The sequence below is a fragment of the Prunus avium genome, chromosome 6, assembly GCF_965620075.1.
Source record: "Prunus avium chromosome 6, drPruAviu1.hap1.1, whole genome shotgun sequence".
In the NCBI taxonomy this organism is placed as follows: Eukaryota; Viridiplantae; Streptophyta; class Magnoliopsida; order Rosales; family Rosaceae; genus Prunus; species Prunus avium.
In genome coordinates this window covers 30,455,531-30,740,618 of record NC_142289.1, presented here as the reverse complement: position 1 = coordinate 30,740,618, position 285,088 = coordinate 30,455,531, and the positions used below count along the sequence as shown (strand labels likewise).

Below are 285,088 nucleotides of genomic sequence, written 5' to 3'. Positions count from 1 at the left end.
TCTCAGTGAGTTTGAACGAATCACTTAGATAAAATTCTCTCATATTTGACATTTTTGAAAAATCTGGCATTGTTTCTAATGCTGTGCACCCAAAGCCTAGGCTTAAACATCTTCCCAAGTTTAAAACTTAAACAGATGCCAAATACAGGTGATCAGAACATAGTAAAATTTAGATTTTCCTAGAAGCAATACGAGTGCCTGTGTAGAGCATTCATGCTGATACAGTGATGCCAAACACTTCACTTGTAAATCCCATAACATAATAAATGGATCCACGTATAGCCGCGCGGCTATACCCGGTTTTTAATTTTTTTAAGAAATAGTATAGCCGGACGGCTATACACTTTTCTAATTTTTTGAAAAGAAATAGTATATCCGCACGGCTGTACTCGGTTTTCCTAATTTTTTTTAAGAAATAGTTTCGCCGGGAGGCTAGACTCGGTTTTAGATTTTTTTTATTTTTATAAATAGTATAGCCGTCCGGCTTTACTCGGCTCTTTTTTTATAAAAAAACTCGGTTTTTGCCCTTGTTTCAAAAAATAGTATAGCCGCGCGGCTATACCCGGGTTTTTATAAATTTTTTTAAAAGTCGGTTTTTCCATTTTTTGAAAAGAAATAGTATAGCTGCGCGGTATTACTCGGCTTTTCTATTTTATTTTATTTAATAAATAGTATAGCCGCGCGGCTATACCCTTTTTAAAAAATAAATAAATAAATAAATAAATTCGACTTCATCCAGTCCCCCTCATACCTAATGGAATCAAGAATTCAAATAACCTCAGCAACAAGAGAATGTACATAACTATCATATATATGAGATCAAGGTAATCACGGTCTGTAACACACCATAATAGATAAGACAGAAGTCCCAATAAAATGCTGAAATCAAATAGAAACATAGTAACATGATTAAAGGGCAATACACAAGAAATATACCTACGAAACTCATGCTCTTTATGCTAACAGACTTCGATCTACAACTATATCTTAATGCTGCTGTAGCCAGTCAACAAGTTCAATTTGAAATAGTCCGGTGGTTTCGTTTGGTCTTCATACTCAAACAGTCCACATTCTTGAGCTATATGCTCATCTTTACTGCATGCTAACGCATTTGCAGCAACATAACTTCAAGCTTAACAAGAATATACACGAGAAAGAAGAGTACGAAGCAAACTTCCAATGGAAGAGTGGCAATCAGTGGAGCACAAGCTTCATTTGTCAAAGATTTCTCGGTCGGAAGAAATATAGTCTTAACCTATAAAACATCAAAACAAACATATATACAGCAATTAGCACCCAACACCAAGCAGAAAACACCATCCTAATTCCAACACTCAAAGAGACCAAAATGAAAGACACAAATTTGCAATACCTTGTCCTAGTTCTCTTCAATTTCAATTCCTCCACACTCCGAAAAGCTCAAAGTGGATCCAAGCCTTTCAGAAACAATCGAAAGGTAAAATTCTTGATCATGAGGCATAAATGGCTCCACTATAGTACGTATAAACGTCGTTATAGGCGCCTTACAGCCTCCCATCTCAACCTTTTTCCAAATTCACCCAAAACCCATCAAACAAAACATCCAAAAATTCAATCTTGAACAATTGGGTTCGCAACAAACGATCAAAATCAGAAAAATAAAAAATCGGATGGCAATTACTGTTAGCAATAGTCAATTAATGAGGAGTAGTTTGGCACCTACAATAGTTGGTAGCCTACAATGTTTGGAGGCTTGACTAGGTTGGTAGCCTACAATGTTTGGTAGCCTACAATGTTTGGAGGCTTGACTAGGTTGGTAGCCTACAATGTTTGGTAGCCTACAATGTTTGGTTGCCTAACTAGGTTGGTTGCCTAACTTGGTTGGTTGCCTAACTTGGGGGGCTTGACTAATGTCTTAGGAACTTGTATATATATGTGTTGATTGTAAGTAATGAAACATAAGTGAAAATCAGAAAATATTCTACAACTCTCATTCTCTCTACACTTTCCACTCTCTCCTATCAATATTCTCTATGTTTTGACATGGTATCAGAGCAGCGATCTTGGAATTGCTGACTCTTGTTTTGAATCTTCGCTACCTCCATGGGGGAAGATGTTTTTTTCCCTGCTGAAAATAGCACCACCAACTCTTCTCAACCTACCTACCTAGAAGCATTGACGAAACCAATCCCGACCCAAACACCGACCCGACCGATTGGCCTCACCTGGACTAGGTGTTGTCGCCAACCCAACCAACCGACCCCAATGATCCAGACCTCGACACCGACTGAAACTACACGATATGAAAAAGATCAAAAGAGATATGAAGCTGCAAGTGGTGACTCTGGCCATGTATTCCATACTTCGGATGATAGAAATTCAACGGGCTGGATAATTGATTCTGGCGCAACCGATCATATGACATTTGATCCTGATGATTTTCTGAGTACTAGTCAACCCAGACGAACTAGTATTGCTAATGCCAATGGAGTTACTTCTCCTGTGACAGGGGCTGGCACTGTGGCTCTCTCATCCTCTCTTTCATTATCTAATACTTTACTTGTTCCATCTCTATCAAATAAGTTAATGTCAGTTAGTCAGATTACTGAACAATTGAATTGTTGTGTATTAATCTACCCAAGTTTTTGTTTACTTCAGGATATTCACACTAAGGAGATTATTGGTCGTGGTACTATGAGAGAGGGGCTATATTATATGGAGGATCTCAGTACAGGCATGGCTCACAATGTGACACATGATATCAAACAAAGGCAAGTCTGGTTGTGGCACCGTCGATTGGGGCATCCATCCTTTGGATATATGAAGCATATTCTACCAAACTTATTATCAGATATCAAGGACTCCGACTTCAAATGTGACATTTGCATTTTGGCTAAAAGTCACCGTGTGCCCTACTCGTTGAGTTCAAGTAAGAGTACTACTCCGTTTAAGTTAATTCACTCTGATGTTTGGGGGCCCTCACCTATAACTTCTCATTCTGGCTTTCGGTGGTTTGTGACATTTGTGGATGATTGTACTCGTATGACATGGTTGTACTTGATAAAGAACAAAAATGAAGTGTTTACTATATTTCAGTCTTTCCACAGACAGATTGAAACTCAGTTCTCTACCAAGATCCGAGTTCTTCGCTCCGACAATGGGGGCGAATATGTCAATCACGACTTTCAAACATACTTCCAGATGCACGGCATGATTCATGAGACGACTTGTCCTCAAACACCACAACAGAATGGTGTTGCGGAACGGAAAAACCGACACCTCCTTGAAACAGCACGAGCCCTTCTGATTGGAGCTCATGTTCCTCGTCACCATTGGGATGATGCTATAGTCACCGCAGTCTACCTCATCAACCGAATGCCTTCCAAAGTTTTAGACTTCCGGACTCCCATACAAGCACTTGCCCAACATGGGCCCTTGCCCTCCGTTCAAATGCTTCCGCCCCGAGTCTTTGGTTGTGTGGCATTCGTCCACCTTCATAAGAATCAACGTGGCAAACTTGATCCATGTGCTCTCAGATGTGTTTTCGTAGGCTATGCTGCTCATCAGAAAGGATACCGGTGTTATCACCCCTCCAGCCGTCGTACGTATGTCACTTTGGATGTCACCTTTATGGAGTCGGAGATGTTCTTCCATGATCCGATGTCCAACTCTCCGCCTCAAAGAGGCATACAAATAGTAACAATGAACAAAGAGGCTCTGGGAATTCAAGGACCTGACGATTGGAGCAAAACAAACCCAAGCAATGAAGTTGAATTTCGGAACAGGAGCCAGGAGACTGGTCGCCAGGAGCCCAACGACCGGTCGTCAGAGAATCCTGAAGAAGAATTTCGAACCTGCCCAAAAACGACCGGTCACGAGGAGCCCAGCGACCGGTCGCCAGAAAATCCTGAAGAAGATTTTCGAACCTGCCCAAAAGCGACCGGTCGCCAGGAGCCCAGCGACCGGTCGCCAGAAAATTCTGAAGCTAGAGTTCGAACCTGCCCACAAGCGACCGGTCGCCAGGAGCCCAGCGACAGGTCGCTCCCCTGTCAAGAACACGATATCTCTTCATATTTCACCACCGAGACTGATGAAGACCCCCCTCACATCTCAGTACCCGCTGATCAATCTCCTGAGAATAATCCTGAGGTACGTGATTTTACTACATCTACTGCTTTAGTTGATAAACCTGTTAGATATCAATTGCCTGATAGACAGAACCGTGGAAAACCGCCAATTCGGTATTCACCGGATAATGGCAAAGCATCAAAGTATCCAATAGCAAACTATGTTTCTGCTGAAAAATTATCTGCACCCCTCCAAGGCTTTGTACACCAGTTATCCGCAATTCATATTCCAACCAAAGTGAGTGAGGCATTGAAGGATCCAAAATGGGTTCAGGCAATGAAAGAGGAGATGCATGCTCTTGACAAAAATCACACATGGACACTGGAGAACTTGCCTCATGGAAAAAGGACTGTCGGATGCAGATGGGTTTACACTTTGAAATACAATGCTGATGGGTCAATTGAACGTTACAAAGCACGGCTTGTGGCAAAGGGATACACACAAACATACGGTATTGACTATGAAGAAACCTTTGCTCCTGTTGCAAAACTTAACACTGTTCGAGTGCTCTTGTCCATTGCAGCAAATCTTGATTGGCCTCTCCACCAATTTGATGTGAAGAATGCCTTTCTTCATGGAGAACTCACAGAAGAAGTCTACATGGATATCCCACCAGGATATGTTACATCTACTCATGCTAATGTAGTGTGCAGGTTACAAAAGGCATTATATGGATTGAAGCAGTCTCCCCGGGCATGGTTTGGGCGTTTCACCTTGGCAATGAAGAAATATGGTTTTAAGCAGAGTAATTCTGACCATACTCTGTTCTTAAAACACAAGGGAGGAAAGGTAACGGCTCTAATCATTTATGTCGATGATATGATTATTACTGGGAATGATATGCAGGAAATTTCTCAACTACAAAAATGTTTGGCAAATGAGTTTGAAATGAAGAATCTTGGTGGACTCAAGTACTTCTTGGGCATTGAAGTTGCTCGATCAAAGCGAGGCATATTCCTCTCACAAAGAAAGTATGTTCTAGATTTATTGGCAGAAACTGGAATGTTAGATTGCAAACCTGTGGACACTCCAATCGTTCAGAATCACCGCCTTGGGGAATATCCCAATCAAGTACCCACTAACAAAGAAAGATATCAAAGATTGGTGGGACGACTGATCTACCTATCCCATACCCGACCCGACATTGCGTATGCTGTAAGTGTTGCTAGTCAGTTTATGCATTGTCCAAGTGAAGATCATATGGATGCGGTTCTTCGGATTCTTAAATATTTGAAGTCCGCACCAGGAAAAGGACTTATGTTCTCTAAAAATGGTCATCTGAATATCAGTGGCTATACAGATGCAGATTGGGCAGGGAATGTCACTGATAGACGATCAACATCAGGGTACTTCACATTTGTGGGAGGTAACTTGGTTACTTGGAGGAGCAAGAAACAGAATGTTGTTGCTTTGTCTAGTGCAGAAGCAGAATTCAGAGGAATGACCAAAGGAATTTGCGAACTTCTTTGGTTGAGAAAATTGCTTACAGAGATTGGATATGCACCTACATTAGGAATGCATCTACAGTGTGATAACAAGGCTGCAATATCCATTGCACACAATCCAGTTCAACATGATCGCACCAAACATGTTGAAGTGGATCGACACTTCATTAAAGAGAAAGTTGAAAATAAAGAAATTCAACTTCCGTTTGTCAAGTCCGAAGACCAGCTGGCAGATATTTTGACAAAAGCAGTTTCTAGCAGAGTATTCCACAACTCACTGATCAAGTTGGGCATTGGTGATATCTATGCACCAACTTGAGGGGGAGTGTTAGCAATAGTCAATTAATGAGGAGTAGTTTGGCACCTACAATAGTTGGTAGCCTACAATGTTTGGAGGCTTGACTAGGTTGGTAGCCTACAATGTTTGGTAGCCTACAATGTTTGGAGGCTTGACTAGGTTGGTAGCCTACAATGTTTGGTAGCCTACAATGTTTGGTTGCCTAACTAGGTTGGTTGCCTAACTTGGTTGGTTGCCTAACTTGGGGGGCTTGACTAATGTCTTAGGAACTTGTATATATATGTGTTGATTGTAAGTAATGAAACATAAGTGAAAATCAGAAAATATTCTACAACTCTCATTCTCTCTACACTTTCCACTCTCTCCTATCAATATTCTCTATGTTTTGACAATTACCTCCTTGCCAAGACGCTGCTTCACAAACTCGGCGACCTGAGCCATATCCAAATTGAGAGCAACAAGGCCACTCTTCCCGCGCTTCCCAAACAACATATCGGGCTTCACCACGAGCCTCGTCGACGACAGCCATGTCTCCGCTTGCAGAACTGTCAAATTTGTTGGTAAATCTGGCATTGCAGTAAGGTTTATGCAGTCATCTAAACACAATTTTTGAAGCTTTGAAAGACCACCGAGGCTTGGTAGCCTACGAAAACCATTGTTTCCAAGATTTAAATCTGCTAAGGAAATTAGCCTCCTGAGATCCTTAGGGATTGCATCTTCAGTTAAGCTGCAGCCTGCAAGAGCTAATTCCCTTAAAGAGCCATTTAAGGAAGGGGGCAAAAGATGCGTTGACGGTGACCCTGTCACACCACATACAGATGAAACTCTCAAGTTGTTCAATTTTACTATGAAAGATGGTATTTGTCCTATGGCTGTGTTATCTGCTCTGAGCCATGTCATTGATACCATGTCCCCTAAGCCATCATCCAAGTTTTCAAATCTTGAACAACCATTAAGTACAAGAGTTTCAATAGACTTGGAACTATAGAAATTCAGTGGGAGATCCTTGAGCATTTCGCAGTCTTGAAGATTTACCAAAGCAAGTCTTCCTAGATCCCCAATGGATGAGTGAACCTCAAGCAAACTCTTACAACCTTTCAATATCAACTTCTCGAGATTCGGGAATTTCGAAAAGTCTTGTGATTTTGTTATGTCATTATCATTTTCAAGATAAATATGGTTATCAGAGATGCCATGGGCGACGTTGATTTTGTTAAGTTCTGCTAAAGCATTATTCACTTGACTAACCCACAAAGATGGCCGAAGTTTATACGTACCCACCAAGATGATAATCATTCATATTTTCGTTCATAAATTTGTCCTAGACTAGACTAACCCCTATTCTCTTCACCTTCACAAAATCATCCATAGGTACAATGCCAATCACGTCATCGTCACCGTCTTGCAATTTGAGCACGTCATTTGATAGCTGTCCCTGCCAAAGATAGTCATCTTCAAGTTCACAGGTGTTTCTTACCGAGGCATATGTAATATAGGCGGACAAGTCAGTACCCTTGGTCAAATTTTCGACGGTGATGTAAATAGGAGCTGTAGGTTTGGAGTCTGAGGAGTAAACGGAGGACAGAGTTAACCCTTTCAAATTACGACCAACACTTTGAGGCACAACGATTAACAAAATTATCATGGAGACTGTCACCACCGACACAGTGGAACCAATCAGGAATATCATAAATTCCATTAAGAAAAATACCACCAAATCCGCAAGAAGTCCATCCCTATACCATGTACAACAGCCAAATTTGTATAATAAATATATTCTTATGCATGCATGTGTACATGTACATCTGTGTATATATAAAGGCAGAGGCTGATGCATAAGAGTTTAGCCATCAATAATGTCTTTGATAAGTACATTTATTGTCTTTAATAAGTACATGCGTTAGTGGATGATTATGAAAAGTTGCAATTATGAGTTAAGATTAATGTGAGGAGTTGATGTATCCATGTGATGTAATGTATCAAAGGTAGTAAGCGTGAGTTGTACGTAGTAGAATTGTTTCAAGTATCAAATTTTATTGAAGTTCTCTCAAGTAAGTTTGTGTAGGAGCTCTGTGTAGCATTTGGTCTTCACATCTCCATAAATTATAGTATTTCTTTAATTATGCTATATGATTTGAGTTGAATTATAAATTTTTCATTGCTTCTTATATTTTTTAAATATATTTCAAACATACTCCTAGAAAATACTGTACAGGATTCATCTAGTTGCGGATTCACAGGAGGGTGTATCTTAGGGTTTAGGGTACAATATGGGGAATTTGGTCGAGGGCATCCAACAACTTATGTTACAACTCCAGGTACAACTGCAGATAATAGAGATTGGGGTCCAACCTCAGTGGGGTAACAGAGTGACTCATTCCTTGGGGCAGTTTGGTATACGGGTGGAGAATATGTTTATTTGGGAGGATGTGGCTCCACCTCGGTTGATTATACTAGCTAAGAGCAGTTCCAGCAGGCTGCGGGGGCCTAAGCCCTAAATTCTTCTTCCAGCGGGCTGAAGCCGCCAGGGCAATTGCTGGGGCCCACAAAACCAGACCAGCTGTCAGGCAAAACGAGCCCGTGCTCTAGCCTGGGTTTGCTGACGTCATCAACAACAACACAAATTTTAATCGAAAAAAAATCTACAAAAAAATTCAGAATTTTTTTAAAATAAATACTTAGTCATATTCTTCATTTCCCACACCAAAACTCTATACAAATTCCTCTCCTCATATCTCATGTGAATAGTTGTTGTCATGGCAATGGATGGAAACACCACAACCTTTTGCAAGGGTTGCCACTATTCACGTGAATAGTAATAGCTCTTTCCTTGCCCTTGCCGCTTGCCATGGCAAATGGGTGGAAGTGCCCTAAAGAGGGTAGCATTTTGGGATGGTGGATGTTGTGGTATTTTTTTTCTTGACCGGAGATTTTCTCCCACTAGGGTTTTTAAGATAAGGTTTTAATGAGGTGACTTAGTTTGCATCCAAGATTACTGCTAATTGTAATATGTTTTTACATGAATGAAGTTCGTTTCTTTGATAAAATAAAAAATACTTTACATATTTAATAAAAAAGAAAATTAGCGGGTGCTCTTGCCAAGTGTCATTGAAAGAGAGAGGGAGGGAGGGAGAGAGAGAGGGTTCATACGGATTTTTTGTGATTTTCAGGGTTTTAAGTAAAAATAGTGAAATTAAACTAAACGTGCGTTTAAACGTAAAGACAAGAATTAAAGTATGATAAAATAAATCAAAGCGATAAATAAAGCAAGAACGAAATAAAAGCGATAAGAACAATAAGAACGATAAACTAAATTAAACTTAATTAAAATGCGATAACAATGAAAAGTAAAGCAATTGAAATAAACTTGAATTAAAATGACAAGAAAATATAAATTGAACAAGAATTTAAACTTACACTAGGAAAATAAAGAACTCGCTACACTAGGTGCTTGAAAAGTAAAATCTTAAGTCTAGGAAAAGAAAAGTGCAAGATGAAAAAATAGGTTTGTTTGTCTGATGGTGTGTGTCTTCTGCCTTCGTTGAGCAAGGTTTATATAAGACGTCCGTAAGCCCATGGGCTAGCCATTGAATGGCCAAAGATCAATTCCCTTAAAATTCTTTCCTTTTGAAGCCCCTAAATCTGTGGATCACGTCGGCAGAGATATTATGGTTGCTTAATTTTCTCTCGTTTTGGAAAATTCTGAATCGTCATCAACCTCCTTGATTTCTTTCCTTGTGAGGCCTCCGTCACATGCACACTGACCTCCAAAAATCTTGGGCACGAATCCGTGACTTGGGCTTGGACCTCCGAGATTTCATCTTGACATCTGGTGAAACCTCATGCCCTTTTAGTTTTTAGAATTCTAGAGTTGGCTGACCATTCGCCAAGGTGGGTAGTATGGAAGCTCCAAATATTTGGATGTTGGGCTTGGCCCTACGTTGAACTATCTTTGAGTTCTCAAAATATTCGAATATTGGGAACTCGGCTGACATACCTCCAGCCGAACTTCAACTCCCTCGGCTGCATTTTTGAGAAGGCACCATCGCCTTTGAAGAAAACGCATCGGCCACCTTTTTTAGAAAGCACCTCGGCCGCTAGGAATTCTCAGCAGCTAGGAATTCCGCTGCTAGGAATTCTCGGCCACTAGGAATTGCGCCACTAGGAATTCCTCCTTGGCGGATTGGATGAATTTTGACCACCCCCAAACAGATCCTAACCATACTCAATGGAGAGAGAGAGAGAGAGAGAGAGAGAGAGAGGGGCAATTAAAGGGATCAAAATTGAAAGGGGCAATTAAAGGGATTGAAATTCAAGGAAATTCAGGTTCTATTCCAAAATAAATTAGCAGAATAGCCTTACTTCTTATGAGCTTAATGGTGTTAGATGGATCTCGAGCCTCTGCATATAAGCACTATACATTTATCCGTATTTCAGTAAATATAAGTCATTCAAACAATCTAATTACTTAACATACTGTTTGCCAAACTTGGTTTGCCATATGGTGTTAACAATAATAATAAAGTGTGCTCGCGAGAGAGGAAAAAAGCACGTGTGGTGAAGGATCTTGAAGTTCTCCGAGAATTACTCCCTTAACCCGGAAATTCAAGCGAAAGAGAGAAAAGGATTGTAAATCCTTGAGCACAAAGGTGTAGTGTGTGCCAAAGAGCCTCTAATGCTTAGGTTATTTCTCAAATAAAAAATTAAGGTTATTCTGATTATGGAGAATGATCAAAAAGTCCCTGTGCATAGATATCAATGTCCATGCAATCCTCCATGTTTTAAATTGGTTTTTCCAATCATGTGTGATAGATTATTGTGATAGGCCGGTCCACATTTTAATGCTCTTCTTATTCTTTTAAATATTCTATTCCAATTTTATCTTTAATAGCTTAAAAGCTTATTTACTGTAATGCCTTTGAAATTATGATCAAGTCTCATTTAACCTCATGCAAGTTAAAGTGAGTCATTTTACCACTTTGACCAAAGTTTGATGTCCCATATTGCCCCTCACTCCACTCAAAAGTCTGTTAATTTGATGACATGAAAGGGGTCGTTTTGCAGAGATAGAGACAGTGTGAAGGACCTGTTAGTTAGTTAGTTATATGCATGAGGGGATGAAATGATATTTAATTTATATTTAATTTATTATTTTTATGCAAATTGTTGTTTTGAATTTGCTCTCTTTCATTTGGATTGTAATTGAAGATTTTATTATGTATTTGTTTTGTTGTTAGGTTGCAACTTAAAAATTAGAGGATTAAATGTTAGACAGTTATTGTTCAACAATAAGTAAAAAAATGGAAAAAGAGATTTTTTTTTTTTAAAAAAAAAAAAAATATATATATATATATATATATATATATATATATATAAAGGAAAAAAGAAGGGAAAAACAAAGTAGGCTGCCCGGTGGGAAATTTCAAACCCAGCTATGATGTGGGCCTCGGTTTCCCAATCTGTTATTTTCTCTCTCCTAATTAAAGCCCGGCCTGATCCAGCTCAAGCCCATAAAATTTGGGACCTCTATATGATGACATTCACCAAAAGCTAAAAGAACGACATGATTTGAATCTGATGCCTAAAGATTCTTGCAATATATAATATGACCCTAAAGCTATCATCAGTACATCAATAATACACGAAACATGAACACGGCACCCCTAAATAAAAAAATCTCTAGCCAAAAATAATAAAAAGGAAAATTTCAGAAAGCTAGCTTATTATAAGTAGGGAGGCCAACAAAACCCCATTTCAAGTTCACAACCCACTTTCTATCAAAAAGCACACAATCAAACATGCCGAAGAAGCCTGATTCACAGCCTGCTGCTTTTGTTGGCTACCTACAGTTGATTCCTTTGAGCAAGGGATCATCTTCTTCACAGCTCTATGAGTCTCAACAAGTTCAAATCAAAGATCGATATTCATACAAACATGCTTATGGTGGAGGATCAAGCAGCTTTACTGGGAGCTGCAAGGCTGGAAAGTTTGTGGACAAGAGCACTGGTGGCTTGGGTTACAAACAAGAGGCAAGGTACACCTCCACTGCCAAACATGTGAACAAGGAGCTAGGGTTTACCACTGAGTGCCAGACCCAGGTGAAGGTCAAGAAATCCGTTTACCCTAACAAGCCCCAAGTGAAAAAGTCTGCTTCTCCTACTCCTACAAAGACCCAAGTGAAGTGCAATAAGTGTGCTTGTCCTAACAAGACTCAAGTGAAGGTCCAGAAGTCTGCTTCTCCTTACAAGAGTGTAACCAAGTCCTACAGCAAACGTATTGACTATTATTAGATTTTCATGCTCACTGGGGGAATTCTTGGTATCAGTTCTTTTGATAAGTGTCTTGAAAGTTTATGTGTCTAAGCTTGTTTATATTTACTTGGAGTAATCTCCTGCTATATCTGTCAGCGTGAAGTATTTCTCTCTCTTTCTTATGTGATGAACTTATAAGTGGTTATTATGTCTACCTTTTAAAGTATATATTGATGTGTGTTTTTTTCATGATCAATCACTCCCTCTGTAGGATATCTGTCATTTTTCAGCAGACAAACCATTCTTTTGTTCAATTTTCTTTTGAAAGTATGTTGGTTAGTTGGTTCTTGAGTTTCAAACATTTTGCAATTTTAGCAATTTCATTCTACATTGACCCAAGTTTCTAAAGTACGGCTACCTCGGGAATTTCGATTCCAATGAGCTACTTAGCCTTGAAGATCAGGCCAAAAGGTCAGAAATCCCTGGTGAAAACTTCTACCAAGTATGAAGTAACAAAAGATTAATATTGGTACCAAAATCATGTCGAGAATGAGATTTAATTTGTTTCAGCAATTCTCCAGGTTTATTAAGAGTTCTTGTAACCAATATGATGTTGGAACATTGGCCCAAATTATTTTTTCTACTTTTCCCTTTAGGCGACCACTTTGGAGAAAGGAAAAGGCAAGGGCAAGTGGGGAAATGCAACAAATCATGGTGCCTAACGTATGGTTTCGGGCATTCTTTTCATTGAGCACTTCAATAATGTGTGGGACTTTTGCTTTTCTGATGTATAAGTTGCCGTGAGTGAGACAAGGGAGAGTGGGATTTTTTTGTCGTCTTCACTTTCGCACATGGGAGGGAGCTGGAGCCCTTCACATGCTCCACTGCTGCACTTGTCTATATAAGGGAGAGAGCATCAGTCAGTATTGTGCAAGCCGTGCACCATTTGGTGAGAGATTGAGGAGCTGATGCTCAGTTTGTTGTGGCACTTCTTGAGAGAAGAGATGGAGAACTCGGCAGGCATGGACTTATGAAACATAAATGACTAGGCCTAATTTTTAGGCCAATTTTTTTAATTAAAAATTCGACAAAATCTACTCTCTTTTTTTCATGGCATTTCGACTACCAGGGCTTGCTATGAGACTGCTTGCAAGTTACAACATTTTGATAGTATGGAACCCTACTGAGATCATGCGAGTATAGTTGTTATACCACCAATTCTTGTACCTTTTTGCATTCAACTTAATGTTTTATATGTCACATGTGTTTGTAATTTTGTAGGTATGGTAAACATCAAGCCAAACTGTCTTATGTCTCTATATCGTTAAGCAGGGCAATGTGTGAAACACAATTATTTCTGATTTTTTAAGGGAAACTGCTACTTAGGATTCTGGTTTTTTGTTTCCCCTTTTCTAAAGAATCTTTCAATTTGAGTTGTTACATCAAGTAAATTGCCCAAAAATTCTACACTTACTTTCAACTTTTACTTTATAGCTAAAGTAATATCATATTATTGATAAAATCTCTTTAGATGTGAGATTCACAGATGACCTCTTATATTATACAAATGGATTCTCTGTAAAAATAAGTATGATCAATAAATGTGATACATGCAATATAATTAGGTCACTGTTCCGTTTTTGAAAGCATCTTCCCATCTATGAGTTTTAATTACCTACTATGATCTGTAATTGTGAGTTGAAAGACTTTGAGTACAATATTAAGAAGCTTTCCCTTTTTATTTTGGGGGAAAAAACGATTATTGACTTTGCCAACAACAACAACAACAAAAAGCAAAAGGATGCATGCTTCGAGGGGAAGAAAAACAAAACCAAGGCTACTAAGCCATTGCATGATTCGGTCAATTTGATTGGAGGATTGGATCAAAATAAAAGGCAGCAAACTTGGTGAGCCATATAGATATAGGTAATATTTTTTTCTTCAAAGCTTTCCTAGGCTACATGACAGGACCTGACCCAAATTCTGCTTTGGAACCTGAGCCGAACCCTGTGCGTGTCCGACACCTAGAAGGTGCCAGGCACACTTGACCAAATTGCCCTTCTAACTAAGCCTCAAAATTCTTTTTCAAGTTAGACTTCTGCAGGAATTTCGACAGAGTCTCCCCTATAAAATGCTCGTTTCCCAATCACTTTCCACCTATAAGTATACAATTAACATTGAAAAACAAATCCCAAACGTTCAGCATGCATAAGACAAAAAAAAAAGGGAATGGCCTTAGGCCTCCATAGATCAAATAAAACATTCCACCCTTTCAATAAGAACTCAACTCTTAGAATAATATGAATCCTTTATCAACTTCCATTAAAATCCAACTAAACAAACTTTCAGCACTTAATCTTGTGGTTACACCGAGTAACTCTAGGTTGCTTACGTACCCTTTCAAAGGGATCAAGCCATACGTAGTTCTTTCTCTTTGTTTTTATGACAAGTTACATATTCAACTTTTATGTTTACCTTCCGTTATGCAAAATCAAATGTGAAAAGAAATTGAAAAGGAAAAGAAAATAATAAAAGGAGAATAACCTTTTAATTGGAAAAAAGCACATAAAGGAAAAGAACGAGTATATAAAGTTAAGTAACAACATGATAAAATACAACTTCACTTAAGAAAATAATCGTGTATTATACACAATCCTTAAAGCTTAGAAAACTCTTAATCCCTGTCTCTTAAGCAGGAAATCATATACTAAAAACCTTCGCCCACAAATACCCAGATAAAATTCTCAATTTTAGTTTAAAACATCTCAAAACTTAATTACTCTCCACCTAGGCGTACACCAATTCATGATCCGTCAATTCCCCAAATTTTATGTCAATTCCAATAATGTACCGTCAATTCCTTGTGTCACATAATGTGACACATCCTCGCTGGCCTCGGAAACACAAAGTTAACTCGAGCTGCATTCCTCGCAGGCCTCGGAGACACAAAGTCAACCCGAGTCGCAATCCTCGCAGGCCTCGGAGACACAAAGTCAACTTGAGCCACAATCCTCACAGAACTAGGGGGACATGTAGTCAGCCCAAGAACACACATCCTCGTACCACACGGTTCAGGCGTCTTCGAAACTCGTGGGGCATTATTGTAAATGATAAAACTGTTTCAAAGGCAACTGGGGGGAGTACTCTAATGGTGGCTTCGAAAACTATATTCTGAAACTTATCGTAAATTTTCCCTTATTCCACAAATCCATTTTTCGACTCTTATATCAACTTTCCAAAAAAATCAGTTTTCAACTACACTTAAAATATCGATGCACTCTACGCAACTGTGCCACCCAAAACCCCAAGTACTTTTTCGAATAGAAAGCCAACTTTAAACCCATTAAAATATTCCCGAGGTAAAATTGTTTTTTACTTGAATAGATTAATAATTAAATATTAATTTAGGATCAGGTTATTACACTACAGCCTACCACAGCCGTGATTGTAGTTTCGCCCTTGCCTATGATAATATAATGAACCCTTAAGATGTGATTAGAAGTCTATAATTAGCAAATATTTTATTGAACATTGTTGATGTGGACCTTAACAAAAAACAAATGAAGCTATTAAAACGAAGGTCTAAAATATTGGGGGTTTTGGAAATATCGGTAGTTCAAAAATGCGGAAATATCGATGGTAATATCAGGAAAATGTCAACATTGTTAAAAATTGAATAAAAACCACATAAATTGTAAGAAAAACTTGGAAATTTTGATTCAAACCTTAGAAGATGTGTATTTAGTCAATTATCTATTATTTTATCACCCAAAAAAAGAGGGAAGGAATTGCATTGCATGGTCAATTTAACTGATTTAAGTTGATTATATAGTAAGCTGACAAACACTGTGAATGTAGAAAATATGTAGTAATTAATGAAAAAATATTAAACACATCATGATCAATTATTTATAATGATTTACTGCAATATTTAACACTTTATATATTGCATGGTGTTCAGGCCCAAAAGATCCAAGGCTGGGTCCAAATATATTTCTAGTCAAATACAACACTTAACCAGGAAAGAAGCCTGACTTGGGTATGCAAGAATTTGTCGTATGCGCTTGCGCAAGTTATGGTCCACATGCCACGCCAAGCAAACACCCAACAAGCTTTGCAAAGAGGTCTTAACAAGGTTGTAAAATGTATTGGTTCTATGAACCCGCGCTTACTGTCCCGTCAAGCACTGTTTAGCCCGGTTATAACCCACTACAATACGGGAAAGCTCAAGCACAAACACGCCAAGCAACGTGCAACGCCAAGCGAAAAAAGCTTTATTTTGGCACCAAGCCACGCTATAAGCTTAAGTGGGCCCAAGTCATGCAAATGCTTGGGGCTTGCTGAGCGGGTTGCGGTATGGATGGTCACAAGTGTTCATGAGGCTCATTGATAGACTAATGAGTAGAAGTTTTGGGCTGCTTGGGAGCACCAAACTCATGCCCATTTCTTGAGCCCAAACATATGGGTAAGCATAAGAGAGAAAAATGAACTAACACCTTAGAAAATATCCAATAACCCATCTGAAATTACCTGAAGGATAATTAAAAATGCCTAGAGGAGGGTGAATAGGCCAATTTAAGATTATAATCAATAAAACAAAAAATAAACTTCGGTAGCATGATTGATATGGCTTATCAATCCTGAAACGTGCTAGGCATAAAACAAAAGAACACGTAGAGAATTATTTTACGTGGTAAAACCCCACCTCTGGGGAAAATCCACGGGACTCCTCAATCCAAAACAAATCCACTATAGAACGATGATTATAAGAAGTACTCACACACTTATCCTAGACACATTCTAGATAATGTTTACCGACTTCTTCGTAACTCAACTTCTGTCACAGGATGATCTTTCGACACTCCTTATGTTGAACGCATTACTGGTCACAATTGCTTCAAGCTCGCCGGATTTCTTCCAACTCTCCTTAAGTTGAATCCGATACTGGTCACGATCAATTCAAGCTCACCGGAGAAAAACCGCCACCACGATCTTGGTGCCCTCAACCGTATGAGTCACCGACATGCATATGAATGCAATATGAATGATGAAAGGATTTGATAACTCACCAAGTAACAAATGAGCACTTGACGAATTACCAAAGAAAATAAGCACGACAGCTTTTTCTAAAGGATTCAATATGTTCAAAAATATAATTGCATTGAAAAAGCTACTCAATGAAAAGAACCAACCGTCCTTTTATTCAAAGCAGGTTTCTCTCCTTGGAGAGAAACCCATGTTGCCACACTTGCTATGCAACTATAACTCTAAAACCTATTCAAACTAAAACTCCTAAACTTGATGCAAAAAGGTCTCTTCATGAGACGCCCAACAGATGATAAAACAATTATCCAATTATGGATATAAAATCTGATTCAATAAGGACTCATAGTGACGACACCAAACAACCACTATTGTTGAGAAATAATTTTCTCCTGAAACAAGTTGACTAGGTGATAAGCATGGTGCAGTCACGATAGTAAACGCTAATATTTCAACTTAAATCACAAATAGCTTTAATTATAAATCCTATTTTGAATGCATGATTATGTCATGATTTACCTGTTGTCAAGTTTCTCATATGGTCAAATCATGCCTCGGAAGTATGGGGTTGAATGAGTTGTGCCAGAACGTCTAGTAACAATTCCTCACAACCTAATTTGCAACCTATGCTAGAGTCTAAGAAATGCTAATACAATTTTCATGCTAACACCATCACCTTAAGAAAAGACCCAAACACTTTAGAAAATATCCAATAGCCATAGCCCACAACACTTGGAAATATCCCACATCAGTCAAAATATCCAGCACCTTGTCAAAACCAAGGCAAACCCATGTGCACAAAGGCTGCTCCCATCAACTTGTCAAAACGAAGGCAAACCCATATGCACAGGTTGCCAGAAACCCTATTCCAGATCTAAAACACTTATCTTCTGAAGCCAACTTGAAATCAGGGGCATCACCTTTTTGGTGAGAAATCCAAATGTGCGACCAAGCATTCGTCAAGCTGTCGGAGGCCTAATCAAACAAGTAGCAGCTGCTGGAACACCTGTTCCATTATGCTTCAAGCAAACCCTTCCAGCGTCTGCTCCACCTACATTATCAAGCAATAGCTTCACAGTAGCTGATGTATCCTTCTCATCAAAACTTTCAATGTACTGAAGAGCCATTGAAGAAGACCAAAGCACTCCCTAAGGTCTCAACTCTTTAGGGGTGTTTTGGGGCCTAGTGCTGCAAACTCAGACAGGGGCGCAAGAGAGCTCGATCTACTTCGCAGTAATCCAACAAGCCCATTGCAGCTCTCAACAAAAAGACCCCAACACATGGTAAGATATATGAGTAACTTAGTAGTACATAGAGTTCCTATAAGGTTCAAATTTTGCACTGTCTTCATCATCTCTATGTGTACTGTGAAGAGTAGTCATCAAATGATAAATCCCCAACATATTTTTGCATGTATTTGTTAACATGCCACCCTTATGGATCTGATATTGGTTTACGTTGCCCATAAGCAAAATCGTTTGAAGATTGGGTCTCGGATTCTTTCCATGAGTCACTCGATTCCATCCCAAAAGGCATGGGAATATGAATGGTGAGGAAATGGTTGGTTTTGTGTATAACCATAACTACTACTTCTCATTCCATCCCAAAAGGTTGTGTGTTTTTTTTTTCTTTTTCCATTCCATGTACATATCTTAATATTATAGATAATATCCCGATATTTTGTCCAAATGCTACTAAAGAAGAGTGAAATTCTCATATCCGAAATTTTCCCCATATTATCGATACTTATATGATAATTATATGGATAGGTTCCAAAAAATCCTCCTCTTTTCACCAAAAAAAATATTCTCTTCCCAAAAAATTGATAATATGTGCTATATTTCATCGATAATATCGATATTTTAGACCTTGATTAAAACTAGATGCCTATGATACACATAAAATTGTAAAATGGACTTTGTTTTGGATAAATGCATATCAAATTAGTGACAATAATTTAATCAGATGCATAACTAAATTGAATGACAATGATAAGGTGACATAACAATTTTTCATAATTAGGCAAGCATGCCAAAGCCAAAGTTATAAAATGGTACTGTATCACCACGTCAATTGGTGATACATCCATTCAAAATATGTCATGTGTTATTTTTTAAAAATAATTAAAGTTTTTTTTATAGCTGACTTTGAATTTATTTTTAACTTTAAAATAGAATTGAGAAAATAGGAAAAAGGAAGAGCCACCGCCCATCCGTTGCCTCCCCTTGCTGTCGCGCCCTCCCTCTCTTTTTCGTCCTCCCTCCATCTCTTTACTCCATAAACAACAACTACTGCCCATTAAGAATCCAATGTATTTCCATACAGAGCATTTTGAACCATTGGATCGGTGGCAAGGAAAGACAGTGCGAGGTAGGGAACTGGGCTGTGGTGTGGTGGGTTATGGCATCTTTAGTTTTTTAAAATTTATTAAAAAGGAAATATTGAATTTTAAATCCAGTTATTAAAAAGTTGATAATTTATTATAATAGATTGACACGTGTTATATTTTAAATGAAAATATCACCAGTTGACGTGGTAATACCGTACTATTTTATATTTGAAGTGGTCTTGACCCTTCCCTCTTTTTACAACCTTTTTAATTCCTGACAAAAATATATGATATGTTGTACAAAATATTTTACGATTAATTAAGATAAGAAAATAATTTACAATTATGATATATTGACCCTTTTAGTGTTGGCCCTCATTTAAGATAATAAAATAATTTACAGTTAAGTTTTAGGAAAAACAATTATGACCACTGACTGACACCAACATATCATATCATCCCCTACTGAGTCCATTATTCAAGCACTGACTCACCTCAGCTTTAGCTCACAACTCAATTCATTTCTCTGACAATTTTCCCATCAACTATTTTCTTTTGTAGAAATAATTTGACCCTGACAATTTTATGTCATTTCAACAGATTCAGTCATTTTCGTTTTTCAGCTTTTCTTATACAAAGATATTGAGATGTGACCCTAAGTGTATTAAATAAAAAAAATATCTAGCCAAAATTAATAGAAAAGAAAAATTCCCATATAGCTTCTTGCAAAAAGGAAGGCCAACAGAACCAATTTCTCACAACCTACTTTCTATGAATACACACAAAATCCAAACAATGTCGAAGAAGCCTGATTCAAAGCCTGTGTATGGTTATTGTGGCTACCTAGAGGTGATGCCCTTGAGCAAGGTATCATCTTCTTCACAGCTCAACGAGTCTGCAGAACTCCAGATGAAAGATCGATATTCGTATAAGGATGCATATGGTGGAGGAGGTTCAAGCAGCTTTACTAGGAGCTACAAGGCTGGGGAGTTTGTGGACAAGAGCACTGGTGGCTTGGGCTACGAGCAAGAGGCAAACTACACCTCCTCTGACAAGTATGTGGACAAGGAGCTAGGGTTTACCACTGAGTACCAGACCCAGGTGAAGTTCAAGAAGTCTGTTTACCCTAACAAGACCCAAGTGAAGTTCAAGAAGTCTGGTTCTCCTTATAAGTGTGGAACCAAGTCCTACAACAATCGCGTTGACTATTATTAATTAGGTTTAGATGTTCACTGGGATTTCTTGGTATTTTGAAATGCGGGCTTGTAATGAACCTAGTTATGTGTCTAAGCTTGTTTATGCTTACTTGGATTAATCTCCTGCTATCCGCTGTCAATGTGAATGAAGTAGTTCTCTCTTTCTTATGTAATGAACTTGTAAGTTGTTATTATGTCTAGCTTGTTTATTTATATATAAATGTGTGTTTCTGTGTAAATGTGTAAATTGTCTAATTATATATAAATGCCATTTTGCTACCTCGACAACATGGCATCAACAAAGGCCCAACGAAGGTGGAACTAGTAAGCGCTCTTGTGCTGAAATGTGCAGAAAGCTGCTAAACTTCGATTGAAATCGGAGAGATCGATACTCCTGCAAGCCGTGGACTTGCGCAGGAGAATGGTCCCTCCCGTCCCGGACAATGCTGTTTGATTACTCCTATGTGCTTCAGTAACCACATTATTTTGTTTGATACAAAATGGGGTGAAGATATTGAAGCTTTGGGGACCTCGGATGCAGAAGAGATGGCTATATTTGAACGTGATAAGAAGCTTCTTGCATTTGCTTCCTTGAACCCAATGAGTCACCCCAGCATTTGATGTGAGAAGCAATCGATATTTGTTGCATATTCTTTGTTTCATTAGAACAAAGATATAAAAAGTGAGAACAAAATTTTAGCAAAAAATATATAAAATGATTTCAAATCATAACAGGTTGACAAACTAGCTAGCTTTTGTTGTATGGTATTTTTCTTCCAGAGATACTAAATTTGAATTGTCCTATCCACTTAATAAAAAAATTTTAAAACAAAATTGTAGTTTTGGGAAATGAATTTGTACTTCTTCTTAAAGACCTTTTGCACCTTGAAACTAAGAAAAGAAGACGATCGTCAGTCTTTGAACACATTGGTGTGGTGTGAGTCAAAGCATCTCTGATATCTATAGTCAATATGATTGTATAAAGAGAAAAGTAGGGTTTCTTAGCTCAAGGAACAGTAACCGTTTTCGAGGTGACTGCAATTATTTATTGGGCCAGCCCTCGTTGTAGGCCCAAAAGTCACATAACGTGGAGTACAAGAAAGCCAAAAACCTAGTACACTTCCATTTTTAAGACAACTCCGAATTGGATTATGGCTCCTTGTAGAACCAGAAAACCCAAGAGACAAAAAACTGGAGAATCATTACACTAACAAATATGAAGTACAAGAAATCAATGGGACTTTAAGCACATCACCATTTGTCTTCAAGCAGCAGGAATCCTCCAAAGTTGTTGAACCGGTACCAAGCTCAAAATCGAAAAAATGCAGTTTACGCGCAAACCGATTGAACTAAATCGTCTTAAATTGATTTATTTTAGTTCAATTTCCTCCGTAATTTTTATCAAAATCGAACCGAACCAAATGATTTGTCCATTTGTTATCTTTCCATGGATTGAGATTGATTTGGAAATGACATAAGAGCCCATGGAACAACTATATGGTTTTACTTTACTTGGATACCGTATCCGTGACCACTGACAACACCCACACCGTTACTTAAATTGTTTGTATAAAATAAATAAGGGATTTTAAAGCCTCTGACACACCTCTGCTGGCTCGATTAAACCTGTCTGTCCCTTCCTCTGACATTTCATATTCCCGCCTTTTTTCCCCCTCCTCCTTTTCTATTCCTGCAATTATTTACTTGTTTATTCATCTTTTCTTCTCCCAGCTTTCCTGATTTCTCAACTTTCTAGGCCAGCACAAGCACGAATTATTATTTCCCAACCCTTAAAAAAACGCACAAATTTAACAAATATAATATTAAATTCCATTTTAAATGTATTATTCCTTGGCTTTGCAACCCAATACATATATGTTTATAAAATAACAAAAAGTGAAAATATTGGTATAAAAATTATTGGCTCATATTTTTAGAATATTCAAAAAAAAAAATACCCAGATCTCACGAGATTTGGAATATAAAAAGAAGAGTAAAAATTCGAAAATAATGGGATTTCCTTACTTTTTTTCTCTATAAATTTTTTTGACTTTACAGTATCCGTTTCAGGTTACATGTACAAGAGTATTGATTACATTTGCTGCCAACTGCCCAAACAGCCACTGAGAACTCGCCATTTCGGAAATGCGGGTCCCACCAAGCACATACCACAAAAAGATCTAGCTGTCGTCAACTATACAATGCAGCAAATGCTATGCGCACCCATTGGCTGGCAAAAACCATTTCTCCTTCCTCCAAATTCCAACTTGTCCACGCGGTCGGCGTCCTATTGGCTCGAAACTCTCGACCTTCTGTACGACCTGGCCCGCTTGTTCGCCAGAGCGGAAAGAACCCGCCACGTGGCGTCGCCTTCGTGGACCCGATCGTTGAACATCAGGGCCCGCGGAACGCGCGGGTCCCACAGGTTCTTTTGAATTGCGCTCAAGTTCGTCGCCGCCACGTGTTCGAGTATCTCTGCCAGCTTACCCACGTCTTCCTCCGCTACGTTTACCGATATCTCCGCCCACGGAACGACGTCGTCGAAGGGCAACCGGATCCCGTCCGCTATGATCACCGGCACGCAGCCCAGGGCGACCGATTCAACCAGTCTAGGGCTCCACGGGGCCCACCCCAAGGGGCAGAGACAAAACACCGACCGCACGATCTCCGACTGGTAACCGGCGAACCGATGCCTCTGCAGGAAGAACCTCCGGTCACCGTTGTACTTCCGCCACAGCATTGTCCTCACCCGCCTTGAAAAAGACGAGGGTAAATCAGTCAATTCACAAAACATAATGATTATGAGTTTGATTAGTTTCATTTACTTGCTTAATTATTAAACAATTATTACTTGCTGTAGAAACGGCCGCTGATGTTTTTTGGGTGGACCTCCATCTTGCCCCGGAAGAAAGCGAAGATGTCTCGCCGGCCGATGACCGGAGATTTCTCCAGCGTCCTGAATACACTTTCCGGCGAAACGTACGGCGGAATGACCACATTCTCAACCTCTTGACATGGGTGTTTCTGTTTCACACCGAACGTCTGTAACACGATGGAGTTCTTTAAGAACCCAGGTATACCATCCGATATCGCCACATCCTCCTGAGAAAACGAAAACCCAGTATACTATTTTAGATATTCAGGAAAACAAAAACAAAAAAGAAACGTTTTTTATTTGTCACCGCCAAATTGAATTACCATGGTGTGGAAGCAAGAACCGAAGTCATGGGAAGCGACGAAGACGTGGTCGGAGCCGTGGGACCGATCCCAAAATGGGTATTGGGTGGATATTAAGTTAATGGCGGAGGCTATGAGAGAACGAGCGTGGCCTATTGCCGGGAAGCCATTGACGGTGCTGAAGTTGCAGGAAACGTAGACAGGGACGAAGAAGAAGTCCGCTTCGTATGGGTCAACGGTCAAATATTCGCTTGTCAAAAGCGCCCTGTGAATGGCGACCTCGGAAGCAAACAAGTGGGTGCTGCATCTCTCGTTTTTTAGCCAATCCGTGTTGTATTTCGCTGGCAAATCGTATACGAAAATCTTCAAGCCGTTGAAGTGCAAGCCTGAAAAACACAGAAAAAAACGTGCTTTAGAATTAATTCATCAAATTTCTCTAAAAAAGATTGACGAAAATGGGTTATTGACCTTGTTTCTGTGTGATGTTATTGGTGGTGGATTCGAAGAGGGCACGAGAGGCTAAGCTTGAGAAATGGGTTTTGGAGAGGGAGGTGGGTTTGTTTTCGTTGTTCTGATTGGGGTGATTGCTGATGAGATAGGAGCTGAAGAAGTACAAGGAGAGGGAGAGCCAGAGAACCCATTTGCAATTTCTATAAAAGAAGCTTTTTTTCTCTAATTGAGGTACTGATGATCTTCCATGTTTGCTGGGCAAGAGCTTCATTCTGACATAGAACCCTCTGTTTTTCGGGGCTCTGAACTTCTGTTCCAACATCTCATTTAAAAACCCAGAAAAGATTCAAGCTTTTGGTGAAATATTCTGAGAAAACGAAAGGGTTTTCAGTGGTTGCGGGAGGGCTTTCGGTTCTTGGTCTGGTGATGAAGTGGAAACGAAGGAACAGTGACGGATGAAATGCGGGTTTGTTGGCGTTTCGTTTTTGGACCAAAAAATAAAATTAAGAAATGGAGAAAAAGTTCAAATCTTTGATGTGGTTGAGCTCTGTTTACATGTGAAAATGGAATAAAAAATTGAAATTAAGAAATAATCAAATATTAAAGAATGAAAATGGTGCGCACAGTTGCAGACAGAGATCAGAGAGGAAGAGCTGGGTTTCAGGGGTGTCACATGGTGGTGAAGGAGAGCAGAAGAAAGAATGGACCTCGGCGATGGTCTCGGGTTGCTGTAATGTAATGCTTCTTTGGGTGGCAGGTCCTTTCAGAATTGGACAGCTCAAATGACGAAATTACCCTCGGTCTTTTTTGTACCTTCAAAATGTTACAGTTTTCACCTGTGCTGGGTGGTTTTTAGGCTTTTTTTATTAAAGCATTATGCTAAAGTGGGTGATTTTATCTTTGGATTATCCGATAAGCCAGTCTTTAAGCATCTGCTTAATCAAATCTAACACCATCAATAACAACTGTCTCTCAGTTCTATTTTGATTAATAATTGACACGTATGGTAATAGAATCGGTCGAGAATTTCATTTCATTTATAAAAAAGAAAGTAATTTAGAAAACGGAGAGAATGTTCGGTATAGGGGCAAATATGGTATAAGACATTAAGGTCCAAAAAAGGGTTCACAGCGTGGCCACATTCAAAAAGGAACATTTTTTGGGCAAAATGGGGCACTTCATAAAGTACCTTTGGAAGCTCATACTGCTGAGGAGGACATGCAATTAAAATGGAGATCAAAGAGCAGGGAAAGCTTTAGTTATGAAACCTAGGATGAGAGAATGCCACGAAATTCCCGTGTAAATTTAAAGTTAGCGGTTTCAACCGTAATTTTAAAACTTTAAATGGGGATTTGATAATAAACAACATGAACCAATTCATGCCAAAGGACATAAATAATTTAATTGATGACTATGTGGATGAACTCCATCCCAAAAATATATCATTGGATGAATTAACGCATGGACATTCCAAAAAAGGTACGAAAAAAAATTCACTTCTTAAAATTGAGGACGAATTCTTAAAAGATTTCAAAGAAAACAAAAACATAGAAAATAAATTGCTCTTCGAAAGTGTTTGAAGCCTTTTTAAGGATGTCAATAACAACTCCGTCATTTGGCAAAAAATAAAATAATAAAAATTGCGCGAGAATGAGCCTTTTTTTTTCTTTTTTTTCTTTTTTGGCTTAGAATTATCTTTGATTTTAGACCATGCATTACCATAATTGACAACTCTAATCTTCTCTTTCAAAGTGAGAATGACCTGGGTATCTATTGCCCTCTTCTTTTCCGGGACCAATCAATTTGGTCACACGTAAGTTGCGACAAAAAGTAAGAGAAACGAAGTCGTTGTTTCAATAAATTTTGGTTGCCTTAAATATTCTGAGACTAAGTCTTTTGGTCCTAAAAACAAGTGAGGCACACATTTATGAAGGGCGATGAAAGTTACCCAAATCAGCTACCATAGTTTTTAGTCGCTTAGGGCCTGTTCGGTAACGTTTTAAGAGGTTGTTTTCAGTTTCAGAGAACAAAAATGAGGCAAAAACACGTTCGGTGGCCTAAAAACAGAAAACACTGAGAATGTTTTCATAAAATGAAAACAAGTTCATGTGTACTTGTAAAAAACAGAAAAAAGTTGTTTTCATTCTCATGGAAAACATTTTCATAAAAATAACTCACATATTATTATTTCAAATTGTACTACCAGACACGTTTTCATTATTTTTGTTTTCTGAAAATATTTTCTAATTAATCTACCAAACGCATTTTCATTTCCTGAAAATGCAAATTCGTTTTCTTGTTTTCATTCTCTGAAAATATTCTCATAAAACATTCTCCGAAAACGTTACCAGACGGGCCCTTATTAATTTTTAGTTTCTTGCCACGTATCTCACATTCCAAAATTCTTTTCACACATTTTTCCCATCTTCATCGCCCAATATTTTCAACAAGTTTATCATATGCAAAAATCCAACTATATTTTTGGTCGTCTTTGCAACACCCGTGACAAAAACTTATAATCTTATTGCAAATGAATTATTATTTTTAGTATAAACCTTAATCACTTGCTTTAGTAAGATCGCACTGTTAACGATTTATTAATTTGATCACAATTAAGGAGTGAAACCGATCCAAATCATACTACACCTCCTTAATTCATAAACCTATCACGCATGTTGGATCATTCATGACTATGTTATGTTTCCTATTTTGATCGGTGCACTAGATACTAAGTTATTTCAGGTTTCGATAAAAGTTTAAATTAAGTTATACCTTGAGGCCCAAAACCTTGTGGAATAAGGAAAGGTTTTGAAGCCTATTAAAGGGTCCTATTTATTTCCTTTTTGGAGTGAACTATTTTGGTGGGCTTTGAATATTAGTCAAGTCGGCCCTCGGTGATAAGTAGAGACGACTTGACCTAGCCCTATATAAGCTTAAGGCTCTGCTCTCATCAGACACGTTCTCTAATCCTAATCTCATCATAAAGAGAGAGCTAAAACAGATTCTTAGAGAGAGCATAAGTCTTGAGCCATTCCTGTTCTTGCTGGGATATTGCTACTGCGGTTGAATGAGTTCAGAGGTTGTATACTCAAGAAAAATAGCACTAGGTATGTCTTTACATATTTCAAATTATGTGAAGAATCTTGAACACGCATATTAAAGAAATCTAACAAAATATTCTTCTTATTCACCCGTACAATATTTCACATGAACCCACCAGCCTTAATAAAATTTCATCACTTGATTGATTCCCTTGTCACAAAACGATGGTGAGACAAATCAGAAAAGCATTCTGTTTTTGTGATCGAATTTAACATCTCGTGCACGGCAAGACGTGGATTGAACTTGGTTACGCCCACCACAAAAAAGAAGGCTAATAATAATGGAACGAAAAAAGACAAAAGTAAATGAAAACGAACTGAAAATGCAACAAATATAATCATAGCCTGCTTAATATTCAATGCTAAGATTATGTCACATTTGAATAGGGAGAGAGAGAGAGAGAGAGGACTTGGTCCAACTCCAACCAAGGGAAAGGAAAAATAATAGAGGATTAGGTGTTATAATTACGGATTAGTACTAATTAATTATTAGATTACTTGTTTGAGTTGCCAAGGCACTTTTCATAAGTTGTTATCATCCAAATGCTAGTGGACATACCACATACTTGTGGATGAAGCATAGGAATATTTGGTAGAATTTATTGACGTACCTACCATAAAAAATAAAATAAATAAATAATTTTGAAAAAATAAAAATAATTCGTGAGCTCTTTTGGCATACTGTCTAGCTGTCTAGCTTAGCTAATTGCGTTGGGTTGAAGAAAGCGAATGCTGTGTTTGGCCTTGTTAACTATGGAAAGGTGTGCTGAAAATGAAGGCAAAATATAAAAGATTATCTCAAATTTTGTGCATAATTTGGCGGAGGCTTTCTAAACATGGTTAAAGATCTCGTGTTAGTGAAAAATTGGTCTAAAAATGCAAGAACCATTCGTGTAATAAATTTAATGAGGGTTCAATGAGCTTTCTAAACATAGTTAAGGATCTTCTGCTTGCTTGTCCCAAAATAAGGGTTCAATGAGCTTTTTTTAAATTTTAAATTTTAAATTATACTAAAAGAAAAAAGGGTAATGAGAAAAACCTCTATAATTTCACTACTAAAAAAAGGGGCCAAGGCCGCGATTTGCTTAGCCGTGATCAATGGCGGAGTCAGAAATTCTATCAAGAAGGGTCAACTTTAAATAGCTTTATAATTACATTAAACTTAGTTTTTATAAGAAAATATATTTAAGAATTCATTATAATGATTAAATTTCAATATCACAAATTTAATATCTTAGTAAGTATAACCCAAATTCTAGCAACCTAAAAATAATGAAAGAGTATCAAAAGTTGATTTTAGATAGAATGAGAAAATTGAATAAAATCCATGGCACACACATATAAATGACATATGAAGACATGAAAACAAATATATATCATATTCATGTTTATTGTAGACAATTTACATTTGAGAGAATGGTCAACAGTAAATATATCTATAAAACAACTTGGATAACATAGATAAATATAAGGTTTTCAAAATGTTGAGAAGGGTCAAGTGACCCTTGTGGGCCTTGATTGGCTCCGCCAATGGCCGTGATGGGATCCACTTTTTATAGGCCGGGATATCATTCACAATGGTAGATAATTAATGGCGACACCAGCAACTACCACAATCACGTGATATGTGTCCAATATGTGGCCAACACCCTTTGGCCACAGATTGTCTGTGGCGAACATGAATATAGGCCACGAGTTGTCTGTAGCTTATAATGAAGTTTTCTAGATAAGGTGGTTGAGAAAATAGGACATGGGTTGAAAATAGTAGCATTATTTTTCTTTTAAGTTCTTAGTTATTATTGCATACTTGACCAATTAGATAGCTGCCAATGTAGTTGGAGAATAAGATTCATATCATCATAATGGGCGAAATGATTAAGCTTTGTTTGGAGTTTAAATATGGTCATTAAAGTGGTGGTAATCTTAGGTCTAATTATGTAGTCATGACCATTTTCAACTTGTGAATAGATAAAAGTGCAAAGTGTTTTTCATCTTCTTTTCTCGTGGCCGGAAAAAAAAAATTTCAAAAGAATTATGGGAGTAATTTAGGATGACAAATTTGTTGGTGTCCGTGAGTTTATACATCTAAATCAAGTTAAGAGAATTATTGATTTTCCTAATCATTCCAGCATGGAATGAAAATAGGAATTCCACAAGGCTAGTGATTTCAACCGTCATTTTTTGAGCCTTTTATACTCATTATGTGAGTACATAAGTATTATAAAATATTCAATTTGGAGTGTAGATAAGTAAAAAATAAGCGCCTAAATCGTTATTTTTCCACAAAGTCATTTGTGGAAACAAACATGTGGATCCATATGAGTCAGTGAAGTCCTCTCGAGTCTCAGCTCAACATTCATGGCACTCATTAAAATACTCTAGCAACACATTCATGACAAACTGCTTGATAAAATGTCTCAAAGATGGGAAATCTAAGAACAAACAAAAAATGGTTTATTTGAAAGGTTCATCTTGCCTCTAGGAAGAAAAATATTAAGACTACCATCAGCACGATGGATTGAACGTACTAACAATAATTGAACTCAAGAGCCAAAAGGAAAAAAAAAATCCCAGATATTCCTTGGTTGTCCCAAGCATCTTAAAAATTGTCACCTTCATTGTCTGCCCTGATATAAACGGCAACAGTCCATTATTGGAGTGAGAGTGCTAATAGTACATTGGTTTTAGGAGAGCTACACCAGAATATGCCATTATATTGTGAATCAAAGTCAGAATAAAGACACAGGGATTGTGGTTTTTATTAGGCTATCCCAATTTGTGTGATGTTAATTGTCTCTCGTGAGTAGTAAATAATACATGCTAAGTAGGTTGTGGTTAGAAAGTCTCTTGGGAACCTTTGAAAACTCGAACATTTCCCCAATCTAGAATTGGCCAACAAAGAAAAAAAGAGAGTATAAATTGTCCCTTTTTTTAGATACATCGAGTACCTAATTTAAGGGGAACGGCGAAAGGCTCACACATACTGGAATTCGAACTAGTGTTATGGGGTTTGCAACCGAAGACTGCAACCATTGAAGTAAACACCCACTGGCAAGTATAAGTTGTCCTTGGTTAATCAATAATTGGAGTGAAATACTTTGATTAGACTCCTTTTCTATCGTAAGAAATTAATTAATGTCACCGTTATATAGGTTAACAGTCCGCTCATACTAGATCCTAAAATATAAACTTGTCTTTGATTTATATGATAATTTGTGATGTTACGGTCGCACTCAAATATCTTATCTTTGGTCTAACATTAGTGAATTGTTCCCGGAAATAAGACCCACAAAGCATGGTGACCCATTCAATTATTTTTCCCTAGAAAAAAAGCATAAGGCTAATTAAGGAACATGGACCACCAAAGGCAAAGCCACATGGTAAGGTACTTATTGCGGCGGCAGGACCTATGTGCCCCATATTACAAAGTGGGAAGGAAGGAGCTCTTATTTTGTGCTTGAATCCAATCATATGTTTTAGGGCCAGTACTTCAATATATAGGTCATATGAGGAACAGCGACAGAGACCATTCATGTATGGTTTAATTGGGGAGCAGGAAAAACAAAGGCCCATTTGCCTTGTTTATATTCCTTTGTCACATGAGTATTTAACAATTAAATCCTAAAAATATAGGTCCCATTTATAAATAGACACTGCTTCATTCCTTCCCAGACGAAGTTATTCGTACTTTCTGCGAATCATAGTTTGAAAAATATGTAAAAATAATTTATCAAGACACAAAAAATATAAATATCTACACATATCAAATAATGATTGACAGGAAAATAGGAGTTGCTCTACTTTCAGAAGGAGGTAAGTATTTTTCTCTATAAATTAGGGTTATGTGGGGCTGAGCCAGACACTGGAAGCCATGCAGAGTAGGGAAATGGAGGGCCCCCAATCAGGACTTTGAATTGGAAGAGCCCTGAAACTGCTTTGGGCTCACTGGCCCTATCACTTTTATAATGTGTGAGCTGTAGAAGCACATGCTTTGCCTCTGTATAAGTTTTGTGGGTTTTGTTCGTGTGCATGAGAGAGAGAGAGAGAGAGAGAGAGAGAGCATGTGCGGAATTATTTATTTAATTTTTGTGTGAGAGAGAGGGAGCAAACTAGTAAAAGTACTGTTATGTCCTTAAAATAGTGGAATTTTGTTAATCACTTTTAAGGTGTAACATGTGCTGATATGGGTGCTAGGGCATGGTGCCTCTCATGGGAAATAGTGTGTAGTGTTCTTGAGTTAGAGAGTGGTGTCCAAGAAGGTGTTTCCATGGTTTAGGGTAGCAATTTGGGAGCTGAGGAGGACCACATGCCTAGAGCATACAAGAGACTCCAGTACAACTAGTACATGTTCTTATGCAATGTGGTCTATCTTGTGGTTTTAGGGTTTGTATCCGATGACGGACTGAGAATTTTATTTTTGTGGGGTCGCATTTAAGCAACAATAATTGACGAGACCACATTTATCCTTTTTATTATTATTGAAGGATATAATCTATATATATATATATATAAACTCACAAATAAAATGTATAAAACAAGAAAAATTGTTAATATACTCAAAAACATCTAAAACAATTGAAGCTAAAATTATTATAATACTAAAAAGATTATGTTTTAAAAAAAACATTCATGTGCTTCTAAGTGTGTTTTTTTGGCTTATTCTTTGTTTTTATTAACTAGGAAAAAAAAATCACTTTTTATACCTATAGTTTGCCACTTTTATTATTTTTGTCTCTGTAATTTTAATTTGGTTAATTTTGTCCACGTAATTTCTAAGTCCAAGTAATTTAAGGACACTTGTCAATTTCGGTCAAATCTCTCTTAAATTTGTTGGTTTGGTTTGATTTTTTTCTTTCTTCCCAATTGAACTTGTAATCACTTTTGACAGCATGCTGATCGAAAGGAACTTGTAAAAATCAACTAAGTCGGACCTGAATTCAACTGGGCCTAACTAAAATAAAAAATTGGAATACGTGGCTGAAAAAATAAAATAAATTAGAAGTCCAAGAAAACATAAGAAAGAAAGCTATTCGTTCAGGCTTTGGTTGATTGAGGGATATCCTGGCCTGGTTGTTTGGTTTTTTGGGCCTCTAGCCCACAGAGCACCAAAAACAAAAATAGTTATTCTACAACACCCAACAATTATATTCAGACACCCAATCCAATAGAGAACATGATACAACTGAAGTGGTGGTACCCAATATAGGTTGAATCATGCTGTGCTCAGGTTCGCTTGTCACGTTTTGCACTAGAGATGAGGATTTGGAAGTGGAGGAATAATGGCACTGGTAATGGTGGGCCTCCGAGTCTCTACATTTATCCAACAAACGGATACGATGAGAGACCTAAATAAGATGATTGAGATAATATGCTCATTCCCTTACACCCGAGTTCAATTTCCCTCACCATGTCGCATTCCCATCCCACTAATAAAAGTAGGCTAATGAATCTGTGAAAGAAATAACACGATTACTGCAGAATTTTGAATCTATTACATTCAAAATCGCCATCGTATTTATATGAGTTAAATATACGACTTATATTTAAAATTTTATTTATAAATATAAAAACATTTAAATGTGAGTTATAAATATGGAGATATGAGAAGTACACAACACTACACCTTTTGCTGGTGAAGGATAAAAACCCGTGACAAATTATTCGTAAGATATGTTACAAAAATACACACTCCTCCTGATATGATTCAATTTTTACTGGTTTTCTCTTCTTTTGTCTGTCACGAGAATTGGCTATGATTTGATGGTCTTGTGACCTATGCAAGAAAACACGGCGAAAAGAAACAACATCAAATCCTAGAAACGGTAGAGTTGAGAAATTTCTCAAAGGTTTATTGATAACTAAATGATAATGATTATGACATTCAAAAGTTGTTTATATACAGTGCGTGTTTAGTGTTGTGAGGTCATTTACAATATTAAAACTGTATTTTGAGGTAGAAATTCTCTGAAAAAATGAAACACTGTTTAAATATTGTAATTCAAAACACTAAACACACACTATATAGAGTCTTATTTATCTCATCGTTCCCTTCGAAATAACGTATTACAGACCTAAACCGACACCTCCCAACTTCAAAAAATTCAAAATCTATTTTTCTTAGATGGACCATGGTATGGTTGCATGAACTAATGCGCAAGGTGTTCTATCTATGGACCATGGTTGTGAATGGCATATGAACCCTCATCAATATCATAAAAACTTTTTCAGCATGTGTCCAGGCCTTGTGTTGTAAACTTGTAATGCCAATTATCCTCAAAATCCCCCAAGTGGAGATATTTTTTCCAAGTCAACTAGACAATGGCATGAATTGGTGGATTAATTGAAGTGTCCTCATCAACCTCAGCGCGAGAGAAATAAAATTGATGCAGCACTTGTATTGAAAACAAACTATTTTAGAGTTTATAGTTTAAGGTTTTCAATGGAAAATAATAATAATTATAAGGAGACGTAAAACCGCGTATAGGTTTCATCAATAAGCACAATATCAACATAGAAAATATAAGTAAAAGATTCAAATCTAAAGAGACAGAGTGGTAAAATGGTACATACTAAACTTAACACTTTCAAGTTCCTCAAGCTTGGGTTGGAAACTTGATCACTTTTTTTTTTTTTTCACTCATTATTTGCAGAAGATTCCTATACCCAGAATGAAAGACTTTTATGGTGGTGGGAAAAGGCATAATGCAGGAAATGTGGCCCTTAGGGTCGCGTTAACCTACCACTGATCGGTGGGTATTTTGCCTTTTTCAACATGGATTTGATGATAAAGCTACAAGCCAAGCCTGTATATATCAATTTTGTCATGATTGGATTGCTTACTATAATATCCTTTGGCCCCCAAATATAATGTGAAAACACAATCAGCCAGCCAACCGCCCTCCATGACGCCATCCTTAACCTTTGCTTATGTTAACTGTCGGTGAAAATTGGCTGGTAGTCTATTTGTTTTATTTTTACTTTTGGTAGCAAAGTTGCCTGTGTTCTTCAATAGGATAAGATTAGGGCATCATGCATGCTATAAGATTTTTTTGTTTGCTTCTGCCTATGTGGGATCAGTTGGTCAGAGACAGAAGTATAAGAAAGAAAAGAACTTGATTTAAGGTGTGAGAATTTTGTTCCAAAACTTATGTTGATAGAATTGGATATGATATGGAGGCCTCGATTTGCATACTAGTAGTCGCAGGTTTGAATATCCATGTCATTATAGTAGTTTGTGTGTGTGAGAAATCCTCCTCCTTCTCCTGTCCTTTCAACTACCACTTAGGCTAAAAGAAACGAGAGAAGAGAATACGATACGAGGAGGCACTTTACCGAGAAACAAGAAAATAAAGGGTGGCATGTATACATGATTTAAAAGTGACAATTTTGTAAGAATGCTTCTATTGACGATTCGAATATGAAAAGTGCGATAATATGAGCCTCTAAATGAAGATTTTATGATCCGTGATAGCGGAAAGGGTTGCAAAAGTGGGTCCTACTCACTTCCTAGAGAACAAATCAAGTAGACTAGAAGTCAATGCAGTAGTCAACCCAAATACTTAAGGCCAACTGGTTCACACTAATCAAGGCACTTAAAGTGGTTTAAAAGAAGATACTTTCATTGAACTCACCCACTTGATCCCTCACTATGCCATCCCTTTGGCCTTTAGCAGCACTTGTATTTTTCTCCTACTTATTAAATCCAACATGAATCTCTTCCAAAATCTGAATCAAAACTAATCCAAACCCATCCTCAATTTTTCTTCTCTCAGATCTCTAGCCACTCTCACTTAATTCCCTTTGAACTCAAGCCTGACCAAAGAAAGAGCACCCCAACCAGCCATGGCCAAAATGAGCAGTTCCAAAGCCAGTAATGGCAGCAGAAAAAACAGCGAACTGCTTCCATTTGCAGTCCATGTGGTTCGAGGCAGATGGTTCTCTGTGTTTGCCTCCTTTCTCATCATGGCTGGAGCTGGTGCTACTTACCTCTTTGGTGTCTACTCCAAGCAGATCAAGTCCTCCCTTGGCTATGACCAAACAACCCTCAACTTGTTAGGGTTCTTCAAAGACCTTGGTGCAAATGTTGGTGTCCTCTCAGGCCTTATTGGTGAAGTCACCCCAACCTGGTTTGTGCTCCTAATTGGCTCAGCCATGAATTTTGCAGGCTATTTCATGATTTGGCTGGCTGTGACTGCCAAAATTCCCAAGCCAAAAGTTTGGCACATGTGCCTTTACATTTGCATTGGGGCCAACTCTCAAAACTTTGCAAACACAGGAGCTCTTGTCACTTGTGTCAAGAATTTCCCAGCTAGCAGAGGTGTTATGCTTGGTCTGTTGAAGGGTTTTACTGGGCTTAGTGGAGCCATATTTACTCAAATTTACTTGGCTGTCTATGGAAACAATTCAAAATCCATGATTCTTCTCATTGCTTGGCTTCCTGCTGCTCTGTCAGTAGTTTTTGTGTACACCATTAGACCCATGAAGCTTGTTAGGCAACCCAATGAGCTCAGAGTCTTTTACCATTTCCTCTATGTCTCAATTGCCCTTGCACTTTTCCTCATGGCTATGATTATACTTCAAAAGCAAGTTACTTTCTCCCAAGCTGCCTATGCTGGAAGTGTCACTGCGGTTTGTGTGTTCCTCTTTGTCCCTCTTGGCATTGCCATTAGAGAGGAGCTGCTCCTCTGGAACCTCAAGAAACAGCCTGTTGATCCACCAAATGAGTTGACCATTGAGAAAGTACCACAAACAATTGAAGCGAAAGAACATGCATTGCCATCAAATTCCTCAAAAGAGCAAAAACAGGACACAAAGATATCTTGTTTTGCTGACATATTCAACAAGCCAGAAAGAGGAGAAGACTACACCATTTTACAAGCATTACTAAGTATTGACATGCTCATTTTGTTCATCGCGACGCTATGCGGACTCGGGTCAAGTTTGACAGCAGTAGACAATTTGGGGCAAATTGGTGAGTCTCTGGGATATCCAACCAAAACAATAAGCTCTTTTGTGTCATTAGTTAGTATATGGAACTACTTTGGGAGAGTCTTTTCTGGGTTTGTCTCTGAAAGCCTATTGGTAAAGTGGAAAGTCCCCAGACCCCTCATGATGACCCTTGTTCTTCTTCTATCATGTGCTGGCCATCTCCTCATTGCCTTTCCAGCCCCTGGTTCAGTTTATGTGGCATCCGTGATCATTGGGTTTTCTTTCGGTGCCCAACTTCCGTTGCTTTTCGCCATCATTTCCGAACTCTTTGGCCTCAAGTACTACTCTACATTGTTCAATTGTGGACAACTAGCAAGTCCCCTTGGCTCCTATATACTGAATGTGAAGGTCACTGGAATGCTCTATGACAGAGAGGCATTGAAAGAGCTAGCAAAGAAAGGGATGGCTAGGTCTTCGGTGAAGGAGCTGATTTGCCTTGGGAGCCAATGCTATAGGTTGGCTTTCACAATTTTAGCTTCAATCACATTCTTTGGTGCTCTTGTTTCACTGGTTTTGGTGATCAGGACCCGAGAGTTCTACAAAGGTGATATATACAAGAAGTTCACGGAGGAAGCAGAAGATGCATAGAGTTAATTTAATTTAATTTTATGGAAAGACTATATATAAAATGTAAAGATCTGGAGTTTGATCTATTATGAACTCAGAATTGTGGGATCAGAGATTCTTCTATCAGTTAGTTCACAAATGACCTGCACTAAAAACTTCTGGAACCTTTCCAGGTGAACAGAAAAACCTGTGACAAATTATTGTAATGATATACATATAAGTCAATGGCCCAATGTTTTTGGATTCATGTGGCTTTTTCCCTTTTTGCTTCTTCCTTTACAGATGCTCAATTTTGTCTGTCATGAGGTTTGGCTATGATTTATGGTTCATCCGTAGTTGCTGTTGTTGTTAAAAAAAATTTAATTCACGGACTATACAACACCATGTATTACTACAAACCTTGTCATCTGACTAACTATTAAACAGGAAGGGAAGGCCAAGGAAGTTGGTGATCTGAGAACTGGGGACTGTTCCTATATATATTGTTCACCAGAATTTTTGGTCAGACCGACTGCGAGTGAAAGAACAGTTCCAAGTGGCAGTCCAAATGGAATCTTATGCAAAAATAGCCAAAACCCCTCTCAACAATGGAAATGGATTAGGCATTGAAGTGTGACTATTGATAATGAACATGCAACCGAGATCAATAGGATCCTCTCCTTATATTTTCTGTACAGAGAACCATAATACAAGGATCTTAACTCAAAGAGACGAGCGGCAAAAGGTGGATGCTAAGCTAGTACCACATAGATTATAGGGAAATAGCCCAAAATGCCACTAATTTTTTAGTTTTAAGTGGAAATACCAAGCCTCCCCAAAATTTTTGCAAATACCACCTATAAATATATATTTATTGTCCACTTACAGCCCACATAACACTTTTTCTGAAATTTAGTTCTCTCCCACTCTATTCGTTCTCTCTCTCTCTCTCTCTCTCTCTCTCTCTCTCGTGCAGTTGTACCTGTTCTGAATTGTCCCCATCTCTCTGTTGTGAATCTGGAAACCCTACATCGACTCCATCTTCTAGGTAAGTCTTTTGAATAACATAAGGTCGCAGCTGCTTGCAACCTTGAAGCTCTACTCCATTGCTGACCTCCAATAGGCATTCTTGATGGTCATTTTCTTAATCTTTGTGGAATTCTGTGAAATTGGTTTACTTTTGATTGCTTGGGTTGCCATGAAATTGGTTTTATTTTAATTGCTTTGGGTAATGTTTTTTTGAATCTTCATGCTCATCGATCTGGGTTTTTACCAAATGCATTTAGATTGCTCTGGATATATGAATGTTGAAACTTCGGATTTTCCATTTGATGTAGTAGATTTGTATAGTCTAATTGTGATGAATCCTTGTTCAGTGTTGTGTTAGTGTTGTTTTAGTGCGGTTGTGTTGCTGTTATATTGCTATTGTATTGATGTTGTATTGTCATCGTGTTGCCTGGTTATTGTTGTTGTATTGCAGTGATTTGGTCGTGGCTTCAAATGTGTTAATGAAATGTTGTTTTGTGATGGTCAGAAATGGAGACAATTGTTATTCTGGTTTGCTACAATGGAAAATGGGTGACCTCAAAGAAGATGTGCAAATACGAAGGGGGTGACTCAAAAGGCTTAATAGTACCACGAAGCATCACATTTTATGAACTGTTGGATTGTGTGCATCAGATTGGTAATACAAACAACAAGGAAGACAAGATTTGCTTAAAGTTCTCAGTTTTGGTGGCCTCGAATGAGTGGAAGCATATAAAGATTGAGGATGATGATGATGTAAAATTTTTTATGAAGTACAATTGTGAGGTAACACCTTCAAAACTAGCTCCCTTACTCGTGAGTATAGAAGATAAAGGACTGAGAAATAATGTAGTTGATAGTATGCATATGACGACAAATAGTAGTCGGATGGGTCATTCTTCAGTTGCCATTGTTGAAAGCAATGTGGGAGGTGATGTTGAGACAGATTTTATGGACATGATTATTTTAGCGAGGTGGAGGAGATGCATGGTGGTGATAATGGTACTGAAACAAATGAAGTGTCAGTGTACTCTGCCCCTCCTATTTTGGGCCGCTTGAACACATCAGCCCAGTTGCCAATAATGCGTTTAGGGGGAGAATCTGAACCCACTCATGAACATAATTTGAGTGAAATGAGTGAACAAAACCAGTACAATGTGGCTGGTGTAAATGATGGAGAAGCATATTTGGACACAGAGTATTTGCGAAGTGATTGGAATCGGAAAATTAAAGTTGGGCAAATTTTCTCTAGTAAGGGAGCCTTGTTGACCAACTTACGGTTCATGGCATTGAGAGGCCACTTTCAATTTAAGGTGCAATTCTCTTGCACTAAGAGGTTGCTTGTGGTTTGTTGTCAACGTCCATGCCCATGGCGGGTCCGAGCATCGAGAATTGGAGAATACAACTTCATGATTGTGAGGTGTACAACTGTCCATGAATGTGATTTGAGGTTCGTAAATGACAACCATCGTCAAGCAACCGCATCACTTGTAGCCACTTCATTGAAAAGGAAGTTGAAGGATTGTCGGACAATATACACACCAAGTGACATAATGAGAGATGTGAAACACAACTTTGGTTTGACCATTCATTATTCGAAAGCTTGGAAAGCAAGGGAGTTAGCTCTAATGTCCATTAGAGGATCAGCCGAGGAGGCATATTATATCCTTCCAGCATTTTGCTATGAATTGGAGCGTATGAATCCCAGCACAAAGACACACATCCATACTGATGAGAACAATCACTTTGTGTATTTTTTTATGGCAGTTGACGCATGTATTAGAGGGTTTCGTTCTTCCATGCGCCCAGTGATAGCAGTGGATGCCACTCATTTAAAATCCAAGTACAAGGGTGTTATGTTTGTAGCAAATGCATTCGATGGTAATCGAAATATATATCCTCTTGCTTTTGGGATTGGGGATTTGGAGACGGATGCATCATGGCATTGGTTTTTCACTAAACTTCATGAAGCCATTGGTGAGTGTCCCAATCTTGTTATCATTTCTGATCGCAATGTTAGTGATCGGTTCATAATTGTATATTATTTCTTACCCTTCTAGCTTATGATTTGGTTATGTTTTTGAGTTAAACTTGTGCTTTTAATCCTTTTTGTGTTTATCTTTCAGTTAATTGAGCTTTAGGTAACAATGATGGCTTTGGAGAACATAATTCATGCAATTCAAGCATGTTAAGGCCTAATTTGGATGAATTGATGAAGAGCTTAAAGACAAATTCATTATGGCTACAGCCCCCTGCCAGTCCAGTTCCGTAGGTCATATTGCAAGCTTTGTTTCAGCAACCTACATAGCTCGGATGAGGCCACATTCTTCATGAAAGTTGCTCCAATTGGTGTGTACTATAACATATCCAAAATTCAGCCCCATTGGATAAATCTGGAGTCCGTTACCTAGCAAACACAGAACCATGCTCAGGATGGATCTTATCAGCGCGGAAAATGAGTTAGCAATTTGTTTCGGCCTTAACTTCTTCCTCCGACCTTGGATTGGCCCAAATAACATATGGCTGGAAAGAAGACATTCTGAACTTCAATTTAGAGTGCTTAAAGTCCCAATTTGATTAAGAGAAGCCCAAGTTGTAAGCCCTTGAAGTTGCTGGTCATGCTGACCTCAGCATGTGCTGGTTGGATGCTTGGTCATGGTGAGCTAGGTATGAGCTATCATTTCTGGTTGGAAGCTTGGTCATGGTGACATGAAGATGAGCTAGGGCTGCTGGTGGGATTTAGTGGTGAAGTGCATCAACCAATTCAAGATTTTCTAATACAAGTGCATCACCCATTTCAGATTTTCTAATACAAGTGCATCAACCATTTCAGATTTTATAAAACAAGTGTTGTATGCATTAGCCATATTGAATTCAGATTTTCACTTCCCCTAGGCCTATAAATAGGGAAGTTCTCTAAGCTTGTAAACAGACCCCAAGGGGGGGAGCTCTCAAGCACTTCTCTAGAGCTCCCTTCCCTTATCTCCCTCAAATTCTCTTAATTTCCCTTTGTAGTTCTCAATTGTTGTAATATGATCCTTTTACTAAATCTTCAAACACTTCCCAAACACTTCTCTATTCTCTTCCAAGCATTCTCCAATTCCTCAAACACATGTCTCTTCCCTTCCAAAGTTCTCAAAGTTCTCCAATTTTCCAAACACTCTCTCTTCCAAAATCCACAAAGTTCCCAAACACAATTCCCATTCTCTTCCAAATTCCCCATGTTCTCAAACACTTCTCCCATTCCTTCATCAAATTCTCTAAACTTCTCAAACACCCTTCTCTCCCTTCCCTAAGTTCTCAAATTCTCCAAGTTCATAAACATTCTCCAAACTTCTCAAACACTTTCTCCTCCCGTCTCTACGTTCTCAAATTTTCCAAGTTTCCAAAATCCACAAAGTTCCCAAACACCACTTTCCTTTCTTCTCCAAAAAGCCTACATATTCTCAAACACTCTCCAAACACTTCTCCCATTCCTTCATCAAATTCTCAATGTTCCCAAACACTCCTCCCTTCTCTTTCTCAAACACATCTCTCCTCTCTTCCAAAAGTCTCCAAATCTCTCAAACACATGTCTCAACCTTTCCAAAATCCTCAAAGCTCTCAAACACATGTTCTTCCAAAATCCTCCAAGTTCTCAATACTTTCTTCTCCCTCTCAAAGTTCTCAACACTTTCTTCTCTTCCTCAAAGTTCTCTTAATTTCCTTAATGTTTTCGTAGTTGTAATTTATTTTTCTTGTAATGTACATTCTTTCTTCTTGTTTTGTTTCTTTTGTTTTTATTTATGTTTTGTGTAGGAAAACTGAATTGGATCATTCAATCACCAATCCCTGTGGAATCGACCTCGCACTTACATACGCTAAACTATCAACGGTTCGTGCACTTGCGAGTATCACAAGTTGAGGATGCAGTTGAACCCATTTGGTGCAGCTGAATCTACGCAACAGTTAGCATAGAGAATGTGTGGAACAAAGTTTTTCCAAGAGCGCAACATGGCATATGCTTTTATCATATGAAGGGAAACATGAAACGCACTTGCAAGTTGAAAAAGCATGATCAAATGCTGATGCACTTTGAGCAGGCTGCGAAATCTTATTCAATGGCTGAATTTGATTGTCATTTTCGTAAGATCAAGAGAAAGGAACAGGTTGCTGAATATCTTGAACAAGCAGGGTTACACAAGTGGTCTAGAGCTCACATGGATGGACGCCGCTACAATGTAATGACAACAAATATTGCAGAGTCAATAAACTCAGTCCTTAGGTTTGCAAGGATGCTGCCAGTGGTTCATTTGATAGGGGAAATTATTAATCTGCTTGTGAAATGGTTCACCGAACGTCGTGAGTTGGCTTTGAAATGCACAACAACATTGTGCCCTAATTTTGGCGAGAAGAAGTTGAGGAATAGGTTGGATGATGCTTCAAACGGTAATATGCGATCTTCGCTGGGTCAATTTTATCCAACGAAATGCCCGCACTCAAATGCTCGATGAATTTCACAGTCATGATTCCGCACGAGGTGCTGTCGGGGCAATAAATATAATTTGTTTATTGCTTTTTGGTTGGCTTTCTTAATTAATATAATTTGTTGCAGGGAAAGCAACTATGAGTTTGATTTATAAAAAGGATGTGACTTCCTTAATGGAATCACATTCTTACAATAATAAATCATCAATAAAAAAGCAATAATAGAATCACATTCTTACACCTTAATGGAATCGCATTCTTACACCAATAGCTGAACACGAATCAATCATATTGAAGAGATACATACACGGTGCTTGTTGTACCTTATTTATATGATAATGAATAATGATTTGACATTTTCCTTTACAAAATAAACTAATACAATCAAGCGTTTTCTTTTACAAAATATCCTTATAAGTTCCTTAACAAGACAGACTTGAAAAAACATGTGATAAGAAACAAATTTAAGTGCAATAACCAGGCAATACCACAACACTACAATGGCAATACAATGACAATACAAATCAATAGGGGAGCAATACAATGGCAATACAAAAACTCCACATTCCCAGTATAATTTCATTTCACATTCCCAATATATATTCATAATCTACAACATATTACAAAAAGGACACGACATCCTTAATGGAATCACATTTTACACTCCTACATCGTCAAAATACCCTCGAGCAAGGAATGGGCGGAGAGGCTTCTGTAAAAGTTGAGGATGTAAAAGATGTTCTTGACTTGAAGGTGGATTAGTTACTAGCCAAAGGCTTCTTAGGAAATTATTTTCCTTTCGCAACTCTCCCAGAGCTAATCCAGCCTGAGGGAAAAAATAGAGTCAGAGATACATAGGCATAACCAATGACACTTGAGTACATTATGAACGACAAAGAACTCAAATAAATCACCAACATAATTATCCTTCATAGATTAGGCCTAACTCTATCTCAGCACCTTAACATGTTGGTGGGAGGTGGTTTGAGCTTCAACCACTTCGTGAAATTAACCAAAATAAAAACCATTCTCCAAAATTGATACTTCCTCTTCCGAAATTAGAAAACTTACAATTTTGCTAAAAACGATTAACATTAGAAAAACGAAAAAGCTGCAAACAAGGAATAACAACAAAATTTAGCAGGTTTTATAGCACAAGGAAGAGAAAAATCCCACGCCAATTAACATTAGTATTTCAAAATCACATAATTAACCATTAAGACTAGAATGGTGCAAAATATCCTACTAGATGCTGAAACAGCAATGATAACAACAAATTTACTTCTGCATTATTAGTCAACAACTAATTTAGGGCCTAGTGAGGTAAAGCTGTGTTATAATGGAATAGCCATTGCCACCACAATAAATTCCCACACTAAATATGCATCATAAAATGGAACTGAAAACGCGCATCACAAACGAACCAATCCTAGATGACAAATAGCAAATTGAGGCACTTCGTCATCCATAGAGCAAAATCAATCAGACCAATAGAAGTTTCATCCAAGCATGAAGTAATTCACAGTTAAAATACAGAAATTTCCAATCTCTCTAATTACTAAACTTCACAAAATCAGTCACAGGTTAGTGAAATTATCATTCTCAAATGAAAATCATACAAAAAGACAAACTAGTCAATAACAAATACAAAGCCCACCTTAGAATCACTCGTTTTGCGCACAAAGCCCACCTTTTGTCTGTACATATCTCAAATAAACCGAGTTCTCTACTTGAAAATACCTCTATGTTCTATTCTTGTTATTCTTATATATTTCAAAAGGTTTTATCTACAATGGTCGGTGATGCAACAACATCCAAAAAATATAATGTAAGGTTGGCTTATATCTATTTAATATATCTGTCACTTGTCAATGCATATGTGATTGTATGTGAAATTTGATTCTTCTAGGTAGAAATTCACAAAGAAGTTGAGACACTTGAAAATCACGTTATTATTCTCATAATTAGCGTCAATCCTTGCGTTGAGAAGAGGGCAAAAGCTGTTCAAGAATTTTAGGAAGGGGGAAGTTTGTCACTGCCAAAGTAATCTTGTGCAGTATGTAATTCTTGAACAGCTTTTGTCCTCTTCTCAACGCAAGGATTGACGCTAATGATGAGTTAAGGTTCAGGTTCAGCCCCAAGAACCCTTTCCCACCTCACTCCATATCGATGGATTAAACTAAATGATTCATATCTTAAATTGAAGTCCAATTTCAAGATAGCAAGGGTGACTACTTCAATTATAGCCACTCTTCAATGGCCAAAAATTACATCCAAATATGCAGCAAAATGCAAATACCATCTTAAAACATAGTAAAACATACCTCTTAAACACAAAATTGAGAAAAACTAAGCAGCAGTCCTTACAACCATCACAGGAGAAACCCATAAACCCTAAACCAATTTCAGACTAACCCCTAAACCAATTTCAGAGAAACCCCTAAATTGTAAACCAATTTCGAATAAACATCTAAACCAATTTCATAGAAACCCATAAACCCTAAACCAACTTCAGACTAAGAAAATGACGATGAACAATACTTTTTTAAGGTGAATGATGGAGTTGAGCTTCGATGAACACACACCGCTGAGGGAGAAAGAGCACTGCATCAGAGAGAGAGAGAGAGAGAGCTGCATAAGAGAGATTGAGAGCAGTGTGCGATAGAGAAATAGCGAAGAGAGAGAGAGACCTGAGCGACAGAGAGAGCTGAGAGATAAGTCAATTTCAGAAAAAGTGATATTTGGGCAATAAGTAGATAATAAATATATATTTATAGGTGGTATTTGCAAAAAAATTGAGGAGGGCTGGTATTTCCACTTAAAACTAAAAAACTGGTGGCATTTTAGGCTATTTCCCTAGATTCTACAATTGCATTTGTAAATGATTAGTGGGGGAATGCAAGACCTAGGGTAGGGTATAAAAATGAACCTTTTAAGTCCTATAAGTATTACTCTTGGAAACTTTGATCCTTTCCTGCACTTGACTGCAGAAGAATCTGCCCCAGAAATGAAAGATTTGGGGCTATATTACATTTTTATTCATGTAATTTGGCAGGAATCTCTTTAGTTTAAAAGGTTGCTCCCCTCTTATTTGGTAGAACTGGAGTTCACATTATATCTTGGGAAAACAGAATGCTCTGATATATGCTGGGAGGGAGGTTGCCTCTCATCAAGCATGTGCTTTGCAACATCCAGGTGTTTTGGGCATTCATCCCACCTCATGCTTCCTAGGAAGGTTGAGATCTTTCCTTAAGGTGACTTGGGTTTTTATGTAATTGCCCCCAAGATCCGAGGGAGGCCATGGCATTAAGAGCCCTCCATTGCCGGAACAAAGCTTTATTGCTTCCTTTGAAAGTTCATAGAAATCCTATAAAGTTCAACAATAGATCAACCTGAAATTGAATGAATTGTCCTTGCACAAAGCCTGACACTAGACTAGACTTCCCAGGTCCAGCATCCCCAAGAAGATCCTCAAGCACAGTTACAAATATCACTGAGATTTTTTCGAAAGGGAATTACGAAAGAAAATTAATAAGCAAAATCAAAAGAGAAATTTTCATCGCATAATACTTAGTTACTTTTCTTCATGTGAAAAGCTACGATTCTTGCCTCAATCTTAACCAGACCAAGATAAACAAGAAGATAGAAAAACCAAAACTTTGGCCTACTAAACAGCTAGGCCAAAGTTTAAAACCCAAATTAAAGAAAACGATGTTAAGACACATCATTATAAGTTCATGAGAGTAACCAAAATCCATAAAGAAACACGTAAACCCAGGTATGAACTAGCATAGCAATCACAAGCACTCATTATATATGCATAATTATGCAGACCAAGCAATAAGAAAGGTGACGATCTAAAATCTAAAGTTGAGACTCAAATCAGGCCCATATAGATGATTTCATAAATGTGACAGCAATTGATCATCCAAGCAAAATCCGTGAACAAAATAAACCAAACCCATGTCAAATTCTCATTGAATCAGACACAGACTGCTCAATATTCCAATATTTCCTAGAAAGTTGGAAACCCAAACAAAACCTACAGAGAACAAAAGACAGGAAGTAACACATCAAGAACGCAGACAGACCAACCAGAAATCATAAAGGTTCATAAAATTAAACGGAAATCATGCTCAAGAAAAGGGCTTCTTTCAGAGCTAGGTAGGGGTGGGCATCTCATCCGAATTATCCGCGTACCGACCGTACCGTACCGACGGTATGGTTAACGGAAACAAAATTCCTAACCGGACGGTTTAATTATTCCGATCCGATCCGTACCGAAATATTTGGTTTGGTTAACGGAAACAAAATTCATAACCCGACGGAAACCCGTACCGATCCGATATTTATACTTATTTTATTATTTAAATACAAAACAAGAAACCAAAGGTAAATACAATCAGCATTTTGTATCACTCTTTTATCACCACTGTATCACTTCTTTATCACCATTGTGTCACTACTTTATCACCATTGTATCACTGCTTTATCACCATTGTATCACTTATCCGAGTACTGTAGCACTTTTTGGTCAGAGAGGAATTTATGAACTTCCTATGTTTTCCAGTTTCGACCTTTGTCCTGTTTTTTACCTGTAACTTTCCAACTGTTGATCCAAATTTTATGTTCTTTATATGGTTGGATTCAGCATGAAAAAATAAAGAACCCAACGCGGAACAAATGTCAAAATCATTTACATAAATGTAGAGAATTCAATAAAAAGAACACTCAAAAGTTCAAACAACAAACACAAGTGGCTCCCAATACATCTTGAGTACATATTGAATTAGGTTATTAGATTTTTATATTTTAAAAGGATAATTTGGTGTATTTGTTCAAGAACTTATGTTATGTGAAAGTATTATAAATTATATTTTTATTAGGATGTTTTTATTACGGTAGTACCGGCGTACCGACCCGTTCCGAACCGAATGTTAGGTTAACCGATCCGAAGTCTACCGAAGTCTTTGGTTTGGTTAACGGAAGAGAAAATGGTCTACCGAAGTCTTTGGTTTGGTTAACGGAAGAGCCCTCTACCGATCCAAACCGATCCGCGCCCAGGCCTAGAGCTAGGTATTGCTGTATGAGGTGCCGGGACCCTGCATTTGGGTTTTTGGAGAGCAAAGCAAAAGTGTCGTGTGGGCTTTTTAAGAAGCAACGGCCAAAAGCCCAATAGGCTTTTACACCTTATTCTACGGTATTTTGAAAACCATCGCATCCGATGTGTATTCTGTGCCGTGTTTTAACGTTTCTGGAGTAAAATCCTGAATGCTTTTTATACATGATGGAAATTGCCGTATCCTTCTTTCTTCTCCGGGAGAAGGCAAATGTGCAATTTTCATGGTTTGAGAATTGACACCAATCATTGAGGCCAACGAATTCATATGGAATAATGTTTTTCTCTTATAATTTTATAATTTTGGGTTGTCTTGCCTCAATTGTGTAAGCAGTTCTTAGAATTGGCTTTGATCGGGTTATTAGGACTTGCTTGAGCTTCAAATTTAATGGTAAATGCTCTTGGCTTGGGGAAAGTCGTTTAGCCAGCGAAGTTCAGTGATCTAAGTTTGGGCTTCACAGGCCTATATTGAGGCAAAGTGGGGTAATGAGTTAGGATTAGGATAGGTTAAGGGTTCGATTATCTCAAATGTACATAATAAAAATAAAAAGGAAAATTGACCTATAAACACAATTACCATAATTTCTTTTGTGGGGATTTCTCATGTTCCCTTTTGAATTTAAAAAAAGAATATGTTATTGTTTAAAAGGCTGTTTAATTTAATTTTTACCAACCAAAAAGGGAGAAAATTCATATAGCATCAACTGGTGTGTATTGCCTTTTCAACGTGGATTTGGAGAATTGCAAAGGTAAGAGCATCATGAACTTTGTCATAATTGGATTGCGAGCATTATATATATATATATCGAGATTTTGGGGGATTCTTATCTTAAACTGATGTGGTGGAAAATGATTACCGTTGTCTTATCGATCTTGCATCTCTCTCTTCTTTGCTGGTCCTCCAAGTTTTCCTTGTTGTAGCAAAATAATTGTCCCATATTTTCATGCCCAGTGAATTTCTTCAATTCCAGATAAAGCTTCAAGTATTAGCAACTTTGACTCTGGCCCTACTAGAGATGCCAATTTTAGATGTTATGAACTAACTTGAACAAATGTCATACAAAATACCAGGAATTTTGGCCCACATAAAACCCAAAAAGAATAAGAACAAAATATCATATATAACCTTGCAATACAGTTGGTATATGAGGAGTTAGGATTACTGCGGTTGATGAGGTTCAATTGTTAATATGAGTATAAAAGGAGAAATTTTGTGTGTGATTATAACACCGTGATTTATGGTTGAACACATTTAGTATAACATGGATGAATTAGTAATAACACGTAATAGTTGTTAAACTCAAAGAGATGGGCCAATGACCCACTACTAACAACACTGATATTGTCCCCAACTTAACCACCTATAAAGCCTAGTAGTTGTGGGGTTTTATCACAGAAGGCGTTGGTCATATTAGTATTAGAACCATTCATTATATATTGCATTTTATTTAGTAAAGTTTCCAATGTAGGACTTATATTCTTCAACAATAGTTTACAGTTAGATCGAAAAACTAGAACGTGAGGATTGTGTTACTATATAAGTTTCACATTATTTGTGATATGGTAAGATTTGTAGTGGTTGTGCCAAATGCATCTACCACCCAGAAGGTAAAGTATAAGAAACAAAAAATTATGATACAACTGTGGTAACCATAACACAAGTATAATCAACCAAAAAAGAGGAAACCGAATATAACCATGTAGCAAAATTGAGGTAAGTTTTCACCCAACAAGCTAAAGAAGAACAATTTGAAAACAAGTGTATGACGTAACAAAAAGCCCATTTGACTTGTATTAACAAAAGAAAAAATGGAACAAAAGAGAACAAAATCGGGTCTGTTTGGTAATAATTGTTAATTATGTAGTCAATTAATGTGTTAATTATGTAGTCAATTAATGTTTGGCACCTACAATATTTGGGGGGCTTGACTAGTTTGGTTGCCTAATTAGTTTGGTTGCCTAACTTGGTTGGTTGCCTAACTTTGGGGGCTTGACTAATGTCTTAGGAACTTGTATATATATGTTGATTGTAAGTAATGAAAATATAAGTGAAAAATCAGAAAATATTCTACAACTCTCATTCTCTCTACACTTTCCACTTATACTCTCAATATTCTCTATATTTTGGCATGGTATCAGAGCCTAATGGCTAATCCTTAAGATCCTCTATCAAATTGAGAGTCGTTGGCGTTTTTTCATGTTGCTGTAAATTCTCTTGTTTCCATTAAATTTCCTCTCTTTTATCTGTATGGGCAATAAGTCCCTTGGCCACGATGGCCTAATTTGTTTCCTATGGGCAGTACGTTCCTTGATCACCATGATCTCTTTCCTCCGTGAGCCTCGTCATCGCTCACCAAGCCATTTCCTTTCCTCCGCGAGCCTCGTCACCGCTCGCTGAGCCTTTTCCTACTCGGCCTTGTCTCTGTCATGCCGAGCTACACTACTGCTGCTGTTCCCTTTGCATAGCCACTCTGGTGTTTGCATCATCTCTCAAGCTCTAACGAGCTCTCTTATATATATATATGAAAATCTTTTCTTTGCTACCTCCTCTCTTTCCCGCCAATAACTTGGCTTCCTTTTCCCTTTATTTTATTGGACTTGTTTCGTTTCAACACCTCTTGCACTTGTCCACATCACCTACCCTATCTATACAATATTCATCCCTTTCTCTCTATGTGTGCATACACGTCATCCACCTTCATTCATTTTTAATCCTCCTTTCTGTTTGGGTTGCAGACTCTTTTCCATCTTTTATTCCTTTTCTCCAGTTGTCGGATGCCCATCTCCATTCCACCTTTCCTTGCATTTGTTTCTACCACGAGACTGGCATGTTTGAGTCTCTTTACTATTATTTCATTTTCTCTTCTTCCAAATCTCGACCCTCTACCAGTGTCAGATTTGAGGGGTAGATAGATGCAACTTTATTTGGGTGCTGCAACTTTATTGTCATTACCGGTGTTGCTTTCTCCAAATCTCGACTCTCATACGTCGTCGGATTTGAGGGGGAGTGACACTGCTGCTCATCTATTCCGCTGCCTACAATTCAGTTACCTATCTGCCATGACTGATTCTTCTACATCTGAGCTTCAGTCAGCTTCTGTTTCACAAGTGCCACTGCTTATGGTTCTGACAACCTTTTCTCTTCAGGGGGAGAGAAGGAGTGAAGAGAAGTTGTGTCTGCAATAGTGGAAGTATTTGTGACGCTGCTAGTATTATTGTTGCTGCCTACTATATCCTTTGCTGGTGCCAGTATCTTAGATTTCTCTCACTGGTGCCAGTGCCACTGATCATATGGCTCCATCGACCCCTTCTCTTCAGGGGGAGAGGGGGAGTGAAGAGAAGTTGTCTCTGATGTTGTTGCTGCCACAGTTGTTTGCCCTACCTTGACTTTCTGGTGCCAGTGCCTTGTATTGCTGTTGATGATGCCTATTATGTCCAAGCCTTGTTGCCCTTGCTGGTGCCAGTGCCTTGTATTACTCTTGTTGGTGCCAGTGCCTTGTATTGCTCCTGCATGTTATGGTGCCAATATTGTTGCTCATGCCTTTGCTGGTGTGTTTCCGTTGTGGTCACGCCCATTGACTTTGCCTTTGCTCGTGACTTTCTTTGCCTTGCCTTACCCTATTTTTTAGGGTTTGGCTTTACCTTGCCACACTTTACCATGCTTTGCCTTACCTTGCCTTATCCTATTTTTTAGGGTTTGGTTGCCTTTGCCTTTGCCTTTGTCGTGCCTTACCCTATCTTTAGGGTTTATTTTCACCTTACCTTTGCCGTGTTCACAGGGTTTCTGTGTCCTTGCCGTGTTCACAGGGTTTCTGTGTCCTTTACCTTACCTTTGCCGTGTTCACAGGGTTTCTGTGTCCTTTGCCGTGTTCACAGGGTTTCTGTGTCCTTTGCCGTGTTCACAGGGTTTCTGTGTTCTTTGTTTTGCCTTTGCCTTGTTCGCATGGTTTATGTGATCTACCGACCAACTGGCTGCACTTGGATTTGGTGTTGCCGCCGACAGACCGAAATGATTAACTTCGATGTGGCCTTTGCTCCACGTGTGGCCCACCATGTAGTGGTCCCACGTGAGGGGGCATGTTGAAGTGGATCGACATTTTATTAAGAAGAAGCTCGATGCAAACATATTAATGAAGGAAGTCTCTTGTTATAGCTTTTCACAACTCTCTTGGCAAGTTGGGCATTGGTGATATCTATGCACCGACTTGAGGGGGAGTGTTAATTATGTAGTCAATTAATGTGTTAATTATGTAGTCAATTAATGTTTGGCACCTACAATATTTGGGGGGCTTGACTAGTTTGGTTGCCTAATTAGTTTGGTTGCCTAACTTGGTTGGTTGCCTAACTTTGGGGGCTTGACTAATGTCTTAGGAACTTGTATATATATGTTGATTGTAAGTAATGAAAATATAAGTGAAAAATCAGAAAATATTCTACAACTCTCATTCTCTCTACACTTTCCACTTCTACTCTCAATATTCTCTATATTTTGGCAATAATGGATATGATTTTAAAAACAGAACCACGGTAATCAAATGAGTTTGAGTTGCATTGTAAGACAGTTTCATTGGATTAATATGATAAGTATGAACCTTAAACATCTGCTCACACAAAATTAACACGCTCACTTTTCTCTACCTAATCGGCTTATTATATCTAAATTCTGTGACTTATTCCAAAATCTTTACCAATAACTGATCTCCCAGTCAATCCAATACCATCTGTAACTTTTCTTTTCTTAGGTCTCTGCCAAACCTATAAAAGTTTAAATCTTTCTAGCAAAGGTTAAATCTTTCTAGCCAAAATGAGCAGTTCTATCAATAGCAGCAGCAGCAGCAGAAGCAGTTGTGGATTGTGTCCATTTGCAGTGCAGGTGATTAAGGGAAGATGGTTCACAGTTTTTGCCTCTTTTCTCATCATGGCTGGAGCTGGTGCAACTTATCTCTTTGGTGTGTATTCAAAAGACATCAAGTCCACTCTTGGATATGACCAAACCACCCTCAACTTGTTAGGCTTCTTCAAAGATCTTGGTGCAAATGTTGGTGTGCTCTCAGGCCTAATTGGTGAGGTAACTCCAGCTTGGTTTGTGCTCCTTGTAGGTTCTGCTATGAATTTTGCAGGGTACTTCATGATTTGGCTTTCTGTGACTGAGAAAATTGCCAAGCCTAAAGTTTGGCAGATGTGTCTTTACATATGCCTTGGAGCCAATTCTCAGAATTTTGCAAATACAGGAGCTCTTGTCACTTGTGTCAAGAATTTCCCAGAGAGTAGAGGTGTTATGCTTGGTCTGTTAAAGGGTTTTACTGGGCTCAGTGGAGCTATTTTCACCCAACTTTACTTGGCAATTTACCCAAATGACTCAAAATCTTTGATTCTTCTAATTGGGTGGCTGCCTGTTGCACTATCAGTTGTTTTTGTTTACACCATTAGACCAATGAAAGCTGTTAAGCAACAAAATGAGCTGAGAGTCTTTTATCACTTCCTCTATATCTCAGTCTCCCTTGCATTGTTCATCCTGGCTATGAGTCTCATTCAAAAACAGGTTGCTTTCTCCCAAGCTGCCTATGCCGGAACTTCCGCTGTCGTTTGTCTGTTCCTCTTTCTCCCTCTTGCCATTGCAATTCGAGAAGAGCTAGTCCTCTGGAACCTCAAGAAAATACCAGTTGATCCTCCAACTGAGGTGTCCATTGAGAAACCACAAGAAATTCAAGAAATAAAGGATGATTCAGATTTGCAAGTACAGAACACAAAGAGCACAACTTGTTTTGGTGACATTTGCAATAAACCAGAAAGAGGAGAAGACTATACAATTCTACAAGCACTCCTGAACATGGACATGATGATATTGTTCATTGCAACATTTTGTGGACTTGGGTCTAGTTTGACAGCAGTAGACAACTTGGGTCAAATTGGTGAGTCTCTGGGATATCCAACCAAAACAATAAGCACATTTGTGTCCTTGGTGAGCATTTGGAACTACTTTGGGAGGGTCTTTTCTGGGTTTGTCTCTGAAACCCTAATGGTAAAGTGGAACGTTCCAAGAACACTCATGATGACCTTTATGCTTGTTCTTTCATCTCTTGCCTACCTCTCCATTGCCTTCCCATTCCCTGGTTCAGTCTATGTGGCATCCGTGATCATTGGAGTTTCTTTTGGTGCTCAATTGACATTGCTTTTCACAATCATTTCTGAACTGTTTGGCCTAAAGTACTATGCCACATTGTTTAATTGTGGACAACTAGCAAGCCCACTTGGGTCTTATATTCTGAATGTAAAGGTCACTGGGATGCTCTATGACAGAGAGGCATTGAAACAGCTAGCAGAGAAAGGGTTGACTAGGTCATCAGTGAAGGAGCTGACTTGCCTTGGGGGTCAATGCTATAGGCTGTCTTTCTCCATTTTAGCTGCTGTGACATTCTTTGGTGCTCTTGTTTCTCTGATTTTGGTGATGAGGACAAGAAAGTTCTACAAAGGTGATATATATAAGAAGTATAGAGAAGCTGCATAGGTTTCTGTTGATTCCAAAAACTTAAACTCCAACAGCATCTCAAGGGCACTCCCTATATTGTTTCGTTAGATCCTCCTTATTTTAAGTAGTATTTAGTTCTTAATTTTTTCAATTGTTGTTCAAGAATTACTTGTAATAAGTTCAATCTATATAAATAAAGTAAAAGGCGGAAATTACATTTAACAAATTTAAAAAAAGAAAGTTCTCTCTAGGTCACTCTCTCGCTACGCGAGGAGAGCCATGCATCAAATATTAGGGTTTAGGTTTTTCACGTTTAGTCGTCATCTCCTCCTTGGCCTAACCACGTTCATTTTCATCCACGTTCAGCCGCCATCGTCGCCCTCCTCAACTTGACAGTTTCGAGTCACTTTTCTTCCACGTCAAGTCAATGCCGTTTTTCTTCCACGTTGAGTCGTTGCCGTCACTCCTCTCTTCGACTTTGGGGTGCTGGCCTCGCTGTTGTCTGTTGCGTAGATTTAGCTCCACCAAAATGGATTAAGCTGCATCCTCAACTTGTGATACTCGCAAGTGCACGAACCGTTGGTAGTATAGCATATGTAAGTGCGAGGTCGATTCCACAGGGATTGGTGATTGAATGATCCAATTTAGTTTCCCTACACAAAATAGAAACAAAAACAAAGAACATAAAACAAGGAAGAAAGAAATAAGTAACTCAAGCAAATAAGTTCCCAAGTTCAATTTAGATTAATGGATTGATTCTAGCTAAAGTATGATTAAGCCATGGTGTGTGGTCATAACCTTGTGTTCCTAATTCCCTAATTTGATCATTTGTTGTCTAACCTAAAATTAAGCATTAGGAACCCATTAAGCATAGAAGAACATTTTAAACAACCAAGTATGTATCTAATCCCTGTTGTCGAATGTCCATACATACTCTTCCTATTCATAGTTCAATTCGAATTAAAGCATGGTGTATACTCTTAATTCAAACCAAGATAGCTAACATGCAAGCCTAAATGGTGATCAATCATTCAAACTAGCATATTAACTTATAAGCATAATGAATAAGAACAAAAACCATAATTGAAACTTGGAAACTAATTCAACTTGAAAACTTAAGAAAAGAATTTACATAACAAGGAAAAATAAATTACAACTAAGAAAACATTAAGGAAACTAAGAGAACTTTGAGGAAGAAAGGAAGTGTTTGAGAACTTTGAGGAGGGAGAAGAAAGTGTTTGGGAACTTTAGAGAATTTTGGAAGAACATGTGTTTGAGAGCTTTGAGGATTTTGGAAGGGAATGTGTTTAAGACATGGGGAATTTGGAAGAGAGTGTTTGAGAACTTGGAGGATTTGGAGAAGAAAGTAGAGAGGTGTTTTGAGAGCTTTGTGGATTTTGGAAGAGAGTGTTTAGGAACTTTGAGAATTTGGAAGAGAGTGGTTGAGAACTTGGAGGATGTTTGTGAACTTGGAGAATTTGAGAACTTAGGGAAGGAAGAGAAATGTGTTTGTGAAGTGTTTGAGACATGGAGACTTTTGGAAGAGAAGGGAAGTAGAGAGATGTTTGAGAACTTTGAGGATTTTGGAAGAACATGTGTTTGAAAGCTTTAGAGAATTAGAAGAAGAGAAAGGAAAAGTGTTTGATATTTAGTACAAAGAAAATTTAATAGAATGATCTTATTACAACAATTGAGAACTACAAAGGGAAACTAAGAGAATTTGAGGGAGAGAAGGGAAGGGAGCTCTAGAGAAGTGTTTGAGAGCTCCCCCCCCTTGGGGTGTTATTACAAGCTTAGAGAACTTCCCTATTTATAGGCCTAGGGGAAGTGAAAATCAGAATTCAATAAGACTAATGCATACAACACTTGAATTATAAAATCTGAAATGGTTGATGCACTTGTATTAGAAAATCTGAAATGGGTGATGCACTTGTATTAGAAAATCTTGAATTGGTTGATGCACTTCACCACTAAATCCCACCAGCAGCCCTAGCTCATCTTCATGTCACCATGACCAAGCTTCCAACCAGAAATGATAGCTCATACCTAGCTCACCATGACCAAGCATCCAACCAGCACATGCTGAGGTCAGCATGACCAGCAACTTCAAGGGCTTACCACTTGGGCTTCTATTAATCAAATTAGAACTTTAAGCACTCTAAATTGAAGTTCAGAATGTCTTCTTTCCAGCCATATGTTATTTGGGCCAATCCAAGGTCGGAGGAAGAAGTTAAGGCCGAAACAAATTGCTAACTCATTTTCCGCGCTGATAAGATCCATCCTGAGCATGGTTCTGTGTTTGCTAGGTAACGGACTCCAGATTTATCCAATGGGGCTGAATTTTGGATATGTTATAGTACACACCAATTGGAACAACTTTCATGAAGAATGTGGCCTCATCCGAGCTATGTAGGTTGCTGAAACAAAGCTTGCAATATGACCTACGGAACTGGACTGGCAGGGGGCTGTAGCCATAATGAATTTGTCTTTAAGCTCTTCATCAATTCATCCAAATTAGGCCTTAACATGCTTGAATTGCATGAATTATGTTCTCCAAAGCCATCATTGTTACCTAAAGCTCAATTAACTGAAAGATAAACACAAAAAGGATTAAAAGCACAAGTTTAACTCAAAAACATAACCAAATCATAAGCTAGAAGGGTAAGAAATAATATACAATTATGAACCGATCAAATACCCCCAAACCTAGATTTTGCTAGTCCTCGAGCAAAACAACACAAAACAAAGTTAAAAACAAAACTAGAAGTTAACTAAACCACTTTCGTAGGTAACTCGATTGCATTTAGCATATGCAACAAGCCTTTAAACCTCTAGGCATCCCTAGTAGGAGGAGTTGTGTCTCCTGAGGGTTTAACAGATACGATACCCACAAACGTTTTACTGACTCTGTAAAACAAAGTAATTAGAAAACTTAAAGATTGTTAGTCCTTAAGCAAAACCAAAAACAAAAACAAACACAAAAACACAAAGAACTTAAAACAATTTTTCCGAACATTTTCTGAAGAGAAATGACTCATGCACATGACTTAAACGTTTTAACAATAAAAGCTCAATTTTTAGACATTATTTACAAAGCGGCAAAGTTCTAAACACAATATGCTCAAAGTGTAGTAGTGTGATAGCCAAATGCAACAAATTCCCCAATCTTAGTTTTCACACAATTTCAAAAATCATACAAAGCATAAGTTCAACTTCAAATCTCACCAAAGTTGTCCTCTCACAAATGAATTACTCAGAAGAGGGCTATAATGCACACTCAGTTATAAACATGAGAATAGAGTTAAACCATAAGGGACTTAACTCGCAATAGAAATATGAAGAACTTGCATTAATATGATCTCAAGAAGGATGTCAAACACTTAAAAGTAGAAAAATGAATGCAATTCAACCACATGACATTTAAGATCAATTTAGGTCTTTAACATGGGTTGTAATGGGGCCAAGGGTGTAAGGTGAGTAAGAAATGAAGGATATGGATAATACAAAGTCCAAGGAACTCGCAATGCAAGAGCATAAAATAATTGTTTACAAGACTTCGAATCATCACGATTAGATTTTTTTCTTTTACCTGATCAAAACTCCTTATACCCTTCATTTACATTGATTCACTCCTTTCCTGAACAACCACCAATTTATTTTGAAGGCCCAAAAATGAAATTTCATTCAACCACCACTTAAATTTTCTCTTTTCTTTCACCAATTGTGTGATTTTTTTTTTCTTCGAAATGTAACACTCATTCCCAAACTTAGTATGAAAAACACATCCCAATTAAAGCTCATGAGTTCCTTAGAAAGGTAAATATTTGTTTTTCGGGCTAAGGCGAGGAAATAAAATTGGTAAATGAAAGAAAAGGTTTACATGTAGGCTCAAACTGGTTAACAATGGAAAATCATGCTTAAGCATGCATAAGGTTAGCTTGAAAGGCACAAACGATCCAAAGAGGGCCTTAATATCACTTCTTAAATGTCATGAAATCAAATTGCATAAGAATGAATGACTTTTAAGTGTTCAACCAAATCAATGAATAATGAGATCAAACAACAACTTTGATGACAAGAAAATAAGAGTATGTATATAACACTCATGAATTGAAGTACAAGGCTCAAAAGCTCACTTTATATGGTTATATAAGTCTAATTTGTGCTTGATACAATTCTTTGGGTCATGCAAATCCTTTAATTGGAAAATTATGAAACAAATGGCAAGTGTAAAGAAGGTTTCAAACATATCATGCTAGAACAATGCCAAATTTTTTTTTATTTTTTAATAAAAAAAAAAAAACTAAAATAAAATGAAATCCAATTTTTATTTAAGTCATGCAAACATTTATCACTATCTCATCATAAGTGTTCGGAAAGTGACTCAAAACAAAAACAAAACAAAACAATACTTAAAATAAAAACAAGCAAAAAAAAAAAAAAAAAAAAAAAAAATTTTTTTTTTTCAATTATTATTATTTTAAATTTTAAGAAAAACCAAATTTACTTGCTAAACTCCAATACCCCCAAACCTAGAAATGAACATTGTCCTCAATGTTTAAAAATCAGCCACAACCAATGTCATAACAACAAATGAAGGGTATTAAAGCAAATAAAAATCACAAAACATACAAAAATAAAATAAAACAATTACAAAATAAAAATTACAAAACAAACAATCAAATAAAATAAAATAAAATAAATAAATAAAAAAACACGAAACAGTAAAACACTCAAAACAGTAAGCCCTAACAGATAGTCTTACACAAACTGAAACCCAAACAATTGAAAGCCCAACCCAAAATGAAATTAACCCAACAACGGTAAAACCCGACCTAACATGAAATCTGAAGCCCACACGTTTAAATTTAATTTTTTTCTTAAAAAGATAAAATGTGAATTATGAGCGCAAAGCGGGATTTCTAAAAAGAGGGAATGTGGTCCCTGATGTCGTTTCATGGATAGTCACGGGCAGAAAGCAGGAGCCACGTGTCGACGCATAGAGGCGCCGCAGATCCACAAGCGAAAATTACGGGGCCATGGAAAGGCGCGACGACTTTGCTGAACGCGTCCGTTCAGACAAAGCAAGTCGTGACAAATGTGTTGGAAACGGTTGGAAAGTGAGAAGGTTGTGGGACTCGATGAATGCTGGAGATTCAGAAATGCTTAGACGCTGCAATGGCTAGGGTTTGTCAAAGACTATATCTATAAGAAGGAAAAAGAAGGGGATAAAAACAAAACCACAAACTCAGAAACACAAAAGAGAAAAGAAGAAAAAAGTGAGAAATCAAATGGCCTCTTCCTACCCATTTTCGTTGGATCTCAACCTAGCTCCACCGACTCAAACACGGGGCCAAGCAGCAGCACCAGTATGGATGCCCTACTTTGGCTCCTCACGGGGGCCTGTGTCTGTCAATGACTCAATACTCCTAGACAACGATGTTGCTATTGGAGTTGGCAGAAATTTAGTGACTCCCAAAGATATACATGTGTTCGGGACAAGGGATGACAACCGAGTCACGAGTGATGCCCTGGCACTGAGCGTGCAGAGTACAGCATGTGTTGCAAGTTTGGGTCATCGCCTACTTGCGAAGTCCCATGAGGTAGAGGTGCTTAAAGCTCAGTTGGCGGCGGAGCGAAGTTTGGTTGAAGACTGTCAGAGTGCTATAAAAAGCTTGAAAAGGGAGAGGTCAAGGATTGTGGAGGTGAATCGGCACCAGCTAGAAGTATTGCGAGACGAGAATAAAAATCTATCAAAGATGGTAGAGTTGTACTCTCGCGACATGAGAAAGCAACTGGAGGACCTAGACCGACCGGGTAAACGTAAGCAAGCGGATCGCGAGAGTAGTTACGCTCAAGCTAAGATTGCGATCTTTGGGAGCTCAAGTGATGAGCCTCAAGAGGCTGTGCGTGAAGCCCCGGAAGAGGACAGCCAGAGGGCCAAACTCAAAGCTCCTATGGTCGAGACACCGAGCGCCAAGAAGAAATGATTTCAGTTTTTATTTATTATTTAATTTTAAAGTGTATGTGTGTTTTTTTTTTTTCTTTAATTGGGAAATAAAAACGTTAGCTATCTCAAAGAAACGATTGACCCTAAATGTAAAGAACGACAATCAAACAAAAACACGAAGACCCAAACAAGATTTTTTTTATTTTTTATTTTTTATTTTTAGTTAAGTAAATACACAAATAACTGCTTCTTCTTTTAAGAGAAAAACTTAAGGATGACCAGTTAAGGGCCTCAGAAAACACAGCCAGGGGTTCCGGGAAGGTTGGAGGGGTCACAATGGTCCCGCTTAAAACCCTAACTTCTTAGACACCGAAGGTGTCGCCTTAAAGAACTCCTAGACACTGTATAGACTGCGGTTGCTCACTGGAGTTACCAAAAATTTAGCTCCTTCAAAGAATATCCTATGAGTTTTAAATTATACTACCTAATTAAATAAAAAACAAAATAAATAAATAAATAAATAAACTGAAATAAACACGCAATTCAAACAATAATTTAAAAGAAGAGTTGGGATTCTTGCACCAGGTGTCCAAGACGCATCTTTAATTTTGTCTCTTCTTCCAACTACATTATTAAGAAACCAGTCAAACAAGAAGAAAATAATTGAAAATAAAATAAAATAAAATAAAATAAAATAAAAACTGAAAAAGCAAAAACACAAACATCAGAAAACAGGGAGGCAAAAGTAAGTGAAAGTGTAGACATGCTCCCTTTTAAAAAAAAACGTGCTCGCAATTTGCGCCAGAAATGAAGGGATCCGAGATAAAAGAGCACAGGATAGCACCCTCAAGATCCGAAGTGCTTTCGGCTCCCTCATCTGCATAAGTCTATTTAAACTCATCTCGGTGAAGTAGAAGAGCACCCCGCATTTCTTCCTGCAAATTTAGAGAAAACATCAAAAAATCCAAAAACAAAACAATGGCATCCTCATGCACTCACCTTGATGATCTTAGCCTTGAACTGTCCCTTGCACCACCGAATGCGCAGATAAGGGCTCCTCAAAACCATGTCTTCCCAAACTCCACATATCATCACGGTACGGCCTCAAACTTTGCTGAGGTAATACCGAACTTTTCTGAGGCAATGCCGAACAGAGCAGCGCTGCTTGGAGGCATGATTGGCAGCAAGCTCACACCGACAGATCATCTGCATGTGGCACAGAGGTCTGACAAAGCAGCGGTGGAGGAGTCCAATAATTTAACTGTTCTCCATGCGGTCTCGGCTACCAATTTGGGTATGCGATTGCTGGCGAGAACACGGGAGTGTGCCGCGATGAGCGAGGAAATAACTTCCTTGAAGGCTATGGTGGCGGACTTGCAGAAGCGGCTCTACTGTGCCAATCAGCACGTGGAAGCACTGCAGAGAAAAAATGAGGACCATGTGGAGCTGCTGCAGATTTTGCAAGTAAGAGACAATAGAGGCATGCCATGAAGATGAAGATGAAGATGAAGAAGTTTTTATTTTTAATTTACTTGAATGTTTTTTTTGTTTTTTGTTTTTTTTTGTTTTTTTTTTTGTTTTACTTTTTTTTTCTTTGTTTGTAAAGTTTGAAATGAAATAAAAATGTGTTTTTAACACTCAGAAATAAACTAACTAACCACACCACGTAAATAAATAAACTAACCTAACAAAACAAAAAAAAAGAACATAAAAGAAAACAAAGAACTTCCAAATTGATTTTTTTTTTTAATTTATTATTATTTACAACTAACTGACCACACAAAGAAAAAAAAAACAACAAAGAAGTTCCAAATTGCAATTTACAAGGAAAATTAAATAAAAACTCAAATTTCAATTTTTTTCAAACTTTTTAATTTTTAAATTTTTAAATTTTTTTTTTGTTTTGTTTTTTTTTTTGAAAAAAAACACACAAATATACAAGCAACTCATGGATGACCAGTTAAGGGCCTCAGAAAACACAGCCAGGGGATCCGGGAAGGTTGGAGGGGTCACAAAGGTCCCACTTAAAACCCAAACTTCTTAGACACCGAAGGTGTCGCCTAAAGAACTCCTAGACACTGTATTGACGGAGACGCTCACTGGAGTTACCACGAGTCAGCTAATATAAAAAATCTTTTTTAATTTTTTTTTAATAAAAGAAATAGAAAATTAAAATTACTGAAGTAATAACAAAACAACTAAAGAGAAAGGATTGGAATACTCCCCCTTGAAGCGATTAGGTCGAGCATGATGCATTTGGAGGTCGCGACTTCTCCCACTGCTCCACACTTCCCATTCTTATGATTGAGGTTGCCATCTCTCTCCATTTATTATTGAGCTATAATAAATTGCTAAAATAAACATAGAAAACTTGAAATAGAATTAAAAGAATGAGGAAATAAAAACTAAAATGAGAAGGAAAATCAACACACATCCAATTCCATGTTTCAAAGCAACAAGCACCAATGGGTTGTGTAAGCTGGGACTTAAACCCAGTTCTCTTGCTTGTTGGGCAATTGTCCTTTTCTGTTGGACTACAAACACAACTTGTCCATTAATGTCATTAACTTTAAAACTTGAAATTGTCCAGTTAAGAAAAAAAAAATAAAGTAGGAAAGCCAAATAGAATCAAACAATGTTACCGATCCCCGGCAACGGCGCCAAAAACTTGTTGCGTAGATTTAGCTCCACCAAAATGGATTAAGCTGCATCCTCAACTTGTGATACTCGCAAGTGCACGAACCGTTGGTAGTATAGCATATGTAAGTGCGAGGTCGATTCCACAGGGATTGGTGATTGAATGATCCAATTTAGTTTCCCTACACAAAATAGAAACAAAAACAAAGAACATAAAACAAGGAAGAAAGAAATAAGTAACTCAAGCAAATAAGTTCCCAAGTTCAATTTAGATTAATGGATTGATTCTAGCTAAAGTATGATTAAGCCATGGTGTGTGGTCATAACCTTGTGTTCCTAATTCCCTAATTTGATCATTTGTTGTCTAACCTAAAATTAAGCATTAGGAACCCATTAAGCATAGAAGAACATTTTAAACAACCAAGTATGTATCTAATCCCTGTTGTCGAATGTCCATACATACTCTTCCTATTCATAGTTCAATTCGAATTAAAGCATGGTGTATACTCTTAATTCAAACCAAGATAGCTAACATGCAAGCCTAAATGGTGATCAATCATTCAAACTAGCATATTAACTTATAAGCATAATGAATAAGAACAAAAACCATAATTGAAACTTGGAAACTAATTCAACTTGAAAACTTAAGAAAAGAATTTACATAACAAGGAAAAATAAATTACAACTAAGAAAACATTAAGGAAACTAAGAGAACTTTGAGGAAGAAAGGAAGTGTTTGAGAACTTTGAGGAGGGAGAAGAAAGTGTTTGGGAACTTTAGAGAATTTTGGAAGAACATGTGTTTGAGAGCTTTGAGGATTTTGGAAGGGAATGTGTTTAAGACATGGGGAATTTGGAAGAGAGTGTTTGAGAACTTGGAGGATTTGGAGAAGAAAGTAGAGAGGTGTTTTGAGAGCTTTGTGGATTTTGGAAGAGAGTGTTTAGGAACTTTGAGAATTTGGAAGAGAGTGGTTGAGAACTTGGAGGATGTTTGTGAACTTGGAGAATTTGAGAACTTAGGGAAGGAAGAGAAATGTGTTTGTGAAGTGTTTGAGACATGGAGACTTTTGGAAGAGAAGGGAAGTAGAGAGATGTTTGAGAACTTTGAGGATTTTGGAAGAACATGTGTTTGAAAGCTTTAGAGAATTAGAAGAAGAGAAAGGAAAAGTGTTTGATATTTAGTACAAAGAAAATTTAATAGAATGATCTTATTACAACAATTGAGAACTACAAAGGGAAACTAAGAGAATTTGAGGGAGAGAAGGGAAGGGAGCTCTAGAGAAGTGTTTGAGAGCTCCCCCCCCTTGGGGTGTTATTACAAGCTTAGAGAACTTCCCTATTTATAGGCCTAGGGGAAGTGAAAATCAGAATTCAATAAGACTAATGCATACAACACTTGAATTATAAAATCTGAAATGGTTGATGCACTTGTATTAGAAAATCTGAAATGGGTGATGCACTTGTATTAGAAAATCTTGAATTGGTTGATGCTGGTTCCCCCCCCTTGGGGTGTTATTACAAGCTTAGAGAACTTCCCTATTTATAGGCCTAGGGGAAGTGAAAATCAGAATTCAATAAGACTAATGCATACAACACTTGAATTATAAAATCTGAAATGGTTGATGCACTTGTATTAGAAAATCTGAAATGGGTGATGCACTTGTATTAGAAAATCTTGAATTGGTTGATGCACTTCACCACTAAATCCCACCAGCAGCCCTAGCTCATCTTCATGTCACCATGACCAAGCTTCCAACCAGAAATGATAGCTCATACCTAGCTCACCATGACCAAGCATCCAACCAGCACATGCTGAGGTCAGCATGACCAGCAACTTCAAGGGCTTACAACTTGGGCTTCTCTTAATCAAATTAGGACTTTAAGCACTCTAAATTGAAGTTCAGAATGTCTTCTTTCCAGCCATATGTTATTTGGGCCAATCCAAGGTCGGAGGAAGAAGTTAAGGCCGAAACAAATTGCTAACTCATTTTCCGCGCTGATAAGATCCATCCTGAGCATGGTTCTGTGTTTGCTAGGTAACGGACTCCAGATTTATCCAATGGGGCTGAATTTTGGATATGTTATAGTACACACCAATTGGAGCAACTTTCATGAAGAATGTGGCCTCATCCGAGCTATGTAGGTTGCTGAAACAAAGCTTGCAATATGACCTACGGAACTGGACTGGCAGGGGGCTGTAGCCATAATGAATTTGTCTTTAAGCTCTTCATCAATTCATCCAAATTAGGCCTTAACATGCTTGAATTGCATGAATTATGTTCTCCAAAGCCATCATTGTTACCTAAAGCTCAATTAACTGAAAGATAAACACAAAAAGGATTAAAAGCACAAGTTTAACTCAAAAACATAACCAAATCATAAGCTAGAAGGGTAAGAAATAATATACAATTATGAACCGATCATTGTCTCTCTCAGATCTTGGGCGTTGGTTTCTTCGTTCTCTTTCTCCTCGGTGCGTCGGCGTCTCTGGTGATTGCCTTGGTATGGTTGTTTCAGCGGGTATGCCCTTGCTATTGTGCCGACAATCTCGAAGTCAACAACGATCATGGTGCAAGCTACTTTGTTGGTCGGCGGTCACGGTGGAGGTAGCTTTCTCACACCCCCTATGTCGTCCGATCTGTGATCTCAAGCCTTACCTTCAAGAGAAGACAACTGCTGTCTAGAGATTTGGCGTGGGTGGCTCTTCACCTAGGGTTTATAGTTTTGATCCTTATTTTCAAGGTGTTGGCCCAGGTTTTTGGCAACTCGGGTTGTTGGGTACCATCCTTTTACCCATCTTTATAGGTTTGGCGGGTTACTCTGCGATGGAAACTATGAATCCTGGTGACATTAGTGTCATTCTTGACAAACCTATGGAGACTGGCCTAGTGGAGTCTCCTGGACGCCTTCCTCAATGTGTTCTTGGAGCATTTGTGGGCTTGGCATCTGGCAAATGCTCTTATGCCTGATCCCCGTGTTCAGCTTAAGTGCCTAGGCCAGTTTTGTTATTGTTGCGTGGTATTTTCTTCGTTCTCCTCTTAACTGATCTTTGATTCTCCGCTTGTCTCAAGGACTATGTTTTCATAAGAGGTTTCTTTGTCAGTGTTGAGATGATACGGCGTGCCTGAGGGCTTTTTTAATTTATTTTATTTCTTGGCATGTTTGTGGTTAGTCTCTTCTTTGTGTTGCTCATTAAGATTTCTCTTCTTTCATTGCCAATTGTTATTGGAGGTGGATGGAGATGGTGTGCTTAGTGGCTATTTTCTTTCTTCTTGGTGTATTGTGTTCTCTGTCGGATGTTCTCATTGTCTTGTGGCTATGCAAAGGACTATTGATTTCATAGCAGAACTTTTTTGACAGTTGGATTGTGTTGTAGTGTTCTCATCGGAGGTCTTTGCGTCGAAGGTCTATGTGTGAGTTTGCTATTTTATTTTATCTTGCTCTAGCATTGGTCCTACGTGACTGTTTCAGACTCTTTTGTTAGTCTATGACATGCGTGGTACTTTTTCTTACGCTGAGGTTTGTCTCTCAGAAAGGTTTTAATAAGGCCACTGTTTCGTGTCATTCTATGTACGCTACTTTGATTCTCTGAATGAATTCCATTTCTCAAAAAAGCAAAAGGCTGAGAATGAAAAAAAATTAAAAATACCAAAAATTGTCCTTGGTTAATAAATTTATTTATCATTGAAACTTTTTTTTTTAATTAAATAAGGATAATATAATAAGTTAACATTTTTTTTCATATAATTTTAAAAAAAAATAAAAACCAAAATAAGAAACATGATCCTATTTCTTTCTTTTCAATTTTTTTGTTGGATTCTCTCTCTTAATTCTTAAGTTAAAAAACAATTGACACACTCACGTGTATGCCAAGGGGCTAGTGTTAAGAAAAGACTTTCAGATTTAGCAACAAAAAAAAAAAAAAAAAAAAAAAATTTGTCATAGGTTTGATTCCTCCCTGCGTTTGTATAAAAAAAGTAAATAGATTTGCCAAAAAAAAACCCAAATGTTCCTGAAAATTTAAAAAATAAAGATCTTTTTTTTTTTGGGGGTGTGTTTTCTATCTGGTACATAACAACCACAATTGAACAATTGAGTTTTGCGTTTGCTACCACCCGTTTCGGTTGGGGGGTCCTATTGACCCGAGAGTAGGGGGCGTGCTTTGTGGCACCACATCTCACTTGACAAGGCTTGGCTCAAACAATCAAATCACTTTAATGTCCTACTTAGTTACAAGCCTACCACACTGCTAGGCTTGGCCATCTAATTAGAATATAGAGCTTTTGAACTTCATTTCCATTGCAAAAGTAACTATATAAATTCAGCTTTACAAATTTTAAACAAAGTTATGTGGTTATGTTGAGTGAATTTGTGGGTACAAATACACATCTCAAACGAAAACTGCTTATCAAAAAAGTTTTTCTATTTAAATCCCGCACTTTTTTTTGTTCACCATATATTCTAAGTTCACCTCAATTTGTAATTCAAAATTTCACAATTTCTAAGAAAACCCCATTATCTTCCCAAACTACCCCTAAATACATACCTAGCAGACAAAAAAAAAAAAAAAAAACACATCAACCTCACACCCACACCCCACACCCCTCATCACTCTAAGTTCACTTCAACCTCACACTACTTAAAGAGATAAAAACACTGTTGTCAACTATTCAATATATATATATTTTGGTCTTTATAAAAACATATTATGATCAAACAATATAATATTAGTCAATGATGTCATATGCAAAGCAATGTGTTCTTCAATTTTTTTTTTATAAGAGAAACGATGTATTGATAACAAACATAAATAAAACTTAAGAGCTTAATTGACGACCCAAGAAATAATCTCACATTACATACCTTAATTGACAATCCACAAGCCACTATTTGCATACCGTATTTAGGGTTTGTGAAGAGAATATGAGAGTGTAGAAGGTTTTTTGGATTGAAAGAGAAGAATATGTTGTGCTTTCTCTTTTTTCAAGTTGAATGAAATTAGAGTTCTTGACCAAAAAAAAAAAGAAAGTAATATGACAATAGAGTGTAGAAGAGTTTGTGTTTTTCTAAAACTTAATATGAAAAGTTGTGTTGTGTGTGGGGTGTGTGTATAGATATACCAGGGTTAAGTATTAAGTTAGATGATTTTTTTGTCTTTTTATACAATAATAAAACTTAAAAGCTTAATGATTTATTGGGTCAACAAGAAAAAGTTTGGGGAAAAACACTATCAAAATATACCAGAGCTGCAATTGCTCTGCTTCTAATTTTGTTTCTAGACAACAGCACAAAAGAGGACTGCAGAGAGCAGAGAAGAAGCAAAATGGAGAAAACGAGGTACAAGAGGCTATCTGGAAGTCAAAACCTAAGACAACAGCTGGTATTGTCTACATTCACCTTCACGCCCATTCAAATTCACGACATACGAACCAACGAGACATGGCCTGGTCTCCGCAAGTACGAGGTCTCCCTCCTCAAGTTGCTCGCTTTGGTCTGCCATGGCTGTTCTTTCGAAATCAACGACACTGGTACCCAGCAGCCCTCCCCAAACACTAATTTTTTTCATGCATTATATTATATAGATATATATGTATGTATAGTTCTGAGTGCTACTTTTGTTCTGTGTGTTTGGGTAGGCACTGGATTTAAGTTCAAGCCAGGGATAGTGATGGGTGGGTCGAAACTGGAACACGACTGTGGTTTTGAGCGGTCTATTGGGTATTTCTTGGAGCCCTTGATTTTGATTGGCCTCTTTGCCAAGAAACCCATTACCATTACGCTTAAAGGTAGCCACTTTTTTCACTGCTAATTCTGAACCTTGTTGCTTCATCATTGCTATGACTTTGAAAACTGCATATTTGTAACTAGTTCTAAACTTTGGCATTTGGTAATGACATAGTTTTGGTAATATTAAGAATTCAGTTTGTTTGTTTTTTTAGCAATCAGTTTGTTTGAACAATTACAATTTTACAATGTAGATGGGATTTTAACAATCTGTTCTAGCCAACTAATTTATTGAACGCTTACAATTTTACAAACCCAACTATCTAGTTCTAGCATAGATGTAATCTAACTATCAAAGTACCAATTATAAATAAAGTAGAATAAAAAGGCCTAACCCTATTGATTTTGGGACCAGACCATATTGCATTTGTGCATGTCGATTTGAGCTTTACAAAGATGCTGCCACTGTAAGTCACTTGAATTTTGTTCTTTCAGGACTTACAAATGATTCCAAGGACCCATCTATTGATACCTTCCGGTCTACTACCTTTCCCATTTTAAAACGCTTTGGAGTTCCCTCAGAAGGATTGGAGCTGGAAATAAAGAGTCGTGGATGCGCTCCTAAAGGCGGTGGTGAAGTCGTTGTGGCAATCCCAGTTGTTCAAAGTCTGACTGTGAGTTTTTGAGACTTATGGGTAGTCTTTTTTTCTTCATTTTTGTTGGGTTTTGTTTTATATGTTTTGCTCTACAGGGAGTAACATGGACTGATGAGGGGTTGGTTAAGAGGATTAGGGGTGTTACATTCTCAACGAGAGTGTCCGTGCAGTCTGAAAATACAATGGTACATGCAGCTCGAGGAGTCTTTCATCCCTTCCTTCCAGATGTTCACATATTTACTGACCATAGAGCTGGCCCACAAGCTGGAGAGTATGTTTTCAATCCAGATATTGTTAATTTTTCTAATGTCAGGATATATTTGATGGAATTGTGAATGTGTATTTTTTTTTGTTGAGGTTTATGCTATTTAAGTACACTTCCACTCATATAGACAACAATGACTTTATGGCAGGTCACATGGTTATGGAATGTCAATAGTTGCGGAAACAACCTCTGGCTGCTATATCTCCGCTGATACAACTATTTCTCATTCACGAGGGGAACACATATCTGAAGTTGACTATGAGAAGAAAGAGCTGGTGCCTCCAAAGGATGTTGGTTTGAAAATTGCTTCTGTTCTGCTTGGGGAGATTGGGCAGGGCGGAGTGGTAGATTCAAATCACCAGGTTAGTTATTTCATGTTTTGTGCTCCTTCCCTACCGACTTAATTCTCGTACTTTCTCATTTTTATTGATTTTAGAACTTCACACCATAAGACAGAAATTAAGGAAGTGTGCACTAAAACAGGAAAATGATTTCTGGAAATGGATGAAATGAAGGGAAAAGTTGTCCTAGATGGAAGATTTGGCAAATTTTAGTCTAAGGAAGACCCCTGAAATTCCTTTATGATTTTATTAAGGCATGTGCTAGTTATACTTTTGCTATTTCAGTAATCACTCCCATTTGTCAGATGAAGAGAACAACAATAAGGAGTTATTGCTAACCCAAAATCATTTATGATCATTGTTCATGGTCTATGCCTTTCCTCTTGCTATCTATGAAAAAAAGTATTGGTTTGAAAATATTAAAATTGACACTTGTTACTCCAGCCAAACGGATGCAAGAACATAACAAGAACCTTGAGAAAGCATTATCCAAATGAAAATGATTTTGAAATCCTAGCCAAAGTCTTCTGAATCTGTCAAATGAGGACATAGAAGAGATGCTGCTGTGAGGATACCAGCCAAATTTTTTCCATAGTAACAATCAAACATAACCACTAAAATATGAATTGTCTTTTATTGTTTATTCCATGCAGGGCGACTTGGCACACCACACTTTCTATAAGAAATGAATTATGATTGCTATAAAAATGAAATGTTAGAGTAGAAATATATTATTTGAATATGGGTGCCTCTCGCCTCCTCCCTTTTTATGATTTATGTTTGTCTTCTGATAGTGAGTTTGCTGCCATTTGGGTTTGTAGGGTTTGTTGTTTCTTCTTTGTGCATTATGTCCCCAAGATGTTTCAAAAGTTCGGGTCGGAAAGCTCTCTCCTTATGGGATAGATACACTCAGAAACATCAATGATTTTCTCGGAGTTAAATTTGTCATTATGCCATGTGCATCCACAAGTACTGTTCTTCTCAAGTGTGTGGGCTGTGGTTTGAGGAACCTATCTAGAAAGATTTTGTGATAGTCAAAATACAAGGTATATGATTTTCTATATATCAAGAAGTATGTTTCATTATGCTAAAGTATTGTCAAAAGCCCTCCCATGCATCAATTGTGGAAGATTGCAACTTCATGTCTTTGTACATCTTTTGCTATGTAGTCTGATCACATAAACTCCAGTTAAGAAGTAGGAGTTTTTGCAATTTTTAACACATTAGTTCAGATTTTTTCGAATATATATGAAGGTTAATGTACACATTAGTAACATATAATCAACGTACACATGGTTTCTTGGGTGCCTATTTAGAGGTTAATGTTGAGATGTGTATTGATTTTTCATGTTTAGCAAATGTTTGGATTTAGAAGCTTAAAATGGTTGCCGAGGTGTCCATTTAATATCTAATTTTGTTTTCAAAGTTAAATGTGGTTTAATAATATTGACATGTGTACGGCGGTGCTTCAAGTGTTGAAGGAGAAAACATCGACTAGGAAGTCGAAGAGGATAACTATACATAGAGGGGTGCTTTATTCGCACTCCTGTAAACTGTTTAGACATTTCCACTGGAGTGCGAACAGAGCTCCCCTTATCTATGACAATAAGGAGCTATCAACATATTGGTGGACTAGGAAGCATAAATTAGGCATAAGCACCCATTGCGAATTTCCTGAAAAAAATGTTTGCTAGTGCTTTGCAAAGCTCCAATACACTTGGGTTGCGAAGACATTGCCCATAAATTCGATATGACCTATACATCCTTCTCTAGATCTGAGTCCTTATTTATAAAATCTTCAAATTCCTAATTTCTCTGTTTACAATGTCTGTTTAGGTTCCTCATCCGTTGACACTGTCTATTTTTGCAGTCATAAACCAACAAAAAATGAAAAATAATATATGGATCCTGTTTATACTCTGTATTTCTTATATATGTCACCTTTGTAGAACTTTCTTGCCCTGAACACCAAAATCAGTGACACAAGAGCACCAAAGAATGTAGCAGCAGCTAAAATTGTGAAAGACAACCGATAACAATGATTTCCAAGGCATGTCAAGTCCTTCACTTGTGATCTGGTCAAACCTCTCTTTGTTAGCTCTTTCATTGCCTCCTTATCGTAGAGCGCCCCGGTGAGCTTCACATTGAAAAGATAGGACCCTAGTGGACTTGCTATTTGTCCACAATTGAATAATGTAGCAAAGTGCTTAAGACCAAAGAGCTCGGAAATGATTGCGAAAAGTAACGGCAATTGAGCCCCAAAAGAAAACCCTATGATAACCGATGCCACGTAAACTGAACCAGGGACCGGAAATGCAATGAGTAGGAGACCAACACATGATAGAACAAGAGCAAAAGTCATTACTAATGGTCTGGGAATTTTCCACCTGATCAGTAGGCTTTCGGAGATGAACCCAGAAAAGACTCTGCCAAAGTAGTTCCATATGCTAGTTAATGACACAAAAGTTTTTATTGTTTTAGTTGGATACCCCAAAGACTCACCAATTTGCCCCAAGTTGTCTACTGCTGTCAAGCTTGACCCAAGCCCACATAATGTTGAAATGAACAAAATGAGCATGTCTATACTTAAGAGTGCTTGTAAAATGGTATAGTCTTCTCCTCTCGGTGGTTTGTTCCATATGTCAGAAAAACAACCTGGCTCTGGTGTCTCCAATTCTTTCTCTTTCGGCTCATCCTTTTTCTCTTCGATCTCTTGTGGTTTCTCAACTTTGACCTCAGTTGGAGGATCAACAGGCTGTTTCTGTAGGTTCCAGAGGACTAGCTCTTCTCTAATGGAAATGCCAAGAGGGAGAAAGAGCAACAAAACAGCCCCAGTGGCGCTTCCAGCATAGGCAGCATGGGAGAAATTAATATATTTCTGAAGCAGATTCATCACCATGAGAAATACTGCAAGGATAATTGAGATGTAGAGGAAATGGTAAAAGACTTTGAGCTCATTGGGTTGCCTAATAACTTTCATGGGTCGAATGGTGTATACAAAAACTATTGACACTGCAGCAGGGAGCCAGGCAATAAGAAGAATCAAGGATTTTGAATCATTTCCATACACTGCCAAGTAAATTTGTGTCAGGATAGCTCCACTAAGCCCAGTAAAACCCTTTAACAGACCAAGCATAACACCTCGGCTCTCTGGGAAATTCTTGACACAAGTGACAAGAGCTCCTGTATTTGCAAAGTTTTGAGAGTTGGCTCCAATGCATATATAAATGCACATCTGCCATACTTTAGGCTTGGGAATTCTGCCAGTGACAGCCAGCCAAATCATGAAGTAGCCTACAAAATTCATGACCGCGCCAATTATGAGCACGAACCAAACTGGGGTTACTTCACCAATTAGGCCGGAGAGGACACCAACGTTTGCACCAAAATCTTTGGAGAAGCCTAGCATGTTGATTTCTGTTTGGTCATAGCCAAGAGTGGACTTGATCTCTTTGGAATAGGTACCATAGAGGTAAGTGGCACCAGCTCCAGCCATAATGAGGAAGGAGGCAAACACACTGAACCATCTTCCTTTCAGCATATACCACGAAAACCTACCTATTTCACTGCATCCCATAGCATTACTACTAGCTTTAGAACTGCTCATTTTTGCCTTGGTCAGGCTAGGACTGTTGCAAGGGAAATTAAGCAATCAAGTGTAATTTTGGGTAGAAATTTAGAACTTTTTCTGTATTGTTTTGTTACAGATGCATTAATATGGAAGAAAAGAGAGAGAGATGGGTTATGATAGAATTTGGGGTTCATATAGTGGAACAGATTCACACAGGGATTTTACAATTGGCAGAAATGTAAGAGACTACCGCCAGCCTCAATGAACAGATAGAGAAGTGGAGCCACACATTGGCTACAAGTAAGGCTAGAGAGGAGGTGGGTGAGTTTGTGTAAGCCGTTGTTTTTGCTTTTCTTTTGAGGCTATTTTTATCAGATTAATATAGTAAGTTTTTTTTAGAGCTATTTTTACCAGGTTGATTGACATTTGACCAATGTCTAATAAGAGACATTGGTCAAATGCCTCACACAGCAAGAGACAACTCCCCTCACAAAGGGAACTTGACACGTGTCCCTCTCAAAGTTAGAGCGTACTCTGAAACTTCTGATATGATCTTATGTGTTTGTATTAGTATGATGATTGGAGAATGAAACTAAACTTATTTTTTAGAACAATTTTGAAAAGGTAATAAATCTTGTTCATACACTACAAAGATATCAGGAAACAAAACAAACACTAGGAACAGATAGTCAGATGTGTGAAACCAAACAACTTGAAAATGAAAATATAAAAGACAAAGAAGGAAAACTGGCATCCTCACAATGTATCTAATACAAGTATAAGTGGACTAAGCCATCATCAAACACAAGAACCGTATCATCTATATGCTCCCGGATGGAGACTCTTGAGCTGACGTTTAAGAATTAATTGGATACATGCATTATGCATAGTAGTAAGTCTGATCCATCGGGCGCGTCAAGCGGTTCAGTTTGATGGAGGTGGGGAGAAGAATGGAATTGATGGAATAGTTGGGATTGAAGGGATTGTTGTCGGGAATGTAGGCAGTATTGGGTTGGCCGGCAATGGAGGTAGTGTCATCTTTGGGGTTGTGGACAACGTAGGCAATGCTGGTTTTGGCAAAGAAGGGACTTGGGAGCTTGGGAGTGGTTGTAGAGTTGAGTTAGTTGGCAGTGTAGGCAATGTGGCCTTGGGCAGTGTTGGTACTGAGGGCAATGGCGGCAATGTGGCCTTGGGTGGTTTTGGCAATGAGGGCAATGGTGGCAATGCGGCCTTGGGCAGTGTTGGTAATGAGGGTAATGGCGACAATGTGGGCAATGTGGGCAATGTGGCTTGGGCAGAGATGGAATTGTAGGCACAGTCAATGACAGTGGTGGAGCTGCCGGGGTGTCCAAAAGGTGGTGAGCTGCTAGGCTCACATAGGTGTAGCTTGAGAGTCACAACACCAAGGCCAAAGACAAAATGAAGAAAAGCTTGGGAAAGGCCATGATTGAGTAGACTCAGTGGAGGGCAAACGTCTTTGAAATGTTTTTGGTTATGAAGAGCAAGAGAGTCTCCATCGGGTTTTTATAGAGAAAATGTGTGGAAAAACTGCGAGGACTTGGAATTATTGGCATATGAGTTTGATGAGTAGTGGTTGGAAAAGTCCATTAATTCATGCCTTGAGCTAGGCTAAACTTGGAAACAAAATGAAATGAAAAGTTAAAAGAAAAAAATAACCAATGAAAAAGGGAAAATCTATGGTAGATTTTCGGATGGATCGGATTGGAATTAGGGAATTCCAATTCCATTTTAAAAAATTTCGGAACGAAAATTATTTTCCAATTCCATTCCAATTTTTTTTGGAATTTCAACATCAATTGCAATTTGGAATTTTCGGAAATTTTCGGAATTGACATATTTCAATTTTTTTTTGGAAATTCTCGAAAAATCATTGAAAATTTTAAACATGTCAAACGATTTGAAAAATTGACTTGAAAAACTATTACATGCTATTAGGGCTGGCAATGGGTCGTGTTCGTGTCGGGTTCGTGTCGACCCATTTATTTCCCGTGTCAATTTCGGGTCAACCCGCTATGACCCATTTAATAATCGTGCGGATTTCGGGTCGACCCATATATTTCTCGTGCGGGTTTCGGGTTAACCTATTAACCCGCTAACGGGGCTAAGTAATAGCAAATTTAAAAAAATAAAAAATTCTAAATGTTGATAATTTAATCAAGTAATTATATTTTTTTATATATATAAATTAGTTATTTCATTTTGCCTCTCTCTCTTTAAAACATTAAAACCTAAACCCTAGATACATAATTAACTCAAATTATAAGGAACAATTACTAACAAATATAAGTAACGGGTTCATAAATAATAACATGCATGTTACAAAATTCACAATTGAAAAAATTTAAATTAAAAAAAACATAGAGAGTAGAGAAAATATAAGGAAAAGAAAGAAAAAAAAGATAGAGAGAGGAGAGAAGAGATAAGGAAAAGAAAGAAAAAAAATAAAGAGAGAGAGAGAGGAGAGAAGATTGAAGGAAAGAAAGAAAGAAAAAAGAGAGATGAGAGAAAACTAAAGAGAAGGAAAAGAAAGAAAAAAAAAAGGGAGAGAAGAGGAAAGGAAAAGAGAGAAAAAAAAAAGAGAGGAGAAAGAAGAAAGAAGGAGAAGAAAGAAAAAAAAAATAGGAGAAGAGAGACGGGAAAAGAAAGGAAAACACAAAATAAAAAGAAACATTATAAATATCCAAAGGCATACCATAAAATCACAAAGTTGTATGTAGCATGGTGGATAAGACGTTTGAGAGAAATGAGGGTGGTAGGGGTTCGAAACCCCTTGTGTGTGTGTTGAAGTCTCCATTTCTCTTCATTTTTTAGCGGGTTGTACACGGGTTGACACGACCCGTGACACGACCCATTTAATAAACGGGTTAGATAGGTATTATAGCGGGTTAGCGGGTTGACCCGAAACCCACCCGTTTATTAAACGGGTCAGAACGGGTTGACCCGAAATTGACCTGTTTTTTTATCGTGCGGGTTGAACCCGCTAATTTCTCGTGCGGGTTTCGAGTCGTGTATCGGGTCGTGTCCGAAATTGCCACCCCTGCATGCTATCACTTATGAAATAGCTCGTCTATGTCTATTTGGTCATTAAGTCATATCAAATTCAACATAAAACTAGTCATTATGTGTAGTCTAAGCTTGAACCTTCAATATATTTTGAAATTCGGAATTTTCAGAATCTTGATATACTTTTTTATTCCAATTCCAATTGAATTTTTTTTGGAATTTTCAGATGTCGGAATTGATTTGGAGTCGTTTTGGATCAGAATCGGTCAAAATCGGGATTTCCAATCCAATTTGCACCCCTAGGCAAAACAAATTACAGAATGTAGTGCTTGGGCTCAAAGGCAGCCCTAATTTGACGATGAAGCCCTCTCTTTGTGGCTTTGGTATAATTCTTATATTTTCCATCCTTAGACTTCTTATACACGTCATTTTGTAAAACTTTGCTGTTCATGGAGCGAATATGAACGAAGCCAGACCTCCGAAACATATGACGACAGCGTCATAATTGAAAAATGTTGAGATGTGTATTGATTTTTCATGTGCAACATGTGTATATATCCTTATGTAAATTCAGTCTCATCGGAACTGCATTCAATACTATACGCCAGAGAAATAGCAAAATGTGAACTAAAGGTGAACAAGCTGTCAACTCTTAGAAATAGCATAAAATGGAGGGAGGTTTCTCTTAATTTGTGTTAGTTTGGGTAAGTTACTTGCCATGCCATCATTTTTAGAGTTTCTGAGCAATTGGTTTAAACTATGCTGCATTTTAGGAAATTTTTAGATGCCTTGGTCAGAGCTGAAAACTAATTAACAAATTAAAAAATACTTATCAATAATTAATCCCTGCAGATAGGAGAGGCCGAAGAGCAGATGGTTCACGCTTCACCTGACATGACATAATTTTCAGTTTGGTTTTCCCCTGCAATAATTACAAAATAGATAAAATGAACTTGATTTCGAAACATTACCAGATTATTTTCGGAGAACAACTATCTATTGCCTTAGGTATCAAAGAGCCTTTGTCTGATACCAAACTGACATCCTTCAAAAAGATGTTTTGTTTATCTGTTTATTATGGTTTTATGGTGTTGTCATCTTGGACTCTCTAATTTTTTTTTATAGGGTTCTTATCACAAAACTTCTATCAGGTTTGCGAAACTATTTAGTTTTTCATTTATATTTTTTTAACAAGACATGTTGTCCTTGACGTTTTGCACATAAATGTAGCAATTGTCGTCCAATTCCGTTAGAAGTCTATTAGCATGCTGACATGACACACTTGTGAGGCCCACAAATTCAATGATTAAATCAATATAAAATATTAAAATATAAAAAGAAAAAGAAAAGTATGATTAAATGCAAGCAAAAAAATCTTTAAAACGAAATGAAAAGGGAAAACATGCAGCCACCAGCAACTCATCCTCCCACCGCATAAATAAAAAAATTAAAATAAAAAAAAAACCCATCCTCCCACTTCATTACACCCCCCACTGGTCCCTGTTGGGTTCTCGACTCTAATGTGGGAAGATTTCGGAGGAAAATTGGGGGTAGGTACAAGAATTCCCGAATTTTAAAAATTCCCGGTCTAGAACAAGCCACCATATAAGCTAATCCCTTTTTTCCTTTTTAAAGTTTTTATAGGTTTTAAAACGGGGAACATTTGTAGTGCTTTGTTTATGGTCTTCGGCAAATTTCGAATGCTTTGTTTTTCTTTTTTGCGTTTTTGCTCCCTTTTTTTTTAGTTGGAAGTGTTTTTTGTCCTTATTTATCAGCTGTCTAAATTTTTCTTCATTTTCAAAACTGAATTTTAAAAGTATTTTTTTAAACATCTTAAACAATTTTCTTTTGTGTCTGGACCATATTACCACTGCAATAATGATTACAAAAAATTAATGAATTATAATTTTGGACCTAATAACACTTAATAGTTAAAACTTGACTGAAAAATTTGAAATCATGGTAAAATTGCATGACCATATTGTTCCCCCCTCCCAAGACCTGCCCTGGAATAATGGAGGTGGTCTACCATTCCTCGGTATCCACCAGTGTCTCACTGCTGTCACTGATCCGATGATGAAGCCCTCTCTGTCTCTGTGGCTTTTGCCTGCACTTTAAAGCTCTTATATTTTCCATCCTTAAACTTCTTATACACGTCACCCTTGTAAAACTTTGCTGTTCGCCTGGCCAAAACATAGGATGCTAGAGCTCCTAAAACCAAGACAGCCGCCACAATCATAAAAGAACCTCTGAAACATGTCGTTCCTTTGCAAACAAGGTTCCCATTGACGACCCATGTTCAATCTCTTTGCCTCTAAATGGTACATGGGTTGGGTCAGCTTGTTATCGAGAAGGAACCAGCCAAGCGGGGTTGCGAATTGAGTGCAATTCACCAATGTGGCGTAGTACTTGAGGCCAAAGATTTCGGAAGTGATCGTGCAGAGCAGCGTCACCTGTGCGCCATAGGAAAACCCGATGATCACCGTGGCCATAAGGACTCCGAGGCAGGACAGAAGCAGAGCAAAAACATTCATAAGAGGCCTAGGAGTTCCTTTTTGTTTAAGTAGGAGTTCCGAGACAAACCCTGCATACACCTCCCAAAATAGTTCCATATGTTTATTAGTAACTTGATGTTTCCCATTGTATTAAATGGAAGGTCGTTTGAAACGGCGATTTCTGACAGGTTGCCTATGGCTGTTGTGCTTGACGCAAATCCAGTTAGTGATATCATGAATATGAGCAACATGTCAACGCTGAAGATGGCTTACAAGATGGTGTGGTCCTCTCCGATGCGTGGTTTGTTCACGATGCTTGAGGTTGAGAGACATGACGCACCCTTTGCCAGTCCAATATTTTGCATCAAGATATCCTGTTGCGATTGACCTGCATCCGGTAGTACTACTGCTCCCTCTGTAGTACTACCCGCGTTTATCGCAACAGTACGGTTATCAGGCTGTTGCTTGAGGCTCAAGATAAACCTCTCTTCTCGGATGGCAATCAAGAGAGGCAGAGCCAACAGAAACAAAATTACAACGCCGCTTCTGACATAGCCTATTCTTGGGAAGGTGAAGAATCTTTCACACAGTGTTACAATCATGAGAAACACTGCAAGAGACAATTACACATAGAATATATGGAAAAAGACTCAGAGCTCATTGGGCTGCCTTTGAAACTCCACTGGCCTGATTGTGAAGGAGAATGCCAATGCCATTGCAGCTGGGAACCACTCAATTAAAAGAAGGATATGCCTTACGGATTGATCTCCATAGAAGGCCAATGCAAGCTGTGTGATTATCACTCCGCTGAGACCGATCAAACCTTTCAACAAACCGATAACAATGCCTCTCTTTTCTGGGAAGTTTTGGACACAAGTGACTAGAGCTGCTGTGTGTGTAAAGTTCTGTGCATTGTTGCCAACAAATACACAAGCGCATATCTGCCAAAGCTGAAACCTAATTGATCTCCTAGTAACTTCATGCAAAAGGTAGTAGCTGCTAAAGTTCATCACTGCCCCAACCATGAGCAAAAACCAAGATGGGGTTACCTCCGCAATTAGGCCTGCAAAAACTCCAAGGTTGGCACCAAGACGTTTTTAAGTTTTTAAAACGTCGATTACGCTTTGATCAACTTTAAGAGAAACTTTGAGCTCTCTGGTGTACATGTCAAACAAATAAGTTGCACCAGTACGCCTGCCATGATCCATAAACAGGCAAAAACTGTGAACCATCTGCCTCTGACCACATGTGTGATGAATTTGAATTTTTCATCACCACCTCCACCAAATTGAGACATGTCGATCCACCCTTTCTCTTTTTTCGAACTTTCTTGTTAGAGGTAATTGAGAAAAGGGAGAGAGAGATGCAAGGGTGAGTAGTTTGAATATGTATTTATATTGCATGGGGATAAAAGAAAACCAGCAAGAGTTCTAGAACAATTGGTTAAAAGCATGCTCCAAATTAGGAACTGGTTTTCTGTTTGACACAAGTAAGCAGAAACATTGACTTTGTCTTTTTTTCAGTAGACAAGTATTTGACTAGATAAGTTACAAGGTTTGTTTATGGGTTTTAAATGAGTTGCTGGATACTGACGTACGGTTGACATCAGTCTTGTGTGCTATCTAACAAGAAAAACAATCTTAAAAACTAGAGTTCTTCCGATATAAACCCTTACAACTACTATATTCTAGTCATTTACCCACCTATTCATGTCCTTAACTACCTTAATTATAATTAATACTCTCTAGAGTTCTTCCGCACTTGCGAGAGACTTTTTTAAAAAAAATTTAAATTTATTTTAGAATTAAAAAAGATAATGGGTAGTTGTGTTCCATAAAAATAGGATCCATTATTTGATTTTCTTTTCATTTTAATTTTTTTAAATATGAAAAAGTGTGAATTTACCATATTATCCTCATTTAATTAATAATTTCAATTCTCAATGTTTGCATTAACCAAGGGCATTTTCTAGTATTTTGAATGTTTCACAATTCTTTGCCTTTTGCTTTATATATATAGATTAATACTCTCTATTAATAGCATATCAATCACTCCATTTATTTTGGTTGGCATTCCCTCTACACATGGCCAATCCCTAAAATTTCAAATAAACAAAAATCCCTAAATTACATATCCAATAAATAATGTACCTGTAAAAAAATATAAATATGTATATAATATAGGTACTTTATTTACAAATTAAAAAAAAAATCCATTACTTTGTAATTGAAATTTCTGTAATTTTTTTTTATAAATTAAAAATAGGTACATTATTTATAAATTAAAAATAAGGGTTTTTTTTGTTGTTGCCAGAAAATAGGTACGTTGTGTAATTGAAATTTCTGCACACTTTTCATAAATTAAAAATAGGTACATTCTTTATTTTAAAAAATAGGTATGTTATTTATAGGTACACAAAGTGGGTATATTTACAAAAGATATGTTAAAAATGGGTATATTATTCATTAAAAATAAGGGTGGAAAAAATAGGTACAAATAATAGGTACATTATTAAATGTTTCTTCATAAATTCAATAGGCCCTAAACGTGACTTTTTTAGATACTGAATATTATTATTATTATTTTTAAAAGAGAAAAAAACTTACCCTAAAAATTCCTAAATTTAAGGCAATTTAAAACACCATTTTAATATTACTGACTTGAATTGCAACAAATATGTTCAAAGTATATTCAATTTTGCTCAATATTCAGCACAATCAATGGAGAAAACAACAATTGCAAATATGTAGGGGTATTTGGGGAATTTGAAAATTACAATAAATCAGATCTTGAGCTTGATAAGGTAACTTGATGAGGTGGATCTGTTGGCTGCGCAAATCTCACGGCCTGGAGCTCCGGACCGAGGGGATGTGCGTTAACACATGGCTTCCTTCTTTTCGATGTGGTGTGATTGTACGCGGGCGTGCCAACACGGTCTACCGTGCGTGAGATGTGGTTTGGATAAAATGGTTAAGTGGTGCGCCTGTTTGAATTCGACTTCTAATCAAACGATTGTGGCCGAGAGAAGAACTGATCTCGGTCGTCAGGTTCACGGCCTGAGCTACAAGGCCGTTTAGTGGTGGTGTTGATGGTGGATTTTGGGCATTGCTCCGGCGCGTTGCTCAGGGAGCGACGGTCGTATGATATATGAGATGAATGAAAGAGTAACAGAGATGGTGCTCCGGCGCCTTGAAAATCAAGGGTCGTATGATATATTGATGAACGGATTTTCCTTACAAACTAACACTACTCCTAGGAAAGCAAGTAAAGGTATTGAAAGTGCATTACAGAAAAATATAATTTGCTCCGTGGGAGGCTTTTGTTTGGTGTTTGAACCATTTGAATGTAGCTTGAACTTGGTATTTATAGGAGGAGCGCTTGGAGGAGTAATCGAGGCTGAAAATCTGCATGATGGAGCCTGATCAAAGCAAGTGGGTAGTCCAATCGACATTTGGGATCGTGAAGCATGGTGGTGTGACCCCATGAATCCTGGTAAATCTCGGCCGCTGCCCTGATCGTGGGTTCTGCGCCTCTGGCCGTGGGACGCATTTAATGCCCTTGTTTGGTGGTTGGTGATCTAACCTCAATTTGTAAGAATGTTTGTAAGTATGTTGGCGCCTAACCACTCTGATTTCTGTCACCAAATCCTGACTTGAGTCACTTCCCTTCTTCCCTCGTGCATTAAATGCCCTTTTGTGGCTAGTGGGTTTGCTAGTCAGAGGCGTTACTTCATTAAATGAGGCTTGGGATCCTGCTGCCATGTGACAATTTGACTCTTAATATCTTCGGCCGTGTCCCCTTCAAGGGCTCGTCAATGGGCCGGGCCGGGCTTTAAAGAGGAGAGAGAAAATAGCGGGCCGGGCCGGGTTTTTTTAGAAAATTCAAAGTCCAAGCCCGACCCATGGGCCGGGCTCGAGAAAGCCCATCGGGCCGGGCCAAAACGGGCCTACTTCAATCGAAAAAAATCGTAAACTTAATCATAAGGGCATTTTTGTCCAAATTTGAGATTAAACTCACTTAATTCCAATATTTTCACATCAAACCAAATTCATAAAACACCTAATAAAGTCACACAACTTAATAAGATTTTCTACAAAAATAATAAAACCAAGTATTATTTTTGAGGTTATTACATAATTAGACCGTAATACGCTTTAAGAACTAATTTTAAAAAATAATAAGTATAAAAAAAATATTTTTTTTAAAGGATGGTATGAATAAATATGCAAATGTTTGGTGATGTGTTCAAGAAAAGCATGATTATATTTGGTGGTACGATTATGTTTCGTGATATGATTATATTTGGTGATATGATATGTTGTTCATCTTATTTATATATATATATATATATATAATTGTTGTATTAATAATTGACACAAATTAAATTAATGTGCTAATCATCCAATTATAAACTAGGAATGAGTAAAGAAAAGTAAATGAAATGAAACAAATTATATATGTGATTTAAGTGATATAATCATAATCCTAAACTCTTATTTATACATAATTATATATGTATGCGGGCCTAACGGGCTGGGCTTTTGTGGGCGGGCCGGGCTTCAAACACTCAAGCCCAAGCCTAGTCCGGCCCAAGACGGGCCGGGCCATCTCAAAGCCCATAACGGGCCGGCCCGTGCTTTTTTTCGATGGGCCGGGCGGACCCCCATCGGCCCATGAGCCCGCGGGCCAAATGATGAGGCCTATCCCCTTCGTCCCTCGGCCTCGGCCTGTCAATACCGTGTTTGCAAGGCCAAGATGACTATGCCTTCGCAACTTTTCCTTTGTTTTGAGGAAGGCAAAAACGCTGCGTTTTGGATTGCGAACAGGTGCTGAGGCCAAGGGGAAAGACCCCTTTGGTCAGTGTACGACCGTGATTTATCAGGCAGAAACAGGATCATAGTCATGGGTTTTTTTCTTATAAAAATTGGGTTTTAGTAATAGGAACAAAAAGCAATGGATTGCAATTAAGGAAAATTCAATTTGGAGGAGGTAAGCCAAATTTACTAAAAAAACTATTATGGGAGGTCAAAGAAAAGCTTTGAAAAACAAGAATATCAACAATGGAGGATGGGAGTGTGATCTAGCTTAGGGTTCTTAGCTGTTATAAAGGGAAGGAGAAAGGGCAGAGGCTGAAAGAAATAACTGAAAAGGTTTAAAGCTTCTTCGAAATTTCACCCAAATTTTAGAAGAGTGACAAAGATAAACATATGTCCTTTGTGAATTCACACGACACGACACTACACGATCCATTAGCTTAACGAACACTCATTTTCAACATGACTCGACCCAAATACTGAATTTTTTTTGGTGTGAATTCATGTCGTGTTAACAGCCGTAAACAATATTGTCAAGTATAGTTTTATCTCAAAAACAAACAAGTTAGTTGGACTTTATTTTTCGTTTCTTTAGCAATATTTTGTGGGCCGGGTAGCATGACCCGACCTGCCTTGCCCAAAGAGAAAACAGAGCACCCAGACCTCGGGGTGCTATTAGCCGCGCGCTTTTCAAAGCAGAGCCACGAAACTTTGGCGCTTTTCATTTTCTCAAATTTGAGAACCAGAAAAGAAGTGACGAGAGAGACTGAGACAGAGATGATGGACATGGATAATTTCCTGGACTTTGAGTCAGAAGACCCACTCGTAAATCGTCCTGCTGTTACTAAGAAGAGGTTGGTTTTCTTCTTTTCTTTTGGTTTTTTACCTTATTTCTAATCTGGGTATTTAGGGTTTACCTTTGTCTCAGTTTTACTTTGATTGGATACTTTCGTTTTCATGGTTTTCCACTTTATTTTTTTTTCTTTTTTCAACATGATTTCTGTTCACATCTATCACAAATTGTAGGATTTAAGTGGCAGCAATGAAAACCCAATAATTTATTGAAAATGATGTGTTTGCATTTTATATCGAAGCAGAGCTTACTTTACTTATAGTAGGTGTATGATTATCACCAGTAATTGATGAGAATGGAAGTTTCTTTTTGTGTAATATCTCCCTTTGGTGCTAATTTAGGAAGAAGACTATTGGGTTGGATGACCTTTTGACTGATTTCTACAAGGAAGAAGACAAGCTTGTTGAAAAGAAATCTAAGCGTGCAAAACCACGAAGGAACAATGATTCAGATGAGGAAGATAATCATAAAGAGGCTGCGCTCTATGACATTGTCGATAAGTGTGAAAGCGAGGCATATTAACGCATCTATTTCTAGTCTTTTCTGGTGTTATATGTATACCAAGTTTCTTCCTTCTAAATTGAAAACATAAACTATTTGATGCAGATGAGAGAAATAAGCGGTAAGGAGGACAGCTTTGTGTGGGGCATATGCGCTTTTGGAAACCAGGTTTTTCTTTTTGAGATAAGAAACAAACTTTCATTTAAGGAAAAAAAATAGTGAAAAGAAGAGAGGACATAAGACTTGACTATAGGCCATAGGGCGCCTTGTCCTCTATTTGTGATCTTTCTTTTGTTCCAAAGACCGGGTTTTCAATGATTACATAAAACCTCTACATTGTCTCAACTGATGCTTGGTTATTGTTGTGTAGATTTTAATAGGAGTTGATCTTTAAATATCTAGTAGGTTCTTAATTTTCGTTTGACTTTGTGATTACAGAAAACCCCACCTCCTCTATCTTTTCCAGAGATTAAAAGTTGCACACTCTTGCAGTCTTTCATTAATGATGAGCTCAACTCTGTGATTGATATCTCTACAGAAAATGGTTAGTTATAATGCTTGGCTTTCTAGTTATCACTAGTCATAAATTATTGGCATGCATTTTTTTGCATCAAGATGAGTTTCCTCTTGTGCATATCATGGCCTGTACAGTGGTGTGGCCTTGCAAAGTACATATTTAGTTGTTGATGTTTTGCAGGAGACACCTTCCTTGAAGGATTACTAGTAAATGGCTGGCTTTCAAAATTGGTTTTTGCCAGTCGTCATCTAGAAGAATCAGTGGCCACATGGACCTTTAATTTGAGTGAGTTTATTTGTCACCCCTAGCCTGTCCTTTTAATCCTCATTAAATTTCTTGTGATGTGTTTACCCCTTTGTTTTTCAGTGCTATATTCACCCAAAGAAGATTTGAGGGCATCTGCATGTGACTTCTGGTGTGCTATTCTCTCATTTGAAAATGAGGTGAGCTTGGTCTTTGCTTTTTGGCTTGGAGACAAGTTTGATTGGATAATATGTTAAGGGAGTAATTCTGGTATTAATTTTTAACCAGGTTGACTTACAGCCTATCAAAATTGATTGGTTTCCTAGCTATTCTGAGTTAAAAATAGCTCTTGAAAGCTATGGTTTTCTATTCAAATTTTCATCTAACACGGATTCTGCTCGTTCTAGTAAGTTTCTTACCTTCATACCAGTTTTCATGCATAATTCAGGGCAGATGTAATTTTTTCATGAGCAGGAGAAATATACATCCTTTATTCTGCAGTAAACTATGTGTTGATACTTGGTAGAATATCCTTAATCATGTATAAGTGCAGTAATTTCAGGAGAATTTTATCCTCTGCTTTCATGTTGATGCATTTTGGAAGGATTTTCTAGGTTGCCTTGATCTTGATGCTATTGCCACATATCACTTGGTATATACCAACCTAGAAATGGACCCAACCTCCATATTCATTTGGCCTACCCTACCAGTCAAGAAACAAAGTTTTAGTGTTTAAAGGGTTTATTTGTTCTTCAAATCTGACAAATGCTATACTCCAATGATATTTTAGGATGGTTTTTTCGGGTGTTAATAGATCACTAGTGATTTTCAGATTTTCTATTTTCCAATTTCTTTCCTAGTTTTTCTCATGCAATATACCAAATGTCATGTAGAACTTTCACAGTTTTGCATGTTTCAGTTATTAATCTTCTCATAATACTTTTATTTTGCCTTCTAGATTCTGCTTCTCGAGGTCCAGCTCAAAATATTAGAGCTTGGCTTAAACTTGCAACTGCTTCTTGTCAAATGAGGTAAATAACAATTGGAAATGCTAGTTTGACGACACATTAGACTGCCATTTACTTTTCTCCTATGAATCCAACAGTTGATTTATAGGTTGGTGTCTGTAATTGTTTCTAGCTTATTGCTTATTGTTACTGTCATTGTCTCATTAGTATGGGCTGCTTATTGGGCATATAGCCTATATAAATCCATTTATTCCTTTCATTTTTATGGCTGATATAAGTTGATAATTAGGCATTCAGATTAATGGCTGATTAGTTTTCAATTTGCCTAGTTTGGGGTATAGGCGGTTCAACTCAGTTATGGTATAATTTATCAGCAATTTATGTCTTGAATCGTACATAAATCAGTGTGCACTTTTAATTGGATATGCAATACAGTGTTCTTCTTCGTTTCTAAATTTTTCTTTCAACAGGACCATCTTACAGCATGACAGATATATTAATGATGCAAATGGTTATGAATAATTTGGAAATATGTTTGATTTTTATTGATTTCAGTGGGTTGCTGTGGTGCTTTTATTTGCAGAAACAAAAGGGCTATGTACTTGACTTCAGAAGCCGAAGAGTTGATTGAAGTCATTATTTGTCTATTTTCTGACCGCCAACTTCAAGGTCTTCTTGTGCTTTTGAATGAATGCATGCTGTCAGCTATCAGTTACTTCACTAACGAAGAATGGGAATCTAGCTGTGAGAAGATAGCAAACTCTCTTGCTAGCAGGTTGTTCACTCTACTTGTTGTTTGGTTTCAATCCACATGTATGCAGTTGGATTGGAGTTTTTGCTAATTGGACTGGGGATCACTCTTTCGTCTATTTCGAGCAGAGTTTTTGATCAATTAGTGAATTTGAACTTTTCTGCACCATTTTTCAGGGATCAGTTAATATTTATTGCATCTACCCTAATTATCATATATTGTAAACTTTGCTGATGATATGCCTTTTATTTGCTGTTGGGACTATATTTTCGGTGAAATCACTGTAATAGGAATTTTCTAGAAATGGCAAGTATCATAACGGGGGGTTTTGTTCAGACAGATAGAGAATATGCATAAGATAAGTTATCATGCTCATATTCCATTGGTTGGTTACTGTGGATATCTGGATTATCATAGAAGGCAAATTGGAAAAATTGAAAACAAGAAATTTAAATCGGTAGTCAACTGTTATATTAGTACTTTCTGAGATCTTTATGGCCACTTAATTCTGCATATCATTCTTGGTGATGGTTAAAAAAAGAAAACTAAGATGAAAAAATCTGATTTTATTGCGTAAATATTGTTGTTGTCTTTTTCTGTTTGCCTTTACAATTCCTCTCCCCAATTATTGTTGATTTTGTGATATGCAGAGTACCTAAGGACTTGAACTGCCTAAGAATTGTGGAATGCATTTCGGTAGAAAATTCTCGCTGTAAGCTGTTTAGAAGTACAGTTGCCCATCAAATCCTTCTTAGTTATTTTGATCATAAGGTACTGAACCTGATTACAAGTTTGTTGAATATAGTACTAATTATGCTTTTATTCTAAGTTTTATCAAACAACTGTCCCCGCGAACTAAGTTAAGCTGTTAGGGAAAGAAAGAGGCAGTCTCTATGCAATCCAACAAGACTTGAATTTTAATCTCATATGCTGGTAATAAACAGATTTTGTAATCATTAATTAATCTCTCTTCTTTTTGTATTGTTTATTCTTTTTAAGCACTTGTTTTTGTTGATATAATATCGGCCAGATTTGGAAGTGTTATGGTCATGTCCTACCCTTTTATTTTTTAATCTCATACTGATAGTAAGGTTTTTTGTTCTATATTTGTTTTCTTTACAAGACATTCATGGTGACATGAACTATACATAATAACTTATGATTATTACTTATTGTTTATTGAGTGAATGTTTGTTGCTTATTCTCTAAATGTTTTTCTCTTTAACTACAAAAGACATTGTTGTTAGTTTGAAATGTCTGTCTAGATGATCCTTTGCACAACAAATTCCTTAAACTGATTTGACACTGCTGCTTGACGTCACACTTCACCTCAGGCCCCTTCTGAAGAAGAGATCCTAAAACTGCTTATCCCAATCAATGTCAAAGACAAAAGCTGTGATTTTTTCAAGATGTACATACACTTGGTGTTGACAGAGAATTGGCTCTTGTCTAATCAACTTTTAGAAGACAAGCCAGTCTTGAAGGCAATGTGGCGCCACTACTTAAGAAACTGTTCTTGCATGATAGCCAGCACAGACTTGCGGTGTTTTGCATCTAAGGTGTGGAATCAAACTTAATCATCTCCTCCTTACACCTTGGTGAGTATATTAAAAGTATTTTCTGCTTTGCAGGTCCGCAACAAGGCTTCATATCTTCTGCAAGGCACTGTCAGCTAATTAGTTGAAATCATGTATATTATGTAACATATGAGTAGGAAAGAATCAGGAAGAAAGTGCCCTGATACATTATGAATTGCTAACTGGAGTTGTATTGAGTCAGCATCCTGAAGCAGGACGTTTTGAAGCATATTGGGGGGGCTTGCCTCTAGTGGTTTTTGCAAAGGGAATGTTCGTTTGGTTTTATTTGCTTCTTTCCTCCCTCACTAAGTTTCTCTGTAATGGATATATTGGTAATGTATAATGTAATTGGAGACAAATGCAGAGCAACAACGGCTTCTTCCCTACCTAGTTTAAAATTGCTTTTGAATTTTCTTTCAAACCCCTAAATTAGAGAGGAAAAATGTCATTCAATTTTAATTGGGTTAGTTTTAAAAGATATGAGACTAAATACAAATGCCTTTCGGCCTTGATCAAGATTTCATTAAGTTTTAGTAGGGATGTCTCTCAAGAGATGTGAAAAAAGAGAGTCCGAGTGATAGTATAGCTTTTTTAATTTTTATTTTCTTAAAAATACGGCAACCATCACCTCATCTATTAAAATTAAAATGAGACACTGGACAGGATGACAGTGTGGTTCAAAATGACAATTAGAAAGAACAAGCACTGCAAAAGGAAGAGTGGTCCCAATATGATAATTAGAAATGGAAAGGCTTAAATATGCTAAAGCATTAGCAACAAAGTTAGTCTCTCTAAAAATATGTCGAATTGTACATCATCAAAACAATGACAAATGAATTTAATGTCTCAAATGATCATTCGAACTAGCCAAGAGATCAAACAAGACCGTAATAAACAAGTAATTAAGAGTTCTAAAATGGAAGTGTTTACTCACATGTCAAACTAGATCTCATAAGTTGTAATGATGCAAACTAATCCTTAGACTTGAGACATCATAGTTGTCTTGTGGCTGTGTTGTTTGTCTTTGAAGGCACTATACAGTAGTGTTTTAGAAGACATAACCGAAATGTATTTTATTAGGACTCTCGATAAAGTCACGAAGGCAAATGAATGTACAACAAGGAATTTCTACTCTCAGTAAAGAGAGAGAATACTCCTAAGATATGATTGATCAAATCTTTGCATAAAGTAGTGGATAAGATTTGAAAGAAGAAGCCTTCAAATCTTACCAAGATAATCATATAAGGAATAATTCACATTAAGGTATTTGACATAAGATTTCATAACCTAATAATGTAAATAAGGAGTGTAGTTCAAGAGAAGAATTCAATTGCACGATCATTCCAATTTGAATAGGTTATTCACTATATCCTATTTAGCTAGGATAACCATGACATGTTGTTAGGCATCAACTATGGTTTGTGAAAGTCCTAGAAGGTTCAATCACAATTGACCTTCGGTGATAGGAAGAATTAAATAGTGAGATTTAATTCACAAGTCAACTCAGAGAAATTGAGTCAACTCACTATCTTACTAAAGAAACTTACGGATCACTTACCAAGAAATGTGATTAGATAAACAAATGAAGAGGAAAGAAACTTGATAACAAAAGTCAATGGTCAATGGTCAACGGTTAAAAGTCAAAGTCAACATATTTGACCAAAAACAATTGATCGATTCAAACTAGTTAGACTATGAGTATAACTTAATGATTAAGTTATAATTGACATTAGAATAGCATTGGGCTTTAATTCAATTACACGTAAAAAGGCAAAATGCCCAAATACCCATTGGGCCCAAGAATAAGTGTTGTATGACAACACAAATTCAAGAGACCCAAGGAAAGCCCACTCACACTATGGTTGGGAAGGGAGATTTTCTCTCCTCACTTGTGTCTTTTCTATTTAAGTCACACTATGACATTTTCAAGTTAGGGTTTTGGCCTCCTAAGCTTTAGGTGAGATTTATCTCCCTCCATCTCTTGCCAAAAATCGATCCACCAAGAACAGGGGTGGGCACACAAAGGGACAAATAGGGTCAGGCGACCCCAAGGCAGCTGGGAAATGCAGTGGAAAAGGACTGGTGCAACCCCATGGTTGGTTTATGAGCGACCCCATGGAGCACACCAAGTGCTCGACGAAATGCCCAGCAGAGGAAGAAGAAGAAGCTTGTGCAGGCAGCGCCTGCCTTGTGCAGAGTGCGCGCGACGCGAGTTATTATTATAATTTTTTAAACGGCATGGCCAAAACGACGCCGTTTTGGTCCAAGCGTGTTAATATATATATTTTTTAAAACATGGCTCAAAATGATGTCATTTTGAAGCCAGGTTTTAACAAAATTAAAATAATAATAAAATAAAAAAACCCATCAACAGCTCTATCTACCCGATTCTAATTCCCAGCAGCAGCAATTCATCCCAAACCTAATATTTTTTTTTTTTCAAAATTCCCTCTCCTCTAAAAACCTAACTAATCCCCAACCTCCACCACCCCTACCACCAACCACTACATGCCGCAGCCATCAACAACCACCTCTTGCCGCTGCTGCCATCGCTTCTCATCAAATCAAGTGAGTTATAATTTTACATATATTATTTTGGGTTTTGGATAATTTTAAGGAAATTGATATATATTTCATGAATTATAATTTATTGGTTTGGTATGTTATGAAATTGATTGATTTTTCTTATTTGGATTAGAATTTATATTAATTGATTGATTTTCTTTACGAATTAGAATTTGTTTGATATTTTGATATTGATTGATTTTATTATTTGGATATTTTAGTAGAGTTTATATTGATTGATATTATTATTTGGATTAGATTAGTCTTTATAATTTATGGATTTAATTAATTTATGTGTAGAAAAAATTATCATGGAACGATATTTTAAGAGAAAAGTGCCTATGGATAGTGAGTCTAATCCGGGTAGTGTAAGTGCAAGAGCAAGATTGAATTAGATGAGATATTGGCCAATCTTCAAGCAGACCCTGGACTAAGAACGCCGATGACGGATTATAGTCCTAATCATCGAGATGAGATTCGAAGAGCATATCTTCAAAAAGGACCTTGTCAACCTAAAGGTCATAGATTCTCACAAAGTAATCAATCAGGAATTAATAGACGTTTCATTGCCCAATGGTTTGATGAGTTTGATTGGTTGGAGTATAGCATAACTAAAGATGCTGCATTTTGCCTCCATTGCTATCTCTTTAAAACTAATTTTGATCAAGTGGGTGGTGACGCCTTCTCTGGGGTAGGCTTCAATAATTGGAAGAAGGGGAGAGAAAGGTTTAGCATTCATGTTGGACCTATTAGTAGTGTTCACAACCAAGCTAGAAAAACTGCTTACAATCTGATGCATCAAAAAGCTCACATTGAAACAATTGTGATCAAGCAAATAGATTATGCTCGTATGGCTTATCGCACTTGCTTGAATGCATCACTCAAGTGCACAAGGTATTTGTTGCGACAAGGCCTTTCTTTTTGCGGTCATGGTGAAAGTGCCACTTCAAGTAATAAAGGGAATTATTTGGAGCTTTTACAATTTCTTGCGGAACATGATGAAAAAGTTAAGGCCGTTGTGTTGGAAAATGCTTCGGGAAATCTTAAGCTAATAGCTCCTTCAATTCAAAAAGATCTTGTCAATGCATGTGCCAAAGAATGCATTAGTCTTATCATGAGTGATCTTAAAGATAGGTATTTTTCAATAATGGTGGATGAAGCATGTGATGTTTCAATAAAGGAGCAAATGGCGATAATGGTTCGTTATGTGAACAACAAAGGACAAATAATAGAAAGGTTTGTGGGGGTCCAACATGTTACCAACACCACTTCAAGTGCATTAAAGAAAGCCATTGATGAATTCTTTTCTTTCGAGGGATGGAGCTTTTCTAAGCTACGAGGATAAGGTTATGATGGAGCTAGTAATATGAGAGGTGAATTCAATGGCCTTAAAACAAAGATTTTGAGAGAACAACCTTGTGCATTTTATGTTCATTGCTTTGCTCATCAACTTCAACTAGCTCTTGATGTCGAGGCAAAGAAAAATATTGATGTTGCTTCTTTTTTCACAACGGCTAATAGTTTGGTTAATATTGTTGGAGCATCTTGTAAACGTCGTGATGCACTTAGAGTACAATACCAAGATGAGCTTGTAAAAGCTTTTGATGAAGGTTGTCTTATAACGGGGCGAGGCTTGAATCAAGATACTACTCTCAAATGTGCAGGTGATAAAGGATGGAACTCATATTATGCTACCTTGATTAGTATCATTTGTATGTTTCCATCTGTTGTGAGTGTGCTTCAAATGATTGTTGATGATAACTCCAATGATAGTTCGGGTGAAGCCTTTAAGTTATGGAGAGAAATAAAAAATTTTGAGTTTGTGTTCCACTTGTTTTTTATGAAAACTATATTAGGAATAACAAATACTTTGTCTCAGGCATTGCAAAAGAAAGATCAAGACATTGTGAATGCAATGGGTTTAGTTCAAACATGCAAGGAAAACCTACAATTGATGAGGAATAATGAGTTTGATGAATTGGTTGATCAAGCATCTCCGTTTTGTAACAAACATCATATTATGGTTCCTAACATGGATAAGGAATATGTAATTCCTTGGAGGTCATGGCTTAATGTTCAAATCAAGATAAACAATCATCATTATCGTGTGAAGCTCTTTCTTCATATCATTGATGGACAACTTGCGGAATTAAATGATTGTTTCAATGAGGTAAATATTGAGTTGCTTACTTGTTTGACTTGCTTGAGTCCAAACAATTCATTTGTAGCTTTTGACAAACGAAACCTAGTTCGTCCTGCTCAATTTTATCATTAAGATTTTTCGGATGGAGCTTTATTGATGCTTGAAGATCAACTTGGGGTTTATGTTCGAGTAGTGATTTTTCTGAATTGCAAGGGATTTGCATGCTTTCGGAAAAAATGGTGGAGAGAGGGATGCATGAAATATTTCCTTATATGTATTTGCTTATTACATTAACTTTGGTTTTACCAGTTGCAACTGCTTCAGTGGAGAGAGCATTTTCAGCCATGAATATTATCAAAAATCCACTTCGCAATAGAATGGGAGATCAATGGTTGAACGATAGCTTGGTTGTTTACATTGAAAGAGATGTTTTTGCTTGTATTGATAACGAAGCTATAATGCAACGTTTTCAAAACATGAAAACTTGTCGTGGACAATTGTAGCTTGTATTGTTTGTTTTGCCAAAAATTAGGAATGAAAATACTATCTTTATCTTTTTTAGTGTTATTTTCTTCTTAACAAAATTTTGAGACTTTACACTATGACCCCATGGCGACACAATCAAGCGTCCGCCACTGACCAAGAGTGAGTCTAGCACCTCTATCCTCTTGGTTGATCTCATCTCCATCTCTCTTTGCATTTTGGTGTGGTGAAATAGATGGAATCTACTTTGGTGCCTCTTGGTTGAAGAGCTTCTACAATATCAAGGAAGATTCAAGGCCTTTCATAAGGTGTTCATACTTGGCCTAGCCAAGATAAGCTTCAAGGGTATATTCTCATCCCTCTTGCTTTTTCCTTTTATGTATAAAGAGATTATACCTCAAAGATACGTAGGTAAAAATGAAATAGATTTAGCCTAACAAGATTTAAAGTTAATTGCTTCCGCTTTTGAATAGATGATTCATGTGTTTATGGCTAAAATTCATTTAAAAAGGTTTTGATGTATGTTTCCTTCAAGTGGTATCAAGAGCCAAGGTATAATCTCCTTATGCCTTTTGATTAAATTGAATGTTTCAATGAATTTAAGCCCATATTATCTAATAACAAGTTTTTAAAGTTGCATTCCAATTTAATTATCTAATTAGATTAAATGATAAGGATGATTATGAACTTAAGAACACTAAATACAAATAAGCTATAATATTGGCCGTTATTCATAAGATGAACGGATTAGATTGATTTAATGGCTGTAAATAAAATAGAGACTTGCATGCCTCTTCTATCTCAATTTCAATTGTATTTTCTATCTTCCTAAAAATGTAACTCCCTTAAAGTCCACTGGGCTTTAAGTCTTTTATTCTCAAATAGATTTGTAAATAGGAAGAAGGAGCCTATTGAAGAAGAAGACAACTGAAGGAATAATCAACTTAAGATTATTTATGGGTCCAACGCCCATCAACCACGAATGTTTTAAGTAGTTAAAACGCATAATAAAATCAATCACCTTCCTAAAGACCTAATATCCGACATCTTGGCTAGATGTTAGATCAAAATCAAGTCCATAATCATCCATGAGCCTATAGACAACTATTTAACTAAACTTAAAGAATGCAAGGCTTTTTCGTTAGTAGTACTACATATTCCCAATTTCAAAATAAAAAAAGTTTTGTGAAATTGATTTAGTTTTCAAAACAAATAGTAGGAGTATCGTACAACTACTAATATGAATTGGATTAATAGTTGTCCTAGGCCAAGTAGTTTAATAGGATTAAAGCATGAATATGATGAGACTATTAAAACCCTCAAAACAAATTAAGTAGATAAATGATAGACTTTTTGAAAGGCTAGTCGTGGCTTTCCACCATGTTGGATTCTCATTAAACATGACCCTTGCAATAAAGGCTTGCACTAAGATACGAGGGGCCCAAAGCAAAGTACTTATATTTAAAAGGAAAGTCTGTTTTCTTGAAAGAAATTTGGAAACTCAGAGTCGGTTTTGGTCAGGTGAACTTTTAACTTTAAAAGCAATAGCCCATATAATGTGGAGGTTAAGATCCAACGACCACACCTATGTTGCGAGTCTGAATAATTAGTAGTATTGTGATGCTTCCTTCTTTATTTTATATGTTTTTTTTACATCACTTGTAGAATTAATGTCTTATATACCAGTCAAGAGCTCATCCATCAACCATTAGGACTAGATATCTCACTGGTATTTATAAGAAGTGAGTGGAGTAGGGTTTCTAAGTTTCCTTGGTGAGTAGGGAATAGAAATCTATATGATATAAGGAAACTATATAATCTTTTTTTTTTACTTTTTAAAATTTGTAAGAAATTTGGAAAGTCTAGTTTTTTTGAAAGAAATTTGGAAATTGAGAGTCGATTTTGGTCAAGTGAATGTTTAACTTTAAAAGCAATGGCCCAGATAATGTGGAGATTGAGATCCAACAGCCACACCTATGCTACAAGTCTGAATAGTTAGTAGTAGTGTGATGCTTCCTTCTTTATTTAATATGTTTTTTTTACATCACTTATACAATTGTTGTCTTATATACCAGCTAGGAGCTCATTCATTAACAATTGGGACCAGTTACAATTGATGTTGTTGGCTAATGATTGGTTGCCCACATCCTCATTGTTACTTGGGTTACAAGCTTCCACTACTTGGGTTTTACCAATGTTGAATGTAGTCGGATTGATATCGTTATAGAAAGCAAAGATCATCACTAGTTAGACAGTCAACAAATGATTAGTTGCCCACATTCTCAAAGTTACTTAGGTTGCAAGCTTCCACTACTTGGGTTTCACCAATGTCGAATGCAGTTGGATCAACATCCTTAAAGAGCACAATAAGATCAGCACTAGGTAGACTGTCAGTTAATGTTTGGTTGCCCAAATTCTCCAAGTTACTAGGGTTGCAAGCTTCCTCTACTTGGGTTTCACCAATGTCGAAGGTAGACGGATCAACAACATCATAAAAGACCATATAATTCTCAAAGTTACTTTCGCTGCTAGCTTCCTCTGTTGGCGTGACTTGTGGACCATTGACTTTCTTTCCTTACACACCAAGGATTCCCATTATAATTATATTTGATTTACTTTAATTCTTGATTTCCTACTGTAAATAGAAATATGATTTTATTATTTACTTGCCCATTATAGTTTCATTGTATTATAAATATGACCTTCTAGAAGAATACACAGAAAATTCCCACAAACAAATATTCTCTCATAGTTCTCATATTTTAGCATGGTATCAGAGTGGCAATCTTGGAATTGCTGACTCTAGTTTCCAACCCCCGCCACCACTATGGGGGTTGATGATTTTTTCAACCCTCATGGAGGTAGCACCACTGACTCCTTCTCTTCTTCTCAACCAACCATAGCCGAGTTGAGTGCCCAACCTTACTACGACAACGACCTCGACCCCGACCCCGACTACGACGACAACAACAACCCCGACTTCGATGATGACCACGACCCCAAATCTGCTTATGATTCATACCCAGATCTTGACTTCAACTCCGACCTTGACTCAGGCTCAGATCCCGATCCGAATTCCAACTAAACTTGTATCCTATGCATCTTCCGCTGCACAAATTATAACTTCCCAACTAATGACCCTGACACATGGATGAGATTGCACATACTGTGGTGATCCGAGACACATTCGTGAGACTTGTTTTAAATTGCATGGCTACCCCGAATGGTGGACCACTCTCAAAGATCGAACACCACCTGAATGATACTGATTATGGATTCCATACTCGGTGCAACTAATCATATGACGTTTGATCCTGATGATTTTCTGAATACTACCCAACCTCGATGAACTTGTATTGCTAACGCGAATGGCGTTACTTATCCTGTGACAGGGGCTAGCATTGTTGCACTCTCATCCTCTCTCTCACTGTCTAATACTTTACTTATTCCATCTTTATCCAATAAATTGTTGTTAGTTAGTCAGCTTACTGAACAATTGAATTGTTGTGTATTCATTTACCCGAGTTTTTGTTTGCTTCAGGATATTCACACTAAGGAGATTCTTGGTCATGGTACTAAGAGATGGGAGCTATATTATGTAGATGACTTCAGTCCCGGCATGGCTAATAGTGTGATGCATCCCTTTGATAGCAAATAAAAGCAAATTTGGTTGTGGCACCATCGATTGAGACATCTGTCTTTTAGTTATATGAAGTATCTTATACCAAATTTATTCTCAAGTTTCAAGGACTTCGACTTCACATGTGATACTTGTATTTTGGCCAAGAGTCACCATGTGCCCTATCTGTTGAGTATGAACAAGTGTACTACTCCATTTACGTTAATTCACTCTGATGTCTAGGGACCTTCATCTGTCACTGCTCCTTCTGGTGTTCGGTGGTTTGTCACATTCATAGATGATTGTACACATATGACATGACTTTATTTGCTGAAGAATAAAAACGAAGTGTTTTCCCGTTTTCAGTCCTTCCACAAACAGATGAAAACTCAGTTCAATGCTCAAATCCTGATTCTTTGCTCAGACAATGGTGGAAAATTTGTAAATTATGACTTTCAGGCTTACTTCCAACAACATGGAATTATCCATGAGACGACTTGTCCTTAGACAGCGCAACGAAATGGTGTTGCTGAACGAAAGAATCGACATCTTCTTAAAACCGCCCGAGCACTTCTAATTGGCACTCATGTTCCTCGCCATCACTAGGATGATGCTATTGTCATCGCAGTTCACTTGATCAACCGCATGTCTTCTGGTGTATTGGCCTTTAAAACTCTCTTGGAAGTGCTTGCGCAACACAGACCCCTGCCCTCGTTTTGGTACTCACACCCCGAATCTTTGGATGTGTGTCTTTTGTTCATCTCCACAAAATCAACGTAGCAAACTTGATCCATGTGCACTTCGTTGTGTTTTTGTGGGTTATGCCACTCATCAAAAAGGTTACCGTTGTTATCACCCTCATACCCGACGTTCCTATGTCACTTTGGATATGACCTTTTTGGAATCTGAGCTGTTCTTCCATGACCCATCATCCAATTCTACATTTTAGGGGGAGATACGAAGTGAAGAGCATAATTGGAGCAACTTGGAAAACAAAAAAATTCTCCTATGTACAGAAATGATCGATCATCCCGAGTCTGGAGGACGAGATTACTCTATGCTGAAAAGTGATCAATCGCCCATTCATAGCGATAATTGCCTAACCTACCTGATCCCTGCGAAGATGAATCGGATCCGAGTCCCAAACCTACAGACAATACAGAACAACAGGATGAAGACCCCCTTCTAACTTAACAGTACCAACAGACCAATCTTCTAAGAATATCCTTGATGTAACTACTCCTACTACACTTGTGAATTTAGAGAATAAATCTATTGGATACCAATTACCTTTCAGGCAGAATCGTGGAAAGCCACCAAATCGTTATTCACCTGATATTGGCAAGACTTCAAAGTTTCCAATTGCGAATCATGTATCCACTAAGAAGATGTATGAACCACTTAAGGCCTTTGTGCATCAGTTGTCTGCTATTCATATCCCAACCAAGGTTGCTGAAGCATTTAAAGATCCTAAGTGGGTTCAAGCTATAAAAGAAGAGATGAAAGCTCTTGAGAAGAATTAGACTTGGACACTGAAAACTTTACCACAAGGAAAAAATGATGTCGGATGTAGATGGGTGTTTACCATAAAACACAACGCTGATGGATCTATTGAGTGATACAAGGCAAGACTTGTGGCGAAAGGGTACACACAGACTTATGATGTAGATTATGAAAAAATCTTTGCACCAGTAACAAAATTGAACACAGTTAGAGTCTTACTGTCCCTCACAGCTAATTTGGACTGGCCACTACACCAATTTGATGTAAAGAATGCCTTCCAACATGGAGAACTCACGGAGGAGGTGTATATGGATATTCATCCTGGACATAATACTACTTAGACTTGAACAATATGCAAATTACGAAAGGTGTTGTATGGACTGAAACAATCACCACGTGCATGGTTTAGACGGTTCACCATGGCAATGAAGAACAATGGTTTCAAACAGAGTAACTCAGATCATACTTTGTTCTTGAAACATCTGAAATGGAAGGTAATAGCTTTAATAATCTATGTTGACGACATGATTATTACTGGGAATGATAAACATGAAATATCTCAGCTACAAGACTATTTGGCTACTGAATTTGAGATGAAGAATCTAGATGGACTCAAATATTTCTTGGGGATTGAGGTGGCCTGATCACAACAAGGCATATTTCTCTCTCAAAGGAAATATGTCTTGGACTTATTAACAGACACAAGAATGCTAGATTGCAAACCTGTAAACACTTCTATTGTTCATAATCATCATATTGGAGAATACCTGGATCAAGTTCCAACTAACAAAGAAAGATACTAAAGGTTAGTGGGAAGATTGATCTACTTGTCTCATACTCGGCCAGACATTGCTTATGCGGTGAGCGTCGTCAGTCAATTTATGCATTCTCCAAGTGAAGACCACATGAATGCAGTTATTCTGATACTTAGATATTTGAAGTCTAGACCTGGAAAAGGACTTATGTTCTCAAAACATGGTCATTTGAATATTGATGGTTACACAGATACAGATTGGGTAGGAAGTATAACAGATAGGAAATCCACATCCGATTACTTCACATTCGTGGGAGGTAATTTGGTTACATGGAGAAGCAAGAAACAGAAGGTGGTCGCCTTATCCAGTGCAGAAGCCGAGTTCAGAGGTATAACCAACGGAATTTGCAAACTCATTTGGTTAAAGAAGTTGCTTACTGAACTTGGATATAGACCTACATCTGTAATAAATCTCTTTTGTGACAACAAGGCTGCAATAGCTATTGCACAAAATCCAGTTCAACATGATCGCACCAAACATGTTGAGGTAGATCGACATTATATCAAATAGAAGCTCGAAGCTAAAGTGATACAGTTTTCTTTTGTAAAGTCCGAGGATCAATTGGCGGATATTTTGACAAAGGCAATTTCCAGTAAAGCGTTCCACAATTCACCGGACCAGTTGGGTATTGGCGACATCTATGCACCATTACTTGTGGACCATTGACTTTCTTACCTTACACACCAAGGATTCCCCATTATAATTATATTTGATTTACTTTAATTTCTGATTTCCTACTGTAAATAGAAATATGAATTTATTATTTACTTGTCCATTAAAGTTTCGTTGTATTATAAATATAATCTCATGCAAGGAGAAGAATACAAAGAAAATCCCCACAAACAAATATTCTCTCATAGTTCTCATATTTTAGCATGGTATTAGAGCGGCGATCTTGGATTTCACCAAGTAGTTGTTCAATGTCGAAGATAGTATTCTCCTCAAAGAAAGTCGAATCAATCAGATCATCATCATAAGAGCACACAAGATCACCCTTAGTTAAACTAGAATAGCAGTCTTGTTGTACATGTGATGATTATGTTGATCCCCCATTTGATGATGTTTTTTCATTTTTTTGTTTATGCTCCTCTTCTTTTGTTCTTAATCTTGTGATGAACGCTTTAAATTTATTTACTTAACCTCAGCTCTATCGTTCTTCCTCATCCGACAAATCACGAAATTGAAATGGTAACTACGATTAGTGTAGGTAGCTATCACTACAAAACAAATGATCACAGAGGAAAGATCGAAGAGCAACCATGGCAAAAGATTTTGATCTTGTCAAATTGGTGAATAATAGTAATGATGAAGATTAAGGAGTTGGAGTGCTTATATATAGAAAATTTGAGGAAATGCTCTCTAACACCACTGTTACCCTCTGTTTGGATGAATGAATTGAAAATTGCATAGAATTCTAAATTGACGGAATGTAAATCTCCATCATTTAAATTTCTGATAATTAATAATTTCCGTGTTTAGACTTATGTATGTCGAATTTTGTAAATGACAAAACTTACAGGGAAATGAATTCCCGCTCAATAGAAATTGTGAAATGACACCTCTTTTGGCGGAATTACTCGGAAATTGCAATCCCAAATTTTCACGATTTTTTCCGCTCGTAACTTAATAAGTTTCGTACTTAAGTTGCCAAACAAGAGGAATATCAATTTCTCTTATTTGATTCCCAACGTTTAGCTAAATCCAAATTATTTTCCTCCATCCAAACGGAGGGTTGTATTCTCAAATAGCATTGTTAACGTGGCTCTATAGTAACTTTGAGAACATTTTTCATCCTCTGTTTCGGTATTGCTTCTCAATCTATTAAATACTTTTTAATATTATTTATTTAGGAAATTCTCAATTTTCATGATACCTTCTCTTGGTTTTTTTTTTTTTTTGAACGACCACAATTTATTACAACAAAAAGAAAAAACCTTAAATATTGTTTATTATTTTTCTCCGCCGCTTGATAAATCGGCTTGGGCAAATGAGCAAAAGGCCATAGCACAATTTGATTTCCTTTTCTGCAAAATCCCACATCAGAAGAAGAAAAAAAATCAGAAAGATATGCATTTTATTTTGAATGACCACACTTAAACCGTCGTCTTTGGTGGAGGACTCAGATGACCATGGACGACACCGCCACCACCACCATCAAAACCAAAACTAACGACAACAAAAGCCGCAAGCGCCGCTGGAGCGAAGGCGATGACGAACAAAGCAAATGCGAAGACTACGATGACTTGGAGGAAGAAAAGCAGTGCGACGTGGAGCTCTGGGAGACGCTGAACAGGAGCTTCCGGCAGGTCCAGTCCGTACTGGATCAGAACCGCGCTCTGATCCAGCAGGCTAACGACAACCACCGGTCCAGAGTCCCCGATAATCTTTCCGAAAACGTTGTCCTGATCCGCGATATCAATTCCAATATCAACAAAGTCCTCTCCATCTACTCCGATTTATCGGCCAATTTCTCGAGCATCGTTCACCTGCCCCGCGCCAAAAGCAACAAGAACGACGGCGACAAAGACAACAACAGAGGCAATCGGAAATTGGATCGGGTAAAATCGGGCGTGGAGTCGCAGTAATTTCGAACACCTTGTTGTGAGTCTTCTGTTCGTGGTTGTGAGTCGTCTGTAAACTGTTTGTTGAAATGCTTGCGTTGTTGCTGAAAGTTTAGTGTTTGGTAGTGTTGTAAAATGACGAAAGCTTTGCCTAATATTGAGCTTTTGTTATGTGTTGTATAAGGACCAAGGCTGCGGGATTGCTTGTCTGCATTATTATCCACCCTGCAGATACCACGAGGTATATTTTCTGTTAGTTTTTGGTTTAATTTTTGAATGTTTTTACTAGTATTTGTTTTACAGCATGTTTAATCAGCCCTTTTTTTAATGACAGAATAGTAGGAAACAAAACAATCACTTTACCTATGGAAGCATTTTGCGAAAGGCATTGAAATGAATGGGATCTCAATCTCAAATAGTACTGCTTCAAGTGGAGCAAGTTCAGAGAGTGAACTTTTGCTGGTTTCAAAGACACATCATAAAAGGGAAAGAAAAAAAAAGGCAATGAGGTATTAGTATAACAAAAGAATGAAACCAAAAAAGTACAAATGTAACACTTGCACCACCTGTTTCTCTGTAATTGATCTTTCACTTTTTCATTGCTCAATTCGTACATAACATGAGATGATACCAAACATAAATATACTTTTGAATAGTTGTGATCATTTATTTTACTACTTTGGGCATAATATTCAGGGAGAATCAGTGAACAAATAGTGTCTAACAAAAACAGGAAAAAGAAAAGAAAGAAAAAAACCATTTTCAACCTTGTCTAGCTTGCAAACAACAACCTTCTACTCACAGCCTCCTTTGGACTCTCTTGTACAATATTAACATCTTGCATATAAGAATAAGTTAAGAAACAAGTCATCCCTGCATATAAGAATAAGAAAAGAAACAGTGCAACACAAATATGGAAAAATATTTAACGCCACAAGCTCAAACTCAATTTAGTTTACCAAGATAGACTTCTTCTTGAAGAATAGAACCAAGCACTTGATTCAAAACACCTTTTAAGAAGAATTTAAATATGCTACTACATTATTTACACACCATGGATAAACAGATCATTAAGTTAAAAAAAAAAAATTAACAGTAATTGGAAGAGCAAAAAGCATAGAGTAAAACAAATTTCAGAACAAATATTCCACTGAATAGCAAATTTTTTCATGTCTTTAGGACAAGAATTGGTATTCAAAATGTGTCATACTTGGAATTATAATTCAATCACCACAGCTTTGTTGGTTTTGACATATGCAGGAATGGTGATATAAGAGTTCAATACGAAAAGGAAAATATGAAGACAATATGAAATGAAAGAAACCCAAAAAAAAGGATGAAATACCAAACTTTCGTTCAAATCAAGAAACACAAATAAAACATTTTGGACGAAAATTTAACTACTTTGAACATAATATTCAAGGAGAATAAGTGAACAAAAAGTTTCGAACGAAAACAGGAAAAAGAAGAGAAAAAAACCATTTTCAACCTTGTCTAGCCTGCAAAGAACCTCCTTCTACTCACAGCCCCTTCTTGACTCTCTCGTACACTGTTAACATCTTGCAAAAACTGAAAATCCACAAAAAGAAAATAAATGAAAATCACCACAATCTCAGCTAAAAACACCAAATGAACTAATGCTTTCTAATTGAACACATTGTAGTCCATCGTTAAACCCAAGAAAAAGGTCAAATTATGATCAAATAAATCCTGCATATTTTCCTTATGACAGAATAGTAGGAACAATTAGGCGAGAACAGCAAAAAACAACCAAAACTCACTTGAAAACAACAAAATACAACCAAAAATCACTTGAAACACATGGTTCATGTATAGTATCATACATAATCAATCACCAGCTAATCCAATTCCTAACCATAGTTACTCAAAACTTAAATATAATAAGAGATATATCAAGACAATTAAATAAATAAATCTGACGGTCCTGCATAGTTGCGTGTGGAATACATAGATTGGACGGGCACGGGTAATCGGGGAGACCACTACGCATATGACAAAAGCAGCTCCACTACACATTTTCTTCACTAAAACACTCCCTCCCTCCCTTACAAGCGAACATTAACAAAATCCTCAAACTTAGTGAACTGATAAATGGATAACAACACGATATGAATTGTATTTGTTCTCCTTCTCTTAAAAGGGAGTATTAACAAAATCCTCAAACTTAGTAAACTGCTTAGTGAACGGCCACACAAATTTCCCACACAGATTCTACAGAATATATGTACATACATATACATTCATATATACTACATATACATTCCTATATATACTTATATATACTTATACATTAAAAGTAGCAACTTCTAAGCTAATTACTTCTCAAAGTCTCAAACTTTCATACATTTATGTGTGTGTACATACATACATATACATATATATACATACATATACATAGAGAGAGAGAGAGAGAGAGAGAGAGAGAGAGATTACTCGTCCAAAAACGAAGCACCTCGCCAAGATCAGAAGCAGAAATTGTATCTGTGAATTCCAACCAAGATCAGAAAAACGCAGGCAAAGATACACATATGGTGTATCCTTGATTATATGACTGGTCAATTATATTTGAGTATCCTATTGTCCCATTATAAAAATTGATTGCACACAGAAGCAGGCGGATATTTTTCAATGGTTTTAGGCAAAACTAAAGATTACCCATTATAAATGATTGCTTATAAGTATCCCTTTAAAATCATGAATTAATTTTATTAAACTTTTTTTGTTGGTTATTTTGTCTTCACCTTCCAGCTTGCATCGCAAAGCTTCATAGTTGGTGCTATTGCTTTAAGTCTAAAAAATTGATGAAAACATAAGTAAATCCGAAATTGAATGCGGTGAAAGTGACAAAACCAAAACCAACTCAGCAACTGCAAGTCAGAAGTGAAAAAGTGGGAATGGTGTGCCATGTTTTAGTGTTCTGACACATTTTGTTAACCCTTTTCAAAGCATGAAGGTAATAGATTTTCAATTATGAATTTCCTCTAAGCAAGCTGATGATTGTGCACCTTTGGAACAAAGACAATCCTATATTTCCTCTATTTGGTTTTTTATATGTTTTTGTTCACCCTTTTCATGAACCAGTGTAGGAGTGAAGCTTTCCTTACAACTGCTCAGACCGTAGGCAAAAGAACACCATTAGAAGTATGTTCCTGTAGGGAACATGCATGTGATGTGAATGTGATGTTTATATGTGTAACCATGTCTGAATGCATGATACTCGTCTCCTTTGACTAAATGAAAAAGGAAACACGAAAAAACAAGAATAAATACAAATGCACTGTAACACTGCTACAGTTGGGTAAATATACTGCATCAGAACTAGCAAGAACCTTTGCATAATTCCTAAAACGAAGAAAGCAACTTACACAGAGAGGAATCAAGGAAACTGCGACGGACATTTAGCCTCAATTAAAGGGACCTAAACAAGCTTTATGCCATGATATATTTGCCTAATCTGCATAATAGCATATAAATGGTATATGAAATACTTAATACCTTAAGTGGCACAAACTGAATGAATCCAGATAGAAAAATATGTATATACGTATGGTTTTTGTTTGAGACAAATATCAATGGTATCTCCTGAACTGAAACTCCAATGACTTCAGCTACTTCTCCTCATAAAAAAACTAACATCATATATATGCTATCCAAATGCATAGGCTCTTCAAGCGAGTTTTAACATAAGATTATAATGTACATCCTTGATGCAAGATGACTAATTGGCTTAAAAATCCTACACTGCCAGCCACTGATGCAGCACCTAATAGATGCCATCGTGCCATGCCAAAAGAGAAAAGGTTATCACTATAACTATACTGTATACTCAAAATGAAATGATCAAGGATTTCATTGGGTTAAGAAAAGAAAGAAAAGAAAAATGGAAAACACAAGTGTCGAATTAGAATAATTTAATGGCAAGTATATCCGGAATACCATATATTATCCTGGAGCTCGTTCAGATGAATGAGAAGTGCAATCAGATGCCCTATCTGTCAGCTGTCATAAAACTCCATAATCAATGTAGACAAAGCACAAAACCAACTATTATGAAATTTTAGAGGTCAACATATATATATAAAGATATTTCACAAAAAAAGTTAAATAAACTAAACTATCAGTCGTTATCCTTCATAAGCCCACACAGCAAAGCCACTCACTAGGCTCTTACAGAAGACAGCATAAACATCTCAATTTCAGTAAGACAACACTCTGGAAAACGTATCAACTACATCCTACTACTAAATTAAGAAAGAAAAAGAGGATGTTTGCTGCAAATTCACAATCAGATGATGTACAGACACATCTAAATAACACTAAGTTAGTCATGTATATATTTGACATGAGTTCAACCAACCCAAACCCTCCACAAACTCAGTCCCCTACTTGTCAAGATGTGAACAGAGCAGTGGGGTAAACACAAAAGTAACTTCTGGTGAAGGACTGATAAGAACAAATATCTTAGCAAAAAGAAGGACAAGAAAGCATCTAGATGGTCCTGAATATATAGTAAGAAACTAAAGGCAGTCATATCAACAAAACACAAACCACCAGAAGCACAAACCTACAAACTCACACCATAACAAATATGAGTGCCACCAGAAACATGTGCAGGTAAACTCACACCACAACAAAAAATAATGTTCAGAATAATAAAGTGACACAATACTATTGAACGAAAAAGAACCAAAAGCACAACCCGACAAGTTACTATTATGTTTAACAACAATGCCTTGACACAAAATAAAGAGCACAAAATACACTACTTACAGTATCAGACTGATCGATGCGATATCTACTATCTTCTTTAAAAATCGAACTCTTGCTAGAACTACTACTGGACTGTCCAATGAGGAAGAAGATACATCAAGTAATGCATCCAAGGCCTGGAGAAGCATATCATTAGATTATAACAGAAAACCTAGTAGGTTCAAATAGGAATTTTCTTTTAGATCGAACAAAATTTCCATAATGCTCATGCCACCTGGCGAATGTTCCATAAAAATATTAATCACTCAGTGAAACAATATAGAAACTCTATACAAGCTAGCCACAACAAACTCATCTTCAAACCAACATATGCAAGCACTTAGAAGAATATGAAATCAAAGAAACATATCATATATAACAAGAAAGGAATTTACAAATTACTATAAGAAAGGAAATTCACAATTGGTCAAAAATTTCTTACAGATAGATATTCAAAATATATTTTCTAATTGTTGAACCAATATGTGATGTCGTCTAATTGTTGATTGCATATATTCTCCAAACCACTTGAGTTCATAGCCTCTACCTGTAGGGTTTCGCCCATATGAGGCAGCTCCGGTGACAATGGTGGTGTTCCCAACAATGCATCCATGCCGATGGCAAATTCTTCATCAGTAACACAACCATAGTCGAACGGATCATCGATGTTATCTTGATCATCACCACAAAGATAATTTGAAATCGCATTATAATTAATGTCGAATATCAACTCTTGATCATGATTATTTACGACGCTACTTAGGCTAGAAGATGCCTGTGGTTCCTCAGCATCAATCTTGACCGTTGCCGATGCCAATTCTTTTCTTGCCTTCTTGTTTGAGGGTTTCTCCTTAAATTCTTGAGTTGAATTATTCCTCTTGTTCGAAACCCTGCTGTTCTTTTTAAGTCGGCAGAGCACAATCTTCTGCGCCTCTTTATTAAGAAGACTGTATTCTTCTAGTAGCCACTTGCCGTGGTACTCGCACCCTTGGTTCTCGTAGCGCAAATTCCTTTTTTGGCCGATAGGGTTTCCGGTCGTCTTGTCGTAAACCTTTTTCGAGAAGGCTTCGCTCCAAGTACCTCCGGCCTCAATCTTGCGTTTGATTCGCTTACCATTTTGGCTTAAATTCTTGAGTTGGGTGAAGAAATATAGGTCTTCGTCGACCAGGCCAGGCCCTCCGAACTGATCCCAGACCACCCAGGGCTCTGTTTCGCCCAAGAAATTGAACTCATGCACAAAGTTGCTGTAATACGACGCCATTAATGGATCCTTGGTTATCGCTTTCTTGTAGAGGAAGTAACTGAGGAGTTCTTGATCTGTAGGGCGAAACCTAAAACCCAACAGCCGATTATACTTAGCCATTGTTAACCCAACAGCCGTTTGCTTTCTTTTTCTCTCTCTCTCGCTCTCTCTGCTTTCTCTCTCTGTTTTGCTTTAATCTTTGATGGGAAACGAGAAAGAAAGAAAGAAAGACTGAGTTTGCTTGTGACTTGAACTGATTTATAGCCTCGGTGGTCTCAAGTGTTTGACCTCACTACCCAGCTGTTGGATGTAATCTCATCCAACGGACAGCTGTCTTCCAATATCCAACCGTTGTTTCTTAACTAATTTTGTCACTTAGCTACATACGGGTCGCTTTCAAAAGTTTTCAAAAAATATTTAAAAAAAAGTTTTGGAGCACATTTTTTAGTTTTTATTTTTATCACTTTATTATATTACAGGTTTACTGTCAAAGTGTTCACGGATTCTGCTGGTTCCAGTAAGGCTTAGTTTGGTATTGCTGTGCTTTTAAAAAAAACTGCTTCTGCTGTGCTGCGAAAATAAACAGCTGTAAAATGAAGCAGCTAAGTGTTTGGTAATATGTATTTGTAAAAGTGTTTTGAGTATGAAAAATAGTATCAAAGTGTTTGGTAAACTTTTATATGGAAGTGCTGTGAGAGTGTATAATGACGAAAAAGGGTAGGATGATAAAAGTTTTAAAAAATAAATAAAAAAATGTATAATTTAAGTTAACAAATAAAAAAAAATTCAAAAGCAGCCGACACCTTTCTTTTTTTCTTTTTTCTCATTTTTATTTGTTTCTTCCTCTTCACTTCCTTTCTTTCTTCTTCCTCCCGTCCCAGTTTTTTTCTTTTCTTCCTCTTTTCCTCTTCCTTCCCAGGCCCCCCATCTCTCAACCTTTTTACCTTTCCTCTTCTCCTCCTTTCTCTTTTCTTCTTCCTTCCAAGACTTCTTCCCTTCCCATGTTTTTTTTTTAATTTCTTCCTCTTTACTTCTACCTTCCCAGCAATCCCCGCCCTTTTTTTTAAAAAATTTTATAAATTTCTTCGTCTTTTCTTCTACATGCCCACCTCTTGGGGGTTTGATTTTCTTTTGCTGAAGGAGATAATTGGTTGGTAATCTGGGTGTTGAATTTTTTGTTGCCGTAGGGATGATAAACTGTGGAGCTAAGGTTGAGGTTTTTTTTAGTTGGAGGGGAAGAAGATATTCTAGGTCTGTAAAATAGGGAGGTGGGTTGGTGGGGTTTTGGGTTGAGATGGTAGCTTTGAAGGATTGAGGAAGAGGAGCAAGTTGGGCGAAGAGGATGAGGCGAGCAATCCAGAAAATCCAAGAGGAACGACACTTGGGAGGTTCGAACTCGGGATGATGAGGATATAGCATGTCATTGTGTGAAACAAATAAGGGCAATATGGGCAATTTGAAAATTTCATTTAAACCTCCGCATGCTTCTCCTCGCAGCAGTTTTCAGAAGCAGCTCCCCACCTGCTTCTGTTTTTCAGCTTTGAATGACAGCAACTTATTAAATAAGCAGCTTGGATTTGTTTTACCAAACACCCAAATTCCCAAAACTTCTTTTCAAAGCTGCTTTTTTTTTAAGTTAAGCAATACCAAACTAAGCCTAAGTTTCTTAACTAATTTTGTCACTTAGCTACATACTAAAACAAGATACTGTGATTTTTGTAAATAGTACTTTTGACACATGGGCACTAATTGCTAGTAGGGCGCTGGGCGCTGGGCGCTAGGCGCTTGGCGGGCCTTTTTTTTTCTAGGTAAATAGTACAAACGGTCTGCTACACTATGGATTTTTTTTTTAAAATAAACAAGAAACTCTGATTTTTGTAATTTTTTTACAAATAGCATAGCGGTGCGGCTGTACTCTATTGTCACCTTTGGAGTTTTTTACTTTTCCAGAGTTATTACCCGAACAAAGAATGTAGCATTTTCACGTTTACTACTCTCATTTTATACGTACGTACTTATTTTTCATGTTTAATACACTTGGTTTTCAAAAAATACACACAAAATTCAAGTATTATGCACATAATTTTAGCATATGAGGGAATAAAAATAATTTATGTTAAAAAATTTAAATCCAGAAAGTTTATATATGAAAACCGGGAAATTAATATCATAAAGTACAAACAAACAAAACTAGAAGGGTCCTTTTCTTATAAGGTTTTTTAAATAAATAGTATAGCCGCCCGGCTATACTAGTTTTGACACATGGGCACAAATCGCTAGGCGGTCGCTAGGCGGCCCTTTTTCTTTTTGGTAAATAGTACGGCCGGGCAGCTATACTCTGCGACCATTGTAATTTTTTTAATAAATAGTATAGCCGTGCGGCTGTATGCTTTACATAGATACTGTGATTTTTTTTAAAAATTGTTTTCCCCCTATTTTGGTTTATCGGTAGTTTAGAGCATTCTCCATTACTATTAGAAGATTAACCAAGTCTCTATGGTCCCCTTTGGAGTTTTTTACTTTTCCAGAGTTATAACCCGGACAAAGAATATAGCATTATCACGTTTAATACTCACATTTTATACGTACGTACCTATTTTTCATATTTAATACACTTGATTTTTACAAAATACACACAAAATGCATGTGTTATACACATAATTTTAGCATATGATTGAATAAAAATAATTTATATTAAAAAATTTAAATCTAGAAAGTATGAATATGAAAACAGGGAAATTAATATCATAGAGTATAAACAAACGAAACTAGAAGGGTCCTTTTCTTGAAAGGTTTTTTAAATAATTAGTATAGCCGCGCGGCTATACTAATTTTTACACAAGGGCACTAATCATTAGAACGGCGCTAGGCGGTTTTTTTTTTGGGTGAGTAGTACAGCCGGTCGGCTATACTCTGTGACTTTTGTAATTTTTTTTAAATAGTATAGCCGTGCGGCTATACTAATTTTTACACATGGGCACTAATCTTTAGGCGGGCGCCAGGCGGTTTTTTTTTTTTTTTTTTTTTTTGGTGAGTAGTACAGCCGGTCGGCTATACTCTGTGACTTTTGTAATTATTTTTTAAATAGTATAGCCGTGCGGCTGTACGCGATTGTCACCTTTGGAGTTTTTAACTTTTCCAGAGTTATTACCCGAACAAAGAATGTAACATTTTCACGTTTACTACTCACATTTTATACGTACGTACTTATTTTTCATGTTTAATACACTTGGTTTTTACAAAATACACACAAAATTCAAGTATTATGCACATAATTTTAGCATATGAGGGAATAAAAATAATTTATGTTAAAAAATTTAAATCCAGAAAGTTTATATATGAAAACCGGGAAATTAATATCACAAAGTACAAACAAACGAAACTAGAAGGGTCCATTTCTTATAAGGTTTTTTAAATAAATAGTATAGCCGAGTTTTGACACATTGGCACAAATCGCTAGCCGGGCGCTAGGCGGCCCTTTTTCTTTGTGGTAAATCGTACGGCCGAGCGGCTATACTCTGTGACTTTTGTAATTTTTTTTATAAATAGTATAGCCGGGCGGCTGTACACTTTACATAGATATTGTGATTTTTTTTTAAAATTGTTTTCCCCCTATTTTTGTTTATCGATAGTTTAGAGCATTATCCATTACTATTAGAAGATTAACCAAGTCTCTATTGTCCCCTTTGGAGTTTTTTACTTTTCCAGAGTTATTACCCGGACAAAGAATATAGCATTATCACGTTTAATACTCGCATTTTATACGTACGTACCTATTTTTCATGTTTAATACACTTGATTTTTACAAAGTACACACAAAATTCATGTATTATGCACATAATTTTAGCACATGAGGGAATAAAAATAATTTATGTTAAAAAATTTAAATCCGGAAAGTTTATATTTGAAAACTGGGAAATTAATATCATAAAGTATAAACAAACGAAACTAGAAGGGTCCTTCTCTTATAAGGTTTTTTTGAATAAACCTTATAGCCGGGCGGCTATACTTGTTTTTACACATGGGCACAAATCGCTAGGCGGGATTGTTTTTTTTTTGGTAAATAGTACGGCCGGGCGGCTATACTATGTGACTTTTGTAATTTTTTTTTTAGAAATAGTATAGCCGTTCGGCTGTACTCTTTACATAGATACAGTGATTTTTAAAAAAAATTGTTTTTCCCCTAGTTTTGTTTATCGATAGTTTAGAGCATTATCCATTGCTATTAGAAGATTAACCAAGCCTGTATTGTCTCCTTTGGAGTTTTTTACTTTTCCAGAGTTATTACCCGGACAAAGAATGTAGCTTTATCACGTTTAATACTTGCATTTTATACGTACGTACTTATTTCTCATGTTTAATACACTTGGTTTTCACAAAATACACACAAAATGCATGTGTTATACACATAATTTTAGCATATGATTGAATAAAAATAATTTATATTAAAAAATTTAAATCTAGAAAGTATGAATATGAAAACAGGGAAATTAATATCATAGAGTATAAACAAACGAAACTAGAAGGGTCCTTTTCTTGTAAGGGTTTTTAAATTCGGCTATACTAATTTTTACACATGGGCACTAATCTTTAGAAGGGCGCTAGGTGGTATTTTTTTTTTTGGTGAGTAGTACAGCCGGTCGGCTATACTCTGTGACTTTTGTAATTTTTTTTTAAATAGTATAGCCGTGCGGCTGTACGCGATTGTCACCTTTGGAGTTTTTTACTTTTCCAGAGTTACTACCCGAACAAAGAATGTAACATTTTCACGTTCACTACTCGCATTTTATACGTACGTACTTATTTTTCATTTTTAATACACTTGGTTTTTACAAAATACACACAAAATTCAAGTATTATGCACATAATTTTAGCCTATGAGGGAATAAAAATAATTTATGTTAAAAAATTTAAATCCAGAAAGTTTATATATGAAAACCGGGAAATTAATATCACAAAGTACAAACAAACGAAACTAGAAGGGTCCATTTCTTATAAGGTTTTTTAAATAAATAGTATCGCCGCGCGGCTATACTAGTTTTGACACATTGGCACAAATCGCTAGCCGGGCGCTAGGCGGCCCTTTTTCTTTGTGGTAAATCGTACGGCCGAGCGGCTATACTCTGTGACTTTTGTAATTTTTTTTTTTATAAATAGTATAGCCGGGCGGCTGTACACTTTACATAGATACTGTGATTTTTTTTTAAAATTGTTTTCCCCCTATTTTTGTTTATCGATAGTTTAGAGCATTATCCATTACTATTAGAAGATTAACCAAGTCTCTATTGTCCCCTTTGGAGTTTTTTACTTTTCCAAAGTTATTACCCGGACAAAGAATATAGCATTATCACGTTTAATACTCGCATTTTATACGTACGTACCTATTTTTCATGTTTAATACACTTGATTTTTACAAAGTACACACAAAATTCATGTATTATGCACATAATTTTAGCACATGAGGGAATAAAAATAATTTATGTTAAAAAATTTAAATCCAGAAAGTTTATATTTGAAAACTGGGAAATTAATATCATAAAGTATAAACAAACGAAACTAGAATGGTCCTTCTCTTATAAGGTTTTTTTGAATAAACCTTATAGCCGGGCGGCTATACTTGTTTTTACACATGGGCACAAATCGCTAGGCGGGAATTTTTTTTTTTTGGGTAAATAGTACGGCCGGGCGGCTATACTATGTGACTTTTGTAATTTTTTTTTAGAAATAGTATAGCCGTTCGGCTGTACTCTTTACATAGATACAGTGATTTTTTTTTAAAATTGTTTTTCCCCTAGTTTTGTTTATCGATAGTTTAGAGCATTATCCAATGCTATTAGAAGATTAACCAAGCCTCTATTGTCTCCTTTGGAGTTTTTTACTTTTCCAGAGTTATTACCCGGACAAAGAATGTAGCTTTATCACGTTTAATACTTGCATTTTATACGTACGTACTTATTTCTCATGTTTAATACACTTGGTTTCCACAAAATACACACAAAATGCATGTGTTATACACATAATTTTAGCATATGATTGAATAAAAATAATTTATATTAAAAAATTTAAATCTAGAAAGTATGAATATGAAAACAGGGAAATTAATATCATAGAGTATAAACAAACGAAACTAGAAGGGTCCTTTTCTTGTAAGGGTTTTTAAATAAATAGTATAGCCGCGCGGCTATACTAATTTTTACACATGGGCACTAATCTTTAGAAGGGCGCTAGGTGGTTTTTTTTTTTTTGGTGAGTAGTACAGCCGGTCAGCTATACTCTGTGACTTTTGTATTTTTTTTTAAATAGTATAGCCGTGCGACTGTACGCGATTGTCACCTTTGGAGTTTTTTACTTTTCCAGAGTTATTACCCGAACAAAGAATGTAACATTTTCACGTTTACTACTCGCATTTTATACGTACGTACTTATTTTTCATTTTTAATACACTTGGTTTTTACAAAATACACACAAAATTCAAGTATTATGCACATAATTTTAGCATATGAGGGAATAAAAATAATTTATGTTAAAAAATTTAAATCCAGAAAGTTTATATATGAAAACCGGGAAATTAATATCACAAAGTACAAACAAACGAAACTAGAAGGGTCCATTTCTTATAAGGTTTTTTAAATAAATAGTATAGCCGCGCGGCTATACTAGTTTTGACACATTGGCACAAATCGCTAGCCGGGCGCTAGGCGGCCCTTTTTCTTTGTGGTAAATCGTACAGCCGAGCGGCTATACTCTGTGACTTTTGTAATTTTTTTTTGGGTTATTCGCAGCAATGGTCCCTCAACTATACCCATAGTTACACTTTGGTCCATCAATTCAATTATTAGTTGCGGGGGTCACTCAACTCTGTGTTCCGTTGCACCAGTAGTCCTTCCATCAAGTCTGTTAGTTTTTTCCGTTTAAAATGATGACGTGGCAAGCATCTATAAGAATCTCATAGATTCGTGAGGGGCAAATCTGACTTTTCAGTTAGCCTTTATCACCTCTTCCACACCTGGTTCTCACCAAATCATCTCCGTGGTAGAATTAGCAAAGCTAATCTCCCAACACCAACCCAACTTGCCCATAACAATTCTACTCACAACTTCCACACCTTCTGAAACCTCCGCCACATCCTCCTCTTACATCAACCTCATCTCATCTGATCCAAACCAAACCAACCCCAATCTCCCAATATCCTTCTTCAATCTCTCAATCCAAAATGGCCATAACTGAATTCACTGTAAAGTGGGTTCTGTCTGGAAAGACTAGATAGTGGGCTGAATTTAGAGTTGGTTTGCAACAAAGGCAAGTACTTGGATGACTTCAGGGTCTTCGAAGCACTTCTAAGAAAACCCATTTGAGGGTTTAACGAGTTGTTGAGGAAAGACGAGTATGCACTGCGGCGAAGCTAAAATTCAGAATTTTCGGTAACAGAAGCTGTTCGTCTTCCAAAATCACAGGGAATTATAACAAACACCTTCCAAGCACTCGAGCCATCTGCAATCAAAGCCATAAGCGATGGTTCTTGCGTTCCAAATCATCAAACCCCGCCAATATTCTACATCGGGCCGTTTTCTGTGGGGACTTTTGCAGAGCAACACGCCTTCCATTTCCCTTGCATAGCTGCTCATGTGCGCAGCCACAGGGACGGAGCCAGCTAAGGCTCACTGGGTGCAGATGCCCCCATTCATCCGCTTGAAACCATGAACCCAAACCCATCAAATTGATAACAAAATTCATTCACACTCCCCAAACCATATCTCTGCCAAACCCACTCAAATTGTTTTCTTTAGTTGCCCCCACTCATCCGCTCGAAACCATGAACCCAAACCCATCAAATTGATAACAAAATTCATTCACACTCCCCAAACCATATCTCTGCCAAACCCACTCAAATTGTTTTCTTTAGTTTCCCTTGTTATTATGGTACCAGACCAGAGCCAGAGGCTGCTAGGACGATACCTCATGATTCTTGCTCACCCAGAGCCCAGGGAAGTGGAGAAGAAGATAATAGTGGAGGCCTCCTCACTCAGAGCCTCATTGAAGCCATTGTACGACTACGAGTCTCTTTTCTCTCCCACATCTCGAATCATCCCTATACCAGAAGCCGACGATGAAGACGAAGACGAAGACGCCACAAACCCATTCCCCGAAACGACGACGTCGAGGAGTTCTAGGCCCGTGTCTTTTTTAGGTTTTAAAATGTTTTTAGGAAAGCATCATGAATTTCCGAATTTACCCTCACTTTTGACAGAAAAAGTCACAGACTTGACGGAAGGACTACTGGTGCAACGGAACACAGAGTTGAGTGACCCCCGCAACTAATAATTGAATTGAAGGACCAAAGTGTAACTATGGGTATAGTTGAGGGACCATTGCTGCGAATAACCCTTTTTTTTTATAAATAGTATAGCCGGGCGGCTGTACACTTTACATAGATACTGTGATTTTTTTTAAAAATTGTTTTCCCCCTATTTTTGTTTATCGATAGTTTAGAGCATTATCCATTACTATTAGAAGATTAACCAAGTCTCTATTGTCCCCTTTGGAGTTTTTTACTTTTCCAGAGTTATTACCCGGACAAAGAATATAGCATTATCACGTTTAATACTCGCATTTTATACGTACGTACCTATTTTTCATGTTTAATACACTTGATTTTTACAAAGTACACACAAAATTCATGTATTATGCACATAATTTTAGCACATGAGGGAATAAAAATAATTTATGTTAAAAAATTTAAATCCGGAAAGTTTATATTTGAAAACTGGGAAATTAATATCATAAAGTATAAACAAACGAAACTAGAAGGGTCCTTCTATTATAAGGTTTTTTTGAATAAACCGTATAGCCGGGCGGCTATACTTGTTTTTACACATGGGCACAAATCGCTAGGCGGGTGCTAGGCGGGGGTTTTTTTTTTGGTAAATAGTACGGCCGAGCGGCTATACTCTGTGACTTTTGTAATTTTTTTTAGAAATAGTACAGCCGTTCGGCTGTATTGTTTACATAGATACAGTGATTTTAAAAAAAAATTGTTTTTCCCCTAGTTTTGTTTATCGATAGTTTAGAGCATTATCCAATGCTATTAGAAGATTAACCAAGCCTCTATTGTCTCCTTTGGAGGTTTTTACTTTTCCAGAGTTATTACCCGGACAAAGAATGTAGCTTTATCACGTTTAATACTTGCATTTTATACGTACGTACTTATTTCTCATGTTTAATACACTTGGTTTTCACAAAATGCATGTGTTATACACATAATTTTAGCATATGATTGAATAAAAATAATTTATATTAAAAAATTTAAATCTAGAAAGTATGAATATGAAAACAGGGAAATTAATATCATAGAGTATAAACAAACGAAACTAGAAGGGTCCTTTTCTTGTAAGGGTTTTTAAATAAATAGTCTAGCCGCGCGGCTATACTAATTTTTACACATGGGCACTAATCTTTAGGCGGGCGCTAGGCGGTTTTTTTTTTGGGTGAGTAGTACAGCCGGTCGGCTATACTCTGTGACTTTTGTAATTTTTTTTAAATAGTATAGCCGTGCGGTTGTACGCGATTGTCACCTTTGGAGTTTTTTACTTTTCCAGAGTTATTACCCGAACAAAGAATGTAACATTTTCACGTTTACTACTCGCATTTTATACGTACGTACTTATTTTTCATTTTTAATACACTTGGTTTTTACAAAATACACACAAAATTCAAGTATTATGCACATAATTTTAGCATATGAGGGAATAAAAATAATTTAAGTTAAAAAATTTAAGTCCAAAAAGTTTATATATGAAAACCGGGAAATTAATATCACAAAGTACAAACAAACGAAACTAGAAGGGTCCATTTCTTATAAGGTTTTTTGAATAAATAGTATCGCCGCGCGGCTATACTAGTTTTGAAACATGGGCACAAATCGCTAGCCGGGCGCTAGGCGGCCCTTTTTCGTTTTGGTAAATAGTACGGCTGGGCGGCTATACTCTGTGACTTTTGTAATTTTTTTTTATAAATAGTATAGCCGGGCGGCTGTACACTTTACATAGATACTGTGATTTTTTTTAAAAATTGTTTTTCCCCAATGTTTTTTTTATCGATAGTTTAGAGCGTTATCCATTATTTTCAGAAGATTAACCAAGTCTCTATGTACGTACGTACTTTTTAATACTTGCATTTTATACGTACGTACTTATTTCTCATGTTTAATACACTTGGTTTTCACAAAATACACACAAAATTCTTGTATTATACACAAAATTTTAGCATATGATTGAAAAAAAAAAAAAATTAAATCTAGAAAGTATATATATGAAAACAGGGAAATTAATATCGTAAAGTGTAAACAAAAGAAACTAGAAGGGTCCTTTTCTTGTAAGGGTCTTTAAATAAATAGTAGCCGCGCGGCTATACTAATTTTTACACATGGGCACTAACCGCTAGGCGGCCCTTTTTTTTTTGGGTAAATAGTACCGCCGGGCGGCTACACTCTGTGACTTTTGTAATTTTTATAAACAGTATAGCCGGGCGGCTGTACGCTTTACATAGATAATGTGATTTTTTTTTGAAATTGTTTTTCCCCAATTTTTTTTTTATCGATAGTTTAGAGCGTTATCCATTACTGTTAGAAGATTAACCAAGTCTCTATTGTCTCCTTTGGATTTTTTAACTTTTCCAAAGTTATTACTTGAACGAAGAATGTAGCATTTTCACATTTAATACTCGCATTTTATACGTACGTACTTATTTTTAATGTTTAATACACTTGGTTTTCACAAAATACACACAAAATTCATGTGTTATACACATAATTTTAGCATATGATTTAATAAAAAAAAATTATATTAAAAAATTTAAATCTAGAAAGTATATATATGAAAACAAGGAAATTAATATCATAGAGTATAAACAAACGAAACTAGAAGGGTCCTTTTCTTATAAGGTTTTTTAAATAAATAGTATAGCCGCTCGGCTATACTAGTTTTGACACATGGGCACAAATCGCTAGCCGGGCGGTAGGCGCCCCTTTTTCTTTTTGGTAAATCGTACGGCCGGGCGCCTATACTCTGTGACTTTTGTAATTTTTTTTATAAATAGTATAGCCGGTCGGCTGTACACTTTACATAGATACTGTGATTTTTTTTTAAAATTGTTTTCCCCCTATTTTTGTTTATCGATAGTTTAGAGCATTATCCATTACTATTAGACGATTAACCAAGTCTCTATTGTCCCCTGTGGAGTTTTTTACTGTTCTAGAGTTATTACCCGGACAAAGAATATAGCATTATCACGTTTAATACTCGCATTTTATACGTACGTACTTATTTTTCATGTTTAATACACTTGATTTTTACAAAGTACACACAAAATTCATGTATTATGCACATAATTTTAGCACATGAGGGAATAAAAATAATTTATGTTAAAAAATTTAAATCCAGAAAGTTTATATTTGAAAACTGGGAAATTAATATCATAAAGTATAAACAAACGAAACTAGAAGGGTCCTTCTCTTATAAGGTTTTTTTGAATAAACCGTATAGCCGGGCGGCTATACTTGTTTTTACACATGGGCACAAATCGCTAGGCGGGTGCTAGGCGGGCTTTTTTTTTTTTGGTAAATAGTACGGCCGGGCGGCTATACTGTGTGACTTTTGTAATTTTTTTTGGGAAATAGCGGTATATACCACCAAAATTATAATCTCAATTAAAAATACCACCGGCTCCCAATTTTTTTACAACTAACATCTATAAATATAAAATTATTGTCCACTTATTGCTGAATTTTCACAAGTTCAGAAAGTTTGTTCTCTCTTCGCACTACTCAGCTCTCTCTCTCTCTCTGGCACAGCTCTCTTTCTCTTTGGTTTCTGTCTAACGCAGCTCTCTATGTCTCTCTTGGCTCTCTCTCTCTCTAGCGCAACTCTGTGTCTCTCTCTTTGCTCTCTTTCTCATAGCGCAGCTGTTTGTCTCTCTCTTTCTCCCTGTATTCGGTCTCCTGCTCTCTGTTTGGAATCGGAACCCCTCCCTTTAGGTATGTCTTCTGAATAGCTGCTTGCAACCTTGAAGCTTTAGTGGATTGGCGACCTCGAAAAGGTAGTGTTGATGGTTACAGTGAGTGAATTGGGTGACTTGGCTTCTGTTTCAGTCTCCCCTCCTTCAGTAATTGAAAGCGTTGGGTTTGGTGTGAGGTTATGGTCCATGGTCTTCGATATTTATTGTAGGCTGGTGTATGACTTAATTGGAAAAAAGGGGGACTAAATGTGATGGGAGTGAAATCAGTGGGGAAGGTAATGGCTGCAAGCAGGAGTTAATGTGATGGAAGCTTTCATTTCAAACAGCTGGGTTTATTAATATAGGCAGGTTTTAATGACCTGGAGTAACAGAGACAGTTAGTGGCGGGAGGGATTAGGGGGAGTCATTGGCGGGAGGGATTGGCGGGAGTCTTAGGCGGGATAGTATTGGCCGGGAGTTATTACCCAGTTGACTGTATGCCTTTTTGTAATATATTTCTATTTTGGATGTTCCGAAGTTGGTAATTTTCCCATTATGTAATCCAAATAAGGGATTTGCCTATTTGCCTATTTGCCTAATTGATCAACTCATTCAAATTGACCAATATGGTTATTGTCTTATTTCTCATTTCAGCAATCTCAATTCGTATTCATATTTTCCTATTTTCCATGTGTCATCAAATTATGCAATTATGAAATTATCCATTTTTTCATTATTTGTGCCTATTTTGCAATTTCCCAAGTTTCCTTTTCTTCTATTTCCAGTTTTCCAATTTTTCAATGTTCCTATTTTCCCATTATGTAATTAAAAAAAGTTGCCTACTTTGCCTAATTGAGAAAGTAATTAAAATGGTCCAATATGGTAATTGTCTTATTTCCCATTTCCACAATTTCAATTCGTTTCCAATTTTCCTTTTTTCCATGTGTCCCTGTTTCCTATTTCCATTTATCCAATTTTCAGTTTTTGTCCAATTATCCAATTGTTCTATTAACCAATTTTCTTTTTTCCAATTGCCCTATTTTCTAAGTTTTCTTTTTTTCCTATTTCCAATTTTCCAATTTTCCAATTTGCTAACTTTCCTTTTGTTCTATTTCCTATTTTGCTATTTTCCAAGTTGCCTTATTTGCTATTTTTCAATTATCCAGGTATCGAATAGTCCAATTTTCCAATTTTCCAATTTTCGAATTTGCCTATTTTCCAAGTGTCCTTTTTTCCTATTTCCTATTTCCTATTTCCAATTTTCCAATTTTCCTTTTTTCCAATTTTCATGTTTTCAGAGTTTCCTTTTTTTCCTTTTTCCTATTTTCCAAGTTTCCTTTTGTTCAATTTCGAATTTCGAATTTTCCAATTTTCAAAGTTGCTTTATTTTCCAATTACCCAATTTTCCAATTTCCTATTTTCCAACTGTCCTTTTTTCCTTTTTCCAATTTTCCAAATTTTCCAAGTGTCCTTTTATCCTATTTCCTAGTTTCCTCTTTCCAATTTTCCAATTTTCAAAGTTTCCATTTTTTCGTATTTCCGATTTTCCAATTTTCCAATTTTCCTTTTCTTCTATTTTCAATTTTCCAATTTTCCAAGTTTCCTTATTTCCAAGTTTGCACTTTTGCACTTTTGCTATTTTGCAATTTTGGAATTTCCCATTAAGGTTTGCTTTTTTTCGTTTGTAAGCCAATTTTATTGTTGTTAATCTAATGCTGTACTGCTGTAAATTACAGCCAAGGAGTTAATGGTGTAGTTTGCAATCCCATCAATTTAATGCACCAACAAATACCCAATATATGAACCTTGGTATATATAACTGCAACATAGGCAGCTTAATTAACGGGAAAGGTAAACATTCATATCAGTCTAACTCAAAGGCAAAGGCAAACATTCATATCAGTACTTCATATCAGTCTTACTCAAAGGCAAGCATTCTCCACATTCATATCAGTACTTCATATCAGTCTTACTCAAACGCAAACATTCTCCACTAAAGCTAACCATATTGTCCTTTACAACTTCAGACAGAATCTACGTTTATTTGTTTTGTTGCAGTCGGCAGCTGTGAATTGTAGTACTTCAATACTTCAATACTTGAAGATGTCTGATGTACGGCCTCCAAACGAGCAAGTGAGTTACTCGGGGGACATGCCGTGGCATGTGCCATTTCCATCTCCACCGCTGACTCCCAATGATGATCCCACTTCATCTGGAAGTGAGGCCGACAGAACTGATCCCCTTGACAAAATCTGTGCCGTGAAGCAGGAGCTCCAATATTTCTCTAAGGCAACAGCTTGGTGGGAGACCAAATGTGATCTTGATGGCCAAGTGATGGCAAACTTGGCCAACAAGTTGAACAAAGCATTTGCTGGAGAAGTGAAGCAAACTCTAAAAGCAAAAAGTCGGAGCAAAAAGTTAGAGTCGTTGAAGTTGAAACTGGAACAGCGAAAGAAAGATGCCGTCGAAAAATTCAAAAAATCTGAAGAATATAACCATGAAATGGTTGAATGTTTCAACAACGGCTTCGAAATGTTCCGAGATTATGCTTCAGTCATCTCACCAAACTACAATTGGAGTGAAATTGATGTAGGTGGTGTGTGGGAGGTGCTGAATATAGGTGGTGAGGGAATGGGTCATCATAGTCTCGTGCGTGCAGCGAGGACAAAGAACAAAGACATGGATCTTTTGATGGACCTGTAGTAAGGGTGAGTGCTGCTTCAGTTCATCTGACCCGAGTACATGGATCTTTTGTTGCCTTCGTTTTCCCTTCGCGGGATAGTATTGTTAAGGTTCGGGGGCGATTTGTTTTGCATCTGTGAAATGTACTGTAATGGATGTGTGTGTATTGTATGTACATTTACTTAATATTGCTGTTATATTGCATGTATATTGCTTAATATTGACTTTGTATTGTATAGATAGTGTATGAATATTGGATGTATAGTGTTAAACTATTGCTACCGTATCAACCATATATTGCTTCCGTATTGGCTCTATAGTGCATGTATATTGGTCTGATATTGCTATTAGATCGTATGTCAATGGCATTTGGTCTAATAACACTCCACTTCGTTGAAAGTAATCCTGATTTCAAATATCACGGACACGACAATTGTTATCCATCCTTATATTTCCCAAGTTTCCTTTTGTTCTATTTCCAGTTTTCCAATTTTTCAATGTTCCTATTTTCCCATTATGTAATGAAAAAAAGTTGCGTGCTTTGGCTAATTGAGAAAGTAATTAATATTGTCCAATATGGTAATTGTCTTATTTCCCATTTCCACAATTTCAATTCGTTTCCAATTTTCCTCTTTTCCATGTGTCCCTGTTTCCTATTTCCATTTATCCAATTTTCAGTTTTTGTCCAATTATCCAATTGTTCTATTAACCAATTTTCTTTTTTCCAATTGCCCTATTTTCTAAGTTTCCTTTTTTTCCTATTTCCAATTTTCCAATTTTCCAATTTGCTAACTTTCCTTTTGTTCTATTTCCTATTTCCTATTTCCTTTTTCCAATTTTCCTTTTTTCCAATTTTCATGTTTTCAGAGTTTCCTTTTTTTCCTTTTTCCAATTATCCAAGTTTCCTTTTGTTCAATTTCCAATTTCCTATTTTCCTATTTTCCAAGTGTCCTTTTTCCTTTTTCCAATTTTCCAATTTTCCAAGTGTCCTTTTATCCTATTTCCTACTTTCCTCTTTCCAATTTTCCAATTTTCCAATTTTCCAAGTTTCCATTTTTTGGTTTTTCCGAATTTCCAATTTTCCAATTTTCATTTTCTTCTATATTTCCAAAGTTTGAATTTTCCACGTTTCCTTATTTCCCATTTTCCAAGTTTGCAGTTTTGCTATTTTCCTATTTTCCTATTTTCCTATTTTATTTTATGAAATTCCCAATAAATGCTTAGTTACATAGTCCTATTTTGGGTTGAAATCCACAAATTCCAATTTCCCATTAAGGTTTGGTTATTTCATTTGTAAGCCAAATTTATTGTTGTTAATGTAATGCTCTACTGCTGTAAATTACAGCCAAGGAGTTAATGGTGTAGTTTGCAATCCCATCAATTTAATGCACCAACTAAATACCGAAGTACATAGATCTTTTGTTCCCTTCGTTTTCCCTTCGCGGGATAGTATTGTTAAAGCTTCGGTGGCGATTTGTTTTGCATGTGTCAAATGTAGTCTGTAATGGATGTGTATGTATCGTATGTAGAATCACTTAATATTGTTGTTATATTGCATATATATTGCTTAATATTGCCTTTGTATTGTATTGCTAGTGTATGTATAATGGCACACTATTACATGTATATTGTCATACTATTGCTATCGTATTATCCTTATATTGCCCTAATATTGCGTCTATAGTTTATGTATATTGGCCTCATATTGCTATTATATCGTATGTCAATGGCATTTGCGCAAATAAGTCTCCACTTCGTTCAAAACCAGGATGATTTTTGGCATGCTTGGGCCAAATACAACAGAAAAAAAAATCCATTCAACCTTGTACAATGGAACGCACAATAACCGTTTTACATGTCCTTCGAAGACCAGTGTGAAGTATCCTCGGATGGTACCGTACAACTCTAGGTCCATGCGGAATTTGATAGAAGAAAACTTATTCAGAATCTTTCATATTTGTAACCACTTTGCTTGTTCTCGGAGGAAGAAACAAAAATAATCATAATAATAAACGGTGTGATTTCAATTATTTCAAAATATTGATGTCAATACTGTTTGTTTGACATTATAAGGGCATGTCTCACACAATTAAGCCCACAAAATAAAGTAAACATGCCATAAGCTCCACAGTTTCATCTCTATAATCAGAATAATGGGGGAAAAAAAGCACGGAGAAATACATGAAATGAAAAACAACTCGGCAGTGACTGTGAGATTGTGTACATAAAATTTGGAACAACGTAACCAATTAAAGCTAAGGCATCTCATACGTATGCCTACAGAAAATAACAGTGTATGGTCATCTTCTTTATAATATTGCAATCAACACTTGGTTGAGACCGACCTGCAAAAACTACTGGGTTAAGTACAGAGATAGAGTTTATGAAAGAAGCAGATTGGCTCCATTACAATGTTCAAGAATGATGTAAATAGTAGATAAAAGAGTTCTTATTCAAACCTCAGCAGGTTTCTCGGTTTCATTCCTGGACCTTCAATATCGTCTTGCACAATAGCATCATTTCACTTCGTCAAACTTCCAGGCAAAGACTCCGCAATTTCTTTTAGACCCTGCAACAAAGTGGCATGACTTAAATTCATTTTTTGGATACACGCGAGAGTCTAAACTAGTCTAAAAATAAAGCTGTTTTACCTGCTTTTCTGAAATGGAACCTAGCTTGTAATCCTGCAAAAGGGAAAAGTAAGATAAGTTGCTACAGCAGCAGTCATACTACGCTTTGTCACATACATAAGATCTGAGAATTTTAGACCCTAACCATTTGTGAAGAGCAAATATTAGATTTGCTTAAAGAAGACAACAACTCAGAGAACCAATGGATGAAATAATATAAACATAAATATATCATCTGGATACCTTCCACCACATGTAACCATAAACCAATGCCCCCAAGGTAGCTGCTGCCATTATTAGTGATGTCAAACCTATTACAAAAATCAATGAAAAAAGATAACCAATTATAAAAAGTTTCTATTGCATTATGAAAAACATACGTGTAAGGAATAGAAGTTTTAGAACTAAACCAAAAACTAAGGGCAGGACCATGCATTAATTTAGTGGTTATAAGCAAGAGGAAAAAGCACAAAGCATGCAAATAATTCATTTGAACACATAAGAGAAAGTAAGATACCAATTTGGCTGTCATTCCCCTTCAGCTGCCAGACGGCACACCTAAAAGAAAGTAACACAGGAAAATTTATATCCATTACAAAAAACATAAATTGAACACGATAAAGCATCCTTCGACACTAAATGTATAGCAGTTTTTTCAATACCTGTCATGCGATCGCATCAAAGTCACCTTGTGATTGTTCTCCGGTTCCATTCAACAAAGACTGCAAACAAAACACAAATAAACACAAATCCATCAATTTTTCAGCAACAACACACAAGCTCCTAAATAAATAAACTATCTAACTGATCAAAACCCTAGTTTACCAAATGCATTACAAATTTACAAAGTCATAAAAAAAAAAACCAAAATAAAAATTTGGTACGAGTTCCACTAGCAAAGCAGAGTAAAAATTATGAAAATAGTACCTGAAGTTCACCGATGAAGTCAGATAATTTACCAATCTTAAGCAGGATGGTGCTAGTATACCCTGTACACAGAGAACAATCACTCAGATCGAATACAGCTAAATACAGAAGGAAACTAATCCAATATGCAAGAGGAACGACGAGTGATTGGTACCTGCTCCAGCTAAGATCAGCAAACACAGTATGAGGTTCCAAATTCCAATAACAACATAATGCTAAGCAGAAAAGTAGAATTGCTGCCGACATTATTGAAAACGAACTAAGTCAAAACTAAATTGCGAAATCTTAAGAAAGCTGTATGCTTCAGTAAGTCCACTAACAGATTCCCAGTGCAGGAAATGAAATTGACCTATATCACATAAATTGCAAACAAAACCACAGACACAAAATGTGAACAATGGCTACAAAAGCATCCATAAAGAGCAACAATATTTATATATGGAGGTGTACAAAATAGGTAACCTTCAAAATCGAAACAGTGTGTGTGCCATGTAAGGCAATTAGCCACTGCTTCTAGACTGTACAATATTACACCTCACAATATACAGCAGGGCCAAAGACCCGGGTTGCTACACATAATAACTACACCTAGTAGCTCTAGCAAAAAGGCAGGAATTTCCAGCAAAGCATCGACGTCTGCATCTTCATATAAACGAGTTCCTGACATAATTAATGAGCACAGTGAATTCCCAAGTCCTAAGTCCACACTGAACTAAATTCACAAACATGAAGACATATACCTCATACATATGCCTCCCCCCTTAAACCCTCTATTGCAAGCTTCAGTCTGTAATATTTGGTCTTCAAAGGGTCAATTGTATGCAACGAAATCCCAGCACTCAGATGCTCCAAGAATTTTACGGTCAGGATTCCGCAAGACGCACTGTCAAGCCAATAAGCTGGGAAATTAGAACTGCATTTATGTAAAATAGTTTCTAAACTCCACTAAATTAACAAACCTTACCCATCTCGTTGTTGTGGCACATCTCCAATGGTGCAAAGTGAGAATGCCGTAAAGCTTGACATCTGCAGCCCCCTTTGCTTCACCTCTTCAAGCTCAGAAGCTTCATAAAACTTCATATTGTACAGCACTTGTGCCAGCGTCTCGGAAATAGGGCGAAGCAGTCCAACCAGCTTCTTTGTGGTGGTAAAATCAGAGTACGAGTCATACACAGTTGCAGTATGATTGACGAAATCAAGTTCGATTGCAACCCAGTGGGACAATTGCAGATTATATGGAAAATAGACCTTCCTAACTTTTGTCCAAGCTTGGCCATACCCGTGTTGCCACGTACCGCGCACATAGTGATGTATATTGTTCAGCTTGCTGGGTGTAAGGTCACTGATGTTTTCAGCAGCTGCCTTCTTCGCTCGACGTGTCTTGCCAGTCGCTTTGACCGGCTCTAGAAATTGCTGCACACATTGAAATGAAGCCATATTACATAATGACAATCAAAAGAAAATGAAGCAGTGAATGTTAAATGGTAACATGTTTACCTGCAAGCAACAATCTGCCGTTGTCCACTGAGTTCCAAATACCAACGGATGCGCGAGTTGCCTTTTCCGGATCAGAAAGGTTGCCATGTCCAAGTGCTGAAAGTTCACGTATATAATATCAGCCCAATTTCATACAACTTTACACTTAATAAAGGTTAGAAAACAATTGAAGTCTCGTAATAAAGTAGAGAATTGTGTATTCTTACCCTTGAGCTAATCCATTCCGTATCATCGATCAGTTTGTAGAAAAAATCAGCGCCCACCGAACATGACTCCAGCTGCACCTCCGCACTACAAGAGGCAAAAACGTAAATTCCCGATCAGAACTTAGGTGGTAACAGTTTTCACAACATATATAAAATAATATTGTCCCATTTAAAATAACAGTTTTCAAAACTTAGGCAAATACGTAAATTCCCATTTCAAATCATTTATATTGTAAAATAATAGGCGTACACATGCTGTCAAATTATACTATAAGCACATTCGGCCGTGAGCAATCAATAACGTGGCCGTCATGCGGAGGCCCTACGGGCATAAGTTGAAATCCGGCTACAGTCCGGCTACAATGAGGGAGTTATATATGGCCCTTACGTCAGACAAATATAGAATTTACTTATATGTAGCAATTAGGTGAGACAAATATAGAATTGTTGCTAAGTAGGAAGCTACTTCACTGGGGAGTGGAATAATTTTGCCTCAATTGTAACAAAACTTTCAAATTCTACATATAAATATGAAGAAACATGATAAAACAGGAAACAAAAAACTTGTTAGATTTTATCTCCATGCCAATCATCTTGACTTTATTTGTCTCCATTTTTGTCCCCTTGAGCACCAATTGAGAATTCTTAGGTAAACTACTTATCTCTATTTGTTTCTCCACTTGAAATTGTAACGACAACCAAGCAATTGTATTTGTCTTCTATTTCAACTCTGTTTTTCTTCACTTCAAATGTGACCATAAGTTCAATTCTTTGTTCGAGTAATAATTTGTTTTAGATTAAGAAACTCTTTGAACACATAACCATAATCCAAGAGGTAACTGCCATATACAGTTTAAAAACATCCTCGACTGCATTAATATTTTTTGTTATCAATAGAAACGTTTTATTGATAATCAAGAGGAAAAAACATCGATTAAACAATGAAAAGGAAAACTCCAGAACAACTAAAGAAAATCTAGGCAGCTATGACTGAAGATAAAACTATAGGAAGAAAACAAGACTTTAGGTAACATCATCTTAAGACAGCAGCCATGTCTCTCAAGATTATAGAGTAATGATAATCCTTCAACTGCCTAGAACCCGATGCCCAAAGAGAAGCCCGGAATTTAACTCTATCCCATAACTCCTCAGCCCTTACTCCTAATTGACCCTGACAAAATCTTCGATTGCGCTCCATCCAAATGTTCCAGATCCTCGACTGCATTAATATCACTGAGGAAAGACACTAGCAGAGTCGAGGAACATGAGGAACATAACATGGAGGAGAAGACCATATGCCATGGGCGGAAGGAGCCGCTATTACAACCCCTTCTAAATCTCTTTTATTGTCTTCTTTTGAGTCTAAATGTTATAATAATAAACTACAATTCAAAATTTCTTAGTACCTATATTTAACAAAATACATTTAACAGCAGCAGTCAATATTTGTTTGCTTTAACAAAGTGTGAATTTTGTTCATCACAAATATACACATGTATATTAAAGCAAACTTGGTAATTCTCTCATTTCTATATCAGCACATACTAGCATAACATGAAGATTGGATTTTGAAGGTAAAGAATCCTAACCTGATCTCATTTTTCCACCCAATGCAAAACTCCATTACTGCCTTCACATGTTCAATGGGAAGGGGTTTTGATGGATCAAAACATGGCGGGGTTTCAGTCGCATCCAACACACTCATCATCCTCTTCTTCCTCAACGGATCAGTAAATGGACTACACAAAGTGTGGGACGGACGCTTCTGTCTACAGCCTTTACCTTTCTCTTCTTTTGTTTCAACACTTTTAGACCCTTCTCCATCACCAGCCATACTCACTTTGGGTATACTTGGAGGATTGATCGGACCTCCCGATGCCATACTATCACTTATTTTCCAATCTTCTAACAACAACATCAGTCTTTTGCAAATTTCTTCACACCCGGCCACATCTTCCGGGGTAGGCAGCTTCTCGAGAAGTGCATGCTCAGCTGCTTCATGCACTTCTAAGTGAGGAACGGAAGTCACCATTTGTGCCTCTTCGACTACCAAGGCTGCGGATGGTTCGGCTCCATCACCGGGGCTTTTTGTTTCCATTGCTGCCGGTTCTATATGCGGACTACCATAGTCATGTAATGGTCCTTCATTCATATGAGGACTACGGAGGTCCTCATGTCCTTCCCCACCCTCATTCAACCCACTATTCATTTTTTTCAGCTGCTCTATCTCCCCCTTGAAATACTGTTCCATGGAAGCTAGGGTCTTGCCAAAAGCCTCCACTGACTTTTTATATTTTGTAGACTCTGTTTCACGTTTCAAGGACTCCGTCCGTACAATTTCTTCCAACTGATGCACTCTCTTGCGAAGTCCTCGATTCGAATCGGCTACTTTGGCCAATTCATCCTTTGTCCTTTCAAACTCACGCTTCAAAAAGCGTAAATCAGTGGACGCGATTTTACCCTGCATTAAGTTATAACGCAAATGTTACAATATTTCAAAAATATTTCCCATCAACAGCAGTGTTTTTCCTATTGTATTATGACGTATATATTGGAAAAAATGTAATGCTTGCCTTAGAAGACGATGGACGGCTAGCAGTTTCAGCAATGTCCTCGTCTTTTTCTTGCACAGAGGGAGAAGTGCTGGTTTTCGGTTCTTCGTCATCGCCAAACAACTCAACAACTTCTTCAGTGTCGTCGACATCGTCACCCCAACTCTAATACGGCTGCTGCTTCTCAATTACAGATGGGCGGAGAGGTTGCACATCAACCTGCAATTTAGAGAGACAAAAAACATATTATTAAACCTATAATTTGAATCAGAAGCATAACATTAGTATTATAAACAGAACTAACCTCTGCATTTTCAAAGACTTGACTCATTACTTCGTGAAAACGAGGCAAACTATTGATTCTCCATTGTACTATACGAGGGACTTGGGCATTTTGTTCACGCACAACGATATGCAATGCAGCGAATGCTGGAAACACCTCAAAAGCCCATATCTGTTTTCAAGAAAAATATATCAATCACTATAAACAAAGTAAATGGAACTTATACATAAACGGATATTTCCTCACCTGAAGTGCAAAGCCAAATCCTTTTATGTGGTACTCCCTTGGTCTACCACTTGCCATTGTCTTGGATTGCTTTGCTGATTTTTGGGTTTTTAAGGCTTTCTGGGGCACTTTGACTCGCTGGTACTCTGCGCACAGTGCCCTCAACAATGACGAATTTGTCTTGGCATATGACACAGCACCCACGGATACTTCTGGAAGTCTTCAACATCTTCGGCCAATTTCAAGTAGCGCATGTCAATGTTGACATGCTTTTCACTGCCCAACAGCACAAAAATAGCGAAATATAACAGCCCAAACTTGAAGACGTCCTCCTCATCACCGCAGTCGATGAAGGCTTGTTCGAGTTCGGAAAGGCTGACCGTTTTATTGTTGCAGAAATACTTCTTCTTCAATGAGCAGTTGTCATTAGTTGCAGTCGGAATGAAGGGAAGCTTTCCAAACTGCAGCCCTGTGATGACGCAAAACTGCTGCGCTGTGAACTGTATGACCTTGTTGCCAACGATGAATTTGATCCCGTTGACTTGAGAAACTGTCCTCGGGTCTGCCTTTCTCAACAACAAGCCATGGATAATTTGTGTTGTCCACTTCAGGTCCTCAATTACTAACAAATGGCCAAAACAACTGTCCTTGAACCTTTGTAACTGCTGCCCACTAAATTTGTCCTTAATTGTACAGATCGCTGTTTTTGTATGGGAAAGGGTCAACGCCTTTCCCTAGATTTTTTCATCCGCAGCAATCATCAACTTTGCTTTCGAGACCATATTTCCCTACACACCACCATTATACAAATAATTTCAAGCCTTTTAAATATACACAATTACAAGCAATAAACACACAATACAGATGCATCTCATGGCAATATGCACTAGATATATCAGTGATAAACCTACAATACAGCCCCAATAGAACTTTATATGCATTTCATGTTTGTTCACCAATGGCCCATGACAGAAAAAATACACATTCATTGTGGAATCAACCCTTATCTTTTCTCTCCACAAGTCTTGCTCTTATATTTTCCCATTTCCTTCTCTTATATTTTCCAATTTCCTTATGTTACATTTTCTGTCCACAAGCCGTGCTCTTATATTTTCCCACGTCCTTCTCTTATATTTTATCTTCAAAAGGCTTCCTACAAAAGTTTTTCCCATTTCATACACCTACAAGTGCAAAAAATGGGAAAAACTTTTGACTACAAAGTAACTACGGAGTGAAGTGAAGTGAAGCCTATCGTCCAATTTGACACAGGGGGGTAATAATGACACATTGTGCAGAAAAACATCATTTTATTTGAAACAAACAATGTAATTCATAAGCAGTGAACAGTGTGGATATCAAAGATAATTTAATCCCAATTGCCATTAGTTAAACCTCAAACTAAATATGTTGTGTATTCCAGGTTGATTCAGACATTGTTACATGTCAATAAATCAAGAAGTTGCGTTACGTAACCACAAAAAGCATGCTGAGAAATGAGAGGCATCACAAAAAACAGAAATCTAACCTCAAGGAGTCTGACAACAAAATATTTTATGTAGTCCCGTCCGCTATTCTTTACAATATTCTCCAAAAGATAAAGTTATGGTGACTTCTGCTCACTAGAAACCTGCAAATTCGTTTCTAAAATTAGATACGAAACACTAGTTACATCCAATATTGTTTGAACAAATAAGTCACTGATAAACCAACGGCCTAACACGAAAATGCTTCCCGAATGAGAAGGGAAATGGGAAGGAGCTGCTATTTCAGTATAGGCTCTTCAAATCCATTTAAAAGATAGCACAAGCAACACATCTGCAGGTACTGTAACTTCTAAACTAGCCCATTGTGCACCAAAAACTAATATACATCCCCGCATATGGTTCTTTGCCCTTTGTTTACACATTCAATATTCATCCCCAAACTGAAATTCCAAATAATCACAACAGAATATGAAAAACAAAGATAACTTATCCATATCCAATATGCAACCCTGAACCCTGAAAAACCCCTAAACCCTATACCCATTTCAGAGAACTCACTAAACCAATTTCAGAGAAAGCCCTAAACCCTAAACCAATTTCAAACAAACCCATAAACCCTAAGCCGTAAGAAAATGTCGATCAACAGTACCTGGTTCAGGTAATCGATGGCATGCATCTTCAATTAACGGATTCCGCTGGCAGAGGAAGAGAGAAGAGAGAGTGAGACCTCAGCGACCAGAGACTGAGAGCGCGAGAGACGGAGCCAAACAGAGACGGAGCGAGACGGAGCCAAAGAGAGACCTGATCGCGAGAGGTGATTTACAGAAAAAGTGTTAGCTGAGCAATAAGTGTACAATAATTTTATATTTATAGATGTTAGTTGTAAAAAAATTGGGAGCCGGTGGTATTTTTAATTGAGATTATAATTTTGGTGGTATATACCGCTATTTCCCATTTTTTTTTTAGAAATAGTATAGCCGTTCGGCTGTACTCTTTACATAGATACAGTGATTTTTAAAAAAAATTGTTTTTCCCCTAGTTTTGTTTATCGATAGTTTAGAGCATTAACCAATGCTATTAGAAGATTAACCAAGCCTCTATTGTCTCCTTTGGAGGTTTTTACTTTTCCAGAGTTATTACCCGGACAAAGAATGTAGCTTTATCACGTTTTTTTTTTTTTTGGTCATCACTTTAATGCCCTGCTTAGTTACAAGCCCATGCTACTAGGCTCAGCCTTTATCACGTTTAATACTTGCATTTTATACGTACGTACTTATTTCTCATGTTTAATACACTTGGTTTTCACAAAATACAAACAAAATGCATGTGTTATACACATAATTTTAGCATATGATTGAATAAAAATAATTTATATTAAAAAATTTAAATCTAGAAAGTATGAATATGAAAACAGGGAAATTAATATCATAGAGTATAAACAAACGAAACTAGAAGGGTCCTTTTCTTGTAAGGGTTTTTAAATAAATAGTATAGCCGCGCGGCTATACTAGGCTATACTAATTTTTACACATGGGCACTAATCTTTAGAAGGGCGCTAGGCGGTTTTTTTTTTTTTTTTTTGGTGAGTAGTACAGCCGGTCGGCTATACTCTGTGACTTTTGTAATTTTTTTTTAAATAGTATAGCCGTGCGGCTGTACGCGATTGTCACCTTTGGAGTTTGTAAGGTTTTTATTTGGACCTTTATTGTATTTTGGCTCTTCTCTTAAACCAACAAAACCCTTGTAATATTAATTAGATTCTAGGTTAGAATCAGTATGGGTTGAAGGGCTTCCAAGTCTCCTTGTTGCAGTTCAAAAGGTAAAATCATATGCATAGATCACTTGGATTAATACATTCTCACTTGTATTAATCCAGTCTGTTTTCAGTTGCCATTATGCGTCAGTCTTTTACTGCTTTGACAGATTTCTTAATTCTTCCCTTCCTAAAATCTGACAAAACACTTGAGATTATTTTATTTACTCTCAAACAGTTTTTGCTTTCTAGAAAGCATATCATTTGTTTTCTAACCTATACCCATCTTGGCTTTACAAAATGTCTTCTTGTCTACCAACTTTTAAAAGTGATGGGACTTATGTTATTCTTTTCAATAGCCACTTACGGCCATGGGTTGCATTTAATTATGAGTTTCCTCCTTACTCTCTTTGGAAGAGTCCACCGAATGTTCAAATCCTTCTTCACCTTTGAAACTTTTTATATGTGGTTGGCTTTGGTGTTATCCTCATTCATTACATCAACTTGGCCTTTTTTATTTCTTCTCATCAAAGCATGCGGGTCCTTATTCCAAAACTCATCAACATTGATGACTTTTCTTATTAAAAGCATGTAAGATAAACTTTCTCTACTTCTAAGAAACATGCGGCTCCTTGTCCCAAAACTCATCAAGTTGATGACTTGTTTTATTTCTTTTATCCCTTGAAACTGGTTTTCAAGAGAGATATTCTTTTATTCCTTGTGGATGTTTTTACTCCCAACGGTTACATGAGCATGGGGTAATCTATTGAATCTGATCTTGTGCTCATTGGATGGGGAAATTATTTTTAATCCTTCCTTCTTCTCCTTGAGCAGTCCACCGTGAGGTGTTTTATGTCTTCTCCATCCATCCTTGTCTGCGGCTGTTTCTAGTCTATATACTCATGTCCTTGTCTGCAGAAAACTGAACTCATTTATTTTTAGAAACTCTTCTGCATCTCACTTTGTCCTTGCCTAGCAGAATCGTTTCAAAGGTTTTTGAAAAAACTTCTTATGTGCCTCTGAGCATTCAAGAACCTATTTACTGGTTCAGCCACACTTGAACACTTGAGGGCTATGTGGATGATTGCATACACATAAACACTTCCCCAAGTTGAGTTATACTCCTTACGGCTGAATGTTTTTCATTGTTTGAGTTCATTATTATTTGTTCAACTAGTATATGTTACTTGTGAGTATATGTTTGATTATATACCTATAGCTTTCTCCAAGTAAACACTTACAAGATTTCGGTTGAACATTTGTTTTTTTTCATTGGTGTTTTGTTGAATTAAACTATATGCTTCAAGTTCATTACCTCTAGTTTAATCATCACAACACTTAGGTTTCATTTGTCTAGCTCAATCATACTTTGTGATTGAGATAGATGAATATGTGAAACCATAACTCACTTCATACATCAAACTACATGCAACTTGAGCTTGGTGCTCTTGAGAGGATTTGCTGCTAAGAGATAAAGAAATGGTGCTTGCTGAAAGGTTGATTGAAGCTGCCTATATGTGATAGATTGAGTTAAGTCTTCCTTCATTTCTTGTATTTCTTAATGAGTGGATTGGATCTCTCCTAGCTTGGTGCTCCCAGTTTTTTACCCTTTTGGGTTTTCTGGGTCAACAATTCTCGTGTGTTATTTACTTTCCGCTGTTAATTGTTTTAACTCTTAACCACGAAATTGATTGTATGTGTGCTTGTATGACTTAACAGAACCTGATTTTTAATTTGGTAGGTCTTTGACCTCTAGCCTACTTCACCCCCCCTCTGTAAGCTTTTAGAGCTTAGGGCTGGTTTTACGTTTTTTACTTTTCCAGAGTTATTACCCGAACAAAGAATGTAACATTTTCACGTTTACTACTCGCATTTTATACGTACGTACTTATTTTTCATGTTTAATACACTTGGTTTTTACAAAATACACATAAAATTCAAGTATTATGCACATAATTTTAGCATATGAGGGAATAAAAATAATTTAAGTTAAAAAATTTAAATACAGAAAGTATATATATGAAAACCGGGAAATTAATATCACAAAGTACGAACAAACGAAACTAGAAGGGTCCATTTCTTATAAGGTTTTTGGGTTATTCGCAGCAATGGTCCCTCAACTATACCCGTAGTTACACTTTGGTCTACCAATTCAATTATTAGTTGCGGGGGTCACTCAACTCTGTGTTCCGTTGCACCAGTAGTCCTTCCGTCAACTCTGTGACATTTTCCGTTTAAAATAATGACGTGGCAAGCATCTTAGAGCACGAGTGATGGGCAAATGTGACTTTTTGCTTATTTAATACGAATCTTTTGCTTTTGAAGAGAACGAAAGGTTCAAACCCAAAAAAAAAAAAAAAAAAAAAAAAAAGAGAACGAAAGGACGATAGAAATGGCAGTCTGAGCAAAAGGGAAAAATCGCGAAGGTAGAGAATATAGGGTTTTCAAATCGAGAGGTATTTGACTTAAGTAGCGAAGGATTTAGAGTTTAAAAAGTGATAAAGTACAAATCTAGGATTTGAGTTTCGTGAAAATCACAGAGAAAAGAGTCAAGTCTATGATCGGTTCATAATTGTATATCATTTTGTACCCTTCTAGCTTATGATTTGGTTATGTTTTTGAGTTAAACTTGTGCTTTTAATCCTTTTTGTGTTTATCTTTCAGCTTTAGGTAACAATGATGGCTTTGGATAGGAAATGATGCAATCCATGCATGTTAGGGCCTGATTTGGGTGAATGGAAGAAGAGCTTAAAGACAAACTAATTTTGGCTACAGCCCATTTCCAGCCCAGTTTCGTAGGTCAATTTCTTGGCCTTGGATCAGCATTCTCTGGGGCTCGGATGAGGTGAAGATATTCATGAAACTTGTTCCAATGGGTGTCTACTACAACATATCCAAATTTCAGCCCAATTGAACATATCTGGAGTCCTTAGCCCATCCAACATTGAACCCTGCTCAGGAGGATTTGCAGCTGCCAGTTTTGAGCCTTGTCTCCTCCTTTAAGCCATGTGCCTCACCCATGCTGCAACTGACTTTGGATCCAACATAATGAGTGAAGTGGGGAGGCATTCCAGCTATGAAATTCTAAAGGAGCAAGTTGGTACATGCTGGAGTTATTATAGAGAAAGCATGTGCATGCATGTAAAGCAAAGAAATGAAATGAAGTCAATTCCAGTCTCTGTTCGGCAGCCAACTTTCAAGGGCCAAAACGCATACTTATACTGCTCCGATGGGAATACTTTCTTCATAGAAGTTGTTCCAATGGGTGTCTACTATAACATATCCAAATTTGAGCCCCATTGGACAAGTTTTGAAACCTCTGGCCTTCCTACACCAAGTCTGATTCAGAAGACTCGTTTTTTCAACAACCAAAAGAAGACCACATGGGTTGGCAGCAAAAGGCAGCCACAATTGATCACCTTTGATCCCATGTGAAGAAAGCTTGAGGTGTAGCAAAAGAAGTATGGGATGAGATTGATTCCAACCACACTAACATAGACAAGATGAAGTGTGAGTTATGGGTTGTATTAAAAGAGGAATGGTGGTGTTGGATTTCATCATGTTGTTCCTCCCTCTTAGCCCTATAAATAGAGAAGCCTTCAAGCTTCAAAACACACCCCAAGGGGGGGAGCTCTCAAACACTTCTCTAGAGCTCCCTTCCCTTCTCTCCCTCAAATTCTCTTAGTTTCCTTTCTAGTTTTCAATTGTTGTAATGAAATATTTGTGCTGAAATTCTCCTTAAGTTTTTCAAGTTCTACTTTACTTTTATTTGTAATGTACATTCTTTCTTAAGTATTCAAGTTTAATTAGTTTCCAAGTTTCAATTATGATTTTTGTTCTTATTCATTATGCTTATAAGTTAATATGCTAGTTTGAATGATTGATCACCATTTAGGCTTGCATGTTAGCTATCTTGGTTTGAATTAAGAGTAGACACCATGCTTTAATTCGAATTGAACTATGAATAGGAAGAGTATGTATGGACATTCGACAACAGGGATTAGATACATGCTTGGTTGTTTAAATTGTTCTTCTATGCTTAATGGGTTCCTAATGCTTAGTTTTAGGTTAGACAACAAATGATCAAATTAGGGAATTAGGAACACAAGGTTATGACCAAACATCATGGCTTAATCATACTTTAGCTAGAATCAATCCGTTAATCTAATTGAACTTGGGAACTTATTTGCTTGAGTTATTTCATTCTTTCTTGTTTTATTTATTTTCTTTTTTTCATTTCTATTTTGTGTAGGGGAAACAAATTGGATCATTCAATCACCAATCCTCGTGGGATCGACCTCGCACTTACATATGCTATACTACCAAACGGGTCGTGCACTTGCGAGTATCACAAGTTGAGGATGCAGCTGAATCTATTTTGGTGCAGCTGAATCGACGCAACAGTCTACTGTGTGTGGAGGCTTCTTCAAATGGAGACAATTTTTCGGTGGTCTGGAGAACCCCCCAAGTATGGTAAGTTACTATAACCTAAATATTCCTTCTTCATTTGATATTGGTTTATATTCAGTTTGCAAATGTGTGGTCCTCCTGTTGACAATGAAGTTTTGGCTTTAAGGTTGAAAAAAATTGTAGTTGGAGTCTTTATTATTGTCTGTGGTCCCATTTTTGTCGGTTTGTCATGGAAGTGATTTCACACTTTTTGCACATGCCTGCACTAACTGTGTATTCATTGCTGACTTTGAGCATACCTTTGTGTAATGTGATAGATAAAGCAGAGCTGTGTACTCTTGAACTCCACCACTTTGGTCTGTTGGATAATGGCATGTATAAGGGAGGCAAAGTATGCTATGTTGACATCTGTATTCATGACTATCTGTCATTATTGGATTTAAAGAAAATTGGGATAGATCTTGGGTACAAAGTTGATATAACACAAAGGGTTACAGACTTAAAAGTTTACTATAAGGGGCCTGCAAAAAGAGGTCAGCATGCTGTGAATGAGGTTGTAAATGATAGTTGCATTCCAAGGTTGGTTGGGAGCATTTCATTAGATCAGGTTTTGGTGTTGTATTACCATGATCCTACTCATAACAACGAGCTAGAGAGTGTAGATGAAAAGCAAGAACAACATAGTGAAACTGAAATTGGCAATGAAGAGGAAGAGGAGGAAAAAGAGGATGTTATTGTTGACAGTGATTATGAAGTAAGTGAAGAAGAAAATGGTAATTAAGAGGCTACATATGTTCACGATGCACCTCCTGTTGAAGAGGCTGCATGTTTTGAAGAGATGAAGGAAATGCCTATTAATGAAGCTACAGGGCAGATATCAGATGATGGTGAAGATAGTGATCGACTTCCTTCTGATGGTGATAGCTCTGGTGGTGAGGAAGATGGTCGAAAAAAGACAAGCAAGAGGAAATGGAAGATGCCAGCTTTTAAACAGTTTAGGAAAGAAACTGATTTGAGAAATCCAGAGTTTAGAATTGGAATGCAATTTGGCAATAAGGAAGAACTAAAGGAAGCTATTAGGGAGTATGCAATTGTGCAAGGGAGGAAGGTCAAATTGGTGAGGAATGATAATAGAAGGATTCAAGCAAAGTGTGTAGGTCACACGAGATGCCCATTTATTATGTTTGCTTCTAAGATAGATAGAGATGAGCAGACATTTGCCATAAAGACTCTCTCCTTAGAGCACGAGTGTACTAGAGTGGACAAACTAAAATATACTAATTCAAGGTGGCTGTCAATAAGGTTTGCTGACAAGATTAGGAAAAATCCTGAGTGGGATGTAGGGGCATTCCAGTCTGAGGTATTGGAAAAGTACCATATGAATGTTTCAAGGCATCAGATTTATAGACCAAAGAGCTTGTCCAAGGTGATCATTGAAGGAAGCTATGTGGAGCAATATGCGAGGCTATGGGACTATGCAGAAAAATTGAAGAAGGCTAAAAAGGGCAGCACTGTGATTATAAAGAATAAGATGAATGGTGATGTACCTGTGTTTCAAAGAATTTATGTATGTTTGGAAGCTTGTAAGAGGGGATTTTTGGCAGGATGTAGACCTCTCATTGGTATAGATGGATGCCATTTAAAGGGACCTTACACAGGGCAAGTTTTAACAGCCGTTGGTGTTGATGGGAATAATGGAATGTACCCAGTTGCTTATGCTGTTGTAGAGGTGGAATCAAAAAGTAGTTGGATTTGGTTCCTTGAACTTTTGATTGCAGACTTAAAAATTGAGAATGGGAAAGCTTGGGTGTTTATAAGTGACAAGCAAAAAGGTATAATACCTGCAATTGAGACATTGCTTCCAACAGCTGAGCACAGAATGTGTGTTAGGCATATCTACAGCAACTTCAGGACAGAGCATGCTGGACTTGCATTGAAAAACATTCTCTGGGCTGCGGCAAGAGCAACTACCATTCCCTGGTATGAAGCAGAAATGGAGAAGATGAAACAGCAAGATGAAGGGGCGTGGAAGTGGCTTATCAAAAGACTAGCCAAAAATTGGAGTCGATCTCATTTTGAGCCGGATTCTAAGTGTGATCTGTTGTTGAACAACCTCTGTGAATCCTTTAACTCTTGCATTTTAGATTCAAGAGACAAGTCTATCTTAACATGTCTTGAAAGGATTAGAGTTTATATCATGTTAAGAATGGCTAATAGAAGGATTGCTTGTACGGTTTGGAGACATCCAGTTGGGCCTAGGATTTTCAAGATCATTGAGAAGAACAAGTTGGGAGCTAGTCAATGCATTCCTAGATTAGCAGGTGAGAGCAAATACCAAGTGAGCCATATGTATGGGGGAGAGTATGTAGTGGATCTAAAAGCCAAGACTTGTTCTTGTAGAAGATGGGATTTGTGTGGGATCCCATGTTCTCATGCTATTTCTTGTATATTTCAAAAGGAGGCCAATGTGTTTGACTATGCACATGACTATTATAAGAAAGAAGCCTATCTGAGTTCATATGAACCTATGGTACATCCAATACCATCCATGGACCAGTGGCAGAGAACAAATTGGCCTCCAATTAAACCTCCTCCATATAAGAAGCAACCTGGAAGACCCAAGAAATCAAGGAACAAAGAACCAGCTGAGGTCGAAGTACCTGCTCCAGTTCCTCCAAACCCTTTGCCCCCATTTTACAATCCACCACCTACTAAGTTGAGAAGGATTTATGTAAAGGTAAGATGCTCTGTTTGTGGCCAGGAGGGACATAATAAGACACGGCATGAGAACCAAGGGGCAGCTCAGGTATTTAGGCCCTTCCTAATTTCTTTTTGTTCTGTAGGCCTAACTAAGGAACATTTTACCCTGCTTTTTGTTATTGTTTAGTTTATTTATATAATTTTTTATTTGTATTTTAGGCCCAGCCTAATCAGCCCAGCCTAACTATAGGCAGAGGGAGAGGTAGAGGTACTACTACAGGAAGAGGGAGTGGAAATGAGAGAGGACAAATGCCAATTGGAACTGGAAATGGAGGAGGAAATGTAAGTGACAACTCTGTCAAATTTAATTCTTGTACTTTGGTTAGTTAATATGGTTCCATTTTATTTTAGGTTGGAAATGGGACAACAGAAATGCCAAACAAGCCATCGTCATCACAACCACTCCCATCATCACAGCCACTCTCTTATACTGGAGCTACATCATCATCATCACAGCCACCCAACATTGTTGAGGTTGCCTCACAACCATCAAAGTCTCCTGCTAAGAGATTCAAGTCTCCTGCCAACAGAGTCAAGTCTCCTACCAAGAGATTCAAGTCTCCTGCCAAGAAGCTTAGACCATGGATGTGGTGAAGAAAACTAGGAGGATATGTTTTTTGAACTAGATGGATGTGTTTTTTGAACTAGTTGGATGTGTTTTGTCAACATGTTAGTTATGAATGGTTTGTTGGATGTGGTTTTTGAGTCTTTGGGCTGGAACTTAGTGTGGATGTTTTGTATTTGGTACATTTTGTGGATGTTTTGTATTCGGTACATTTTGGAACCTGAACTGGGTGTTTATGTTCTTCTATATTTATGCTTGTGTTTCACTTGAAACTTGATTTGGTAGATTTTGAAACCTGTAACTGGTTGTTATATATGCTGAAGAAATTGTTTTATATTTCTCACACCTCTTGATCGACACCCACTACTTTTTGTCCAGCTTTTCTATATTTGTTCACCAACACCAATATGCCCTCTCATCAACAAACTGAAACTGAAATTTGTCCACCAAACTGAAACCAATATGCCCTCTCACCAACACCAATATGTCCACCAAACTGAAACTGAAATTTCATTGCAAAATAAACTACATATCGGTTACATTTCCACCAAATTGATCATACGCTTTTTAGAGTTTCCACCAGGAAATGTCAACCAATTGCTCAAGATACAAAGCATCATCATAATCACCAAAAACCCAAGACCCATTGACAGAAATGAAACCCCCCAAATCCGATTCTCTCTTGGTCGTTGGCCCATTCTGTTCTCCTCCAATACTCTTTTCTGCTTGCCTAATTCTCCAACTTTGTACTCCAATTCCTTATTTTCTCTCTCCACCATTTTCAGCTTATCTTCCACTTCTTTCTTCTGTTCTTCTATTAACTTTAGGTCCTCTTCCATTGCTCTCATTCTTCTCAGCAACCCAGGAATTAGTTCTTTTCCTCTTGCACAGGTCGTTGCGTCCAACCATTCCCAATGATGCCCATTTCCTCTGCTTCTCTGAAAAGTATGTTTTCTAACATCAAAGCTAAACCCATCAAGCAACAAAATCAAATTTCACAGATCCACTTACTTGACTCATCTCACAAGCCTCAAATCTTCTCCCAGGATTTAAATCAGTCCATGAAGTCCAGGTTTTGATATATCCCCCGCACCTGAATAGCTTCCTTGCACTAGGGCTCTGACTTGTTGATGAAGAGGAAATCTGCGACATCTTTGCGCATGCACTGTGTGGGCTTCGCCAGATTTCTTTGAATTTCCAAAAATTTCAACACATCTACTGTTTTTATGTGGATTTCATCGAATATAAATGGGAATTGGGGATTTATTTGGCGCCAGATTCGACATTTTTCGGAGGGAAGTTACTTTAGATGGGTTGGTGAACATTGTAGACTTGAAAAGACAAATTTACCCTTCAAATTGACGCCACGTTAGAGAGAATTGACGGAAGGACTACTGGTGCAACGGAACACAGAGTTGAGTGACCCCTGCAACTAATAATTGAATTGGTGGACCAAAGTGTAACTACGGGTATAGTTGAGGGACCATTGCTGCGAATAACCCAAGGTTTTTTAAATAAATAGTATAGCCGTTCGGCTATACTAGTTTTGACACATGGGCACAAATCGCTAGCCGGGCGCTAGGCGGCCCTTTTTCTTTTTGGTAAATCGTACGGCCGGGCGGCTATACTCTGTGACTTCTGTAAATTTTTTTTATAAACATTATAGCCGGGCGGCTGTACACTTTACATAGATACTGTGATTTTTTAAAAAAAATGTTTTCCCCTATTTTTGTTTATCGATAGTTTAGAGCATTATCCATTACTATTAGAAGATTAACCAAGTCTCTATTGTCCCATGTGGAGTTTTTTACTGTTCTAGCGTTATTACCCGGACAAAGAATATAGCATTATCACGTTTAATACTCGCATTTTATACGTACGTACCTATTTTTCATGTTTAATACACTTGATTTTTACAAAGTACACACAAAATTCATGTATTATGCACATAATTTTAGCGCATGAGGGAATAAAAATAATTTATGTTAAAAAATTTAAATCCAGAAAGTTTATATTTGAAAACTGGGAAATTAATATCATAAAGTATAAACAAACGAAACTAGAAGGGTCCTTCTCTTATAAGGTTTTTTTGAATAAACCGTATAGCCGGGCGGCTATACTTGTTTTTACACATGGGCACAAATCGCTAGGCGGGTGCTAGGCGGGCTTTTTTTTTTTTTGGGTAAATAGTACGGCCGGGCGGCTATACTCTGTGACTTTTGTAATTTTTTTTTAGAAATAGTATAGCCGTTCGGCTGTACTCTTTACATAGATACAGTGATTTTTTTTTTTAAATTGTTTTTCCCCTAGTTTTGTTTATCGATAGTTTAGAGCATTAACCAATGCTATTAGAAGATTAACCAAGCCTGTATTGTCTCCTTTGGAGTTTTTTACTTTTCCAGAGTTATTACCCGGACAAAGAATGTAGCTTTATCACGTTTAATACTTGCATTTTATACGTACGTACTTATTTCTCATGTTTAATACACTTGGTTTTCACAAAATACACACAAAATGCATGTGTTATACACATAATTTTAGCATATGATTGAATAAAAATAATTTATATTAAAAAATTTAAATCTAGAAAGTATGAATATGAAAACAGGGAAATTAATATCATAGAGTATAAACAAACGAAACTAGAAGGGTCCTTTTCTTGAAAGGTTTTTTAAATAAATAGTATAGCCGCGCGGCTATAGTAATTTTTACACAAGGGCACTAATCTTTAGAAGGGCGCTAGGCGGTTTTTTTTTTTGGGTGAGTAGTACAGCCGGTCGACTATACTCTGTGACTTTTGTAATTTTTTTTAAATAGTATTGCCGTGCGGCTGTACGCGATTGTCACCTTTGGAGTTTTTTACTTTTCCAGAGTTATTACCCGAACAAAGAATGTAACATTTTCACGTTTACTACTCGCATTTTATACGTACGTACCTGTTTTTCATGTTTAATACACTTGGTTTTTACAAAATACACACAAAATTCAAGTATTATGCACATAATTTTAGCATATGAGGGAATAAAAATAATTTCTGTTAAAAAATTTAAATCCAGAAAGTTTATATATGAAAACCGGGAAATTAATATCACAAAGTACAAACAAACGAAACTAGAAGGGTCCATTTCTTATAAGGTTTTTTAAATAAATAGTATAGCCGCTCGGCTATACTAGTTTTGACACATGGGCACAAATCGCTAGCCGGGCGCTAGGCGGCCCTTTTTCTTTTTGGTAAATCGTACGGCCGGGCGCCTATACTCTGTGACTTTTGTAATTTTTTTTTTATAAATAGTATAGCCGGTCGGCTGTACACTTTACATAGATACTGTGATTTTTAAAAAAAATTGTTTTCCCCCTATTTTTGTTTATCGATAGTTTAGAGCATTATCCATTACTATTAGAAGATTAACCAAGTCTCTATTGTCCCCTTTGGAGTTTTTTACTTTTCCAGTGTTATTACCCAGACAAAGAATATAGCATTATCACATTTAATACTCGCATTTTATACGTACATACCTATTTTTCATGTTTAATACACTTGATTTTTACAAAGTACACACAAAATTCATGTATTATGCACATAATTTTAGCACATGAGGGAATAAAAATAATTTATGTTAAAAAATTTAAATCCAGAAAGTTTATATTTGAAAACTGGGAAATTAATATCATAAAGTATAAACAAACGAAACTAGAAGGGTCCTTCACTTATAAGGTTTTTTTGAATAAACCGTATAGCCGGGCGGCTATACTTGTTTTTACACATGGGCACAAATCGCTAGGCGGGTGCTAGGCGGGCTTTTTTTTTTTGGGTAAATAGTACGGCCGGGCGGCTATACTCTGTGACTTTTGTAATTTTTTTTTTAGAAATAGTATAGCCGTTCGGCTGTATTCTTTACATAGATACAGTGATTTTTTTAAAAAAATTGTTTTTCCCCTAGTTTTGTTTATCGATAGTTTAGAGCATTAACCAATGCTATTAGAAGATTAACCAAGCCTGTATTATCTCCTTTGGAGTTTTTTACTTTTCCAGAGTTATTACCCGGACAAAGAATGTAGCTTTATCACGTTTAATACTTGCATTTTATACGTACGTACTTATTTCTCATGTTTAATACACTTGGTTTTCACAAAATACACACAAAATGCATGTGTTATACACATAATTTTAGCATATGATTGAATAAAAATAATTTATATTAAAAAATTTAAATCTAGAAAGTATGAATATGAAAACAGGGAAATTAATATCATAGAGTATAAACAAACGAAACTAGAAGGGTCCTTTTCTTGAAAGGTTTTTTAAATAAATAGTATTGCCGCGCGGCTATACTAATTTTTACACAAGGGCACTAATCTTTAGAAGGGCGCTAGGCGGTTTTTTTTTTTGGGTGAGTAGTACAGCCGGTCGGCTATACTCTGTGACTTTTGTAATTTTTTTTTAAATAGTATAGCCGTGCGGCTGTACGCGATTGTCACCTTTGGAGTTTTTTACTTTTCCAGAGTTATTACCCGAACAAAGAATGTAACATTTTCACGTTTACTACTCGCATTTTATACGTACGTACCTATTTTTCATGTTTAATACACTTGGTTTTTACAAAATACACACAAAATTCAAGTATTATGCACATAATTTTAGCATATGAGGGAATAAAAATAATTTCTGTTAAAAAATTTAAATCCAGAAAGTTTATATATGAAAACCGGGAAATTAATATCACAAAGTACAAACAAACGAAACTAGAAGGGTCCATTTCTTATAAGGTTTTTTAAATAAATAGTATAGCCGTTCGGCTATACTAGTTTTGACACATGGGCAGGGCGCTAGGCGGCCCTTTTTCTTTTTGGTAAATCCTACGGCCGGGCCCCTATACTCTGTGACTTTTGTAATTTTTTTTTATAAATAGTATAGCCGGTCGGCTGTACACTTTACATAGATACTGTGATTTTTTTAAAAAATTGTTTTCCCCCTATTTTTGTTTATCGATAGTTTAGAGCATTATCCATTACTATTAGAAGATGAACCAAGTCTCTATTGTCCCCTTTGGAGTTTTTTACTTTTCCAGAGTTATTACCCAGACAAAGAATATAGCATTATCACATTTAATACTCGCATTTTATACGTACGTACCTATTTTTCATGTTTAATACACTTGATTTTTACAAAGTACACACAAAATTCATGTATTATGCACATAATTTTAGCACATGAGGGAATAAAAATAATTTATGTTGAAAAATTTAAATCCAGAAAGTTTATATTTGAAAACTGGGAAATTAATATCATAAAGTATAAACAAACGAAACTAGAAGGGTCCTTCTCTTATAAGGGTTTTTTGAATAAACCGTATAGCCGGGCGGCTATACTTGTTTTTACACATGGGCACAAATTGCTAGGCGGGTGCTAGGCGGGCTTTTTTTTTTTGGTAAATAGTACGGCCGAGCGGCTATACTCTGTGACTTTTGTAATTTTTTTTTAGAAATAGTACAGACGTTCGGCTATACTCTTTACATAGATACAGTGATTTTTTTTAAAAATTGTTTTTCCCCTAGTTTTGTTTATCGATAGTTTAGAGCATTATCCAATGCTATTAGAAGATTAACCAAGCCTCTATTGTCTCCTTTGGAGGTTTTTACTTTTCCAGAGTTATTACCCGGACAAAGAATGTAGCTTTATCACGTTTAATACTTGCATTTTATACGTACGTACTTATTTCTCATGTTTAATACACCTGGTTTTCACAAAATACACACTAAATGCATGTGTTATACACATAATTTTAGCATATGATTGAATAAAAATAATTTATATTACAAAATTTAAATCTAGAAAGTATGAATATGAAAACAGGGAAATTAATATCATAGAGTAAACAAACGAAACTAGAAGGGTCCTTTTGTTGTAAGGGTTTTTAAATAAATAGTATAGCCGCGCGGCTATACTAATTTTTACACATGGGCACTAATCTTTAGGCGGGCGCTAGGCGGGTTTTTTTTTTTGGGTGATTAGTACAGCCGGTCGGCTATACTCTATGACTTTTGTAATTGTTTTTTTAAATAGTATAGCCGTGCGGCTGTACGCGATTGTCACCTTTGGAGTTTTTTACTTTTCCAGAGTTATTACCCGAACAAAGAATGTAACATTTTCACGTTTAATACTCTTATTTTATACGTACGTACTTATTTCTCATGTTTAATACACTTGGTTTTTACAAAATACACACAAAATTCATGTATTATGCACATAATTTTAGCATATGATTGAATAAAAATAATTTATATTAAAAAAATTTAATCTAGAAAGTATATATATGAAAACAAGGAAATTAATATCGTAAAGTATAAACAAACGAAACTAGAAGGGTCCTTTTCTTATAAGGTTTGTTAAATAAATAGTATAGCCGCGCGGCTATACTAGTTTTGACACATGGGCACTAATCGCTAGGCGGTCCCCTTTTTTTTTTTTGGTTAAACAGTACACCCGGTCGGCTATACTCTTGATATTTTTTTTAAATAAACAAGATACTGTGACTTTTGTAATTTTTTTTATAAATCGTATAGCCGTGTGGCTGTACTCTTTACATAGATACTGTGATTTTATTTACAAATTGTTTGTCCCCAATTTTTGTTTATCGATAGTTTAGAGCATTATTCCATTACTATTAGAAGATTAACCAAGTCTCTATTGTCTCCTTTGGAGTTTTTTACTTTTCTAGAGTTATTAACCGGATAAAGAATGTGGCATTTTCACGTTTAATACTCATATTTTAGGACTTGAACTGCCTAAGAATTGTGGAATGCATTTCGGGAGTAGAAGTACAGTTGCCCATCAAATCCTTCTTAGTTATTTTGATCATAAGGTAGTACGAATTATGCTTTTATTATAAGTTTTATCAAACAACTGTCCCCGTGAACTAAGTTAAGCTGTTAATGAGAAAGAAAGGGGCAGTATCTATGCAAATCCAATACGACTTGAATGTCAAAGACAAAAGCTGTGATTTTTTCAAGATGTACATACACTTGGTGTTGACAGAGAATTGGCTCTTGTCTATTCAACCTTGAGAAGACAAGCCAATCTTCAGGGCACCGTCAGCTAATTCGGGTCGCCAAGTTGAAATCATGTATATTACGGAACATATGAGTAGGAAAGAATCAGGAAGAAAGTGCCCCGATACATTATGAATTGCTAACAACTGGAGTTGTATTGAGTCAGGATCCTGAAGCAGGACGTTTTGAAGCATATCTGGGTGGCTTGCCTCTAGTGGTTTTTGCAAAGGGAATGTTCGTTTGGTTTTATTTGCTTCTTTCCTCCCTCACTAAGTTTCTCTGTAATGGATATACTGGTAATGTATTATGTAATTGGAGACAAATGCAGAGCAACAATGGCTTCTTCCCCTACCTAGTTTAAAATTGCTTTTGAATTTTCTTTCAAACCCCTAAATTAGAGAGAAAAATGTCATTCAATTTTAATTGGGTTAGCTTTGAAAGATGAGACTAAATACAAACGCCTTTCGGCCTTAATCAAGATTTCATTAAGTTTTAGTAAGGATGTATCTCAAGAGATGTGAAAAATGAGAGTCCAAGTGATAGTGTATAGCTTTTTTCTTTTCTTTTTTCTACTTAAAAATACGGCAATTAGAAAGAACAAGCACTGCAAAAGGAAGAGTGTGGTCCCAATATGACAATTAGAAAGGGAACGACTTAATTATGCTAAATCATTAGCAACTAAGTTAGTCTCTCTAAAAATATGGTGAAATTGTACATCATCAAAACAATGACAAATGAATTTAATGTCTCAAATGATCATTCGAACTTGCCAAGAGATCGAATGAGTCCGTAATAAGCAAGTAATTAAGAGTTTGAAATCCCCTTTAACCAAAACATTAAAACATTAGTGGACCCTGCCTTGGAAGCACACAATAGGATTTGAAATTTCATCTCTAATAACAAAAACCTGAAATAGTAGGAAGAATTTATCAGAAAATAAATTATTACTCCTTTTTTTTTTTGTTCAAACAGAAGTTATACTTTAGTGTATAGTCGCCATTATGATTCTGCTACAATGATGAAACAGTGCACAATTTCTTCATCATAATTTCACATTTATGTGTAAATTTTTCAGTTTGATGAAATTAGGTTAAAATTGTACATTTCCTTCAAGTAAGTTGCTCGAAGTTTAAATTTAAATCACAGTTATTTGTTTATTTTTATTTTTAACTACAACTATAGGGATTAGCTTTCGACCAAAAATAAAAGTATTGATGTAGCTAAAAATTGGTAGTTGGTCCCAAAAACAAGGCTAGGGTCGTTGTAATATTCAAAATCAGGTTCGGATAGCTTTCTCACCTTGGCTTCGGAAAGCCGTTGTGAAACCGAACCTTACTCCGAACATACATACTTTGCCACTTTGCTTTGCTTTCCTCTTTGTTTTCCCTTCCTTTCTTCTCTCTCTCTGTTTGCTCAGAAGAACCCAACCTTTTTGCTTCACAGCGACAAAAGAAATAAAATTAGGGTTTTATTCGATCTTTACTCTTCAGCCATTTGATTAGTTTCCCTCCCAGATTTCAAAAAGTACAGCCATTTGTGCTTTTAAAAAAACTCTGCTTTGCGGTCTTTTAATCCTCTGCAATTCACTTGCTTGTTTGTTTAATTTCCCAATTCCCATCTGGGTTCTCCTCAATTGAAGTGCGTTGTCTCCCAGAAATCTCTGTTTTTCATGTTTGGGCCACATTTCTTGAAAACCCAATTGTGATTGTTGAAGTTAAATTAGGGTTTCGAACGTAAGAAGTGAGAGAATGGCCAAGAGATCTTCTTTGGGTGGCATGATGCGGAAGAAGCTAACCGACATCACTAATTTGCAGACTGCGAAAGCTATTAGCCAAGATGAAAAGCCCCCAGAAGATTGTCCTACTGATAAGGACTACATTGACCAGCTCATGAGGGTAAAATCTCACTTGGGTCCTCTTCAATTTTTATTCTTTTCGTATTTTTTGTTAGATTTTCTTAGTGGGTTTTGTGTTGTGAACTTCTGAAACAGGAAAGAATGACTTTGATGAGACTTGTCGCGGAAAGGAAGTATCCTTCTATTGTTCTTCAATTTTTATTTTTCTGTTTGGTTACTGTGATTGTGCCCCGAGAAATTGAAGTATAGGTTGAGATAGAAACGATGACACTCAAAGTTGTTCCCTTTTCTTTGGTATGTCTTGGTTTTGGCATGTTGCTCAATTTTTCTGAGATGGAGAAGGGTTTTCCTTTAATTATATTTAAACAGTAAAATCGTTGAATTAAGTGGAGCTGAGTTGCAGAAACTGCGGATTAGTCTTCAGAAATTGCAGCAACAAAATTTGAATCTTGCTCAATCAAACAGCCGGATGTTAGCGGTGAGTTTTTCACATTAATCTTAGTGCCTAAACACTTTTCTACATTAATCTTAGTGCCTAAGTGTCTCTGGTAATTACTCTCTGTTATTGATTCTACAGGAGCTTAATTTAGGAAGAGAAAAGGTACGCTTGTCAATAACCGAATGTAGGTACTTTGTTTGTGAAGTCCTCACTTCTCATAATATCTTAGACTTCTTTCTTTGTCAATACCAGGTAAAAACACTACAGCATGAACTTCTTTGCAAGGATGCCTTACTTAAAGCGAAGAATTTAGAAATAGAGGTTAGCCCTTATCTAGCATTGTATATAATTAGGAATGCAATCGAAATCTTGACTTTTAAATTCAGTGGAACTAAAACCAATACCAATTTTTTACATTGTGTACACTATATATCTGCTGGAACTGTTACTGCAAGTTTTCCTGCTGTTTACTTATATATTCTTGAGTTTTTATGGATAACTAATGGCAATTTACTTATATAATTGAGCTTTACTTTTATAACTGCTTCTCACTCCTTCTCACTCCTTTTCTTCTCCGGCTTGTTTGTTGGCACTCAAAAATAGCTGCGACTATTACTGATCAGAAATTCTCCCACTTCTGATTCTGAAATATTTATCAAATGCTTAATTTGGTATAATTCATCATGATGGATAGAGTTGATCTCTGTTTCCTGCTTTTTCAATAAGCATTCCCCAAAAGCAGGCTTGGAAACTGTCCCGTGCCTATTTTGGTGTTTCTGCATCTGTTCTATGGATAACTTTATACTGTTGTTTTTTTCTTAAGTAATTGTTTGCTTACTTAATAGAAGCGTTAGTTAAGCCTTGTTGTTCCACTTCTAGCACAAGGCCTTGTCTTCTGGTAACTTCCTGTGCATACTGTTCCTATAAAAATAAATAATAAATAATAAAAAAGAAGAAAAGTAAACTGAAAATAACCAGCAACAATGTTGTAGTATATGCTATACAATGATGAAGTTGAGAAGAGTAAATGCCAGTATTTAGAAGCCACTACACTAACTTCTTCGGCTTCTCTGCATGTATTCTCATCATTCCATGTACACTCCTGAAATCTCCCTTTTTTCTCATAAATGTTGAGCAGCATGGATGAGCAGCAATCAGTGACCTGTTCTGCTTTAGTAAATCTGATTCTGTTGTTATTCTATATGAAGTCATGCCTTGAGTCAGAAGTTTCAATTCAATGATATTTTTGTTTGATTCTTTTATAATATACCCCTCATATTACAGGGAAAAGCAGAGAAATGTCAAAATACTGTGTCTCAGGTATCTAAGGTAACCATTCAGTTATGAATTTGTATGTAGTTAAAGCCCTTACATTTCTATCACTTAACCTCATTTATTTTTCCAGCTCAAGGAAGTAGATGAGGCAGCTTTGCATAAAGCTGATAATGATGGTGAACCATGTAATGACAACAAAAGACGCGTCACAAGAAGTCGATGTAAACTTTGATGATCTAATTTTCTCATTGGAATATTTCTTGCTTTTCCTCTTTCTGTTGCACCAAACATGTTAACATTTGCGCTTGCGAATTCTTGCAGCAATGGGGCCGTCTACTGCATGCCCAAAGGTTGAGAATAAAGAGAAGGTTGAAAATAAAAGGTTAGTTCCCGAGTCCTGCATCAAGTATTTCTGAATAAGGACTAAGATATGGACACTTCAAATGCCATTAGCCTATCTGTACTACAGTCTACATCCCTCTAGATAGTCCCGCATCATGTATTTCAGGATGCACTTTTGCTAGGAATTTTAACCACCCCTAGGACTTTTCTTCAAGCTGCTCCACCTATTGGATCAAGAGTTCCACTAAGTCTCCTCTCTCACCATGTGTCTTTTCCACCTTAAAAGATTATCACATTATGTGTGTCTTAACCGAACTGTCGGCTCTGGTACCACTTATAGAGCAACGAAACAACATGGGATTGTTACTAATCTCGATCCAGCACTGGTATGGTCCCCAACTTAGCCACCGTAGGGTTTTTATCACAAAAAAATGTCGTGTTAGTAGTAGTGGACCACCCAACTTATATACGTTGTAGATTTATCACCCTTCTTTTCTTTTTCTTTTTTTGGTCTGAATTATCACCTTCTTATGTAGGATTATCTCCATATCCATGGCGTCTATCGAGCCACATAACTCCAACACTTTGAGTACTAATTATTATGTTAGTCATCTAATAAGTAATAGCATGATGTTTGTCAAATTGTCATATGTAATATGTGCCAAGTTATTACATACGCTTCCCATTAATGCATGTTTTTCTTTGTTCAGGCGGTGTTTGAGGAGGCAATCTGCTAGGTTTAGGTCCCAGACAGAGAACTTATTTGAGATAGAGGATGTCAAATTTCCAGTCAGTCGCACACCAGACAATCCAATGCATAATAGTGGTCCCACTCCATTGATTTCATCTACCAGTAAAGAAGAGAAAGAAAACTGTGCCCCAAGGAGATCTTCAGTTGGAAGACCACCGCGCAAAGCAGCTGAGAAGGTTCATTCCTACAAAGAAGTTCCTCTCAATGTAAAATTGCGTAGAGCAGAGTGAGCAGAAGAGCAGCATCTGAATTTTGAGAATACCAGTGAGTTGAAAAGAGCTTGTATAATTCAAAAAAATAACAAATATAAAAGTGCTAGACCAATATATCCTCATCTTTATGTATCTTTTAACTTATCAATGGTCTCAGGTTCAAACCCACATGGCATCATGATAGTGTGTGTGAGAAACCCTCCTCCCTCTTGTAGTTTAGACTATCGCTTGTATTCTAAAAAAAATAAACTTGTGGTGTTGTTCATTGTGATGTCGTTATTTTATTCTAATGGGAAAAAAAGCTTTTATTATCATTTATTGGTTTTTGTATAAAAGAAGTGACATCTACTGTTACTATGAAAATTTTATATGAAAATCTTATAATTAATATTAAAAAAATGCACCCAAAATTCTACACCTTTCTTTCATAAAGTAATTGAGCACTCAAAATTCTATTGTATTAAAGTATTGTACAACTTTATTTATACCTGCACACAATTTTTGAAAAAATATTTTACCACACATACATTGCAGGCCAGTTATCAAAACTCGTATTTGAGACCTTCTGACTTGGACTTGGTCGCTCGACTTTTGAGTTTAGATGTGGATTCGATCTAAGCCTCAGGACTTCCATATCAACCAACGTTAAAATAAATTTTTATTTTTTTAAAAAAAAAGTAATGAAGAAAAAAAAAACAAAACAAAAGGCAACTCTACGCAATGAGCATGCAAAAACGCCAAAAATTAAAATTAAGGTATCATAAGAACAGCACCCATCCGTTGGATCCAACGGCAATGGATTGACCAAAAAAAAGGTAAAAGGCAATGGCTTTCTTCGTGGTTTGACCAAATCTTTGACCAAAATTAAAATCAATAAGGAAAACTCTCTCTCCTACGGCTTTCTTTGTTTCCAAGTAACTCTTGGCTTATAAATATACACTCTTGCGCACTTCACTTGAACAAGAACACAGTCTTCCTCCTTTGGGCAAAAGTTAAATCAAGATTGTGTGTGGTTCTTTGCACGGATCAGCAGTGCATATGAACACGTCCAGCGCTGGGAAATCCGATTCTTTGACAACCCTTTTCAGGTTTTCGGGGAATTCGTTACGGTAAATCGGTGTCATTCGACAAGATTGTGTGGTGAAGGTCTTTTCTCTAACTCTCTCTCTCTCATGGCTAATTCCGGCGTGACACAGCTGCTCGGCTTCCGGTTCCGCCCCACGGACCGAGAAATCATCGGCTCCTTTCTCTACAAGATGGTGGTGGAGAAAAGGCCTCTGACCTCGATGCCGCAATACAACAAGGTTATCCACAAGTGCAACCTCTTCGGCAACAAACGAGAACCCTCAGAAATTTGGAGAGATTACGGAGGAGATCAACTTAAGGATCAAGACTTGTACTTCGTTTCGGAGCTCCAGAGAAACGGTTTGCGCATCCAACGCAAGACTGGCCGCGGTACTTGGAGCGAAACCGAAACCTACCAAAATGTTAAGGATGAGGTGGATGAGATTAATGGAAAATCTAATCTTGATGTTATTGGGAGAAAACGGAAATTCCGGTACGAGAACGGGAATACTTCGGAGGACCACGCCGTGTGGCTTTTGGATGAATATAGCCTTTTCAAAAAGGCTTGCAAGAACGGCACAAGTAGTAATTGCTATGATTTTGACGTTGTGATTTGTCGGCTGAGAAGGAAGGGCAATATGGACAAGTCTGGGAAAAAGAGGAAGTGCTCGTCTCAAGATCAATCAAACAAGAAGATGAAAAGAGATCAATCTACAAAGGAGATGAAAACTGAAAATTCATTGGGGCCGCAAATGATGAATGATGAGAAGAATCAGTTGATGATCAATGACAGTACCACTTATGATCAAGAATATTTGATCGACACCAATTATAAAAGCTTCGACATTGATGAAATCTTTGCAGAACTAGACCGTGAACTGCCATTGTTACACTCGCAGCAACTGCCTCAGATTGCTGAAAGCCAAGAAGAGCCTTGTGTTAATCAAATGGACGGACCAGTGGAAGCAGCCACCAGCAATCTGAGTAATTTTGAGTATAATAGCGATGAACTAGCGGGATTAATAGGGCAACATAATATGAATGCATATGATCATGATGATCCGAATTTATTCTTCGAAGTCGATGAACTATTGGCAGAAGATGCAGAGCCCTTGTCAACCTTTGCAGAGCTCGATGATGTTTATAATGTGGTCAGCCAACCATTAGAACAAAACAGCAACTGGTCCGATTCATTTATGGATCAGACTTACAATTCCTTTATGGAGGAAATCATGGCTGATTAAATAGATATATTGTACAAGTGTAACTGGCTGTAAGTTTAGATGTAATTTTTTCATGAACAGGCGAAATGTACATCCTTTATTCTGTAGTAAACTATGTGACAGAGATTAGACTTCCATTTACTTTTCTCCTATGTTCGTTTGGTTTTCTTTGCTTCTTTCCTACCTTTGCTTAGAGGATGGTCTATAAGTTTATTATAAAAGATGATCACTGCAACTTCCATAATTATATCACTTATCATAGCAGAGAATGCCGTAATGAATATTGCTATTTGAACCACATTTACGGATCACTGATATATGAATCTAATTAGTAGATGTTGTGCAAATAGTTTTACTCGTACCTTAATAGCGGACTGAGCCAACCCCCATATCTTTGTTCTAGTACTTGGGGCAGGTCATTGTGGTGAAGTGTCACAAATGGCTCTATTCCTGCATGGTAGCAGACTTAGATGACTAAAATTAGTTTAATTTGGCTACTAACTTACTACTTAGTAAATCGAGTGCTCATGTATGCACAGCTACCTTTGCTTAGAAGATGGTCTATAAGGTTATTATAAAAGATGATCCCTCTTGGATTGACTGAGCCGAGCATCCCATCTGTGAATGGCTCAAGAAGATCATTTCCAATTTAAACTAAGTTGTAAAAAGCCCAGATTAACAACAGAACAAATCAAACAAAAACCAAGATTAAACCATAAACCAAATTAAGATAACACAAAGTGGGCACCGTACCAGGTAGAAAGGAATGCATACCGGAACCAAAGATTGCCATCATGCATTGCTGCTGCTACTTTGAAACTCTTTGATTCAATTCCACAGGCATCACAGTCATCTAAACCAACCTCATGAACAGTTTCCCCAAATACCTTGCAGGAAACGTTGTTTGCAAGCAAGGTTCCATTCAATCAAGATCCGGGATTAATATCCTGCTACTCTCGTATGACACCAATTTCTCAACTGAGATTGATTTTATCACTCTTCAAATTATTCTGCTCTACGGTAGTATCTTTCTGGCAATAGCTTTTGTCATCTTCAGTCTGTAACTGAGGGACACCAGACCAACTTTTAACAGCTGAGTTGCAATCTTTGGTTCTGAAATCTTTGGGCTCAATTACGTCTTTTATCGCAGAGCCACCCTCAACTTGCACTTTCACGTTTAGCTTGGACATGAAATCTCCCACACTATCCAATTTCAAAGAACAGCCTTGTCAATGAAGCTGAAAGTCATTCCTTGACTATGAGTCCAGGTTGTAACTCTCAACCAGTTTTCAGATACTGATGCAGTATTATCCACATTCTGGGACTCCACTATTTCTGCGACATTAGAACTGAAATCTAGCATACCATGTGGTATTAGGGAAAGGGTTCTGGAAATTTCTGATTCACTTCTGCAGGCACCAGTTCCTTCTGGTTCTTTTGAATCAACAAATTGAAGAACATTTTTCTGCTGGGATTCTTCAGGGAAAAAACTGAAACACAATCATTTAAGTGCAATTTATTTTCCTGGAAAACCTGTCCTCCAACATAGCAGGAATTTGGAAGGTCTAGCTGTTCGGGTTTTTCGTTTCCACAATCAGTTATCACCAGTTGACAATTTTCTGGACCTGAACTGCTCAGGTCAACATCATTCGTTTCATCTATTATCCTTCCACCTAAAGCCAGCATTTGTGCATCTTCCACATGTGGGTTCCTACTCTTTGTGTTAAATCTACTACCATCATCTTTTGCTTGGTTTTTAAATCTAGAGTCAGACACAGCATCAGACCTTTTCAAATCAGATGCACTAGAACTTTGGACCTTTGGACTGACATCTGCAACCTTCACAGAACTGTAGCTCTGGATCTCTTCAGAAACTTGACATTCCTTGGTGAAACTACCCGTGTTTTCCCATATCATTTGATCCCCATCAGAAATTTGGGTTGCCTTCACAGGTCATAGGTTTAAACAGATCAGCTTGTGCCCCATGCAGTTCATTGACATTATGATCGCTGCTTGACTGATCATCCTATGATATTAAGACACTACCAGAAGAACTTGCCTCTTCTTTGACTACTTCAACAGTTTCAGGTGAAGCAGTCTCACTTTCTTTCCATGTCAGGTGTTGTTGTCTCATATGCAAGAAAAAAGCGCAGTAAGAACGCTACTAAAACCAGTATTTGAATCCCACCCAGGTGGTAATGATGAGTTTTTCTAATTACCTAAAGTTCATTGTCATTGGGCTCTGGAATTTGAAGCTGAGCAGATATGTTCTGTAGCACAAGTAGAAGAATATGAAGAAGGCCAGATTCATTGCCTAACTCAACTCTAGCTATAGTTATCACAATAAATGGAAAATGAATATATTACCCAAAGAACTATGCACCATTAAATTTTCTAATGCTAACAAGTTCAGTCATCAAAGTTGAAGTGCATGTTCTCTATAAATTTGACTGTTTATGAATTTCTACTCCCGCTCAAGATACGATAACAGAAATGATAAATAAATGCCGCACTGACCTGATTTGCTGTTAGCAGCACTCTCCTACTAGAATTTGATCCCCGGGCACCAACTACACATGTGCAAGCATGGCTGCTGGGTTCTCCAACATACTTAACATACATAAATACATTTACAATTGCAAACATGCTTGCAGGCTCCGATTGCATTTGCAACAATGGTTAAACATCTTTCTCAAAAGCTTGATTCCCTTTTCCATGATTAAACAACTATAGCTTTGATAAGTGACTGATAGGACTGCTCCCAACAATTTTTATTAAGCACAACGCAGCACACGCACAAACGCAATCCAATAACACAATCTTGACAGCTAAACTATATGAGCTGCAACTGCTTGTTTTCAAATCTTATGAAAAATCAGATGTTAGGTACAACTAACGTATTCATCCATGGATTCTCGATCCCCATTCACTTAAATTAGGCGGCCACTTAAATATGATATTCTATCATGGGTCAAATATACATATATATGCCAAAAGCTTATTAAAAATACATAAATTTAAAAAAATTTAAAAAAAACAGATGATTTGATAAACCTTTTCTTGAGCCAATTTCGGCAGGTTAGGAACTTCCTCCACCAATCAAGCTTTGGTCCGTCCAATCTCCACATTCGTTGCAACCGCCACAACCCGATTACTCACCCATCTCGGCTTTCTGCACATTTCAGCACACAATCAAACACCAGGCACTGAAATCTTTCCGTTTCCCCTGTCTCTCCGTTGCTACATTTTCTCGGCAACCAAACAGAAACAATGGAAAGAAGATCAGACGAGATTCAAACAAACCTGAAGAGCAGCTTAAATTTTTCCGTTGACGCCAACGTAGCGACGAGCGAAGGCATCGTCGCCGTAAGGGTTGAGGTCGGGCTGCTTCTCCAAGTCGTACTTGTCGTATTTCTCGTTTCCTCACAGAATTAAAAGAAAATATCCCGGCTTTAGAGAGAGAGTCTCTCTCGTCTCGTTCAGGCATTGCGTCTCTCTCGCTCTCTCCTCTCTGTGCCCTGTGAATTTTCCATGCTTTTTCATTTTTGGAGAAGGAAGGACACGAAAGGGCGACTTCATTCAGAGTCTTTTTGGCGGGTACACATCCAATCCGTTTTTACGTTTTTCTGTGGTTTTGCCCCTAAATTATTTGCATATTGTCAATTTAACTACTTAACAATTTTTTGGGTAAATTAAAGATTTCAATTGTTTAAAAATCGTCAATTAAGGGTCTACCGCCAAATTTTTTAAATTCTATCCAAATTAACGGTAAACTCGTAATTTTAAGAAATATAAAATAAAAACCTCACCAACCTAAAATTAAACATTTAACTTTTTATTTTATTTTAAATTAATTAAAATATTAAAAAATCAACTGAAAAATAAAGTAACAACAAAACCTGTCATCTCTCTCTCAAATTTAAGAGCTTCTAGAGGTCCCTATTTTAGGAGATGAATATGGAGCATGGTTGGATTTGCATTTTTTCAATTCCTTCCTAAAATTTGTCTAAAGAGGTGGTTTAGAGAGCCCATTGCAAATGCTCTCCAATCAAACAATTGAGTTTTGCGTTTGCGACACCTGTTTCAATTGGGGGGTCCTACTAACTCGATGTTTGAGGGAAGCGTTCACATCTCACTTGACCAGGCTTAGCTCAAAAAGTCAGTCACTTTAATGACCTGCTTAGTTACAAGCCCACTTTACTAGTCTGGGTGATTTAATTAGAATATAGAGCTTTTGAACTCCATTCCCTTGCAAAAGTAACTATATAAATTCAACTTTATAAATTTTGGGAGATTTCCCTTTGCAAAAGTAACTATATAAAGTCGGCTTTATAAATTTTGGGAGATTCTCCAATTAAGTTTTTTATGTTAAGGATTGATTACATACTTATAATCTTAGTCGTTGCATTGCATTCAATTAAATGTATTGGTAATCACTTAGATGCAATCCAACAGTCGAAATTAGAAGTACGTAACGAATCCTTAAACAAAGTTTTGTAGGTATGTTAAGTGAATTTGTGGGTACAAATATAAATCTCAAACGAAAACTGCGGATCAAAATATACCGGAGCCGCAATTGCTCTGCTTCTAATTTTGTTTCTAGACAACAGCACAAAAGAGGACTGCAGAGAGCAGAGAGCAGAGAGCAGAGAAGGAGCAAAATAGAGAAAACGAGGTACAAGAAGCTATTTGGAAGCCAAAACCTAAGACAACAGCTTGTATTGTCTACACTCACCTTCACGCCCATTCAAATTCACGAAATACGAAACAACGAGCCATGGCCCGGTCTCCGCAAGTACGAGGTCTCCCTCCTCAAGTTGCTCGCTTTGGTCTGCCATGGTTGTTCTTTCGAAATCAACGACACTGGTACGCAGTTACCCTCCCCAAACACTAATTTTTTTTCATACCTATATATATATAGTTCTGAGTTGTGTTTTTGTTCTGTGTGTTTGGGTAGGCAATGGATTGAAGTTCAAGCCAGGGATGGTGATGGTTGGGTCGAAACTGGAAGACGACTGTGGTGTTAAGCGGTCTATTGGGTATTTCTTGGAACCCTTGATTTTGCTTGGCCTCTTTGCCTAGAAACCCATTACCATTACGCTTAAAGGTAGCTACCTTTTTCACTGCTAATTCTGAACCGTGTTGCTTAAACGTTGCTATGACTTTGAAAACTGCATAATTGTAACTAGTTCTAAATTTTGGCACTTGGTAATGACAGAGTTTTGGTAATATTAAGAATTCAGTTTGTTTGTTTTTTTAGCAATCAGTTTGTTTGAACACTTACAATTTTACAATGTAAATGGGATTTTAACAATCGGTTCTGGCTAACTAATTTCTTGAACACTTACAATTTTACAAACCCAACTATTTAGTTCTAGCATAGATGTATTTTTATTTTTATTTTTATTTTTTATTTTTAAGGTGCGTTTGAGTTCATATTGCTTTGGGTCTAAGTGAAGAACAGGAGTTTGACAATGTCTTCTTGCTTTAAGATCATGGTTCTTTTATATAACCATAAACACTCTTCCAACAGCACAAATTTTCAATTATTTACCTATTTATTTTCTAGTCAACACGGTCAACAGGGGGAAGTCACTTGCATTTTGTTCTTTCAGGACTTACAAATGATTCCAAGGACCCATCTATTGATACCTTCCGGTCTACTACCTTTCCCATTTTAAAACGCTTTGGAGTTCCCTCAGAAGGATTGGAGCTGGAAATAAAGAGTCATGGATGCGCTCCTAAAGGTGGTGGTGAAGTCGTTGTGGCAATCCCAGTTGTTCAAAGTCTGACTCTGAGTTTTTGAGACTTATGGGATAGTCTTTTTTTCTTCATTTTGTTGGGTTTTGTTTTATATGCTTTGCTCTACAGGGAGTAACCTGGACTGATGAGGGGTTGGTTAAGAGGATTAGAGGTGTTACATTCTCAACGAGAGTGTCCGTGCACTTTGAAAATACAATGGTACATGCAGCTCGCAGTCTTTCATCCCTTCCTTCCAGATGTTCACATATTTACTGACCATAGAGTTGGCCCACAAGCTGGAGAGTATGTTTTCCATCCGGATATTTTTATATTTCTCTAATGTCAGGATGTATTTGATGGAATTGTGAATGTTTTTTTTGAGGTTTATGCTATTTATGTACACTTCCACTCATATAGACAACAGTGACTTTATGGCAGGTCACATGGTTATGGAATGTCAATAGTTGTGGAAACAACCTCTGGCTGCTATATCTCTGCTTATACAACTATTTCTCATGCACGAAGGGAACAAATATCTGAAGTTGACTCTGAGAAGAAAGAGCTGGTGCCTCCAAAGGATGTTGGTTTGAAAATTGCTTCTGTTCTGCTTGGGAAGATTGGGCAGGGCGGAGTGGTAGATTCAAATCTCCAGGTTAGTTATTTTACGTATTGTGCTCCTTCCCTACTGACTTAATTCTCGTACTTTCTCATTTTTATTGATTTTAGAACCTTCACACCATAGGACAGTAATTAGGGAAGTGTGCACTAAAACAGGAAAATGATTTCAAGAAATGGATGAAATGAAGGAAAAAGTTGTCCTAGATGGAAGATTTGGCAAAATTTTAGTCTAAGGAAGACCCCTGAAATCCTTTATGATTTTATTAAGGCATGTGCTAGATATACTTTTTCTATTTCAGTAATCACTCCCATTTGTCAAATGAAGATAACAACAATAAGGAGTTATTGTTAACCTAAAATGATTAATGATCATTGTTCATTGATGAGGACATTTTTGTCAAACCCATTAGGGTTTACAAACGAAAGAGATGGAAGAGGGAATTATTAATTAGTTTCCTAATTTATTTGTTAGTTCCTAGGTTCTCTAAGTTTTCCAGATTTCATTAGGATTTTTAGTTTTTCTAGGATTTCTAAGTTTCCTATTTTATTTGGATTAGGATTTCTTTCCTAGAATAAGTTTAAATTTCCTTTTCACTCTAGGGTTAGATTATTATAAATACCCCGTCTATGTAATTCATTATGGAGTTGAGTTGTTGAGATATAAAGAAAAGCTTATTTTCCAAGGATTGGAGACTACTTGGTGTGAAGCCAAAGCCCTGGAGTGATTCCAGACCTATCCCTTTTGTTCTATTTTTTGTTTTCCATTGTTTTCGCTTCCGCTAAACTACCTAAATACTCAATTCACCCGTGTCCTACATCATTCATGGTCTATGTCTTTCCTCTTGCTATCTATGAAAAAAAGTATAGGATTGAAAATATTAAAATTGACACTTGTTACTCCAGCCAAACGGATGCAACAACATCTTAAACAACAAACAAGAACCTTGAGAAAGCAATATCCAAATGAAAAAGATTTTGAAATCCTAGCCAAAATCTTCTGAATCTGTCAAATGAGGACATAGAAGAGATGCTGCTGTGAGGATACCAGCCAAATTTTTTTCCATAGTAACAATCAAACATAACCACTAAAATATGAATTGTCTTTTATTGTTTATTCCACGCAGGGCGATTTGGCACACCACACTTTCTAAGAAATGAATTATGATTGCTGTAAAAATGAAATGTTAGAGTAGAATATATTATTTAAATATGGGTGCCTCTCACCTCCCCCCTTTTTATGATTTATGTTTATGTTCTGCTAGTGAGTTTGCTGCCATCTGGGTTTGTAGGGTTTGTTGTTTCTTCTTTGTGCATTATGTACCCAAGATGTTTCAAAAGATCAGGTCGGAAAGCTCTCTCCTTATGGGATAGATACACTCAGAAACATTAATGATTTTCTCAGAGTTAAATTTGACATTACGCCATGCACCTCCACAAGTACTGTTATTCTCAAGTGTGTGGGCTGTGGTTTGAGGAACCTATCTAGAAAGATTTCGTGATAGTCACAATACAAGGTATATGATTTTCTATATATCAAGCAGTATGTTTCATTATGCTAAAGTATTGTCAAAAGGCCTCCCATGCATCAATCGTGGAAGATTGCAACTTCATGTATTTGTACATCTTTTGCCATGTAACCCTGAAGCAATCACATAAACTCCAGTTAAGAAGTAGGAGTTGCAATTTTTAACACATTAGTTCAGATTTTGTCGAATATATATAGAGGTTAATGTACACATTAGTAACACATAATCAACATACACATGCTTTCTTGGGTGCCTATTTAGAGGTTAATGTTGAGATGTGTATTGATTTTTCATGTTTGGAAAATGTTTGGATTTAGAGGCTTAAAATGGTTGGCGAGGTGTCATGTGTACGGTGGTACTTCAAGTGTTGAAGGAGAAAAAACATCGACTAGGAAGTCGAAGAGGATAACTATACATAGAGGGGCAGTTTATTCGCACTCCTGTAAACTGTTTTGACATTTCCACTGGAGTGTGAACAGAACTCCCCTTATCCATGACAGTAAGGAGCTATCAACATATTGGTGGACCATATATTCAAAATACCTCCTTGTTTGGAAAGGAAGAATTCAGTTTCAAGCCTCTCATGGAGTCTTCGATGATAACGGTTTAGACTCGAGGACAAGTCTTTTCCAACCAGGGGAGTTTGATGCAAGAGCATCTACATAGCTCTCTAAGATTAGTTAGGCCCGTAAGTCAATTGGGCTAGGGTTCTAGTTCCTTTAAATTAGTAGTTACTTATTTTGTTTTCCTATTCTTACTAGGTTTTGTTTTAATTCCCTGTTTAGATTTTTAGATAGTCCTGCATCATGTATTTCACAATGCGCTTTTGCTGGATTTAATGTTTGATATACTTTTGTGTTTAGCAACATACCAACTTGAGACCACTAAATCTCGATCTGTCACTGATAATTCCTCAACTTAGCTGCCTAGGTCTAACACAGTGTTAGTTCAAGCCTTGGCGGATGTATCGAGCCACATAACCCCAACAATCTCCACACATGCTGCTCACCCTCCATGGCATTCGTGGACCAATCAGCCAATGACGTGCATTGATCCTTGCAACTCTACCTCCTAACCATAATTTTTTCATGAGCTTGCACCACGTAGCTAGGGATTTTAACCACCCCTAGGACTTATTCAAGCTGCTCCACCTATTGGATCAAGAGATCCACTAAGTCTCCTCTTTCACCATGTGTCTTTTCAACCTTAAAAGATTATCACATTATGTGTGTCTTAGTCGAACTGTCAGTTCTGGTACCACTTATAAAGCAACGAAAAAATATGGGATTGGTACTAATCTCGATCCAGCACTGGTATGGTCCCCAACTTAGCCACCTTGGGCCAACTTAGGCATAGGGTTTTATCACAAAAGAATATCGTTTTAGTAGTAGCGGATCAACCAACTTATATATATATAGTCCCCTTCTATTGAGGGATCCCTCAAATAAGGGACACCCTTTAGGGTACCCTACAAAAAAAATTTCAACGATCCAAACCATCTATTTTTTAAGTTTATATTCATAGATCATCCTTGCAAAGAATTAGACAAATCAGAAACTGTTTCGACATCCAATTGTGTCCTACAAAATCAATTAACATTGTGCTTCAAGAAAGTACTAAAATTTCCAAAACTCAATTGAGTGGTCAAATGATATTGGATTCAAGTGATTTTTTGTAGAGATGATCTTTGAATGATTATTTAAAAAATAGACGATTTGGATTAGTGGAATACAATGCGGAGTGGGCCTTACAAGGGTGTTCCTCAAATCAGCTTATTCGAGGGATCCCTCAATGTAAGTATATATATATATATATATATATATGTTGAAGATTGTGTTATCACCCTTCTTTTCTTTTTCTTTTTTTGGTACGAATTATCACCTTGCTTATGTAGGATTATCTCCATATCCATGGCTTCTATTGAGCCACATAACTCCAAGACTTTGAGTATTTAATTATTATGTCAGTCATCTAACAAGTAATAGCATGATGTTTCCCCATATCTGATAACTGTAATTTATGTGCCAAGTTATTGCATACGCTTCCCATTAATGCATGTTTTTCTTTGTTCAGGCAGTGTTTGAGGAGGCAATCTGCTAGGTTTAGGTCGCAGACAGAGAACTTATTTGAGATAGAGGATGTCAAATTTCCAGTCAGTCGAACACCAGACAATCCAATGCATAATAGTGGCCCCACTCCATTGATTTCATCTACTAGTAAAGAAGAGAAAGAAGATTAATGTGCCCCAAGGCGATCTTCAGTCGGAAGACCACCGCGCAGAGCAGCTGAGAAGGTTCAGTCCTACTAAGAAGTTCCTCTCAATGTAAAATTGCGTAGAGCAGAGTGAGCATAAGGGAAGCACCTGAATTTTGAGAATACCAGTGAGTTTGAAAAGAGCTTGTATAATTCCATAAATAAATAAAAAAGGAACAGACATAAAAGAGCTTGTAGAACTAGAACAGTTATATCCACATATGTTTATGTTTCTTTTAACTTGTGATGTCGTTATTTTATGCCGATGGTGATTTATCTGATATGTTGTTGTAAGCAGAGTCCAATTTTCTTGTTACCAAATCCCCTACGCCTCTTGTTTCCTCTTTACTTTCGTGACGTGGGGCAAACAACTTAACACTACCTTAATTCTATTAACTCACTTCAACCCTTTTTTTATAATTAAAATGTATTAAAATACAATAAAACAATTTGCACGCCTCTTCATCTTCAACCCCTACATCTTCTCTGCCCCTGCATTTGGTTCAATCATCTAAAATTTACCTAAAGTGAGGATCTTTTTGTTGAATTTCAATACTTGATGACGGCGTAACTTCAACTACAAAAGCAAGACATCCTCTACATCTCCATGCTGATATCTTTGAAAAATAAGTCGAGCCCACTTCAAAAAATAATTTCCTCCACCGTTTACAAAATTTTAGTACCAATAAGATTCAATCATATTCAACAACATGCTAAGAATTCCATTGTGAGCACGCCAAAAGAGTTTTGCACAATGGAGAAGCAGCCGGCATAGAAGATGCAGGGGCTGAAGATCAAGAGGCGTGCAAACGTGTTTTATTGAATTTTAATATATTTTAATTTTAAAAAAAAGGGCTGAAGAGAGATAACAGAGTTAAATTAGTGTCAAGTTGTTTGCCACATGTCACAAAACGAAAGAGGAAACAGGGGGCGCAGGGAATTTGGTTACAGAAAAATTGGACTTGTAAGCAACACTAGCATATTTTCAGAATCAAGTGGTTTCTTTTGCTTTATATTCAAACCGACTTGAAGTCTTGTTCGCTTGAACTTTGTCTATGTCAAATTACAGCTATTCATTGCCAACATGCAAATACTGAGACTTTGATCCATAATTTTTATCAAATTTGCTCACCAAATGATATTCTAGTGCAAATTTCAGGATTTCGCTTGCTAGAAATAAATGAAGTCTAAAGCGGCATAAAAACAACTGAGCGTGTAAGTTTTTTATTTTCACATATTTTTATATGAAAATCTTATAATTATAATATGATATTGTTTTTATAACGCGTGAACGACTGTTCTTAACACAGCTCATTTTTCGAATTGACCCTTGCGTAACGTAACCAATATATGTGATGGAGAAGTGTATCTTGGATCAGATTTCACCTGCAATATAAAAAGAGGTCAGATTTTAAAAGGCCTCGTGAGCATTTTAAGCTATGGACATGATCTATGGAGTATGTTATGTATGTATGGACATGCATGGGCTCCACAAATCCCAATGCACAAACAGACATCTTTTCTCCCTGAGAATTTAGAAACCATATTGGGCCACGTGGCACAATCCAAGTAAACTCTAACTGCGAATCGGAGCGGGCTCTCCTTCACATGCAAGTAAAAGAGCAAGAGAAGAAGACAAACGGGCCGTCATATTATCAGATTTCGAGACCTCAAAAACGCGTTTAGATCACGGACTGTTTAGATAGATATTTGCAAATTTATTTTATTTTATTTTAAAAAAATTGCACCCAAAATTCTACACCTTTCTTTCATAAAGTAATTGAGCACTCAAAATTCTTATTGTATTAAAAGTATTTCCAAGTCGTACAACTTTATGTATACCTGCACACAATACTTTTGAAAAATATTTGACTATATTGAGCATATCTTTTCTATTTTCTTATGAGATAGTCTCATATACTATCATATCATGGAGTTTTGATTTGTTATGCAACATGCAATTTGGTAACTTTCAAATGATGAATAATTATCGATTAACAGTTTAATAACATGACATGTTAGACTGTTCAACTTATTACGAAGCGTTCGTTGCATGTACAATCAGTAGAGACCAAGACGTGACTACAGTGTGCTCCAACGCACCTCAAATTAGAAAAAAATTCCAAAGAACCAATCTTAGTCCTAACCCATTCTTGTCACAACACATTCCTTCCTATACGGCTCAGCTCACCCTAATGTTAGTGGTTGAGTTCGTCATCATATAGAGTAGCTTTTGATTGATCGATAGGGTAGAGCAATAAAAACATTAGTTGGATTGATTGGTAGGAGGTTTTCTGCTTTTTTTTTCAATAAATTACCCTATTTCAAACTAGATAAGCCAAATGAAAAGAAGGAATATAGTCACTTAACCCTAAATTTGGAGCTGTAAATCCCTAGAATTTTGGTGACAAGCTTTAACCTGGGACTAAAATAAAGGCACCCCAGGCCTATATTAGCAAATAAACAATAAAGTCTATGATGTAAATTAATTAATTAAATTAATGTCACACACACATAATAATAATAATAATAATAATAATAATATAATATGAACTTAGTTTAAGCCTTTAACTTTTTGTATAACGACCGCTTGGGATTCCCAAGATCTGCAGAAAAAAAAACATGATATGATTTGAGATGGAATTGACGACCCACCTAAAGACTAAAAGAAGGATACCTATGACCCATATTTTAATCTTTAAATTTTCTTTGTGTTGATGGGACCCACACGCTTAAACAAAGTTGGCATCCATAATTTTCTAGGGTTTCATTCCGACAGGTATTAGCCGTTAGGACCCCACAACTTGTGACTTAAGGCCCCAATGACTTTGTGTTAGTGATGTATCCAATTGATTCAAACTAAATCAAGGCAATTCGAGCTTAATTTTACTTGATGTAACCCCCTTATTATAATATGAAAATCCTGTGCTTACGTTTAGTGTATCAAATTGATTTGATTTGAACTCCGATTCATATAAGTTTTTCTGTTTTTTCACCGGACTAGACCCCGTTGGTAAATTCGAATAAGTTCAAGTTAGCAAATTTAACAAGAAAACCGAACCAATAATTAATTAAGATTGTGTACTAGAGGCTTCCTAAGCAGTCAATTTCTTGTGATATAAGGATGAATGTAGAAAATTCTTTTTTGGTACGAATGACTGTTGTTAGTTAACAAGGTATATGTTTGTAGTATCCTTATTTTGCCTTTTACCAAACACAAAATTCCCTCAACTGCCTTCAAAAGAAATTCGTTAGTTCTTTATGAAGCTTTAGAATCACTTTGATGCAATTTGCCTGCAATATATCCAATCCAAACACAACTTTTAAAAGAGACAACCTTAAATTACCTTCTTTATATAAACCTAGTTGTGTGCCTGTTAATATATAAATTTATCTTCTTATCCATTGTAAAATTATTATTAACCTTTCAATAATGAACTCAGTTTTGGTCCAAAATGGTAGCTTAAATTTGTAACCTGAATGGATGGGAAGCTCCACTACATGCCTTTTTGGTTTGGAAATTGCAAGCATAGTGCTCACCCTGTAGGCTTATCAGGGGTTCAAACTCATTAGCAGAGCCACTACAAAATTAACACTAGAATTGTGCTCTCCATGTTGCCAACCAGATCATACCCTTTGGATCAAGCCATTTGCTTGTTTGATTTACAAGGCATTGCAAGTAAGATAATGTGGGGCCCCAGTGTAAAATCTGGAAGATGGGTCCTACCAAATATTTTGTGTTGGAGCTGGTGCTCATGCTCTAGTACAGTATATTGAAGAATAAAAAAATAATATGTATTAATATATTGGTGGATTTATCTTAGTATAATGCATGTTTATGTTGGTAAAAGTAATATTGTAATGATATTTCCTGTCTCCTCTTTTTGTCTGTGAGGAAGACTTTCCTTAAAGATTTCTGCATTCTGCTGCAGCAGCGAGCAACTAGATTGGGAGTCTCAATTCGCAAGCTACTACGGCTATGGGAATATATATTCGGTCCTGATACTATATTCCTTAATTGGCATAATTAAATTAATTATTGGTATTATGACATCTTTATCATTGTTATTATTATTTCATAACATGCCTGCGTGAGAGACAGAGAAAAACAACACTCAAGTTTGTGGCTTTGACACCCTTTCTTTACTTATCTTTTATGTGTTTTTTTTTTTTTTTTTTTTTGAAAATATATTTTATGTGGTTTAGGGGGAAAAGAATTATGCTTTGGCTCCTCGACATAACTCATTAATTGTAATGTACATATAGAGACATGATTAGTTGCCAAAGCATGAAGCTCCCCACCCATTCTTGTTCGTTACCCGTTATCCGTTTAGGTTTGTGTTTAAGATTATATGTGTTATTGTGCTTTATATGTACGAAACTACAAGTTTCAATCATTTTATTAACGAGAAAATTTAAACAAAATATTTATCTGAGGCCGTTTATACAATAAGGTTCCTGTAATCCACGAAGACGAGAATGACAATGACAAATTCAGCAGCAACGTGTCCTCTTGCCATCTATTCATGTCACACATATAACAAGTCCATCAAAATCTTGGGGAGCAATAGTATCATAATTATGTGTATACCCTACTACCCTCACCTCACCTTTCTTCAAGTTGTGAAAGAGTGGAAAAGTTGGAAGGTGTCCATGGTCTTTTAGTTGGTCTGTCTGATGCTTAAGTTTGCAGCTTCCTAGGGCATCGTACAATATATATGCAGCCAAAGATAATCGCACCACAGATGGGACATAAAGGTTCGGCGCCCCATCTTAGATATTCTTTTTTGAAAATTTGGGTTATTATCATGGAATTTTCCCTCTTCCCTTTATCGATATTTAAAAACTAATATTTTCTTGAACTTCTTGTATATAAAATTAATCAAATCAATACTCTAATCCCACAAAAACATAATCAACATATCATAATTTATGATGATGACTTCAGTGCTCCAGGCCGTACACGTGTATGTATAATAGACTTGTGTATTGAAAAAATAATTTTTAAGCAAGAGAGAGTCTTGAGTTAGTCAAATGGAAGCCTCCCTCCTTTCTTCCAAGGAGGACTTTAAATTATAATCGTGCAGAAGGGTTTCTTTCTTTCTTCACCTTTCTTTGGGCAAATGCCAAATATTGGTGGGAAAGTTTGGTTACCAGCTCCTTTTTCTGACCAATGAGACTGTATGAAAGCAGCTCACTTGACTATATATCTATACACCCATATAGGAGACAGTGAGATATACGTTAGGAAAATGTATGAGAAAAATATAGGGGTTCTTCGATCTAAGTCCAAAATTTCTAGCCGTCATTGGGTTTAGTCGACACCTTTTTTGCTGTAGATTTGGGTTCATTGATTTTTATTAATTTTTTCATGTGTCAATTTTACCCTTTGGGGTAAATAAAGAAAGAATATTAATTGAAAATCCAAATTAATGTATCGATTCTTTCCTTCTAAATAGATTTTATATTTTAAATTTTGAATCCTTCTATTGCCGCCATGACATAAAAGAAGTTCATATAAAACAATGAAAGTAGGAGAATTATTAATGATATCTTCCCAAAAAATATCTGACTACTAGGTAAATATGATATAATATACCTAATTATTAAGTAAATATAAGATAATGTACCCAAATACTAGGCAAATATAAGATAATATACCTAAATACTAGGTAAATATAAAATAATGTACCTAATTACTAGGTAAATATAACATAATGTACCTAACACATAAGTAGTATACTTTACTATACCTGATAAACATGTAGATTTTAGATAAATGTGTGGATTTGAGTGATACAACCAATAATTGTAAAACGCCACGACAAAAACATGGGAAAAATAGGAAAAAGTGGAAGATAATTAACTATCAAGAAACAAAGGAATCGAAAATGATATGGGGGGAAACGCAAAACCCACTTGTGTTAATGGTTAATTGCATCTTAATTAAAGATATTAGGTGGGAATGAACTTTACAGCAACAAAAACGTGAAGAAAAAAAAGTGAGCTAAACAAAATCAAAAGTAAAACAATGAGGAATTGTATTATCAAAGAAGAAAACAAACAAACAAAATCAGTGAATAACAAAAGTTGTGGCAAAGAGTAAAAGAATATTTATGTACCTTGTGTACAGGTTGCCATAGTGCAAGAATACAAAGCCACAGTAGAGAAAAAGCCAACGTTCATATAGGAGCATGACTGAAATATAATAGCTATTTCAAAAATTATAGGAGACGAGATTTGTAGCAGTATTTTCCGATTATATCATTTTGACAATATCATAATTATTATGACAAAAATTAATTTCTTACCTTATTTAATTTTTAGGGGCATGATGGGAATAACAAAGTAATTTAAAAATGAAAAAAAATATATGTAAATATCAAAAAAAGAAAAAAAAAAAAGAAAAAAGAATGTAGTCATACATGGCACAAAAGTCAAAGAACTTATATCAACAACAACAAATACGACGATTGCATCCAACTTCTGTTTTCGATTTTGGACTTATACCGAATTTTCTATAAAAAAATTGTATGTATGTATGTTTTAGGCCTCTAGGGTTTCACTATGCTTGTCAAGAAATGCACATGCTTTGATTGCTTGGCAGAGCCTTCAAGTCAAAGATGTTCATCAAACCATGATTCCTAGTTATCACATAATTGGGTTTGTCAAACAAGACATGCTATTTCTCCTTCTTAATTCCTTTTTCTTTTTTGGACATTGGACGTATATGCTCTTTTCTTCCTAGCTAGCTAGCTAGAAAGACTAATAAAACTTTCTTATAATATTCGCTACGATTTTTTTTTCCTTGTCCAAGAGTTTTCAGAACTGAGGATGAATCCAGTAAGCAAACAGGTCGATTTCAGAAATAATTAGACACGGTTATATTGATATGGATTGACTAAGTACAGTCTCATAACTGGTTACACGATCTTAAAAATAAGCATTTGATCATACTATAATTGACCAACAATTCACCTATTAAGTTGGAGAGCAGGAATATTACTGTTTCAAAAGACAGAAAAAGAATTCCAAATAGTATTCCATGGACAAAAGAAAAGATGCAGATGAGGCATGAGACGACCGCAAGCAATGAGTTCAATTTTGAAACAAATATGAAAACAAAAATTCTCTCTAATTTCCAAGTAAAAGTTAAAGAATCTTACCTAATATCAGCTTTTAAATTACTTCAATATGACTTCATATTAAAATATTAATAAAACCATATTTTAATCAGAGGAATAGTCAGTTTCTAGATTCTTTATGTTGATACTGCTCAGACAAAACCTCTCCCATGCTTTGCAGAATAATAATCATATAAAAGCTAGACTTTGTGGTCTCTGGTCAAATTAAATGCTTCCATGTGGCAAGTATTTTCCAGTAAACAATTTGGAGCATGGCAATTAAGACCGTAGTTTTGTTAGTGCTTGTACCGGTTGTTTATAGTTTTGATTTCTAGAATATTCATAGAAAAAGGAAAATTCAAGGTAAGCAATTCAAATACAATCAATTCAAGAGTGAACTTAAGAAGAAAATATTGAGTGCAGGTAAGGCAGCCCACGTGCAATAGAAATATATATGAAAGTTTTAACGAACTTAAATCCGTTGCTTCTTTAGATAGTTTGGGACTTCTAAATATATTATGTAATGAGACTGTGAGCGAAAATTGTACAAATAAATATAATTTAACTTAATTAATTATCATAACATGTAATTTGACTTAATTAACTAATACCATAACATGTCAAACAAAATAGAATATGGTTTACTTCTAAGTTTTAACTCATGTTATATTTCATAAATTAAAGTATATTCCCTAAGTTCTTTATTCGTAAAGCACTCAATATTTGATGGACGCACGTAGGGAGTTTATTTATTTTTCCTAATCTTGAAAAAATAAAAATAAAAAACTCACAAGAAAAGAAGTTTATGTATTATCATAGTAAACGTATGTGTTACTTTGTAATGTTTTATAATCATGCTGTTGACTTTAAAGGTAATTGGTTCGATAGTTAGTCAACTCTTTATTCGAACCAGTAAGGTCCAATAGGTGTTATGGTTAATTTTCTCTTAATTAAAAATGTAAAAAGTTACAAAAACTAATGGTAAAGAATAGTTTACAAAAAATATATGTAACCCTAAATTGATTTGGGTGTTCCGGTACACTTTGGTTGGTATAACATCCAATAAATATATGACATGTGAAATATTTACAATGCAGCCAATCACATATCATAAAAAGCAATGCAGTAAGGTTGAGAGTAATTCCATATGTCCTACGTCTATTGTATGGTACATTAGCCACGTGGTGTATCCGGAACATATAACAATTTATTCTTTTATAAGGGACGCTATCTGTTGTTAGGTTTTGGCTAAAACATGAATGAGCCTTCTTTCTCTCAAGTTTGCACATGTATGGTAAGTGATGATTCAACTTTGGTTTAGTTTGGTTTAAATTTCAAGCACACACGATTTGTAAATTGTATTGGTTTGGTTCATCGAACAAAACTAGTTTTTATTTTATTTCAGTTCAATTCAGGATTACATATTTTTACTATAGAAATCAAACCGCTCGAATTGATTTCGTTTGGCCGAGTTTAATGGTATCTTCAGCCATTCATACACTTTTTTTTTTTGTCTGAACCACAAGGTGGTCTTGGATGGGCCCCAACTATGGATGGCACCTTTAAGCCTTAACCACAACCCAGACTAATCCCCGCCAGAATACTCAGAAGCCATTCATACACTTTTCACTTGTCACATAACCCATCAGAATACTCAGAAGCCATTTACCCAAAAAAAAGAGAAAAAAAAACAGCAAAACTCATAAACTAGTGTGTCTTATCAAGTCTTTTTTCCCTTTTAAAATTATAATTACCTTTAAGATATAGGGGTTAAAGGCTGTTCAGAAATTTTGATGTCAAATTTCTTTCCCATATTTGTGCAAGTGGCTAGAAAAAAGTAAAACATAGCAAGACTGGGTTTTTTTTTTCCCGTTTTTTTTGTTACTCCCGCTTTTTTCGCTGATTTACGATTCCCCGCGCTTGTTTTTGCGACAGAGAGTCTAGAGAGATTCATAGCCATTAGGCATTAGGCTTGGCTTGGCTTGGTACCAAAAGAAAAGACTGACTGATGACTCTGGCAGAGAGAGAGAGAGAGAGAGAGAGACAGAGAGGAATTGGCCTTTTGTGCTTTTGTCCAACCCCCTCAGTGAGAAAAAAGCAACAAAGAACAGAAGAAAACAGTGACGTGAGGTACTTGTTATAAGAGCTAGAAGAACCACTCAAAAACCCCACATCTCTCTCTCTTTCCCTTTCTCACCTCTCTTTCTTCTTCCTCTCTCTCTCTCTTTCTCACTCTCTCAATTCACTTTTGGTTCTCTTCTTCACACCAGAGTAGCAGCAACAACAGCATGGACAACCAGCGCAGCAGCCCTCTTCTTAGCAGCTGGGCATACTACTGCCAAGGAAAGGTAAAAAAACAAGCAATTTTCTTAATTTTGTCAGCTTCAGAGGGTTTTTGTAAATTGTAACTACTTGTTTACTTTTGTCCTTCAAATTGCACAATGGGGTTTATCTTCTCTTCAATTTGAGACCCAACTTTCAATTTTATGGGTTTAGTTGGGATTTTATTTGCAAATTTAGGGGTAAAAAGTTACATGGTATTTGTGTATTGACTCTGTTTGGATCATACAGAGCATGGAAGAGTTGAGGCATACCCTTTTGTACACAACTGTGGAGCTGGAACAAACAAGGGTTGCAGTGCAGGAGGAGCTAAGAAAGAGAGATGATCAATTGTCTCATCTCAAAGATCTGCTTAACAAAGCTATCAGAGAAAGAGATGAAGCACAAGACAAATGCCAAAGACTTCTCCTTGAGAAGCTCCTTCTCCAACAGCAGCAGCAGCAACAACAACTCCAACTCCAACTCCAACAACAGCAGCAGCAGCAAACAGCTCCTCTGTCTGGAATTTCAAGCATTGAAGATGAACCCAGAAGGGGAATTGACTCCAACAATGGCTTTTCTTCCTCAGATTGTGAAGAAAGCATTGTCTCCTCTCCAGTTCTTGACCCAATTCAACCAACCCAGTTGCCAGCAGGACCATCTGTGCCACACCAAACAGTGGAGCTAGTGCCTGAGAAGCCATTGCCTGAAAAAGGCAAGCTTTTGCAGGCAGTCATGAAAGCTGGTCCACTGCTTAATACCCTTCTCCTGGCTGGACCACTGCCTCAATGGAGACACCCACCACCACCACTTGAGTCCTTTGAAATCCCCCCTGTGACCATTCCTTCACCACAACCTCCATTGCCCACACAGCTCATCCACCAAGACTCCTCCTTGATTAACATTAATGGCTGCAACACCAACTGTGGCATAGTCAACAGGAAAAGAGCCCCCTGTGAGGGCTCTGACTCTCCATCAGAGACCAAGTTCCAAAGGGTTGTTCTTCACTGACTGCAGCTTTTTTACAGTTTGATATTTATATAATTATAATTGAATACAACTAAAAGGTTAGTGAGGATGAGAAAAAAACCATGAATTTCAAGTGGGTATGTGACTGATCTAGCATTTGTACAGAGGATTGTTCTAGAGAAAAGAGGCAGCTATTTTCCAGATTAACTCAGGGAGAAACCAGTAAAAGAGTAAGAGAGCTTTGTTTTGTGGGGATTTTAATTTGTCTCTTTTCTTTTTGGGCCTTTCACATTTTAGTTTTGCTCCATGAATGTGAAATCGGACCTGATTTTTCCAAATTTGTTGTTGGGATGTAAAATGTAACTTTGATACTAGTTCAGTAAGTTCATTCTGTTTGTTTGTGTGTGTGTTGTGTGAGGTTGAGGAGAGAGAAGCATAGAGAGAGAGGGAGATCACATCAAAACATTAAGATTATAGGTGTGGAGTTGTTGAGGTTAGAAGATGGGTGTGGCCAACAACCAGAAAGGTTAAGAGCCTTGCTTGTCGGGTTGAGTGGAACCCAAAAATCAGAATCAGGATCTGCTACTGGTGTGATGTATGATTATAAATCTATAAATATTTTGAGGGAAGCATGATTGTTTTCTAGTCCAATCCCCCCCCATGTTTCTCAACATCAATTTTTCCCTCCCCCCTTACTTTAATTCTTAATTCTAATTAACAAAACCCCTCTTCTTTTCTAATCTGCCCCCACTTACTTGTTTATACCTTTATCTCTCAAAAGTGGAGCAAATTATTGCAGGCTATCCAACTTGCCAATAGCATTTCATTACTGCAAAACATACTCAGTTGACTTTGGAGTTACTAAATTCATTGGCAATGAGCAATGAGGGTGAAAAAAATAACCCCATTTTACTGTTCCAATCCCAAGTGAAAATTCAGAACCAACACCAAGGTTGAAGTAAATATTCAGAGTGAGATTTAAAAAAAATTAAATAAAATAAAAAAACAAAAAAAAACCAAGTGCAATCTTCCTTCAGTTATGCCACCATCAAATATCATTAGGTGAATTTAGTCATTTTGGTACATAGAAGTCGTTGAGCAATTTTGGTTCTATGCAGCTCATACAGTTACAGTCCTTGTTTCTTTTAGGTCCACAAGTGACAAGACACACTATAATAGATTTTCACCAAGAAAAAAACAGGTTAACCAGAAAACTGTACATGCACATGCAGACATGTGCATGGTTAAAAAGCTTCCAAAGTTCTATTCTACAATTGCCCGAGCCCATTCATGGAAATAAGAGTGATTCTAATTTTCAGTAAAATATGGTTATTTTAAAAATGATTATATATTTCGCCAACGAGATCTAGTCTAGTGGAAAATGGTATTGACTTGTAGACTAGTGGTCTTAGGTTCGAACTTCTATTACACCATGGTAGTACGTGTGTGTGTGTTAATCCCTCTCCCCTAACTACAGCTTATACTTAAAAAATTGATTATATTTCAATTAGTTTAGTTTAAGTGCTTATACATTATAGTTTTATTTAAATTATGAGTTCTTTCTTTTGGCCGGTGAGCTATGAGTTCAAATATACAATTTGTACCAACATAGAATATCGAATCAAAACTCTAACATATTTGTAGTTGTGGTTTGCAACTACAACAAGAAAATTCCTCATAAGCCATAATGATTGTTATTTTATGGTCCATCTTTCGAGTCATCAGTGATGTGACCTATATTTGATAACGAAAGAGTTCTTTCAAGTGCAATTGATAGCAATAGGTTGCCCCTCAAAAATTTTGATAACACTTATGTTGAGTCTCATTTCCAACTAACAAAAGTTGGCAAGGTTGGCAAGTAGTGTTCCAGCATCGTGAAGGTTTTTAAGTGGTAGCTAGTATAGCAAGTTTTGTAACAACATTTATCCATGTGTCTGAACATTCGAATGGACGTTGATCCATTAATAAGTCTGGCGTACATATCTTGACAATTGGCCAAAGACTTAATGGTGTCGGAAGCAAAGCTCTATCCTATAAGGGCTCGTTTGGTGCATAGTATTGGATTAGATAGGATAACTCCTTATATTTAAAGCATGTTTAAAGAAGAAATGAAATTTTTTTGACCAATTTGAAGGTAGAAGATGAAAACTTGTCACAGCTAATCCCCACAAAAATGGTAGGATAACAAACACCAGCTTATAACTTATAACTTCTAATCCCCAAAATGGAAAATCATTCACCTCTACCTTTATTTTCTCCTTCAACATATCTCAGATTTAGTGGTTTATCCAATCCAATCTAATCTAATCCATTCCTAGGCACCAAACCAACCCTAGAAGTAATTGAACATAGACAAGGAAATTGAAACTTTCAAGTGTAGAACTGGTGGATAACCCACGTGAGATTTACGGAGGCAAATATGAAACCCATAACTAGTTAGAATATTTAGGCCAAAAAATCCAAACCCAATAGCGGTGGCTACTTGATTTATTACTTGTTCAAGACGGCAGAGGCTTAAGGAATGGAAAGATTCAATGGTTCGATTGTGACCCACTTGACCAACAGCTCTTCGTTCAAAGGATTAAGACAAGACCTCCTCCCATCCTTTCAAATCTGGAAACGTCTTGTCTCTTTGTCATCATTAGAAATAGACTTCAACACCATTTTCTCTACATTATACCTATGCGGTAGGGGTTGAAGGTTGAAGGTTGATGCAGCCATGCAAGTAACACGGAGGAGTTGTATTATTAGGCGCAAGGGCATGAAAAAGATGTAACATGTAAATAAGACAACTGTATTTATGCAAAATTATGAAATGCAGACAAAATGTTTACTGTCAATATGTTAAAGAGTAGAAAGGATGACTCAGTAAGTTAATGTCAATATGTTTAGCTGTGGTGAAAATTCTCTCATCTTGTTGTTATCAACAGAATCACTGGCATTCAATTGAGAAATGTCACAAATTATAAAAAAACAAGATTAGTGTGTACCTTAAAACATATAATATTCCTAAGCTGTGCTCATTAGAATTGCTAAGCCCATGACCCTTGGTTCAAGTGGTCAAGGGTACAGGATGAAACATTACCACTGATAATCTCAATGTTTGACTCCTCTGCGTAGCTTCGGCCCTCTGGCACTATATTATTAGCGAACACGCAAGGATGGCAACTGGGCCCTCATGCACTGGTTAAACCCTAATAGGCTTAAACTTATAAACATCACATTCAGATATCTACTCGCATGGGCTGTACCAACAAGACTGCTGGTCTTTGCACATCAGACATCTCCAGAAATGAGTGAAATATGGCTCAACTTTGCTCCTTAATCATCTTCGTTGTCATCTTGATTGTTTGAACGAGTGTTAGCTTGGGCAGAATACATCTCAGCAACCTGAACTTTCAAAGTAGTGTAAGAGAATGCATATTCATATGTATAATATTGAATCAAAATGATTACATAACCAGAGTTATCTTCACCTGCGCAGATGATGAGGCTTGCTCTGGAGGTTTATCTTCCCGAACACGAACAAGACGTGGAAATCGAAGAGAAATACCCTAATCACATGTATACATGGAATTAGAGGAAGAAAACACATCATCTAATTTGCATTCCACAAAGTGATAGCAAATAGAATTATACAATGAGAAGTACAATAAAATAAAATCCAGTGAACCTTATTAGGATCCACTATGCCAACTGCGGCACGATGAACAGGGCTAATAGTCAAGTCCGCAGCTTTCACTTCCCAAACCTGGGAGAAATGACACCATAGGCAATATGAGAAGATGCTAAATCCAACAAGTCTACCCCTTTAAAACAAAAGTTTAGATAAACCCATGTAATTTTCCTCAATTGCATTTTTTGACAACCAAAAACAGAAAACTAGAAGTAACAAATTTCATTAGCCTTCTAACTTCCTAATCCAGAAACTTCCCATCAATAGAGATTGAAGGGGAAAAAGAACTAAACCTGACAGAGCTATATAAGACCTATCAAAATTACGGTGCAACAAATTTAATTATATTTTAAAAATAAAAGTAAACTTTCCCTGGTAACACCAAATGCTCAGGAATTGAGTTCTGGCAAAACAGTTGCTAATTTGCTCAGTATATCACAGCATATTCTACCTGAATTATTAAGAAGAAAAGGGGGAGAAATGTCCACATGCATCTGTAAAGGTGAACAATATATTCTAATACAGCAAGAAAACACCACAAAATTTAATCTCGCATCTTTTTGAATCTTAAAAGGAAAAATGACAATCACGGTAAATCGAACAAATTGGTTCACATTTCACCTTTTTAACATTTTTGTCCAAGATGAAGAATTCACTATTTTCCAAATGAAGATATGTCAACGTGCAAAGATACAAAGAATGTTTATGACTGCTGAGCCAACTTATTTCTCATTCATGCAAGATTTAAGTTCTCAACTGTTGCATATAAAAGTTTACTTTTACAAGCATGCACCAGAAATGCTCTGAACTGTACAATGCTTAAAATTGCTGCTCCTCACACCATCTCTCCTGCTTATGCTGTTGCTCCTTTCCACAAATTTGTATTTTACCACTTTGATAGCCTCTTTAAATTGCTTGCCCAAATAAGTTTAAAATTATAGTGGACCTATCTCAACCCTTGGAAAAACTTTTAAAAAACTAATATCCATTAGGCAAATAATTTGAGAATAGCATCATTCCTGAAGTGAATTTTGATAAACGTTTACTTGTATCAAAGAAATATCCTGTTAGGTCTATTATTTTCTCAACAGGTTCTATCTAGACAGCTTAAGAATCCAAACTAATTGGAGGAATCAACTAAACAATCCAGGAAGTGCTTACCTGAACAATAATGTAAAACTTCTTTGGGATTAGTTACATTTTACACTTTGGGGATTTTTTTTCTTTGTAAGCAAAGCAAGCAATCAAGGGTCAAAAAACTTCTAATCTCAATGTGGAAAAAAGAATTGGGTAACAAAAACTAAGCATGGAGGTAGTTCTATCAAAAAAAGTTTATGCACAGCAAACACAAAAGGCGATGGTTATTACCTCAGAGGCATCAAACCATACATCAGGATTCATTGTCTCTGCATAACGATAGTATGACTGCAATTGACAAGAATGTAAAAATTAGCAAGAGAATCCACAGAACCAAATACATAAACAGTCTTTTGTGGCAACATCTAAGTGGAAGAAAAAAACAGACCTTAGGTTTGGGTATCACTTTAGTACGGAGACTGGCAGAACGTTCTTCAAGCATTGCTTCAGAGAATCCAGTGCCTGTAATGCATCAAGATATTAGGCAGACTGATCAGTAATAGGTAAAGGGGCTTGGAAATCATAGTAAAGGCTGCCAACACATGCGTAAACAAATTGCACTTACCTATTTTACAAATGCTTTGAAACTCTTCATTGTTGCTATCATAACAAGCAAGGAGGAAAGCACCGTAGACACCTAAGGAAGACCAGATCATCATTATCACCTCCCCCTTGTCTTTCAATTTATGAATAAGATGGTGACAGTTTGAGGAAGAAGATAGCTGGGCCAACAAGATGAGGAGAAAAATGATAGATGCAAATGACCGGAAAACTTTTAAGGGCTTCCTTATTACTTGGAAGAGAAAGAGGTGAGTTTTTTTATATTAAATTCCACAGAAACAAACATTTGACTGGAAAGTGCCCATTCATTCAACTGAAAATGATGTTTCATTACAGTTACCTGTACGTTTCCCCCGGCCATGGAAAGCAGCAATAGGTACCAAGTCTAGTGAGTCCCCAATACTGTATGTCACAGCAACCCAATAAACAGAAATGAACAAAGCTTTATGAGGATTACTAAAATGGAAAATACTTGACATATCACTTACCTCTCCATGTAATCTTTCTTCAATTTCAGCCAGTTAAGTGACCGCTTTGAAGGCTCATAAGTAGCATCTTTGTTCAATGTTTTGATAATTAAACCCTCAGAACTGCAAGCCAGGATGAAGGAATAACATAAAAAGTAATGGTTTAATGAGGATAACTTTTACAGATAAAAAATTAACTGGGAAGTATGTGACAGGCCAAACTGCAAATGAACTAAAAACAAATAAATGCTAAAGGGATCTCTTCAAGAGTATATTACTATTATTATTTGCAACATTCATGAAATGTATTTGTGCAAAATTTGTGACCCTGATGTAATACAAATGTATCATGAACACGTTTAGGAAATTTAAACTACTCTATCTAAGGATCATATCCACTTGTCCCTTGAAAAATCAAAAGCACGAAGTGAATACCTTGAATCAACAGCAGCATCAAGAAACTTTTGTATTTCTTCAATATCATTTGATGTTATTGCTGTGGCAAACTGAAAAAATCCAGCTTCTTCCACAAAAGAGTCATAAAGACTCTGCACAAGACACACAACCACATGTAAGAATATATTAGTACTTTCTCGTTAAATAACAGAACAAGAATGAACAATGGTCGGAAGACATTAGAAATCCAGAAATTTATTTGTATAAATGATACCTACAACAGTAATAATGGTAGCACCTAAATTGAAAAGTTCAGTCAACAGGGCATCCTTCACATAATATCACTAAGATCAATATGAGTCAAGGATACTATCCAGCATAGATAGACACCCTTTTTCCGTCTTTTCTTGCACTTTGTTGTTCACTTTCATTAAAGTTTAATTTTTCCTATAAAAAAATAATACTTTTAACGCATCATCCTTTAAGACTAATAAACTACCAGAAAAAAGGAATACAAGTAACGGTACAGCTGGCACTTTAAACTTTTTGCACTCCCCATTCTAGACACATGAAACTAATACATGGAAATTGAAGTTGTTGAAGTAAAGATCCAATAGCTCAACTCGTGAATAATACTACTGCCATTACTTTGCTACATGCACAAAAAACTTCTAAAATAAAAACTTTCCCTAGTATTTGGCAAGCATTAATTAACTTCTAGAATAATCCTTTTCAGCAGTATTTATTCCTATAGGAAATTAGGGATGCCATTGCATGCCACACTACTCACATTGGCTAGATACCAATCTAAACATTTCCCTGCTGCAAAAATTCAGGGAACCTATCAATATTTTGCCATCCACCGTGGACATAAAGTAATTTCAAACTTAAGTGTGAATGGGCATGACGAAAATAGACAAACCAATTACCTCCATGCATCCTGACAATTCAAGAAAAGGAAAAAAAAAAAAAAGTATAATTTCGACATCAAGTTTCACTCCACCTACAGTAAATAATCAGAAAGATATGTTGCTCCAACTTGGCATTATAAATCATGAATTTCTAGAGAAGCACAATTACTCCCATCCAGAAGAAAAATATCAGTAAATTCTAAAATCTAATTGAGAAGAAAGAAAAAGAGCGTACCTCTCTACGAACTTTCAGTTGTTCTTGAATTAGTGGTCGTCCATTAAGATACAACATGTCAAAAGCAAATATGCAGACATCGACCTTAATATCACTCATTGCCACATTTTTACGAGCTCTAGTGCTGAGTACCTGCCATGATAGTTTCTCGTAAAGAAATTTTCTATCTTAACTCAACATCATCAGTAGTAAATACTATACCTGGTGTTTAAAAAATAAATAAATATATATATTTACAAACAAAATAAAATATATAAAAAAGTACTCACACAGAGTCACATATGCATACTATTCAAAGAAGTAGGGGGGGCAAGAGTCAAACTTTTGGTAGGTATGAGGGTAACTGCTCTTCCAAAATTTTATGATTTATATTATTATATTAGAAAATGCAATAATATAAATCATAAAAATGTTTGAGAGCTTTGTGAGACAAGTATAAATCTGGAGTGGAATGTGAAAATAATTTACCTGGAAAGGAAGAATTTTCTGTTTTACACGGTCATAAGCAACCAATTCACAATCCAGAACAAATGATGTTACAGATGACTTCTTTAACCTGAAAGCTGACAGAACGCATTAGCAACTGAGAAGTAAGCACAGTTGGCGTTTTGGATAACATGAAGCTGCAACCGTAGAGCTCTTTCATGATAAACACTTTTCACAAGTTAACTAGTCAGATACAGATTGGAAAATTTCAAACCACAGATCGCCAGGCATTCATTTTATTACACTAACAGATGCCTTGACACCCATTTAGCAAGTCTTATTTTTCAGAAATATAAAATATTTAACTTTATTCAGTGCATTATGTATTATATGACATTAGTTACATTAATAGTGACATAGTAATAGAACATAGATACCAAAAGCAGTTTGAAAATTTAATCAGTAACCAACCAACTCTTTTACACATCACTTTTTGTTGGTACACCAAGAATTGCACAACTGATGGAATTATATGGAGATGTTAAAATATGGAACTTTTATTCTAGAGCACCACACTCCCTCAGATATTCTCGCACCTAAATTCAATATGAAATACCATATACCCAAAGATAGAAGCCTACCTCGACACTGCAACAACAACATCAGGGAACTTTCCAGTGTTTCGTTCAGCATTTCGACTGTATATCTCAACAGAACCATCCTCCATGTAATGTATCTGTAAGGGATGAGCATGTTACGGCACATAATATATCACAGGCAGAACAAAATTACATGTTGGATTTCAACTAGATGGTATAACCTGGGCACGTTCTCCATCATACTTGTATTCACAGGTGTATTCTGTATCCTGAAACTTCTGTACAATCTCAGATACACCTTTAGTTGGCTTTGCTAGCATAGGTCCAACTGGGACACCCAAAGTAAAGCTACATGTCTTCGGAAGATTCCACACACCACCACTTAAAAGGGCAGGGATGATTTTATCGTAATCAGGAAGTAGAGAGTACACTTGCTTAACAATCTTTGCAGCCTGATCAATCAAAATTGTAAAGAACTTATGACGAGAAAAACAAAAACCCACCAACACAAATTCAGCTCAGCTTGTATATATTCTCACAAATATCAAGAATAATGGTATAATAGCCAAAGGTCTTTGACACAAAAGATTCTGAACTCATAGTGCACTGCTAATTCAGTTTTAGATAAAAAAAATTCAGTATCCAGAAAATCTGATGGCAGGAGGATTCAGTATAAGTTATAACTCTATCATTTGACCCGACAAACCTAAACACACCTCATCTATAGGACTCTGAATATGAGAAGGTGGTGTCGAATGTTTTTCAGTATGCACTGCAGCTTGTCCCAATGCAGCTAAGAGAGTCTGCTCTGCCAACCCAATTCGCAGCTTTGTCTACAAGAGAAAGCCACTTAAACCTTACAATAGGCTAAAAGGAGTTAACAACTGAAATCTAGTATATGATCAAACTGCAACCTGAAGCAAACGGATCAGATATTGAGGTTCACAATCAGTGGCAGCAACAAGAAGTGCCTTGATATGGTTCTTTTTCTTCTCCTGACTATCCTTCCCAGATTCCTATTAAATTTCAAAAGCAAGGGAAAGTGAATTACAAAATCAGTATCGTAGAATACACAAAATTCAATCCCTCCACAAACTCTTCATATTTCCTGCCCCACCAGTAAATTTAGTGTAAAATGACCTAAGAGAAAACAGTTCAGCAGCTAATTACATTACATAGAGTATAATCTACTCACCTACAAAAGTAAAAAGAAACTCTCATCATAAACTAAATGACGAAAAATATGTTATTGTACCTACCAAAACCCCCCACCCCCTTATAGCTTCCATAAGGCATAATTTGAAATAAAAATAAAACAAAAAATACAGGCCTTCTAGAAAGAAAAAACTGCTTCCAAAGCAAAAGTAGTTTGGCAAGGAAAGAAACAGACAAACATGGGTGTCGAGGCCATGGAGGCAATTAATAAGCTATACTTATGAAGGACTTTGATCACCACAAAATTTGACACTTCCACATTGTTTCGCAATTGTGATAACTTCCCAACAGAATGCATATATAAAATGTAGATATAAAGTCCAAAGAATTATTGCATGGAGTGGTAAAAGGTTAGAGTACTGGACCCAAAAACAAAAAAATCAATGGAGGAAACAAAATTGTACTTACCAAGTCCAGTTTCCAGTAAGACAAAAAAAAAAAAAGCATCCAAATCAATGTATCAATGTATTAAAATTTCGGATTTTAAGTTTGGAAATATGAAGATCACCTTAGCAAGTTGACGAAATGTACTGAAAACCTTGGTGACAGTTAACGAATCAGGCTTGCGCATCATAGATTGAGATGAACGGCTTGCTTTTGCAACAAGACCCAAATCTCCCAATTCCTATCAATGTGAACCCCATTTATCATTAGAGGAAAGAAAAAGGAAATGCAGTCATAAACAAAAAGTTAAACACTGTTGAATAACAAATCCTACATAAATCAGACAAGTTCCAGGAAGATTTGAAAGAAAGAATGCATGTGATGGGACATCAACTAAAATATAGCACTTGAACCATCATAGAACAAAGGACTTACACATCCTCAAAAAAATTCAATGCAACCTCACTCGATAAAGAATGAAATAAATCAACAAAGTCGAGCAGAGCTTTATTAACTTTCTTGTTATTTCATCCTCCTACATTATATGATGGACTATATTGTGCATAAACAACAACCACATTAATGATTGATCACGCAAAACTCGATACATACTCAATAAAAAACGCACAAAACCCACATGGAAAATACCTTGTATTGTTTCTTAACATGTGCTTCAGTCCTCCCACAAGCCTCTGCAAGTGCCTTGATAATCGAAGCATCCCCAATTCCAAGCTCCAATCCCTCATGCGCCGGAGCAATCCGATTGGCGGCCAGATAAACCACGGGCACCAAATCCTCAGGCGTGGTGTGCATTACAGTCCTCAACATGTTACACACTATATCCGTGATCACAATCCGACCCGTCTCGTTCGCAATCAAATCAAAAGCCAAACAAACAAACGCAAACGGAACCCTCTCGCCCTCGCCCCAATTCGCCATCAATTTCGGGTCAAATTCACCGGCTTTCTTCTTCAACAGAGCGATTCGGTTCTTCAATTCCGCCGTCCGCTCCTGAGCACCTGCCGCCGCGCACACTTTTTTCGCGGGGGGGACCACCTGGCCGCCATTACTAGAACTTTCTAGAGCTTCTTTGACTTCCTTGGATTCTGGGGCTTGGGTTGGACTGCCATTTTCGGGTTTCAATAGCAATTGGGGGTTTTCAATAGGGTTAGGTTCTAGGGTTTTTCGCTTCTTGGGGGGTGAAGCTTGGGGCTTTTTCTTGGCTGCGGCGGCGCGAGCGCCGGACATAAGAGCGTCGAAGGCGGAGGGGCGAGAGGACATGGCGCGAAGATTAGGGTTTTTCGGGGAGAGGGAAATGAGGGTGAGAGAGAGAGAAGAGGGTTTGGAGCGGAAGACAGAAATGGAGGTGCTGAGATGGTGGAGAGAGCGTGGGCGTAGACAATAGCATGAACACAGTGATCGGGAGAGCATCAAATGGAGAAGAATTGGGGGAAAATAGTGGGTGTTCTGTACAAAGGCCTGACCTGAGAGAGTGAGACTGAATATAGAAATGGCGGGAAGGATTAAGGTGCTTGCTTAACTATAAGATTCAAGAACAAGAGTTTTTTTTTTCTTTTTTCTTTTAAATAATTATTTTGTCTAAGCATAAGAACAAGATGTTTTGTTTACAGCTGCTTTTTATTAGGTTTATCTACAAACCTTGTCACACGAGATGCTTTATAGGATTAACTACACTTTAGTCCCTGGAGGTTTAGTGTCAATATCGAAATGGGCCCTAAGGTTTCAATTCAATCAATTTCATACCCGACATTTCAAAGCATTACCAATTTACACCCGCCGTTACATTGACCGTCAAAATCAAACGTTAAATACTGACGTGGCAGTCGTGGGACCCACCTCATAACCAAATAGCAATTAGAAAGATACCAATATGGGACCCACCCACTAACCAATATCAAAATTTAATTTTATATAAAATAATAAAATAAAATAAAAAAAACTTTAAAAAAACCCTAAGAGTTGCAAACCCTGACCAGAATTGGAGAACAGTTTTACCTTCTGCATTTCCGCTTTGGAAACAAAAGCATGAGCCACATTCTCCAAGTTATCTTTCAGAACTTTAGTGATCGCAACTGTTATCGCCTCCGCCTGCTTTGTCGGCACGCCTTTGGCCTCCAAACCCCTAACCAGAGACAATGTGTCCACGAGAAACGCGCGATTCCCATTCAGTTTAACCAGTCCCAAAATCTCCCACTCGTCGAAGAAGGTGAGTAGAGGTTTCGTCGGAAGCTGGCGAAGAGAAACGCGAAATCGGCACCGGTTTGAAGCACACGCTTGCAGAGCGCCATGTATTTGTTTTCGATTTACATAGAAAAATGTTTTGTTTGGGTAAAGTATTTGAAGTGAGAGAGGCGGCGAAAAAACGTGGTTGTATGGGTGGCATAACCAAATCACCAAAACACACAACACACTCAACCATCAAAACAAAACAAAATGACAGTAACCAAATCCTTTTTTTTTTTAAATTAAAAAAAAAATAAAATCTGCATCTATCCATGGTGGGTTTGCATCTCTCCATCCTCTCCATCCTAGCTCTTTTTGCATCTATACATGTCTCCCATTTCCTCCACTGCCCTCCAACATTAATGGGTCAGTTCGATACTAGCTGTGGGAGAGATTGTGGGTTTTTTTGCCCTGTCCATGGTGGACATTTGGGTTGAGCTTGTTTTTAGTGGGAATTATATGGTTATGGAGATGGAGAAAGAGTGTTGGAGATGGAGAGAATGGAAGCCAACGAAGTTGAGATTGAAGAGAAGGGGCTGCAACTCTTAGGTTTTTTTTAAAAGTTATTTTATTTTATTTTATTATTTTATATAAAATTAATTTTTGATATTGGTTAGCGGGTGGGTCCTATATTGGTCTCTTTCTAACTGCTGTTTGGTTATGAGGTGGGTCCCACGACTGCCACGTCAGCATTTAACGTCTGACTTTGACGGTCAAGGTAACGGCGGGTGTAAATTGGTAATACTTTGAAATGTCAGGTATGAAATTGATTGAATTGAAACCTTAGGGCCCATTTCAATATTGACACTAAACCTACAGGGACTAAAGTGTAGTTAATCCTTAAGTTTAACTTATAAAAAAAGTTTTATTCAATTTTTTATATAGGGTTAATGACCTAAATGGTCCCCAAACTATTGCCCCAGTATCATTTTGGTCCACCAACTAAAATTTTCAATTCCAACGTCCTTAAACTTTTTATTTTGTACCAAGATGGTCCATCTGTTACAGATTCCGTGACTTCTGATCACGCGATGGCCACGTGACTGAGTTTTGAAGGGTATATGCGACTTTTTGAGAAGCTCTATCGTTCAGAACCAAAATACCTCCACTTTGCTCAGTGTTTCTCTCATTTCCCGCGATTACCATCGACTGAAAGGGATTCTAATGCGAGTTCCAGAATTGGTCAATGCTGTAGTAGTGTGCGAGTCGTTGAATTGGTGAAGTTAGTGTGTAATTTCAGTGTTAGTTTTGGAGTTTGAATTTGGGAGTTTGGGTTAGGGTTTGATTTTGGGGATTTTGGAGATTTCAGACCTCTTCTGCTATTCTAGCAAATCGAACCACAGACCAATTTCAGACCTCATTAAGCAATTACAAATGGAAAAGAACAACTTTTGCAACCCAAATAATAACTTACCCAATTTTTATCACAAGCATAGAACCTTCTTCCTGGGTTCAAATCTATCCACAAAGTCCGACAAATTATCTTTATCCCACAGGCGTAGTACCGACTCGTCCCACTTGAGGTCGTTGAAATCTCTAACATTGAAATCTCCAACATTGCAAACCTAGGGTTCTAATTTGGGGGTTTTGGTGGAGCTTGTAACAGAAATGGGAGGGAATACATTCCTACGGATGCTTGTTCGTTTTACAGGAGGATACTCACCTAAAAATACGGTTTTATCCCTCGATTTCACAGAATAATAAACAGACTTTGACGGATGGACCATCTTGGTACAAAATAAAAAGTTTAAGGACGTTTGAATTGAAAATTTTAGTTGGTGGACCAAAATGATACTGAGGCAATAGTTTGGGAACCATTTAGGTCATTAACTGTTGGCCACCCGAAGGTGCATGTTTTAAGGGCTCGTTTGGTACACCGTATTAGACTTTGGATAGGAGTAAATAATCTATGTTAGGTGTTTGGTGTCAACTTGTATTATTTAATTACCCGACTATTTTATACGGGTTGGGCTTTTAATACTCTCCTTACCTGACTAACTAATACAACCCACACACCCCGGATTAGATAATACATGCTTAATTATACGGCTAGGGAATAAGAACACGCGTTCTATGAAAAAAGTCAGACGCTCTTTTCATCTTCTTCTCCCTAGGGTTCTCTGCTATCTTCTCCACATGTTATTTTCTTCACTCTTCTCCAGGTATCCATCTCTCACTCTCTCTCTCTTTTTCATACTCTCTCCAATATGCTTCTTCTTTCTTCTTCTCTATTCTTTATATATTTCAATTTTTTATTAAATTTTTGTGGAAATTAGGTTATTAATTTTTCTTTTTTGACATTTTTTTAATCGAATGTTTTCTTTGTATGTGATATATTGATTCAACGTTGTAGGAATATTTAGATTGTTGGTATTAAACAGAGTAGTGGTAGTTTTCGTCCAAAAGCAAACAACTGTGCTAGTGTTGGTAGTTTAGTTGAATACATACATACCTGACGATTAGGTAGCAAAATTACAAAATTAAAATTGTATGAACTTGAATTCTAGGTACCTTTTTTTTTTCTGGGCGACCATGGGCCCTTTATGATGTTTTCCTCTTGAACCATTTTCTTGATTGATAAATTTTCTCTCTTCCTTTTCTTTTTACAATTCCCAAGCTTGTGGCCTTGGCTCTTTTGATTGCATTGCTTCTGTTTTGCTGCTACTTTCTCCTTCTTCTTGTTGGACATGGAAACTTTGATGTCCAATACAGACATATGCAGATCAATATTCATAATACAATTCTAATAGTTAAACCACATATATTTATGTATATGCAATCGGGATGGTATTTTGTAGCCTTTTGTCATGTGTAGAATTCTACTTATTGTTGTATTATTCTAATTTCCAAAAAAAAATATGAATCTTATGGTATCTTGTCATATGAATCTTAACAAAAAAAAATTCATGTCATTTGAATCTCAATTTCCATTAAAATTATCAAAGATTTTTTATTTATTTTTAAAATAGTTTGATATGATGTTATCCGGAACATCACCAAACACAGTATAACTTAGTCAGACTATTTATCCGGAACAACACCAAACGCCTTATAATATTATGGATAAATAGTCAGTACTCTCCGGAACAGATTAGTACTATCCGACAGAAATTAGTCAGTACAGTCCGACGTACCAAACGAGCCCTAAATTTATAAAACTCGCAAGCGCACGAATCGTTTGTAGAATAAGTGTGTGTAAGTGCGAGGTCGTACCCACAGGGAGTGCGTGAAAAAGATGGAAAACAAACCCAACCCAAGTTAATTCAAAGTTGAAAAAGAAAATGAAATAAAGCAAATAATTGAAAATGCAAAGAAACTAAAATAGGGGAAAAACTAAGGTTTTAGATTCCATACCATTATTCCATAAACTCTAACAATTCCCACGGAGTAGCAATCAAGAAATCAATCTACTACTTTCTCAAGATATATCAATTAAGCATGCATTTTTATGAATCTTATGTAAATTCTCCTTCCCTTCATAATTACAAATTCTAAGCCATCCTATGTGAAAAATATTGTTTAACTACAAAGGATCAAAGAAAATTGTATATTAGTAATACAAAACCAAGGATGCATTAATAGATTAACTTGTATTCCCAACTACCACAAATACATGATAGAAGTGGTGAAAAGAAAATTAACCCATTAATCATGTGAAGGTGAAATTATAAACATTGAAGAATATAATAGTTGGGAATTGAAAGTTAAGAACTAGAACTTCATTTCATAATGGTATTTCATCATTAACAAAGTTTAACTAGACATAAATAAAATAACAATACAAGATAAGAATTAAGAACAAAGAGGAGAAGGAAAAATTGCATCATCAACCCCTTGGTTCCTTGCCTCATGGCTCCCCAAGGTTCTCTCCAATTATATTGCCATTTTTCCTCTCCCTTTGGTGCCTAAGAATTGCACAAAATCTGCACTCTATTCTACTAAAATCTGCTCTACAATTCTACTCTCATTCTCTTTGCATTACCTTCTATTTATAGAGGAAGGAAAGCAACTAAAGCATCAACATAATCATCATCTTCACATGTTGGCAGCTGCACACATGGTGCTGCCCATTCTTCTTTTAGCATGGAGGTTTGGCTCTTTATTTGCTGCCAACCCATGTGCTGCCATGCTGCTCATGCATTCCTTTGCTGCCATATTCTTTTAGGTTGCTGAAAAAACGATTCTCCTGAACCAGGCTTGGTGTAGGAAAGCCTGAGGTTTCAATATGTATCCAATGGGGCTCAAATTTGGATATGTTATAATAGACACCCATTGGAACAACTTTCATGAAGAACGTATTCCCATTTGAGTAGTAAAAACGTGTGTTTTGGGGCTTACAAACTGACTGCCGAAAATGGACTGGAGTTTGGGCTTCATTTCTTTTATCCCCTTGGGCTGCTGCACAAGAAATAGCTACCAATTAGAGAAATCAATTGAATTAGCCTTTATTTCAATGAAGTGCAATTAGATTTGTAAAATGCAAGGTAACATTCTAATTGGTTCAAAATTCAGTAAAATAAAGTATTAACAAATATAGATTAGGGATAGAAATTGTAATAATTATGTGTTTATCATTAACCCTTTTATATATATTTATTATAGGCCATATGGGTTTCTAAGCAGTCTTCTAGTCTACAACCATCTACAAGGGCACTATTGAAACAATTGATATTTGAATGAGTTTTCTTCAAACATTGTTTGGGAACTCAAAGTATGACAATGGATATGTGTGGCACTTGGTTACAGTGGTGGACCTATTAAGGTGCAAGAAGGTGCAGTTGCATCTTCTCTCACCGAAAAAGCCATTATAGGTGTGCATATTGTACCTCTGCTCAACCTGAGAGGTGCACTCTAGGTGTTTGACTAAAGGCCCAAACAAAGTCAGTCTATTACTGCATTGTGTTGTGCTACGCTGTGCAGTGCGCTTGTTTTTTATATATAAATAAATCATAACCAAAATTACACCTTTGTTAAAAAATTCACGGATCCGCTAGTGCTTGGTTATAATATCTTGCCTCAACAAAAGATTGTGACTTTCAAGGAGGCAAATAATTTAAGTAACTACTTTTTTAATATTTACCTTTTTTTAATAATTTACATTGAATTTTAAACACCAAGATAAAATGTCTCACACTTTTTTAGCAATGCATTTTTTGTTGTTGTCGTGTTCAAGGTAATTTATGTCTTACCGGGTTGTAACATGGTCTATTAAGGCTTGTAGATGCATTTTATCCACATGTGAGGTTATTTTCGCCTTAGTTTGAAATTCTAATATCATCCGTTAGAGCTGCAAAATGATATGCGGCATGATATATTAGTGTTTTAAAATAGACGAAATATGAGAGTATAATTGTATTTACTCTTACGATACTACAAGTGACAGTATTGTTTTCTCTCTTTTATGAGACAATTTATTGATGCTTTATTACTCTTCTCCGAATATGATCTTCAAGGCATTCTCGAGTACCCGTTTATAAGCAAAAATATGATGGTATATCCATGAAAATCGCAATAATAAGAAGGAAAGTTGAACTCTATCTGATTTTCAGGCTAAATGTTACATGCAAATTTATTGCTAATTTGATACTCTTCTGCATATCCTTTTTATTCTTTTCTTGCATAGCCGCATGCATTGATCATTCTAGAGGGAAGAAGTGACTTGACTATGGTTCGGTGGAATTGTAGGCACTAATACTTGAGATGATGTGTCATTTTCTTGCTGACAAAGAGTACTATCTCAACTTCACCTACTCGTTTTAAAATACTGCTTGCTGTGTTCTCAGGTTAGTGGCTTAATGCAGCAAATTTCATTCATGTCGGCTTCTGATTTGGAGCTCAACCAACCTGCAAAATCGAATCTCATTCAATGATAAACTCATAGAAAAGTGGATGAACATTCAACACGCAAAGAAAAAGGTCATACGTCCTGCATCAATCAAGTATTATTTCATTTAAAATGATGTTGAAATTTTTAGAGCATCTTTGAAACTGTTTTTGAAATGAGTTTTTCACGCATAAAACGCTTATGATTCCGTTTGACAGAAAGGTTAAAAACGTTTTCTAATACTTCTCCAAAAAGCACTTCCAAGTGTTTCTTTTTAAAGCAATTTGATTTTTAATAAAAACTTCGACTTATTTCTAATAAAGCGCATCTAGAAAAAATGCTTATGAACAAAATGCTTCATACATAAGCGCATCTAGAAAAAGCACTTACAAACAAAATTAGTTCATACATAAGCAGTTCAGTTGCTGACCATCACTTCCAATAGGTAGGTAACAAAGCTTTTCATTTTTATGGAAGATCGTTTCACTTTCCTCCTCCTATTCTCTCCCATCCCTTTCCTTCATCCCCATTTATTTGTTCCCTCAAAGCCACGGCATTATCAATGCCAATAAAATAACATCTGCAAAATAAAAAGTATTGTCAGCACTAATCTTTTAATTCTTTTTAATTCTTAAAATTGCTAAAGAAAATAAAAATAATAAAGTAGATGAGTGGGGAAAATAAATGCATAAATAGAAATGTTTTGTTTTTTTCAAGGGAAGGGAGGTGTAAAGATTAGACTAAATTAAATACAATGTTTGACAGTTCCAATTGATTGATAATAATAGGGCAATGCAATTCAATGCCCTCCGCGCCATGTCTTGGGGGTTATTAATTCTTTAATTTGACAGATTTGGACCACATTGTTTGTGATAAGCATGAATTAATGTACGCGTTTAAGAACATTACAAAAATTATTAGGCCAAGTGGATTATTCCAAAATGATAAAACCACAATCATTCTGTCCTGTAGAATCAGTGCATACGTGCATATAAGGGAACAAGAGGAGTGCTAGCTATCTTCTCTTATACGTTTTTCATTCATTTTATGCCACGTGTATTCTATTTATATATATTCTATGTATTTAATGCAAAGTACAAATATCTTCCTTCGTGTCGACATCACTGTGTTTCTGGAACTCAGCCACGAACACTTTTGATTTCCCAGCAGGTCCAATGGCTCCTACTTTGTTCGACATGGCTCATATCTTCGGTTTCAGGCCAATGGATGTTGCGGGTGATTACTTTAGAAAAAGGAAGAAGGAAACCCCCTTCACTGTTGACATTGGGCTCACACCAAGCACAACTCCACCAATTTTATGAAGCACTTAGAATAAGACCAAACCAATTTCCGAAGTGATTTAAATCTAATTCAAGAGAAACCAAATGTGGAAGAATTGATTTCATATTATATATTCACAGAACAAGAGTTACAGTTTTATACTAGAATTGTACTTGACAATCCTATTCTATTGCCTACAATTACGACTAACCAAATACAAAACAAGTAAATAACTAAGAATCAATTTACAATATTGACTGTTTATTTTGTGTGATCTTATTTAACACTCCCCCTCAAGTTGGAGTGTATATTTATGACAATTTTATCATTGGAAAAAAATAAAAAACAATTCATAAAACCTCAGTTTGGATTGGCAGCAACCCGATCCCCTCCCCTCTTTATGGCAACATTGTGTTGATGTCTTACCACCGTAGCGGTTGTGTCCAATTATTTATATATATATTTTTTATACAAGCGATATTAGGGGAGAGGAAATTGAACATAGGACTTCGTGTACATAGGTAAACGCTCTTAACCACTTTCTACAAGCCCCCACGTGCCCTTTTTCAGTTTTGAGTCGGCTCCAAAAAACTCAAAACTATGTCACTACAAGCCCCCGCGTGCCCCTTTTTATTCTTTTCCATGATATTGCATTAATTGAATTGAAAAGCATGTTGGAACAAAAATTATTGAAGCGGCAAATAAACTTTTTCAAATTGTCACGTAAGTCAACAAACTTTAATTTGCTACTATTGTTGAAGATGCTCTAATATATCGTATCAAAGTCATGTTTCACCACAAAAATTTTGGGCCAGACTCCACTCACATCGTTCTGCCTTAATTTTTTTTTAATGAGTTTATTGAGGGAAATTACTTTAGCAAAACACAAACTGGTATCATATAAATAGTATAGTTTCATAGCTATAGAACATTAAAAAAATTCGACAAAAAAAAAGTAAAAAAAAAAGGAGTGTTTTACCAGATCTGTGATGATAAGTTGTGAAAAGTTAATATTGCCACATAGAGAGTAGACCTAGAATACTTTAAACAAAAGAAAATCTAGACTTCAACGCCTTTTTAGATTATCAATCTAAAACACACATTCCAATCAGGAAAAAAAAAAACTGTAGATGCTGAAGAGTTTGAAGGGAGATAGTAAAGTCATCGTAGATTATTTGACAATATTACATTGTTCTCTGTGTCTACATCCAACTCTTTTAATAATTTTGATGTAGAAACCAAGTTGGGATTTAGAAGAACTAGGGGAAAATTATTGTTGCTTATACTCGATAGAAACCAAGTTGGGATTTAGAAGAACTAGGGGAAAATTATTGTTGCTTATATCGATAGTGAGGAAGACATAAATAATTGGAGTTTAATTCATGATTCTGAACTCATTTGTTATATATATATATATATTTGGTGAGAAAAAGTTTAGGGGGAAGAGTGGCTACTCTCACCACTAGCGTTAGGGCATACCCACAACCTTGAGCTGGAAGGACTTATGCGTGGCATCCAACTGCCAGTTATTACAAGTATGAATTTATATAGGAAATTACATATCGCACACCAATGAGGATTATTGACAGCGAAACTCAAATACTGGTGAGACTACACACAGTATAGAGACTTTACCAACTGAATCAACCATCATTGACTCTCATTTGTTATATCTCCGTAAAAGAAAGAACAAAACTCCATTTACGATAACCTGAAAATTAACCATTCAAAGTTGAAAAGCCATATCACTCTCACTCTTTCTGAAGTCTGTAGTCCGTGGGACGATCCTTGGGTTTCACAAGAGGTAAAACCCGTACACAAATATAAAATAAAACAATACAAACAAGCAAAAGCCAAGCAAAATAATCGAAAAGCAGCAAAAGCCAAAGAGAGAGAGAGAGAGTTCCATTGAAGCAACAAGCAGCCACTATTTCCCTGGTAATAAATTTCGGTTTTCTTTTTAAAGCTTTTTCTCAGTCAAACACATAAATAGACAGAGTCGTAAATACAAACACATACTGCACAATGTGTGTGTGCCATTCTGCAATGCAATAAATGCGGGCGTCCACTTCCTCCGATGCTTCTTCAGCTTCATCTCTTTGTTTCTTACTGTCTGTGTTTTTTGGTCTCCTTGTCTCGCCCTCTTAACGAGTTCAAATTGTTTTTGACTGGTTTCAAAGATTCCAGCTCTTCAAGTCTCTCAGACTGAATCTCTGATCCGGTTTTCTCCACCATTTTAAAAACCCACAAATCTTCTGCGGGTTTCACACTGATCTGAGCGGCAGAGCCGCCATTGAAGCTCCGAGAACTTTGTTTACTAGGTTTTGGTGAGAACCCAGAACCTAAAGAGCTTTCAACTTTCTAGAAAACTGTGGAACTGAGCTGAAAACGAAGGAAGCAATGGAGGGTAGGATGAAGAAGTACTCACAAGTGAGTCCTGAGAGGGCTAAAGTGTGGACTGAGAAGTCGCCTAAGTACCATCAGAATCGCAAAGTCCCTGTGGTTTACTATCTCTCTCGAAATCGACAGCTTGAACACCCTCATTTCATGGAGGTTACTGTGACCTCTCCTCAAGGGCTCTACCTCAGAGGTATTCAAAATTCAACTAACAAATAGCATCAATTTCTGGGGATTTTCTATTGGCTATTTTGTTTTTCTGAATTTTGAGGATTTATTTGTTTATTTGTTTTTTAAATTTTTGGTGCAGATGTGATTAATAGGCTTAATGCTCTGAGGGGCAGAGGCATGGCTTCCATGTATTCATGGTCTTCTAAGAGGTGAATTTCTACTCCTTTTTCAGCCCAAATTTTAGAAATGGTCGATTTTTAAGACACTGTTTAAGTGTGTGGTTTGCTTGTCTGAATGATTACAGAAGCTATAAGAATGGGTTCGTTTGGCATGATCTCTCTGAAGATGATCTGATTCTTCCGGCCCATGGAAATGAGTACGTCCTCAAAGGTTCTGAGCTCTTTGAAGAATCTAATTCAGGTAAAAGGAGTAGAAGATTCATTTTCTCATTGTTTGGTTGCTAGCAATTGAAGTTAGTAATTCTAGAATTTCCATATATTTTTTGCACCAGATAATAGAAATTGCTTATTGACCAAAATTTTCCATTCCATGGTAAATAAATTAAACATCCTAAATCTAGATGCTTACTTTTTTCTGGACAGATCGTTTTAGCCCCGTGGCAAATATAAAAATCCAGAACTTGAAACAACTACCAGAGCCAGCATCTTCTAGAAGCCAAGATGATTCTTCATCCTCTTCGAGTTTGAATGGAAAGGAAACAAAGCATTCTCAAGAAGATGAGCTCTCTCCTCCAGTTCAACGTCCTGAAGGCTCTTCCAGTGCGTCTCCAGAGTCTACAGTTGGAAAGAATTCTTCTTGGGGGGGTTCTCTGAGCTTGACAGAGTACAAGGTTTACAAGAGTGACGGTTTAGCTGATGCTTCTACGCAGACTGAAGAAAATGTGAACAAACCTAAAGCTCAAGAAACATGTACAAGGGGTGTTTCCACTGATGATGGGTCATTAGAACCTGATAGTAGTTATTACCAAAACAGAGTTCCATGTGAGAAAGAGAACTCTGAGATTTGCAGTGATTCGGTTTCTCCTCCTCCATCTTCCTCTAGTGCATCTTCATCGGGTGGGAAGACTGAAACTCTGGAATCACTTATTAGGGCTGATGCTAGTAAAATTAACAGTTTTAGAATTCTTGAAGAGGAAGACATTCGAATGACAAACAATCCAAGGGCCAAGGCTACTAATGTACTTATGCAACTCATCTCATGTGGGTCAATATCAGTGAAGGATCACAGTTTTGGTCTTATTCCAACATACAAACCCAGGTTTTCCCATTCCAAATTTCACTCCCCATTATTCTCCACTAAGGTAATGTTGGGAGAGCTAGACTGCCTATCAGACAATCCAAGGCTAAGGGGTTTGAGATTGGAAGAGAAAGAATATTTTAGTGGGAGCTTGATTGAGACTAAAATGCTCAAGGACGAAGATGGACGCTCAGCTTTAAAACGATCATCTTCATACAATGCTGACAGGTTTGCCTAGTCCCTGAACTTTTCTTTCAGTTCTTTTAGGCACTTTATGTCTTATGATACAAGTATTTTAGGGTAATCTCTTACCACTTGATAGTACGGTCGGACCAAAATCAGTCAAAAGCATGCTTAAGATGATGATAATGTGAAGTGCAGGGGTGTTTATTTGAAAAATTTTGTGTATGCAGTTTCCCTAGATGGTTAAACCCAGGGATTCTACCAGAGTTTTGACTTCTTAGCTACCTTGAAGAACTAAGATGTTTCTTAATTCTTAAATGAGATTAATCAGTTATCGAATTTGAATGATGCTTTAAGATAGACCGCCCCTCCTAAGATCCATGAGTCTAGGGCCGTTAAACATCTCAAGTCATTTGTGAAGTTGAACAACTTGAGCTTGGGCCCCTTGGATGCTTCTTCATTCCTGGTGACTGCAAGCACATTTTGAAGTCAAAAGTTTGGCAAAAGTTTGGTTGCTTTGCAAACCTAGCTTGATCAAGACCATGATCAGTTCAATTAGGCTTCTGAACATCCAAGTTAGATCATAATGTTAAATCATATTGGATATTATTTCTCAAATCTCAATTTGGCTTGGTCTATTGTAGGCTTTGTATTTAATTACTCGTTTGGGTTTACTAGGGTCGAAAGGAATTCTTTTCTTTGTCAAATAAGGAATTTAGCTCTGGTAATTTAATAGAGGAGGGGGAGTTGAAGATTCAAGTGGATGTTCCAGGTCTTTCCAACTCGAGTTCTTCTGTTAGTCTTGTCGGCAAGAAGGATAAGACTGGGAACAATAGCGTCAAAATTCAAACTTACTGCAGAAGGAAGGAGTTACCTCCTGTGCCCATCAAAAAAGACGTTAAGGCTAAGCACAGTGGGCTACTTACTAAATTGGGTATTTCAGTGGTTCCGCTCAAGAAAACCCTTATTTTTGGGAAAAATGGTGGCTTGGCCTCTGCTTGTAAGGTTCAGGGTGGGAAATTAGATAGAAATTTCGTCACGAATTCGGGTGTCGGTGTCCCGAAACGTCCAGTTCGTTGAGGGCTTCGTTTGGGTTTGTCTAGGGTGTTGGCTTGTCCTGGGTTTTCTTTGTGGTCTGTGGGCGCTGGGTTATTTTGTTTTTTAGTCTGTTTCTCTGTCTTCTGTGGATTCCTTATCCACTGCTGTTTTTTGCTCCTTTCTTAATACATTCGTTTCTATTCAAAAAAAAAAGAAAAAAAAAAAGAAAAAAAAAAAAAGAAATAACTAGGATTATGAGGTAGTTGTCTGACTTTTTTGATAGAGATGCAACGTAGGGTTGTCTTAGGAGAAACCAAAGAGTATTGAAAGTGGAACTAGGATGATTTCAAGGCTCGGTTTAGAGAGAATTGGGTTTGGTGTGGGACTCATAATTTTTTGTAATCCTCTATGCTTTAGCAGATTTTCCCCCTTGTCTATGGATATCAGCAAGATTCTGCTGAGTCACATTAAATTTTGTGCTCTTTTATATGTGTGATCCATTTTATCTGATCTTTGTAATGAATGTGCTTCTGCTATAAGTTAGCAAATCACAAAGCCTAAAACTGTTAGATCAGATGTTAGCATCACAATGACAGTGAAATAGAGAATTACATCAAATCATGAGAATTTGATTTGATCCCGAACAAGGAATGAAGCAGATTCACTTCTTTCTTTTAATAATAGAAGCAGATTCATTTCTAATGCTACTGAGAGCAAATTCAAGGGGTTACATGTACTAGGTTAGGTCCGCCAAATTGCATCTCTGGGACTTTCCCTCAATTTGGATTGCTTTGTTGAGTATTCTGGAGTTTTTTCTATGAAGAATTATGGGGGTACTTAGAAGAAAGAATTAGCCTCAGGTTTAATCCAGCAGTTGCAACAAGTATGGTTCAAATGCTAAACTTGTGAACTTGCAGGAGTTGTAGGAAGCCAGATTCAGACAAAGAGGACAAAGAGGAGTCTACCTCAGGACGTTCAAAATGCATCCCAAGATCAATCAAGGCGTCACTCAATAAGCAACCACGAAGTGAATCTATGAGATCACCTATTTCTGATAAACCAAGGAACTCCTCAGATGGAGTTGATGGTGCACAAATCAATACCCACTGTGTATCCAATGGAGCTTGTAAAAGAATCACAGAGCCTTCATCTCTTAAAAAGCAATCAAACAGGTTAGGTTCTTTTAGAGAAGAGAAGGAGAAGGTGATCAAAATCGAAGAAAGTTGAGTGTTGACTCCTCCCCATTTTCACATTGGTCAAATTTGTTACTATAATCCCGTTTTTTCTTGTCTCGTCAATGTTGGTTGACATTTTATTTGTTTTCCTCCTAAACAGGCTTGCTTCAGGAGCTCGGGTTATAATCCAATCGAGAGCACCGTTCGATACTACCGCAGTTGGCAGCTCGTAGACAGCAATGCTTAGGGATAAAGTAAATGGCTGATTTTCAGGTCGTTCGAATTTCAAATGATGTAAACTTGTTGGCGGGTTAAGGCAAAAAGAAATTTTTTTTGTACATCTGAAAAGTAACAAGAAAGGAGCAAATCACATAATTTGCAAAGGGGATGTGGGTTAGGTGTGGTCCTGGTGGGTGGACCCACTCCTGAGATATGGAGTTGGATTTTTGGGTCAGGTTGTTCAAATGGGGTTTTCCCTTTTTCTGCCCTGCTTTTATTTCAGAACAGTTCCTCTTGCAGCATGGCGCTGCTATTAGCACCAAAGATTTATTTTAGGGTTTCAAATTTTTCTGAGGAAATCCCTTTTGGACTTGGATATTGGGATTCAACATCTCATAGGATTCCCTTGCCTTGTGGTAAAGTGGTTGACTCCCAAAACCCAAAGGTACTTTGGACTGTCATTCTCAAATCCAAAAAGGTCCTTTCAAAAGGTCAAAGCAGCTTACTTTGGGGTTTGGTGCATATAATAATGCCATTGTTCCTTCCTTGGGAGTGGTGGATTTCTAAATTACTATTTCTTGGCTATCTCTATAGCCTATGGTTGGGTTCCTTTCCTTTTGTTTGGTGTCTCTCTTCTTTTAGGACAAAGTAGCAAAGAGGCAAATGGGGTATGGGTTGTAAAAAAAAGGTTCAAATCACGTGTGAGATGACTTTGATTTGATGCACAAAATTAAAGTCCTACAAGGATAGAATAGAAGGAGCTGTGCGAATAAATGAGGTGTCTGTGGGGGCTTTTGCTTTGAAAAAAGAGATAGTGTATCTGTTTTTCTTACTTTTGTCAGGGCACAGGAAGCTTTGAAGACTGAGAATAATGTTTGTTTAGTCTAAATTTATAAAACATGAAATTTGGGCCTTGCTCGAAGCAAAAAGAAAGACAAGTTGGCTAGAAATGCATTAATAATAAAGTGACTGTGAGGCGTTAGGTGAGGGGTGGTGGAGAGAGACTTGAGATTGAAGAGTATTGCGTTGCTTAGCAATCAGTAGTCACTATCTGCAATGTGGGATGACGTGTTCGAACTTGTATTTATGCACTCTCTAAGTAGTCACTAGTTAAAAAATAAAAAATAAAAAATGCTAGTAATCTTCTCTCTAACCTTCTCCTTTGGACCTTCTCCCCTCTTTGCTTGACATTTGTCATTCTCTCTACACTTAAAACAATGCCATGAATATATTATACAAGCTAACTTTTGCTTTCCAAGTTTACTCTTATTACATGTATTTAATCTATCCAAAAAAAATTCTCAACTTTCTTACCATCTTATTATTTTTTTTTATAAAGAAAATATCTGTTTTTTTATAAATAAAAAAAAGCGGAAATGTCCCCCTTTTTTTTAATGTCAAGTTTAGACTTTTAAAAAAAAAAATCTAAACCCTTTGTGTTTTATAAATAAAATTAAAAAAGGAACATTTCCTCTTTTAAGAAAAAAAGCACATATTTTCTTTAAAAAAATAATTTACGTTAAAAAAAGATTAATAAGATGGTAAGAAAGTTGTGAATTTTTTTTGGATAAATTGAATACATGTAATAAGGGTAAACTTGGAAAGCAAAAGTTAGCTTGTATAATATATTAATGGCATTGTTTTAAGTGTAGAGAGAATGACACATGTCAAGCAAAGAGGGGAGAAGGTCCAAAGGAGAAGGTTAGAGAGAAGGTTGCTAGCATTCCCCAAAAAAAAAATTTAGTTATATACCTATTCTTAGCATTAAAACTATAAATAAATTCTACACCATTTAATTTCTATAAACAAATAAAAATACACATAAAAAATGATAACAGGCCTTATTGAATTTAATTTTGATTATTAAATTAATTTGATGTCCTATTGAGTGTTTTGATTTTTTTATGAGGTTTTGGGATTGAGTTTGTTTTAAGAATTAATGGTAGTTTTGTAATTTAAAAGAAGTTAAAAGCTTTTTTATTATGTTGTAAATGGGCTTTGGGTGTGTTTCTAAAGTTCATTTTCTATAGAGTTTTTTTTATATAATTTGGACTCCTATATTGGGTATAATAGTGAATTTCCCTTAAAAAAAAGGGCATGTTTCTCCTATAGTTAATAGTATTAAACCCTACAGCCAAGGTGGTTGGTGTGAGTGGTTCGGCACTCTCATTCCTTAAGAGAGGTCAGGGGTTCGATCCCTGCTCTTGTACGAAGTCACCACTTTGGCTAGCACTTTACCCCTTACGGGCCGACCCGATATGAGCGGGGATTAGTCTGGGTTGTGGTTAAGGCTTAAAGGTGCCACCCATAGTTGGGGCCCATCCAGGACCACCTCGTGGTTCAGACCAAAAAAAAAAAAGTATTTAACCCTACACATGAGGTTCTGTTTTGATTCTTTCTTCCCCTCACTCACAATGTGATGATTGAGCGGTTTCGTTTTTTAATTTCATTTTTACCATAAATCCAAAGTATACTATATATGTTAAATACAAACAAAGAAAGAGTATACTATAGGTGTTACTAGCAAAAATGCTAGACAACCCATTTTTTTCTCCCTAACATAGGTCATATTTTCATATGGTCACTAATGTATTCCATATATATATATAGTTATTCTCTTATCTGGATGTCTGCACTTTATTATCGTGCGGATGCTATTGTAAAGAAGAAGGAAAGCAGAGAGGGATAATAGAAAATATATGATGTTCGCACGATAATAACATTCAGATGTTCGGACAAGAAAATTTCTGATATATATATTTTCTTCTCGATCTCATTGACCACTGGTAGTTTGTCCTTTAGCTACTGTCAAAGTTGACAATGGGTTTTCTTGGACAATCAGTGGGGTTTCCTTTGTATTTTTGCTCAGGTCTCTGTCGCCTTTGTATTTTTTCTTTACACTTGGACTGTTGTTGGCAGGTTCTGTCCATAGACAAGGGACGAAAAAAGAAACTTCATTGATTTTTCTTTTCTTTTCTGGACAAGGAGAATTGGTAGGGTCTTGGGATTGGTTGAAGATCATTCAAGCACTAATTCCTCGCAATGAAATTCTTAATTTTATTTTAATTATGTTGCACTCATCCTTCTTATTTTCATGCTTTGATAATTGAGTAAACAAGAGGTTAATCAAAACATAAAATTCACGATCAATCAACTAGCTCTTGGTTTAGTGGTACTTCTCTTCACAACGTTGAAAGAACTCTAAATTCGAAACCCCCAACCCCCATTGATTTAAAAACACATCTCGGTAACAATTGGAGCATAAAAATTACTACCCTTTTAAATTTGGTAGGTATAGCCAAGGGTAAAATCTATTAATTACCCTTCAAAAGTATTGAGCTGTCATGGCAAGAAGTGGGCCCACCAAATTAGACAAGTTTGAAGGCAAGACTTGTCTGAGCTGCTTCCTGGACAAGCTGATGTCATGTCGATGTTAACATGACGTCATGTCGACGTTAGTGTGACGGCCAATTTAAATACCAAAAAAAATTAAAGTGAAGAAACCATATCCTTGTAATTTTGTCAAGTTGGTAATCAAAACATACTTTGAAGTGAAGAAATTAACCAACCATACTAGTAAAATTCACACAGATACAACATAATCCTTCAGCATTTGGCTGCTTAATTGATAACCAATTTGGTCCGAGGACCCCTGGTGATACGTTTGGCTTTAATATTAATTCATTGCTCCCGAGTTTTGAAGGGGAAAAGAAAGAGGTTACAGAAGAAGATATTAATGGTTGGGACTGTTAGTTATTTATTATTTTATTTTATTTTATTAAAATTCAAAACTTATTATTATTGTTATATATTTAATAGTAATAATTATTTATTTTAAAAGTCATATTTGTTGACCCAATGGACGTGACTTTATAAAAGTGTGTGTGGAGTCTTATAAAATAACAACTCCTCATTCATAACAGAGTAGGAACAATTCTCTGTTACTCTCATACTCTATATCTGAATCACACTCATCATTCTCCATCTCCTACAATTCTCTTTATCTATTTCCTGGGCAATCGATCAACACTTGGCATACCTGTCTGCCGTTGGCATGCATAACGGACCAGACATCCTGTGAGGCTTTTGGGTTGTATTTTGGAGTTGTAGACACCGCCATAACCTGCACGTAGGAAGGTGTCTACGGCTTTAGGATAGCGTTTATCGTGCCTCTCTTGGGTTCACAGGCCAGACTTTCTTTCTCCTTTAATCTACCTATTGTTAATTGTGATTGTTTGACATATTTAATCCATTTTATATTTACACAAATCTGCAATTCTTTCTAACAGGGACGACTCTTGAGGAACAAGTATGACAACAACTACAACTAAGAGGGGGAAGAACATTGACAAATCAAGAACTTTGATTTCTGGGCGAAAGAGGAGAGGGAGGATGAAGGAGAAGCTCTATGCATTGCGAGCCTTGGTTCCGAATATAACTAAGGTATGCCTTCGTATATGCTCGCGTAGTATACATGTATAAAAAAAACATTTCTCTCGACAGACAGTCTGACAATTGTTAGGCTAAATCTAAACCTATTAATCGGGTTGGTTCGTGTTTGAATGCATTTACTATACATATGTTTATTTTTTTTATAGGTATACAACATGATGAACCATATCATCATGACATTGTTCAGCTGTGAGCCTGTGAACTCTGTCAGGATAGTATACATGATTAAATAATGCAGGTCCTTGTGAATTAATGTGCAGATGGATAAGGCAACCATTGTTGGGGATGCTTCGCAGTATATGCAAGAGTTGCAAATGCAAGCCAAGAAGCTGAAGTCTTAGATTGCTGGGCTTGAAGCATCCTTTGTTGGGCCACCTCATAGATATCAAGGATATAATCATATTGGAAACACTGGAAAGATTCGAATGGCAAACACAAGCCTACTAGTTTCCAAGAAAATAATTCAGGTACACCCACCGTACACACTGATGCAGACATATTTTCTCTTTTCATACCATTTAAAATTTGAACACCATCTCCTTACACCCAAGTTCGAATCCCCCTTCTTATAAATTAGATCAATTTAGAATAGTTTAGACTATCGTTTATATATATAGAAAAAAAAAAGTAAAAATTTGAAACATTATAACTTGATATTAATTGATGCATGTGGGCATGTAGATGGACATGTTTCAAGTGGAGGAAAGAGGATTTTATGTGAAATTGGTGTGCAACAAGGTACAAGGGGTGGCCGCATCACTTTACATGGTTCTTGAGTCCCTTATAGTTTTCAATGTTCAGAATTCCAACTTGGCCACTGCTTCTGAGAGTCTTGTTCACACAGTTACTTTGAAGGTATGCATTTTTCTTCTTCTCAAAAATTTTTCTTCTTCTCAAAAATTCAAAATCTTCTTCTTCTTCTTATACCTTTAATTATTTTACTTGATTCTCCTTTTTTTGTTATATATTTTATTTGAACTATTTCAGCTGAAAATAAGTGGTCTATATGTCCCGTTTGGGAGTGCTTCTGAAACAATTAAAAGCACTTTCTGACAGCATTTGGCAAAAAAATTTAGAAGTACTTTTATGCCATAGAAACGCTTTTTGGATAAGCACGTGCTATGTGCTTCTTCAGGAAGCACTCCCAAGTGCTTTTCCAAGAAGTACTTCAATTTCTTATGAAAATTTCAACATCTTTATAATAATAAAAGCGCTTTTGGTAGAAGCGCTTATAAGTAGAAGTGCTTCTTAGAGAAGCAATCCCAAACGAGCATTAAATCAGGTGAAAGACTGTGAGCAGGAGATCAACTTGCCAAATTTGAAGCTTTGGGTGATTGGGGCTCTTCTCAATGAAGGATTTGAATTAATTTAATCAACCTTCTCTTCCTGAATTTTATACCTTTTTTGTGATGATATTCAAAATCTTATATATTAGCGAGCAACTAAACATAATTAATCTCCAGAATCGTATAAAGAGAGAGCCACGACCCCATGTATGCATGAAGTTACAATTACATTAATAAAATTTATATGGAATTCTCCATTGCTCTCGTAATCTGATTTTCCAGTTATTCATATTTTTATTAAGAACTCATTTTAAATATAGTGTACAATGTTAGATGACCTCACTTTCTCTCTCTTTTTTGGGTCTTTGTATGTATCTACACCCAAAATAGAAGAAGAAGAAGAAGAAAGGTTGTAACCTATCCAAAAATCTGTGTAACTCGTCATCTTTGATGGGAGTTGTGTGTATCAAACCAACTTTGATGTTTCTTTATATACCGCAAGATGACCTAGCTTGAGGAGCAGGGGCGTGCCGTCTGTTAAGATTGACTATCCCATTTCCAAGTGTCGTTTTGGGGGTGCGCCAGGGGGGAACTTAAATTTCTTTTATATGGAAAAAATATTTTAATGTTCAAATCACATAACAAGGCATATTTATATTTTCTCAGTTGAGAAAGGCGATAGATTGCATTCATAATTCAGGCCTAAAGGCTGTCAGATACAAGAGTTAATACAAATAAACACATAGAGTTAATACAACTACGCAAGCACATTAACCACAAAGGGTACTCGAAATACGAAGGAGAGTCCACCAACAACGACAAATGCACAAAGCGTACCTCTACTCATAGCCACACAAGACCAAAGAAATTCCGCCATAAAAGCCACAAGCCTTGAAAAACTATGCAAATGTGCCTCAACATACAAAACTACAAATGCAACTACAATCTTTAAACTCTTACAAGTAAAACCTACAAGTAGAGACTACAACATGCAACAAACTCAAAAAAAGTTGATGCACTTATTACAACTCTAAAAACTGCAACACACAACAAGAAAATAAAAGCCAAACTACCACCACGTCGTCCTGAAGATAATCAAGCAGCCAATCACCAAAATTCAGCCAAAAGCTGGTAAAAGCCCTAAGGAAGGGAAGGGTGGGGATGACGGGAGGGTAAGGGCAGGGATGGGAGGGGAGGAGGGACAGTGAGGGGCTAGAGGGGATGGGCAAGGGGTAGAGGGGAGGGAAGGGGAGGAAAGGGGAAGGTCCAGGCTGGGAAGAGGGAAGCGATGGGGAGGAGTAGAGGTATGGAGGCCATCGACCCCAATGAGAGTGGAGTTTTCTCTCTTAACCATTTTTATTGTATATTAACAAGGTAGATTTTAAAATATCAAGAATGATAAAAGGAAGAAAATAAATTCTATAATCACAACAAACAAAAAAGTAGAGCAAAATTCAAGAGTTGCATGCACACATTTGAGGGCGCTCATAAGGTAAAAACAAAATTTTCTATATATATGCACATACTATTGCATGATAATATCAAAGTTTGTGGAAAATTTTTGGGGAGCCAAGGCCCTTGTCAAGCCCAGACATGTGGCTCCGCCCATGTTGAGTTGGAGTTCAACTCCTTGTCAAGCCCATACAAGCGGCAATATTTGGGAGGTGGAAATTGAACTTAGGATCTCTAAAAATGATCTTAATCACTTAAATTAAAATTCTATTGCTTGTGTATTTCAAGTAACACTAAACCACTTTCCTAATTTGTGTTTTTTTTTTGTTTTGATAGCAACACTTTGCTAAAATCCTTCCCGGTTAAGAATTTCTCATTGGCGAATGAAGCCTAGCCAAGTGGAAATTTTTTTTAATTTGCAGATTAGTAGTCTCAGGTTTGAAACCCCGTGACACTTTGACATTAACCTTTTTCCTAACTTTGGCAAAAGAAGAAGAAAATGTATTTCTCATTGGGTCAATAAGTCATTTGGGCCACGTGCATTGAAAACACTCGCACAGTCAATCCCAATTAACTAATTAAACCATAGATTATCCGAAGATAATTTCAATCTCAAACAAAACCAAAATTATCTCAACAGTTTTTTTTTCAATAAAAGGAATTTCATTCAATAACTAGATAGCATAATACACTGAGAAGAAAACAAAAAGATGTGCAAGCTTGGGCCTTTGTTAAAAACCTTTAACATAAAAAAACCCCTCAAAAAAGAAGGAAAATCCGCCAAAGGAAAAAGAGCACCTCCCTCTCGTAGTTCTTATTCTATTGGCACTTTTTTTTCTAGTGTTGGACGAGATCACAAGTTCAAATCTCCCACCCTAATAAATAGAAAGAAAAAAAAATGTTGCCCCCTTGTACCTTAAAATTCCTAAAAGAACAAATTATATATCATGCTATTCAATCTCATTTAAGTCCTTTTCTTTTGTTTTTGATCATTCAAATTCATGCTAGTCAAAACTATATATCATGTTACATTTAAGGCAAAGTAGTGAGATTTGAACTGAAACGCACAAAAGAAAATGTTTGCGCAAAAAAATTTGTGGCTAGGAGAGGGCTGAAATTAAAAGCCGAGTCTTTTTTTTTTTTTTTGGTCAAGAAAGCCGAGTCTAATAAGGCTAAAAAGGATGATTTAAAGGACACCCAAAAATAGTTTCTATACACCCAAACCTACCAAACACTTGTGAAAGCCTCAAAGCCTTATATTTCTAAGTTCACGGGCAATGAACAAATTAATATATGCTCGGATATATTCAGTGGCAAGTTTAAGAAAACAAAATCCTCTGTCTTTTAACATATATAGCATGAAACCCAGGGCGGCCCTGGGCATGGCCAATGTGGCTCAAATTTTTATATATTAGAATATGTTATATATTATTATGAGTAATGCTATTTGGACACACAACATTGACACACTTAGTGACACCCGCTGATGTGTCAATGTATCATTTACTCTTCTTTTCTCCTCGTTTTCTGTTCAGCGAATGAGGCCCATATTAAAAGTAATTTTTGGAGAGTTTAAAATTATAAGAGCCCAAACGAAAATCATTTCAAACCTTTAACGATACAAGGGCCCATATTAAGAATTATTAATTTGCTTTGGAACAACAAATATGCAATTAATCAAACACTTCCTTCAAGAAAGTGTTGAATTCTTATAGTTTGATGGTTTTTTTTTTGGTCAACCATATGATAGGCATTTGTTATTTTAGTTCAAATAAACTACTATATTTATTCCAAAAAGAAAATACATGTGTAGTTTTTTTTTTCTTATAAAATTATAATTACATACAAATACAAATTAAGGGCCTCATTTTAATTTTTGGCCCTGGGTCACTCAAAGTCAGGGTCGGCCCTAATGAAACTGAACCTCACTAGTGGATATTCAGGAGGCAACATTTGTTGTATAATTTTTCTTTTTGAAAAGTGACTTTTCAGAAATGTAGAATGAAAAAAGAGAAAAGAAACCGAAGTAACACAAATTGACCGTGTAAATTAATCCGCACAATGACAAGATTAGTGATTAATTAACTCTTGTTTCAACATATTGATCATCAGATTGGACTAATGCTTGTGTGGGTGTTGCTTAATCAAATAAAGAATTCAAAAAATCTAATACTAATAACTAATAAAATAAAAAGAAGAAGGAATCGATGAAATGTTGCTTGATCTTCTTTGGGAACTTGAGTAAGGAGTAGTTGGGTTTAATAGTATTTTAAAGTGGGAACCCCTCTCTTTATCTTTATTTGGTGTAACTACTTGAGCTGGATGAGAGGAAACTTTCACGTCCGGTTTTGTAAGGGGGAGATCCTATAGGATCCTATCCAAAATTTTCTTTTGCTAGGTCCATAGCTAAAAAACTTACTTTCTTACGATTATGAAGTTCATTCGAATATGAAATCCAATCCTGGAAATACATCATCCCACTTTTTTTTTACAACCCAAAGCTTCGATACAGGGACGGACCTAGGATTTGAAAATGACATGGGCTAAATTTACTTTACGTACAAACTTATTGAAAATTCGATAGTACGAATGAATTTCATTGATAATAAAAAAATATATGGGGAACATAATGAGCCTTACCCCTAAAAAACCCCGTATCCGATACAGCTATTAAATAACATATATTTAAAATAATATATATTCAAAATAGTCATTTTTCAAATTAGCATAATTGTTACTAGAATTCCCCAAAAAAACAATAGCCCAATACAAAGGTGGAGGAAAAAGACCTCTCTGGAGTTGAGAAGAAGTAGCCTTGGAACTGGTGCAATCGATCAATAAGAGTGTTGGTTTATTTTTTGGTTGGTTAGTCAGCCTAGTGAGGATTAGTTAATAAGATTGGCCTAGGTTAGGGTATTATTTTAGTCTTAAAAAAAATAAGTCTCATGGGCTATACTATAGCCCAAGTTAGCTTGTTAGTAGTACCGTCCTTGCTTCGATACATTTTGAAATTGAGAAATTTCTAAAGCAGGTGTTATCTGAGAACGATTAGCCAATCTGAATTTGCCAATTATTATAGATTATTCATTGGTAGAATAGAAAGAATTAGGGAAAAAAGGGCCCACAGGTAATGAATGGGAAGATCGAGAAGTTGGTAGAAGAAAGAATTTTTTGGTTAGTATGGCATACACATACATGTTGCATTGGTTACTTTATTATTAGTGACTTTATTTTTCTTTATAATTGTTTTGATATGTGAAAGGAATAACAGATGTTTAAATTAGGAAAAGATGCGTAGGTACAAAAGTATAAAACAAGAAAACCTAGAAAAATTATTATTTAATAATAACACCTTTTTGGTAGTATAATAACAAGTTTTTTTTTTTAATTATTGTTAGGATGTGTGCATATATCATGTATATCTATATAGTTAATCGGTGTTATATATTAAATTACTGTATTAATTATTCTACTTAAACGTAACATCTACCATCAGTGTATAAAAAGCTAGCCAGGTGTCAGGTCATCCTCCCTTAGTGGAGGATAATTATTATTGCGGAAGCTGCATGGCGGAGAACGCTTAATCGAACTATAAGAGCATCCACAGTGGGGGGTGTATATGGGGGTGTATGTTAAATATACACCCCGAGTCACCGGAATCGTCTCTAATGGTGAGATGTAAATGGATGTAAATATACATCACCACCATGGGGATGTAAAATAAAATGTATATTTACACCCATTTTTACATCCTTTGCAGGCGGGACCCACCCGAGAAAAGAGAAGAAAAATGAAGAAAAGTCAACATAAAAGGCTGGGATCCACGGCTACATCCCCGAATTTACACCCCCCCACTGGAGCAAAAAACATATTTACACCCCCCAGAGGTGTAAAGGGGATGTAAAAGTGGCTTTACACCCCCGAATTTACACCCCCCCATTGTGGATGCTCTAACTAAAGAAGAAAGTTTCTCCTTTAATGCATGACCACATACAAATAGTGCATGCATGAAAATGTTCCCTATATTTTCAACCAAAAAAAAGAAAATGTTGCCTATATAAGGATGGGCCCTTTATGTGTTGGCAGTAGGGATGGCAAAAATCCCCGCGGGGACGAGTCCCCGACCCTAATGGGGGAAGATTTCGAGGCCAAACGGGTATTGGGTACGGGGATCCCCGAACCATCTCCGACAGGTATGGGGATGAGATGGTATTGGCGTCCCCATCCCCAAACCCGACCCGAAAATATATATGTTTATATTTAAATAAATAAATAAATAATTATAATATTTATGTTTAACCCTAAGTTAACCTCCATCTCCTAATTCTTCCTAATCTTCTCTGGATTTTCATATTGATGTGATTTTGAATAGTTGAGTTGAACTTTATAGTTAATTTGAATGTGTTGAATGATAATTTAATATGAAACTTAATGTTAAAATGTATGATAAATATTTTTTATGCAAAAATAATCGGGGATTCGGGCCGGGTATGGGGGATAGTCCCCTGACGGGTACGGGGACGGGAATTCCCCGAAACCTATTAAACGGGGATTGGTTCAGGGATGGGGCTGGGGATGGAGAGCGGGGACGGGGATGGTATTGTCATACCCGGCCCGTTGCCATCCCTAGTTGGCAGAGCTAGGTTGAGATTAAGAGAAAATGGGAAGGAAGACGCCATTTTATTTTTGAGTTGGAGGATATAGGTTTAGATTGAGACAAATGGGAAGGAAGAAAATTAGTCGAGCTAGGTTTTTTCTGAGTTGTGATTTTGTGTCCCCTCGTTTCCTTTTATAGACGAGGCAAAGAAGGACACTTTCAATGATTTGTAGGAAATATCTTTTCCTGACTAGAACTTGTTCGGGACATCACCATTAAAAGGTGTTGAAGTAGAAAGGTTAATTAGATCAACCGTAATCATGGGAGCTTCACCCCAAAAACTCTTTCATAGTTTGGCATGCGATAACATTGTTATGATTCTTTCAACAATAGTTATGTTTATCCTCTTAGCTATGCTATTATGTTGAGGAGTTTTTTGAACAGATCATTTATGCATGATTCCATTACTTATGCAGTAGTTTTGAAACTCCCCCATATAGAAATGAAGAATTATACGACGATAAATAATACACTAATGTCAGTGCTGATGGAAAATGAAAACTCAACAAAAACTCAATTGTTCTATATAGCTTAAGGAAAGAAGAAGAGCACATTTTACATAATACATGCAAAGGTTAGCAATCAGTACATAAAAGCTCTTGGAGAAGATTCAGTCGAGCTCTAACATACACTGCTTGGTCACATCAGTGAGAAATAGCTTAAAATTCTTGCCAAAAAAGAGGCATAAATCCGGAGGGGAGAAAAAGTATGTCTCTAAAATCATGCAAGCGTTTATTGGTTGGAAAACAACAAAAAGTTTCATATCGTCATATATTGGATGCTCTATATTCTGAAAAATACAATATATCGGATGTTCTATATTCTTATGTTTGTGGTCTTATGAGCACTATCACGAGATACTTTGTTATTTTTATTGATGATTACTCCATAAAGGTATTGGCTTATACACTTAAAATTAAAGGTAACGTGTATGAAGTAATGCTCTTGTAAGTGGTTAAGAGAAAATTATCCATGTATTTGAGGTTCTGTATTCGAATCATCATCTTATAATATCGCTTGTGTATAAATAAATAAATAAATAAAAGGGTAAAGTGTATGAAGTATTGAAGAAGATTCATATATTATCAGTGTTGAATGAGAGACTAGTAGAATTTGAAATTATAAATGTTGAACAAGAAGTGTGGATTGCGGCATGTATGCACGTGCCCTAATGAGGTGTCTTACAATCACGTGTTGTGCAACACGTGCAAAACTCAGTCCGATGTTTTGATTGCAAACTTACAATAAACAATATACGACATGTCACATTAAGCCATTGAATTAAGGCTTAATTAGTTCCATGAACATTATTAGCTTGGTCCGACCATCCGATAATATGATTAGCTATTTTTAAGTAGAAGCTCATGCCGTCATGTGCCATGCCTTCAAGCCATTTGGTGCCAAAATGACATATTAAGTGACGCAAAGAAAGCTCTCCAAGTCAAGAAGCATCTAATATCTCTAGAATATTTCAAGTATTCAAGTAATTTAATTAAGCGACTTGTAAGATAATTCGTTCATAAAAAATAAAAAAAAAATGCAAATCATGAGATCATGAGATTTTTTTAAAATTTTTTTTATTTCTGGAATGTACTACTGGTATATGGAGGGAAGTAGATGGCTGTGAGGGGGGGTTTTAGTTGATGTGCTAGCTCTATTTTGTGGCTTATGACTTTGCACGCCTTATTATTTTTATTTCGAATTTATAGTTTGAATCGAGGATGGTCTTCATTAGTTCTCTTTCATTCTAACTGACGATCTTATGTCACCTGTTCATATAACACGAAGATTAGTAACTCTACATAACTGTGTTAAAGTCACACTTACTGAACAATTTTTCCAATTATAATTTTAGGAGTAGGACAAAACATTGATTAAACATATGCCAAAGAATTTAGTGGAGGTGTTTGTTAGATCAACTTTAAGCTTCTGGTAGAATCTTCGATTTTAATCTATGAAGATGATGCAAGTTAACGCAGGAAAGTCCTGGCTTCAGGTCAATACCAGTCCGACGATCTGCCAAAAGCAGCAAAGGGAGTACCTAAAATAAAAAGAATTATTTTTACCAAAATTATAAATAAATATAATATAAAGAGAGTTTGTACGAGGCAAATGGAGAACTCATCATTGGGGAGGGAATTGGATAAGCTAACAGCCGACCAGGGAGAGGAAGTGGGACCTCTCTGTGATAAAATATACAGAAGAAGATTACAGACATAGTAAAAAGATTTGATGGGAGTTGACTAAACAAGTGGAATATTGGTGAAAATAAGATTTATTTAATTTGTTAACTATATATGTTTACTGTTTTTAATCCTAAATTTGTTCCAAAATAGCTGTAATTGTTTTCTTTTTTAAATACAAGAAGTCTTGGGTTTACTTTAGAAGTAGACTTTGAAACCTCATATAAAAATTTGATTAATTTGTTTTTGATTTAAAAATATAATGTTTATTAACTTATTAATAATATTCCTTGCTTTCTGTACGTATAACATACCATCTCTTTATTTTCGATCAACTTTTATATCCGCATGACAAATTTTTTTATTTATAGAAAATTAAGCTGTTATTGGCACTCAAAAAGTTCATTATTCGATTCTCTCTTATATTTTTACAAAAAAAAAAAAAAATGCATGATGACATTTTTAGAGTGCCGATAACAACTCCCTTAAAGAATACGACTTTGAAACATTGTCGAGCTGCAAACAACTCTAAGATTACCCTAAACTCCCAAGTGTCCTAAAACATACTGAATCATTCTTAACAAACTCAAATAATCTCTAAATCAATCTAAAAGTTTTAGAAGTAAGGAAAAAAAATCTCCATGAACTATACAATTACATCAACTATAGTACTATATCACCAGTCATAAAAAAAGACGTGAGAATATTTCATGGAACATTATGGTATAAAAAAGTTTATTATCGTCAAGTGTTTTCAAGTATTTCAAAAAATTGTCCAGGAAGAGATAATTAATTATCCCCATAAAAATGAAAAAAAAGGAACAAATCATAATTGTTTTCTCTGCCTCACATGGTTTGATGAACCATACTGCTTCTCATCTTGTTGCATTCTTTTTTTAAAGTTGTAATAAAAAGTCAAAACCAATTTGAGAAACGTTGCACACATATGCATAGCACCTTCTTTATAGAATTGTTTTACTTTATGATTGCACATGGTTTGCGCATTACTCATCATCTAATCAACAAGATGAGTTATACATACATATATATATAGAATGGAGATTATGTATTTTCTACTACTCCTCCCTGCTTTACTCCTTGTTTACAATGGCATCTGCACAGTAATAACGTGTAGAGATCCGAATAAGAGAATAACTATATATATATATCATCTATGGAATAAGAAAACATATAATATAGGAATAGTATTTGTTATTGTAATTTGGTATTAATTAGTCTTCATTCAAATTATCCTGAACAAATGTGGATACTTGTTTGGTCATTTAATTAAAAGAAACACCATTTTAATCTCCTTATTAACACCCATATGTATCATGACAAGTTTTCTTTTGTACTTATTAAGAGGCACTGTTGGTGTTGTAGTTTTGTCAGCTCCCTTAAACTTTAATTAATAACAGCTCCAACGTCAGAAAAAAAAAATTCCCCATCCTGATTCCTTTCACACTTGAGATAAACATGAAACCACATCCACGATTTCTGTATATATATAAACAAATTTTATGACACATAATTACACAAACCTCACTATCAAACAAAGGATATGGATGCCCATGGAAACCATCTAGGAGGTCATAACATCAATGACTTTGAGTTACAAGACCTCATAGATGATGCAAACTTTGATCAATTCATTGATCTTATCCGCGGCCAGAACGAAGATCCAGTAGCGAGTTTTGATTGTGACCTTATGATCAATGGCTGCTTTGATGATTATAACCTGTTTTGTCCTGCAAGTACTACTCCAGGTGTGGTTTTTGGTTTCAATGATGCCGTTGCATCCGACCCAAGTGCTTCTTTTCTTGGCACATTATCCGACCCAAGTGCTCCTTTGCTTACCACATTACCAAATTTTGATGGAGAAATGAAGGGTGGGGAAGAAGATCATAATGGCGAGGATTCGTCTGGAACAACGACCACGACCACGACCACGAACAAGAGGCAAAAGGTTGATCGGTCGAGAACCTTGGTCTCGGAGAGAAGGAGGAGGGGGAGGATGAAAGAAAGGCTCTATGCACTGCGGTCCTTGGTTCCGAACATAACTAAGGTACGTACGTGTTGATAGAATTAAAGAGCATCCAACCCAAAACTAGCAAGACTTTACTTCTCCGATGTGTGAGAAGACTCTCAACATGTGTGACCACCATAGCCTATACATGATGCACCCCGTTTTTTACTAGTCCTAAGAAGTTTCATACAAAAATGTATTCTTGAAAGGTACAGGTCTAGTTTCTTTAAAAATTCCAATAACATTGTGTCCGACATATATGTATAATTATATGATACATGCATGATTATTGTTTAATTTGTTGGATATACATATGCACAGATGGATAAGGCCTCCATTGTTGGAGATGCTGTGCTGTATGTACAAGACCTACAAAAGCAGGCAAAGAAGTTGAAAGCTGAGATTGTAAGCCTTGAAGCATCCTTAGCAGGAGCAGATGATCATGAGGGATATCAAGACGGATCAACCGAAAATCCAAGCAAGAATAAAGTTACAAACAACAGCAATTTAGTTTCCAAAGGCATCATTCAAGTAAACATTCAATCAAATTGGATTTCAATTTATGAGGACCATTAATTTCTGCAATATTAATTATTGAAACTAGTTTATGTCTTTGCAGATTGATGTGTCTCAAGTGGAGGAAAAAGGTTTTTATGTGAAGGTGGCATGTAACAAGGGAGGAGGAGTAGCCGCGGCACTCTACAAAGCTCTCGAATCCTTTACAAGCTTCAATGTTCAGAGTTCTAACTTGAACACAGTTTCGACTGATAGATTTGAGTTAACACTTGCTTTAAATGTATATAATGTACTTGAGCTTTCAATTTCATCATCTGCTCAACTCTCTCTCTCTCTCTCTCTCTCTCTCTCTCTTCAACATTAATTAATTTTTATTTGTCTAAAAACAGGTAAAGGAATGTGAGCACGACATCATCAACTTGCCAAACTTGAAACTTTGGGTGACTGGGGCTTTTCTGAACCAAGGTTTTGAATTGGCTTCTGGGTTCTCAGCTCAATGAGCTCTTTCTCATGCTGCATGCATACAACAAGAACAATTATGCTTGTAGTTAATTCATTTCAAGTATCTTCGACCCCCATCCAAATATGAGTAATATTATGCCTTTGGATAATTAGTTCTATCTGATTAATTATTTGTTATACATAAAGAGATTTTCTATTTAAACCCCACACTTCTCTTAGTTCACCCCATGTTCTAAGTTCACCCCATCTTTTAATTTAAATTTTCACAATTTCTAAGAAAACCCCACTATCTTCCCAAACTACCCTTAAATACACCCCAAACTGAAAAAATAAGAAATAAAAGAGATTTTCTATTTAAACCCCACAATTTTCTTTTTTCCCAGCAAAAAAAACACAAACAAATAGAACCATAAACCCGAAATTTAATACTTTCTAGAGAAAGAGAACAACTTTACCTCTCTCCAAGAACTGTAACTGGAATTCCAACACTAGGGTATTGTTGAGTTGATAATCAACAAGCCTTTCCATCAACTCCCACGCATATTTAAAGAGGTAGGCTCGTCAATTTTTTATGTCTTTAAAAGAGAAGAGTAATCTGGCAATAGGATATAGATGAGTTTGTATTTTTCTAAAACTTGATATGAATAGTGGTGGAGTGTGTGGGGTGTGGGGTGTGGGCTGTGTATATAGATGTACTAGGGTTAATTATTAAGTTGGATGATCTTTTTTGTCTTTTTACACAATAATAAAACTTACAGCTTAATGATTTAAGTATTGGGGTGAACAAAGAGAAGTGCGGGGTTTAAATATAAAATCTCTACATAAAATATGCGTGCAGTCTTTTGAATAACGATAATAATGATTAACGTTGTTGGGTTAGCAAAATGATTAACGTTGTAAGTCAAACGTACAATGGATGATGACAAATGCCAACGCAGAGCTTAATTAATCCCCAAAGCATGGCCACTTCAAGCATGTGTATATGTGGCATTGTTGTGGCTTCCCCTTGATTACCATTCAAACTCAATTTATAAATTTGAATAAAATATTTTTAATTTTAAGAATTTATGCCAAATACTGAATTTTGACTTTATGATTGGTGCTTATGCAAGGCGATGGATTAGTAACCGTGTGATTAAGGATGAAAATATATGCCAATGCACCCATAATATCACCCGATATATCCCTTTTGTCAAGACAATGATGCGCCTCTATTTCTTCTCTCGTACCCTCGACATTTCCCAATATAGCGGAGATTTCCTCTGTCACCAACATTTCCCGTATATCAGCCTTCAACGTCGCAAAAATGCTTGATTTCTTCATATATTTATTTGAAATAGAAAGAAAGAAGAGGAAGTAGCATGACACAACCAACCCTATTAAGTGTTTCAAACCCCTACTTAAATCCAATCTAAACCTAGTTACCAAAAAAAAAAAAAAAAATCCAATCTAAACCTAATGAATTCTAATTAGCCATTTACTAACCCTGAAAAAATTGAGTCACCGATGGTAGAAACAATGTCAATCCATCTATGGTTATGTCCGTAAATTTAAGCACCGACATTATTTGCATGGCCGATATTTTCATACTTGGTTGTGATCAAGACTCAAGCAGAGGAAACCCGGGCCATTAATTTGTGACAACACCATTATCAATTTATATCATACAAATCTGCAAACGAATTCAAAAGAAAATGACTTAAAAACATCATTGTGAGATGTCAGAAACACGTATAAAATACCACTAGACCAGAACTAGTTATTTTCTTTCGAGCCTCAGGCTTCCATGTAGTCTCTCACTCGTTGTGCTTGAATGAGGGCCATTTGTACCATAACCTTGTTGATATTCTTGGGCTAGTTCAATCAATTTATTTAAAGTCCTTGGGAGGAAAAGTTGGTATACGAATTCTTTTTTGGCCGTTGGTTTGTTGCATTCATTCGTGGCTTCGAAAGAATTAAGCATCTGTTAAGTTTCTTCTGCAATTATCACCAACAGGCAAAATTCCTATCAATTTTACAAGTTTATCATCCAAATTTGGTAAAGGAAAGGGAAACTATTGTATATAACGGTAAAGCTGAAAGGAAGTTAAACTACAACCAAGAACAAAATTCTGAGTCACACAAAAACAACAAAGTATCACAGAGTCGGATAAATTACAAAACAAAAGAAAATACTTGGGAGTCAACATTTCAGACTACTTATGATAGACAAGCAAGAATTGGTGAAGGAGATAATTGGCGTACTATAGGCATCTGCTCCGCCTATAATACATAGTGAGAGATGCACGATCGCCCAAACTGACATTTTATCCATCCACGGTAACCATCTACTGCAGCTATGCAAGCTCAATGTCGGATACGGAGTGGTTAAAATACCACAATTTGCCCGTTTTAGCATAATTCAGCATGACAACCACACTGCAGCAAAGGATTGTGGGTCAGCAAGAATCCAGGGCATCTCATCATGCACGGCTTCTTATGCAACCATAGATGAAGAGTAAACTGTCCCACAACTATGGCCATATATTATCACAGAAAATCTGATGCTGACATTATTGATTAGTTTTCCTAATTTATTTGTTAGTTTCCTAGGTTCTCTAAGTTTTCCAGATTTCAGTAGGATTTCTAAGTTTACTATTTTATTTGGATTGGTTTGTTTTCCTTGTCCTGTGTGGATTAGAATTTCTATTTTAGTACGGGATTTTTATCCTGTTATCTCTAGGGTTTAGTTTGTAATAAATACTCCCCATGCAATTCATTATGGTAGAGTTGATTTATTGAGTTAAAGATTAATTTTCCAGAGATTGGAATTCTAGTGCGAAGCCAAACCCCTTGGTGTGAAGCCCCAGGAGTGGTTCCACACCTTTCTGTATTCGTTTAATTTTCTATTTTTCATTGTTTTCGCTTCCGCTAAACTCTCTAAAAATAATTCACCTATATCCTTGCACCAAATTTGGCACCAGAGCTAGACTTTTGAGTCTCTTTTCTGCACACCGTGTCGAGTGTATGGCTCCAACTAAGGGGGGTAAGACAGACCAGCCAGAGATGGACTCTAAACGGATTGTTCAAATGCTGGAAACTCTAACAAAGCAAGTGACAGATCTGACCACCAGATTTGAAGAACAATCCAGACTCGTTGATCATCGTTTTGCAGACATAGAAGCATCTATTCAACATGACGAAGAAAGTGTGAAACTTGATGCTCCTAATTTTAACGGTGAGTTAAATCCTAAAGCTTTCCTCGACTGGTTAGCTACCATGGATTGTTATTTTGAGTGGCATGACATGTCAGAAGCCCGGAAGGTTAGACTTGCTAAAATAAAATTGCTAGGTCAAGCTGGATTATTTTGGACCAATGTTGAAACACAACTAGAGAGAGCTGGTGAAGAACTAATTGTCCATTGCGGTGAGATGAAAGAAAGGCTGAAGCAGAAATATGTACCCTTCTCCTATCAACAGTGCTTGTTGGACCAGTGGCAAACTCTTCGTCAAGGCAACATGCCAGTTATTGAATATATTGGAAAATTTGAAGAATTTATGTTGTGATGTGACGTAAGGGAGGATCAATTGGTAACTCTTTCTCGGTTTAGATCAGGCCTTAGTCCTGAGATTCAAAGAGAATTGATTCTTCATAACGTGAATACTTTAGAGAGGGCATTTGAGGTGGTACAAGAATTGAAGCGTTATCTAAAGTCCTCCAATGTAATCAAGCAAACTGATTCTCAAAAATCTGATTTTCGTGTTGGCACATTTGAGACTCCAACATCTAAGGGTTTTACGACTAATTTAGTTAAACCTGCCAATGAAAAAGGAGCACTACTGGATACCCGCGGTGGTGGGACGACAAGATGTTATAGATGCCAAGGTTTTGGACACTTTGCTGTCCATTGCCCAACGAAGAAGGGAACAAGAAATCTGTGTGCAAGCATTGACAAACAAGCTGACAATGAAGGCGAAAGTGAAGAAATTTATGAGCCTCAACTTGCAGACAAGGATTTAGAAGATGACTTTGGTGAAGCCCCTCACTCAAGGCTAGCAGTGGTAAGTTGTACATTGACTCTACCTAAGAAGGATACCAAAGATTGGCGTAGGACATCCATTTTCCACACTTATATCAAGTCTGATGATAAAAAGTGTAAGGTCATCATAGATAACGGAAGTTGTATCAATGTTGTGTCTGCACTAACCATTTCTCGTCTTGGCTTGTCACCCGATACGTATCCTGAACCATACAGAGTAGCATGGATGGATGATACATCTTCTATCACTATTACCTAGAGATGTCAAGTTCCTATTGAGTTTTCCTCTTACAAGGACCATGTTTGGTGTGATGTGGTGGCAATGGATGTGAATCATATTCTCTTGGGAAGACCATGGATTTACGATCACAATGTTACCATATTGGGTCGAGAAAATGTATGTTCATTCATCCATAAAGGAAAGAACATCACGCTGAAGCCACTTCAACCCAAGCTCATGAATCAGATTCCACCAAACATGGAGGTGCAAAACAAAGAGGACCTGCAGCGCATTAATCGAGACATTTTGGATCATGATTACAAACTCTATCTCGCCGGAATCGAGCGCTTCTCAGCCAGGGGGAATTGATGCGGACATCATTGATTAGTTTTCCTAATTTATTTGTTAGTTTCCTAGGTTCTCTAAGTTTTCCAGATTTCAATAGGATTTCTAGTTTTTCCAGATTTCTAAGTTTCCTATTTTATTTGGATTGACTTTTTTTTTTCCTTTTCCTGTGTGGATTAAGATTTATGTTTTATTAAGAGATTTTCATCCTGTTATCTCTAGGGTTTAGTTTGCTATAAATACCCCCCATGTAATTCATCATTATGGTAGAGCAGAATTATTGAGTTAAAATTTTAATTTTCGAGAGACTGGAATTCTGGTGTGAAGCCAAAACCCCTTGGTGTGAAGCCCTGGAGTGATTCCAAACTTATCTTTATTCGTTTAATTTTCTGTTTTTCATTGTTTCAGCTTCCGCTAAACTCTCTAAATCTATAATTCAACCATATCCTACATCAAAATATATACTGCAATTAAACACAAGCCTCAGAGACAAACTATATATCATCATCATACATCTCACAAAATGTACTTTGCAAGTGAAAGTAAAACCAAAAGTAATTACGTTAACAATTACAACCTATTCACTCAAAGGAAGCTACTTTTTCTTAGTTAATCCTTCTTAACTTACTATTTTATTTTATTTTATTTTACTTTTCCTTAGATCATCTAATATGAAACTTTAGTTGGGCCGTGAACCTAGTTTTCATAAGTGTATCTGTTTGGCAATAAGGTCTGCTGTAGTTCAAACTGGGTCACCAAAGGAGCTCATTTACCATCTTCCCTCGTCATGATTGATTCCTTTTCACACAAAATCAAAATAATTTTGTATAGCAAACAATGGAATCTAAATCTGCAGGATCATAATAATTTCAAGTTTTAATAACTCATTAGAGTCATTAGAAAGTCATATATAAGATCCCCAGAGTCTGCCTATTGCAAGAAGCATAGGTCTACATGTGCATTTCAATATACATGCACTAAAACGTGAACTTTTATGGTTCACAGAACAGAACAGGAACCTGATACACATATTCGTAACTTAATCTTATGTTCACCTATCCCAGAACATTGAATGATAGGGATAGAGTTAAATCAACTTTTCATATAATGTTTAACTATACTGTTTGAACATGATAAGACAATCTAAGACCAAACATCTTTTATATATATAATCGTCATGTTCCTTTCAAAAATAATAAACACAAGATAATAAGGAAGGACATTTTGGATCTGATAGCATATAGGACCAGAAGTGTACCACATCTTGGAAGCCAGATCGTCAGAAGTAGCAACTGACATTCCAGTGTAAGAGAGGACAAATAAAGACCAAAGAGCATGCCATGGCTCTAAAAAAGCTTCCCTCAAGCACCAGCCACCTACAGGTTCAAAACCATGCCTGAAAAACAGGCAGGACAAAAAAAATATTAAAGAACCATTAATAGCCATTACTAAAATGATGTCATCAAGATTAATACCTGGCTACAGATGAGAAAGCTCATATGTGTTTTGAGGTTGGAATTTATCAATCATCATATGCACCATGATGTTTATCCATAAAAACCTTAGCCTGCATGCATATCATCCATCATGAGGTTCAAGTTCTAACTTTAGAACATTAACAGATTGCAAGATAAAAGCCATCCTAACTATTTGGGATCAATAATCAAATTCTCTATTGGCATCCAGCTTTATCTGATCATCTATTAGACTGACAATAACTTAGCAATCTTGGTTGCTAATGCTAAACATCCATCCTTATGCTTGTGCTTATTAAATTGCATTAGGTGCTTTTACATAAGAAATTTCCTTAATGGAGAAAGTACCTGAACATAATGGAGCGAACTAAATCTGCCTTTGCAAACTCAGCAAGGATAGAGGTCAAATCCTGTAGATCTACAATTTTGACTATGTGAGAAATTCATCTTGACCAACACAGTTTCTCTTGGACATGACCTGCAATGTTGTTCCTTTGGTAATCCAAGCTGTTACTTCCGGTTGATGTTCAAGACAATTAAGAGAACGTAAACTTCCATCCTCCAGTTGCACACCATACACAAATGGGAGTCTAAGGGTAATAAAACTCTCTGGAGGTAAAACCACTTGGCATCCAAGGGTGAACTGCAACTTCTGCTCACGTTCTGGGACTGACAGAGGTAGACATGATGCCTACAAGTAAAAAGATTGCGATAACATAAGGAAAACCAAGATTTAAGTTACGAAGAAAGATGTAATAAACATAATTGGACTGAACAAAAAAGCAAAAAATGTCTATAAATACGATATATTTTGTAAAAATAATAACACCAACAACAAACAAGTGCATGTTACAAGCACATCAGAACACGGTAAAAACAACTGAAAGATTTGCTATTCTGAAACACAACCCTGTAAAGAAATACTAGCAAACTGATTTATTAACCTTCAAACGATTCTAATTCTTTGGCTGTCAAGTTGTAAAACAAAATATACCACTAAGTATAGTAGGTAAAATTGTAAAGGTTATGCATACTTGAGGAGGGAGATACACATACCTCAAATTGTATAACTGGGCAAGTAGCTAATATCACTGGAAAGGGGGGTGTGACCTACAAGCAGAATCTACAGTGAGCATCGATAAGTGGGAAAAACATTAGCATGAAATTAAACCTGCTTAATCATATTCCAATTTTAAGAAAAAGATATTGCATATTTCAAACACAAATAATAGAAAGAAGCTCGTAGATATGGTCAATTCATAGTAATAAGCACAATGACTAAAACAAGCTACTTGTAAACTAATCCGTATAATGCAAAGAGAGAAAATGGCTTCTTAGCAACATCCCATACCACAAAAATCCTTTGAAGTTGTGATATTGTGCCAGCAAACTTAGTCTTTGGTGGATTTTGCTTATCCCTAGAGTGCCTGCAGTGTGGGCAGTTCATATAGATTGGTAAATTTCTATTCAACATGGAGAAAGCACTTCCACCATCATCAAGACTAATAGACTGAAAGCTCCCTTCAAGACGTTTGGAAAAATTTGGGAGTGCAGATGCACTAGAAGATGTTTGATTCTGCTCCTTCCCTGGTCCTGAGAACTGTATTAGCCCATCAAAATTCAGATTACCATTAGTTACTATCTCTTTTGACTTATTTACACGTCTCTCCTTATTTGCAGCAGTAACAGTCATCCTATTTGAATTTCGATGAACTTTAGCATGGAAACCATTCCCATTGACTTTGAAAGACTCTGGCAAACTATGGTCCGAGTTTTCCAGAGACTCTTCAGGCAATTGATATGAGGATCCAAGCTCACTAAGATGCTCAGGATTTAATAGAAAACGGTGGCCATGGGGGCACTCATGCTCGAATCCAACATACACTACTACATGTTTTAAAGAAGGGTTCATTTTGAGCCTTTCACTGCCATTCAGGTTCACAGGAACTACATTACTACCTATTCGTAGATAGGGGTCACCATTTGTGCTGCTAATCCTGCTAAACTTCTCTTGAACAGATACAACATCTTCAGACTTCCGAGGTCCTTTATCACTAGTCCTTTCTACAATCTGATCCCTTGTCCTAGTTTTATTGATCCTATTATCTAAACCAGATGAAGTTTTTCTCTGCTGGATAGGAGGAAATCCTGAATCTGCACCTGCTGTTCCAGCGACGACCTCAGAAAAGGCTTTTCTCATAGTAAAGTTGGGAAGACCTTTACCAAAACTGATTTTATTATCATCAGACACTATGTCTTCTGCAGGCTTTCTAAGACTTCCAACTCCAGATTTTAAATCCCCTGTGTACAACTGTACATCAGCTTTAGATTCAAACTTCAGGTTTGTATCTGATGTATCTACAGAACCTTGAAGCACTGCACTGACAGGTAAGTCGTTTGGGCTTTTCTGTTTTTCCAAAAATATTGTCCATTTTAAAAGAAACTTCTGAGAGGAAGAGAACCCACTTTGAAGCAAACCCTTAGAAGGTTCATAGTACTTTGCACCACCAATGCGAATCAAACTCCATGAGGAAGGTTGAATAGGCCCTGTATTATTTACTTCAGGTAATTGAAGTGTGGGAAGGTGCTTGTCACAGTCTGGAAAGCAAATGAAAGTAATGTTTGCTGATTCAAAGTCAAAAGGATCAGATCGTAGTCTTCGGGATCGACCACAAGAACATGCATGAAGGAACACGTATCCACTGGAATGTTGCTTCACAGGAGCCCCTGAAAGCGACTCACTAGTCTCAACCTCATGTCTCTGGTGCATACATGGTTTTCCAGTCAAACTAATGGCATCACACAGTTGCCTTCCAGATTTCCAGATGGATGTGCATTCATCCTCCAGCTTTTTTGCAAAACGTTGCACTGCATGTCCTTTTACCATTGAGTGGAAAGCATGCAAAGCCTTCTCTAGATGGGCTTCATGCTGTGAAGTTGCGTAACAAGCAGGCAAGTCTTTCAGATAAACCTCTTTAGCAGCTGGAAGGGTCCTTTCACACCACAAAGTTGAAAATTTTGTGTTCAGCTTTTTACCACTTTCCAACCAAGATACTGCTAAATCTAGGGGATCCAAACCTTTTGAAGAAATTCCTTCAACAATCTGTGGAACAGTGTTCCTTAGCCGAGGTTTTCTTTTGCTAAATTCAGTTTCATCTATGCACCCGCCTTTTGCAGAAAGAACTCCATGAAGAATTTGTTGACTGGAAGATAACCAAATTTGGAAATTTGGAAGTTCAGGAGTAGAAAACGTCTTTCCAGAAGTAGCTGATGCAGCTGATGCAGCAGCGACAGCTGCAGCAACAGCAGCCATACCAACACCACCACTACTGGAATTACTTACCAGTCCTCCCCTCCCTCTTAGAATATCAGATTGCCTGACAATGAACTCCTTCACTGATATGATATCCTCTTTGCTTGCACTCTGACCATGACTTTCAAGCAGAAGAGAATCTGAGGTTCCCTTTCCATTCAAAACATCTTCCACAAGTCCGGTGGCAAATTCAAGAGATTCACCCCTCTGATTTGTACACCTATCTAACAACAGAACAGCCCTTGATGCATCAAGTGAGAATAAAGGTGCAGCACTTGAAGCCCCCCCGCTTCTTGACCCTGCATGACTTGTTTCAGAACCTGAGAGTGTTCTACACTTCTTAATTAAGAAACGAATCTGTGCTTCAAGTGATGACTGCAGTTTCTTCCTAAAACTACCCTCAGATTTACTCACGGGGCGTGCAAGCACAACCACTGAACCAGAACCTTTAACAGGTAAGCTTGGCCTTGCTAAACTGCCCAAACTAGAAGATTGATTATGTGAGGATGTATCTGACGACTCCTCCACATTAGAACTGGGATTTGGCACATCAGAGAAATCATCAATAAATACAAACAGTGTGACTGGGGTACACTGTCCTGGAAACAAAGAAGTGTAGGAACCTAAACCTGACATTAGTGAAATGGAAGAAGCATTGCGATTCAAGATGCTACCACTTCTACCTTGAGAAGAATTGTTAGTGGAGGTTGTGGATGTGGTAGGCCGCGCAGATGATAATGATGAAGGTGGCCTGGATGGTGTTGGCTGCAAAGTTTGGGACCTCACAAATGGAGCCAAAGCATGCTTGGCAGCTTGTAACACACGAAAATTTTTCAGGAGTTGGGATTCAAACCGCGACCCTTCCAGAATATATATGATTACATGGCAAACCTGCATTACTCATTGGGTTAATGATAGTATTACCCCTGTGCATGAAAACTTCAAAAGTTCATTCTGAAAGTTATAACTACTCAGAAAGAGAAAAAGGTAAAACAACATGGTCATACACTGAGTACAGGTAAGTTCTTGTACTAGTACCAGAAACAAAACAATGCCCAGGGAAATTCTACTTCTATGAAATTTGCACTCATTTTTTTCACAAACTTTCTACGTTTAAACATGGCTTATGAGTTATAACCCAATCCAGAAGTCTAAACCCTATACAGAGTTTGTAGTTTGTACACATGGGTCCATAACAAAAATGTTCAATTTTTTTTTTACATAAGATACAAACAAGGACCATTTCTGCTCAATTTCGCATTAAATTAGTACATATCAAAATCGCAATATATGCAACTAAAAATACTAGAGAGAAAAAGAGCAAAAGAAGAACAACTTACAGAGAACATGAACAACAGCCCCTGAAGGTCCCCAAAGTCGTGCTCTTCTACCGGTGAGTCAAAACCCGACCCGGACTCCGAGAACCCATCGTCCATGGCGGGGCAGCGAGTGGAGCAGAACTGCAAAAACAGAATGCCCTTTTGCTGTTCATGGAAGTAACTGATTCTTCGCCACCTGAACCAGTCCCTGAGCTCCTCTTTCTCAAGACAGAGGCTTTTATCAAGATTGCCCGACCCGAACACATTGAAGTCGAGGATCCGGTTGATGAGTTGGGCCGAGTCGTCGGGGCTCCGCCCGATGAAGCCCACGACAACCACGCCGTCGGAGGAAGGAGGGTCTGAGGAGGAGGGTACCGGAAGGGTTTGGGAGGGTGAATAGGAAGTGGGTGTGAATGTGGTGGGTGAAGGAGGTGGGCGGACTAGGACCCGCATGGATGATGGGTTCGGGTTCGGGTTTGGGTTGGGAGTGTCCATGGGTGCAAGTTGGAAGGTCCTGTTGGGAGTCTGCTTATTTGGTTTGGCTTCTTTGGACTTCCATTGACACAGAGAGAGAGAGAGAGAGAGAGAGATATGGTTTCTAGGTTTGGGATTTCTGAGTTGTATACATACCCAAATATCCGTTGCAGCTATTTTAATTTATCAATTCGTCTAGTGTTGATCGAAATTTCATTTCGAAAATTTCTACTAACTAGATATACATTTGACAAAGTTGGAGTTGGGCTAGTGTTGATCCAATTCGTCTTTTAATTGATCAATTTTTAGAGTGCTAGACCTATAAAGCTTTGAGACTTTTTTTGATTCATACAACATGAACTTTTTGTTTTGGGCCATAGTGATTATTTTGAAATTTTACAAAGCTCATCCTGTTTGATAAGAGATACAAAAATTACTTATTGTGAATAATTGTTGTGAGAGAAAGTAATTAGAGAAAGCAACTAATTAGGTTCTTTCATTTTTTGATTATGCAGGAATCAAAGTTGAGGACGCAATAGGTACACCTTCTTTCTCCAGTTTTTCTGAGTGTCCTTTTGTATGTCATATTCATTGTTACTGAAAGTAATGAAGATTTTTCATTTGATAAAAAAAAAATTAAAAAATTGAGGACGCGCTAGACTTTAATGAAACTTTCATAATTCCAAAAATACTCGCATCTAATTCCACGCCTGCTCTTTTGTTCGCTCGTTTTCAGTCTTCACACCCTTTCACGCCCTCTCTTCCCAAAGCTCTTCTCTTCCATTTGTTCTTCTTTTTTGTTGTTGGATCAATTGAAGTAAAGCCACAAGACTCAGGTAAGATACACCTTAGGTTTATTTATTCTCAATTTCATTATTACCTTTCGCTTTAATTTCTAGGATTTTAATTGCTGTTTTGTGATGAATTTTGTGTTTGTATTGTTAAGCCAAAATCGAAATTACTCTCTATTTTTCTTTTTGCTTTTACTACCCACCTTGTGTTTGGTGTTTGGGATTAAGTAAGGGTTTGGGTTTTAGTATAAAGAATGTTGTTGCATATCGCTTGGCAAATTGGAATTTTTAGTCTGGCTTTGGGGGTTAGTCATTTTGACAAGCCTCTAGTTTGGCTTAGTTCTTTTCTGATAGATGATTTGATGGGGTTGCTACTTTTTGGATGATTAGTGTGGCTCAGTTGTTGTTTTTCTTGGGTTTTATAATCACTCTTTGGTATAAAAAAAAACATGAATATGAATAATTCAAAGTTCCTCATTGTTCTGAAGTAAATTGGAGACCAGAAAAACTCATTCGAGCATATGAATTTTAAATTATTTTTGTTCTACTCCAATATGCAGAAGGTCAAAATTCATTACAAATACAAAAGCATGAGTACTCTTAAATACGTATATAGATCCAATAAGCAGAAACATGCTTCTGCCATTTTATTCTTCTTTAGTTTTTGAGTCTCATACTTCTGCAGGGTTGATATACTTGTACAATTGAAGATCAACTCTCCTATATTGATATGGCCTTTTTCAATATGCCTGTCAACTTATGTACTGATATATGTTATACAAATTATTTACAAAGATTATAATAATTTCGTTCAAACTACTGGAGGACAGGGGCAAAATCGAAAGTAGTTCGGCATGTTTCCCGTGTTTGCAACATTGGTCAAATAAATTAGATCACTTAATTTTTTTGGGTTAAGTAAGGATGTTTGGGTTTTAGGACTTGGGTTCAATGTTTGCAAGGACATTAGGGTGATTGGGGTTAAGTAAGGATGTTTGCAACATTTTATGTCTCCAAGGAGATCTTCAGTCGAAAGACCACCGTGCAGAGCAACTGAGAAGGTTTATTCCTTCGATAAAAAAAAGAGAGAAGGTTTATTCCTACAAAGAAGTTCCTCTCAATGTAAAATTGCGTAGAGCAGAGTGAGCAGAAGGGAAGCACCTGAATTTTAAGAATACCAGTGAGTTGAAAAGCGCCTGTGTAATTCAAAGATAGAACAAATATAAAAGAGCATCAAATTTTTTTTTTTTTTTTAAAAACAAAGTAATAAAAAAAGGCAACTCTAGGCAATGAGCATGCAAAAACGCCAAAAATTAAAAGTCAAGGTATCATAAGAACAGCACAGCACCCATCCGTTGGATGGCTGGGGCTATTAAGATACATTAGGTCAAAGGCAATGGATTGACCAAAAAAAGGTAAAAGGCTATGGCTTCCTTCGTGGTTGTTTGACCAAATCTTTGACCACAATCAGTTATCACCAAAAGTAAAAATCTAGCTAATGAGCTTCTAATTAAACTGGTTTTAGAATGCTTAATTTGTTTTTTTTTAGTGAAATAGTACAGATTCAATTGAAATCAGGGCACAAATCCAGAATTCATTAGTAAGAACACAACCCCAAATGGAGGTTCTTGCAATACATAAACTGTAAAATCATAACCAAATATGCACAAGTATTACAAGACAGTGAAAACAAATATACATATTGAATCCCAGCTCATATGAAGTTACATATGAGGAGGACCCAAATCCCTGCAATAACCAGTGCTTCAAGAAGATGAAGAGATAAAACAATCTCTCAAACATCATGGACATGAAACACTTGAAAAGTGGAGTGCTTAATTTGTTAATTATTTTTCATGGGCTAATTATAATAATAATGCTTAATTTGTGATTCCCTTGATCCCCAGCCCTACAGTAAAAATAACTAGACCCACGTGACCTTCCCGTTTAATTGAAATCTTTCTTCCAACTAAAGGGTAGGTTTGAGAAGCTAGCATTTTTTTTTTAGAGAACCTCGATGGAACGAGGGAAACTTTATTGATAAAACGAAAAATTACAACGGGGGACAACACTCTTGACGCCGACTCAACAAATCACATAATAGGGCGTTCTGAATAAGATTAGGGGGCATCTCAAATCAAATAAAACTGTCCACGGTTAAGCTGCATATATTCTTCCTACGGAACATGAAAACAAGTACATAATACATTTGTCATCACATTACACTATTAGACCGGTTTATATATAAATGTTTGCAATGTGGATTGTATCTAATGTTCAAACCCTCAATATTGGACGTTCGAACGTCCAACTACAATCTACACAATGCTGAGGGTTTGAAACGCGCTACAATCCAAATTGCAAACATTCGCACTTGAATATTTTTAACAAGATAGCACTATCACATTCATCGTTTTCCATTCTTACTTGAATTCCCTTAAAAGACTAGGCAATGGCTTCCTTCAGCTCCAGAAAATTGTCAACTGGTGATAACTGATTGTGGAAACGAAAAACCTGAACAGCTAGACCTTCCAAATTCCTGCTATGTTGGAGACCATGTTTTCCAGGAAAATAAATTGCACTAATGATTGTGTTTCAGTATTTTCCCTAAAGAATCCCAGCAGAAAAATGTTCTTCAATTTGTTGATTCAAAAGAAGCAGAAGGAACTGGTGCCTGCAGAAGTGAATCAGAACTTTCCAGAACCCTTTCTGTAATACCACATGGCATGCTAGATTTCAGTTCTAATGTTGCAGAAATAAGGAGTCCCAGAATGTGGATAATACTGCATCAGTATCTGAAAACAACGAAACAGCGGTTGAGAGTTACAACCTGGACTCATAGTCAAGGAATGACTTTCAGCTTCATTGTCAAGACTGTTCTTTGAAATTGGATAGTGTGGGAGATTTCACGTCCAAGCTAAACGCGTGAAAGTGCAAGTTGAGCCCAAAGATTTCAGAACCAAAGATTGCAACTCACCTGTTGAAAGTTGCTCTGGTGTCCCTCAGTTACAGACTGAAGATGACAAAAGCCATTGTTTAACCATTACCAAGAATATAATTGTATTACATATTCAAATGAAAGGAATAAATGGATTTATACAGGCTATATGCCCAATAAGTAGCCCATACTAATGAGACAATGACAGTAACAATAAGCAATAAGCTAAAAATAAACTGTTTGATCCATAGGAGAAAGTAGTAAATGGCAGTCTTATGTGTCGTCAAACTAGACTTTCCATCATAAAAGGATATTGTATCAAGTATCAACACATAGTTTACTAGAGAATAAAGGATGTATATTTCGCCTGTTCATGAAAAATTTACATCTAAACTTACAGCCAGTTACACTTGTACAATATATCTAATTAATCAGCCATGATTTCCTCCATAAAGGAATTGTAAGTCTGATCCATAAAGCAATTGGACCAGTAGCTGTTTTGGTCTAATGGTTGGCTGACCAAATTATAATCATCATCGAGCTCTGCAAAGCTTGACAAGGGCTCTGCATCTTCTGCCAATAGTTCATTGGCTTCGAAGAATAAATTCGGATTGTCATGATCATATGCATTCATATTATGTTGCCCTATTAATCCCGCTAGTTCATCGCTATTATACTCAAAATTACTCAGATTGCTGGTGGCTGCTTCCACTGGTCCGTCAATTTGATTAACACAAGGCTCTTCTTGGCCTTCAGCATTCTGAGGCAGTTGCTGCGAGTGTAACAATGGCGCTTCGCAGTCTAGTTCTGCAAAGATTTCATCAATGTCGAAGCTTTTATAATTGGTGTCAATCAAATATTCTTGATCATAAGTGGTACTGTCCTTGATCATCAACTGATTCTTCTCATCATTCATAATCTGTGGCCCCACTGAATTTTCAGTTTTCATCTCCTTTGTAGTTTGATCTCTTTTCATCTTCTTTGTAGATTGATCTCTTTTCATCTTCTTGTTTGATTGATCTTGAGACGAGCAATTCCTCTTTTTCCCAGAATTGTCCACCGAAGTATTCCCGTTCTCGTTCCAGAATTTCCGTTTTCTCCCAATAAAATCAAGATGAGATTTTCCATTAATCTCATCCACCTCATCCTTAACATTTTGGTAGGTTTCGGTTTCGCTCCAAGTACCACTGCCAGTCTTGCGTTGGATGCGCAAACCATTTCTCTGGAGCTCTGAAACGAAGTACAAGTCTTGATCCTTAAGTTGATCTCCTCAATAATCTCTCCAAATTTCTGAGGGTTCTCGTTTGTTGCCGAAGAGGTTGCACTTGTGGATAACCTTGTTGTATTGCGGCATCGAAGTCAGAGGCCTTTTCTCCACCACCATCTTGTAGAGAAAGGAGCTGATGATTTCACGGTCCGTGGGGCGGAACCGGAAGCCGAGCAGCTGTGTCACGCCGGAATTAGCCATGAGAGAGAGAGAGAGAGAGTTAGAGAAAAGACCTTCACCACACAATCTTGTCGAATGACACCAATTTACCGTAACGGATTTCCCACCGCTGGACGTGTTCATATGCACTGCTGATCCGAGCAAAGAACCACACAATCTTGATTTAACTTTTGCGCAAAGAAGGAAGACTGTGTTCTTGTTCAAGTGAAGTGCGCAATAGTGTATATTTATAAGCTGAGAGTTACTTGGAAACAAAGAAAGCCGTTGGGGAGAGAGAGAGAGAGTTTTCCTTATTGATTTTAATTTTGGTCAAAGATTTGGTCAAACAACTTTTATCACGAATTTTGTATATTTATAAAAATACTCCCAAAAAAAAAAAACTATTTCTCTCTGTTTTACCCGATCCCCTCCCCACCCATCAAACTCACCCCCTATAGCCCAGCACCCTAGCCACAGAACTCAACCCAGATGCTGCTCTCTCTCTCTCTCTCTCTCTCTCTCAGTTGAGAGGTGCAGACTTTAAGAGCCTGAATTGCTGGGACTTTAAGAGCCTGAATTGCTGGGACTTTAACCTCTCTTCCATTAGCATCACTAATGGTGCTCTAATCAGTTAATACAATTGACCAAGTTAAACCATATCTAAAACGAAAATAGTAACTTTTATTCTGGTTGCTATATTGTTATTGGGATGACATCTGTCTTTTGTAACCTTTTTTCTTATTAATATAATGAAATTCTATCGCATTTTTATGAAAAAAGATAAACTCTAGTAACTTAACGTTTCAGCTAATTAAAACTTATTTTATAAATAAATAAATTTCTTTCTTTAGAAAAAGAAAAATAGTGAGAGTGAAGTAGTAGAAAAGAGGATATATATAAGAAAATGACCTGGATGACATTGAATTTCCAGTTGCCCTGAGCGGTGGCCCCCATGGTGCCAGCTGCGTTGCCATGGTAAGCGTTTCTCAACGAGATGATGTCATGGCTCCCCGTGTACAACCTCGCTATCAACATCGCCAACTCGTTCTCTCTCTCTCTATATATATATATATAGAGAGAGAGAGAGAGAGAGATTACTTGTCCAAAAACGAAGCTCCTCGCCAAGATCAGAAGCAGAAATTGTATCTGTGAATTCCAACCAAGATCAGAAAAACGCAGGCAGAGATACTGACACATGGTGTATCCTCCTTAATTATATGACCGATCAATTATATTTGAGTATCCTATTGTCCCATTATAAAAATTGATTGCACACAGAATTAATTTTATTAAACTTTTTTTGAAGCTTCATAGTTGGTGCTATTGCTTTAAGTTTAAACAATTGATGAAAACATAAGTAAATCCGAAATTGAATGCGGTGAAAGTGACAAAACCAAAACCAACTCAGCAACTGCAAGTCAGAAGTGAAAAAGTGGGAATGGTGTGCCATGGTTTAGTGACAATGCTTGTTCTCTAGAGTCGATGACAAATTAAACTCTTATAAGAGTAGTGTTCTGACACATTTTGTTAACCCTTTTCAAGGCATGAAGGTAATAGATTTTCAATTAAGCAAGCTGATGATTGTGCACCTTTGGAACAAAGACAATCCTATATTTCCTCTATTTGGTTTTGTATATGTATTTGTTCACCCTTTTCATGAACCAGTGTAGGAGTGAAGCTTTCCTTACAAGTTACAACTGCTCAGACCGTAGGCAAAAGAACACCATTAGAAGTATGTTCCTGTAGGGAGCATGCATGTGAATGTGATGTTTATATGTGTAACCATGTCTGAATGCATGATACTCGTCTCCTTTGACTAAATGAAAAAGGAAACACGAAAAAACAAGAATAAATACAAATGCACTGTAACACTGCTACAGTTGGGTAAATATACTGCATCAGTGTATTATTTTATGGGCTGACGGGAGATTGAGCTTCAGAACTAGCAAGAACCTTTGCATAATTCCTAAAACGAAGAAAGCAACTTACACAGCGAGGAATCAAGGAAACTGCGACGGACATTTAGCCTCAATTAAAGGGACCTAAACAAGCTTTATGCCATGATATATTTGCCTAATCTGCATAATAGCATATAAATGGTATATGAAATACTTAATACCTTAAGTGGCACAAACTGAATGAATCCAGATAGAAAAATATGTATATATGTATGGTTTTTGTTTGAGACAAATATCAATGGTATCTCCTGAACTGAAACTCCAATGACTTCAGCTACTTCTCCTCATAAAAAAACTAACATCATATATATGCTATCCAAATGCATAGGCTCTTCAAGCGAGTTTTAACATAAGATTATAATGTACATCCTTGATGCAAGATGACTAATTGGCTTAAAAATCCTACACTGCCAGCCACTGATGCAGCACCTAATAGATGCCATTGTGCCATGCCAAAAGAGAAAAGGTTATCACTATAACTATACTGTATACTCAAAATGAAATGATCAAGGATTTCATTGGGTTAAGAAAAGAAAGAAAAGAAAAATGGAAAACACAAGTGTCGAATTAGAATAATTTAATGGCAAGTATATCCGGAATACCATATATTATCCTGGAGCTCGTTCAGATGAATGAGAAGTGCAATCAGATGCCCTATCTGTCAGCTGTCACAAAACTCCATAATCAATGTAGACAAAGCACAAAACCAACTATTATGAAATTTTAGAGGTCAACATATATATATAAAGATATTTCACAAAAAAAGTTAAATAAACTAAACTATCAGTCGTTATCCTTCATAAGCCCACACAGCAAAGCCACTCACTAGGCTCTTACAGAAGACAGCATAAACATCTCAATTTCAGTAAGACAACACTCTGGAAAACGTATCAACTACATCCTACTACTAAATTAAGAAAGAAAAAGAGGATGTTTGCTGCAAATTCACAATCAGATGATGTACAGACACATCTAAATAACACTAAGTTAGTCATGTATATATTTGACATGAGTTCAACCAACCCAAACCCTCCACAAACTCAGTCCCCTACTTGTCAAGATGTGAACAGAGCAGTGGGGTAAACACAAAAGTAACTTCTGGTGAAGGACTGACAAGAACAAATATCTTAGCAAAAAGACAAGGACAAGAAAGCATCTAGATGGTCCTGAATATATAGTAAGAAACTAAAGGCAGTCATATCAACAAAACACAAACCACCAGAAGCACAAACCTACAAACTTACACCATAACAAATATGAGTGCCACCAGAAACATGTGCAGGTAAACTCACACCACAACAAAAAATAATGTTCAGAATAATAAAGTGACACAATACTATTGAACGAAAAAGAACCAAAAGCACAACCCGACAAGTTACTATTATGTTTAACAACAATGCCTTGACACAAAATAAAGAGCACAAAATACACTACTTACAGTATCAGACTGATCGATGCGATATCTACTATCTTCTTTAAAAATCGAACTCGTGCTAGAACTACTACTGGACTGTCCAATGAGGAAGAAGATACATCAAGTAATGCATCCAAGGCCTGGAGAAGCATATCATTAGATTATAACAGAAAACCTAGTAGGTTCAAATAGGAATTTTCTTTTAGATCGAACAAAATTTCCATAATGCTCATGCCACCTGGCGAATGTTCCATAAAAATCTTAAGCACTCAGTGAAACAATATAGAAACTCTATACAAGCTAGCCACAACAAACTCATCTTCAAACCAACATATGCAAGCACTTAGAAGAATATGAAATCAAAGAAACATATCATATATACCAAGAAAGGAATTTACAAATTACTATAAGAAAGGAAATTCACAATTGGTCAAAAATTTCTTACAGATAGATATTCAAAATATATTTTCTAATTGTTGAACCAATATGTGATGTCGTCTAATTGTTGATTGCATATATTCTCCAAACCACTTGAGTTCATAGCCTCTACCTGTAGGGTTTCGCCCATATGAGGCAGCTCCTGTGACAATGGTGGTGTTCCCAACAATGCATCCATGCCGATAGCAAATTCTTCATCAGTAACACAACCATAGTCGAACGGATCATCGATGTTATCTTGATCATCACCACAAAGATAATTTGAAATCGCATTATAATTAATGTCGAATATCAACTCTTGATCATGATTATTTACGACGCTACTTAGGCTAGAAGATGTCTGTGGTTCCTCAGCATCAATCTTGACCGTTGCCGATGCCAATTCTTTTCTTGCCTTCTTGTTTGAGGGTTTCTCCTTAAATTCTTGAGTTGAATTATTCCTCTTGTTCGAAACCCTGCTGTTCTTTTTAAGTCGGCAGAGCACAATCTTCTGCGCCTCTTTATCAAGAAGACTGTATTCTTCTAGTAGCCACTTGCCGTGGTGCTCGCACCCTTGGTTCTCGTAGCGCAAATTCCTTTTTTGGCCGATAGGGTTTCCGGTCGTCTTGTCGTAAACCTTTTTCGAGAAGGCTTCGCTCCAAGTACCTCCGGCCTCAATCTTGCGTTTGATTCGCTTACCGTTTTGGCTTAAATTCTTGAGTTGGGTGAAGAAATATAGGTCTTCGTCGACCAGGCCAGGCCCTCCGAACTGATCCCAGACCACCCAGGGCTCTGTTTCGCCCAAGAAATTGAACTCATGCACAAAGTTGCTGTAATACGACGCCATTAATGGATCCTTGGTTATCGCTTTCTTGTAGAGGAAGTAACTGAGGAGTTCTTGATCTGTAGGGCGAAACCTAAAACCCAACAGCCGATTATACTTAGCCATTGTTAACCCAACAGCCGTTTGCTTTCTTTTTCTCTCTCTCTCGCTCTCTCTGCTTTCTCTCTCTGTTTTGCTTTAATCTTTGATGGGAAACGAGAAAGAAAGAAAGAAAGACTGAGTTTGCTTGTGACTTGAACTGATTTATAGCCTCGGTGGTCTCAAGTGTTTGACCTCACTACCCAGCTGTTGGATGTAATCTCATCCAACGGACAGCTGTCTTCCAATATCCAACCGTTGTTTCTTAACTAATTTTGTCACTTAGCTACATACGGATCGCTTTCAAAAGTTTTCAAAAAAATATATAAAAAAAAGTTTTGTAGCACATTTTTTAGTTTTTATTTTTATAGTGAATTGAGCTTAAACCCATAAAATTCATTTTAAATCACCTACAACCCTTTTCTTTAGTTTTCTATTTAAAATACCCAATTTTTTCAAATAATCCCGATGACTATGATCCAACTAAGCAAGTTACCTAATATAACTTAAAATCTAATTTATTGTATTTTTCAGATTCCAAAACTACTCTTATTTATAAGTTAATGTGTTATGAGGGAGAAATTATAGAATAGTACCGTACCACCACGTCAGCTGGTGATACTCCCATTCAAAATTTGACATGTGTATAACTTTTTGACAACTAGAGTATTCATTTTACCCTTTAAAAAAAAAATAAAAGAATTTTAAACACTTACAAATAAAAAGAAAGAAAAATAAAAACCCAAAAATCATTTGCCTCATCGACGGCGACGAAGCCCCCTGTCATGACTATCTGTCTCTCTATCTGTGAATATGATGACAGCCCATGGCAAATGAGTTTGCTCTTGATATATGTTGAAAGCTTGGATTCCTCAAAGACCATAAACTCACCCCCAAGAAAGTTTCAATCTAAATTCCTTGAACCCTACCCGTAATAGAGAGGAGGGAGGAAGAGGGAGGAAGAGGGAGGGGGAGAGAGAAAAACACAAAGACATGAAAAAAGAAAGACCAGCGGCAGCCATGGCAGAAAGGTGGGGGTGGGGTGGGGGCTTTGTCGCAAGTTGAAAGAAGGGGTTGATGTTGCTGAGGAATTTTTTTATTTATTATTATTTTAGATATTTCCATTTTTGTTAAATTAAATTTAAATTGAAAAAAGGATTTTAAATCCAGCTGTTTAAATTTTAAATTTTTCTTTAAAAAGTTGTACACATGTTAAATTTTGAGTGGGAGTATCACGAGCTGACGTGGTAGTACGGTATCATTCTATAATTTCTCGTTATGAGGGGGTGTAACTAATGACACACGTTGAATTTGGAAAGTTCTCCAAATAGTTGTAATGGATGTAGGAATTAATTTAGAAACTTATTTGAAATTAAATATTAAATTCCATATTAAAGTATTAGTAATCTATTTTTGAATTAATGTTGTTTTCCTTTTATAAATTAGGACTAGTAATCTATTTAACTTATTAGTAATTTAAATTCAATATTAAATTTAGGAATTAATGTTGTTTTCCTTTTATGAATTATATGACTAGTATTTTATTTTATTATAGTTTTATGAATAATAGTGTACATTCTAATTATGTCGAAAAATAATTTGATAATCTATTTATTGTTTGTTTTTTGAAAAACATTTTTTTTAATGAACCTCTTTTTTCTCTAAATAATGTACCAATTTTTTTTCTCTAAATAAAGTACCTATTATTTGTTTTATGAAAAATAATTTGATCATCTTTTTATTGTTTGGTTTATGAAAACAATTTTTTTTTTAAATGAACTTATTTTTTCTCTCCAAATAATGTACTTGTTTTGTTTTCTCTAATAATGTACCTAGTAAAACAATTTACCTAGAGAAAAAATACTTTTATTTTGCCTTCGAGATTCTGCTTCTCGAGGTCCAGCTCAAAATATTAGAGCTTGGCTTAAACTTGCAACTGCTTCTTGTCAAGTGAGGTAAATAACAATTGGAAATACTAGTTTGACGACACATAAGACTGCCATTTTGGATATACACCCATGAAGTTTCCATGCTATTTTCTGTTGAATGGGGGCAAACTGTTTGATAAAATGCCTCAAAGAAGGCTAAGGCGGGGGAAAAGGGGCAAAGAAATGGTTCAGACTTGAGCTGCATTAGGCCAAAATTTACAGGTTGTTGCTAGGGCAGAGTTTACAAGTTCTTGCTTCCTGGATCCACCAGTGATTGTCACTGTCATTGTCTCATGAGTATGGGCTGCTTATTGGGCATATGGACTATATAAATCCAGTTATTCATTTCATTTGAATATGTAATACAATTATATTCTTTATGGCTGATATAAGTTGATAGTTAGGCATTTAGATTAATGGCTGATTAGTTGTCAATTTGCCTAGTTTTGGGTCTAGGCTGTTCAATTCAGTTATGGTCTCATTTATCAGCAATTTTTTCTTGAATCCTACATAAATCAGTGTACTCTTTTAATTGGACATGCAATACAATGATCTTCCTTTCCAAATTTTTCTTTCAACAGGACCATCTTACAGCATGACAGATATATTAATGATGCAAATGCTTATGAATAATTTGGAAATATGTTTGATTTTTATTGATTTCAGTGGGTTGTTGTGGTGATTTTATTTGCAGAAACAAAAGGGCTATGCTATTGACCTCAGACGCCGAAGAGTTGATTGAAATAATTTTTTGTCTATTTTCTGATTGCTAACTTCAAGGTCTTCTTGTGCTTTTGCATGAATGCATGCAGTCAGCTATCAGTTACTTCACCAATGAAGAATGGGAATCTAGCTGTGAGAAGATAGTAAAATCTCTTGCTTGCAGGTTTTTGACTCTACTTGGTTTCACATTTATGTAGTTGGATTGGAGTTTTTGCTAATTGGAATGGGGATCACTCTTTTGTCTATGTCAAGCAGAGTTTTTTTTTATCAGTTAGTGATTCTGAACTTTTCTGCACCTTTTGTCAGTGATCAATTAGTGATTTTGAACAAATAAGTGGCAAGGAGGACAGCTTTGTGTGGGGCATATGTGCTTTTGGAGAACAGGTATTGTGTTTTTAGCATAAGAAACAAACTTTCATTTAAGGAAAAATAGTGAAAAGCAGAGAGGACATAAGACTTGACTGTAGGCCATAGGGCACCTTGTCCTCTATTTGTGATCTTTCTTTCATTCCAAAGACCGGGTTTTCATTGATTACATAAAACCTCTACATTTTCTCAACTGATGCTTGGTTATTGTTATGTAGATTTTAATAGGAGTTGGATCTTTAAATATCTACTAGGTTCTTAATTTTCGTTTAACTTTGTGATTACAGAAAACCCCACCTCCTCTATCTTTTCCAGAGATTAAAAGTTGCAGTCTTTCATTAATGATGGGCTCAACTCTGTGATTGATATCTCTACTGAAAATGGTTAGTTATAATGCTTGGCTTTCTAGTTATCAGTAGTCATAAATTATTGACATGCATTATTTGCATCAAGATGAGTTTCCTCTTATGCATATTATGCCCTGTACAGTAATGTGGCCTCGCAAAGTATATATTTAGTTGCTGATGTTTTGCAGGAGACATCTTCCTTGAAGGATTACTAGTAAATGGCTGGCCTTCAAAATTGGTTTTTGGCCAGTCGTCACGTAGAAAAATCAGTAGCCACATGGACCTTTAATTTGAGTGAGTTTATTTGTCACCCCGAGCCTGTCCTTTTACTCCTCATGAAATTTCTGGTGATGTGTTTACCCTATTGTTTTTCAGTGCTATATTCACCCAAAGAAGATTTGAGGGCGTCTGCATGTGACTCTGGGGTGCTATTCTCTCATTTGAAAATAAGGCTTTTTGGCTTGGAGACAAGTTTGATTGGATAATATGTTAAGGTAATAATTCTGGTATTAATTCTTAACCTGGTTGATTTACAGCCTATCAAAATTGATTGGTTTCCTACTATTCTGAGTTAAAAATAGCTCTTGAAAGCTATGGTTTTCTATTCAACTTTTCATCTAACACGGATTCTGCTAGTTCCAGTAAGTTTCTTACCTTCTTACCAGTTTTCATGCATATTTCAGGTTAGATGTAATTTTTTCATGAACAGGAGAAATATACATCCTTTATTCTGTATCTGTAGTAAACTATGTGTTGATACTTGATAGAATATCCTTTATGATGTATATGTGCAGTAATTTCGAGAGAATTTTATTCTCTGCTTTCATGTTGAAGCATTTTGGAAGGATTTTCTGGGTGCCTTGATCTTAATGTATATACCAACCTCTGTCCAACCTGGGAATAGAAATGGACCCAATAAATTTGTGCTTCGTATCCATTTGGCCTCCCCTACCAAAAACGAAACAAAGTTCTAGTGCTCAAAGGGTTTATTTGTTCTTCAAATCTGACAAATGCTATACTCCAATGATGTTTTAAGATGGTTTTTTCAGGTGTTAATAGATCAGTAGTGATTTTCAGATTTTCTAATTTCTTTCCTAGTTTTTGTCATGCAATATACCAAATGTCATGTAGAATTTCATAGTTTTGCATGTTTCAGTTATTAATCTTCTCATAATACTTTTATTTTGCCTTCTAGATTCTGCTTGTCGAGGTCCAGCTCAAAATATTAGAGCTTGGTTTAAACTTGCAACTGCTTCTTGTCAAATGAGGTAAATAACAATTGGAAATACTAGTTTGACGACACATAACCATTTACTTTTCTCCTATGGATCAAACAGTTGATTTATAGGTTGATGTCTGTTATTGTTTTTAGCTTATTGCTTATTGTTACTGTCTCATTAGTATGGGCTGCTTATTGGGCATATAGCCTATATAAATCCATTTATTTCTTTCATTTTTATGGCTGATATAAGTTGATAATTAGGCATTCAGATTAATGGCTGATTAGTTGTCAATTTGCCTAGTTTGTGGTCTAGGCGGTTCAATTCAGTTATGGTTTAATTGGATATGCAATATAGTGATTTTATTCCTTTCTAAATTTTTCTTTCAACAGGACCATCTTATAGCTTGACAGAAATATTAATGATGCAAATGCTTATGAATAATTTGGAAATATGTTTGATTTGTATTGATTTCAGTGGGTTGTTGTGGTGCTTTTAATTGCAGAAACAAAAGGGCTATGCAGAGTACCTAAGGACTTGAACTGCCTAAGAATTGTGGAATGCATTTCGGGAGTCAATACTCGCTGTAAGCTGTTTAGAATTACAGTTGCCGATTTTTGTTTATCAATAGTTTAGAGCATTATTCATTACTATTTGGAGATTACATGAGTCTTTATTGTCCCCTTTTGAGTTTTTACTTTTTCAGAGTTATTATCCGTATAAATAATTTAGCATTTTCACGTTTAATACTCATATTATACACGTACCTATGTATGTTTCATGTTTATTACACTTGATTTTTTACAAAATACACACAAAATTCACGTATTATACACATAACTTTAGCATATTATTGAATAAAAATAATATATATTAAAAAATTTAAATCTAGAAAGTATATATAAAAAAACAGGGAAATTAATAACTATAAAGTATAAACGAACAAAACTAGAAGGGTCCTTTTTTTATAATTTTTTTTAAATAAATAGTATAGCCGCCCGGCTCTACTCTTGCTAAATATAACATGCTTAAAGCGTATCGCCGCGCGGCTATACTATTTTTACACGTGGCAGTCCCCTTAGTATAGCCTCGCGGCTATACTCTGGTTTTTTTTTTTTTTTAAAGCAAGAGTATAGCCGCTGGGATTTACTAAATTGTTTTTTTTTATAAATCGTATAGCCGTGCGGCTATACTCTTTACATAGATATTGTGAATTTTTTTTAAAAAAAATTGTTTTTCCTCGATTTTCGTTTATCGATAGTTTAGAGCATTATTCATTACTATTAGGAGATTACCCGAGTCTCTATTGTCCCCTTTGGAGTTTTTACTTTCCAGAGTTATTACCCGTATAAAGAATTTAGTATTTTTACATTTAATACTCGTGTTTTACACATACATACTTATTTTTCATGTTTAATACACTTGATTTTTTTCAAAATTTTAATAATACACACAGAATTCACGTATTCTACAAATAATTTTCGCATATTATTGAATAAAAATAATATATAAAGAATTTAAATCTATAAACTATATATATCGAAACTAGCAAATTAATATCTATAAAGTATAAACTAATGCAACTAGAAGGGTCTTTGTTTCTAAATTTTTTAAAATAAGTAGTATAGCCGTGCGGCAGTACCCCTTTTAAATATAATATACTACGGTTTGTTTTTATAAACAACTAGTATAGCCGCGCGGCTATACTACGGTTTTTTTTTAAAAAAAAAAAATTAAAAATTGTTGATTTTGTGATATGCAGAGTACCTTAGGACTTGAACTGCCTAAGAATTGTGGAATGCATTTCGATAGTCAATACTCGCTGTAAGCTGTTTAGAAGTAGAGTTGCCCATCAAATCTGTGGGAACCGAATTAAATCACCCTAGGTCAAATAATTCCTTCCATTTGGTGGATTATTTGCCCTAATTGGGAGTTACTCAATTCAATTGGGAGTTACCCAATTAAATTGGCAATTACCTAATTAAAATGGGGATTGATTTGATTTCTACCCCAATTAGGGATTTGATTTAAATCAAATAAATCAAATCCCTAATTAATCAAATCTCGCCTAATCGAGGAGGAATAATTCCTTTCCATCTACGGAATTATTCCTCTGAAACCCTAGCCTCCGAGGCTCCTATAAATACCTAGCTACACACAAGGGTTCAGGTACGTCTAAACTCCTACTGAAACTCTGCAGAAATTATCCTTCACAAACCCTAGCCACCATCTTCTTTCTCTCTCTCTCTCTCACACAAGGCTCCGGCCTCCACACACGGCTCCGGCCACCCGGTTTTCCTTGAAACACCCATCCCAACTTAGGCATCGGAGGGCCTTTGGCCAACACCCCCCGGGTGTGGTCCTTTTACTCCGATCTGTTTTGCAGGGATAGAGAGGTGCGAAGAAGATGAAGGAATCTTTAGGTGAATATTCTCGTGGGAGGAAATTTGCTCCCACAAATTGGTGCTTTCATTGAGAGCACGAAATAATACTCAAAGCGTGCTCCAAATCCATTTTCCACACTTTTTTCCAATCAACCATGGTTGATACAAGACGTTTGAAGAGTAACACCACCACGACGGGCCCGTCCCATGGTTTCGTGGTGGAAGCCTCTCTGCAACCTCACAGAATTGTGGCTGCCAACGCCTTGCGTCCGCCTCCTAGCGCTTCGCAGCCACCTACAACCGCCGGAATTGCAAAACAGCCACCGCATGGTCCCGAGACCTCCACAGCCTTGCAGCCGTAGGCTGCAGCGGCCGGAGCTGTTCTGCCGCGCCATCCTGCTGTCGAAACACAGCAGCAGCCACACCACTCAACTGCCGGACTTGCTGCACAGCCCCATGGCTACTTTGGTGCCTCCCCAGCCTTGGAGCAGATCCTTTCTCTCCCTCCTCTGCCACCACACTTGACGTATGCACCTGTGTACGCGTCTAATGGAGCCCTAGCCCATGTGCCATTGGGCCCAATGCACACCTCTGGTCAGGTGGACCTTAACTCACGGGTTGATCAGCTCACACAAAGGGTTGACGATCAAAACAACCTGATTGGCCAGCTACTCAGGCAGATCAACTTGAACCAAGGCCCTAACCTTGGACCCCACGACGAGGAGAGGAGGATGCACGAGCATGTCAGCGAGCAGTTCGAGAGGTCCCAAGCCGGTCAGGCAAGGGCAAACGGGCAGGAGAGAGAACGAGATCGTGTTGGCGAGACACAAACATCTGCAAGTCGTACTCTGAGCCGGTCGATGATCCGTTCGAGGTTAGGTCTAAGGACCAATGTACACGAAAGGCTGGGCCCACAGTCCAATGTCCATGCCCGCTTGGGCCCACAGTCCAATGTCCACGCCCACTTGGGCCCACAAGGAAGTAACCAATCCAGGCTGGGCTCACAAGGAGCTCGAGTTCGTGAACAATTGCGTGACGAGTGCAACAATCGACGCTCACCAGCCCGCTCGAGGACCAACACACGGCAACAAGCCGTAGAGGACTCCTCACAAGCTCAATCTCCTAATCTGCTCCACGGGCAGAACAACCAAGAGGATCGACCCTTGGGAACCGAGGAGGAAGTTAACCAGCGGCGCTCGAGACACCGAAGGCATCGACCCGAACCACTAGCCCTGCGGGCAGAAGATGTCGAGAAGTTAGTGAATGACCGACTCCAAAGTCTCCAACTTAAAGGAAGCACGGATGAGGCCCTGCACAAGAAAATTGCTCAAGTCGACTGCTCACCCTTTATGGACGAGGTGGAACGAGCTGCACTGCCGAAACGGTTCACAACGCCATCCATCACTCCGTTTAAGGGAGACTCCGACCCTGAGAGCCATTTGAGGCACTTTAAGAGTGCCATGATCCTGTACAAGGCAGATGACGCCCTGATGTGCAAAGTGTTCGCGATGACTTTGCGAGGAGCAGCTCAAGACTGGTTCCACACTCTACCGTCCGGGTCGATAGGCAACTTCAAGGAGTTCGCCCTCATCTTCACAAAGGAGTACACCTCCTACAAGACGGTCAGAAAGCATGCAGACCACTTGTTCAACTTGCACAAGAAACTAGACGAGTCTCTTCGAGACTACCTCAGACGATTTAAGGCTGAGAAGGCGAACATCATAGGATGCAATGACTAAGTTGCATCCTCAGCTTTTAAGAAAGGCTTGCCAACCGAACATGAGCTATACCGTGAGCTGGCCATAACTCCAAGCCAAACCTTGGCAGAGGTCTTTGCGACGGCAGAGCGCTACGCACTTTGGGATGACGATCGTATTGCGGCGAAGAAAGCTAGCAAGCAAGCTGATCACCCGACAAGGCAGGCGAGCCAAAAGGGCAACAAGCTCGAGAACAAAGCCCGAGACAAGCGCAGATCACGACCCCAAGAGGGAGGCCCGGAAACAGGAACCTTCACTGAGTTCACTGTCCCAATCCACCAAATCCTAGCACAAGTGAAGGATAAGCCGTGGGTGAGGAGACCGCCGCCCCTGAGGGGAGACCCATCTAAGAGGGACACCAGTAAGTACTGCGCATTCCATGGGGAGCATGGTCATTACACAAACAACTGCAACGCCTGGAAAAGGCACCATGAGGAGCTGGTCAGAGACGACCATTGCACAGAATTCGTTGCAAAGAAGGCCATCTAGCAGATCGAGGATCGTGATGCGGCTGCCAAGGAACCTCCCCAAAAGGTCATACGGATCAACACCATTCTAGCTGACTCCCAGGAGTCCGGGCTGACCACCAAGGAGCGTAAGAGAAAGATCGCGCAGGCGACTTATGTCTCCCAAGTCACAACGGGCGTACCAGTCATTGCAGATACACCCATCATCGGCTTTCAGAAGAAGGACTTGATCGAGCTTGATCTGCCGCACAATGACGCCCTAGTAATCTGCATCCAAATTGAACAAGCTGTGATCGAACGAGTTCACGTGGACGAGGGCAGCGCAGCCAATATCCTGCAACTATCTGTTATCCAACAGATGGGATTGGAGCCCAAGATCAGCAAACTTGCCAGATCACTCACCGGCTTCAATGGGGCCACGTCAATCACTGTTGGGACAATTGACCTAAACGTCCACTCACCGCCAGTGGTCTGCTCGCAAACCTTCATGGTCATCGACGAGGTCTCTCCCTACAACGGGGATTTTGGGCCGACCATGGATCAGCAAGATCGAAGCCATCACATATGCTCTACACCAGAAGATCCGTTATCCCATCCCTGGAGGCGGTATCGGGCAGATCAACAGTGATCAAGCCATGGCAAGGAGATGCACAGCCCAAGGGCTCAAGAAGAGCAAAGAGCTGCAGTTCACACCAGTAATGTAGGCTACTGACATGGCAGGAAACACTCCCAGCAGACAAGCAAGCCCGAACAGGAAGGGAGTTGCTACCTCAAAATCGCAATTAAGGAGCCAGGATCAAGGCGAGGGAATCCGCCCGGAAGACTCCCCTGAAAAGGGTTGGAAGCCTGAGGATGACGTTAAGTTAGTACCCCCTGATCCTGGCCCGCCAGACAAAGAAGCGCAGATCGGCTCGCGCCAGAATCCAAACGAGAAGGATCGAGACGAGGGAATCCGCCCGGAAGGCTCCCTTGAACAAGGTTGGAAGCCTGAGGAAGACGTTGAGTTAGTACCCCTCGATCCTGACCAGCCAGACAAAAAAGCGCGGATCGGCTCGCGCCTAAGCCTAGATGAGAAGGTGGAGCTGACCACCTTCCTCCAAAGGAACAAAGACATGTTCGCATGGTCACCATCTGACATGCCTGGCATCGACCCGAACATCATCTGCCACCGACTCCATGTCAACCCTGCCAGCAAACCCGTGGTGCAGAAGAGACGCAACTTTGCTCCAGAGCGAGTTGCGATCATCGAAGCCGAGATCGATAAGCTTCTAGCTGCCGACTTCATTGAAGAGATCTCCTACTCAGAATAGCTGGCCAACGTTGTACTGGTGGCGAAGCAAGAAAAGGGCAAATGGAGAGTTTGTGTCGATTACACCGACCTCAACAAAGCTTGCCCTAAAGACAACTTCTCATTGCCGAGAATCGATCAGCTCGTGGATTCAACTTCCGGCAATCAGCTGCTCAGCTTCATGGACACCTACTCCGGCTATAATCAAATCCTAATGTACGAAGATGACAAGGCGAAGACTTCTTTCATCATAGAAAGAGGGACCTACTGCTACAAGGTCATGCCTTTTGGGCTGAAGAACGCCGGAGCAACCTACCAAAGGCTCGTGAATAAAATTTTCAAGGAGCAGATCGACAAGACCATGGAAGTCTACGTGGATGACATGCTGGTCAAAGCCCCTAAGCGAGCAGACCACATCAAGAACCTCACTGAGGCGTTCAGCCTGCTCCGCCAGTATCGCATGAAGTTAAATCCAAGTAAGTACACGTTCGGTGTATCGTCCGGCCGATTCCTGGAATACCTAGTAACTCAACGAGGTATCAAGGCGCACCCACGCCAAATCAAGGCCATTCTTGAGATGAAGTCACCTTCAACAGTAAAGGAAATACAAAGTCTGACGGGCAGAGCAGCGGCCCTCAACCGATTCCTCTCGAGATCCACTGACAAGTGCAGACCATTCTTCAAGGCTTTAAAGAAGGGGCAAATAGATAAATGGGACGAGGAGTGCGAAGAAGCTTTCCAGAATTTAAAGACTTACCTCACTTCACCTCCCCTGCTCTCGAAGCCAATTCCTGGTGAAGACTTGTTCGTGTACCTGGCGGTGTCCAACTCAGCCGTCAGCTCAGCTCTCATCCGAGAAGAACTGGGGGCCCAACATCCGGTATTCTACACGTCAAAAGCCCTTCTCGATGCAGAGACTCGCTACCCAAAATTGGAGAAGCTCATTTTGGCCCTTATAGTTTCCGCGAGAAAGCTACGACCCTACTACCAAGCTCATCGAGTCATTGTCATGACCGACTTTCCTTTGAGGTCAATCCTGCACATCCCTGACGCGTCTCAACGACTCATGAAGTGGGCTATAGAGCTAAGCCAATACGACCTCCTCTACCGGCCGAAGACTGCAATAAAAGCCTAGGCTTTGACAGACTTTGTGGCAGAATTCACGCCATCGGCTGAAGAAGAGAAGCTGGTCAGCAAAAAGAAGGAAAGTTCGAGAGCAGATAAGACCTCCGATGAACCTGACCAACCCAGAGACATGTGGCAGTTGCGCGTAGACGGAGCGTCGAACCAAAAAGGAGCTGAGGCAGGTGTCGTCATCATCACTCCGGATGGAACCCTGTTGGAGCAAGCTATCACGCTTGGCTTCCCAGTCTCAAACAACGAGGCAGAATACGAGGCATTGCTCGCTGGCCTGCGCTTGGCAAAAGAGCTGTCAATCAAGAAGCTGGCCATCTACTCAGATTCCCAGCTGATCACAAATCAAGCCTCAGGACAATACATGGCGAAGCACCCAAGGATGATCTTGTATCTTGACAAAGTCCAAGAGCTGTTGAAGGCATTTCCTACCTTCACCATCCAACAAGTGCCTTGAGCAGAGAACGCACACGCAGACGCACTAGCGAGCTTAGGATCAGCGTCTGATACCCAATTCAGACGCTCTATCCCGGTCGAGCACCTTGACCAGCCAAGCATAGAAGAGGCAGAACAGCCAAACCTGATGCAGATCGACAAGGATCCTAGCTGGCAAGACCCCATCATTGACTACATGGTTAACGAAAACTTACCCAAGGACAAGTCCGAGGCTCGGAAAATCGAACAGAAGGCTGCGAGGTACTACATGAAAGGTGACATGCTTGTTCGCAGATCATACTCCGGCCCTCACCTTACTTGCATCAAGTACCCGCAAACGCTCGAGGTTCTTTGCAAAATACACGATGGCGAATGTGGAAATCACGCTGGGGGCAGATCGCTTGCCCAGAAGGCTCTCAGCATAGGCTACTTCTGGCCTACCATGCGCCAAGACTCCACGGAGTATGCTCAAAGATGTGATCGGTGCCAACGATATAAGTCGATCCCTGGCTTGCCAATTGAGGAATACCATCCGCAGAACAGTCCATGGCCTTTCATGCAATGGGCCATCGACTTGGTAGGACCTATGCCGACAGCACCTGCCAACAAGGAGATGATGATCGTCGCCACGGATTACTTCACCAAATGGATCGAGGCCGAGGCTTTATCCTCTACTAAGGAAGCTGATGTCAAACGATTTATCTGGAAGAACATCATCTGCCGGTTCGGATGCCCGCAGTCGATAGTCACTGACAATGGTACACAGTTCCTGGGCAGGCAGATCACTGCGTTCCTTGCGAAGTATGACATCAAACAGTACTTGTCAACCCCCAAATACCCGCAAGGCAATGGCCAAGCAGAAGCATCCAACAAGATTGTGCTGGACTGCTTGAAGAAAAGACTGGAAGGCGCAGAAGGAAAATGGGTCGACGAGTTTCCAGGAGTCCTGTGGGCTTATCGCACAACCAAAAGGAGATCAACCGGCGAGACACCATTTTCTCTAGCCTATGGGACAGAAGCAATCATCCCCACACACATCACAGTCCCTTCCATGAGCATTAAGGTGGGCAGTCTTGACCAAAACTGCAAGCAGATGAATGTCAACCTTGATCTGCTCGAAGAAGAACGAGAAATGGCCATTGTTCGAGTTGCAACTTACCAACAGTAGCTCACATCTTACTACAACAAGAAGGCCATTGTTCGAGCTTCCCAATAGCAGTTGGCATCTTACTACAACAAGAAGGCCATTGTTCGAGTTGCAGCTGACCAGCTCGACTCCAAGCAGGCGACGAGCCTCCATTACCTCCACTGAAGGCAAGCTACTTCTCGAGTACAAACTTCATGGAGCCTTTTTCAAGCGCTATGTCCCCGACATACGCCCACAGGCGACAAGCCTTACCTCCACTGAAGGCAAGCTACTTCTCGAGTACAAACTTCATGGAGCCTTTTTCGAGCGCTATGTCCCCGACATACGCACACAGGCTACAAGCCTTATCTCCACTGAAGGCAAGCTACTTCTCGAGTACAAACTTCATGGAGCCTCTTTTTCAAGCGCTATGTCCCCGACATACGCACACAGGCTACAAGCCTTATCTCCATTGCAGCAAGCTGCTCCTCGAAGCACGAACTCAATGGAGCATTTTTTGAGTGTTATGTCCCCGACATACGCTCGCAGGCGACAAGCCCCACCTCCATTGCAGACAAGCTGCTCCTCGAAGCACGAACTCAATGGAGCATTTTTCAAGTGTTATGTCCCCAACATACGCTCGCAGGCGACAAGCCTCACTTCCATTGCAGACAAGCTGCTCCTCGAAGCATGAACTTAATGGAGCATTTTTCGAGTGTTATGTCAACGACATACACTCGCAGGCGACAAGCCCCACCTCCATTGCAGACAAGCTGCTCCTCGAAGCACGAACTCAATGGAGCATTTTTCAAGCGCTATGTCCCCGACATGCGTACACAGGCTACAAGCCTTACCTCCATTGTAAGCAAGCTACTTCTCGAGTACAAATTCAATGGAGTCTCTTTCAAGCGCTATGTCTCCGGACATACACTTACAAGATACAATGAGAATTGAAGTTTGAAAGACAATTGAAAATTCCATTACAAAGCTACCAACCAGCCAAGTTCAACAAGAAATGAGCCTGATTTTGCTCAACCGGCATCATCTGCTCGGCAGCCCCAGTTGCCTCCTCCTCCGCATCTGCCCTAATCTCATCAGCCGCGCCACCTTTGGCGTCGTCTTCCTGCATTGCAGCTTCATCAGCTACCTGCTCTTCAACTCCTTCTACATCCACAGCATTGAACTGCTCACTTTGAGCAGGAGGCAAGTCAAGATAGAGCTGCTCACCATCTTCATGTTCGAGAGAGCAACAAGGAGGAGCACCGTTCCTGCAGTCCAAGTATCCCAGCTTGTATGCATTAGCAGCAATTTCATGCTTGGATGCCTCCGTGGCTTCAACATGAGTGTCAAACTTGACCAGCAGAGCTCTCACCGACTTCCGGATCGGTAGTTTGCGTAACTGAAGGACTTTTTGCTCGAGCAGACGACTTTTTATCTCTCTTGGCTACAACTTGCAACATTGAGTCAGCTCCGCGCTTGACTGTTCGTGGCTTTACAGACGAGTCGTGACTGCTGAACAGAGGCATAGTCTTCTTAGTTTGATCCCCGGATCAGTGCAGGCAACCCAAACCTTGCTTCTATGCAGCCTCTTTATAAGGTAGATCACTGATTTTGGGTAGTTCGACCGGAGACTTGAGCAGAATATCCCGAACCTCCTGTATGCTATTGACATGCTTACTATTCATGCTGACGAGGCGCTTGATCCTAGCAAACGAGGCAGGAGCAACTCCCATAAGGACATTCTCAGCAGACGAGACCCTCCTTGAGGAAGACTTGCTCGTGGCAGAAGAAGGTCTCGGCTGCTTTGGCTGTGGAGACGTATTCCTTGATCGTGAGACTGCGACTTCATCGTGGGCAGATCTACAGCTAGACTGCCCAAGCCAAAGTCCAATTGGCAAGTCAAATACCTCCTCAACTCAGGAGCCCAAATCCAAGAAGGAAGCCCAGTTACAGCTGGACAGCCCAACAGATAATTCACATCTCCTACATGCCACCACGTGCCATGCAGAAGCTGGGGGGGCATTTGTGGGAACCGAATTAAATCACCCTAGGTCAAATAATTCCTTCCATTTGGTGATTATTTGCCCTAATTGGGAGTTACTCAATTTAATTGGGAGTTACCCAATTAAATTGGCAATTACCTAATTAAAATGGGGATTGATTTGATTCCTACCCCAATTAGGGATTTGATTTAAATCAAATAAATCAAATCCCTAATTAATCAAATCTCGCCTAATCGGGAAGGAATAATTCCTTTCCATCTACGGAATTATTCCTCTGAAACCCTATCCTCCGAGGCTCCTATAAATACCTAGCTATACACAAGGGTTCAGGTACGTCTAAACTCCTACTGAAACTCTGCAGAAATTATCCTTCACAAACCCTAGCCACCATCTTCTTTCTCTCTCTCTCACACAAGGCTCCGGCCTCCACACACGGCTCCGGCCACCCGGTTTTCCTTGAAACACCCATCCTAACTTAGGCATCGGAGGGCCTTTAGCCAACACCCCCCGGGTGTGGTCCTTTTACTCCGATCTGTTTTGCAGGGAGAGAAAGGTGCGAAGAAGACTAAGGAATCTTTAGGTGAATATTCTCGTGGGAGGAAATTTGCTCCCACAAAATCCTTTTTAGTTATTTTGATCATAAGGTACTGAACCTGATTACAAGTTTGTTGAATTTAGTATCAAACAACTGTCCCCGTGAACTTGAATTTTAAGCAGTTCAATAAGACTTGAATTTTAATATCATATGCTGGTAATAAACAGATTTTGTAATCATTAATTAATCTCTCTTCTTTTTATATTGTTTATTCTTTTTAAGCACTTATTTTTGTTGATATAATATCGGCCAGATTTGGAAGTGTTATGGTCATACTGATACTAAGGTTTTTTTGTTATATATTTGTTTCTTTACAAGACATTCATGGTGACAAGAAATGGAAAATGAATATATTACCCGAAGAACTATGCACCATTAAATTTTCTTATGCTAACAAGTTCAGTCTTAAGGCATCAAAGTTGACTGTTTATGAATTTCTACTCTTGCTCAAGATACGATAACCAAAATGATTAATAGTCTAGTACTTGTCGTACTACAAGATTCTTCTACAGTTATCCTATTTCCAGAGAGAGGGAGTCTCTCTCGTCTCATTCAGGCATTGCGTCTCTCTCGCTCTCTTCTCTCTGTGCCCTGTGAATTTTCTATGCTTTTTCATTTTTGGAGAAGGAAGGACACGAAAGGGCAGACTTCATTCACAGTCTTTTTGGCGGGTACACATCCACTTTTTTAGATGGTCCGGTAGCACAAAAAATGGAGACATTGGGAAATCATATAGCCGCCAGTTTAATGAGTTCATTTACTTAGAAATTGTATATGATTCATTGTTTATGACTAGCTTAATTTGTGTTAAGACCATACTATTGACACTATATTTTTGTTATGATACTTTATTTTTTCAAAAATAATTTTTATGGTGTGATGGAAACATATTTCACACAAAAAATATGTAAAAGAAAGTGAAAGTAATTTTTTTTTTTAATACCAAACACTTGAATAGAAAAGTCATTTCAACATAATGCCATTTTTAGTCATTATACACAGCTAACAAAATTTTCACACAAAAATATACCAAACACTCATAAACTGATTATTATAACAACATCAATTTTAACAAAAAGTTTACAAAACACCAAACTGTTTTCTTTCACAGCTAATTTCTCTCACAACAAATTTGATATCGATTATTTCCAAACTGGCCCTAACTAGACACATTTGACAAAGTTGGAGTTGGAGTTCGACTAGTGTTGATCGAATTCTTATTTTGATTGATCAATTTTAAGAATATTCGACCTATAGAGTTTTGCTTCGAGATATTTTTTGGCTCATACAACATAAAATGAGACGTTGTGCGATAGGCTCTTATTAATTCTTATATTTTAGACATAAACTTATTTATTAACTTCTATGAAAAACTCAAATTTGAATGTAGGTTAATAATTGTCCTAGTATTATAAAATATTTATAGACTATTTCATCTATCTTAATTGTCAAATCCCTTATTTTTAGCATTTATATAATTTCTTTTAATTTGGAGGAACCTATTCAATAATAAGACGTTTTAGCCAAAAATAATCAATGACCACACCAATATACATAAATAATAATACACCTAATACGTATGTACAAAATAATAATAATAATAATATAGATAAACAAACAATGAAAATATGCCTCATTCAACCAAGGTGGTTGGTGTGAGTGGTTCGGCACTCTCATTCCTTAAGAGAGGTCAGGGATTCGATCCTTGTTCTTGTATGGAGTCACCACTTTGGCCAGCACTTTACCCCTTACGGGCCGATCCGGTGTGAGCGGGGATTAGTCTGAGTTGTGGTTAAAGCTTAAAGGTGCCACCCATAGTTGGGGCCCATCCAGGACCACCTCGTGATTCAGACAAAAAAAAAACAAATGCCTCATTCAAATTAATCTTTTTTTTAAAGTACGAATTAATATTTTTGCCTACAAAGTATTGATTAGGTAATTGTATTATGGTGATATATGCCAAAAAAAATACCTACATATCTAATACATGATAGGTAAATATTCATGTAGAAAAAAATAGGTACATTATTTAGATATAAAAAGTGAGAAACTAAGAGCATCCATAATGGAGGGGTGTATATGGGGGTGTATGTTAAATATACACCCCGAGTCACCGGAATCGTCTCCAATGGGGAGATGTAAATGGATGTAAATATACATCACCACCATGGGGATGTAAAATAAAATGTATATTTACATCTATTTTTACATCCCTTGCAGGCGGGACCCACCCGAGAAAAGAGAAGAAAAATGAAGAAAAGTCAACATAAAAGGCTGGAACCCACGGCTACACCCCCAAATTTACACCCCCCACTGGAGCAAAAAACATATTTACACCCCCCGGAGGTGTAAAGGGGATGTAAAAGTGGCTTTACACCCCCGAATTTACACCCCTCCATTGTGGATGCTCTAAGAACCAAGAACCAAGAACCAAGAACCAAAGTGACAAAAAAGTTAGATATAAAGAATAGGGTTTTCTCGGCTTTTTCTAAGGGCTCTGCCTCGGAGATGGCCTTAAAGTGACAAACTAAGAACCAAAGGCCCATATAAACCCCAACCGGGCCTCAGAATTGGACCGCACCAAGGCACCTGAGTGGCACCTCCTCATCATTGACCACAAAATATCACTCTCTAAACATCATCTTCAACTCATCTCACCATCATCTACCTCCACCACAACCCAAACAAGCAATGCAAGCAGCCTTGGCAGCTATGGCAGCCCACACTGTGATGCTCTCAACCTACTCATCTCCCACTCTCTTCTCCCAAATTCAAAGCCCTAACTCTCACCCACTTCCTCACTCCTCCTTCCATGGCCTCTCTGTTAAGCTCCCACTCAAATCCCAATTCCAATCCATGTTTCTGGCCGCAGCCCATAAGCCTCTCACTGTGGTTGCTGCCACCGAGAAAGCTGTCGCTGTCCCTAAGCCTCTCACTGTGGTTGCCGCCACCAAGAAAGCCGTCGCTGTCCTCAAGGGCAATTCCAGTGTCGAAGGGGTCGTCACCTTGAGCCAAGAGGACGATGGTCTCTTCTTATGCCTACCCTTCATTCCCCTTATATCTTTGATTTTCTAATCGAAATCTGCTTTTTCTTCTTTTCTTCTCTCACTTGGGTTTTTTTATAGTGTTTCCGAGAATTGGTTTATTTTATCCTAACTTGTCAATTCTGCTTGGTTCCTTTCTTACATTCTCTATGTCTGAGGGAATGAAAATGTGGAAAAAATGATGTGTTGGTGGAAGCTTTAGCGGATTATAACTAAATTTCAGTTCTGAATTATTGGGTAGTGAATAGGTTCTTTATCTTAAATCATTAGTCCAATGTATAAATTTTCTTGTTTCTAAATTTGACTTCTCTTTGTTGACAATTATGAAAATGGGGGTAGTCAACTTTTTCAAAGTTGAGTTTATATTTGATTTAGTTTCTTGCTGTTTCAATGCTTCCTTTAATTGTGAGTGAGTGGTCGGAATTCCATGCTCAAAAGCTTAGGTGTGAAGGTGGTCTGAACTCATAATTTCAATGGCATTTGATGGTGCAATGACTGCTCATCACTGATCGTGTTGTACTGTTCCTAGGGCCTACAACTGTGAATGTTCGTATTACTGGACTTACTCCTGGGCCTCATGGGTTCCACTTAGTGAGTGTTTCTGCATTAGCTTCTGTCATCTGTGGATTAGTAAACTTGCAACACCTAAGTGTTTTTCTTTCTTGTGTAGCATGAGTACGGTGACACAACAAATGGATGCATATCCACAGGTACGGCTTGCTTTCTTTTCAAGCTTAAACTGTTAAAGTTATAATATTTCAGTTGATGTAGTTATATTTGTGATTCTTTTTTGAAGCCATTGTAATGAATTTATCTTTTCCTTATAACTTTGCAATTAATTCTAAATATTAGGACCACATTTCAATCCTAAAAGTTTGACTCATGGTGCTCCTGAGGATGAAATCCGTCATGCGGGTGACCTGGGAAACATAGTTGCTAATGCCGATGGTAATTCATTTTTTAAATTCATTTACAAATTTGTTTCAATCTTCCATACCAGTTAATTTGCTAAGAGATATATTGTGGGGATGCAGGGGTGGCAGAGGTAACAATCGTGGATAACCAGGTAATCATTAAACTTGGGTAATGTTCTTCTATAAGAATGTTTGTAAGCTCAGGGCATGCTTATCTTTATTTTCATACAGGTTTGGTTATGGTGTCTGACAATTTTTATGTTCACACTTTGTACTGTGTTTCCACCCAAGTAGTATATGATTACTCAGTTTTTGGTTTTGTCTTAAATTTGTAGATTTCATTAACTGGTCCTGATGCTGTAATTGGAAGAGCACTTGTTGTTCATGAGCTTGAGGATGACCTTGGAAAGGGTAAGTATGTCTGTAATCTAGCTTGTGGAAGAAACTTTTTAGTACATTTAAAGGATGAGTAGGGCAAAATTTACATGCAATGGTTTGTATGGTTGAACTAACCAGTTGGTGGGTAAAGACAAGAAATTTAAACAGAAAAAGTTGTCTCCTCCCTTCCCTTGTTCTTTTTTGGGGGATGGAGGAGAAGCAAGCTTTTAGCATAAGACCGACCCCCTATGTGAGTTTAGGGTCAGGGAACTTTGTTACTAACTTTGATGCTTCTTTCAAATTCTTCTTATTTCTTTCCTCAATCACATTTGGGTTGCATTTGTAGGTGGACACGAGCTTAGTCTAAGCACTGGCAATGCAGGTGGAAGATTGGCATGTGGTAAGCAAGAAAATTCGGATTCACGTTTATTTGTCTTTTCTTCAGTCCCTTTTCTGTTTTCCTGTTTGGAAGAAGATTATATGTTGTTTATTGCTCCTTTATGTAATTGTGAATTGGAAGAGTATGATAAGTTAATGATGATGAATAATTTTTTTTGGGAAATAGGGTAATTATTTCATTAGACATGGACCATTGTACATAACAAATGATTCATAATGTGATTTTGATTACTTGCTTCAAGTTTATTCCGCCTCAATCATTAATTTTATTTATTTATTTGTTGAACTAATAGGTGCTCGATTTAGCGATATAAAAATAATTTGATTACTGTAAATTTTTATTATATGTGAAAAAAGATTTTAAAAAAATGCCCGTATGTCTTACCTGTATTAAGGTACTGTAAAATTTGATATTGTGATCAACAAGTTTGTTATGCATTGAAACTTGGGAAACATCATACCTTTTGTCAACATTCTTTTGGGTGAATTTGGGGGAGAATGTTATATTTATGCATGTCTTTATGTCTGCAAATACTATACTATAGCATTAGAAACCCTTCCAAGACGATCAACTAACCATTTTCCATGTTTAATTGGGGTCTTGAGAAACCTCTATATAATAAAAAAATCACTGTTTTGCTTTAGTTTGTAAATATGGATAATGAGAATTGACTCTTTTGGGTTCGAATGTGAAGATGAACTGGCCTCAGATAAAAATTAGAAAAAGGTATACAGGCTGTGTTTTCAGTTGAATTATATCCAAAACTCTGTAATCGTCTTAATAATACACAGCCAACTAATTTAATTAAAAACACAGAAATGATAAGCTCCAGTTCTTACATATGCTGATGAAATCTTTCATGTCCCAATCTATGGGTGGAAATTGTTATTTGCCCCAACATCTGGATGCCTGTTGCAATTTAAAATAATTGAAGGACTTAAGCCAACTCACAAGGTCACCTAAAAAACTGCCACTTCTTTTGTTGGGCACAACTGGGTTTGGTCAAACCGTTTGGGTATAGGGTCATCTGAGATACTAGGTGGATTAATGGCTAGGTTCTAAAGGGTACATTCATGAGGCTGTTGAACATGTTTAATGGGTTTCGGTAACGGTTCATCAATTGCCATTATCCTAGGATTTATTTTTCTCATCATTAGCCTCATTAAGAAGGCTTTGAGAACCATTTGGAGCATCCCTCTCTGGTTTTCACTCTTTCCTATAAAACTGTAGTTCTAGTGAATTAGTGAGTGAACAAAGGTTGAGAGTGAGTATTTTGTGCCTTTCATTCTGGTTATGGTAATGGCAGTCTACTCTTTCATTATTTGTTCTATCACTTGCTGCTCTATATAATAGGCTTTAGTCACAACATTATAGGTAGACGTATAACAGAGATACTTGGATTAGGCATGTACCAGCTGTGTTCAACATAGGAAGAATGGAACTAGTATATGATTTTCGGCTCCTTCTTAGCTAATAGGTAGACCCGTGAATGCCATTTCCCTGTGAAAAATGCTTTCACGCATCCTAGTTAGGATTAGGATGGTTAATTAGGTGATAATTTGTTTTATAGGAGTTAACTGAGTGATAATTGGGAATATAGTTTCTGATCTTTGCTGGATATGCTATGTGTTTAGAAGCATCAAAAAGGAAAGTTTACTTTAGTTGTACAGATGCGTAGTGCTTCAAGTGCCGATATTAGTTGAACTTTCTTTTTGTGAACCCCGTAATCACATAATCACATCGTATTGTTGAGTTTTTTCTTGAACATGTTCTCCTGCAACACTGCAGCATATATGGAACTTCTTGGCTTGTTTCCATGATTTCATTAAATTCTCAATTTTCTTCATTTTTCTCGGCTTGCAGGTGTGGTTGGTTTGACACCAGTGTAACGACAAGATCCTTTTCAAATCAGTTTGGTTCGAAGATTTGGCTGCTGTGGTTCTAAAGTTTCTCATATAGTATATCTATTGAGTGTGTAATGTAATATTATGGACAAGGTCATTATAATATTTGTGGAATATTTTGATCTCAATAAACTTGAGTTGCTATGGTTGCATTATGAGAGTGGAGAACTTGCTTTTGACTTTTGAAAGCAGTAAGATTGGATTAATGATGCCCTTTATCCCATAAGAGTGAGCATGATTCTAGTCTTTTTACTGGAGTGAAAACCTAACCGATATGTGCAAAGAGTGATGCAAGAGTGGGAGACTAAGCTTTGTTTTTTCTTTTTCGGTACAAGGGAAAGATGAACGGTGAGGAAGGCTCAGTTTTGTTTTATGTTTTTTCTATTTTGGACATGGGAAGAGCCATGAAAGGGCACGAGGCACAGTTTTTTCGTTGTCTTTTTCTAGGTTTGTTTAACGGCGTAGGACCAAAGGTGAAGTGGCATAGCAAACTTCCAATCTTGAACCTCAGCTGCTCAAGCAACTTGCTTTATCTTCTTTCAACTTGTTTGAACATTCTAACAATCTGTTCACCTGCTCTAATCCAATCCATTAGCAAATGATAAAATCGTACAAAGTGAATCCATCGCCCGTTCAAGAACCTTTTAACCTAAAAATCATTTGGGTAAAAAAATTAATTTGTCAAAGATTCAATGGAGTCCACATTGATAATTAATGTCTCTTAGAGCTGTGCCCTAATATCATGGACTATGCGAATGTGAGCGATTGTGAACCATTGATCTAGTGGGGAGAATTTGAATTCAGAACTATGTTAGCAATTTCTCTTTTATCACATTATAATGATCGGAGAATTTGAATTCAGAACCTTGAACAACGGTAAATGCTCTTAATTAATATAACTGCAAGCCCTCATGATGCTAGGATATTTTTAATTTTGATTCTTCATAGATAAATTATGAATCTTTTGGGAGCAGAAAAACTTTCTTGTAATGGGGATATCACTGTTTTGCTATTCATGGCCAATAATGTAATGGCCCGTGAAAAAGTTATCCAGTTTGTCATTGCTCTATTCACCGAAGATAGCAAAAGTGTTATCCTGTTACATGAAAGTTTGTTTTTTTTTTGGTGAGGGGACACCCGACACCCTAATAATCTCTCTCAACTCCAAAACTACTTGTAGTTAGTTGATAGTGATTAGTCAACTTTAAATCACGATTTCTTTTACATTTGTTGGGGTCCTATAAACTAGGCTTAGTAGGCTTAGCCAATGCTTTTTAGTTAACACGTGGCTAGTAAGTGGTGCAGTTCATGCCATCATTCTGGTAAGAGCAGCCAACAAACTACTACACCTGCATGCATCATATCTAGCCAACATCTCATGAAAAGGCACTGCCGGTCCTAGCATTAAATTGAAATTAATTTTTAGTTTCTTTGAAGGTATTTCAAGCAACCATATAGCAGGTTCGAAGGTCATTTGGCAGTGAGACTCGGTTTTCACTTTATTTGAAGAGGTTTCGACTTCAAATTTTATAGACGATAATTGTTGAATAAAATAAAACAATCGAGTCAAAAGCATAATATCCACACAATTTATATTAAGATCCAACTCATTATTAAGGCTCCATCCTATCCCACCGGCCATCTAACGTGTTGGGCTAAAAGTGACCAAGTCATGAGGCAGGTATCAAAATACGATTAGTACTAAAAAGAGTATGAGTATGTAAGAGCCTAATTTGAAGGTAAGTTTGGCACAAAGTCCTTGTGGTTGTGGTTAGAGGGAAAGCCTTAATTATTATTATTTTTCCTTTTAATTATCTTATATATTATCTTCTTCTATGTGCATTAGTTCTAACTTCCATCAAACACATGACTTTCTGTACTAATTAAAGTCATCACTATTACTAGTGCCCACTAATTATCTCAACCAGAGAGAGAGAGAGAGAGAGAGAGAGATATATGATTCTTGAGATTGCTTTAAATGGCAGCGTTGAGCTTTTTCTGTGTGTCCTTTTGTTAGGCTTTTGGGTGATAAATAGTCAAGAGTGTAATGCTACACTGAGTCATGTTTCGTGACGTTGGTGTAATGAAAACAATTTGTTAGTAGTTTCATGCAATACGTAACCCTATTTGATCCTTCTTCTTTTTGTAAAATAATGCATGCGAAGATGGTAGAAGTTTTTGCTTTTTGGGTAAGGAAGATCATGAAATTCCTGCATATAGTTTTACCACGAATTCTAATGGTAGCTCTTTGAGTAAATGGTTCCAAGAATGGAAATTAATGTTCCTATTTTACCACAAACATGTTTGGTAAACCTATAATGAAATTTAAACACAAAATTTACTATCTTCTTAGAGGGCATGAATCTATAATGAGATGTGGTGATTAACAGATGTGTTAATAGCGGGGGTCGTAATATAATCGTATCTATTGGAGAAATTATATCGTACTACCACGTCAGTCGGTGATACTCCTACTCAAAATTTGACATGTGTACAGCTTTTTAAAGAAAAATCTAAAATTTATATAATAGGGGGTGTGGGTGATGCGGAGCTTGTTTTATATAATATTAAACATAATTAAATATAATAAAAATGTAATTAAAATATCTTATTTTTATTTTAACAGTAAAACAGAATAGTTAAAAAAAGTTTATTAACTTATGGGTTATTGACTTGTAAATTAAATCACTATATTAATAGATATTTCTATAACATTCTAATATACAATTAATATATTTGGAAAATTTGTATCCTTATGCCTTAGGAATATATAACCAACATCGATGATTATATTCATCACATAAAATAAAACACAGAGTATTCAAAACTTTCTTTCTTCTCTCTTCAATCACCGGAGCTTGAAGATTAGGAGCTTAAGTAAATTGTTATTCAAATGTAGTTGGAAACATTGACGTGTCAATTAAATACAAAACATATGTTGTAATATTGTTTACCAAACCATAAAGGGTCAACCTTCCTTATTTTGTAAATTTCATGTTCACAAATCTTCTATTTAGTGTATAACCTGCATAAATAGGTCATAATTCAAAATCTAAAACATTATGCTCAGACTTTGAATAAATTCTATATTCGCATTATCAGCTGCAGTCTTGCCACTATTAGACTCAATCATTCATTCTTTTGATAAGGTGAGAATTCTTTGGTTTCCTCCACCACCCACACAACAACCATCCAATTCCGCATCACCAAACACCAAATTAATGGCTTCATTGCTCTCTTTCATTATCGTGTGCCTCACTCAACTGGCGAAATAAACTTTTATGTGCCTGAGAATCGTTAGTGGGGTTGAATTTGTGATAGCAGTGTGCCCGAATTAGTTAAGTTTGGTCATATTATAAGAAAAAGTTCATGATAAAAATATGTTATATATGTTGCCTAACAGTTAGTTAAACTTAAACATGTACATTGGTATATTGTCAATTTAAATATTAAGAGTGTGAATTATTATGTCATAAAAAACATGAACTGTCAATTTGAACATTAAAAGCATGAATTGTCATGTCATAAAAAACGTGCACAAAGATAGACAAACTATTCTCTCACCAAACAGTTTAATATGTATATTAGTATATTTTTGGTCCAGACATTAATTAAAGGGTGAATTCTAATTTTAATGTTTAGTTAGTAACAATCCCGATCTCTTGGACTATAGGGGTCCAAGAGATTTGTGGTCACTCACCGTTGGATAACGGTTCACTCGCTCTTACACTCCTTTTAAGAAACTTTTTTGAACCATTGGATTAATATCCAACGGTGGGTGACCACAATCTCTTGAACTTCTGTGGTCCAAGAGATCGGGATTGTAGTTAGTAAATATACATATCTTTGGCATTACTCTTACCACAAAAAAATTTGAAGTAAATTCAAAGTAGTAGTGTATGTGGTTCGCTTAGTCTGTCTGCAGTGTCCAGGCATGGTGTACTACCTACCAAAATATCATGAAGACTTTAGGCATCACTTTGTTTGCATTATCTTTAATAACAATTTTCAAATTGCAAAGACAGTTAGTTCACTGACAACCAAGAAAGAAAAAAAAAACTACCAAAAAAAGCAGATCTAGCGTGGTTTGTTAGCTTTTGATTATTTTATGAGGACGTGCTTGGTTGCAAAACACTTAGCTCTCCTGACCATGAGTGGCTCACAAGTCACAAGCTTCTCACTCTCTCCCCAGGCAGTGACATCTCAACTGTTCAAAAAAGTGGAGTGAGTTTCAAGTCCCCAACCCCAGAGACTAAGTAAAGTACTCAATTCACAAAACTATATATTGAATTGGCTTATATATATGATGTAAGAGGAAATATGGTTAATTATAGTGTGAAAAATTAATTAAAATAAAGTGGCTCAAAGTTGAAAGGAAATTGTGTAAGAGAGGAAAATTCCAATTAAATGTCAATTATAGCGCTAGGAAAAAAAGTAAGGTGTATAGTTGGAATTTTCTGTCAAGATTTGTATTTAATTTAATATTTAATTTAATATTTTTAAGAATAAGTTATCTATTAGGATATTATTTTCCTAATATAATTTTATATATGATTTTTATTATTTTCTTGGTAGCTAAGTTCAGGAATATTTCCTTATATGTCGCTGCGTCAATATATATCTTAAGGTCTCCACTTTCTCCCTCCAACTCCAAACAACATGCACAACAAGGTACAATCACCAAATATAATTAAATTAGGATAATTTCGTCCCATGCTAATATTTTCTGAGGGACTTTCTTTGATCATTCAAACCAGAGTTTATTAGCTCTTTTTTCTTTGACCAACTCCAAACACATCAACAAAAATAACGAACAAACGAAGAGTTCAATAAATAACATGAGCATACTCGAAAACTTCATAAATAAACTACGGCCTTGCAGAGACTTCGTTCACTACCTTTGTAATTCATGTTGAGTATACAGTATATATGAAAAATGACAACTACAAACAATTTTGTAATATTTGTTTTATTTTTGCTTTGCCAACAAGCTTGCGGGTGGCCATGGCCAAGAGTGACTGTCCGTATTACCAACAAGCTAGGGGGCGGGCAAAGCATGAACATTCACTTCAAATCTGCGGACAATGATCTTGGCTTGCAAATTCTGGCAGACGATCAAGAAACTAGTTGGAGTTTTGACCCGAATATTTGGCAAACGACACGCTTTTATTGCAATGTGCAATGGGGTAACTCACCATGGTACAATATTTTGATGCCTTTATAGATAATAGACACTACTACAAAAAACACTTTGTGCGACGAAATAATTTTGTTGCGCAAAGTACAATTTCTGCGTGACGAAATTTTGGTCGCGCAAGTTCTGTCGCGCAAAGATCGTAAAGAAAGGTTTTGCGCGATGAAAATTATTTTTTGTCGCGCAGAGATACTTTGCGCGACGAATACTATCAACTTTGCGCGACGAATATTAATTATAGAAAATTTGGCATAAGTCCAATTATGAGGAGAGATTTTGGGTGCAATCCACGCAGAAATTGTTGTTGATCCAAGTCCTTTGACTTTTGCGCCACTTAAGATTACATGCCTATTTCAATTTATTGATATTTACTTTTTTTTATTTTTTATTTTTTGTTCCAGTTATGCACCTAAAACATAAATAAGGTAAATTATGAATTCCTAAAACTGGTAAGTTATTGATTTGTAGGATATTAATTATCATATTTGATTTGAATTTAATTGCAAATCTATTTATTGAATTCTGAAATTTTCCCAAGGTATACCGACATCAAAATTTGTAATAAGAGTTCATTAAAACTTCATACCTTAACAATAGCTAAGGTACCTATGCATACACCTCGTATGCAGTATGCAGGTAATTAAACCCATAAATTACCTTTGGTCCAGGTAATTAAATCCATAAATTACCTCTAGTCTAGGTAGTTATACCCTCTAGCCCAGCTAATTGAACTCATATAATATCTTGGTATGAATCTTTAAACTCAACTGAGATAAAAATTCATACAAAATTTCTTTGGAAAAAAAAAAAAACACTATTACATGGAAGACATGTACGTATGTATATAAATATGAACCTCCAGAAAAAACTACTTAAGAAAATTCAAGATCATATACGCCAAAATTCGGAAAAAATAAACATTAAGAGATCCAGTAATGGGACAAAACATTTCGACGGTTATAAAAGAAAAATCAAGATTAAACGGTTATTTCAACTCTGATTTTGATGATTTTTTACAGCTACACTCCTTGACCCTATATGAATATAATGACTGCATTCGATCATCAATTTAAAATATTTACACTAGTGGATACCACAAAATCTTATGTTATATTTAATGAAAGTATAAATAAACTCTTAATTGTTAGTGAATATATTGTTTTGATGGCATACACATTCTATGAAACTAGTTTCAACGATCCAACCATCAAAGTTGTTTGTTTACACATCGAGATCATATACGCCAAAAATTGGGACATTTTTTTTTTTCAGAGATCAAGTAAGGGGACAAAATATTTTGACGGTTATAAACGAAAAATCAAGATTTAACGGTTATTTCAACTCTGATTTTGATGATTTTTTACAGCTACACTCCTTGACCCTATATGAATGCAATGATTGCATTCGATCGTCAATTTAAAATATTTACACTAGTGGATACCACAAAATCTTATGTTATATTTAATAAAAGTATAAATAAACTCTTAATTGTTAGTGAATATATTGTTTTGATGGCAAACGCATTCTACGAAACTAGTTTCAACAATCCAACCGTCAAACTTGTTTGTTTACACTTCGAGATCATATACGCCAAAAATCGGAAAAAATAAACTTTCAGAGATTAAGTAATAGGACAAAACTTTTCGACAGTTATAAACGAAAAATCACGATTTAATGGTTATTTCAACTCTGATTTTGATGATTTTTTACAGCTACACTCCTTGACCCTATATGAATACAATGACTGCATTCGATCATCAATTGAAAGTATTTACACTAGTGGATACCACAAAATCTTATGTTATATTTAATGAAAGTATAAATAAACTCGTAATTGTTAGTGAATATAATGTTTTGATGGCATATGTATTCTATGAAACTAGTTTCAACGATCCAACCGTCAAACTTGTTTGTTTATACTTCGAGATCGTATACCCTAAAAATCGGAAAAAATAAACATTCAGAGATCACGTAATGGGACAAAACTTTTCGATGGTTATAAACAAAAATCACGATTTAACGGTTATTTTAACTCCGATTTTGATGATTTTTTTACAGCTACACTCCTTGAACCTATATGAATACAATGACTCAATTTGATCTTCAATTTTAAATATTTACACTAGTGGATACCACAAAATCTTATGTTATATTTAATGAAAGTATAAATAAACTCTTAATTGTTAGTGAATATATTGTTTTGATGGCATACACATTCTACGAAACTAGTTTCAAAGATCGAACCGTCAAACTTGTTTGTTTATACTTCGAGATCATATACGCCAAAAATCGGAAAAAATAAACATTCAGAGATCAAGTAATAGGACAAAACTTTTCGACGGTTATAAACGAAAAATCACGATTTAAAGGTTATTTCAATTTCGATTTTGATGATTTTTTACAGTTACACTCCTTGACCCTATATGAATACAATGAACCAATTTGATCGTCAATTTAAAATATTATATTTTTCTAACAAAATAATTTTTTTTATTTTTGTAAAGACTTTACGAGACGAAGTTTATAAATTCGTCGCTCAAAGTCATGCAAAGATTTTTATAAAAAAAATTATTTTATTTATTTTTGTAAAGACTTTGCGAGACGAAACACACTTTGTCGCGCAAGACTTTGTGCACCAAATTTTATTGTTTCGTCGCGCAAAGTCATGCAAAGATTTTTACAAATAATTTTTTTATTTTCTTTATTTTTGTAAAGACTTTACGAGACGAACCACACTTCGTCGCGCAAGACTCTGTGCACCGAATTTTATTGTTTCGTCGCGCAAAGTCATCCAAAGATTTTTAAAAATAATTTTTTATTTTGTTTATTTTTGTAAAGACTTTACGAGACGAACCACACTTCGTCGCGCAAGACTTTGTGCACCGAATTTTATTGTTTCGTCGCGCAAAGTTACTTTGAGAGACGATGTTTTGTTGTCGCGCAAAGTGACTTTGTGCGACGATTTGTGTTTCGTTGCGCAAAATTTAGTCGCGTAAGACTTTTAGCGACGAAGTTTAATTTTCGTCGCGCAAAGTCACTTTGAGCGATGAATTGTGTTTCGTCGCGCAAGGTTTTTTTTTTTACTAGTGGCAAGAATATCCTTTAACAACGTAGATAATGATGAGTTTTGATGGAAAATGAAAGAGGAAGAATTAGTCCATCAATGCAATGAATTAATCTTTTATTTTAGCTTATGATGTCAATCAACATTAATATACGTATTATCATATACTTGCAATAAAAATTATCTATAGTTTATATTTTTCATTTATGAATTCGTAAGAGCTTGTTAGGACCATTTCGGCTTAGTGAGAAGATGTGGGTTAAGGGATCGAAATTCCAAAACTGATTGAGGGAAAATGGAATTGCTGAAAATATATATAGGAGAGGAGGTAGCGTAGGTGAAGGTTAGAAGATGACTTCAAAAAAAAAAAAAAAAAAAAAAACACATCAACAAATCAACAATCATTTCAATATAATTACAAGGATTAGAATAATTTAGACTATCGCTTATATATAAATAAAAAGAAGAACACATCAACAAATATAATTGCAAGGAACCCAAAACATGTAAGAATTGAATATAAGAAGTCAACATAAAACATTTCCCATATTATTCCATCAATCTTGTTGTGGTCCACCAAGTCAGCTCAATATATATGTATATATAGAAACACCGATCAAAACCCTAGAAGAGAGGATAAGACTATAACGGTGCATTTGGATGGGGGAAATAAACTTGAGATTTGATATTGTCTTAGAATAAAGTTTTAGAAATTAACTAAACTTATAATTTGTTGATTATCAGGAGAATGAGAACCTAGATACTAATAACTCGAGATTTAGGAATCTCAGTTGGATCAAAATCATCCTTGGACTCCAATGCTTGCTTGGTTAGCCTAAGAAGACTCCCAGTGGCCAAAATAGCGTTGGGATTGATATCATGCATAGACCTGGCATACAAACTCCTACAAGCCTCACTGCCCTTATCAACCAACTCCTTGTTTTGGTTTGGACACAAAAGGCAGTGACCCAATATCCTCAAAATCGGTTGCATCAATTCCCATGGCAGAGGAATCCTCCCCTCCTTTTCTCCATTTCCATCCTCTTCTTTGCGTTCACTCCTACTGCTACAGCTACTACCAGTCATCTCCTTGTACATTTCACCGTCTTGGCCAGCCCAAATCCTACTAAACTCGCAAAATTCGATCTTCGACTGCACTGGCATTTCTTGTATCTTGCTGTAGTACAACTCCAGTGCAACCCCAACAATCCTAGCCCTCCTTGTGGACCTCACTGTACCGTAGGGTTCCAAACTTGGAGATATGACGGCCAAGTTTAGGCCTGTGGAGTTGTTTTTAGTGGGTGCATTGGTTTCATGGTAGAGACTGGGATGAGACAAGTCGGGGACACTGACGGTTATGGAGTGGCCAGAACGTGTTGTGGTTTCGTGGGCGTAGAGGGCTAAGAGGACGGCCTCAAAGCCGGCTAGGGGTACACGGAGGGCAACACGGGAGATGTAGATGCCCGCGATGATGGGAAGGAAGCGAAGGACGAGGAGTTGTAGGTCGGGATCGGAGGATTGGAAGGTGTCGTAGAGCCAGCGGCAGAGGTTGTTGTCGCCTGCACCGGAGTCTGGTTGGCGGAGAAGGGAGGAGATGTGGGAGGCTGTGTGGTCGTCATGGAGGAGGGAGCGGGCAGGGTTGGAGGAGGAGAAGAGGGAAGGAGGGAGGGAGGGGAGAATGGTTGAGAGGGATTGGATTGCTGATTGGGATTTGGAGAGGGATGAGTTATGTGATGAAGCTGAGGCTGAGACTGAAGCGGTAGTTGTTGGGGTTGGGGTGATGGTGGTGGTGGTGGTGGAATTGATGGTTTCTTGATCATCTTCTAGGGTGGAGGAAGTGGAGGGGTCGTCGGACATTGCTTGAGAGGGAGAGATAGATAGAAATTAAATGGGGAACGTTTCAAAGTAGGTTAAAATATATGTGATCTATATGGTCAGAGGAGATAATTGAGGGGAAGTTTCCTTTTTATGTTCTTTTTGGCCGATAATCGGGGAGGAGGAACAGGTGAACACCCTTCAAATAAAATTAAGAAATATTTATCCACTCGAACCGAAAATTATATGTAAAAAGGTGAGAATATGCTTTGGTTTCCTCCACCACCCACACAACAACCATCCAATTCCACATCACCAAACACCAAATTAATGGCTTCATTGCTCTCTTACATTATCGTGCCTCGCTCAACTAGCCACATAAACTTTTCTGTGCCTGAGAATCGTTAGTGGGGCTGAATTTGTGATAGCAGTGTGCCCGAATTAGTTAAGTTTGGTCATATTATAAGAAAAAGTTCATGATAAAAATATGTTATATATGTTGCCTAACAGTTAGTTAAACTTAAACATGTACATTGATATATTGTCAATTTGAACATTAAGAGCGTGAATTATCATATCATAAAAAACGTGCACTGCAAATTTGAATATTAAGACATTATGCCAAATTTTACTTTACATCACACCACATAGGCATCGACAAACCTAAAAACCGATGTTGTTAAAAGTGTATAAAGACATGAGCAAAAATTTCAGTAAGCCTCGCCTTTTTTAACTGTAGTTCCAGTGAAAAACGATTGATTTGATTAACAGTAATGGCATGTAGTCTGTGCTTGATCAATTTGCATTATTAGATTTCAAGTTTAGGGAAAAACAAAAGTATTTTCTTTGTTCCTTACAATAAATGACAGATTTCAAAAGGAGGGAGGCAGTAAAAGTGTGCATAGCCAGACCAAGTGAAGTGAGCGAAAGAGAAGGTAATGTTCTTCAACATTACTTACCTACAAAATGTAAAGACTTTACCTAGATTTTATTTTGTTCTATTGTACTTCTGATATCCTATTGTATGTGCTTGTGAATATGAGTAAGCATTTGATACTATTTTTTGCTGCTGTGATGCAACATAAATTGAAACATATGGTGTCTTGTTGATACTCTAAGACAAACTAAATATGCAACAGGCGAAAAGACTGAAGTTAAAAAAAACTGATGACTATATAACCAAAAGGAAAAGCACTTTCACTTTAGCTTATATAATATATTTTTTATTAAATATGTTTCCATCACACCCTAAAAATTATTTTAATTATAAAATAAATAAAGTATTCCATTAAAAATAAATATATTGTCAATAATATAGTTATAACAAAAATTAAACTAGTCCTAAACAAGCAATCATATACATTTCTAAGCAGATGAACTCATTAAACTTGCGGCTATATTATTTCTCAATGCCTCCATTTCTTGTGTTACAGAACCATCTTCTTGTTGTGCATCAACCTCTCTCTCAATCTCTTCATCTTGAGTACCATTTAGGTCATCTTCACTTTCATCAAAATGACAATCACGTTTGGCATGTCTTCTTATATAGTTATGAAGTGCCATGGTTGCAATAACTATTTGACTTGTTTTGCAAAAGGATAACTAGGCATGTCTCGTAAAATACTCCATCTCTTTTCCATACCGTGAAATATGTAGGAATTTTAGGAATCACAATCTTGAATTACTCATGAGATAGACCCTATCATATAATTAAAGTAAAAATTGGGTAAACCACATTGTCAAAAGAAATCTTACAATAAACTGACAAGTAAATGTATTCCAGCAATAAAAGTTCCCAAAACAGTGACCACATTTTGGAAAGCATGCTCTGTGTGAAACGGCGCACTGATATAAATTATAATCCAAAAGTCTCATACTCTCCTTCAATCATTTTGTTTTTTAGGATACAAAATACAGAGTATTTCATAAATATCCAAGTTCTTATTTACACTGCTAGTGGAAACTAGGCCCCTAAAACAAGAAACAACACCGAATAAAGTCACTACCATTTTACGGTTTAGGGTTGAAAGTCACTATGATTTGAAATGCCACCAAAACTGTCCAAAGTTGAACTATACGCCTCAAATAATCCCAGCCCCAAACTACCACTTACTGTTCAAAGGCTTTGTCATTCAACTCTACAAAATAAACCAAAAGGTTGCCATCACAATAAAATTTCATAACACAGCTTTCTTCCCTCCTCAGACACACATGAAAATAAAACAAGCTTTCCTCAACAGTTTCAACGATATGATCAAAGCACATTAACTATTAATGACCCAAATATCTTTCAATCAAATATTATATATAACGTATAGGGAAATGTTTGGGATAGAAATATTTCAATTGTTCAGGCTTGCAAAGCTGATATTCACTAGGAAAGTTTGTATGGACCCCTCTATTAACTAAGGTACATGAATTAGTTTAGAAATACCAAAACTCTTATATAATTAACAGTATTAACCAGAAATAGAAAGCCTCTTGAATTGTGGCAACACTTGACTTTCTTTATCTCTATCTCTAAACTAATAAAAAGAATTCACCTAACCAACTTGCAACTCAATAAGATACCAAATAACAGTGGCTCACTACTGATATAAAAATTCATCTAGAACCCAAAATTCCAAAATGAAAACATAACCAATGAATCAATGATAGTTTTTCAGCATACATATATTAGGAAGACAAACAAAACAAGACCATAACAAAATCTGTCATATTAACACAAATGCAAGCATTTCAGGACCATTACAGTGAAATATAAAAAGATTTAAAACCACTAAGAGGGGTTTAGAGCTTTATTCTTTGGAGGTTATGACTAAGATAATAGAGAAAATTCCAAGAAAAAAATACTAATGGCCAAGATAATATAGAAAATTCCAAGTAAAAATTAGAGCTTTATGCTTTGGAGGTTTGACCCCCTCGAAATCTATTTGCCCATAACCAAATAAAGAGAAACAGCAAGAGAGAGAGTGAGTAAGTGAGGAAGGCTGGGATATTTTTTGCAAGCAAGACAAATAGTAATAGAGCAACAGACAAAGACAATAGGGATATTTTTTGCAAATCGGGCAGGACTGACTTTCTAATCTAAGCCCATTTTCTTGGGTCAGTGGTGATGTGCGTTTTTGCTGTTGGTTTTCTATATCACGTATTGGCATGAGAATGACATTTTTTCATTTGGGAAGATAGTTAAAACCCTAGAAATTAAATAGAAAGAGGGAAGATTGAAATTGAAAAAAAAATAAACATAATATGCGTCTCTTACCTGAGTCTTGTGGCTCAGCAATGAGCTTCAATGGATCCAACAACAAAAAACCGTAGGCAGAATGGAAGAGAAGGAGAAGAGTGGGCTCTGTGAAGAGATTGTGTGAAGAAGCAACGTGATGTGAGGGAAGGAGGAAGAGAGAGCGTGAAAATAGATTGGGGTATTTTCGGAAGTTGTAAAATTCATTAAAACCCAGCGCTCCCTCAAATCTGATTACCGTATAATCAGAAAATGAAAGCAGGTCATTAGCTGCTCTCATTTATTGCTTTCTCTCATAGCAATTTTTAACAATAAGTGATTTTCTCATAGGTTACCAAATGGGCTGGGCTTCCCAAAATTTTTTAAAAATCACTTATTACCCCAAATAAGTAATGCCAAACGGGTACTTAGTCTGTCAGTGTCCAGGCATGGTGTACTACCTACCAAAATATCAAGAAGACTTTAGGCATCACTTTGTTTGCATTATCTTTAATAACAATTTTCAAATTGCAAAGACAGTTAGTCAGTTCAGTGACAACCAAGAAAGAAAGAAAAAAAAAACTACCAAAAAAAAGCAGATCTAGCGTGGTTTGTTAGCCTTTGATTATTTTATGAGGACGAGCTTGGTTGCAAAACACTTAGCTCTCATGACCATGAGTGGCTCACAAGTCACAAGCTTCTCACTCTCTCCCCAGGCAGTGACATCTCAACTGTTAAAAAAAGTGGAGTGAGTTTCAAGCCTCCAACCCCAGAGACTAAGTAATTAAAGTACTCAATCCACAAAACTATATATGAATTGGCTTATGCATATCTTAGGGTCCCCACTTTCTCCCTCCAACTCCAAACAACGTGCACAACAAGTTACAATCACCAAGTATAAATTAGGATAAATTTGTCCCATGCTAATATTATTCCTATTTATATTTTCTGAGGGAGCTTTCTTTGACCACTCAAACTAGAGCTTATTTGCTCTTTTTTCCGATACTTTTTGCGTGGTGATTATGATATGGTACCTTTTCAATACACATGGTTAGGGAAATTCAACCTGAAAATGTTTTTTTATAAATAAATTTGGGGAATGAATGTCCATTTTTTTCTTTTTTCTTTTTTCTTAATTGAACAACTGTTTGAGAAATTTTGGAATCAGAATCAGAATGCTTTTATGAAATTCTGAAAATTTCGAAATGCCTTATGGCTTGTTCGGAAACTATATATAAATTGAATATTTGTACCGAAAATAATATAAATTGAATATGTCACACTCAAACAATTTATTTATTTATTCATGAATAAAGAGGATAAGAGTTTAGCCTTTTACCCTTTACCGTTAGTGTACGAGAGTACATATTTTATCACTTGAGTTAGAAGTTTCCCTTTAGTTAAGTGATCGAGCTAGTTGAGTTAGACGATTGACAAAAGTATATCTTGGCTTTACATATAAGTTAGGACCACAAAAACATGCCTTATAATGCAAGATATGGACGTATTTTACACTATATAATAGGGTTATAAATTGCTAGAGTGTTGTGCTTAGGGAAGAAAAAGAAGCTTAATGACTAACGAGATTCTAAAGAAAAAAGAGAGATGTTGTGGTCAAAGTCATTCTCTGCGCCTCTGATAAATGATGGGATTATTATTGCAAATTTCTGGCGTAGGACCATAGGCATTATTCTCATCCAATATTCCTTCTTTTGTCGTAATCTTTTTTTTTTTCCTGAATTAATCCGAGTACAGATACGCACAAAGAAGAAGAAGAATATCTTATATTTTTGGTACACCACATACCCTAAGCTTATACTTTATGCTTTATAAGCAACAGCAACAGCAGCAGCACTTAGCAGCATCACACACTACTACTACTACTACTACTTCACTTACGTGCCTCACACGACTAATAACTACACATTAATTCATCTGTTACGCCAAGAATATCTGCCTTCCTTTGCCTCCTCAATGTCGTCCCACTACTCTCCTCTTCTTACTTAATTCAGATTTCATTTGCAATAAGCATCTCCTTGTATGCATCATTTTTTTGGGGCAAATCTGTGGTTTGAGGTTAATTTTGGTCATATCTATATTGTCAAATAAAAATCTTAAAGTTACGAATCCTTACACATGAACCTCACCCTCACTTCAATCGTCAAGTTAATCTTTGTTTTTGGTGACGCACAGATTTAATAGATGTCATATGAACAACAAAGAAGAATTATTTTTATATTTAAAGAGAATCTTAGCCTTCTAGATATTTAAAGAGATGAAAAGAGGCACGCGACCATCAATTTGGTGTCCATACGAGTGAAAAACAGGCTCAGTGATTCCCTATAACATTAGTGGTTAACTCGATAGTTTGACAAACATAAGGGTCTATAATGTAACAATTTACTACCTTTTTTTTTAACAATTGAGTGTCGTTTCACTATCAATAGCACACCGAGATATTTTATGATAAAATTCCACATCTGCTAAGCTATGTATGTGAATATTAATGTTGGACCAACATATCCGTCACTTTGAAATCTTGCAAAGTAATTCAAAAGAAACTTCCAAACATCTTGTGTTGACTTGGGAATACATGGTGGTTGATTACTTGTACCCCAATTTTTCGGGGAAAAAAACATACAAAACTAAAAGTATTTCTTTATCAATTTGTTCTCCTTTATCTTTTTTTTCTACGTAACTAAGGGGATAGATCCAAAACCCATATGGACTTTTGAAGAGGATGGCTTGTGCCGTAGGAATAGGTGCACCCACTTCTTTGATCATGTCCATGGATCCTTAGTTGATCTTACACACAAATAGAAAATAATTTTTTTTTTTTTTTTTTAAACTTGAAAGAATAAATAACACAATTCGAATATATGTTGTTACATGCCACGATCTTAATTTTGTTATTCTGAGTGCGAGGAAGGAGGGTTCATGCATGCTTCGTTACAGAGGGAAGAAAGGCATATGCTTCAATCCTTTAATGGCGCTTGTCGGTTTGATAGATTCTTTATTCCACTGCTCCAACTGACAGTGTTTCACACTGATAACTGATGCCCTGATCATTAATTAATTATAATATATAATTCATCTTTTTATTTTTTTAATCTTCATTTTATCTTAAGAAAAATACAGATTCTTTGTGGAGCTATTGTGAATTATGATTTATCCACTTAGAAAATTAGTCATTGAAATTTGAAAGGTCTCTATTACAAAAAGAATCAAATGAACCAATACAAAATTATTCAGGCATCTAACTGCGACAAAATAAATTTTATAATTTTTGTATGTATGCACATACACGACTTGTGGACTTGTCAACGGGGTTTAGCCCAGTGGAAAAGGGTCTTGACTTGTAGACTAGAAGTCTCATGCTTGAACCCCCATGGTATCAGTTGTGTATGTGTGTGAGAGAAACCCCCTCCCCTCTAGTTTAGACTATCGCTTGTACCCAAAATTCTTCTAGTTAAATTTAAAAATACATGGATCTAAAATGAATGCACTCTAGTGATTGGGGGAAAAACAAATGGGAAAGAATAATGCACACCAAACAATTAATGTAGCAGATGATGAATGGGTGGGTGCTTAGCAAAAAAGAAAAAATATATAAAGTGGGTCAACGGTACATGAACCAAGCTAGATGATGAAGTCGTGAAGAAGTTACCTAAAACTTTGTTAGTTATTCTGAGACTTTCTTTTTACATTTTGATTTTAGAAGTTTGAATGAATATTTTTATAAGAAAACTTCTTCTCAAGCTCTCTCTTTCCCTCCCTCCCAACAATCGCATTCGCAGAGCAATTAACAAATTTCAACTTATAGTGTTTATATACGTGGATATGGAGCGTTAACAAGTTAAGAAGTCAATATAGCACTATCTACTTTTCGATGAATAGATAGAGGAACACATGCACAATATTTTCGATGAATAATAAAACGGTTTTTAGCCAATTTGCCCCTGAAATGGGCCACTCCTAATTTACTTTTTACGCATTTCATCCTATTTTCCGTTTAATATAGTGTCGTGTGTGAAACTATATTGGGAAACTGATCTTTTCAATATCAATTTGCAAATGCAGTTTCAAATTCGATCGATTTGAAGATTAATGATATACAACTACTAAGTATTGTGTAAAAAAGCTTAGACGATAACGAAAATCGTAATGAAGATGCTCAAGATCTTGTGCAAGATAAAAATAACGAAGTTGGTGATTTAGGTCAACCTAATTTGGCATGGGATGCTTAATTAGTCTCCGTTATGATGTATTAGGCATTAATATATATGTATTGAATTTACCAAATTAGAAAATTTTGACTTCGCTTTATTGATGTATGGCATCAGCATAAATGCTAAAATACGGTTAGCGTCGAGGCATCACAAATTAAATTAGCTGCAACTGCAAGTGTCAAATTGCTTTTAAACAAGATGATGATGAGAATAATTAGTCACAAAATGCCCGTGTGCATATATACTTGTATTGTATGGTAAACATACCCTACTTAGCACTTAACCAAAGCCTACTTGACTTGTTCACAGTGCTTGAATGATGTCCCTTTATTTTGCTTGCTAGGCTGGGCACTGTGGTGGCTTAATTGGTGCCCTGCAAACCCAAATATATGCAAAGAGAGAGAGAGAGAGAGAGAGAGAGAGAGAGAGAGAGAGAGAGAGAGAGCAAGTGAGCAAAGAAAGAAAGAATAGTTGACAGAAAAAAAGTTGTATGGGGTTTGCTTGAAAGCCACCCGAATCTCCTCCCATTACTCAATAGATGAGAAGTAGTGGTACTTTTCTTTAAGAGGACATGAAGTGAATGAGGTGTAGCCATGCTTTTAACGTGCAATTCTCCTTTGCTTTAATGGGTGTGTTTATTCGTGACTTTTGTTGGCTTACTATGTGAGAAAGAGAGTGTGAAACCGACTCCAAACGTTTGTACCAACCATTCTTGAACTGTTTCCATTCTAATTTTCTATTTTTCATTTCCTCTCTCTCTCTCTCTCTCTCTCTCTCTCTCTCTACAATAATATCACTACACTATAACAAACTATATTAACACTCTACAATAGTATTATTGTGTAAACAATAATATAGAAAGCAAACCTTTTTGCCATGCACTCCAACTAGTCATCTCTTTTAGTTTAGCTACAAAACAACAAACCAAGCACCTAATCATTAAAAAATCTATCTACCCTTTTAATACTCGGCAAAATAGTATATTCTACATGTACCATATTTACTATTTACTTTAACCTGATTACGTTAAACGAGTCTTGTTCGTATAGATCTGATGACATCTATAAGAGATGTGGTAAAAAATATAGTGAGTAAAAATATATCTCCCCCTTTTCCTCTCTTGCCCTCCCATGATGCTACAGGAGAGAACACATGACTCCAATTGAAATAAATGTTGACGTACAATATATTCGCGTGAAAGTAGAACAAACTTTTCTTGGTAGTAACACTTCGAAGGTTGGAAACGCAAGGAAGATTTTGGTGGCAGACTAATTTATGGTTAACTGTGAGCGGAGGGGCGGCTTTTGACCCCACAAAACTTTCTTACCATTCACTATATATAACAACCACACTCACTCTTCTTTCCTTGCTTCCCTTCATTGCTCTCTCTCTCTCTCTCTTTCTCTCTCACTCTCTCTCAGCCTTTGCCTTTCTTACTTCTCATCAAACACCTTTCATTTCTTTCATCAAACACCTCTCTCTTTCTTTATTTCTTTCTCTAAGCTAAGCTCTCTGTCAGAATCAAGTTCTGGGTTTTGGTCTGCGAGTATGGAAGGCCAAGAAGAATTGGTTTTGAGCAGTGATCAAGCATCCCAGATGATCATGATCAAAGGCAAGCGCACCAAGCGCCCGAGGCCTCTGTCCCCGAACGGCGTCGTGGCTGCGGGGACGTCTAGCTCATCAAGCGCCTGTGGTGGTGGTGGTGCTATGGGAGGAGATCATGAGTATAATTATTATGGTAATTCGTTTACATCGCCCACAACTTCTGGTGAGATCTCTGAGAGTACTGAGGAAGAAGAGGACATGGCCAATTGCCTAATTCTCTTGGCTCAAGGAGATCATGTAACTGTTAACCCAAAGCAGATCTTTGAGCAAAGACTAGCACAAACCAGTAACATGGGCAAGGCTGGTTTCTTTTTCTATGAGTGCAAAACATGTAACAGAAGCTTCCCTTCATTTCAAGCACTTGGTGGCCACAGAGCAAGTCACAAGAAGCCCAAGGCCGTGAGCACAGAGGAGAAAAAACCAGCACCAGCCCATTTCATCCCAGCCTCCACTTTTGAGGAATTTGAAGATCAAAGCAAGCAGTTCATCAAATATAAGAGCAGCCCACCTCCTGCAATTCCAAGCCAAATAGGAAGCAAGCCCAAAATTCATGAGTGTTCAATTTGTGGTTCTGAGTTCACATCTGGGCAAGCTCTTGGTGGGCACATGAGAAGGCATAGAACAGCAGCAGCAGCAGCCAACAACAGTACTAATCATGTGGTGGCTTTGCCTAGCAATATTGGCACAAGTACCAAACTGCAGAGAACTGTTCTTCCACTGGATCTAAACCTTCCTGCACCAGAAGATCATGATCATCATCACCACCAGCTTCATCATCATCATCAACATCGTGACTCTAAGTTTCAATTTGTGCCTACCCAACAAACAACTCTTGTCTTCAACGCCCCTGCTTTGGTGGATTGTCATTATTAAGAGAGAGAGAAAGAGAAAGAGAGAGATGGAGTGAGTAAAAAAAAAAAAAAAAAGAATTATTCTTAATTAGTAGATTATCAATGTGAATTAGAAGCATTATTTTTCAATTAATTACTTACTGTCAATTGGGTATAATTGTGGAATATTAATTCTTTGATCAATTCTTTCCACTTTAATTTGTTGTTTATTTATTTTTGTTGGTTCATCTAATTTGTTGAAGTGTGAATACTTTGAGTAAGTAAGTGGTTAGTGTTCATGGTTGCCTTTCATTCACGAAAAGTGAGTGATGAGGCATCTTTTCCTTTTCACAATTTTCCTTTCTTTTTCTATGTTCTTTTTAAGTGGGAGAGCTATGCACATAACACCAAGAGAGAGAGAGAGAGAGAGAGAGAGAGAGAGAGAGAGTGAGGGCAAGGCAATGTGGTGGCATGGGATGGCAAAAGGGCTAGGGTTAGGCACCACCACCACCACAACGAAAAGTCATGGATTAGGTTCTTCCTCTTCTTGGTGTGTATTTTTATTACAATAAAGCTAAAAAAAAGCCTATAAAAGCTCTCCCTCTCAATTCCCAGTCTGTTTCATTAAATGACAAGAAGTAATGGATAGCAAAGCAGAGTTGGCAATTGCCATGCCACATGTATCCCACCTGTCTCTTTCTCTCTCACTTTCATTTCTTTTTCATTTTTAGCTTAATATAATAACAAAACAATATTTTTTTATTTTAATTTTATTGTCCACCTCATCAAGTTTTTTCAGTTCCAAGCCTAACAAATATATATAAACACTCTCTCTAACAGTTGTACCTAATTTACCCAACTGCTGTGTACGTATCCCTTACTTTGCAAGTCACTTTAGCTATATTTGAGATCATCAATCATCATCATCATCCTCTCTCTCTCTCTCTCTCTCTCTCTCTCTCTCATGGGTCCACCCCATGCCACATTCATTGATATTCCCTAGAAAGATACTCTAGCTCATACCACAAACACTTTCGGTTTGGCTAGCTACAACTTATCCAAGCTCCACTCCACTCCACTGTACTGTGAACTCTACTTCATTTGGACCCACAATCCCCTCATGTATTGTTGTTAACTTGTGATAGCTCACTGGTTTTCAAATCAATTTCTCCGTCATCATTTCAGAGTTCCTCTTTAGTATTCCTTTTCTCTATGTGTCACATTGTCAAGAATGTAACCCATCACTAATCAAGTTTTATATATTAAAGATCAGGTCAATCGTGCAGACACGTATTTATGAACAAACAGTTATCTAAATGCTAACGATTAGTGATTTGGTTGTATATAGATAGATGAAAATCGGAGACTTGAAATGGGTTCAAAGAGAGGGTTGCTTTCACACTACTAACTTGCAAGAGAGTTTGCTAAGTGCACGTTTAGGTGAATGTGGGAAGTGAAGCATATGAAAGAGATTGCGTGGGAATTGAGATGTCCAAATACACACTTAGAGAGAGGGAGAGGAGATAATC

At 37.0% G+C, this 285,088-nt stretch overlaps 23 protein-coding genes, 1 long non-coding RNA gene and 6 pseudogenes across 41 annotated transcripts; 17 read left to right on the top strand and 13 right to left on the bottom strand.

Moving 5' to 3' along the window:
- Positions 1-841: 841 nt before the first annotated feature.
- Positions 842-7,146, bottom strand: LOC110755472 (disease resistance-like protein DSC1). The gene is made up of 3 exons (XM_021956684.2): positions 6,247-7,146; positions 1,373-1,543; positions 842-1,255 (listed from the first exon to the last, which is right to left on the bottom strand). The coding sequence occupies exons 1-2, from the start codon at positions 7,144-7,146 to the stop codon at positions 1,379-1,381; spliced, it is 1,065 nt and encodes a 354-aa protein (XP_021812376.2). The 3' UTR covers positions 842-1,255; positions 1,373-1,378.
- Positions 7,147-11,483: 4,337 nt separating this feature from the next.
- On the top strand, positions 11,484-12,357 carry LOC148294025 (uncharacterized). The gene has a single exon (XM_088255799.1). It carries the CDS (start codon positions 11,649-11,651, stop codon positions 12,138-12,140), a length of 492 nt encoding a protein of 163 aa, XP_088111925.1. The 5' UTR covers positions 11,484-11,648; the 3' UTR covers positions 12,141-12,357.
- Positions 12,358-20,169: 7,812 nt separating this feature from the next.
- On the top strand, positions 20,170-20,863 carry LOC110755418 (uncharacterized). Its single transcript, XM_021956612.2, has one exon. It carries the CDS (start codon positions 20,245-20,247, stop codon positions 20,686-20,688), a length of 444 nt encoding a protein of 147 aa, XP_021812304.2. The 5' UTR covers positions 20,170-20,244; the 3' UTR covers positions 20,689-20,863.
- Positions 20,864-22,669: 1,806 nt separating this feature from the next.
- Positions 22,670-25,024, bottom strand: FRA8 (Exostosin family protein). The gene is made up of 4 exons (XM_021956611.2): positions 24,315-25,024; positions 23,868-24,232; positions 23,521-23,771; positions 22,670-23,422 (listed from the first exon to the last, which is right to left on the bottom strand). Exons 1-4 carry the CDS (start codon positions 24,616-24,618, stop codon positions 22,957-22,959), a joined length of 1,386 nt encoding a protein of 461 aa, XP_021812303.2. The 5' UTR covers positions 24,619-25,024; the 3' UTR covers positions 22,670-22,956.
- Positions 25,025-35,027: 10,003 nt separating this feature from the next.
- Positions 35,028-37,215, top strand: LOC110755455 (Major facilitator superfamily protein). The gene has a single exon (XM_021956654.2). It carries the CDS (start codon positions 35,240-35,242, stop codon positions 36,971-36,973), a length of 1,734 nt encoding a protein of 577 aa, XP_021812346.1. The 5' UTR covers positions 35,028-35,239; the 3' UTR covers positions 36,974-37,215.
- A 1,252-nt stretch (positions 37,216-38,467) lies between these two features.
- Positions 38,468-42,450, top strand: LOC148294024 (uncharacterized). The gene is made up of 3 exons (XM_088254692.1): positions 38,468-38,888; positions 38,984-39,976; positions 41,906-42,450. The coding sequence occupies exons 1-3, from the start codon at positions 38,468-38,470 to the stop codon at positions 42,448-42,450; spliced, it is 1,959 nt and encodes a 652-aa protein (XP_088110818.1).
- A 9,897-nt stretch (positions 42,451-52,347) lies between these two features.
- On the top strand, positions 52,348-54,051 carry LOC110755391 (protein NUCLEAR FUSION DEFECTIVE 4-like). The gene has a single exon (XM_021956583.2). It carries the CDS (start codon positions 52,348-52,350, stop codon positions 54,049-54,051), a length of 1,704 nt encoding a protein of 567 aa, XP_021812275.2.
- A 13,767-nt stretch (positions 54,052-67,818) lies between these two features.
- LOC110747821 (putative RNA 3'-terminal phosphate cyclase-like protein) lies at positions 67,819-70,929 on the top strand. Its single transcript, XM_088255795.1, has 6 exons — positions 67,819-68,126; positions 68,235-68,384; positions 68,818-68,996; positions 69,074-69,249; positions 69,392-69,605; positions 70,406-70,929. The coding sequence occupies exons 1-6, from the start codon at positions 67,922-67,924 to the stop codon at positions 70,613-70,615; spliced, it is 1,134 nt and encodes a 377-aa protein (XP_088111921.1). The 5' UTR covers positions 67,819-67,921; the 3' UTR covers positions 70,616-70,929.
- Positions 70,930-71,222: 293 nt separating this feature from the next.
- LOC110755473 (protein NUCLEAR FUSION DEFECTIVE 4-like) lies at positions 71,223-73,466 on the bottom strand. The gene has a single exon (XM_021956685.2). The coding sequence runs from the start codon at positions 73,189-73,191 to the stop codon at positions 71,497-71,499; it is 1,695 nt and encodes a 564-aa protein (XP_021812377.2). The 5' UTR covers positions 73,192-73,466; the 3' UTR covers positions 71,223-71,496.
- A 4,775-nt stretch (positions 73,467-78,241) lies between these two features.
- Positions 78,242-79,699, bottom strand: LOC110755432 (uncharacterized). Its single transcript, XM_021956625.1, has 4 exons — positions 79,498-79,699; positions 79,015-79,284; positions 78,473-78,763; positions 78,242-78,390 (listed from the first exon to the last, which is right to left on the bottom strand). The coding sequence occupies exons 1-4, from the start codon at positions 79,697-79,699 to the stop codon at positions 78,242-78,244; spliced, it is 912 nt and encodes a 303-aa protein (XP_021812317.1).
- Positions 79,700-84,159: 4,460 nt separating this feature from the next.
- LOC110755399 (actin protein 2/3 complex subunit-like protein) lies at positions 84,160-89,296 on the top strand. Its single transcript, XM_021956595.2, has 12 exons — positions 84,160-84,342; positions 84,683-84,854; positions 84,948-85,010; positions 85,281-85,386; positions 85,540-85,644; positions 85,726-85,802; positions 85,891-86,008; positions 86,561-86,633; positions 87,154-87,345; positions 87,972-88,092; positions 88,656-88,880; positions 88,953-89,296. The coding sequence occupies exons 1-12, from the start codon at positions 84,266-84,268 to the stop codon at positions 88,995-88,997; spliced, it is 1,374 nt and encodes a 457-aa protein (XP_021812287.1). The 5' UTR covers positions 84,160-84,265; the 3' UTR covers positions 88,998-89,296.
- A 2,110-nt stretch (positions 89,297-91,406) lies between these two features.
- Positions 91,407-93,954, top strand: LOC110755434 (uncharacterized; annotated as a pseudogene).
- Positions 93,955-102,014: 8,060 nt separating this feature from the next.
- Positions 102,015-108,814, bottom strand: LOC110755462 (uncharacterized). Of its 8 annotated transcripts, none has more exons than XM_088255481.1 (8): positions 107,905-108,814; positions 106,545-107,494; positions 105,974-106,062; positions 105,042-105,089; positions 104,077-104,156; positions 103,355-103,424; positions 102,951-103,046; positions 102,015-102,812 (listed from the first exon to the last, which is right to left on the bottom strand). In XM_088255481.1, exons 1-2 carry the CDS (start codon positions 108,718-108,720, stop codon positions 107,375-107,377), a joined length of 936 nt encoding a protein of 311 aa, XP_088111607.1. In that variant the 5' UTR covers positions 108,721-108,814; the 3' UTR covers positions 102,015-102,812; positions 102,951-103,046; positions 103,355-103,424; positions 104,077-104,156; positions 105,042-105,089; positions 105,974-106,062; positions 106,545-107,374. The 8 variants fall into 8 exon arrangements, with proteins under 8 accessions (XP_088111607.1, XP_088111606.1, XP_088111608.1 ...); XM_088255480.1 differs by having other exon boundaries at positions 105,042-106,062; positions 106,545-106,607; positions 107,379-107,494; XM_088255482.1 differs by lacking the exon at positions 105,974-106,062 and having other exon boundaries at positions 106,545-106,607; positions 107,379-107,494.
- On the top strand, positions 102,150-103,232 carry LOC110755463 (protein EARLY FLOWERING 4 pseudogene; annotated as a pseudogene). 3 transcript variants are annotated; one of them, XR_015836722.1, is made up of 3 exons: positions 102,150-102,627; positions 102,772-102,828; positions 102,927-103,232. The product of XR_015836722.1 is annotated as a protein EARLY FLOWERING 4 pseudogene, transcript variant X3 (transcript). The 3 variants fall into 3 exon arrangements; XR_015836720.1 differs by having other exon boundaries at positions 102,922-103,232; XR_015836721.1 differs by having other exon boundaries at positions 102,150-102,828.
- Positions 108,815-127,571: 18,757 nt separating the features above from the next.
- Positions 127,572-130,766, bottom strand: LOC148294023 (uncharacterized). Its single transcript, XM_088254175.1, has 5 exons — positions 130,123-130,766; positions 128,534-128,618; positions 128,328-128,423; positions 127,795-128,243; positions 127,572-127,713 (listed from the first exon to the last, which is right to left on the bottom strand). Exons 1-5 carry the CDS (start codon positions 130,740-130,742, stop codon positions 127,572-127,574), a joined length of 1,392 nt encoding a protein of 463 aa, XP_088110301.1. The 5' UTR covers positions 130,743-130,766.
- Positions 130,767-131,250: 484 nt separating this feature from the next.
- LOC110750374 (uncharacterized) lies at positions 131,251-132,375 on the bottom strand (annotated as a pseudogene).
- An 18,585-nt stretch (positions 132,376-150,960) lies between these two features.
- On the top strand, positions 150,961-154,803 carry LOC110755258 (uncharacterized). Of its 2 annotated transcripts, none has more exons than XM_021956434.2 (9): positions 150,961-151,510; positions 151,606-151,643; positions 151,840-151,948; positions 152,048-152,071; positions 152,162-152,230; positions 153,194-153,229; positions 153,315-153,405; positions 153,506-153,566; positions 154,237-154,803. In XM_021956434.2, the coding sequence occupies exons 1-9, from the start codon at positions 151,364-151,366 to the stop codon at positions 154,505-154,507; spliced, it is 846 nt and encodes a 281-aa protein (XP_021812126.1). In that variant the 5' UTR covers positions 150,961-151,363; the 3' UTR covers positions 154,508-154,803. The 2 variants fall into 2 exon arrangements, with proteins under 2 accessions (XP_021812126.1, XP_021812125.1); XM_021956433.2 differs by having other exon boundaries at positions 150,964-151,510; positions 153,194-153,238.
- Positions 154,804-157,544: 2,741 nt separating this feature from the next.
- On the bottom strand, positions 157,545-160,366 carry LOC148294022 (uncharacterized). The gene is made up of 3 exons (XR_015836444.1): positions 160,081-160,366; positions 159,295-159,949; positions 157,545-159,047 (listed from the first exon to the last, which is right to left on the bottom strand). It is a non-coding gene; the product is annotated as an uncharacterized LOC148294022 (long non-coding RNA).
- A 913-nt stretch (positions 160,367-161,279) lies between these two features.
- Positions 161,280-167,213, top strand: LOC110755336 (putative RNA 3'-terminal phosphate cyclase-like protein; annotated as a pseudogene). Its single transcript, XR_015836485.1, has 7 exons — positions 161,280-161,643; positions 161,735-161,884; positions 162,393-162,575; positions 162,653-162,822; positions 162,958-163,171; positions 164,427-164,651; positions 166,737-167,213. The product of XR_015836485.1 is annotated as a putative RNA 3'-terminal phosphate cyclase-like protein (transcript).
- Positions 167,214-176,184: 8,971 nt separating this feature from the next.
- Positions 176,185-177,979, top strand: LOC110755304 (enabled-like protein (DUF1635)). The gene is made up of 2 exons (XM_021956486.2): positions 176,185-176,388; positions 176,612-177,979. Exons 1-2 carry the CDS (start codon positions 176,329-176,331, stop codon positions 177,368-177,370), a joined length of 819 nt encoding a protein of 272 aa, XP_021812178.1. The 5' UTR covers positions 176,185-176,328; the 3' UTR covers positions 177,371-177,979.
- Positions 177,980-180,189: 2,210 nt separating this feature from the next.
- LIG1 (DNA ligase 1) lies at positions 180,190-188,949 on the bottom strand. Its single transcript, XM_021956480.2, has 17 exons — positions 187,984-188,949; positions 187,460-187,576; positions 186,651-186,752; positions 186,453-186,569; positions 185,958-186,188; positions 185,779-185,873; positions 185,180-185,267; positions 184,712-184,843; positions 183,605-183,717; positions 183,191-183,292; positions 183,043-183,104; positions 182,707-182,778; positions 182,530-182,603; positions 182,373-182,429; positions 181,002-181,079; positions 180,805-180,882; positions 180,190-180,718 (listed from the first exon to the last, which is right to left on the bottom strand). The coding sequence occupies exons 1-17, from the start codon at positions 188,764-188,766 to the stop codon at positions 180,650-180,652; spliced, it is 2,370 nt and encodes a 789-aa protein (XP_021812172.2). The 5' UTR covers positions 188,767-188,949; the 3' UTR covers positions 180,190-180,649.
- Positions 188,950-199,012: 10,063 nt separating this feature from the next.
- LOC110755332 (UPSTREAM OF FLC protein (DUF966)) lies at positions 199,013-203,469 on the top strand. The gene is made up of 6 exons (XM_088255427.1): positions 199,013-199,274; positions 199,392-199,461; positions 199,557-199,672; positions 199,855-200,737; positions 202,648-202,952; positions 203,066-203,469. Exons 1-6 carry the CDS (start codon positions 199,085-199,087, stop codon positions 203,089-203,091), a joined length of 1,590 nt encoding a protein of 529 aa, XP_088111553.1. The 5' UTR covers positions 199,013-199,084; the 3' UTR covers positions 203,092-203,469.
- Positions 203,470-207,055: 3,586 nt separating this feature from the next.
- Positions 207,056-209,180, top strand: LOC110755324 (transcription factor FER-LIKE IRON DEFICIENCY-INDUCED TRANSCRIPTION FACTOR-like; annotated as a pseudogene). Its single transcript, XR_015836714.1, has 4 exons — positions 207,056-207,567; positions 207,837-208,043; positions 208,258-208,431; positions 208,859-209,180. The product of XR_015836714.1 is annotated as a transcription factor FER-LIKE IRON DEFICIENCY-INDUCED TRANSCRIPTION FACTOR-like (transcript).
- Positions 209,181-218,715: 9,535 nt separating this feature from the next.
- Positions 218,716-220,760, top strand: FRU (FER-like regulator of iron uptake). Its single transcript, XM_021956510.2, has 4 exons — positions 218,716-219,219; positions 219,502-219,711; positions 219,800-219,976; positions 220,086-220,760. The coding sequence occupies exons 1-4, from the start codon at positions 218,716-218,718 to the stop codon at positions 220,194-220,196; spliced, it is 1,002 nt and encodes a 333-aa protein (XP_021812202.1). The 3' UTR covers positions 220,197-220,760.
- A 1,000-nt stretch (positions 220,761-221,760) lies between these two features.
- On the bottom strand, positions 221,761-231,598 carry LOC110755296 (uncharacterized). Of its 2 annotated transcripts, none has more exons than XM_021956478.2 (7): positions 230,871-231,598; positions 227,569-230,421; positions 227,274-227,327; positions 226,566-226,908; positions 226,218-226,309; positions 226,001-226,138; positions 221,761-222,135 (listed from the first exon to the last, which is right to left on the bottom strand). In XM_021956478.2, exons 1-4 carry the CDS (start codon positions 231,342-231,344, stop codon positions 226,648-226,650), a joined length of 3,642 nt encoding a protein of 1,213 aa, XP_021812170.2. In that variant the 5' UTR covers positions 231,345-231,598; the 3' UTR covers positions 221,761-222,135; positions 226,001-226,138; positions 226,218-226,309; positions 226,566-226,647. The 2 variants fall into 2 exon arrangements, with proteins under 2 accessions (XP_021812170.2, XP_021812169.2); XM_021956477.2 differs by lacking the exon at positions 221,761-222,135 and adding an exon at positions 222,193-222,576.
- Positions 231,599-235,385: 3,787 nt separating this feature from the next.
- On the bottom strand, positions 235,386-237,706 carry LOC148294021 (uncharacterized; annotated as a pseudogene). The gene is made up of 2 exons (XR_015836792.1): positions 237,574-237,706; positions 235,386-236,493 (listed from the first exon to the last, which is right to left on the bottom strand). The product of XR_015836792.1 is annotated as an uncharacterized LOC148294021 (transcript).
- LOC110755267 (uncharacterized) lies at positions 235,386-241,307 on the bottom strand. 3 transcript variants are annotated; one of them, XM_088255679.1, is made up of 5 exons: positions 240,398-241,307; positions 239,872-239,987; positions 239,036-239,098; positions 237,385-238,553; positions 235,386-236,624 (listed from the first exon to the last, which is right to left on the bottom strand). In XM_088255679.1, exons 1-3 carry the CDS (start codon positions 241,211-241,213, stop codon positions 239,095-239,097), a joined length of 936 nt encoding a protein of 311 aa, XP_088111805.1. In that variant the 5' UTR covers positions 241,214-241,307; the 3' UTR covers positions 235,386-236,624; positions 237,385-238,553; positions 239,036-239,094. The 3 variants fall into 3 exon arrangements, with proteins under 3 accessions (XP_088111805.1, XP_088111806.1, XP_088111804.1); XM_088255680.1 differs by having other exon boundaries at positions 237,385-237,621; XM_088255678.1 differs by having other exon boundaries at positions 237,385-239,098.
- Positions 241,308-259,569: 18,262 nt separating this feature from the next.
- Positions 259,570-263,754, top strand: CSD2 (copper/zinc superoxide dismutase 2). Its single transcript, XM_021956481.2, has 8 exons — positions 259,570-259,984; positions 260,533-260,594; positions 260,674-260,713; positions 260,856-260,951; positions 261,038-261,069; positions 261,253-261,328; positions 261,642-261,695; positions 263,559-263,754. Exons 1-8 carry the CDS (start codon positions 259,651-259,653, stop codon positions 263,582-263,584), a joined length of 720 nt encoding a protein of 239 aa, XP_021812173.1. The 5' UTR covers positions 259,570-259,650; the 3' UTR covers positions 263,585-263,754.
- Positions 263,755-272,416: 8,662 nt separating this feature from the next.
- On the bottom strand, positions 272,417-273,768 carry LOC110755340 (uncharacterized). Its single transcript, XM_021956515.2, has one exon. It carries the CDS (start codon positions 273,712-273,714, stop codon positions 272,614-272,616), a length of 1,101 nt encoding a protein of 366 aa, XP_021812207.2. The 5' UTR covers positions 273,715-273,768; the 3' UTR covers positions 272,417-272,613.
- Positions 273,769-282,484: 8,716 nt separating this feature from the next.
- On the top strand, positions 282,485-283,772 carry LOC110755339 (C2H2-type zinc finger family protein). The gene has a single exon (XM_021956514.2). The coding sequence runs from the start codon at positions 282,673-282,675 to the stop codon at positions 283,600-283,602; it is 930 nt and encodes a 309-aa protein (XP_021812206.1). The 5' UTR covers positions 282,485-282,672; the 3' UTR covers positions 283,603-283,772.
- Positions 283,773-285,088: the final 1,316 nt, after the last annotated feature.

What these genes read in the sequence shown, in the direction of transcription:
- LOC110755472 (XM_021956684.2), bottom strand. Translation starts at nt 7,146, where the DNA reads ATGATTATCATCTTGGTGGGTACGTATAAACTTCGGCCATCTTTGTGG. An exon ending in AGCAGCGTCTTGGCAAGGAG is followed by an intron (nt 1,544 to 6,246) that starts GTAATTGTCAAA and finishes ATTTGGAAAAAG; the next exon opens with GTTGAGATGGGAGGCTGTAA.
- LOC148294025 (XM_088255799.1), top strand. Translation starts at nt 11,649, where the DNA reads ATGCCGAAGAAGCCTGATTCACAGCCTGCTGCTTTTGTTGGCTACCTA.
- LOC110755418 (XM_021956612.2), top strand. Translation starts at nt 20,245, where the DNA reads ATGAATACACACAAAATCCAAACAATGTCGAAGAAGCCTGATTCAAAG.
- FRA8 (XM_021956611.2), bottom strand. Translation starts at nt 24,618, where the DNA reads ATGTTGGAACAGAAGTTCAGAGCCCCGAAAAACAGAGGGTTCTATGTC. An exon ending in TAACATCACACAGAAACAAG is followed by an intron (nt 24,233 to 24,314) that starts GTCAATAACCCA and finishes TGTGTTTTTCAG; the next exon opens with GCTTGCACTTCAACGGCTTG. An exon ending in AGCGGCCGTTTCTACAGCAA is followed by an intron (nt 23,423 to 23,520) that starts GTAATAATTGTT and finishes GTCTTTTTCAAG; the next exon opens with GCGGGTGAGGACAATGCTGT.
- LOC110755455 (XM_021956654.2), top strand. Translation starts at nt 35,240, where the DNA reads ATGGCCAAAATGAGCAGTTCCAAAGCCAGTAATGGCAGCAGAAAAAAC.
- LOC148294024 (XM_088254692.1), top strand. Translation starts at nt 38,468, where the DNA reads ATGGAGACAATTGTTATTCTGGTTTGCTACAATGGAAAATGGGTGACC. An exon ending in TGTTGAAAGCAATGTGGGAG is followed by an intron (nt 38,889 to 38,983) that starts GTGATGTTGAGA and finishes ATGAAGTGTCAG; the next exon opens with TGTACTCTGCCCCTCCTATT. An exon ending in CATTTCTGATCGCAATGTTA is followed by an intron (nt 39,977 to 41,905) that starts GTGATCGGTTCA and finishes TCTACGCAACAG; the next exon opens with TTAGCATAGAGAATGTGTGG.
- LOC110755391 (XM_021956583.2), top strand. Translation starts at nt 52,348, where the DNA reads ATGAGCAGTTCTATCAATAGCAGCAGCAGCAGCAGAAGCAGTTGTGGA.
- LOC110747821 (XM_088255795.1), top strand. Translation starts at nt 67,922, where the DNA reads ATGGAGAAAACGAGGTACAAGAGGCTATCTGGAAGTCAAAACCTAAGA. An exon ending in TTTCGAAATCAACGACACTG is followed by an intron (nt 68,127 to 68,234) that starts GTACCCAGCAGC and finishes GTGTTTGGGTAG; the next exon opens with GCACTGGATTTAAGTTCAAG. An exon ending in CATTACCATTACGCTTAAAG is followed by an intron (nt 68,385 to 68,817) that starts GTAGCCACTTTT and finishes TTGTTCTTTCAG; the next exon opens with GACTTACAAATGATTCCAAG.
- LOC110755473 (XM_021956685.2), bottom strand. Translation starts at nt 73,191, where the DNA reads ATGAGCAGTTCTAAAGCTAGTAGTAATGCTATGGGATGCAGTGAAATA.
- LOC110755432 (XM_021956625.1), bottom strand. Translation starts at nt 79,699, where the DNA reads ATGGTTGGGGCAGTGATGAACTTTAGCAGCTACTACCTTTTGCATGAA. An exon ending in AAATATTGGACTGGCAAAGG is followed by an intron (nt 78,764 to 79,014) that starts GTGCGTCATGTC and finishes AGGTGTATGCAG; the next exon opens with GGTTTGTCTCGGAACTCCTA. An exon ending in GGCAAAGAGATTGAACATGG is followed by an intron (nt 78,391 to 78,472) that starts GTCGTCAATGGG and finishes TCTTGGTTTTAG; the next exon opens with GAGCTCTAGCATCCTATGTT.
- LOC110755399 (XM_021956595.2), top strand. Translation starts at nt 84,266, where the DNA reads ATGATGGACATGGATAATTTCCTGGACTTTGAGTCAGAAGACCCACTC. An exon ending in CCTGCTGTTACTAAGAAGAG is followed by an intron (nt 84,343 to 84,682) that starts GTTGGTTTTCTT and finishes GTGCTAATTTAG; the next exon opens with GAAGAAGACTATTGGGTTGG. An exon ending in TTCTCTCATTTGAAAATGAG is followed by an intron (nt 85,803 to 85,890) that starts GTGAGCTTGGTC and finishes ATTTTTAACCAG; the next exon opens with GTTGACTTACAGCCTATCAA.
- LOC110755462 (XM_021956665.2), bottom strand. Translation starts at nt 108,720, where the DNA reads ATGGCTAAGTATAATCGGCTGTTGGGTTTTAGGTTTCGCCCTACAGAT. An exon ending in ATATGGGCGAAACCCTACAG is followed by an intron (nt 107,495 to 107,904) that starts GTAGAGGCTATG and finishes ATGCTTCTCCAG; the next exon opens with GCCTTGGATGCATTACTTGA. An exon ending in GCATCGATCAGTCTGATACT is followed by an intron (nt 104,157 to 107,378) that starts GTAAGTAGTGTA and finishes GTGGATTTTCAG; the next exon opens with TTTTTGCAAGATGTTAACAG.
- LOC148294023 (XM_088254175.1), bottom strand. Translation starts at nt 130,742, where the DNA reads ATGAATAGTGGGTTGAATGAGGGTGGGGAAGGACATGAGGACCTCCGT. An exon ending in CGGAATGGATTAGCTCAAGG is followed by an intron (nt 128,424 to 128,533) that starts GTAAGAATACAC and finishes GTGAACTTTCAG; the next exon opens with CACTTGGACATGGCAACCTT. An exon ending in GTGCCACAACAACGAGATGG is followed by an intron (nt 127,714 to 127,794) that starts GTAAGGTTTGTT and finishes TTGGCTTGACAG; the next exon opens with TGCGTCTTGCGGAATCCTGA.
- LOC110755258 (XM_021956433.2), top strand. Translation starts at nt 151,364, where the DNA reads ATGGCCAAGAGATCTTCTTTGGGTGGCATGATGCGGAAGAAGCTAACC. An exon ending in CAAACAGCCGGATGTTAGCG is followed by an intron (nt 151,949 to 152,047) that starts GTGAGTTTTTCA and finishes TTGATTCTACAG; the next exon opens with GAGCTTAATTTAGGAAGAGA. An exon ending in CTGTGTCTCAGGTATCTAAG is followed by an intron (nt 153,239 to 153,314) that starts GTAACCATTCAG and finishes TTATTTTTCCAG; the next exon opens with CTCAAGGAAGTAGATGAGGC.
- LOC110755304 (XM_021956486.2), top strand. Translation starts at nt 176,329, where the DNA reads ATGGACAACCAGCGCAGCAGCCCTCTTCTTAGCAGCTGGGCATACTAC. An exon ending in CATACTACTGCCAAGGAAAG is followed by an intron (nt 176,389 to 176,611) that starts GTAAAAAAACAA and finishes TGGATCATACAG; the next exon opens with AGCATGGAAGAGTTGAGGCA.
- LIG1 (XM_021956480.2), bottom strand. Translation starts at nt 188,766, where the DNA reads ATGCTCTCCCGATCACTGTGTTCATGCTATTGTCTACGCCCACGCTCT. An exon ending in GTTGTTGTTGCAGTGTCGAG is followed by an intron (nt 185,268 to 185,778) that starts GTAGGCTTCTAT and finishes GTCAGCTTTCAG; the next exon opens with GTTAAAGAAGTCATCTGTAA. An exon ending in TATGGTTTGATGCCTCTGAG is followed by an intron (nt 181,080 to 182,372) that starts GTAATAACCATC and finishes CATTTCTCCCAG; the next exon opens with GTTTGGGAAGTGAAAGCTGC.
- LOC110755332 (XM_088255427.1), top strand. Translation starts at nt 199,085, where the DNA reads ATGGAGGGTAGGATGAAGAAGTACTCACAAGTGAGTCCTGAGAGGGCT. An exon ending in TATTCATGGTCTTCTAAGAG is followed by an intron (nt 199,462 to 199,556) that starts GTGAATTTCTAC and finishes GAATGATTACAG; the next exon opens with AAGCTATAAGAATGGGTTCG. An exon ending in GGTGATCAAAATCGAAGAAA is followed by an intron (nt 202,953 to 203,065) that starts GTTGAGTGTTGA and finishes CCTCCTAAACAG; the next exon opens with GCTTGCTTCAGGAGCTCGGG.
- FRU (XM_021956510.2), top strand. Translation starts at nt 218,716, where the DNA reads ATGGATGCCCATGGAAACCATCTAGGAGGTCATAACATCAATGACTTT. An exon ending in TGGTTCCGAACATAACTAAG is followed by an intron (nt 219,220 to 219,501) that starts GTACGTACGTGT and finishes ACATATGCACAG; the next exon opens with ATGGATAAGGCCTCCATTGT. An exon ending in AGTTAACACTTGCTTTAAAT is followed by an intron (nt 219,977 to 220,085) that starts GTATATAATGTA and finishes GTCTAAAAACAG; the next exon opens with GTAAAGGAATGTGAGCACGA.
- LOC110755296 (XM_021956478.2), bottom strand. Translation starts at nt 231,344, where the DNA reads ATGGACACTCCCAACCCAAACCCGAACCCGAACCCATCATCCATGCGG. An exon ending in GGCTGTTGTTCATGTTCTCT is followed by an intron (nt 230,422 to 230,870) that starts GTAAGTTGTTCT and finishes TGAGTAATGCAG; the next exon opens with GTTTGCCATGTAATCATATA. An exon ending in AACTTCAAAGGATTTTTGTG is followed by an intron (nt 227,328 to 227,568) that starts GTATGGGATGTT and finishes TTCTGCTTGTAG; the next exon opens with GTCACACCCCCCTTTCCAGT.
- LOC110755267 (XM_088255678.1), bottom strand. Translation starts at nt 241,213, where the DNA reads ATGGCTAAGTATAATCGGCTGTTGGGTTTTAGGTTTCGCCCTACAGAT. An exon ending in ATATGGGCGAAACCCTACAG is followed by an intron (nt 239,988 to 240,397) that starts GTAGAGGCTATG and finishes ATGCTTCTCCAG; the next exon opens with GCCTTGGATGCATTACTTGA.
- CSD2 (XM_021956481.2), top strand. Translation starts at nt 259,651, where the DNA reads ATGCAAGCAGCCTTGGCAGCTATGGCAGCCCACACTGTGATGCTCTCA. An exon ending in GGCCTCATGGGTTCCACTTA is followed by an intron (nt 260,595 to 260,673) that starts GTGAGTGTTTCT and finishes TTTCTTGTGTAG; the next exon opens with CATGAGTACGGTGACACAAC. An exon ending in CATAGTTGCTAATGCCGATG is followed by an intron (nt 260,952 to 261,037) that starts GTAATTCATTTT and finishes GTGGGGATGCAG; the next exon opens with GGGTGGCAGAGGTAACAATC.
- LOC110755340 (XM_021956515.2), bottom strand. Translation starts at nt 273,714, where the DNA reads ATGTCCGACGACCCCTCCACTTCCTCCACCCTAGAAGATGATCAAGAA.
- LOC110755339 (XM_021956514.2), top strand. Translation starts at nt 282,673, where the DNA reads ATGGAAGGCCAAGAAGAATTGGTTTTGAGCAGTGATCAAGCATCCCAG.